The following is a 243793-nucleotide window of genomic DNA, read 5'->3' as shown; positions in this document are numbered from 1 at the left end:
GAAGAAGAGAGAGAAAGGAGCCGAGAAAATATTTGAAGAGATTATAGTTGAAAACTTCCCTAACATGGGAAAGGAAACAGCCACCCAGGTCCAGGAAGCACAGAGTCCCAGGCAGGATACCCAAGGAGAAACACACTAAGACACATAGTAATCAAATTGAAAAAAATTAAACAAAAAGAAAAATTATTAAAAGCAACAAGGGAAAAATGACAAATAACATACAAGGGAACTCCCATAAGGTTAACAGCTGAATTCTCAGCAGAAACTCTACAAGCCAGAAGGGAGTGGCGTGATATATTTAAAGTGATGAAAGGGAAGAACCTACAACCAAGATTACTCTACCCAGCAAGGATCTTATTCAGATTCGACAGAGAAATCAAAAGCTTTTCAGAAAGCAAAAGTGAACAGAATTCAGCACCACCAAACCAGCTCTACAACAAATGCTTAAGGAACTTCTCTACGTTGGAAACACAAGAGAAGAAAAGGACCTACAAAAACAAACCCCAAACAATTAAGAAAATGGTAATAGGAATATACATATTGATAATTCAAAAATTACTTAAATGTGAATGGATTAAATACTCTAACCAAAAGACACAGGCTCACCGAATGGATACAAAAACAAGACCCATATATATGCTGTCTACAAGAGACCCACTTCAGACCTAAGGACACATACAGACTGAAAGTGAGGGGATGGAAAAAGATATTCCATGCAAATGGAAATCAAAACAAAGCTAGAGTAGCAATGCTCATATCGGACAAAATGGACTTTAAAATAAAGAATGTTACCAGAAACAAGGAAGGACACTACATAATGATCAATGGATCAATCCAAGAAGAACATATAACAATTATAAATATATATGCACCCAACATAGGAGCACCTCAATACATAAGGCAACTGCTAACAGCTATAAAAGAGGAAATCGACAGTAACACAACAATAGTGGGGGATTTAACACCTCCTTACACCAATGGACAGATCATCCAGACAGAAAATTAATAAGGAAACACAAGCTTTAAATGACACAATAGACCAGATTTAATTGATATTTATAGGACAGTCCATCCGAAAATAGCAGATTACACTTTCTGCTCAAGTGCACATGGAACATTCTCCAGGATAGATCACATCTTGGGTCACAAATCAAGCCTTGGTAAATTTAAGAAAACTGAAATTATATCAAGCATTTTTTATGACCACAACACTATGAGATTAGAAATAAATTAGAGGGGAAAAAAACGTAAAAAAAAACCAAACACGTGGAGGCTAAACAATACGTTACTCAGTAACCAAGAGATGACTGAAAAATCAAAGAGGAAATCAAAAAATACATAGAGACAAATGACAATGAAAATACAATGATCCAAAACCTATGGGATGCAGCAAAATCTGTTCAAAGAGGGAAGTTTATAGCAATACAATCCTACCTCAAGAAACAAGAAAAATCTCAAATACAAAATCTAAGCTTACACCTAAGGGAACTAAAGAAATAAGAACAAACAAAGCCCAAAGTTAGTAGAAGGAAAGACATCATGAAGATCAGAGCAGAAATAAATGAAACAGAAACAAAGAAAACAATAGCAAAAATCAATAAAACTAAAAGCTGGTTCTTTGAGAAGATAAACAAAATTGATAAACCTTTAGCCAGACTCATCAAGAAAAAAAGGGAGAGGACTCAAATCAATAAAATTAGAAATGAAAAAGGAGAAGTTACAACAGACACCGCAGAAATACAAAGCATCATATAAGACTACTACAAGCAACTCTATGTCAATAAAATGGACAACCTGGAAGGAATGGACAAATTGTTAGAAAGGTATAGCCTTTTAAGACTGAACCAGGAAGAAACAGAAAATATGAACAGACCAATCACAAGTAATGAAATTGAAACTGCGATTCAAAATCTTCCAACAGGGCTTCCCTAGTGGTGCAGTGGTTAAGAATCCACCTGCCAATGCAGGGGACACGGGTTTGAGCCCTGGTCCGGGAAGATCCCACATGCTGCGGAGCAACTTAGCCCATGCGTGACAACTACTGAGCCTGTGCTCTAGAGCCCACAAGCCACAACTACTGAAACCCTCATGCCTACAGCCCATGCTCTACAACAAGAGAAGTCACGACAATCAGAAGACTGCACACCACAATGAAGAGTAGCCCCCACTCACCAGAACTAGAGAAAGCCCACGCACAGCAATGAGAAACCAATACAGACAAAAATAAAAAATAAATAAATTTATTTAAAAAAAATCTTCCAACAAACAAAAGTCCAGGAACACATGGCTTCACAGGTGAATTCTATCAAATATTTAGAGAAGAGCTAACACCCATCCTTCTCAAACTCTTCCAAAACATTGCAGAGGAAGAAACACACCCACACTCATTCTACAAGGCCACCATTACCCTGATACCACAACCAAAGAAACTACAAAAAAAAAAGGAAATTACTGACCAATATCACTGATGAATATAGATGCAAAAATTCTCAAAAAAATGCTAGCTGACAGAATCCAACAACATATTAAAAGGATCATACACCATGATAAAGTGGGATGCAGGGATCCCTCAATATACACAAATCAATCAATGTGATACACCATATTAACAAATTGAAAAATAAAAACCATATGATAATTTCAATAGATGCAGAAAAACATTTGATGAAATTCAAAACCCGTTTATGATAAAAACTCTCCAGAAAGTGGGCATAGAGAGAACCTACGTCAACATAATAAAGGCCATATATGACAAAGCCACAGCAAACATCATTCTCAATCCTGAAACACTGAAAGCATTTCCTCTACAATCAGGAATAAGACAAGGATGCCCACTCTTGCCACTATTATTCAACATAGTTTTGGAAGTCCTAGCCATGCCAATCAGAGAAGAAAAAGAAATAAAAGGAATACAAATTGGAAAAGAAGAAGTAAAACTGTCACTGTTTGCAGATGACATGATACTATACGTAGAGAAGTCTAAAGATGCTACCAGAAAACTACTAGAGCTAATCAATGAATTTGGTAAATTTGTAGGATACAAAATTAATGCAAAGAAATCTGTTGCATTCCTGTACACTAAAAACCAAAGATCAGAAAGAGAAATTAGGGAAACAATGCCATTCACCGTTGCAACAAAAAGAATAAAATACCTAGGAATAACCCTATCTGAGGAGTTAAAAGACCTGTATGCAGAAAACTGTAAGACGCTGATCAAAGAAATCAAAGATGACACAGATGGAGAGATATACCATGTTCTTGGATTGGAAGAATCAATATTGTGGAAATGATTATACTTACTGCCCAAAGCAATCTACAGATTCAATGCAATCCCTATCAAATTACCAATGACATTTTTTACAGAACTAGAACCAAAATTCTTAAAATTTGTATGGAGACACAAAAGACCCCGAATAGCCAAAGCCATCTTGAGGGAAAAAACTGAGCTGGAGGAATGAGACTCCCTGGTTCAGACAATACAAAGCTACAGTAATCAAGACAGTATAGTACTGGCACAAAAACAGAAATATAGATCAATGGAACAGGATAGAAAGCCCAGAGATAAACCCACACACCTATGGTCAACTGATCTATGACAAAGAAGGCAAGAATATACAATGGAGAAAAGACAGTGTCTTCAATAAGTAGTTGTCGGAAAACTGGACAGCTACATGTAAAAATATGAAATTAGAATACTTCCTAACACCATACACAAAAATAAAATGGATTAAAGACCTAAATGTAAGACCACACACTATAAAACTCTTAGAGGAAAACATAGGAAGAACACTCTTTGACATAAATCACAGCAAGATCTTTTTTGACCCACTTCCTAAAGTAATGGAAATAAAAACAAAAATAAACAAATGGGACCTAATGAAACTTAAGAGCTTTTGCACAGCAAAGGAAACTATAAACAAGATGAAAAGACAACCCTCAGAATGGGAGAAAATATTTGCAAGCAAATCAACGGACCAATGATTAATCTCCAAAAAATATATGCAGCTCAATGTTAAAGAAACAAACAACCCAGTCCAAAAATGGGCAGAAGACCTAAATAGACATTTCTCCAAAGAAGACATACAGATGGCCAAGGAGCAGATGAAAGCTGCTCAACATCACTAATTATTAGAGAAATGCAAATCAAAACTACAATGAGGTATCACCTCACACCAGTTAGAATGGTCATCATCAGAAAATCTACAAACAACAAATGCTGGAGACGGTGTGGCAAAAAGGGAACCCTCTTGCACTGTTGGTGGGAATGTAAATTGATACAGCCACTATGGAGAACAGTATGGAGGTTCCTTAAAAAACTACAAATAGAATTACCATATGATCCAGCAATCCCACTACTGGGCATATACCCAGAGTAAACCATAATTCAAAAGGACACATGCACCCCAATGTTCATTGCAGCACTATTTACAATAGCCAGGTCACCGAAGCAATCTAAATGCCCATCGACAGACGAATGGATAAAGAAGATGTGGTACATATATACAATGGAATATTACTCAGCTATAAAAAGGAACAAAATTGGATCATTTATAGAGAAGTGGATGGACCTAGAGACTGTCATACAGAGTGAAATAAGTCAGAAAGAGAAAAACAGATATTGTATATTAACGCATATATATAGAATCTAGAAAAATGGTACAAATGAACTGGTTTGCAAGGCAGAAATAGAGACATAGATGTAGAGAACAAACGTATGGACACCAAGGGGGGAAAGCAGGTGGGTGGCTGGTGGTGGGATGAATTGGGAGATTGAGATTGACATATATACACTAATATTTATAAAATAGATAACTAATAAGAACCTGCTGTATAAAAAATAACAAAATTCAAAAAAAAGTTATTTAATGGGGAAGAGTCTAAATTTCTAATAGTGATGGGTTGGTTAATTAAATTATAGTTTATCTACACCAGGAGTTCCCAAACTTTTAGGCCTCAGGACCCCTTTACCCTTTGAACAATGACTGAAGCCCCTAAACAACTTTTGTGTATGTGGGTTATTTGTATGAGTATTTCCTATATCAGAAATTAAAAGGGAGAAATACTTAAACACAGAAATGTTCAATACATACACATTCCATTAGCTGTCAGAGTGATGATATCACATGATCATGTAGTCTCTGAAAAACACCACTGTACACTCAGAAAGAATGGTATCAAAAAAGGGAAATAATATAACATTATGAAATAATTTTGAGCTTATGGACTACCTGAGAGGGTCTTGGGAAGCCCCAAAATTCCCTTGTCCACATTTCCACATTTTAAGGACCCCTGATCTATACAATAGAATACTATGTGACCACAAATTTTTATTATGTAGAATATTCACTGACATTGAACACGTTCTGTTTTGAAAAAGAAACAAAAAAGAGCAGACTACAGAACATTATAAACAGTATTATACAATTTAAAACAAACAAAAAAGTAATGGAAAGACACACACTAACATACCTCTAGATGACGTATACCAGCATAGGCCTCTAGATGGTGAAAATACATGTTATTTCTTTTTCTGTTTTCCTGTGTTTTCTGCATTAAGCACATTTTTCTTTTGTAATCAAAATAAAATGTATTTAACAAACATATACACATTGCCTATTTATAATCACCCTGTATTTTCTTACCCAGACCTGAAAATTTCAGCTTAGTAGTTTTAGGAAAGATATCACCCAGAAATGTCAATAAGGTATTAATTTTGCACGGTTCTAAATAAGGCCTACTTGTAGATTGTCCTTGCCTCTCAAACTGTGTTCTGCAGATGACATCAGTGTCACCTGGGAGCCTGCTGGAGCCTCAGACTCTCTAGCTCCACTTAACACTGGCTAAATCAGACCCAGAAAATTTAAAGTGAAATATGACCCAGGTGAATTAAGACCCAGGTGATATATGTATATTGAAGTGTGAGAAACCCTGGTGGCACATTAGAATTACCTGGAAGCTTTAAAAGGGGGTGGGGGGTGGGGAAGGGCTGCACAGTGGTTTGTTTGTGTAACGCTCCCGGGTGATACTCATGGGCATCTAGAGCTGAGAACCACTGTCAAACGCAAGGACCTGGTCACCTCCAACCTCCACCTGCTTCAGGGGAATGTCCCCTGCTGCAACATGGTGAGCTCCGTGCCAGCCCCCAGATCATAGAAATTTCAGAGGCACACAGGAACTGGATGGAGGAAAAAAGTGGATTCCAGAACAAGGATAAAACACGGCATTTCCTGTGGCCTGTAAAGTTACAGTGACTTCTTTAGAAGGCCTGGGGTGTTGCAACTGGCACTTTGCCTTCCACAGAATGCTTTGATAGACAATTCTGGCAGACTTTTTGGAATGATTTTTTAAATATTCCCAGATGGTAGGGGGTTTGCACCTGCAGACACTGACCAGCTTTACCCTAAATTCTACTTTGCATAAGTCACCTCTTCATTCATACCCATCACCTCAATTATCTCAACTCATCATTCAGCAAGTTATTGAGTGCTTGGCATGGGCCAGAGACTGGCCACAACTCCAGCGCTCTCTACGTGAACTTCTCATGGCTTACCTGCACTTCTCCACACTCCTGCAGTGTGGAAGTTCTGGGGCCTCCCCATCTCCCCAGTGGCACTCACCTCCTCATTCCTGCCCTGGAGTGTCTTCCTCCACTCTCCCTGAGGGCCCAGGTCAGGCCTCTCTTCTTCCATTACCCATGATCCTCCCATCTCAGCCAGCACCACCTTGGAGGACATATGCTCTTGGCAAAGTTTATAGTTTCCACGAGTGTGGGTTTTTTCTCTCCTGCAGTTTACATTTCCTCAAAAATGTATGCAGAGTGCTTACAGCACAGTGCCTGGAACACAGTAAACTTTCAGTGAATGTTACCTGTTATTTCAAGAGATGGATGATGCATTCACCTATGGTAGCTGGCTCGCAGCAGGGGTTGGTGAAGTAGTGGGATGATTCGGTCACAAAGTAACAAGACTAAAGAAAGCAGAGTCACGGAAATTAGCTGTTTTATTTATAAGACTTTAATCACTCACACAAGTTGCATTTAAGATGGTTTACTTCAAAGAAATACATACTGCAGTGTGACCATTTTTTTTAAGTTTTTTATATTTTATTTGTTCAGTGCCAAGTGGTTTTTTTTAAACATCTTTATTGCAGTATAATTGATTTACAGTGTTGTGTTAGTTTCTGCTGTATAACAAAGTGAATCCGCTATATGCATACATATATCCCCATAACCCCTTCTTCTTGTGTCTCCCTCCCACCCTCCCTATCCCACCCCTCTAGGTAGTCACAAAGCACCGAGCTGATCTCCCTGTGCTATGCAGCTGCTTCCCACTAGCTACCTATTTTACATTTGGTAGTGTATACATGTCAGTGCTACTCTCTCACTTCATCTCAGTTTACCCTTCCCCCCCCCCCGGGTCCTCAAGTCCATTCTCTACGTCTGTGTCTTTATTCCTGTCCTGCCCCTAGGTTCATCACAACCTTTAATTTTTTAGATTCCATATATATGTGTTAGCATACGGTATTTGTTTTTCTTTCTGACTTCCTTCACTCTGTATGACACCTCACTACACTATCCACCTCACTACAAATAACTCAGTTCCGTTTCTTTTTATCGCTGAGTAATATTCCACTGTATATACATGCCATATCTTCTTTATCCATTCATCTGTTGATGGACATTTAGGTTGCTTCCGTGTCCTGGCTAGTGTAAATAGTGCTGCAATGAACACCGTGGTACATGACTCTCTTTGAATTATGGTTTTCTCAGGGTATATGCCCAGTAGTGGGATTGCTGGGTCATATCATAGTTCTATTTTTAGTTTTCTAAGGAAACTCCATACTGTTCTCCAGAGTGGGTGTATCAATTTACAATCACACTGACGGTGCAAGAGGGTTCCCTTTTCTCTACACCGTCTCCAGCATTTATTGTTGGTAGATTTTTTGATGATGGCCATTCTGACTGGTGTGAGTTGGTACGTCATTGTAGTTTTCATTTGAATTTCTCTAATGATTAGTGATGTTGAGCATCTTTTCATGTGTTTGTTGGCAATCTGTATATCTCCTTTGGAGAAATGTCTATTTAGGTCTTCTGCCCATTTTTGTATTGGGTTGTTTGTTTGATATTGAGCTACATGAGCTGCTTGTAAATTTTGGAGATTAATCCTTTGTCAGTTGCTTCATTTGCAAATATTTTTTCCAATTCTGAGGGTTGTCTTTTCATCTTGTTTATGGTTTCCTTTGCTGTACAAAAGCTTTTAAGTTTCATTAGGTCCCATTTGTTTAGTTTTGTTTTTATTTCCATTACTCCAGGAGGAGGGATCTTGCTGTGATTTATGTCAGAGTGTTCTGCCTATGTTTTCCTCTAAGAGTTTTATAGTGTCTGGCCTTACATTTAGGTCTTTAATCCATTTTGAGTTTGTTTTTGTGTGTGGTATTAGGAAGTGTTCTAATTTCATTCTTTTACGTGTAGCTGTCCAGTTTTCCCAGCACCACTTATTGAAGAGACTGTCTTTTCCCCGTTGTACACTCTTACCTCCTTTATCAAAGATAAGGTGACCATATGTGTGTGGGTTTATCTCTGGGCTTTCTATCCTGTTCCACTAATCTATATTTCTATTTTTCTGCCAGTACTATACTGTCTTGATTACTGTAGCTTTGTCGTACAGTCTGAAGTCCAGGAGCCTGATTCCTCCATCTCCATTTTCCTTTCCCAAGATTGCTTTGGCTATTTGAGGTCTTTTGTGTTTCCATACAAATTGTAAAATTTTTTGCTCTAGTCCTGTGAAAAATGCCATTGGTAGTTTGATAGGGATTGCACTGAATCTGTAGATTGCTTTGCATAGTACAGTCATTTTCACAATGTTGATTCTTCCAATGCAAGAACATAATATATCTCTCTATCTGTTTGTATCATCTTTAATTTCTTTCATCAGTGTCTTATAATTTTCTGCATACAGGTCTTTTGTCTCCTTAGGTAGGTTTATTCCTAGGTATTTTATTCTTTTTGTTGCAATGGTAAATGAGAGTGTTTCCTTAATTTCTCTTTCAGATTTTTCATCATTACTGTATAGGAATGCAAGAGATTTCTGTGCATTAATTTTGTATCTTGCTACTCTACCAAATTCATTGATTAGCTCTAGTAGTTTTCTGGTGGTATCTTTAGGATTCTCTATGTATAGTATCATGTCATCTGCAAACATCGACAGTTTTACTTCTTCTTTTCTGATTTGGATTCCTTTTATTTCTTTTTCCTCTCTGATTGGCGTGGCTAAAAGTTCCAAAGCTATATTGAATAGTAGTGGTAAGAGTGGGCAACCTTTTCTTGTTCCTGATCTTAGAGGAAATGCTTTCAGTTTTTCAACATTGAGAATGATGTTGTCTGTGGGTTTGTCATATATGGCCTTTATTTTGTTGAGGTAGGTTCCCTCTATGCCTATTATCTTAAATTGGTGTTGAATTTTGTCAAAAGCTTTTTCTGCATCTATTGAGATGATCATATGGCTTTTATTCCTCAATTTGTTAATATGGTGTATCACATTGATTGATTTGCGTATATTGAAGAATGCTTGCATTCCTGGGATAACCCCACTTGATCATGGTGTATGATCCTTTTAATGTGCTATTGGATTCTGTTTGCTAGTATCTTGTTGAGGAATTTTGCATCTATGTTCATCAGTGATATTGGCCTGTAGTTTTCTTTTTTTGTGACATATTTGTCTGGTTTTGGTATCAGGGTGATGGTGGCCTCGTAGCATGAGTTTGGGAGTGTTCCTCCCTCTGCTCTATTTTGGAAGAGTTTGAGAAGTATGGGTGTTAGCTCTTCTCTAAATGTTTGATAGAATTCACCTGTGAAGCCATCTGGTCCTGGGCTTTTGTTCTTTGGAGGATTTTTAATCACAGTTTCAATTTCAGTGCTTGTGATTGGTCTGTTCATATTTTCTATTTCTTCCTGGTTCAGTCTCGGAAGGTTGTGCATTTCTAAGAATTTGTGCATTTCTTCCAGGTTGTCCATTTTATTGGCATAGAGTTGCTTGTACTCTCTCATGGTCCTTTGTATTTCTGCAGTGTCAGTTGTTACTTCTACTTTTTCATTTCTAATTCTGTTGATTTGAGTCTTCTTTTTTTGCTTAATGAGTCTGGCTAATGGTTTATCAATATTGCTCATCTTCTCAAAGAACCAGCTTTTAGTACTATTGATCTTTGCTACTGTTTCCCTCATTTCTTTTTCATTTATTTCTGATCTGATCTTTATGATTTCTTTCCTTCTAACTTTGGGGGTTTTAGTTTTTGTTGTTGTTCTTGTTTCTCTAGTTGCTTTAGGTGGAAGGTTAGGTTGCTTATTTGAGATGTTTCTTGTTTCTTGAGGTAGGATTGTATTGCTATAAACTTCCCTCTTAGAACTCCTTTTGCTGCATCCCACAGGTTGTGGGTCATCATGTTTTCATTGTCATTTGTTTCTAGGTATTTTTTGATTTCCTCTTTGAGTTCTTCAGTGATCTCTTGGTTATTTAAAACCATATTGTTTATCCTCCATCTGTTTGTATTTTTTACAGATTTTTTTCCTGTAATTGATATCTAGTCTCATAGCATTGTGGTCAGAAAAGATACTTGATACAATTTCAATTTTCTTAAATCTATGAAGGCTTGATCTGTGACCCAAATATGATCCTGGAGAATGTTCCATGAGCACTTGAGAAGAAAGTGTATTCTGTTGTTTTTGGATGGAATGTCCTAGAAATATCAATTAAGTCTATCTTGTTTAATGTATCATTTAAAGCTTCTGTTTCCTTATTTATTTTCATTTTGGATGATATGTCCATTGGTGAAAGTGGGGTGTAAATTCCCCTATTATGATTGTGTCACTGTCGATTTCCCCTTTTACAGCTGTTAGCATATGCCTTATGTATTGAGGTGCTCCTATGTTGGGGGCATAAATATTTACAATTGTTGTATCTTCTTCTTGGATTGATCCCTTGATCATTATGTAGTGTCCTTCTTTGTCTCTTATAATGGTCTTTAAAGTCTATTTTGTCTGATATGAGAATTGCTACTCCAGCTTACTTTTGAATTCCATTTTCATGGAATATCTTTTTCCATCCACTCACTTTCAGTCTGTGTGTGTCCTTAGGTCTGAAGTGGGTCTCTTGTAGACAGCATATATATGGGTCTGGATTTTGTATCCATTCAGCCAGTCTATGCCTTTTGGTTGGAGCATTTAATCCATTTACATTTAAGGTAATTTTCGATAGGTATGTTCCTATTACCATTTTCTCAATTGTTTTTGGTTTGTTTTTGTAAGTCTTTTCCTTTTCTTGTGTTTCCTACCTAGAGAAGTTCTTTTAGCATTTCTTGTAAAGCTGGTTGAGTGGTGCTGAATTCTCTTAGCTTTTGCTTATCTGTAAAGGTTTTAATTTCTCCATCAAATCTGAATGAGATCCTTGCTGGGTAGAGTAATCTTTGTTGTAGTTTTTTTCCCTTTCATCACTTTAAATATGTCCTGCCACTCCCTTCTGGCTTGCAGAGTTTCTACTGAAAAATCAGCTGTTATCCTTATTGGGATTCCCTTGTATGTTATTTGTTGTTTTTCCCTTGCTTTTCATATTTTTTCTTTGTATTTAATTTTTGATAGTTTAATATGTGTCTTGGCATGTTTCTCTTTGGGTTTATCCTGTACGGGACACTCTGTGCTTCCTGGACTTGATTGACTATTTCCTTTCCCATGTTAGGGAAGTTTTCGACTATAATCTTTTCAAATATTTTCTCAGTCCCTTTTTCTCTTCTTCTTCTGGGACCCCTATAATTCGAATGTTGGTGTGTTTAATGTTGTGCCAGAGTTCTCTGAGACTGTCCTCAATTCTTTTCCTTCTTTTTTCTTTATTCTGCTCCCTCTCAGTTATTTCCAGCATTTTATCTTCCAGCTCACTTACCCGTCTTTTGCCTCAGTTATTCTGTTATTGGTTCCTTCTAGACTATTTTTATTTTCAGTAATTGTGTTGTTCATCACTGTTTTCTCTTTTGTTCCTCTAGTTTTTTGTTAAATGTTTCTTGTATTTTCTCCATTCTGTTTCCGAGATTTTGGATCTTTACTATCATTACTCTGAATTCTTTTTCAGGTAGGTTGCCTATTTCCTCTTCATTTATTTGGTCTTGTAGGTTTTTGCCTTGCTCCTTCCTCTGTAACATATTTTTTTGTTGTTTCAATTTTTTTTTTTGATGAGTGGTGCTGTATTCCTGTCTTACTGGTTGTTTGGCCTGAGACATCCAGCACTGGAGTTTGCAGGCAGTTGGATAGAGCCAGGTCTTGGTGCTGAGATGAGGACCTCCGGGAGGCCTCACTCGATTGATATTCCCTGGGGTCTGAGGTTCTCTGTTAGTCCAGCAGTTTGGACTTGGACATCTCCCCACAGGAGCTTGGGCCCGACATCAGGCCTGGGAACCAAGATCCCGCAAGCTTTGTGGTGCAGTAAATTTCAAAAAAAAAAAAAAAAAAGGAAGAAAGAAAGAGAAAAGGGAGCAGTACAATATCAAAGAATAAAAAACAAAATACAAGTAGAAAATTTTTAAATATATTAGGTACAATAAAACTATAATTGAAACAACTGCAACAAGGTAAAATAAAACCACAACAGAGAAAAGAAACAAAAAAGGGTGGGGGGACAAGCCAAAAGGAGAGAACAATAACAAATTATAAAGAATAAAATAAAATTAGAAAAATAAAAGATTTGTTAGGAAAAATAAAAATTTTAAAAGAATCAACAACAATGAATCAACAAGGTAAAACAGAACCCTAATCTAAAAGAGGAAAAAGAAAAAAAAAGCCTTGGCTATGGGGGCAAAGTTTAGGCGGGGGGTGGAACTTAGGCAGGGGCAGGGTTTGGGGTGGGGCGGGGCCTCTGCTTAGGACCTCCGGAAGGGGAGAGGCAGCACCTGGAAAGGAGGGCCTCTGGAATGTGGAGTTCCAGACTTTGGAGGTAGGGCCCTGAGTGAGGGTGTGTGGGTGGGGTTTAGGCCCAGTGCCTTGGAGGGGTTCTCCAAGGGGGTCTCCGAGTGTAGAGGTGGGGCCCTGGGTGGGGGTGTAGGGGTGGAGCTTGGGCTCTGCGTGGCAGAAGGGACGCTCCAAGGGCAGAGGATTAGGCCCAGGAGCCAAACAGGCTCCCCCATGCCTAAGTGGACAGGGAAAGTGCTGGCCACGTTCCCTTCTGTTCCTTCGCATCCCTCCCCCACTGTCTCCCACAGGGTCTCCCCTGTCCCCACTGGACCCCTAACCGTGGGTGGGTCCCGCTGGGTGTAGGAACTCCTCCCCTCCCCCAGCCGCCCCTCAGGGACGCCACTCCCATCCCTCCTCCACTTCTCCTCCCCCTTCACTCCCCCCACGCCCCACATCCTACCCGGCAGCTGAGGGTTCCTCCTGTCCCCTTAGGTGTCCGTGGTCCCCCACTGGTGCCTGGTAGGTGCCCTCGTTGTGAGGAGACGCGAATTCTGCATCCTCCTAGTACACCGTCTTGACGCCACCCCAATGTGACCATTTTTAATCATCATGTAATAAAGCATCCCTTGTTTTAAATGCCCCACAAAACGTATCAAGGCTGTTTTCAAAGAGCTGAAAGCAGATACAGAGAGCAAGTCCTTAGCCATGTTCGGGTGCATCCACTCAAATAATAAGAGCCACATACACATTCTACCAGCTAAAAGCAGCACATGGTCCTACCATTTCCAGCCTGAAAGCCAGCAATAGGTGCTCAAACTCTATTAGGTTCCTAGTGCTATTAAAACAAAATGCCACAATGTAGATGGCTTAAGGCACAGAAATTTCTTTCATAATTCTGGAGGCTAAAAGTCCAAAATCAAGTTGTTGGCAGGGTTGGCTCCTTCTGGAGGCTCTGGGGGAGGGTCGATTCCACGCCTCTCTCCTGGCTTCTGGTGACTCGTTCCCAGTCTTTGGCATTCCTTGTCTTACAGATGCGTCACCTGATCTCTGCCTTCATGTTCACATGGCTTTCTCCCTGTGTGCATGTCTGTGTCCAAGTTTCCCCTTTTTATAAGGACAATCATCTACCGGAGTAGGAACCCACTCAGTATGACCTCATAATAATTACATCTGCAACAACGCTATTTCCAAATATGGTCACATTCTGAGGTCCTGGAGGTTAGGACTTCACACGAATTTTTGGAAGACGCAGTTCAACCTATAACAAACTCCTAAAACACAAGTTACAGTCAGAACACTCTACCAGTCTTCACAGCCTTTAAAATCAAGGTTGCAAATTCTCAGATCAAAGCAAACTCCCCAGGGGTGCTTTTAGAGGGAATACAAGGAATGTCTAAACTTTGTTTCAGGAGACTTGCTCGTCTTGAAGAGGAATACAGATGCAGATCAGGACACTGGGGCCTTGGGTCACAGGAGCCTCCAGAGCGCCAGTGGAGAGTAGGGGTGAGCCGGGAGGGAAAGTGTAAAAGCTCAGTGCACCTCCCCTCCTCGTTGGGCATTTTGACGGAGGCAGTGCCTCTTGCCTGGCAGATAAACAGTTTCAGACTGTCTCCACCCCTTCTAGAAACTTTGTCTGAGCCTAGGCAGGAGGGCAGGGCCCAGCTTCAACCTGTACACATTGCTACAGTGCCCTGGGAAGTCCCAGCCATAAGATTGGGACTTAGATGGTGAAGGGAGCTTAACACCTGCTCCCTAACTTTCCAAAACAAACTCTGTCATTTTTCAGGAGTGTCAAAGGAATAAAACACCTACCCACCTGAAGCAAGCAACATACAGCTGTACACCCTCAAGTTTCTCCAAAGAGCAAGGGCCTCTGAATAGACTGCAGTGACTCTTCCAACTCAAGTCAGGAGTGGTTCTACAAGGTCGCCACTAGAGGGCAGGCTGTTAAAACGTTCCTTTCAAACCAGTCGTTCTGCAAAAGCAAAAGCTAATACAAGCTGACAAGCTCCAGGTTTAAAAGGCGGCTTTCTAGCTGGCCCTCTCCTACATGTACTGCAACTACACATTCAATGAAGGCCAACAGCATGCGAAGCGCTACCTTGCTTGCAAGTTACCATTTTCTTTTCAGAGTAAATTTACAGTGTAAAGCCCAGGAACTAACCTGCTCTTCCTTCAGCTTTCCTTCTGTTGGGGGTTCCTGGAAGTGAAGGAATTACTGGCCAGGGCAGGTCCTGAGGAGTTTGGTTTAGGTTAAAGGATACCAGGATGAACTCACTCAGGCACCCATCCTCCCCTTGGTGCCAAGCTTACAAGAGTACTACTCAGCATGAACACCCCCCAAAGGAAACTGTATTTAATTCCTCAAATAAGTCTTAAAAACCATAATTTTATAAACTCTTCGGTCGCAAACTCTTCCAAAAAAAGAAACGCTCAAGTCTACAGATGGCTTCGGTCCCGTGCAGAATCTGGCTTCCCTTCTCTGTCCCCTACCCGCACCTAGATACATCTGTCTTGTCTATTGTCATGTATAGACTTTATCGTGTCACCATGATAAGGCCAAGACTAAAGTATTTCCCAAACAGTGCATTTTCCTTCTCATTCAAAGACTAGGCCTCCTACTCCTGAAAGGGCATCACTTAGAAACAGCCCCCCCGGCCTCCCTGGAGAGAGCTGGCCACCAACCTCATTGGCCAGTGTCTATGGAGAGCTTCCCAGTTCTTCCTTGGAGGTCTCAACAGGATTTCCCTAGAGGAGGAGGGCTTCGTGGAATAAATGACAAAGAGCTGGGGAAGGCCTGCCAGGTCGCTGGGCTCAGGCTTCTCATTGTTCAGCCCACCGGCTTCCCAGGGCTCTGGTCCAAGCCCGCAGAACCAGGAAACTGCAGAATGAGTGCATCCACCCACCCCCTACACACACACACACACACACACACACACACACACGGGGCACGGAGGAGGAAACAGTCTGCATGATAAGAACAAGCCAAGAGACACTTTTCAGCATCCCCTTGAGAGCAGGGTGACTGGGACCTGGGGCAGGAAGAAAGCTGCAAGAGAAGTAGAGGTTTATCCTTTGCGAGAAGAAAAAGGAGGAACAACAGGGAAAGGCACTTCTTTTTCAAGTGCTTCATGACACGAAATTCTGCTTTTGAATTCCTGCATTCATTTCAAAAAAAAAAAACTACCAGATATTTTTAAATCACAGAAACAAATGATGTTTGTGGGAGCTGGTCAAACAACAGAGATAGAGAAATTTAATAATCATCCTCCAAAGCCTACCTTCTAAATAGGGAAGAAACTTCCTGTAAGTTCTGAGTTTTATAGACAAAGCACCTTTTTACCTCTGAGCTGTAACATTTCTCCTTTGTTGGCCCAGAGTTTGCTCTGAACAAGGAGGGCCAATTACCTCACATGCACAGATAATCTCTATAGCACAGCTAAGAAAACTCAAGAAATAGGGATTAGTTATCTCCAGTTACCCCTGATAAATTTCCTTATAGTCAAAGTAAAATTTTTGTCTTAAATATCCAGGGAAGTGAGGCACATTGTTTCTCAAACAAGTGTTGAGACATAGTGTCAGGGTCTGAGAATACTATGTGAACCATAAAATTTTGTTTTCTTTTGATCTTTGAAAATAGTCTTTAATAGTTTGAAAGAGCCTTCTGCAGTGATAGTTCACAATGAAAGGACATTTACATTGGCATTTTAATCTTAAAAACTTAGATTTTTAAGAAATTTATAAAAACAAAACAAAACAACAACAAAAAAAACTTTAGATTTTTAAGATTCCTGCTCTGAGACTGCTAGAAATTATTTTCTCATAAAAGGCCTGTGAATATCATTAAGATTTACCTAAGTCCATGGGTCCTAAATCTCACTGTGCATTAAATTTTCATGGGAGCTTCTTAAAAATACAGGCTCTGGCTCTCCCACTCCAGAATTGCTTGGGGCAGGGCCTGATCTGCATTCTACGGGGTGCCCAGGTGATTGTGACCAGCAAACAATGATTTCAGAGACAGAGATCTTCCTCCATCCCCAGCTCTGCCCGTCTCTCATCAGTCCATGTCCAGCAGCACAAAGGGACCCTCCCCTCCCCAGCCACAAAATGTCCCCTCTCCTTTTCCCCTCTAAGAGAACCTGATGAGAATGGTGCCTTTCCAAGTGTCCTTCCCAGACAAGGAGCAACAGCATCACCTGGAAACGTGTCAGAAATGCACATTCTCAAGCTCCACCCAAGACCTACTAAATTAGAAATCCTGGGGATGGGCAAACCCAGTAACCTGTGTTTTAACAAGCTTTCCAGGTGATTCCAATGCACACTTAAGTTTGATCACCACTGGATTGGAGAATTTCACAACTGCAAGAGAGAATGAAGACAGACATAACTCCACGTAAGGTAGAACCAAGTTTATTAATGACAACCTTTATTACAACCACTCTCAAGTGTAAAAAATAAAGGGTGATTAATTAAAATTTAGAACTCACTTGGACTTGCTGTTTGGCCTTTCACTGGATGTGCCAAAGGGTGGGAAGCTCGCCTGATTCTGAATCAACTGGTCAGGTGGAGTTCACTAGAGAATGAGGTAACAAACAAGACAAGAGTGCCAACTGGAGAGCTCAAGTCTTCTCCACGTTGGAATGACAATATGGGAGGACAACAGTGGTGGGGGCAGAGATGAAACAAAATCATCTTACAGCCAGAATATGGAACGAACATCTCTAACTACACAGAGACACAGAAACACACACATGCAGAGTCATACACACCTTAACTCTGGAGACTAGATTTTCAAAGAATTTTTGTCCTTTGAGCAGATGGACACATTCATCAGCCACAGCGATGCAACATGGGGCTGAAATGGAAAACCTTGCTAAGTTTCCACCAACTATGCTAGCTGGCTGCCCAGTTCTGTGTTGGTTAAGTGTGTCATCACCGTAAAATACACCTGTGGTCTTCCCAGTGTTCCACAGACTAACATCTCCTCCCCAGGGGGTGCGACATCCTGGTGGACCTGGAAGATTAAAATCTGGGGGCAAAACTCATCCCTCCCACCTGGAATGGGGGCAGGTGGTAGTATCTGGAAGTGTTTCCCACCTTGTGTCACAGAACACTCGCCCCATCAATGCTCTCCCCTCCAAAGAGTTTGTGCTTTGTTACCATCCTGATGGTGAGTCTGTACTAAGAAAAGAAGGAGCTCTGGCCATGCACTCTGGGGTTTTTTGTTTTTGTTTTTAATAAAAACGAACTAAAACCAGAAGAAAGAAACCATCAGAAGCTTTGATTGTGTCCACATCATTTCAGAATTGGGTTTAATTCCCTTCAAAGAGAAAGACGGGGAGGCTGCAGAAGAGGCCACGATGATCAACCGACACGGTTCAGAGAGTGTTGAGTCCACAGAAGCATTTGCGATGGCCCAGACGGTCCCTTCGCAGACAGGGAGGACACATCTCTTAAGGCTGTGAACCCACGAAATAAATGCTGACTGAATAACGTTTTTAAAGGTTTGTAGAAAAGATGGCAGGAAAAGGAGCTGGTGGATTGATTCACAGGTCATGCAGGGAGATTATATAAAAAATTAATATTCGAGCTGAGTAAAAAAAATCTTTAAAATTTAAGAAACTGTATCATAGCTTTCACTTTTGGAAGAAGAAAAAAACAAAAACAAAAAAACACCCACAACAAAACGAAACCCATAGTGTTCCAGAGTTTCCAAAGAATCCGGCGACTAATTTGGTTCGCTGCAGCAGTTACTACCTCCTCATCAACCTCATTTTCTCCTTGGATTTCACGGATAAATCAAGCTCAGGCCTACTTGGAAAAGAGATCTGTCCTGCTAAAATTCAGCATCATGAAGTGTTCCAAAGCCCCTGCTCAGCACACAAGGAATCTACAACTTCTCTTATGAGGAGAAACTTCAGGAGAGACCAGACGTGCCCACCCAAGTTCCTTGTTGAATGCGGTCACAAAATCCGAACCCAAAGGCAAGCTGTTTTCTTCTTGGGACCATGGTTGTAGCAGTTCCTTGAAATGTATAGTGAAGGGATGCCGAGAAACCACAGCCCTCCCAGGTAAGGGGTTGAGTTTTAGAAAAGACGCACTTCCTCAGGCCATGGCACAGAAGGCAGCCCTCCAACTACCGAAGCAGAGAACAAGCCTTTTCCACAAATTCAGTACATCTGGGCCCCCCACCCTCCCTTTTTTTCTCATTTGATAAGTATCCAACCACCCAGAAATTCATGGCTACAATAGAGATTCACGGCGCAACGGCTTTCATACTGGTTAATTTTTTTTTTTTTTAATTCTGTCAGTGAGCAGCATTTCCCAGTTCTACCCCCCCAAAACTAAGTTCTGATGGCAGCTCCATCAGGTGGGATCGCAGGATGCCTCTGTGATTAGGGTCCGTGCAGCATGGGTATCAGTTGGGCGCACTGGAGGGTCAGGAAGGCGGGGTCTGTCCAGTGTCTGGAGGCAGCTGTTGCAGGTACTCTACCAGCTAGCCCTGACAGCTTCAATATCACTCACCAGGTTCTGGGCCAGGCAGATCCCAAAAATCTGAGCAAGGAAGGAAAAGACAGTCAAACAGTAGAACTTCTAACTTTAGATTAGGCTTTTCTTTGGCTACTGAATTCCACTTTTTTTTTTTTTTTTTTTTTTTGCGGTACATAGGCCTCTCACTGTTGTGGCCTCTCCCGTTGCAGAGTACAGGCTCAGGGGCCATGGCTCATGGGCCCAGCCACTCCGTGGCATGTGGGATCTTCCCGGACTGGGGCACGAACCCGTGTCCCCTGCATCGGCAGGCAGACTCAACCACTGCGCCACCAGGGAAGCCCTGAATTCCATTTTTTAAAAATCTTTGATTTTTTAAAATTGAGATAGAATTCACATCCCACAAAATTCATCCTTTTAAAGTGTATAATTTATAGTGATTTTCGGTATATTCGTGAGGATGTGCAACTATCACCGCTATCTAAATCCAGAACATTTTCATTACCCCAAAAAGAAACTCTGTACCCATGAGCAGTCAGCCAGACCCCACCCCCATCCCGACAGGCCTGGCAACCACTAAGCCACATTCTATCGCTATGGATTGGCCTATTCTGGACATTTAATATAAATAGAATCATATATGGCCTTTTGTGTTGGTCTGCTTTCATGTAGCAAAATGTTTTCAAGGTTTGTCCATTTTGCAACAGTAGTTCAATCTTTTAGATGGCTGAATAATATTCCATTATATGGATACACCACATTTTGTTTATCCATTCCTCAGATGATAGACATTTAGATGGTTTTCACTTTTTGGCTATTGCAAATAATGCTGCTCTGAACATCTGTGTACAACTTCTTGGGTGAACATGTTTTCAGTACTTTTGGGCACATACCTAGGAGTAGAATTGCTGGGTCATATGGTAACTCTGTTTAATTTTCTCATGAACTGACAAATTGTTTTCCAAAGAGACTGCATCATTTCCATTCCCTTCAGCAATGTATGAGGGTTCCAATTTCTCCACATCCTAACCAGCTCTTGTTATTGGTTTGTCTTTTTATTATAGCCATCTTGATATGTTTGAAGTGGTATGTCATTGTGCTTTTGATTTGAATTTCCCTCACAATTAACGATGTCATTACAAACAGCTAATGTGTATTTCCTTTGGAGAAATGTCTATTCAAATCCTTTGCCCACCTTTAAATTGGGTTTGTCTTCTTTTATTGTTGAGTTGTTCTTCATATGTTCTATGTACAGGATCCTTAACAGATGTACTGACGTGCAAATATTTTCTCCCATTTTGTGGGTTCTCTTTTCACTTTCTTGATAGTATCATTTTCAGCACAGAAGTTTTTAATTTTGAAGAAGCCCAATTTATCCACTCTTCCTTTGGTTGCTTGTGCTTTTGGTATCATATCTAAGTAAACACTGCCTAATTCAAGGTCACAAAGATTTACACCTATACTTTCTTCTAAAACTTTTATAGCTTTACCTTTTACATTTAGGTCTTTGATCTGTTTTCAGTTAATTTTAATTTTTATTTTTTGGCCAAACCATGCGGCTAGCAGGATCTTAGCCGCCCCCCCCGATCCCCCCAACCAGGGATCGAACCCAGGGCTCCTGCAGTGGAAGCTCAGAGTCCTAATCACTGGACCACCAGGGAATTTTGAGTTAATTTTTATAGGTGATGTGAGTTAGGGGTCCAAATACAATCTTTTGCCTATAGATATCCAGTTGGTCCAGCACCGTTTGATGAAAGGACTATTGTTTCTCCATTGAATGGCCTTGGTTTCCTGGTCAAAATATCAGCTGACCATAGATATAAAGGCTTTTTTTGAACTTTCAATTCCATTCCACTAATCTGTAGGTCCAACCTTATGCCAGTACACTCTATCTTGATCACGGTAGCTTTGCAGTAAGTTTTGAATTGGGAAGTGTGGAGTCTCCAACTTTGTGCTTTTTAAAGTTTGTTTTGCTATTCTGGGTCCCTTGAATTTCCATATGAGTTGTAGGATCAGCTTGTCCATTTCTGCAAAAAAGGCCGTTGTAATTTTGGTAGGGGTTGCACTGAATCTGTAGATCAACTTCAGGAGTACTGTCACCTTAACAATATTAAGTCTTCCAATCTGTGAATGCGAATGGCTTTCCATTTATTCAGGTCTTCTTTAATTTCTTTCAACCATGGCGCCTCATTTGTGACCCTCTAAGTTAAAGGTATCACATCACCATAAGATGCAAAGCCTAGCTCTTGGGACTTCCCAGGAGGAAAAGTAGGTGCTCCCTTCCCTCACTAGCACTTTGGCAAGGTGGCCCAGAGAGAGGAAGGAGCAGAGTGTATCTGTGAAACTCCAAAAAGCCTGAGCCTTGCCACTGGGCAAGGCTCTACATCTGACCATTCCTGTCTGACCAGTTGTCACAACGCCGCATTACTGAGCCCATGGCAATGTTGGAATGCCAGCGGGCAGATACTGACCCAGTCAATTTCTCTTTCTTGAAAAGGAAAAAAAAAAAAAAAAAAAAGGTTTCCTAAAGTCTTTCAGGACAGTAGCATCTAAAATCAGAGCTTTAATAAAATACACACCAAATATAGTTGAGGTCTGTTCCCCAGCCCTCCAATGGGTCTGAAAAACTGTGAAATGATGGTGAATAAGCAAAGCTCCTGTCCTGGTGAGCGCTCTCCCAGGGCATCATTTCCCTGCGACATCCATCTTACCTGTAGCAATGCAATGCCTATGAAAATACCAGCCACAATGGTTAAGTTGTCCTGCAACCACTTCTCAAACTGGGGCACACAGCCTTTCGTGTAGATTACAATCTGCTGATCGACTTCCTTCAGAAGGGAAGAGGAGAGCACAGCGTCACTAAGCAAGTTCAAAAGCTCCTCCAACACCCTTCGTGCTAAGCGACAAGATGAGTTTCCACTTACTGGTTTTTGCCTGGCATCATAGCCACACTGAGTGTTGATGACATCTTCCTGGTGGAGAAAAGAAACAGAAGAGTGAAATTCACTGTCGTCAGAGAGAAAGCCCCCCTAGGGGTCAGCAGAAGACCCCTGTTAAGTGCTGGTCAGAAAATGTCTATTTGGGCACACAGACGTCCCAGGCACCATGTTAAACACCTTTACACACAATTCCATGAAATTATTATAACCATCCTCAGAAGTAGGTATTAAATATCCCTTCCTTTCCAAATGAGGAAAACTGAGACTCAGGAAATATCAGAAAGACTAGTAATTCCATTATGTGGGAGGCTCTAGATTCAAAGTTGATCATCTCAAGAAGCTTATGGGTCTAGGAAACTGGAGACATAAAAACCACAGTTAAAGGTTTCTTATAATTACTTTCATAATGACTATCGTCACTTATGATCTTCTGGGGGGAATTCTACTTTTGAATCTATATACTTGTATGTGATTTAAATGATTTTTCAATGAGAATGAATTATTTTGGTAATTAAAAATGATACCCTGACCACACAGCACATGGACAGATGCCCTGAAATCTTATAGGCCTGATCAGAAACGTGGGTTCCACTGCTTTAGGTTTGTTTATGTTTCCCCTCTGGAGGGTATGGGGTGGATTTTATTAGCTCAGCATTTATGGAATGAGATATCTCTACCCAGAGGATCTGTCGTTGAAAGGGGGGCACAACACCTGAGAATCTTCAGAATTCTTCTGATGGAACGGTAACTCAGGGCAGGGGCTGGAGATGGAGAGGGCAGGGCTTGCGTCTACTGCCTGGGTGGGCGCCCTGGGCTCTGCGCTGGGCGCTCTCTTGCCTCCCAGCCTCCTCAGAGGAAAGGAGAAGTGAGCTAGTGGGAAAGGCTGGCGTTGCCGCTGAGGGCTCGGAGCGGGGCAGCACAGTCCTCACCGCCTCTGTCTCCTTCAGACCCCCTCTGGTGGGCAGCCTACGAGAGGCTGTGCTTTGCTACCTCAGACCACTGTCCCCTCTTCTCTCTTTTTTTTTTTTTCATTTTTTTAAATCGAAGTGTAGTAGATTTGCAATATTGTATTAGCTTCAGGGGTACAGCATAACGATTCAGTATCCTTACAGACGAGCCACGCCCCCTTTTAAAAAGCCCCGCATCCCCCCTCCCTTGCAGGGGAAAATCGGCCATGAACTCATCAGCCCCCACTCCGCTCTGTTCCTTGTGGAGAAGAGCGGGTCTGGGAGAGGACACCTGGGGACGGACCAGCCAGAGAGAGGCTGAAGAGGGCCGGGGGCACCTTCTCTCTCACATGTATTGTTCTAACCCTCAATTCTGCCTTTTAACTTACAGCAGGGGTGCTGCAGTTTAAGCTGTTCTGTATACCAGGCACATGATTTGACTCAAAATACAATCAAACCTGTGGTAAAGAGGGTGGCTTGTGAACAGGTTTTATGTTTTTGTTTTTTTAAAAAAAGAATGACTGTAGTCATTCCGGCCCAGGGTCTGGGCAGCTGCAGTCTTCCTGCAAGTGGTCTCATCCTACCTTGTCTCAAACGCTTCTGCTACTCCTAGTATTCCTTCGGAGCTAAGTCAGCAAGAAAAGGGTTACTAACCCCAAGCAATGCAGAGAGCTTCCACACAAGCCCATCCTTCTTGCAAAGAAGGAATCACAGGCAATACAGGCAGCTGCCTGAGCCTAAGCTCAGTTCCATCACTTGCCAGCAATGTGAGCTTGGGAAAGTTACTTAAACTCCACGGGCCTTGATTTCACCTGAAAAGGGAAGATAATGGTGGTATCTGCCAGTAGGGATGTTCCAAACTTAAGCCAACACACAAAAAGGCTTAGAATAGGAACCAGCACGTACCGCTAAATTAATGTCAGGGATGATTACTCCTACGGGGAAGATCTGAGCACTAACCCCCCTACAGGAGCTACAGTTAGGAATGAGAGGGTAAGAAGAGGTTTCCAGAAAAAAACCACTCTGCTCATCCCACACACGCTCTCGGTGTGATGTGCGGAGCAGGCCAACGGGTTGCTGGCAGCCACTTACTGCGGGGTCTTTAGTACAGCAGGAGAAGGGCACGCCGCATCGCTCTCGACTTGCATTGGAATCTGTGCAATTGAAGTAAATATTTAGGTTCCAATCATCAGCTCCAAAAGCCCCACAGCACTGCCACTAGAGCAAACAGGAGAGAATTAGAACATCTCGACTTGGAGGCGACCAGGTGCCTACACTTGCACCCGCCAGGACGACCCACACCCAGCCTCTGCCAGCTCTAACCTTCTCTGTATCTCAGAATTTATTTTTAAACCAACTGAACCTAAAGGGCCCCTGTAAAAGCTTCCAAGGTAAGGCTGAAGGTTTGTAAGGATGTGTTGGCGTGAGACTTAGAAAACAATTGATGAGACCCGTGGCGTTAGGTGGAAGACGGGCAGAGCAGGAGTTGTACAGCAGGGCCCAGTTAGAGATAAGCAAGACAGAAAACAGTGGTAGTGTCTGAAGGAGGCAGCTGGGGTTGTGGGTAGGAGATCTAGAGGCTTACTTTTTTTTAAATTTCCATCTCTACACCTGAACGGTTTTTTAAAAAATCCATTTTATTGAGGTGTAATTGACATACAATAAACTGCACATATTTAGAGTATACAATTTTATAAGTTTTGACGCACTTATACATCGTAAAACCATCACCACAAGCAAGATAGTGAATGTACTCGTTACCGTCCCCCAAGTTTTAGAGGCTTACTTTTCATTCTCTATCTGTTTCTACTCTGAATTTTTATAAACAAGAGCATGTATTTACATTTTCAACCTGAAACAAATTCAATCATCTAATTAAAATATAATCAAACAAGCTGTTAAATTCAGTGGGTCTTAAACGAGGCCTGATTCAAGGGCTGCTTCCATCATAAGCCCCTTTGACACTCCCCATGCTGGACTAGCCCTGCTTCTCCAAGTTAAGTAAACATCAAGCCTTGACCATTTTAAGGGTTTCAAGACCAATAGCTACTTCAAAGTTTTCAAGGCCATGAGAGAAAAGTGAAATCACATGAAATAACAGAATCTCCATATAAAGCAGACAGCATCTCAAGACAACGTGTATCCGCATGTTCTTCCAACTCATCGAGTCCTCCGAGGGTTTGGGCTGTGCATCTCCAGTTTGCCTACAATGCTCCATCAGATTTGTCACGCAAACTAGTCAGCAATAATACTTGGCAAGGTGTGAGCTTGCATCCATTATGACCCAACAAAACAGTGAAGCCTGCTGAGGAGATGAAACAGGGCTTAATTTCACACCTGAGGGACAGCAGGCTCCAGGACAGTCGTTGCTGTCACCGAACAAAGGCAACACAATTCAGCTCCCTTCCGAGCACCTAAGGAGGGCAGGGGGCCTCCCTCACGGCGAGCGCCGATGCAGCCCTCTCCTCCCTTTATCAAAGGGACCCCAGCTCACTCTGGAAAACTGTCCAACCAAGAGCCAGCCACTGGTCCGCTGAGTTTCTGTCTGCCCTCCAGTTCTGCCATATACGTGAATGTCACGGACACGGCTCTCCAGGTCTGCTCACCTTATCCAGTTTCTCAGCGCATGCAAATAAAGGCCTGTCAGTTTGTAGGACAATAACACCTGAAGCCTCATATAAAACCATGTACGTCTTATGAGAGTGTCATGCTATCCCCATGAGTTCAGTAGTTGCTACTATTATTCCCATTTTACTCTTGGGGAAATAGCTCGAGGTCCTATTAGCCCAAGGTCACTTAGCTAAGCAGATTCTGGCCCTAGCTGTGTCTTCCGAACTCTTGTTTATACCATTCTGCGTTGTGAGTGGAACAGGGCATCCGCTACTTCGTTCGCACCGCAGAGGCTGTCACGTCGTAACGTTGAGAAACCTGAGTGGGATGGTTCTACTCCACAGGCTCTTCATTTGTGAGAAGCCACCGAGGCTTGACTTTCAGTTTAGCTGCAGGTTCTATAATAATATTTGGATAGGCACAATCCTAGGAACTTTGTGGATAAACATTCTATTGACTAAGTATATTACTATGAGCTATGAAGTGTGGAGAATGATCCAAAAGGGGGCCAAGAAGAGGAAAGAACCCACATCTAACACCAAAGAACAGGGTTAAACCTACAGCAAAACAATAGTCTTCAAATGTCGATAGGAATGGGCACCTTTGACTCTAACCTTTTTGCCTAAGAGGTTTCTTCCTTGTTCTTAGTAGAAATTGAGGTAAGTGAAAATAAGACATTTCCCATTAGGGTACATATCGTGTATGCCCTAGAACAGGTCAGAAAATAATAAATACACAAGCAAACAGACAAAAACCCATGCAGAAAAGTCAGAGGTAGGTTCCAGCTGGCAGATGCAGAAGCCAGGAGGAGTTTTCATTGGGGTCACCCTTCCGAGAAGGCTTTCAACTTGAAAATATACCAAATTTAAACTTACATATTCCTGGGTGAAGTCTATGAGGTTTTGCAAATCAATGTCATCCCTGTACGCTCTGATGTTGTTGTTTATAAAGAAATACAGCTGGTCTTTGATCCAGTCTTTGAAAACAAATGCCAGAACCCCGGCCGTGAGCTCCAGGAAGAAAATAATTCCCAGGAATACAGAAAACTAAAACAAAAGGCACATACACAGAGAACAGTTATAAGGGCTATTTTGATCCTATACAGTCAAATGTTTCCTTCTAAAAAGGTTTATAATACCATTGGGTTGTTACCCATGTCAGTTTCTTAAGATTCATTAATAGAATAGTACACTCCAAGAAAGGGTTTTAAAAAATCACTTCAGAATCACATTTTAGGGGCTCTGGTGTTCCATTTGGTAATTAACCAACAAAGCCCATAAGCAGATGTGGATAATAGGAATTCCTCATTAGACCCACATTAAGGCCTAATGAATTTCTCCTGATTAATGCATTCGTCAGACGCTTGAACAACGACCTGCTCCTACCTCTAGTAAGCTTTTGTAACGCTGAAAGATAAATCAGCCCAGTATTTTAAGATCGCCTGTCATTTGTTACTGTGGCCTTGATTCTGTATGCAATCTAGTCCTTTTCCGGATTCAGATACTGTGTTAATTCCCCTTTGCACCTGCTACATGGGGTGAAACAGCAGATGGGTTCATTTTAGGTGAAAAGGTCAAAGAGGAACTGGGTGGGGGCAGCTGTGACGTGAAAATAACTTCCCATGATGAAAACAAAATGAAACCACTGGGTTGAGGGCTTTCTTGGGACAGCAAGCTGTGCCAGCTTTCCTTTGTGAAGCACCAGGCTCAGAATATTTTAAAGAGCATCAACACGCAGCCAGAGGAAGACTTCCGGTTGACGCAGACAGCGAGAATTTAAAAGGAAGGCTGGAGACCATGGGTTGCAAGGTAATTGCCCATAAATCTGGAGAAACTTCCCTTTCATCTAGAAGACCCAGAAGTGTCTCATCTTAGTCACATCAACGTCCCGCTCACGCCCACGGTTCCTTCCACTTCCTCCCACCCCCATGTTCTCACCCTTTTCAAGCTATTTTGCTCAAGCCATTTACGAGAAATGAGGCCGTGAAGGACCAGAGGGTAAACGGCAGGCAAACTTCCGTGGACAAGGGCAGAAAGGGTGGCACTGGGGCCACCTGCTGAGCCGAGCTCCTGAGAGCTCCTGCCACACAGGAGAGGCTGGGGAGGTAGAGAGGCTACGGTCTGCTGTGCCTGCATTCAGCGAGCAGACGGCAAGCAGCCGACCAAGAGGAAAATATGTTGGCGACGGCTGCAAAGGAAGCTACAGCTACTTACGAAAATAAAAGACAAAAAACGTTTATTCAGTCAGCAAACACCTACTGAATGGCCCACAAGACATCAGGCTCGGGCCTAGGTGGGCTTTGCAGAGGCGAGGATAAGTAGGACCACAGCTCTGACTCCAAAGAGCCCCCAGTCTTATGTGAGGGTGGGAAAGGGCCGTGGGGTCAGGTCTTCCCACATTAGATGTCAGCATATCTGGCAGTGTTTATCCAGGGTGCCAAGTGCCATTCTGGGAGGATGGGCATGAGGGGAGGGGTGGAAGGAAGGAAGAAGTGCCTGCCCAAGTCTAGGACCCCAAGGTCTAGGTCCCAACGCTAGACGCTCCAGCTCAGCCCCTCAGGTTCCATAGAGCTCCTGGTCATCTGTCCTTGATGAATTCACTTTAGAAACAGAATCTAAACAGTTCTTAACCGTCATCAGTAGTACGCCTAATTTCAAAGTGAGCTTTCCTCAATCTAGAAAAAAGGAAAGAAAAAAAATCCTATCACTTTCACACAATGCCTACCCCACCACATAAAATGACTCCCTCCTTTAGCGGGTACTACTCTACACAGGTAAATACGACAGTTATCACACTATAGAACTGAGAGAATCATAGCTAGTTCACAGGCGCGCACACGCAAAATAGCAGAACAGAGGTCATGCAAAGGTTTTCATTAGATTTTTGTTCTCCCCTCTATCAAGGTGAGGCCCAGTCACCCTGGTAAGTTTTTTCATAATGTTACATAATATATGTATCAGAAATTGAGTCCAAATTAAATTCTTATCAAATATTTGGCAGAAATCAGCATCCTTCGGGTCCTATGAGCTAATTTCCCCCATTTCTGAAGGTGCAGAGACTGACTCACAGGCTTCATCCAGGGGCCTCAGTCAGTCAGGAAGCTCCATTTTCTCAGCTCCCGGATTTTTTCCCCCCAGTAGTTCTCTTAGCTTTATGACATCAGATGTTTGAAGCTGTTTGGAGCCATGTTGACATTACTTCCTACTTCCTTCATATCTCCTGCTCAAAGCATATTCTAGGCCCGTTTTGATTGTTTGTACTAAACGGAGAGAGAGGGCATTTAAACTATTCTCCAAGACTTAAAAAAGCCAAGAAACAACACAGTTCTCTTCATTTCCAATGTGGGACTTTACAAATTAAGATGCCAGTCTAGAGAAATGTATGTCTTTCTGCCTGTTCAGCTAGCTCTGGTATCTTCAACTACAAAAATCATCAGCTATATTACACAGGCTACCCTTATAAACTAAACTCTATGCAAGTAAGCCACCTTAAAGGGGAGACTAACGCTGATAAAATAGTGGCCAGTAGTAAGTATGATCTGTGGCCCAGTGAGGCTACAGAAAAGCTTAGTGAGGTGAGCTCAAGCATTTACAAGTATCTCACACCAAGAAGACGGGCAGGCTGGTAGGTCACAATCAGGGACAAAGCTCTCCTGAGGGCTCCAGAGGTCAAGACTCGGTGAGGAATGAAGGGGTGTGTGTGTGTGTGTGTGTGTGTGTGTGTGTGTGTGTGTGTGCGCTTGGAAAACTCTTCCCAACACAGACCTATGTATAAAGAACAGAGAACCAACTGCTCATCACATTGTACACAGGACCAAGCATCCCTTGGTTTTCCCTGTTAGCATGAGTCATATGAACTTTCAGAACAGCCTCCAGAACCTTGTCTGAGGCAGAGCCGCCCAAATGCAAAATGAGCAGCCCAGGGGGACAGTGCGGGGACAGCGAGTCTGCTCTTCTTAGGGCAATTCAAGAAAAGATGCCAGAGGAGATGGGGCAGAAGTGCGGGGGAAGGGAATCACACAGGGCATGGCCGTTGGAGCTAGTTCTGGGCAATGCTCTTGTTTTAAATGAAAATGCCGTTAGATGATGATGTGTCAGCCGAGGTGGAGAATGACCCTAGGAACAGGGGATATAACGCTAAGGCTGTTCTTCCAAAGTCCCACCATCTTCCCTCACCACAGGATGGCGGGGTTCTGAAAAATCATTTTTCTGTTCTTGGGGAGGGGAGTGGATGCTGTCGTACGTTGGGCTGTGAGACAGACGCTCACCAGAATGCCAAGCTCGAGACAGACAGACACACTTAGCTGAAGCTGACCACTGGCGACACCTACCAAACGGATTTCAAACACACACAAGTTAACACATGCCATTTTGATCTCCTGAGGAAGGAATCTCCAAAGGAAAAGCCTTTTACTTTTCATTCTCGACTTTTAATACTTATCTACCCCCTGGTTAAACTCCTCCTCCAAAAAGATTCAGGCTAACAATGATCACACCAAATACCCCGCAAGGGATCTAAAAATTATGCTGGTCACACAAAGGAGGCCTTTGCGCTGGCAGAGAACACAGGAGGTATGCATTTACTGTTTCTGTTCACCAGAACCTACTGCTTAACAGATTTAATCTGGACATGTCACAGACACTGTGCTTAGGTCTGGTTTCTCTAAACCAACTACCTAAACAGCTTTCTACTGACTATGTGCTTAAAAGAGGGGGCAAAAAATCATTCAAAAGAAGAAAACTAGGTACCTAGATAGACCTACCTTAGTCCTAAAGCGATTTTAGGGATTGGAATGCAAACTCACGACATCCATGTACCAAACCTCCATGGATGGCATGGGGAGGGGCTGGTGCTGATATTATTAAGAAGCCAGGGGCAGAGGAGGGTGGAGGGTGGGTATCTAGGGAGCCCTCCTAAAGGAGAAGCATTACCCAGGCCACATGCCTGCCAGTGCCTTCGGTACGGCTCACTCTTGCTGGCAGACAGGGTGTCCTTTTGATGTGAGATGAGAGTTTGGCTCTCAACCTGAGAGCGGAGTGCGGTACTTACAAACTTGAGAAGGAAAGTGTTTTCCCGTAGAGCTCCAATGCACCCAGCAAATCCCAGAATGAACATCACTCCTCCTACCACGAGGAAGAGCCAAACTGGGTCAAAGCCGCCAAGATCGGTGATGGAAGAGATGTTGGACAGAACTCCCTGGAAGCGGAAAAGAACACACAACAGGGTGCCAGGAGGCGGGGTCAGTTTTCTATCATGAAAAGATGACTGCCTCTGCCTTTCCCCACCCCACCCCACCCCAAGAAAAACTTGAGAGGTATCTGACTGTCACGTCACATCAAGAAACACCGCAAGACAGACAGACAGACAGAAAGAAAGAAAGAAAAGAAAAGAAAAGAAGGAAGGAAGGAAGATAGGTAGATAGGTAGGTAGATAAAACAAAAGAAAAGAAAAACTACTTTCCAAGGTCTAGATGGGTTCATATTTTTGGTAAAACTACATAAAGCAAAGACGTGACCCCTAGAAACCATCACCAGACCCTGTATGGAGAAGACGTGGATGTTACTTTGCTTTCTATGTCTCCAAATATAAGTGGTCTGAGTGAAAAACAGATGTGTAAGAAAGACACCTCTCAACACCCGAGAGGTGTCATCCTTACATCCCCAGGGCATGCAGATGCCAGACAAGGGCCACCTTCAAACCACTGGCACTTCTCAGGAAATAGGGTAGAGCTGGAATCTTAAAGCTCATAGGGCAGCCAGTCCCAGCCACAAGCCCCTAAAAGTTTTCCAGGGAAAAGCTCACCTCAGGTCCACCCTTCAGCTCCCTGGGAGACCCTATCAGGCTCAGATCCCCAAAGCCCACCTGGGTGGTTTGTGCTGATGGCTTTTCCACATTGAGTTATTAGGGTATTTCCTTACCCTCATTTAAATGACTTAAAAATCAAAGGTTACTCCCCGGCTTGCAACCCGTTTGTTCTCCTGCCAAAAGAACCCAGGGTAATTTCATTTCTCCACATACAATGCCACTTCTTTACTGAAATTCTTTCTCCCTTAAGTGTGATACCACATCAAATACCACCCAGAACCTAAGTTAGAAATTTTATGAGATTTTTTTCCTCTACAATGGAAGGTATATATTTACTATTCATTCTTACAGAGGCCAGCTACTGCTATTTTGAAACTGTGGAGGTATGTGAGTCTTAAATACCCGATACCATCAGTATCTTATTTTCTTATTAAATTTGTTTTGAGCTCTCAAAATACCCCCAGAGTACCACGGTATAGTTTGCTGTAAAGCCTTAATACTAAACAATTTGTTTTCAAAGCATTCCCAACAACCTGGAAAAACAGGAACACTCATCTCATTTTATCCTTGAGGAAAATAGAACCCAGAGAAGTTTGGTGATTTGCTGAAGGTCACACAGCTATTGATTTTTTAGAATCAGAACAGAGCGTCTACTTCAATCATCTTTCTCTACCAAGTGGAAGCTATGTACTTGCTTCCCGGCACTCTTCAGTCAGCACTAATCAACACCTGAGTTTAGGGTTTCCATGTTTTAACCCATTTTAAGGTTGTAGGAACACTGAACAAGAGAATTTTGTTTATAAGGTTTCTGTTTCTTGCAGGGGCGGGCGCAGGGTGGGCAGGAATCACTTTAAGGACAATAATAGGATACTAATAATAGAACACGTATGAGACACAAAGGACTCCTAAAGTGCACAACTTAAACCTTATGAAAAAGGCCAGAGTTATAAAGTCAGAGATGAAGGGCTGAGAGATTATTAAACACTCAGGAATGTAGGGTGTATTCACTAATGTCTGGGGTGACATCATACGAGGCAACCACACCCTTCGTGAAACTGCATAGATCAATGGTTTGATCCAACCTTGTGTTTCTTAGATTTCCAAGCTCTGAACTATGAATACTCCAGGGGGGGAAAAAGGAAAACCCAGAAATACTGTAACCAATTCTCCACCTACCCAAATGATGCTGAGAAAAAAAAAAAAATTGCCAGAAGTCAAACAGAATCTAAGCGACAGTGGTGAGGGTCCAGAATTGGAAGGAAATCAACTTCTCCCCTCAGAATGCCTATAAACATAGGTGGTAATATTTAAGGCCTTAATGTTTTGGACCTGCTCAGCCAGGGGAGGATAGGACTTTGAGGGTATGTGATAACATTCTTACACTTTAAAAAGTCAACATAATTATGGAAGAAGAAGTAGATTCAGTTTACTTGGCACCAAACAGAGGCAGCACAGCTGGAAGGCACAGGAGGAGACGTCCGTTCCGGGATAAAGAGGCCTTTCGAATACCAGCGGGTCTCCAGCAAAGGGGCAGCGAACGCGGCCTGAGAAACATGGGCTTCCCCGGGCGGGGGCCGAAGCTGTGAGCCTCCCTCAGCAGCGCGCCAGGGGGGATTCTCAAAGAGGAGGGGAATTTGGCACTTACTGTCCTTTAGGTTCCTTCCAGTTTTAAGACCATTCTATGATTTCATCCATCTTTAATGGGCTTTTTATTTGTGACTCACACCAAAGTCTGAGCAAAAATCAGATTGTTCCCAAACACTCTTCCATGATCCGTGGCTGCACACAAAGAGCTCCATGGATAACAGGACAAGTTATCTGAGGAATTTAGCAAAACAAGCAAACCAACACACACCTGTGCCTGAAATACCGAGACCCTCCCTCCCCAAAAGGCAAAAAAAAGTATGGTCCCAACTGTCAGTAGATTCCTGGAGCACTGTCCTCTCTGGGTTTAATTTGGAGGGTGAGAATTTGGCTTCTCAAACTCGTTTTCATACTTTTACCCTCCCCAGCCTGCAGGGGCAGTTTTAATTGAGAGGCCTTCCACTGTTTCCATGGAAACAACAATCATTTGAGGGCTGAGCTGGGCTGAAGATTCTCCTCACTTAATCCCACATTCTGGCAAAAGACAGGGCTGGAGACAGATACGGAGAGGTTGTAGGAAATAACATTCTGCAGAGGACAGAAAAGACAACCAAAAACTTTAGTTTTAATGGATTCCAGGTAGTTATCAGTCGGAAACTAACTCGAATCTTAAAACACAAAGTACGGCAGTCAAGGCCCAGTTTTCTTTTCCTGAGGATTAGGGTGGCTAACTGGATGGGGATGGAAAAAAGACATACTGTTTCACCTGTGCAACGTCTCCAAATACTCACTGAAGAGCAGTCTTACTGTTTCTAACTACACGGAGAAACCAAAGAGGAGCTGAACATAATCCTGGCAACAATGACTGGGGGCTACAAAAATGACAGGCAGTTGACAGTTCAGCCTTCTGTTGTCTCAAAGATGGGGTCTTTCACGGGACTTTTTAACTGTGTTAAGCTCAATTTGACAGCTGAGTAAGAAGTGCTAGGACACGCCAGCTGAAGAATGATTATAATTAAAGCTTGTAGTTGACAAGAAGCCGGCAGAAAAAAAAAAACCCCAAGATTACAGTTAAGTCTGCCAAGTGATTTAAAACAGACATTGAGATTCGTGGTAAATCCTCAGGAATGTGCAAGCACACCAGCTGCAGACACCTTGTCTTCCGGGCACCTGTGGGCACCACCCTCTCCTTCAGGGAACAGCGCCTCCCTCTTCTTGTAAGGATTCCTCCTCCCCAAACCCACTCCACGACCTCCTCAGAGCTGCCAGTTCTCACGTGACCCCACCGCCCCGGGAGGAGTCGGAGAGCCTGAAATCCCCTGCCTCCGACACCAGGATCTGGAATAGGCATCTGTCTCTAGTGGCTGAAGCTGTAAAAGGCCCAACTCTGGAGCCACGTGCAGTGTGTTTTTCACCTTGTGGAGAAAGTCAGTCTGTAGCGAAAAACAAAGAGCAAGGGTAGGGAAAGAAAATCCTGACGGTATTATAATCCCTGGCCTGACCGTGAGTTCTGTGAGTCACTCAGGAGCCTTAGACCCCTTGATCACATAGAGTGGTTGCATCTGGATCTGAATTTGCACCTGAGGAGTCCCACACAACACGACAGCTTCGAATAAACTGTGCTTTAGTGTTGCATGTATGTGCGTGCGAGCACACACACGACCAAAACTAAAGCTCACAATCTACACTGGAAAAAAGTATTGGGTCGGGGGTGGGAAGCAGACGGGGCGGGGTGGGGAGTATAGAGGGAAGTGTTGGATTTAATGATACCTTTACTCAGATGGCTGATATTTCCAGTCAACACAGCAACTGAGCCAGTGTAAATAATCTCCTTCACGTTGACTCACTATCAATTCAGCATCATTAATGAAACAATCAGTTCCGGAAGGAACTTTTAGGTTTTGCCTATGTCACCAACAATACGTACATGATTTCAGCTCCCGTTCTCCACGTTGACTTGAATGGTCAGTCCTTGGGTTTAAATAACAACTTTTTAGAACTCAAACTTATTGAAAAAATAAACCAATACAAAACGTTATCTGGCTACTCTCCTTTGTACACAGAGCTGCTGCTGACGTGAGAAGAGCACACACAGAGCCTGAATTTGCACCCCAGGAATAAGTCCTCCTCCTCCTCCCTGGATCCTGCAGCAAAGCCCTGCGAGTTAAAGACGTCAAGGGTACTGGCCTTGTGCGTAAGGTCAGAAAGTAGCATCCTATGAAGCTGAATCTAACCGGAATAAGGATAAATGGATGAGGAGCAGAACAGTTGTCCACGTGTACTTAATCCTTTAGCCATTTGTTATGGTTGCCGTGAAGGTGGAATTCTGAACAGGAGCAACAAAGACAGGAAAGGAATGAGTCAGAAAAAGAGAGAGAGCCAGAGACCAAGACTGCAGGTCACAAGAAGAATATATTCGAATACTATAGAGTCAAGAATAAAAGGAGGATTTCTCATACACATATCCTTTGTTAATACATTAAGATTACATTAAGCTTTTCCGGTCAGCGGCCTGAGGTGACCTCTAAAAATGGTTCGCTGTTCACTTGACACAGAAAATCCCACAAAATCATGCAAGTCGAGAGGTTCAAATCTTCGTGTTCACTTTAAGAACACTCGTGAAACAGCCTAGGCTGTTAAGGGTATGCATATCCGAAAAGCCACCAAGTATCTGAAGGATGTCCCTTTAAAGAAGCAGTGTGTGCCATTCCGTCGTTACAATGGTGGAGTTGGTAGGTGTGCCCAGGCCAAACAGTGGGGCTGGACGCAGGGTCGGCGGCCCAAAAAGAGTGCTGAATTTTTACTGCACACGCTCAAAAATGCAGAGAGTAATGCTGAACTTAAAGGGCTTAGATGTAGATTCTCTGGTCATTGAGCATATCCAGGCGAACAAAGCCCCCAAGATGCGGCGCAGGACTTATAGAGCTCATGGTCGGATCAACCCATACATGAGCTCTCCGCGCCACATTGAGATGATCCTTACTGAAAAAGAACAGATTGTTCCTAAACCAGAAGAGGAGGTTGCCCAGAAGAAAAAGATATCCCAGAAGAAACTGAAGAAACAAAAACTTATGGCCCGGGAATAAATGCTGCAAAAAATAAATGCAAATAAAAGTAAAAAAAAAAAAAAAAAAAAAAAGAAGAGATTACATTAAGAAAAACTAGTATAAATGAACGTCCATAAGAGTTCTTCATATTCATACTGTATACACCTGTACCTATATTCTTGTGACCCTCACTCATCTCCTCCAAGTCTACAGCTGTTGGTGCAGCAGAGGCAAAAACAAATTGACCGTAACCAAGTGCTGCTATAAAGACAAAATGAAGAGCAGTCAAGTCAAAAAGTTAAAACAAATATTTTCAGCAAATTCGCCATTCCACAAATTGGCCGTTAGACAACTAGCTTTTGGTATATCAATCTGGAGCCTTTAAGAGATGACTGCCAAGGAAAATAGGAGATTTCCATTAACCCCTAGGTACTAAACAGTATCTCTCAGAACTTAGCAAGGAGACCAAGATGTGTCTAAGAAGAAATAAGACACGTTAATGGAACATGGCTGAGGCAATACCATTATAACAGAAGTTTAGAAAGCCAACAAACAAAAAATGTACTGATGTGTATCTGTCACCATACAAGGGAGACTCTGAAATTCCAGCTACTTAGACAAGTCTGCTCTAGGGTGTGGCAGAGAGCAGTCCAGAGTCAGCCTCATCCTGGCACAAGCCATCCTGTACTCAAGCCACATGGCTCACCTGCAATTTCCCCTGGAATCCAGGAAAAGGGCAGCCTGGACAAGGGCTAGATGTAGAGCAGACAGACAGACGGGGCATTGCAATACGGACTACCTTGTCTTGAATCTCAGTTCCACTACCTATTACCTGTGTGATCTTGGTTAAGCTACCAAACCTGCCTAAGCCTCAATTTCCACATCTATGAAATGGTACCCTACATCATAAGGTTATCATGAGGATGTAGGAAATAATCTAAGTTAAATCCAAACACTATGCTGAGTCTTCGGCACATAACGAGAATTCAATCAAAGTTTATCAGCATCGTCAGTATCACCACTACTATACTGGACCAAGAGGAAGACATCGGGTGCTATAGAAAGCACACTGGAGGGGCTTCTAACCCAAAGGCTTCGGAGAGGAATCTATTCTGCTTTGGCACTTGCCCTGCCTGACCCCCTTCTAAGAACCTCCGTGGCCACACTGGATGATCATGTCTAAAGGAGGTGGCAGGAACCGACGTGCCAATCAATCTTCTTTCTTGAGAAACTGGAAGTCACCTAAAAGGCATTCAGCGTAAAGGCAGACGGGAGAGGCCATGAGTAAGCAAAAGCCAGCAGTAGGCAGAGGCCATGAGGGGGTGGAAGCTGAGAGGATACAGAAGCGGGGCAGGGAGAAAAGAGCAGTGAGAAGTCAGCCAGCAGTGGAGAGCATGCCCAGCAGCCGGCAGCCACGTGGCCGGGATGCTGCACACTGAACCAGGCCAGGGATACCACTGCTGCCAAGAAGCTGACTGGGCACACCGGTTGCTGAAGATTCACAGCTCCTGAACGACTTTCCAGTTACTAAACCATGTCCCGTTCCCTTCAAGATCTCGTCCTTCAATGGTCTGATGAACATGGAAAGTCTCAGTGAGGACATGACTCCACCCTCCATCTCCTCACCAGCAGCTCGTTCATTCAACCATCTCTGGAATTTAAGCAGCCCCTCCCCAGGGTTTGGCAATAAAGCACTATATTCTGAGTGTCACTATTTCTTCTTGGAAGAGGTTTAAACACACATGCAGAAATGAAAACGCAAGCAAAACTCCAGAAAGGTTTCAAACCAATAAACCTCAGGAGTGTCTGTGGTTTTCCCCACCAGCACAGAGCAGCCTCTGTGTGCCACCTGGCAAGCTTCAGTCTCTTCTCTCTCAACTCAGCAAAGAAATGCAAAAATAGCATTAATAAGCCCCTAAGGTCTGGGACTCTTCTGCTTTGGCATATACAGGCGCATTCCTTCCAACTGCTGGATGAGAAACAGAGAGACAGGCAAATGGAATGTGCACCCAAAGCCAGGCCAGATGGACCCCTTGGAGATTTATGATCCTGAGCCCTGATTCACCCACCCGCCCTAAACTACTACTGGGTGAAACTGACAACACTTTTCCTAGAGTAAGAGGGGGAGAAGCATTTCCCTACCTGAGAAAGAATGACAAGGTAGGACATTTTCAAGAAAATGAGCTACTCAGAGAGGGTGGCCCCGGAGAGCTGGCGATGGGTTTTGAAACAACGTCCACAGGAGTCCAAGCTGGGGCACAGGGGCGCAGGGAAACGTGCCCCGTAACAACTCATCGGAGATCCTCAAGGAATGTTACCGGGCAAAGCCACACTGCAAACTCCAAAACACCCATGTATCTAAGGAATTCCTGCAGGATCCAGAGAGAGGACACAGAGGAACGGGAGCTCGCTGGGACCTGAGGTCAGGGAGAGGTGGGGGCGTAGGGGCAGCGTAACCCGTGGCCTGGCGAAGAGATGTAAGGTTAAAGGAAGACCCGACGCTTTCAAGATGTGTGGTTTTCCATTTTTTTTCTTGTCAGAAAAGGTCATCGGTGAGATTCAAGTAATCCCTTCTCGCAGATAAAAAACGGCCACGGGGCTTCCCTGGTGGCGCAGTGGTTGAGAATCTGCCTACTAATGCAGGGGACACAGGTTCGAGCCCTGGTCTGGGAAGATCCCACATGCCGCGGAGCAACTAGGCCCGTGAGCCACAACTACTGCGCCTGCGCGTCTGGAGCCTGTGCTCCGCAACAAGAGAGGCCGCGATAGTGAGAGGCCCGCGCACCGCGATGAAGAGTGGCCCCCGCTTCCTGCAACTGGAGAAAGCCCTCACACAGAAACGAAGACCCAACACAGCAAAAATAAATAAATAAATTACTAAAACTCCTACCCCAACATCTTCAAAAAAAATATTCCCTGACATAAACAGAAAGGGGGAAAAATTAGTCTCTTATATGGAAAGTTACTTTCCATAACCCTAGAAATATTAAACAAAAAAACAAACAAACAAACAAAAAACGGCCACGACCTGCTTTTGTGGTGAGAAAGAAAAGGAGGGGTAGTCATATCTCAGGGCTCCATAAACTCCTGCAATCAAGCAGCCACTGGGGAGGACAGCTGCACCAAGTCCCCTTGCTTGTACCACTCTCAGGCCGGGAAACTACCATCACCACCTTGGTGGGAGCGGCTGCCTCTCTGAACAAGGAAACAGCCACTTGCAAAAGTGTTGCTTTTCAGAAATCCAGCATGTTCCCAGCCACTCTCCAGATATTTCATTTGCACGTTCAGAAGATGAGAGACATACCCAGGAATATTCCTGAGTAAAAAGTTTAAACTGAAATATGTAATAGATGCTCTGATCACGGTGGCCCTGGAACTAAAGCGAAAAAAAAAAAATCAATGTCTAGCCTAGTGGCAGGTGATCACTGTATTCTAGTGCTTCAGAGATACACAACTCATTCAGTTCCTGAGCAAACAGGAGTCAGCTGAGAGGTGCCGGGTGCTGTGCTAGTCACGCGTATTCAGAGTAAACGTAGGGTGACACTGTCAGGAGTTAGTCTAGAGGGAAGACAAGTTAGCAGGAGCGCGCTGGGCAGAGGTATTAGCAGTGTGTGTTATGGGGGTGTAGACAGGAGGTCATGTCAGCAAGTACAGAGACAAAGTGGCAGGACCAGGCCCGCCGAGAGGTCTACCTGTGAGCATGACAAGTGGTGAGAGGAGACAGAGGTTGGTGGAGCGGGGCAGGGTTTGAATCTGAAGGCCTTCTGAGCAGAGGAGGGTCATTTGTGCATTTAGAAAGCTTACTCCTTGGGCAGCAGGTAGGTGCTGAGGAAACTTACACCTGCCACAGCTGCTAGCGGCTAAGGAGCCGCTAGGTTCCATGGTGATGCAGGCGAGAGATGCTGAACGCTGGGACAAAAGCCACGTAAGAGCTCCCCTACTGAGCACGGACGCTGCCAGGCACAGGGCTACCCGGATTATTTCCCCCTCACAGTAAACCTTCCAGGTATGGCTACTATCCACAGCAGGACACAGACCCAGAGACGGAGTAACTTGCCAGGTGACCCAGGTGAGAAAGTGGCAGATCAGGGGCTTTGAGCCCTGCCACCCGACCCCAGAGCAGTGTTTTAACCACGATGCTCTACTGTCTGAAGAGAGAGAGCAGCGGGCAAGCCGGTTCTTGTTTCCAATGTAACATCATATACTTGTTTCTAAAATGTTAAGAAAAATATGAAACGTGGTGTTAGAATGATAGTCAAACCTCAGACTTTACTGATAACAATCTGAAAACCAAAGGGAGTAGGAAACGACCCCCCCCCCACACACACACACAGGCAAAGACTTCCTTCTCTTGCACATCTCAGTGAAACCAAGTGGATAAAAAGCAGGTGAGGGAATTGAGATTTCTCCAGAGAAAGCAGGTGCTGTGCTGTGTGACCCTCCTTCCTGGGTAGGGGAGCAGGTTTCTTTTGATCCAAAACCTAGTAAGGAAGTTTCAAGGGGACCCCTGAGGAAGCTCTGAGACACCACGATGAGGGCCTGAGTCTGCCCAGGAAGGAGGCTGTGGCTTGAGGTCTGACCCCTACCCCGGAAATCTGGGGGTGACGAGGGCTCCAGGGCAGACAAGGGCTGTCCCGGGGGGGACTGGCCTGACCCCCGGACGAGCGTGCCCAGGAGAAGAGATGAGGGCAGCACAGGACAGGCAGCTTGGGGTGAGAAGAGACCTGAGAAGGCAGATTTGAGAGGAGCAGGTGGACGGCACGTCTGGGCAGGGGTGCAAGGCGGCCACGGGGAACAGGATGTCCACCAAGCTGAAGGGAACCGCCAGGCAGAGGGACTCACGGGGAAGCTTCCAAAAGACCAAGGCAGCATCCCCTTTACCAGCTGTCAGGCCCTGAGGGTAAAGTCCCATCCCTACTTGTGCCCTGACAGGAAGTGGGTAGAGGAGCCTCAGGGGGACCGGGGGTGACAGGAGGAAGCAAGGGGCGGGTGAAGGCCTCAGCCCCTCCCCTCTTCAGGGGCGCGAGGCTAACGGTGCCGGGCAAGGGAGGACATTTTAATGCAATGTTAGGTTTGGGGTTTCGATTTATTATCCAGCCCTGTCTAATAACTGGGCCTGGACTTGGGCCTAAAATGAGCGCAGGACTCTGGTATCTGAGGGTAAACAACAAAGACACTCAATTTTTGACCCACCTGAATTTTCATTCCTGAGAAATCCCTCTGCAAAGTTTACCGGGACATACGAAAAGTGAAAAATTAAGTTTTTTTCCAACATATTTCATGTGTCTGCTGACCATACTGGTTACAGCACCTCAGATCATAGGCTGACTTTCCAGGTACTGAACGATAGCGGTGGTTTTCAGATTTTTTTTTTTTTTTTTTTGCGGTATGCAGGCCTCTCACTGTTGTGGCCTCTCCCGTTGCGGAGCACAGGCTCCGGACGCGCAGGCTCAGCGGCCATGGCTCACGGGCCCAGCCGCTCCGCGGCATGTGGGATCCTCCTGGACCGGGGCACGAACCCGTGTCCCCTGCATCGGCAGGTGGATTCTCAACCACTGCAACATCAGGGAAGCCCCTGGTTTTCAGATTTTTAGCTGCAACAGAGAACTTGAGGGGATTACATGGACAATTGAGAAAGAGATGCAAACTTCCTACATTTCAGGTAATAAACTGAAATCTTCAAAAGTATATTTAGCATCTCAGAAATGTCTCCTGGAAGTAGTATCTCAGGCGAGGCCCTGGTAGCCACTTCCACCTACCACCTTCCCTCTGGCTACCTTGACCACTACTGCTAAGAACTGCCTGAATCACGGCATCTCCTTGTCTAACTTCTCCTTCCTGGGAAAACAGGGAAAGTATTTCCAAGGCAAGTCTACTGTACGATCATGACAGCAAGCAACTGGAGGGCTCTGAAGTGAGACTGACAATTACAGGCAGTGGTCAGGGTGAAAAGCCTCCGGGACGAAGCCTTATCCTCGTCCCCAGGACAGCCAGGGAGAAAAGCGATAGAAGCTAGAGCTCTTCTAATCGCCATTCTGCCTGCTGGGGCAGGACTGCGCACCAACCCTCTCCTTCCAGCCGCTGCGGACAGAGGCCGGCCAGGCGAGGACGATGGAGGGACAGACAGGGAGAGCCCGTGGGGGGTGTCCACATGTACACAGCGCTCCGGCATATTCTCACTCACTTAGTCACAAGCATCAGGGCATCCTCAGTACAGGAGGCACGGTGCTAGACCTGAGCATAAAGCGGTGAAGGAGACGGGCTCCTGCCCTCAAGGAGTCTTCAGGTCAGACAAGCCAGGCCGGGCACCCCCTCTGCCCAGGGGGCTGGTGCTGTGGAAGCAGTGGCAGGACGCCCAACGGGAACCAGGAGCTCACACTGAGGACCAGGGAAGCGCACTCTCCCCACTCGGAAAAGCCGAGTCTCCCCCTAGCCCTCAACAGCTCTTCTGGCAGCAGCCTCACTGGCGACTGTCAGTGATCTGTCACTCGGCCTCTGGCCCCGACCTAAGAATTAAGTAAAAAGCGTAAACACGGGAATTCCCTGGTGGTCCGGTGGTTAGGGCTCCAAGCTCTTCCTGCCAAGGGTCCGGGTTCCATCTCTGGTCAGGGAACTAAGGTCCCACAGGCCACGCGAAGGTGGGTGGGGGAAGGCATAAACATTGGGCAAAACGGAAGAGGAAAGGTACCCCTAATTTTTCCACGAATCAAGATAATCATATATAGAGTCCCATTTTTATGCCAGAAATAAATAAAAATTTTCCCTGATATCCAGAATTAATGAATGTAAGAAATTTGCTATTTCTAACACTGAACCCCTATCATATCAGACATCAGAAACCACATGTAATTTTACTTCCTTTTAGGTTGTAAGAACTGATAATATGCTTACTAGAGATCTGAGGTGACTACTGACTTCTATACTGAGTGATAGAGCCAGGGTTTAAAAGAATGCTTTCATCTTCCCTTTTTGCTCATTCATTCACGTAAGGTCTATTATGTGCCAGTTAATGTTCTAAGTACTAGACTGTAGCAGTAAACAAAAGTCCCTCTTTAGGGGGGAAAAAAATCCTTGTTAGCACAGAAGTGATAAGTCCTATGAAAACACAGAGGGGGAAAAACACAGGGAAGAGGGGAAAAGGGCTGGGATTGGGGCGAGAGTGGCTGCTTCAAACAGGCCAGGGAGGCCAACAGACCAAGGTGACATTTGAGCAGAGACCAGGAAGTAAAGGAAAACACCCATGTGGACGTCTGGGGGAGGGCATACCAGGTAGGGGAAGAGCAGTGCAAAGGCCCTGGGGTGGTGGGTCCATTTGAGATGTCAGAGGAACAGCAAGATGATGAATGGGGGCTAGAGTGCATCAGGGGAGGGCACAGTGTGGGAAATAAGGTCTCAGAAGTAAGGGGGCACCACACATAGCTTTGAGGGAGACAGTAAGTGCATTGGAGGGTTTGGAGTAGAGAAATGACAGCATCTGTCTTATATTTAAAAGAATCACTCCGGCCTGGGGTGGGAGTAGGGGCACAAGGGCAGAGGCAGGGAAACAACAGAGGCTTCTGCAGTAACACAGGCAAAAAGTGGCAGCTTAGACCAAGGTAGAGCACTGCACGTGGCGCAAAGACATCAGATCCTCAATGTAGTTTCAAGGTAGAGTGGGTGGTGTTTGCTGACAGACTGAACACAGTATGAGAAGAAATGATAGAAGGGTGTCACGAACACCCAAGGGGGTGAAAGGACAGAGCTGCCATTTCCTACAATTGGGAAGAGCAGGTTTGAGGGGAGAAATCAGGAGCATTGCTTTGGATTATTACTCTTCAGAAGCCCGGTGGGCATTTAAGCAGAGATTCTGGGTAGGCTTGCGGATATGATGAGTCTGGGATTCAGATGAGGCCAGGACCAAATATCTAAATTTGGAAGTCATCAGGGACAGATGGTACCTAATGCTCCAAGCCTGGATGAGAGCTCCCAGAGCACGAGTGAAGAGAGAGAGAGGGGTTTCTCCGAAATTCAGAGGTCCGAGAGGCGAGCTGGACCTTGCAAAGGAGTGTGAGACGGCAGTGCTTACGAGGTAGGAGACCCAGAAGTGTGTGATCTCTTGGAAGCCAAGTGAGGAAAGTGTTCCTAGAAGGGAGGAATGATAAAACATGCCTTAGTCCTTGCTTTGCTGCTAAGAGTTTCAGGGTACGTGGGTGAGAAAATGATGTGCTTCAGGGCCCATATGGTTTCAATAAGAAAGAGCCAGGTTCAAATAAGTCCTAGGCTGGTTATTCAGAGAAAAAGACAAGATGCAGAAAGACAGTCTGATGTAATGACAAGTAGATGGATTAGAAATTCCTTGACTAATGACACCCAAGGGCACACATAAGTGAATGAGTGTCAACCCCAAAGGAAAGTTCTAGTGACATGTCATTGGGTTCTGCCCTTGGCCTGCTCAACATATCAGTGGCTTCTATCAGTGACAACTACACTTGACTGCAATCAGAACAATATAAGAGGCTTGCTAAAATAGAGCCTCCCAGTGTCTACCCCAGATCTACTGAATTTGAATTTGCCAGGTGGCACTGGGACAAAGAGCTAAAGGAAGGCCTGAGTTAAAAGAAGGAATTGAGGGAGGAGGCTGATTAAAAGTACAGCTAAGGCTTCCCTGGTGGCGCAGTGGTTGAGAGTCCGCCTGCCGATGCGGGGGACGCGGGTTCGTTCTCCGGTCTGGGAAGATCCCACATGCTGCGGAGCGGCTGGGCCCGTGAGCCATGGCCGCTGAGCCTGCGCATCCGGAGCCTGTGCTCCGCAACGGGAGAGGCCACAGCAGTGAGAAGCCCGCGTAACGCAAAAAAAAAAAAAAAAAAAAAAAAAGAGTAAAAAGTACAGCTAAAACCAAGCTAAATGGAATGCGGAATGTGCTGGATGACAGCTTTGGGCTCCAAAGCAATCTTAGCAGGTAGACACACAGGTAGGATATAACTGGGTCAATTTGGCATCTTGCATTTGCCTCTGACAATCAGCCAGATGTGGGATGGATGGAGGAAGCCTAGCTGGATCTGAGACCAATTTGGGACTCTCGGTGATTAACCGTGTGATCTCAAGCTGCACGGACAGCAGACAGGAGAGAAGGGACATGATCCAGCCACACCCTCTTCGGCCCCCAAAGCACCCTCTCTTTCCCTGGCGCAGAGGATGCCCCAGAGGGAGGTCAGAGGAGCAAGACTGAGATCACGAAAGGGCTCCACCCAGAGAGAAGCAAATGTTCAGCCTGGAAACTCAGAAGGAACCAAGGACTCATATGGAGAAAGACTTACTATGGGACCCAACAGGGTAGACCCACATTCAATGAAGGAACACCAGTAGGCTAGTAGGACATGATTCTAATGGGGTGAGAGGAAGGTCTTTCTAACAGTAAGAGAAACCCAGAGAGAGAGAGAAGTTCTGAGCACTTTGCCAAAGGAATTGTTAAACTTCTATATACTCCAAATTAGCATTATTGCAATGTATTGTTTTATTTCTACACGTATGTTTTATGTATATATGCATGCCTTTCCTAGACCATAAATTCCCTGAGGAATTACTTGCCCAGAGTTCAGCGCAAGCCCTGTCCCATGCCATGTGCTCGGCAAATGTTCTTTGAATGAATGAGTTGATTGTGGCTGGACGTTGCCAAGCCTGTTGTAGAGGTGATTCATGCTGCGTGATTGTTAATGTTCCTTCTAAAACAGCAGATCCTATGATTTCTGAAAAACTGCACACAAACCAGTTCCCTCTGGAGACACACTCATTCTTTGCATCTTGACAGTCTATTTGGAATTTAGATCATATAAATTATTCAATTATTATGTCTAATATTCAACTGTAATATTAGTCCTAGGTTTAAAGCTCAGCCTGGTATTAAGTGAGTAGGAAGGGTAATAACTTTTGCCTCCAATGTTTCTGTACTCCACACAAAAAAGTGCAAAACCCGGGCTTCCCTGGTGGCGCAGTGGTTGAGAGTCCGCCTGCCGATGCAGGGGACACGGGTTCGCGCCCCAGTCCGGGAAGATCCCACGTGCCGCAGAGCGGCTGGGCCCGTGAGCCATGGCCGCTGAGCCTGCGCGTCCGGAGCCCGTGCTCCGCAACGGGAGAGGCCACAGCAGTGAGAGGCCTGCGTACCGCAAAAAAAAAAAAAAAAAAAAAAAGTGCAAAACCCCATCTGTTAAGGAAATCTGATCCTTCCAGCTGTGACCCAGTTTGGGGATTTACCCTCTAGGCCTCTTTTCAAGTAAATGTCACCACATCTCCACTGGGCGGATTTACGGATTCGTGGGCTGATGTGATCTGCCCTGCAGGTGCATGCGGCCGCCACCCTTGGCCGGTTGTGGTTCACCTCAGAACGTCATCCCATCAGAGGCCTGGTCTAGCTTAGAAGTTAGCCCAAAGGGCCTCAATAGAGTAGCCTCTGCAGTTACCAAGTCAATCAATGCACATCACAGCCCCCTTAAGAGACCCCAAAACAAAGCCAATCCTTGGGTCCATGGATCAGAGCCTGGAACGCTCCTAAAATTTGAGGCCGCTTTCAAAGCCACCGTTCTGCTCTTTTCCCCACGTAGGACTGGACATACCATAGTAATGCATCTAGGGGAGGGAACCGTGTCTCCAGGGAGCATTTACCTCATACCGGGCACTGTGCTGGGAGCCATCCCATTTCATCCTCACAGCAATCCTATGAGGTGACATTAGTGGCCCTCGCATAAACAGGGCAAGGGTATCTCAGAGAAGTTAGTGCAGTTGCCCAAAGTCACATCGACCGAAATGGAGGGGTCAGCATCTGAACTCTGGTCTGTTCAGCCTAGAGCTGTGCTTCTTTTTTCCTCACGGCAACCAGAGCGATCTTAAAACAAAAGCCAGATTAGGACACTCCCTTACCAAAATGCCCCGGTGACTGCCTCTCATCCAACTTCTGCAGGACGCTGCCTGCTCCGGACTCTGCCTGCCTCTCTTTCCACATCCTCTGCTTCTTCTTGCTCTGGCTCTCTCCCTTCCAGTCCTACCGGCCTTCTCCCTGTTCCTTGGAATCGCTGAGTCCCTGAGACTCAGGGCCACCATATTTGCTATTCCCTCTGCCTGGAATGCTGTTCCCCTAGTGCTATGCAGATCCCTCTTACTTCATCCGGGTCTCTGCTCCAGTGCCCCCTCCTCAGGGAGGCTGTTCCCAACTACTCTACCTAAAAGAGACCCCTTTCCCCACCACTCTCTAACTAACCCTGGCGCTACACCTGGTGTTTCTCAGCAGCACTCACCATACCTGCGCGCGTATTCCTGGCAAGTTGACCGCTTACTGCCGAGGCCCCCACTAGAACGCAAGCCCCACGGGGCAGGGACTCTGCATCCTTCACTGCGGCATCCTCACCCCCAGGCTCAGGGACCAGACGCGTAGCCAGCACACACCAAATTGGGCTGTTGCGCATCTTTTACCCTCTGCTACCTCCGCTTGGTCCCAGCTCACAGAGCCCTGCTACACAGTAGCTGGGTAAGCTTGGCCAAGTAACCTCAGCTCTCCAGAGAAACCTTCCATTTGCTGACACCACTGGCCCTGACAAAAGAGGGAACTGCTGTTTCATCCCTCCCTAGAGACTGCATCATTCCCTTGCTCTGATATTTGTATGACACTGCCAGTTTTAGAATTTTGTGATTTTATCAGAGAAGAGACATCTGGGGCAACTGATGAAACAAAAGGATAATTATATTTCACAAAGAGAAAAAACAAACCTTCAAAACAATGAATTTTCTATGTATTGCTAGAATAGACAATTAGTTCATATAATGCCTTCCAGCATCATTTCAAAGCTGATAGAAATGGATTGATTAAAGGAGAGTTATAAAGAGCTATATGATCTGTCACTGAACCAAACAGAGGGCTTCTAAAAGTGGAATTTCTGAGATTCCACCAATACAAATCTCCAAGCTTACAAGGGGATTGAGGCAGAAGCTGATCATAATCCAGAAGAAGGCCAGTATTCAACAGAACAGTTTCTAGAGATAAAATTACCTCTGTTTTGGGAACGTAATTTGTCTCCCTTGATGTATAATCCCCGCCCTTCCTCATAAGGTGGCTAGAAGGTGGTTCACTTTCCAGAAAACATTTCACACTCTGTAGAAGTATTACGTAAATAAACAGAGGGTGGTTCAATTTCAAAACTCTGGATTTATTTTGAATTTATTGGATGCAGTCCATGTAAACATTGTTTTACTTGTGGAAATCCCATCCTACGTCTGAAGGGCTTTTGTTTGCTGCACTTTCGTAGTTTTTCTCTTCTTTCTTAGTACATGTAATACTTCAGAGGAACTCCTGACTTTGGGCCTTGGTCAAGCTCAGAGGGTGAAATACCAAAGTCATAAGAGAATGGTCTTCTGGGGGAATTTCAGCCAATGTCTTAGTTTACAACTTTTAACCAATCCGTCCACTCACTCGCTCTCACAGGTGGGAGATAACAAAGCTTTACTGTGTAGCCAAATACCAGAACAGATAAAATGCTGCCAGTGATCTCACATCCAAAGAAGGAAGCAAAAAGGAGTTTGTGTTTATATTTGAATTCCACTGCTTGGCTTCAGTAGAAGTTGCAGAGAAAAAATTGAAAGGTATGGATGGGAAGTGAAGTGGAGGAACGGACACAGGGCAGTGGTGTCGTGAGTGTGTTGTTTACAGAATAAACCACCCAGAACATTGTATCTTCATGCAGCCTTCTCCTGCCAGATTTATCCCTTTCTGTGCTGTATTTGATTACAAAGTTTGAATATTCCTTAACACTTTCAATCAGCAGACAAGTGTTCACATTTTTTAGCAACAGTGATAAGTTTATCTGATGTTCAAACATGAATTCTATCCAGCTTCCTTCATACATACCGCATGCTAACAGCTGAGCACGTAATAAACGCTAAATATACCATTTTTATCACGCTAAAATATACCATTTTTATCACGCTAAAATACCATTTTTATGGATTGAATAATCTTCCAAAGGGTTTTTTAAAAAGTAAAAGAGAAAAAAGGCTACAGGTGCTTTAGGATTATTTATGAGCATTACTGAAATTCTTGTAGAGTGACCAATTTAGGCTCCATTCTTAAAGGGTCTTTGAACTGTGACGTTATCTTCCAAGAGTACTTTTTCATTAAAGAGCCATGTTTCCATACACTTGGCAGTTGTCAAAGAGGAAAAAGAGATAGCATATAACGTGCAGCTTCTTACAACCAAAATGTGTGCATTTTAATGATGTTTAACTTACTTTTTCATTCCACGCCCACAGTCCAATTCCAAGAAATGCTATTCCCAAAAACTGAAAGAAAGGGAGAAAGCGGTGTAAGTATGAAGGTAAATGCCATGGTTTTACTAGTACAAAGTTTTCAATCAATTTTTTGGTTACTTTACCTGCTGAGAAATAGTTTTCTCTAAAACCTGACTAACGGTCTTTAACAGGAAAAGAAATACCATGATTCCACCTTGATTAAAGTCACTACAGTATGAGGAAGGGCACCTGCTTACTGTCAATGTTCAGCTTAAGGCTTAACAGATCATGAAGAATAATAATTAGGTAGAATCTTGAGTAAAATTAAAGTCATCAATAATGTTTAACGCTGCCTTTTGGATAGGAGAGGAAACAGTGAGTAAAGCTGAGCACGATGTTCACTAGAAAATGGATAAGTAGGGCCATGAATTTAGAAGGGCTGGAGATTCTCTCCTCGCCATCATGCCACCATGAATGGGCGGGGCCAGGGAGGGCACGCCGAAGCCCCCAGTGTCCCTCAGCAAGCTCTTTATCACTCCTTCAAAAGGGAACGTGAGGGACCTCTCTGGTGGCGCAGTGGATAAGACTCTGCGCTCCCGATGCTGGGGGGCCCGGGTTCGACCCCTGGTCAGGGAACTAGATCCCACACGCATGCCACAACTAAAGAGCCCACCTGCCACAACTAAGACCCGGTGCAACTAAATAACTAAATACATAAAAGGGAACGTGAACCTTATCAAGTCCAGGGTGACCCAAAGAAAACACCTGGATTCTTCTGCTTGTCGGAAACTTAAAATACTTGTATTGCAGTTGAGAGGGCTTCCGTGACTCGGCCTGGTCTCAACTCAGCGCTATAACTTCATGCATAACACAGAGTACGCAAATAACACCTGAGATTGCGTTGGAAAACACACAGACTCCCTCAGCCTTCCATCAGCTGCACTGAGTATGGGGCTGGGGAGCGGAGCAGTCAGAAACCAGGGGGACGGTCCATTTTAATTAGTTCTCACTGTATCCCACCTCCTTTAAGGTACACATTTTCCCACCACATTTTAATATCTCTGAAATAGGGATGTGTCTTAAAATCGATGATGTCTCATAGTTTGCTTTTTTTTCCCTTGATTGTACCTAAAATAATGGTGTGTCTTATAATCAGAGTTTCACAGGTTTGGTGACACATGGCACAGGGTTGTCCACCCACTAAGAGCTCAGTGATCAGGACTTGGTGTAACTGGCCACGAAGAAAAAGACACATCTTAGTCCTCATCTTTATTATCAACAGCAGCTCTGAGTTTCCTCTCCAAACAGTGAAGTGAAAAGAGGGTGGGCAGGTTGACAAGCAGTTTCAGTCTCACAGCAGCTGTTTATTTTACTAACATCTTGATCAAGTTAAATGTCAGGGAAGCTGTCCACTGAGAGGGGGGCGTGGAGAAAACAAGAGCGAGGGCGGTTACTCTCTCCAGTTTCAGGGAAATCTGAGAAGGGTCCACCTGGCGAGGCCTTAGCCATTCGCAGCGGGGAGTTACTGACATTTTGTAGGCAACGGCTAATAAATCCGAAAGGGCTGGGAAAACAGCAGGAGCAGAGGGAAAAGAGGGGACTGCAAAAAACACCAAGGAATGACTGCTCTGAAAAGGTGGTGGTGCTTTTAAAAGCAGAACTTTCCAAATCCCCGGACAATTATCTGACACTGTAGTGAGATAGCATTCAATGCCTTCTGAGTCCCTACACAGAAAAGCTCAGCAATGTGTCCTTGATTTAGCAAAAACCAAGGACCCCTTTTTTCCTACCCTTGCTCATAGAGGTTTGAAAAGTGTTCAGAAAAATTTATCTTCAACATCCCAGCAAAAAAACCCCACTACGCTCAGCCCCTCTACTGCCCAGGCCAGAATGCTATTTTGCTTTACAGTTCTGATCTGAAGCCACAAATGCACCAGTCCTCCAAATGACTCAAAAGGTTTTGGGGACTCTGCAGTACACAAATAAAGCAATTCAGCACGTCACTCTCATATTCATAGGTCCTAGGCACAGTAGGGTAGTAAGGGACAAGTGCATACACAGGAGCCCTTCAGACCTTAGAAGACACGGAGCGCTTGACTTCATCCACATTGACATCAAAACTCAGTCCAGTGAAATGCAAGACTTTCTGATGCTAAAGCTCTTTGTGGACAAAGGTTCGGTCGCTTCCCTGATGCAGTATTTAATCATAGTGTCACCTCAAGCAACGGGTGAGACGTTGTGGCAGAGGACGTAGTGGTCCCCTGTCCCTCTTGCTGTCAAAGAGGGTGGACGTATCATTGCTGAGGGCCCCTGCCTCATGGCTAACATTAAGCTTCTCTTTATTACTTTCCAGGCACTCTGTTTAGTGCTTTGTATGCTGTGTCTCTCTTAAGCGTCACAATAATTTTGTTCTGAAATAGGCACTATTATGAACCCCATTTTAAGAATGAGAAACATGAGGCTGAGAGAGTTTAATCCGCTCAAAGGCACACAGCTTCCGAGTGGAAAAGCAGAGATTTGAACCAAGATGAGTCTAAACATCAGCGTACGTGTTCTTACCAGTTTTGACACATCCCCCTTTTCCCCTATGGGACAGAAAGTGGAGGCATTCAAGTTCGAATTATATGGGATGTGACATGGGCATCATCTATTCCCTCCCCAGGAAGCAAAGGGAAGTTGAGGAGGTAAAAAGAGATGAAAACCTTGCCTTCACATTAAGAACTGGTTGGAGAACAGACGTTCCCCGTACTGGTATCATCAATGGAGTAAAGCGGAAAACAGAAAACTTCAGTGGCGGGTCAACTTCCTCCTCTTTGTGTGGAGTTCTCCTCTCTCTTCCTGGCACTTTGGAAAACCTTTTTCTTTCCCAAATCATATATAAACAGATTGGAAACAAGTTTTCATCAAAGAAGAGAAAAAAAATCAGGACCTAAAGAAGACTCACAATTTCCTTTACAATCTTGCTCCAATATTTCCTGCCTTAATTGTGACTTTCCAAACAAGGTTTGAGAGCTTGAAGAAAGAACACTGAATATGAAGCCCAGGAAAGCCGTCAATAGCTAAGTGAGTGCTGCAGGACCAGGGCCTAAACCCGTACATACCTTTGCTGCTCCATCACCAGTAAACGTCCTCCCAATTACTCTCGGCCCATATGTTTTGCTTTAAAATCAAGTTGTTCCAGCTCCAAATAATTAAACAGAGAAGAGCCAAAAAAACAGAGACAGGCACGCAGCACTTGAAGCACACTGAGTTTCCCCTTTCCCACCTCCCAAAGAAAAGGCAACCATAAACCCCCAAACTGACCTCATTCTGAAACCCAGAGGCCACCTTACAGGGAACAACTAAGAACATTAAAGTCAGCTCTTTACTCCTTTGAAACAGAAATAACCAGATCTGAGGCATCTTCCCATGTGGGAATATATGCAAACACACAGTCAAATGTTAGTCTACCCAATTTTTGATGATTTTAAATGAATATTAATTTCGCTAACATTTGTCGAATGCTAAGTATGAACTAAACATCGTGCTAAGTATTGTGTTTTATAAGAACGAGCTAAAAGAGCACTGCCTGATACAGTAGGCCCCAGCTACTGGGCATCTGAAAGGTGGTTAGCTCAAACCAAGACGTGCTAGTCGGTGTAAAATATACACTGGATTTAAAACACTAAATATGAATAAAAAGAATGTAAAAGATCTCATTAACAATTGTTTATTTTTAATTGAAGTGTAGTTGATTTACAATCTTGTGTTAGTTTCAAGTGGACAGCAAAGTGATTCAGTTATACATATACATATATCCACTCTTTCAGATTCTTTTCCCATATAGGTCATTACAGAGTACTGAGTAGAATTCCCTGAGCTATACAGTAGGTCCTTGTTGTTTATTTTATATACAGTGGTGTACATCTGTTAATCCCAAACTCCTAATTTATCCTCCCCACCCTTTCCTTTTTGGTAACTATAAGTTTGTTTTCTACTTCTGTGAGTCTATCTCTGTTTTGCAAATAAGTTCATTTGTATCACTTGTTTAGATTCCACATATAAAGTATATGAGTGATATCATATGATATTTGTCTTTCTCTGACTTATTTCACTTAGGATGAAAATCTCTAGGTCCATCCATGTTGCTGCAAATGGCATTATTTCATTCTTTTTTTATGGCTGAGTAATATTACAGTTGTTTTATTTTTGATTACAAGTCGAAATGATAATACTTTGGATATACTGGTTTAGTAAATATATTAAAATTAATTTCACTTATTTCATTTTACTTTTTTAATTGAAGTATAGTTGACTTAAAATATCGTATTAGTTTCAGGTGTACAACATAGTGGTTCAATATTTTTATAGATTACAGTCCATTTAAAGTTACAAAATAATGGCCGTATTTCCCTGTGCTGTGTAATATACCCCTGAAGCATATTTATTTTATACATAATTTTTAAACTACAGCCACTGGAACATTTAAATTATATATGTGGCCTGCACTATATTATTATTGGAAAACACTGTTCTAAAGTGTCCCACAATAACCCCATGCAGTAGTAGCAGTATTATCCCCATTCTATAGAAAAGAAAAGTCAGACTTAGAAACATTGAGTAAGTCTCCCAAGATTACACAGCCACCTGAGCTGGGTTGCTCAGGAAACGTGACTTCTCAGTCCAAACTCAAAACCATTATAGTCCTTTGCTAATGTGCATAAAATCTTTGTCCAGCCAAATAAGGGATGGAGAATTATACTGAAACTCATGTCCTAAGACTCAAATCGCTTCTTTAATTTCTAGGTGTTCAAGGCAAAGGTATGTTTTCCTGACTGGGAGCAAGGACGGCACTGGGTAGAAACAGAGAGTGACATGCTGATGGAAGCCTGCCAGGCTTGGCAGGACAAGAGCCAGCAGAGCTGATCCTTAGGAAAAGCTGGAGAGGAAAATGGCCCTAGGATGTGACTAGGGTGCCGGGGCTTCTCTGCCAGGAGGGTCACATCTGCCCCCTTTTCTCTGAGGCCTACAAACGGAAAATCTCTTCCTCAATCTGTTGTTTTCACCTTTGCTGAGCCTCCAACTTATTAGAAATGGACCAGTGCTCCATTCTAACTGGTACAAAAATGGGTACTTCAAGAAGCCATTTATCCATCTATCTACAACCTTCAACAAGTATTCTCGAGTTCCTACTTTGTGCTAGGCACTGCTTTTGTCTTGGGATAAATGGAGGTAAGAAAACAGATTTCTGGGGGGAAGCAAGGGGGGGTGTTACTAGTTGCCTCCAGCAAAGAGAACTGACACAGGGTGCGGGGATGGGAGAAGAGGAAGGCTCTTCCTAAGAACCCTTTTGGGTCTTCTGAATTTTGAACCATTTTAATGTATTGCCTATTCAAAATACAATACTTGAATGTTTACCAAAAAATATATAGATTTTTATCAAATAAAGTGTAAAAGGCGAAACCACCCTTGATGGTGCTCTAAAGGAGAAAAAAATAAGGCCAATACAAACGATAAGAGGGACATTTGACCTAGAGAGAGGTCCAGGAAGGCTTCCCTAAGTAAAGGATGTAGGAACTGGGGTCTGCAAGATGAGATGATATTAACTGGCAAAGAAAGGAAGGAAGAAAGTTTCAGGCAGAGAGAAGAGAATGTACAAAGGCCCTGTGGTGGGAGAAGCACAGCAAGTAAAGGGGGTCTAAAAGGTGACCGGTATGGCTGGTGCACAGAGAATGGGGGAAGGGGGGAAGGTCTGGCAGGTTTGCAATGAGAGATGCAAGCAGGATCAGCCCATGCAGGGCCTCCTGAGCCACACTAAGGAACTCAGTCATGACCCTAAGAGTGACAGGAAGGCATTCAGGGCCATACGTATGTAGTCGGCTGAGGTGGGGTGAGAAGGCAGGTCTTTATCAGATTTGAGCTTTGGAAAAATGATCTGAGTTGCAGAAAAGATTGGAAGAGAGTTCAGAGTAGATGCACAGCAGCTAGAAGGAGGGCACTTTGGTCATGCAGACAAGACCTGATTGTGTCCTGGACTGAAATATGCTGGAGAAGCACATGGAATTGAGAGTATTTAGAAGTAAAACTGACGTTTTCAGTGATGCCTGGATATGGCGAAGGGGTGGGGGTACGGGTGAAGGAGAGGGAGATATAAGGATAATGCCTGTGTTTCTGGCATCTTCTACATGGAGACTCTGGCTCTTCTAAATCCATCTTATGTCCTCTGACAGAAATAACTCTCGGGTGTCAATTTCATAACTAGCTTAAGATCTAGCAGCATTTCTGAAGGACAGTTTTCTTTCATGGGTATTTCGGCTGCTATGTGAATTCTCTTGGCAACAAGTTTCAGCTTGTATACCTTTTAAAAATAAATTATTTAAAATCCATATACATGTCTACGACCTCCTACTACTTTTATTCATAAAAGGAAGCAGTTACGTGTAGATGTATGTTAAAGTTCACAGGCAATTCTTAAACAGACATTTTCAATCCTTTTTGCTTAAAAATAATTACGTCAATGGCATCTGCCCAGCACCCTGTGAACAGACTCAAAATAACAATGCAGCAAGGTAAACACAATAGAGGAAAATAAAAATCAGGTCAATCTTCTCACCTAACTGGAGTCTCGAAAATATTATCCTAAATAACAATGGAAAGAACTGTTATTCTTTAATCATCCTGATGACATTGTTTTTAAAATTTTTAAGCTCTGCCTGAATAAACAGGAGAGATGCATTTAAAACATTTGACCCAGAAGAGAGGAAAGAGAAAGAATGCCATTAGGAAAGATGTATTTTCCTGAGCCTGCAACACATGTACGTTTCATTAAGATGTTTTTCTGACACTTGAGTATGAGCAACACTCCAGGTCTCGAGGGGTAGGTGGGGTGGAGCAGTCCGCACAAGTGTGCTAAATGCCTCTGTTTACAAAATCCATGTTCTCTCTACCAAGCAGGGGCCGACTGCAGGAACAAAATGTCTCTGGCATAATTCTTGCCATGTCTGAGGAGTAAATATGGGCTGGTGGAAAATTCAATGCACAGAAAGGCAATCCCAATTTTGCCACTGGGTCCCCGCATCCCAGTTTGTACATTCAAACTGTCTGGAATCCTCATGATAAGATGGCGTGGCAGACAAAGTTCAAACTTGTAAACAGGACATTCCCCATCTGAGCCAGGGTCAACCTCTCACTTCACGTAACCCGCGCGGCCTCCTCCAAGCTGCCTGAACACACACAGCTTGCAGAAGCCCAGCTCTGGAACTCTGTGGTTCTGTAATCTCAGGAAAGGTTCTTCATTCATTCAACACATATTTATTGAGCGTCTACCATGAGCCAGGCAGCCCTCTAGGGGCCCTGGATAAATTGGGAAGCAAAACAGACAAATGTGCCTCCTCTTGGGGCTGACATTCTAGTTGGGGCAAGGGGGGAGGGAAAGTCAATAAAGAGAAACATACATGAGTTAGATAACATACAATTTTAGCAGCACTGCAGGAAAAGAGAACGGCATAAGGGGAATGAAATATGGTCCAGGGTGGAGGGAGGTGTGACACTGAAACACAGAGTACAGAGCAAGTCTCCACTAAGAAAGCTACAGAAGCAAAAACATGACGGACATGAAGGAGTTGACTGGTGGATGTCGGGACTGTGTTCCAGGCAAAACAGCAGCCTGGCTAAGGTGCTGCGGCTGAGGTGTACAGGCTCATTGGAGGAACAGACACCCAAGGGCCGATGCAAAGGACAGAGAGTAACAGGAACCACGCTGGTTGGGCTTTGAAGGCTATGGTGGGTGGTGACGGTGATTTCTCCCAGAGAGAGAAGGAACCACTGGAGGGTTTCCTGACTTCCTAGAGCCCCCTGGTCCTCATCTGTCAAATGGAGATACTAAGGGCACCTGCGGAAATGCACAAAACAGCTACAGGGGTCAATGTGACAACGAGCGACTGGGTGAGATTCAAAAATCGAATCATACGCCCAGAATAGCTGGTACTTCCTACGTCTTAGTTCCCTCCCCGTCCTCAGGCCTTTCTCAGCCTCCTCCTCCCCTCTCCCTGGACCTACCACGGGTCAGTGTGGCACCCTGCTTCCAGTCCTGCCCACTCCGAGGATGAGAAAGCATCCTCATTCACGGTGACCAGAGAATGGTGACCAGAAAAGAAGGGCCCTCTCTTCTCAACTTGCGCACCTCTCGCTGCATGTACCCTTAATTTGACATTTACACACACGGGATCGGATAGGAGTGATGTGGCCTGAGGTCAGACTCCGGGAGCGCTGGGGGCTGTGTTAACCAGAGAACATGTGCCTGTTTAACACCTGCCCTCCAATTCATCATCTTCCCCTGACGCAGGCTGGAGGCTCCTTCCAGGAACAGTGGATATGATATCCCTGTGCATTTAGAAGAAACAGACTCTAGCCAGAATACCAAGATCAGGTTTAACCGCAAATCTTTTCTCTTATCCTAGCAATCTGGTTCATGAATTCTGGGTGTAATTGGCCCCAGAACTTGAAAACCTACTAATTCTGAAATCCCACATTACAATGAATTTCTCCCCGTCAGGGCTTCTTTTTTTTTTTTTTTTTTTTTTTTTTGCAGTACGCGGGCCTCTCACTGCTGTGGCCTCTCCCGCTGCGGAGCACAGGCTCCGGACGCGCAGGCTCAGCAGCCATGGCTCACGGGCCCAGCCGCTCCGCGACATGTGGGATCTTCCCGGACCGGGGCACGAACCCGTGTCCCCTGCATCGGCAGGCGGACTCTCAACCACTGCGCCACCAGGGAAGCCCCAATCAGAGCTTCTTGATGCATCGTCCCTCTCCCTAATCTTATCACTCCTTGTTTTTATTTTATATCCTCTGTGATGTGTTTTGGTTCCATTATATCCATTTTTTAAAACAGAATCTTTTTGGAAGAATGTGGGATAGAAATTATCAGCAATATTGATGGGGACCACTTCTCCATCTACACGCCCCTTTTTCTGAAAACTGTCTCCTACCCTCAAGGGTGAGACCCTGCAGCCACGTCTGCCAAGGAGGGCCCATTCCCTCCCAACCCTCTCTCTAGACTGAGGAGCAGACTAGGGTGGGCTGTGTCTCAGGAAAAGTCATTTATTAAATATGAAGCTGAGCCAGAGTCTCTCTTCCCCAGAAATCGGGTGTTGGACACAGTGATTTCTGTCAGCTTCAGTCTCCCTTATGCTAGAACAGACTGGGGTGCTGTGGATAGAGCAGCACACGTAGAAGCAGAAAAGAGACCAAGGAAAACGTCTGTTCCTGTCTGCCCTCTGCCCCTTATCCCCAGGACCCCTGGCCGCACTTCCTGATCCTGGGGTCCACGTAATGCCCCTGGGTCCCCATTGTACGTCTCCCCCTCCCATCTTGGCTCAAGCTACTTTGGGGGCTTCCTGTTACTTCCAACCAATGGGGTCCTAAGACGCAAATAAGAAACCGGATTAAGTTCCCTCCTTTTTAGTCCTGTGACAAGCTCACTGTAAACAATTAAATGTGTGGAACAGGCATGAGCGTGATGGGGCTCGAGAGACTAATGATCTGGTGGAAAGTGCTGTCCCTTTCCAAACAGCTGAGTCGAGACTCCAGTGGTTCTGAACTACCGGGTTAGCTGTTGTGACTTGGTGTGAGAAGTGACACATGATTCAGCCACACTCTACCTGACAGAAAGGGCTGCCCTCTGCTTGCCTGTTGAATTTTGGAAGCAGCCAGAACCCAGGAGATGGTTCCCGTAGCAGGGCAGTGGTTCCCAAGCGTCATGGACCCGTGTTTCCTCTTCCTGTTTTCCCAGAGAGGATGGAAAGGCTCTCTCTGCCTTTGAGCTTTCTCTGCACCAGCAGGTCAGAGCACCTCTTGAAGAAATGTCTACAATCCAGGGACAATCTTGTTCAGAAATTCCTGTGTTAGAATTTGGAGCTTAACATTTTGGCAAGAACTAGTCATCTGAGATGGAAGGGAAAAGAAAGGGGGAGGGCTATACAGGCAATAAAACCTATATTCCTCTTGGGAATTACTCAGGCAACGCAGGCACACAGAAAGGAACGTGGGGGATTATGTAATTTGGGATGGAAACATGGAGGCTGCACGTTTACAGCCCGCTGATCTTTGTCTCAGTAAAAGCCAGGCTTCCACCACCTGCGCCATTGCATCTGTAATTCTCTGATTCGATTAAACCAAGGCTAAGAAGAGACCAGAGAGAGGCTCTGAAGGCTGAGGGGGACTGAGGGATAACTCAAGTATTTCAAACCACAGGTACGACAAGTAAGTTGTCTGTAGACAAACATCAGCCTTTGTGGGAATAAGCTCCTGCTGTTTGCATGAAACAACCAAGCAGTGCAGCAGCTTTGAAAGTTTAAGACCTTCAGATGTATACTGCTTTTGTGTTGAAACACCTTAAAGTTTTAAAGAAACATCTTAGGCAAGACTTAAAGGTTAATACAAAGAAAACTTAAAATAGGATTACTTTTTTTTTTTTTTTTTTTTTTTTTGCGGTACGCGGGCCTCTCACTGTTGTGGCCTCTCCCGTTGCGGAGCACAGGCTCCGGACGCGCAGGCTCAGCGGCCATGGCTCACGGGCCCAGCCGCTCCGCGGCATGTGGGATCTTCCCGGACCGGGGCACGAACCCGTGTCCCCTGCATCGGCAGGCGGACTCTCAACCATTGCGCCACCAGGGAAGCCCCAGGATTACTCTTTTTTAAAGCACAAGTAGGATTATACATTTCAACTCATTTAGTAAGTACATACCTTCAGTATATACTGGGCACTATGCTAGGTGCCAGGGACAGAAAGGTGAAAAACATAACAGATGATCTCTTTTCTTAAAGAGCTAACTGTCGAGGGTCAGTGAGTGGGAACAGATAAGTAAAACCAAGGCTCAAGCACAGGGGATGGAATGACGCCTTCCCAGAGACACGGTGCCACAGAAACACAGAGGCGAGGCTCTGGGATTGCTGTGCGGAGTCAGAGGAAGCTTCCTAGGAAGTGACACTTGAACTGAGATTTAAAGGGAAGGAGAGAGGAAGACCATCTCCTGCAGAGGAAGCAGCTTGTGCAAAAGGATCAAAGGCTGCAACAGCATGTCCCTCAGGAATCCGTAAATGCTCCCAGGGCTAGAGCAGAGACATCAGGCCAGGCCCCAGCCAAGCAGTGCTTCTCACAGCGTGGGTCCTGCTCCAGGGACTTGTTAGAAATGCAAATTCTCAGGCGGCCCCAGATCTCCCTCCTCAGCAACTCTGGGGATGGGGCCCAGCAAGCCCTGTCTTAGGAAGCCCTCCAGCTAATTGTGATACACAGTGAAGGCTGAGAACCATTGGGCTAGAGGTTGCTAAGCAGGGACCTTATCACGGCAGGCTGTCTGTGTCCTGGGGACCAAGGTACCACCGAGTTACTTGAAGCCAACCAAGGATTTTTAGCAAAACAGTGACAGGATCAGACTGCATTTTAGAAAAATCATTCCAGTACAGCATAGAGAATAAATTGAAGGGACGTGAGACTGCAGGCCTTGAGACAAGTTGGGAGACTCCTGCAGTCATCCTGGTGACACTGACACCAGCCCAGAGAGGCAGAGGCAGAGGCACTGGCAGTAGGATGAAGACAGACAAGAAGATTAAGGAGGAGACTCTACAGGACTTGGTGACAGGAAGCACAGGGTATAAGGTCAAAACCATGGTTTTCTAAACCACAATGCCTGGGTTTGAATCCTAAATATGTGACCTTAGGCAAGTCACTTCATCTCCCTATGCCTCAGTTTCCAAATCCATAAAATGGGGATATTAATTTCCATGAAAACAAGCTCCATGGGAGCAGAGATTCTTGTCTGTTCAGTTCATTCTGTACCCTACCCACCAAACTTAGAACAATGTGTGCTTCACAGGTCTTAAATAAATTTCTGTTGAATAAATTAGTGAATTAGTTGTGGGAGATGAGGAAGAGAGAAGAATCTAAGAAAATTCCCAGGATTTTAACTTGATAGGCTACGGTGTCCTTTTCAAAGTTAGGGATACGGGTCGGTGAGAAGATTTTAGGAGAAAGATCAATTTTCGAATTCAGTTTTAGACACATTACAAACTCAGATGAATGTCAGACATGCACGTAAAAGTGTCCTGGCACAATTGTATGAGAGCCAGGAGGCCAGACAGCAGACTCGGGGTTAGAAATCCAGCTCCATCCCTTATTAACTGTGTGACCTCAGACAAACAGTTTACTCTCTCAGTTCTCTATTTCTCCCTCTATAAAACGTGGAGATAGCAGTATCCATCTCGTAGGGTCACTGGGGTAGACTGAATGAGATGATGCATATAACGTGCTTTGCAAAGGGCCTGGCACACAGGATACGCTCAAAGAATAACTGTTCCTGTGGTTATCGTTAAGGCCACATAAAGAGTTTGTAGAGAACAAGACCAAGCCATCATCCCAGAGGACAGTAAGATTCATGGTGAAGTGCACAGAGGGGACTTGAGGGGAGGCTGCAAAGAAGCAGACACGGGCAGCAGGAAACCAAGACAGACAGGTGCCCCCAGAAGCACAGATGGAGAGTCTGACACCTGTAATTATACATTAAGTCCAGGAGAGCCAGGGGCTGCTCTACTAAGCAAAGGGGCTGAAACAGTGGAGACTGCCTGTGTTCAATTAAACTGAAAATACAGTGTAGAGCCATGAGGAAACATTCAACACAATCGCTCCCCTTATTTCAAACTCCTTCCTGACCCCAGACACCACTGGCATCACCACCAGACAGTCCGCCAGGATGTCTGGGCAACAGCCAAGGTCAATGGAGAGGGATGGCAACTACCAAGAAGGAACCTGGGACTGGCCTTGGGTCACCTCGATAATGGCTGGTAATGTCCTTTGCCTTGTGTAAGAGACAAAAGGGGAACAGAGTTAGGCAACATGTTTCAAAGACTAACAGACTGGGTATCAGGAAACCCCAGGTTTAGTGCCAACCAGGACATTAACTAGTGTGTGAATTTGGTCAAGTCACTCTGGACAACAGTCTCCTCAAGTGTAAACGGAGAATAACAACTCCCACCCCAGCTACACAGGACCATGGTGACCAACACAAGGGAAGGGAAGACATTTTGAAAAGGATGTGTGATTCAGATACTGAATGTAATTAAAATATCACATTTTATCTAACTGATAAAATAACAGTGAGATACATGCTGTTGCTACTGGCTATATCATCGGAACATATGCAGCCCTAAAACTCAGTGCACAGTAGCTGTTCATGGAATCTGTGCTTATCTGGGTCTGTTTCCAGAGTATTTTATGTTAGAAGATAATTTTCTCGAGTTTCTGCACTTCCTATGAATCGCTTGGAATTACAAATGAGTCGTTTGTGACAGAATATCTTTTCAGGGAGATGTGTATAGCAGACAGCCTTGGAAGACAGAGATAGTGTTTGCAGAGATCCTACAAAGGATCCAGCAGCCTTGCTGCCCATTATAAAAGTTTGGGTTCCCTAAACGCAGGGTTCCCCTCCTATAACACAACTCACTACGTATACAGGTGTTGACTGGCCCTCTCTGCATCACCCTACGGAAATTGGGGCTCAGGAACAGAGTGAAAAATACTGATACACTGGCTACCAGTATTGCTGTGACTGATAAAGTCCTGTATCTCTGACCCAGGAGTCTGGCATCTCTGCCAGCCTCCACAACACTGTGGTAGGGTAACTTGTTAGCTGGCAGGTAGGGCAAAATCTCAGATCCCTCACAGCTCTTGACATTTAGTGTTACTGTTTTACAGAAGAAGGGTGGGTGTTTCCCTCTCACCCAACAGATTGTTCTCTGGCACCCACAGCTTGCCCTGGTCTGCCCTGTTGGAAGTCAGCTCAGTCAGAGCCGAGGGGGCGGAGGAGCTGTTAAGTCACAGCTAGTTCTAGTTCTCTATTTTTTTTAACCTAATGCAAATACCCTCTGTGCCCATGTATCTGTGTGTTTTAAAATTTTGTTATGCCATTTCTTCCTTCCTTCCTTCCTTCCTTCCTTCCTTCCTTCCTTTCTTTCACTACGCAGGTCTCTCACTGTTGTGGCCTCTCCCGTTGCGGAGCACAGGCTCCAGAGGCGCAGGCTCAGCGGCCATGGCTCACGGGCCCAGCCGCTCCGCAGCATGTGGGATCTTCCCGGACCCGGGCACGAACCCGCATCCCCTGCATCGGCAGGCAGACTCTCCACCACTGCGCCACCAGGGAAGCCCTTGTTATGCCTTTAAAAAAAATTTGTTTCTTTATCCAAATATATATATATATATATCCTTTCTTTTCGAAGAAATATAGTGACATTTACACATTTTCTGGGGGAAAAGGTGACTCTCTTACTAAACAAATGTCTTTGCTATAGTCAATGTATAATGTTTTCATTTAAAAATGTTCTCATTTAACTGTAAATATTAAAAATTCTTCTAAGAAATAACTGCATGTTTCAGGTGAATTTTAGTAATCACGTGCCTTACTTAGAAGTAATTGTTAAAGAATGCCAGGGGGACGTAACTCCAATTTTTCAGGCATTATATAGAGTGAGTGGAATGGTGGTGCCTACCCTCTCCACCCGCATCGCCCACTCATCACCCACCTGCATACCCTCCTCCCACCCCACTTAGGCAAAACCACTACAGGAAACGACATTCAGAGTACACTGACTTCTTGTTAGAATTCAGAATGTGTAAAACGAAATCTTATTGATAACATTAGTAACAAAGGCATCCAAGAAATCATCTTTGAGAACCACAAGTTCATATTAAAACAGGAACTGAATTTTCTCCCAGTGGGCCTTTTGAAATGCTAAGTTCTAAAAGAAACATGCTACACCCTAGTAATGCCATATAGCCTTCTTAATAGCTATCACAGACATTGTAATTCTAATCCAATTAACCATGCACAAAAAGACTAGTAGTAGGTACCTTCATTTCAAGCTCATTTTCTACATTTCCACACTCATGTTTAAAATCCCCTTAATGTTTTTACTGGACTGACATCATCTTTCTGATGCTTTATATTCAATCACAACCTAAAACATCTTGAGAGATGAATGCAGGATACATGGAGCACACCCAGGAGGTCCAAATCCATCGGTTATCACCTGAAAGGAGGCCTAGAGGCAATTGGCCCTTTGCTGTGGATGACAACTAAAGCTCCACATAAAATGTTCTATACACTGAGGCGTCTTTGATAGGTCTTACTGGCTCAGTGACTCACAAAGGATGGGGAGAGAGAACGTCTGAAAACAAAAGGGCCGACTGCCGGCACCATTTAGTTATTTATTCTGTACGTTCAGCTCAGTTTTTCCTCTTTCCAACTTTTCATGACCCTATGAAAAGAAATGGAATGGATTCTTTTCAATCAAGAACATCAGCACTGCATACTAAGGAGGAAAGTGTTGGCTTAAGACAGGACCCACATAAACCAATGAATATCAACCTGTTGTCTCTAGTGAGGTATTTTTAACAGGGGAACTGGGTTGTGACAAAACACTCTTTTGTATGTCCTTTCATAGAAGCGTTTATTACACACGCTCTTGGAAATTAATTTACATATAGGACAAGCTGTAGCCAGACCATTCGCAGCTTCAGGATGGAAGGCTGCATTCTCAATAGGCACTGCCTTGGAAACCGTCCGTGTACGTGCACTCTGGAATTTCCCTTTTCTATTGGAATTGTTTGGAAGCGTCTCAAGATGGACAGCAGCGTGAGTGACGTGTGAATAAGCTGTACCTGTTTCCTCTGGTTTAAAGATGCCCACAACTTTTTGCTCTCTGAACAAAAGCTGCATGACATTAAAGGGATTTGAAGACATAAAACAATGTGCTAGAGATCAACATGCTTCTAAAATGATTTACTAATCCAGATGAATGTAAAAAATGAATATGGAAACAGGAATATTTTTAAAGACTAAGACCATTCATATTTTCCTGAAATTAAAAGGAATGATACAAAGGGACCAGATGAGTCATGAATAGTAACACAATCAAACGAGCATGGTCTTTGGTGACATACCATGGTTCAAATCTGGGCCCCAGCATTTACTAGATGTGACCCTGGACAAGTTGACAGACTCACAATTTTCTCACCCATAAATGGTGGCAGTAATAGCCTCCTCATAGGACTGATGTGAGAATATACGAGTTAAGATATGTGTTTGTGTACAGCATGCCTTTAATGAACAGATTAAAAAACATCATGGAAAAAGTCTCTTCCTTAAGCATTATATAGGCTCACTTTTCAGATAACAAAAGGCAATCATCATGTCATCTGTGCGTTAGATTTTTTACTGGAGCCAAAATAGTATACACCGTGGGAAAAAAGATTACGAAGAGGATTTTAAATCTTCCTCCCTGCCCCCTTTTGCAAGAAACTTTTCACTCTCAATATAAGATTTCATTTAAAGCTGTTTAACCAGAGAGGGTCGCCAAGGGAAAGTAAACTGCTGACCGTATATATTAGGTTCACATTAATTTATAGAGGTAGCATAATGCCTATGAAAAACCAGCTGGCTGGATGCCTATGGTTTGCCCTTGAGTCTCAGCCAGGAGGGAAGTTTCATGCAATGTGATTAGTGAATGAGACCCTGGGTAATTAATTAGTGCTCCATGGCAATCCTATCGATGGGTTTCAGCCAGTAATGAAAACTAAGCCACCTGATTTTAACTTCCTCATCTCCATACTGACTTCCGTGTGAACGTGACTTTGTCAAGCAGTTTAAATATTGAAGGAAGATTTTCTCCAAATCTCTTTTAAGACAAATCTCGCTTCCTTTGACACACATTTTAACTCTGGTAAATGGCAGACGGGATGGGGAAGAATCAAAATAAGGAAGCTTGGGTGCAAATTCTCTGAGTGCCAAATTTAACTAAATTCACTTCATAAGTCCCTACAAGTGCGTGATGCTCAAAAGAGAAAAATGTGCCTATGGATGAACAGATTTACTATAAAAACCTAAGGGTCCATCAGCCTCTTAAGAAAGAAAGTCATTATAAAAACTGTGCATCAGTAACTTCTACTAGATATTATTATGCAGTTATCAGTGGGTTGTTTATCTTTTTGTTTGCTTCATTAGCTGTTAATTTGTTTTTAATCCACAATTCCCTAGATATTTCTGCTATGTATTTTGTCCCTGTAGGTCACTGTGGAGAGATGTCACCATGTCCAGATCTGCTGGTTTACACTGCTGCACAGGCAGTTCTCTGCTATCTATTACTATTTCAGTCGAGCTTCTTAAATTAGATTTAAAAGAGAAAAATAACTTTCCTAAATTAAATCAGTGCCTTTAAATGAGGTTGACCTTTGGGTAGATAATTTGAGTAAACATAAAATGGGTCCTGCCCTCCCCTAAATCTCATCCTTAGTCAGGATCTCAAAACTGGGCTCCCAACATGAGGTAAGTGTACGGAGTTAAGATATAAATATTCTATTCTGGTTTATATAATATTTTTTCATTGTAGATGAAAGGCTCTACATCATTAATACTGTGTATAAATACCCTCACATATAGGATCGAGAGAACAGTATATCCACACATGGAAACATATCTAAAAACGTCTTATGTTACAAAATGCGAGTCTCATAGGCTAAAATCATTATCTGTTCCATGCTGCAAAGGCCTGAGGTTTAAAAATACAGGCTGTGCTTAATCAGAGAGGAGGCTGTTACTGATCTTTGCTCACACACTGCTGGAGCTGAAAGGAGCCTCAGGTCTAGCAAAGTCATGTCAGAAAACCGGAAATTGAGAATCTCCATTTAGAAGCTGGAACCCCAATGCCAACCCATAGCATTCTTTTCCAGATACACAGGAAGCCAACGCAGCCCGACAGATGAAGACCTCTGATCTAGGCAGTAGTCACGGCGAGAAGCTGCTGTCCCCAAGAGTCCACATGCAAACCTGATTTTATGGCTTTCAAATGTCAGCACAAAGGCAGCGAAGCAGTCAAGACACCATGCAATTTAACAAACACCTCGGAGTCTGGACCTCAGAGCAATGGGCAGGACTCCTGCTACACGCACAGGTTGATAAATGACCACAGGGACCAAGCCCTGACCGCACCTGCCATCTAGTCACAGAGATGGTATAAGTCAACAATTAACATAAAAGCCAACTTGCAGCGAATTCCATAAATGAGATTGAGAAAAAATGGTAAGTTCAGAGAAGGCCACCAGCTGCCAAGATGAGGGAAGATTTCATGATGGGGGCATGGGTCTCAAGGGAGGGTGCGAATTTCAAGAAATGGAGATGAAGAGTCTTCTAGATCAGTGGGTTTTCAACCAGCAAGTTTGAAAACCTGCTATCAGTTTAATGGTCAGACCAGCATTTTCTATGTAGAACAGAATGTATTTCATGTGGCAAGGTGAGAGGTACTGCTTCGTGAAACTTTTGTTGCATGTGTAAAATGTGTTTCTTATTGAGGGTCTTGGTCAAAAAGTTTGAAAGTTTTCTGGAAAATGAAGAGTGAAAGTTGTCTGTCTGGCTGGAAAACAACAACTTGGCTATGAGGTCACTGTAGGCCAGACTATGCAGGGGTCTAGAATGTGGCATCAAAGAATCTGGATTTTATATTGTAAAGACAGAGAAGTCCTTATAGGTTTTTAGCTTTCCACCTTTTTTACTTTTAAGTTTTATTGACACCTACACTGTGCTTAATATCTCACACACACGATCTCACTTAATTGCCATAACCGTCCTTTGAAGTAGGTATTATTATCTCCATTTTAGAGAAAGAAAGTGAGAATCAGAGAGATTATATAACCAGCCCATAAAATGAAGCCAGGTCTTTTGACTTCAAAGCTCATAATGTTTAAAAAGAAACAAAACAAAATTATGAAATGATCAGAGCTAGGCTTTAGGCATGTTAATCTTGCACCCTCCAACAGCTAAACTGAATAGATTTTAGACAACTGTATTATTAAAGGGGTTTCTTTTGATCATTTAGCTTCAGAATTTAAGATCAATTTAAATACACTCCAAATCCTAGGGGCGAAAAAAAAAATCAAACCAAAATCAACAGTTAAAACTGTGCTTTCTTAATGACCCTAAAAAGATTTGAGTGAAGGTTCGTATTTCTCAATAGCTACATTAGTATCCCTTTTATTTCATTCTGTAGCAATGAAGTTAATGACTGTTATCACTTGAAAAGCTCTTTGTAGAAAATACGAAAATAGGTGCAAATGCAGAAGTCTGCCGAAAGCCGAAATGCTGACATAAAAAAAGTAAGCCGGGGCTTCCCTGGTGGCGCAGTGGTTGAGAGTCCGCCTGCCGATGCAGGGGACGCGGGTTCGTGCCCCGGTCCGGGAAGATCCCACATGCTGCGGAGCGGCTGGGTCCTTGAGCCATGGCTGCTGAGCCTGCGCGTCCGGAGCCTGTGCTCCGCAACGGGAGAGGCCACAACAGTGAGAGGCCCGCGTACCGCAAAAAAAAAAAAAAAAAAAAAATTCCTTAAATGTGCAGAAACAGAAAACTGGTATAAAATCCCCAGTAAATTTAGAAATCAACTCCAAACACTACCAAACCAACAGAACTCAAACTAGACACAATAATTAAATGTAACAGATGATGTTTTTTTGCTGCCACTAAAACACTGACGTAGCATCCAGCCTGGTTCTAGCTTTCATCTGTTTTGGTATTTTGACTTTCACAGATGTTTACCTAGAGAACACTTGTTTATGAAAGTATGTTGAATAAAACAGCAAAAAACCTAGAGGCCAGATTGGGATGATCAGACCTCATACTTAACCCAAAGTCAGCCAATTATTATAATGAGGAGTCATGAAAACTCTGCAAAGCTCTCTTATTCACTTCAGAGGCAGCACTGCAGCATTATTGAAATTTGCATTTTTCCAGCTTTACTGAGGTATAACTGTACACTTTAAATAGAATTTTTACTTGTCAACGTGATGTTTTTTTTAAAATTATTTAATTTATTTATTTATTTATTTTTGGTTGCGTTGGGTCTTTGTTGCTGCATGCGGGCTTTCTCTAGTTGCAGTGAGCAGGGGCTGCTCTTCGTTGCAGTGAGCGGGCTTCTCATTGCGGTGGCTTCTCTTGTTACGGAGCATGGGCTCTAGGCACGCGGGCTTCCGTAGTTGTGGCACACAGCCTCCACAGTTGTAGCTCTCGGGCTCTAGAGCGCAGGCTCAGTAGTTGTGGCACACGGGCTTAGTCGCCCCATGGCATGTGGGATCTTCCTGGACCAGGGCTTGAACCCGTGTCCCCTGCACTGGCAGGCGGATTCTTAACCACTGTGCCACCAGGGAAGTCCCCAACGTGATGTTTTGATATACACTGTGAAACAATTACTGCAATCAAGCTCATTAACACAGCCATTGCTTCAAAGGGTTACCTTTGTGTGTGTGTGTGTGTGTGTGTGTGTGTGTTGAGAATACTTAAGATCTACTCTTTTAGCAAATTTCATCCATACTGTAGAGTATCATTAACTACAATCACATTGCTGTACATTAGATCTCCAGGACTTATTCATCCTGCATAACTGAAACGTTGTACCCTTTACCAACATCCCATTTCCTCCACTCCCTTAGCCCCTGCCGGCCACCATTCTACTCTCTGCTTTCAAGTTTGACTTTTTCAGATTCCACGTATAAGTGAGATCATGCATTAAACGGATATCTAATCCAATCACTGCTAAAGTGAGAAACAGACTTCTTTTTCATTGAGTATCTACCAGCGATGCTACCAATGAACTACAGTGCAAGGTGCACATACGAGGGCTGGTCCTGCCCATTCTCCTGCAGGGAATAGGAGTATGGTCTGACTGCCCCCAGTTCAGTATCACCTTAGTGCAAACTGCTTCTCATTGATCTTATTCAGTCTTTGCACTTACCCTAGGGGAAAATGCACTTTATCCACATTTAACAGATGAGGAAACAGTTGAATTAAGTGACTCATCCATGGTCACCATGGTCAGATTGACAGTGGGGAAGCCAGGATGTAAAACCAGGAAGGCATACTCCAGACCCCAAGCTCTAAACCACAAATGCTTCTTGACCATTGCAATTGCCACCTGGTCCACATCCACACACTGAGAACACACACACAGAGGCCGGCCCTTACATCCAAGCATTATCTTATAATGTGGTTGAGCACATGATCCAGAAGATGCTAATATCTTTATCTGCCCACTAGATATCTCCATCTGGTTGTTCTGCATTCAACCAAGACAGATGCCCTCAAAGATCAGAGACTTTTCCTGCAAACTGCTAGGGTCTAATTCAGGACTCGAAAATCATTACTTCTAAAGAATAAAAAACTGTCAGATGCAGGCAACAGGTTTAAAAATGATATGCCCATTATAAATAAAATCAAGAGCTAACGTTTATTTGAGTCCTTGAAATGGACCTGGTACAGATAAGCACTTTATCTGTATTATCCTACTGACGTTTTGCAACAGCCTTCTGAGGTGAACGCCATTACCACCTTCACTCTGCAAGGGTAGAAGATATAAGTGACGTGGACTACAGCAGGCAGCCAGGCATCTGACGCCAGAACCTGAACCCCCTCTACGTTACAGCTGGAGAAGAACCTGGGACTTCTGCAACCAGCTTCACCTGTAAACTGCCTGCCCTATTTGGTTGGTCAAGAGACATTGTTTTGTCAGAAGAGCACAGATCTGTGATAATTCTGAAACTTTTGGCTCTGAGACCAAAAATTAGTGTGACCCTAAGAAGAACTGCAATTAAAGATGAAGAGTTTGAGGGAATTCCCTGGCGGTCCAGTGGTTAGGACTCCGCACTCTCAATGCCAAGGGTCCAGGTTTGATCCCTGGATGGGGATCTAAGATCCCGCAAGCCACACGGTGTGACCAAACCAAAACAAACAAAAAAAAAAAGATGAAGAGTCTGAGAATGTTCAAGTAAAGAGATCCACAATGCCCTGGAAGCACAAACCTCAGCTTTGGTCAGAAAGCTAGACCACCGTGAGTCGCTCCACGTGGCATCATCTCTTGCACGTATTACCTGGCAGGAAAAGGACTGCTGAAGACTCCCGTGAGCCTCAGGCATGGCCCACTCTGCCCTGCTTCACCCAGACATCTCCCCACTCTTTAGGCAGACATGACAGATGTGTCCTGCCAGAGGCTGACGAGGACACTGGGACCAGGGCAGAGGAAAGTCCCGAGGCAGACAGGGCTCACGAGCACACCCTGTGAAATGGCCCGAGATGCCCAGGGACGAAAGGCCCCTTGACTGAGACACGGTGATAACAGCTACCTCGCACTGGTCATCAGTGTGTGCCAGGAAATGCCAGGAACTACAGGTGCCTTCTGTATAGTAAGAATTCTCATCTCCCCACCAAGTAGACAATGCTATTCCCCCCCACCCCCGCCTCACACAAATGAGGAGACTGAGGATCAGAAGCAAGACAACTCTAGGAAGCAGCTTGAGGGCAGAGCCCCCTAAACTCCCAGCCATTTCCACTTTCCCAGCTGCATGTTCCTCTCCACCCGAGTTCCTGCTACCGCTCCAAGCAAGGCGATTCGGTGGCGGCTGGAATTGGGGAGAAAGAAACAGGAGCTAAGCTGAGGAAGAGCTATTTAGACCCAACAAAGAGTCTAGTCTTTCCATTTACAGTAAACTAGAGAGGTTATTAGATTGACACAGAATTACACAGCTTTTTTTTTTAAAACTAGGATTATTAAATCCTTACTATGTACCGGAAACGATCCTAGAGCCTTTAAATACATTATCTAATTCAATCCTCACCACGACCCCATCGGGCAGGTGCCCCATTTTACAGATGAGGAAGCTAAGGTGTAAAGGAGGTTACGTAATTGATTTTAGACCTTTCTGCTGCCAAATCCTGTGCTCCCCACAAAGCCCTCATCCCCCTCCCAGCACGCTAATCAACGAGCCAACATTCAGGTCTCCAATGCTGCCTCTCCCTGCCAGGAGGTGGTGAGGACTCCACATGCGACAAGCCCAGCTGTGGCTTCCATCCGCAGACACATCCCTCTGCATCCAGTCACCGGGCTTTGCTCCGTTTTCTCGGTGGCACTTTTTTTTTTTTTTTTTTTTTGCGGTACGCGGGCCTCTCACTGTTGTGGCCTCTCCCGTTGCGGAGCACAGGCTCCGGACGCGCAGGCTCAGCGGCCATGGCTCACGGGCCCAGCCGCTCCGCGGCATGTGGGAGCTTCCCGGACCGGGGCACGAACCTGTGTCCCCTGCATCGGCAGGCGGACTCTCAACCACTGCGCCACCAGGGAAGCCCTTGGTGGCACTTTCATGCGCAGCACTGCTCCCCACGGAGAGGTGTCAGGGTTTACCTTCTCCCGTGCCCTGGGCTGGGTTGGCTCGATTCCGGCTGACTGCAGGACAAAGGGAGCTGCATAGCCACCTGTAAGGGGCTCAGCTTGATGCCTGCCAGAGAATTTTCTAAAGTATGAGCAGTAACAGGGGGAAACCTGTTCACGTGAAGGCTCGGGTTCCTCACACTCTCACAGGGGGACCACATCTGGATCCAACATAGGACACAGACTGTTCCAAGGCCACAGAGCTCAAGGCCTGAAACAGAGGACGTGTAAAGGGCTTCAGAGCCAACTGCTGGTTAGGAAGTTGCTCCATTTTCAAAACGACGACCCTGAGCACCTCACCTCTCTCAGGGTCCAGCCAAAGAGCAAGAGTAGCTACTTTGTGGCTGTCCTGCCCGCTACCCACTTGGGGCCGCCAATAGGTCTGGCCTGGGATGGAGAAGCCCATGGGTTGCCTCTGGCTGAGGGAGGCCGGGCAGGGAGGCCACACCAATTTGCTGTGTTCGCTCCCTGTCTGCCGGAGGGTCCCCAGATGGGCGGAGCGGGGGCCATGGAGGCTTCCCCCGCCCCCGACATCTAGGACCCACAGTGCTATGGTGATTGCAAACTGCAGCTCAAAGCAGCAGACACACAGTCACAAACCCTAGACTTAAGCCACCCTGGGAAAACAGATTCAGTTTCCCCTCTGTTGCTTTGTATGCACACACTACCATTCGGTGAAATGTTAGCTTCTGTTGAAAGCATGACATAGGGATTCCTTCAAAATTAATATTTTGTTATACCTTGTATCAGTTTATGTTGGAATATTTATCAACATGTCCTGTGACTGCCTATGCAGGCATTTATTCAAATTTATTCCATTGTGTTGTTTGTTTCGTGCCAATTTTTGCTGATAAATTTCCTCTGACTATAAAAGAATTCATTCAAATTTACTTGATATTAGCGTTTGCTTCTGCATTACCATTAGTCACCAAAATACTATACAGGTATTGCCATTTTTTTTTAAAAGCTCTGCATGTGTGCTTTTAAAATGTCACATATCTATAAGTGTGCATTACCTACTGTGTACCCATGCGTTTCCTATATTATCTGTATGACTTAATAGTTGGGGGAAGGGATTATAGAACATTATTGTTTATCCAGATGTTATGATTTCCTATTAGATCTTGGTATACTGTTTTTGCATAAACAAAATTCTTTCCGCCACAAAACACTTTTAAGTCACCATCTATATACATTTATGATTTAAGTACTTACACCTTTTTTTCAAATAATTATTTGTAAAAATTGGAATATTTCTTACAAACCTCTGCTTCTTAGACTGCATCCAAAACAGCAGAGTGAAGGGGTCCAGGAGCCAAGAGCCTCTCCATGTTTCAGCCTGGACAGAATCCTACATTCCTTATCCCATCCCAGAGGCAGGAGGACCTCTGGTTCCCCAAAACACAAACGACCTCAGGATCACGGCACACCCAGACCCTTCCATTCACGCTACTCCCATTACTCCCCTCCACCCCAAACCACACACACACCTCAATATGGCCCACTTGGAATAAAATCAGCAAGTGTCTCCAGGTTGGGAGAGCAATAAACAGTTTATTGGTGCATTCATCCCTCAACATTGTGTTCTCTTCAGATTTTTTTTTTCCTGATGATCTTTTGTATTTTGTAATACTCTTGGGGGAATAAAAACAGTGAGTAAAAACTTATGTAAGTTAGGGCTTCCCTGGTGGCGCAGTGGTTGAGAGTCCGCCTGCCAATGCAGGGGACACGGGTTCGTGCCCCGGTCCGGGAAGATCCCACATGCCTCGGAGCGGCTGGGCCCGTGAGCCACGGCCGCTGAGCCTGCGCGTCCGGAGCCTGTGCTCCGCAACGGGAGAGGCCACAATAGTGAGAGGCCCGTGTACCGCAAAAAAAAAAAAAAAAAAAAAAACGTATGTAATTTATTCTAACAAAATTTTAATTGACAAACAGTGGTAGGCAGCCTCACGATGGCCTCCAATGATCTCCACTTCCTGGTATTCACAGCCTTGGGTAGTCCCTCTGACAATGTTATACCTGGGTTGGTTATGTGACCAACAGAATTCAACAGAAGTGATGGAATGTCATTTCTAAGATGAGCTTAGAAAAGATTCTGGCTTCTATCTTGGTCACTCTCTAATGCAAATTGACTCTCTCTCAGATCCACATGGTGTGGAGAGAAACTATACCATGAGCAGCCCTATGGAGAGGCCAGTATGGCAAGAAAAGAAGCCTCCTGCCAGCACACATGTGACTGGGTCTGAAAGCAGACCCGCCAGCCCCAGTCAAACTTCTAGATTTCTGTAGCCTCAACTCACAGCTAGACGGCAGCTCCATGAGAGAACTAAGCCACTAAGCAAGCTAAGCCACTTCCAGATTCCTGACTCTCAAATCATATGAAATAATAATAGTTTGTCGCTTTAAGCTGCTAAGCTTTGGGGTAATTTGTTATACAGCAATAGATAACTAATACGCATAGGTTTTCATATTCTTCCTTGAGCTTTCTTCAATTATCCAAGTTTCCATGCTAAACATGAACTACTTTTGTAAACATAAGAGAAATCTAAAGCAATGTTTTAAAAAGCTTCATCCTGTAAAAGACTGTATGTGAGTGTGACTTCCTGGCCAAAGATGGAATTGGCTGTCTAAGGTGGTGAGGTCCCTCTGTCTTATGTCTCTCAATTACTGGGCTGAAAACCACCCAGCACAGGCTTGATGGAGATGCAAACAGCAGATGTGAGCATGGGTAATGGTGATGTGAAAGAGATTCCTTCAACCTTAAGATTCTACTAGTACCCAAACACCCCTAATCGGTCTTCTTTTCCCCCCTCAAGTAGGCTCAAAAATATCCAAGATACAATTTCATTCACAAAATGTCATCAAAACTATAATGAGACATCACCTCACACCCATCAGAATGGCTACTATCAAAAAGACAACAAGGGACTTCCCTGGTGGCGCAGTGGTTGAGAGTCCGCCTGCCAATGCAGGGGACACGGGTTCGTGCCCCGGTCCGGGAAGATCCCACATGCTGCGGAGCGACTAGGCCCGTGAGCCATGGCCACTGAGCCTGCGCGTCCAGAGCCTGTGCTCCGCAACGGGAGAGGCCACAACGGTGAGAGGCCCGCGTACTGCAATAAAAAAAAAAAAAAAGACAACAAATAACAAGTATTGACAAGGGTGTGGAGAAAAGGGAACCCTCATGCACTGTTGGTGGGAATGTACGTTGGTGCAGTCACTGTGGAGAACAGTATGGAGGTTCCTCAAAAAACTAAAAATAGAACTACCATATGATCCAGCAATTCCACTTTTGGGTATTTTTCTGAACAAAAACACTTATTCAAAAAGATATATGCACTCCTATGTTCACTGCAGCATTATTTTCAACAGCCAAGATATGGAAGCAACCTAAGTGCCCATCAATAGATGTAGTTAAAGAATATGTGGTATATACATATATAATGTATTATTACTCAGCCATAATAAAGAAGGAAATCTTGCCATTTGTGACAACATTGATGGACCTCAAGGGTATTAAGCTAAGTGAAATAAGTCAAGCAGAAAGACAAATACCATATGATTTCACTTATATGTGGAATCTAAAAACAAAACAAACGAACAAACATAACAAAACAGAAACAGAGTCATACATACAGAGAAAAAACAGGTGGCTGCCAGAGGGAAGGGGGTGGGGGATGAGTGAAATAGGTGAGGGAGATTAAGAGGTACGAACTTCCAGTTACAAATAAATGAGTCACGGGGATGAAATGTACAGCAGGGGGAATAAGTCAGCAATATTGTAATAACTTTGTACGGTGACAGATGATAACTCGACTTATGGTGGTGATCATTTTGTAACCTACAGAAATACGAATCACTATGATGTGCACCAGGAACTAAGTGTTGAAAGTCAATTATATTTCAATTTTTAAAAGTTCAATAACAGAAAAAAAAAGCCTTAAAAACAACCTTTCAGGGCTTCCCTGGTGGCACAGTGGTTGAGAATCTGCCTGCCAATGCAGGGGACACGGGTTCGAGCCCTGGTCTGGGAAGATCCCACATGCTGCGGAGCAACTAGGCCCGTGAGCCACAACTACTGAGCCTGAGCGTCTGGAGCCTGTGCTCCGCAACAAGAGAGGCCCGCGCACGGTGATGAAGAGTGGCCCCCACTTGCCACAACTAGAGAAAGCCCTCGCACAGAAATGAAGACCCAACACAGCCAAAAATAAATAAATTAATTAATAAACTCCTACCCCCAACATCTTCTTTAAAAAACAAAAACAAAAACAAAAAACAACCTTTCACAATGTATGCAGATGTTGAATCATCACATTGTACACCTTAAGTGTATACAATTGTTATTTGTCAATTATACCCCAATTAAAATATATGTATATATAAAGATTATTACCCAAAAGACTATGACCAATTGCTTTCATTGCTGACTGAGGGCTGCAGAAGGATACAGATTTAAATTAAAGAGATATTTAGGATTAGCTTTTGGAAGAACTTCTTGCCAAGAAAACCTGTTGTCACACAACCGTACCAGATGAACAATTGCCCTGCCCCCTGGGTGGCATCCCAAGGCAGCACAAAGACCATGGGCCTCGGCTTCAGCAAGAGGAGATTCACATCCAGCTTCCATTTCCTCCTGGCTGTGTGATTCTGGATAATCACGTCACCTCTCTGAGTCTCAGCTTCCTCACCTCCAAAGCAGTGAGAGCATCGTCTGCCTTGGAGGGGCTCAGCCGGGCTCATTCCTTCCTTTTCTAAACAGGACAGATAAAACCACATCACTAGACCCTGTCCAGCCCTAAGAATCTCTGGTACAAGCTTTACACTGGCTTGAGATAGACAGATGTGGATTCGATGAACACTAAGGTGTTCATGTCTACCAACCTTCCTTCTCTCTTGGCAGACTCTGACTCATTTCCTGAATGTTTCTCTCAGGAAGGCACGCATCCCTGTCTCCTGGAAGAAAATGTGGATTAAGCCAGGAAGCTTAATCTCACGGAGAACCTGCCCCTAACTAGTTGGGTCCCTGTAAAGCAAATCATCTCACCCCTTTGGGCCTTGGTTATCCTGTTAGGATATGTGGGAGATAGGATAAGTGATTATGTAGGTCATTTCTACCTGTAAAAGCCTAGATTCTAATTCACTATAGAGAATGTTTCAGAAGGCTTTCTGTGCTATGAAGGGGGGTTTTGTTTAAGGGATAAATATCTCTACACAGTTTCACTCTCACTCGCTCTCCCTGACCTTAATTTACCTGCATGTAAAATGCTCTCATTCCCTTTGCAAGACAGAATGACTAAGGCAGGGTGAACGCTGACAGCTAGCAGGCTACTCTTAGGCAAATCTCTCAACCTCTCCGGGCATCATTCTCCTCATCTGGGAAAAAGAAATAACAGTGCCTTATCCGCTGGGGGTAAGGGGAAGATTAAATGAGTCAACCTATGCTACGAGTTTAGAACACACAGTGACTCCCAGTCAGTTGCCTACGAGTGTCCGTCACCAGTGGTCAAAGCGCCAACACATTTGCTCGCATTTCCTCCCACCAATAGAGCTGCGTGTTCGTGCCAGGTGGGCTGGGTTTCCTTTCTGTGCCAATTGTATTTGCTTTGCATTTATACTCTCCAAGCACCATGTAAATAAAAGCAATTAACTATGAATGTCAGAAAGGAGTCATTTCTCTAAAAACTGAGTTAAATACCTTGTAATGGCCCAGTGAAGGCAAATCATGAAAAAGTCTGCTGGTGAATTAGGTGTGCGAGAGACAACTCTAAAAGACTGGAAAAAGTCTGGAAGGATCCTGAACATAGATGAACTTTGCAAGGATTGCTAGATTCTAGGTCCGCCTTAAAGTAATATAAATGGAAGTTGTAGGCGATAGATTATGGCTGAGTTTATATAAGAGAGACACTGCAGTCAGAGGAGCCTTCCTCAAGAAAAAGGCTTTGGGCCGACATCAGAACGTTTCTGGTACTCCAAATTTTACAGCAAGTGACAGAGTACTAGCAGGAAAAAAATATCAGGGTCTCCATGTGTACACTACTAGCCGGGAAAAATCAAAATGCTCATCAACATGCGGCTTAGAAATTATGTTTTCATTTAAAATAAAATGTTTAAAGTATGTGTCAATTTTCATGTGTCCTCATCATTTTAATGGACTCTCCAGCTTAACCAGTGACCAGTCCTACTGAGTTTGACAACGGGGCTGCAACTCTGTGTGTGAATGTGTTTTCACACAAGTGGACGTGCTTGGAGTTACAAAGCTCCCAGTAGATAACATATGCAAATCACATGTTTCTTGCCTGGTATTTAATATGCACACACACACGTATAAATTTACACATAAAAACTTTGTGACTTTAAAAAGAGTTTTTAAATGTCTTTGGGGAATGTCCTAATTTTGCCCCCAAAGTAATACTTTGGGAATAACTGAATTCGTATCTTTGTGTATATGTGGACTCCACAACATTTGGTATCTATTCTACACAGTCATAAAGTATTACAGCACAATATTGGGCTTTAAAAATAAAGGAGTGCAAATAATTGCAAAAGGACTTGAATACACATTTCTCCAAAGAAGAGGTACAGATGGCCAACAAGCACATGGAAAGATGCTCAACATCACTAATCATTAGGGAAATGTAAATCAAAACTACAATGAGGTATCACCTCACACCCAACGGGTGGCTACCATCCAAAAACCAGAAAACAGCAGGTGTTGACAAGGATGTGGAGAAATTGGAACCCTTTTGCGTAGTTGGTAGGAATGCAAAATGGTACAGCTGCTGCAGAAAACAGGATGGAGGTTCCTCAAAAAATTAAACATAGAATTATCATATGACCCAGCAATTCCATTTCCGGGTATATACCCCAAAGGACTGAAATATCGAAGAGATATCTGTACAGTCATAATCATTGCAACATTATTCACAACAGCTAAAACACAGAAACAACCCAAGTGTCCATCAGCGGATGAATGGATAAGCAAAACGTTAGTATATGCATACAATGAGCACTATGCAGCCTGGAAAAGGAAGGAAGCTCTGTAATATGCTGCAACATGGATGGACATTAGACTAAGTGAAGCAAGCCAGTCAAAAAAGACAAATACTGCATGATTCCACTTACATGAGGTACTTAGAAAAGTCAAAATGATCCAGACACAAAGTACAATGGTGGTTCCCAGGGGCTGGAGAAAGGGGAGAATGGAAAGTTACTGTTTAACAGGCACATAGCTTCAGTTTTACAAGATGCAAAGCATGAAGGGAATGGATAGTGGTGATGGCTCCACAACAACGTAAATGTATTCAATACCACCGAACTGTGCACTTAAACGGTTAAGATGGTACATTTTATGTGTATTTTAACACAATAAAAAATAAAGGAGTGCTTATCTTATTTCTAATTTCATTAGTGGGTTAAACATATCTTGCCCACAGCAGATGAAAGGCTCTGGGGGTGTGTCCTCAACTTTGCTGGCCCCAGAGGCACAGTTCTGTTAAACAACCTGGCAGACACAATTCACCATCTGGCGTCCCCACTGAAACCACAGTGCCCAATGTCTCTGGCATCTGTGCCTGTGTGCATGAATGAGTGTGTGTGTGTGTGTGTGTGTGTGTGTGTTGTGTTGGGCATGCAGGCACAGGGAGAGTCAGGGGCTGTCCAACCACTCAGAGACCCAGCCTCACAGATTCTGGCAAACAGGTGATCCTCATTCACAGCCAACGGATGAAAAGGGTGCTGCAAACACAGTCTGACCCTCAGACCGGCCAGACCACAAAATGAAAGGGAGTGACCACTGGGGAAGTGAGGTGTCACATTTCTGTATTTGGTTGTTTATAAGGAGAGTAACAAGTGCTAAAAGCTTGGGAAAGCAGATTAGAGAGGGAGGCATAAAACAAGACAGCGGGAAATGATAACTTGGAAGTTGCAACAAAAAGATGGGGCGGCTGGAAAAGAACTTTTTTTTTTTTAAGCAGTGATCAGAAAAGAAGCGATGGCACATCTTCCAGCACGGCTGTACTATACGAGTGGAAGTGAAATGTAGTTTGGAATGAGAAGTACCTAAGTGGTAACACTACCCTCGGTTGGATTATTCAAAGACAGTACCTTATGCAGAAAGTCCTACATTCCAAGAAGGAATGGTGGAGGCGCAGCGTGGACACCTGTTGTGATTTCCCCATGCAGCGGCCCTGCCCGGTTATTCCTGTGTGGTTTGAGTGGGGCAGGCAGGTATAGGACCCAGGGTAGGTACCACTGACTTTACTCAGTGACTGAGGTGGCAGAGGTCCGGAGGGGTGACCTGAGTCCATCGGAGTCAATGCCCATCAGATGTAGCACTAAATTGAAACCACTAAAAAAAGAGGCTCTCTCTTTCCGCTAGTGGGATATAAAACTAGAGCAGCTGGTGGCTGTTTCTGCCACTGCTTGGGGCAAGCTTGCCTGAAAATGAAGCCAACAGGGAAAGGCAGAGCAAGAAAGGAAGAGAAAGACATTTCTGACATTGTCAGAGCAGCTGGATATGGCCAATGCCGAGAGCAATACCCCTAGACTTTTCCGTTATGTGAATCGATAATTTCCTGTTCTCACTTAAGCCAGTTTGATTGGGGTTTCTGTTACTTGTAATTGAAATCAGCCCTGACTAATTCAAGGTGTAAATGGCTTCAATATATTGTTTCCATTTGACCACACTGCTTACAATCTACGCTTTGGAACATAGGGTTTAGCGCTACACTTAAGCCACATACTCTAAATGGGCTCAATATAAATTATTCCAAAGGGCAGAAGGAAAATGTAATCCAGTTGGGGACCCATGTAAATATTAAGCTATGCTGACAACATTCATAGCAAACAGTTGCTAAACGTTACTATGTGCTTATGCTAAATGCTTTCTATAACTCAACTCCTACAATGTTTTAAAGGAAGTATTCTTATCATCTCTATTTTAAATATGCAGAAACTAACTCAGGTTAAGAAACTTGCCCAGCACCAGAGACAAAGGGTGATGTCACAAAGCCAGCACTCTGACTAGAACATTTACGCTTAACCACTATGTGGTACAGCCTCCAGATGATCACAAGTGCTACTGACCACACACAACTCGGTTCTGCCACATAAAGAGACTCAGCCGCTCTGTGTGACCTGAGCCCCCTTCACCAGGTGATATAAAAGTCAGTATGCCATAGCAACTCCCTGGGAGAAGTGGCTTTCCAACTACAGGTAGCAAACCATTAGCGGGTCATGAAGCTGATTTAATGAGTAGAGACCAGCAGTATTTCCCCCATGGAATAGAAAATATAGCATCAGAACACAGTGTATAAGAGTAAATATTGTTTTTAGTTATATCTACATATACATTTATACAGGTATATACTGAGTCATGATGTAAAATATATCTTATTATACTACAGTTCATTGTCAAAAGAGTTTGAAGCCATTAGTAAGCAAGCGGCTCTGTGCAGGCTGGGTGTGAAATAACCTACACCAGGACCCACAGGGTCGGGGTGGGGAGAGAGGGAGACATTAAAATCAAATGGCCTCAAGAGTTGAGGAAAGTTTAAGCTGACTAACACGGCACTACATCTTCATGGGGAAACCCACGAATCCATTGGACTCCCTGGAAGAACTTTTTTTCCTTCACTAAATATGAGAGACTACATGAATCCTTTCACAGAACCCTCAGTATCTGACGTTTATGTAGTAATTCAAAACTGAAAAGACGGATGCCAGTGATATTAACACAGAATGCCCTGTGCATAAACCAGGGAGGCTCACACCGCGGGCAGTGATGCGGCCCCGCTCCAGGCAGCCCTGCAGGCGTTGAGGCGGAAGCTTAGACTCACTGGGCCAACTTGAGTTTGCGGGGGGCGGTGAAAATCAAAACGGACAAGCATCCCAGCAGCCCCGACTGGGTGAAAAGCAACATCAGGCTCACTCCCCCTCCCTCTTTCCCACAAAGAGATGCAGGGGATGGGGGGCAAGGGCGGGGGAAGTTCACATCTGACACTAAACTCCCAGCCAGGCTTCCCAGCGCCCCTCCTCACTCCGGGAAAGGATACTTCTTACACTTTTATTAAATGGTTGTCATAAATTGCTTATGAGAGCACAGTAATGTGTTTTATCACTTTCCCTTTACTGCCAAATGGCGAGAGGTGGGCCTGTGCCTGCGTCAGAGCCTGAGCCAAAATCAGCTGGCAGCACAGCTACAATCATTAACCATCGAACTGGCAGCGCTGAGGAAGCCCATTTTATTACAGGCTCTCCCAGAATATATTTCGTTTGAACCTTGTACAGACTGAATTTGTTAACATAAGTTAACAGTGCATCCTGAAGCCTCAACTCCCTTGTGTCTCCCCGAAGTTGCTTTACTCCTTTAACTACTCCCCCCAACTCACACTAAATTGTTTAACCTCATAAAGTCAGGAACTATTGGTCAGTGTGAGATAGTTTCATTCCGTGGCTCTGAACCTTTTATGGGTTAGGGGTCCCCCTTTGAGGAGCTAATGAAAGCTATGGACCCTCATCAAGAAAACTGCACACAGGTGTAGAGATGTGCACACACGTACAAATTTGCTAGGATTTTAGGGGGTTCACCGACACCCAGAAAGCTCTCCACCGTCTCTCAGAAAGCATATGAACCCCAGGTTAATATTCGCAGTCCTCATCTGTCACCTTTACAATATTAAATATATTGGTAGCAAAAAATCTTCCCACAGCCTTGTAGCAAAAAAAAATTTGCCCGCTTGTGGAGTTAAGCGGTGTCTCTCAAACACATACTGAAAAACAAGACAAACTAAACAATGATCTCAACATTTCCTACTTAACTCTATTATACTTCAGAAACTGATAATCAGTTAAGTAGTTAGGGTCAGTTATTCAGGACCATTCTTAGTGCTGAAAGGGTAAAACAGTAGAAGTTTCCATCCTTCATCTTAACAAAACCAATGAGATGAAGCAATGGTGGAAAAAGAAGTCCCCACACAGTTATATGCTAAATCATACGGCACCAGCGAAAGGTTTAATGGGAATTAGACTTCACTATTGATCATTATAGCAGACAGCCAGGGGCTTTTCTGCCTGCTTAGAGTCTCTTTCTTCTCTTCTAGTTATATCATCCTGATCTTTGTTGGGGCAACACCCTGGTGCCCTAGGGTGAGATGGGAGGTATGTGACCCAACACTGCTAATCATAGCATTCCACCTACCTTACCACAATGATTGCTTTAAAAATAGCAAGTGATCAAAGCTAGTTTAATGAGACTCAGTATTGGGACTTCTACTTAAGTATTTGGCAAGAGAAACTCTCATTTGCTAGGGTTTTTTAACTGGCAGGAAAGATGCCAGGAGCTGCTGGTAGCCATCTTGAAACCATATGGGGGTACCCTGACCGAGAATGAAGTCAACCCAGGAGAAAGGAGAGCCAAGAAATGGATGGATCCCTTATGACATGCTTTGACTATTGGATACAGCTGTGGCTGAAGCTCTTTTCAAGTGTATAAGCTAATAAACTCCAACCTCATGGAGTGCATTGATCTCTGAAGTAAGTTCAGGTTCTGTACTTCTCCATCCTTTCCCTATAATTAGTTCACCTCTCAAGGACTACCTGGAATTTACTGTTTGTCATGTAACATGAAAGATTTAAAATAATGAATGGCCCATTTATTGTTACTTTACTTGATGCCACTACTAGGCTAGTCAACAACACAATGGTCTTTAATTACAGGCATGTATTTTCAACATTTTACTTAATATGTATTTATATTTAAAACTTTTTTGTGAGCTAACGTCTTAAAATGTAACAGTAAGCAAAATACATTGCTAGATAACACTATTAGTATAAAATTATCTGATTTGTTGTCCAAAAGTAATAGAGTGAATTAAATAAAAGCTGAAACAGTATGACAGTATTTCAGGACCAACCAAAATCTCCAAGAGGAAAAAAAAATTAAAGTCCAAGGTTAAAACGTTAAAATGCATCTTAAAGGAAGTGAAAACAATACACTAAGTACTAGGCAGTTTGAAAACTGTTATCCCTAGGTGGTGGTATTACAGAAAAGTAGAACAAAAAGAATCTTGTGTCTCTCCCAAATTGTCCATCCAAATCATATTGTCTTGATAAGGGGTAAGAAATTGAGCTTTTAAAAATAAAAGACAAGATAATGATACATAGTGAAAATAATAATATGCTTCTTCTTCAAAATGTCATAAGAATGGATTCACTTCATAAAAATATTATTCATATGCTTTTACTGAAAGAACCTTTAAATGGTGAAATAGGCATTTGCGCATTTTCAAGTATGTCTCCAGAAAGCTTCCCAGGATCACCAGATCAGGGGGTCAAAATGACTAACCACCAGTTTGGACAAGACCACACCAAACCAAATTTCAGACTTCAGTTAGTTCTTCTCCAAAAGTCTCCCAAAGAAAATGCCAAAAGTATTTTCAGTGATGTGTTAAATAACAGGGTCTTGCAATCAACAAGTTTTTCTCAAAGTGTAATAACTTCAATTCCATTTTATGCTTGATCCCTTCAAAAGTAAAATCTTCTTTGCATTATAAAAAGAAACATCTTGTCCCAAATCCCCAAAAGGATATAAAATATCTGGTTATGTAACTGCCTTTTAACTTTTTAGCTGTGTTTTTAAAAATTTGAAACTCATCTCGATTTGAAACATGAGCCTACTGATTCCAAAAACCCAGTGTCTCATACTTTGTGTGTTCACAGCATGAACCATTACAGAGAAAGCTTATTAAGAGTTCTCATTCCGGGCCTCCCTGGTGGCGCAGTGGTTGAGAGTCCGCCTGCCGATGCAGGGGATACGGGTTCGTGCCCCGGTCTGGGAGGATCCCATATGCCGCGGAGCGGCTGGGCCCGTGAGCCATGGCCGCTGGGCCTGCGCATCCGGAGCCTGTGCTCCGCAACGGGAGAGGCCACAGCAGTGAGAGGCCCGCATACCGCAAAAAGAAAAAAAAAAAAAAAAAAAAAAGAGTTCTCATTCCACTTTACAAATCCATAATCTAACACACTAATTATATTCATTTGGTGACTGAATATCCATAACTGCCATTGTATACAATAATCATTAAAATTCACATTGGAATCACCACTTTAAAATCTTCATCTTGAACATAAAACTATTTGAAATTACTATATTATCCTTAATTTACTTCTAGCTTAAATTTGGTCTGATGCCCCTGTGGGCTTTTTATATAAAATTATAAATATAATGAGGCAATAAACCCTAAAATATTCCATTACCACAGAAAATATAAACTCTGTTAACATATACATAAATTCCAAATGAAAAGTTTTGGCTTGGACCTAAAGGACAAATCCACAAATACTTTGAGAACGAATCCTCTGAAAGAACAATTCTTGCTTTTCTAAAGAAAAGACTTTGGGAAAACATATGTGTATCCTAGTTACGAAATAATTCCATGTCCATGTTCATGGTGAAGGCTGGGGGGAAGATGTGGCATTATGATGAAATCCCATAAAAAAATACCCTGTGTGCTGCTAGAAGCACTTAGGCATTGGGTAGTTATAAAAGAAACAGCCTGAGAAAACTACAAGTTTCCTCAAACCAAGCACCTGACACCTGATTGGATCACACACACAAGTAACAACAGGGGGTGAGCTCTAACCCCAAACAATGCTTCCCAATGGTTAGTTTTTCCATCTGAGTGCTGGTTACACAGTTATGTTCAATTTGTGAAAACCCATCACTGTGAGCACTTTTCTGACGGCACATGATACTTCATGACCCACGAAGGTCTCCATGTCCTACTTCCTACTACCTCTCCAGCTTCACTTCTCGCCGTTCAATCCAGTAATACAGGTCTACTTTCAACTCCTTGACCACACACCACAAAATTTCCCATCTCAACCCTAGTGCTAAATAAATCCCTTCCTTCTCGTTTTATAAAGATGTGTTATTCCATCCCCTAGAGGCTCATTTCGGATGACACCTCCTCAGAGAAGTCTTTTTTTGCCCACCCTTGCTAGTCTTGACTACATCACCTGTTTATTGCCCCCTTCACCTCCCTTACCACATCCTGAAATTATCTCTTTTAATTGTTTTTGTAGCTGTTTTTCAGCTGCTTCCCCTACTAGAATGTATGCTTCATGAGGATGGAGACCATACATATCATTTCCACTTGTGTTTCCCCACACAGTGCCTTGCACATAGGTATTCAAAATCAAGTTGGCTGAATGAATAAATGGTACCTCACATCAAAAATTTTCCAGTTATTATGCTAAAAGGTAGATTTAAAAAATAAATAATTAAAAATTAAGAATTAGTTTGAAATGAGATAGAATAAAAACTATGTAAAGGCTGCTTCCATGTACCTTGCTTTACTCACCACCACCGTCAGCATCATCATAATGCTAATGACAAAACAATAAGCTAACAACTTCTCAGTAGTTTAACCTAGCCTTTTAAATTAAAAAGACCTACCACACTGTTAGGATGTTATTAGGGGGGCAAAAAAAAGCAATCCTATAAATTCATTATTTTCCTTCCTATAAAAAGACTGGAAAAACACTTCAGGCATTTGTGCGCGCACACACACGCGTACACACGCACACACACGCGTGCACACGCACACACACACACCTCTGTCAGGAATGGCTCCCCAGCACTGGACTGCTATCTCCACCTACAACCCTATCCACTGGAGACTTCGTAATCCTTACACACGGCCTTGGCCTGAGATACAGAAATTTTATGCCAAATCTGTGGGTGGGAAAGCCAATTCTCTCCTTCCTGCAGAAGGATATACAGGCAATTATTACACAACTTTGGGATGACTCGTGCCTTCCTGTCTCAGGAAGCTCCCAGAGGCTCCCTAATTACCTCTTATTCATCAGTGCAGTGGGTCTCGAACTTCTCAGATGATGGAGCACCTGGCAGGAATGCTGCCCATTGAGGAAAAGCATGCAATACTGAAATACTTTGTTCCTTCTTATGAACAAGGAACATTTTTTCTGGCAGAAGAGGCAGCATATGAATGCCATGTAACCACAGTCTAGGGCTTCCCTGGCGGCGCAGTGGTTGAGAGTCCGCCTGCCAATGCAGAGAACGTGGGTTCGTGCCCCGGTCTGGGAAGATCCCACATGCCGCGGAGCGGCTGGGCCCGTGAGCCATGGCCGCTGAGCCTGCGCGTCCGGAGCCTGTGCTCCGCAACGGGAGAGGCCACAACAGTGAGAGACCTGCGTACAGCAAAAAACAACAACAACAAAAAAAACCAAACCACAGCCTAAACCCATGGGTTCTCAACAAAATTAATAGATTTATTGAACTCATTGGCTGTCTGAGTTTTTCTGTTAATATTCTGTCGCAGCTTATTTATTCATGTCCACTAATATTCAATAGGTATGTGGTAGCTGATACCAAAGGCTTAAGTTGACAAGAGAAAAACTTGAAACTGAAAAAATTATTTTTATTAACCCATTTTTTTCTTCTGTGGATAGGGATATGTCATTAGTCATTTTTAGCAATAAAATTGCTGGGTTGGAGGAATATCCATGAATCACTGCCTTAAGAGACAGCTTCTCTTAAAGTCCAATTATCATCATTTTTTGCTAAAGAAAATATATATATTCATCTTTATACATAATACATGTATATTCATATTAATATTTTAAAATCTTATCTTTTTAATCTTTAATATCTACATAAAGAGAATAAATATACATAGAAGAAAAAATACATATCCACTTTTTTGGGGGGCCACACCACGCGGCATGCAGGATCTTAGTTTCCCAACCAGGAATCAAACCCACGCGCCCTGCAGTGGAAGTGCAGAGTCTTAAACACTGGATCACCAAGGAAGTCCCTATATACACTTCTATGTTGGGAAGAAATTTCCAATTCTCACCAAGTTTATACTTATCAAAAAGTGAAATGGCTATTCTAAAATAAATTTGTTAAAAATGATATCAATATTTTGATAGACATTTCTCCAAAGAAGATATACAGACTGCCAACAAACACATGAAACAATGCTCAACATCATGAATCATTAGAGAAATGCAAATCAAAACTACAATGAGATATCATCTCACACCAGTCAGAATGGCCATCATCAAAAAATCTACCAACAATAAATGCTGCAGAGGGTGTGGAGAAAAGGGAACCCTCTTGCACTGTTGGTGGGAATGTAAATTGATACAGCCACTATGGAGAACAATATGGGGGTTCCTTAAAAACTAAAAATAGAACTACCATATGACCCAGCAATCCCACTACTGGGCATATACCCTGAGAAAACCATAATTCAAAAAGAGTCTTGTACCACAATGTTCACTGCAGCTCTATTTACAATAGCCAGGACATGGAAGCAACTAAGTGTCCATCGACAGATGAATGGATAAAGAAGATGTGGTACATATATACAATGGAATAGTCCTCAGCCATAAAAAGAAACGAAATTGAGTTATCTGTAGTGAGGCAGATGGACCTAGAGTCTGTCATACAGTGAAGTCAGAAAGAGAAAAACAAATACTGTATGCTAACACATATATATAGAACCTAAAAAAAAAAAGGTCATGGAGAACCTAGGGGCAGGATGGGAATAAAGACGCAGACCTACTAGAGAATGGACTTGAGGACAGAGGAAGGGGGAAAGGTAACCTGGGACAAAGTGAGAGAGCAGCACTGACATATATACACTATCAAACGTAAGGTAGATAGCTAGTGGGAAGCAGCCGCATAGCACAGGGAGATCAGCTCAGTGCTTTGTGACCGCCTGGAGGGGTGGGATAGGGAGGGTGGGAGGGAGGGAGACGCAAGAGGGAGGGGATATGGGAACAGATGTATATGTATAACTGATTCACTTTGTTATAAAGCAGAAACTAACAAAAAAATAAAAAATAAAATAAAAATGTTTGATAAAAGTTTTAAAAAATGATACCAATATTTTGAAAGAACCAAGAAGCAAAACGATCCCTACAACTACATTGTATTAAAATGTGCACAAATATTAAATATGAAGTAATTTGAAAGTTGATTACACAGAAAATCTCTAATTATATACTCTTACTAGGGGTGACTAAAGCCAAAGGAATTAATAGACATGAAAAAATATCTTTGATGGGAATGCCCTTAAAATATATAAAGATGTTAAAATAGTAAGTCTTGTCCTAATAGCTCTTTTCTAAACAAGGTCCACACCGTACAGTAACATACAGCACAAACAGGTCTGTGGGCTCCAAAAATGACACCAACACAACTGAAGCAGAAGAAAATGCACAAACAGGATTAAATCTTGACACAGAAAAATAGAGAGGGCAGCATCTGGAACTTCTGGCATGCTACTAAGAACAAACACTGGCAGGGACACAAATTCTACACTCTCTGATCAAGGCTGGGGGGCTTCAATTTGGGAAGGCTATTTTTCTCTCTTAGTTAGAATAAAGTGTTTATCAGAACAAGTTTGTAGGTAACTATAATGAATTCAACAGTAACTGTTCTACCATCCAAGTAGTTTTTAAAGTCACACACTTAGAAATAGATTTAACAATTCCAAGTAATATATGTAGATACTCTCTCCCCAGTGGGAGGGGAGCCATAACTCCCTATTCCTTAAGTAGGGGTTTTGTATAGTGACTTCCAGTGAGAAGAGTGGGGATGCTGGGGGTGAGAAGTAACTTTACAGTGGAGACACACGGCAGACCCTCCATCAGCGAGGTCCCGAGGCCAACGTGAACAGGGATAAGTCACGCTGAGGCTAGTAGGTACCCGTGATACGACAACAGCACTTTACCGCTGTAGTCTCCTCCCAAAACCGTAACTCCAGTCAACTCATGAGAAAAACATCAGACAAATTCTACAAAACACCTGAACAGTTTTGAGACTTTCCTCAAGACTGTCAAGGTCATCAAAAACAAAGTCTAAGAAACTGTCACAGACAAGAGGAGCTGAAGAAATCATGACGATTACATGTCATGTGGTTTCCTTGATGAGATCCTGGCATAGCAAAGGACATTAGGTAAAAACTAAGGAAATCTGAATAAAGTGTGGACTTTAGTTAATGATAATATATCAATATTGGTTCATGAATTGTAACCAATATACCATATTTGCACACAAAATGTTAATAATGGGAAACTGGGTGTGGGGTAAAAGGGAACTCTGTACTATCTCTGTAACTTTTTTTATAAATCTAAAACTCTTCCAAAAAATAAAGTTTATTTTAAAAACTATGAGTTTGATGTTTCAGTTTCCTTATACCCACAGACAAGATAGAAGTATGATGATGAAAGTTCTTTAAACCTTTAAAATGTTTCTATGGTTATTCAGAAGGTGGTTGTTCTAGTGAATGAGAACAAAAGAGGTTCTCATAAAATCATCCAAAAAAGGGAGACTAAGATGAGCTCGTTCTTACTACTCCCCTCTCAGGGAGCAGTGGTGTCTCTTACACTATTAAATTTGACAGGCATCTCCCTAGTTCCTGTCCAAAGTAGACGCAGGACTGCCAGGTCCACAGAGCCATTATGGAGAAGAGTCAAATGTGGGTGTGTGTTGCACAAGTTCTCACCACGATCTCTTGGCAAGCTTAGTAACGTCAAGGTAAAATAAGTTCCTTTGTGGGTGAACATCTTAGGGTTTCTAATTCCAACGTGCAGAGTGAAAAAGATGATATTTCGCATCATTTTCCAAACTTCTTCAACCAGAAAACTTTTACGGACTGAGGCAGGGGGGGCATCCCCAGAGACTAGGTGTCATGGTACGATTTTGGAAAACATAATTCTTAATGCAGTGTTACCACAGCTCCTGTAACAGCCTGGCAAGCCGCCCTGCCCCACGGCACCCAGGACTCGAAGGGGCCTTAGCTTCCTGACACTGTGAGTCTACCCACCCCACAGTGTTCACCACTAGGTGTTATTTTTAGTTATTGAAGCAGATGGATTTCTATCTTATTTTTCCACCTTTCTATCTAAGCTTACAATTTAAAAGTTGGGGGTGGCAGGGTATAACATGTGCTTTCATCTGGAGAAAGAGAAGCTTACAAGTGTATTTTCTCACTGCTGTGCACCCCACAGATATGATTACTGACTCTATTTTGGAAAGAAGAGCTATAGTACTCTGGGAAAATTTCTTCATAAATTGTGGATCAGTCGCTGCAGATAAGAACAGAAACTTTCTCAGCCCGGAATCAGGGCCTGCAGTTCCCTTCTAAGCTGATGTTCTAAGGACTTAAGAACAGCTGAAGAGGTGTGACCTCTTCATGGTGAAAAACTAACATTTTTCTACTCAAATCTATTCATTCTTCTTTACTTAATTTCTTCACTAAACAGAATGATTTTATTTTTTAAAAAATCAAGTAAGTTTATAGATAGAAGGTTTGCATGGCACTCCAAAATATTAACTAGATTTAATTTAATGAATGTTGAAAGGAATCATCTCCCTTCCTAGCAGGTCTAGCCGTAGTTATAACATAACTTACATAGTTAAACTGTGATATGTCTGTCATCAAACGTGGCTGATGAAGGGTTTTATTTGCCCAAACTTTTCAGCTGGCTAAGACCCTGAGTAGGACACAGGAACCTGCCTTAGAATCCTCTTTGGGGTTGAGCTATTTTACTGATCACTCAAATACCAGTTTTAAAACATAGCCATTTGAAAACAGAAAGACTAACAAAAATAAAAGGTATGTTTTTCTCAGAGAGCTGAGAACAATAAACTTAAAAGGAAAAATAGTTTTCTCGGAAATTTCAGATACTAGAATACTACAATATTTTAAAAGTCCTTTCAACATTAAAAGCATTTCAAATTTTCCTGGAGTGTCAGACTAGAAAACTAAAAAGCTCAAAAAAAAAAAAAAGGCTTGAAAAAGTCATTTTTAATAAAACTAACAATTAAACTCTATGTTTTGCACTGCCCTGGGACCTCAATCTCCTAGCTGACAAAGTCAGTCCAGACAATGCAGAACTGAGATTATTAAGCAGAAAGTTTTAAAAGTTGCAGAGAAAGGGCTTGTGCAGTGCTGCCAGCTAACATGCACAGTCCCCATGGGGGATTTTAATGGGGGTCGACTTGAGAGATCTCTGCCAGATCAGCTTTGAGGCTCCTGATTAGCATATGTAGAGTATTTCAAAGTGCCTTTCAAGCCCCTGCAACAACCCTGCCATCATCTGAACATTCCAGAAGGCAGTGCTTGAATTCTGCAATTTAGTTTCAGCTTTTTCTAGCTTCTACCTTAGCCTTCGCCTTCCATGTTTATGATCACTGGTCCACAGGCACTCAGCCATGTGGGCAAGCTGATCTGACTGGAATGGGCCAAAGTCTAACTGAGAGACCGCAAGATTTGTCAGACCGTCATTTAGACAACAAATTGAAAAAAGTTTCATTCCTTTTCTTTAGCAGCAGGACATAAGCAGGGACAAGAGTTCCTGCCTACCCTGTGCTGGGCCTCGGTATGTTTTCTTGTTCAATCTCCCAGGACCCTATGGAGTATGTCCTGTAAATATCCCCACCTTAGTGACAATGACACAGAATCAGCAGTGAAAAGAAACTCCCTCTAGGAATGGGAGAGCAGAATTCTAACCCATGCTTCTTTGCCCCAAACCCATATTCTTGCTGGCTCACATGTTCCCTTCTTTGAATATAATGCAGCAGCACACAGATGGAAACAGCCCTTCAAGAACTGGAACAGCATCAGTAAAGACAGGAAGACAGTGTGTCTCCTACGCTCTCTATAGCAAAAGGGCATCACTGTTTGGTAAAATGTCTAACAGCCTCCCTTCCAAGTCTCTCAAATTTGGGAATCATCAAGAATAATTTTAAATATAATACAAATGGCTAAACATGACCGGATATTAAAATGTGTTGCTGGCATTAACAGTCTAATGTGATGCTACAATGAAAGGGGGGGTGGAATTTATATCTATCCTTATTTATGCCTGTCCTTATCCAGAAAGGAAGGAGAATTTATAAATATGAATTAAAATAGGATAATATAGAAATTGATGATTAGGAGTTCACAAGAGACTTTAAGGCTTCATATATGCTAAGTTATACACACACTATTTTCTTGAACACTTTTAAAGCAGCTTTTTACTATCATTAGATACTGATTTTGCTTGAATTACTTTCATAACGACTAGTTGGAAATACTTCAAAACATGATAAGTAGGCTCCAAAAGCTTTTCTACATTTGCTGAAATCTAACCACACACAGGCCATAGCTATATCCCTTAGCCCCTGTATCTTCGTACAGAACCTGAACATTCAGGCACTCTTCAAATTAAGGCTGAATTTTCACAATTGGTAGGAAGTAAAAATTTGAGTCGACCAACCGTTACAGCTTACAGAAAACCAACAAGCACTTTCAGTTAATTTTTCTTCAAAGTAAAATGAACTGACTGACTGTATTGAGCTGTTTCTGTGCTTCCCCCTCCTGAGATGTCACTTCCCTGAAGAATTTCCATCAACATACAACCATCCTTTCAAAGACAGGCATTCCCTTAAAAATTAATTTTAATCTTTTTCTAATCCAAAACATTTTGAGGTGGAAAAAAGCAATTTTTCTAAGCAGAAGCATATTTCTGTTTGTCCCCAGGTAGATTCTAAATTCTAATCAGATTCAGTCCAAATGCCACTTAATGACTACGCGTTCCACCCAGATAACAAGACATGCTGCTAACTTACCACTTGGTGACAAATGCCTCTTTATTCAAGTGTCCCCCCACTGGTGGTATTATTAGCAATGAAGAGAGTGACCTAGAGGCAGACTTTTTCAAAGGCTAGAGCACAGCACAGTAGATTTTCACCCAAGTTTTATTCTCGTGACCTGCACAGTAGTTCACTTAGATTATCATGATTTCCTAAAACTAAATAAGGTATTTACTACAGGGAGATTTTTTTTCTAAGTATGCTGTTAATGAGTTTTTTCACTCAACAAACATATTTAAACACTTCTAAATGCTCAGAGAGAAAGAGAAAGGTGAAAAAGATATGGAATAAACTATACGCTCTAGGAGGACAGGGGCTTAAGTACCTTGTTCAGCATGTGTCTCCAAGATCTGCCCAGAACAAGGCAGTATCACCAAATATTTGCTGAAATGTAAATGTCTTCAAGGAGTTCATAATCCCTGAAGTGCCAGGCACTGTTCTAGGCTCCGCAGATACAGCAGGGAGCCAAAGAAACCCTGTGTCCTCAAAGCCCTTATATTTTAGTGAGGGGTGGGGTGAAAGGTGAGATATTAAAACTATATATAATAATAATAAATTATATAGACATGTAAACTAAAAATTATAATAGATTATATATAATAAAAATATACATAATATATATAATCTAGTGTGAGTGACAGAGGCTCTAAAGAGGAAAAAAAAATCAGTGTAAGAGGCTGGGGAGCTTTTCTAGACTGGTGGCCTTATCCTTGGAAGATCTTTCAGATGAGATTGAGATTTAAATGAAGTGAGGGAGCAAGTCTTGCAAATTTGGGGGTTAAAGTGTTCTAGACAGAGAGAACTAACTCATATGCAGGCAACTCATGATAACACAATTTGCAACCAGCATCATGAGGGGTGTGACTGGGTTTGCTACTTGTCTACCAAAACCCCATCTCTTCTTCCAGGGCACCCAGTGAGACCACAGGTCTCAGCTGCCCTTGCCGTTTGGGGCAACCCTGTGACTTGTCTTTGCCAACGGAACGTGAGAGAAGCGGTGTGTGTCACTTCGAGGCAAGGCTTTCAGAGGCAGGCATGTCTACTCCGTGCTCGCTTTTCCATTCCATGAAGTACAGCATGGTGAGGTCAGCAGAGCCACATGGAAGGGCCGGGGCTCCTGCATCACTGCATCCACTAACCAAGCCTGCAGCAAGGTATGAACACAATGCTGTCTCCTATTACACCATGAGTTCCCTGAGGACCGGGATCAGGTCTTTTTCATCCTCATAGCCCTAAAACCCTGTACAACTCCTAGTGAATGGCAGGTTCCCAGCACTCATGGAATAAAAGCTACGGAAAGAGTGAAAGAAAGCAATTAGTTCTGTGGGAAGGTAACTGAGGGAAGAAATTGGCAAGGGGTCACAATAAGGACATTTTAAAGGACAGAGTGAGTGGCTTTATAAGGGACGGGTCGGGTACAGGAGTAGATATTCCTAGCAGAGAAAAGAGCATAAGCAAAGAGAGGAAGAAAATACAGGAAACATTTGAGGAACATGACCCCAAAAGGTGTCCACAGTTGTGTACCTCTCAGTAAACAATTTTTAAGCAACTACTACGCACCAGGCACTATAGAAGACACTAGAGGCACAAAGCCTGGTAAGGCTAGGCCCTGCTCGAGGGGAATCTTGCAGTATGGGGTGCAAAGAAGACATAAAAAGGAGTGGGACGCTGTAGTGAGGACTGTGATACCGTAGTTGATCCTGAAATTGCAGCGGATACTCTCTGGGCAGATTAGTTGTGGGAGGCACTCCAGCAGAGGAGCAGAGGTTTATGCAGCCAGAGAGAGTTCTTGGAACTGCAAACAGCCCAGCCCCCGAGAAAGTAAGCTCCAGGCGGGCAAGGACTTTGGTTTTCTTCACTGCTGAATCCCCAGTGCCTAGAACGGGACCTGCACTTAGCAGATGGGGAATGCCGTAAGATTTGGGGAAAGAGGGTAAGTTTAGAAACAAGGCTGGAGAGGAGGTGGGGACTGGATAAAAGAAGGAATCAGAGAGCCCCGATGGGGACAAGATCAGATTTGCATTTTACAAAAACACTCTGGTTGCAAAGGTGGGTGAAGGAGTGTGACACCAGAGGACTTCCTCAGGAGATGACTGCAATGGCCTGGGCCCCAGGCGAGAGGAGATAAAAACTGAAATAAGGGGGCTGGTGGTGGGGGGGGGGTTGTAGAATGAAAATCACAGGATTCAGGAACTATTTGGGTTGGCCCAAAAGTTCGTTCGGGTGTGACCATAAGATGTTATGGGAAACACCCAAGCGAACTTTTTGGCCAACCCAATACATGGAGGGAGAGGGACTCAGAGGGCTTGTGATGGTTTTATATATAAAGGAAGAAGGGGAGTCTAAGGTGACTCTTATATTTAAGGAAAAGCGAGCTGGGAGAAAAAACAGTAATCCAATTTTGCATATATTACATTTGGGATGCTTGAGGGTCTTCCGAGAGGAAATGTCCAAAAGGCAGCTGGGCATGCAGCTGTGATGCTCCAGGAAGAGGTCTGGTCTGGGCTCAGAAATGGAAGAACAGCATCCAGGGGACAGCTAATGTCATGGGAAGGAAAGAAACTGCCCAAACGTGGCCAGCATGTACTGCTGCTCAAACTGCACACTGCCCAACTCCTGAGGTGCCAGTTACCCTGGGTCACTGCAGTTTTGTACCCTTATCATGGCACTTTTCTGGTAGATAAGTGTCATACGTTATCTCAAGAGAAGGGCATTGTTCTCTAATTCATCAGTTATTGCGTGGATGAGCAAAAGGTTTGCCAAAACAGAGCTTCTCCTGAACAAGCGGAGGGGGGAGGAAGGAAAGAGAACAAAAAGGAAGGCAGGTGGGGTGAGAAAAGGGATAAAGCAAATCCATTTTGTTTCGGTTCCATTTCAAAACAGATCTCTAAAAATCTCCTGTATCCTCTACATGGAAGATTGTAGAGGTTAATTTTATTAACCTCTAAACTTTCATGGTCTCACTGGGTTCTGTTACTATAGGGAATACCAGGAGTTTACTAAAAACAATCATGGCCCTGCTTGCTCATGAGATCTCATTTGGGTCTTCCTTCAGCTCACGGGTTCCAGGGGCTGCATTTTCTTTGTAAAATGATGATGATGATAAAGAAAACACCCCTACACATATACAGTCGCCTACACACGATTAACAATTCTTCTCTGGCCTAGAATAAAAAATCACTTCAGGGTATTTCCAAATGGCTTTTCCAAAATTAGAAAAAAACGTAAGTAATTGAAAACTTCTAATGGCATGGAATGCTGCTGAGTTTCTACAGCAAGATGCACCGAGTCAAACCAGTGGTTCTGCAGTGCGGGTGATTTTGCTTCTCCCCCAAGGGACATTGAACCATATTGAGACATTTTTGGTTGTCACAACAGGGAAACGGCGTGGGGGGAGTTCTACTGGCCCCTGGTGGGTAGAGGCCAGGGATGCTGCTAAACATCCTACGATGCACAGCTCAGCTCCCACCACAAAGAATTAGCTGACCCAAGATGTCAGTGGTGTCAAGGTTGAGAAAAATTCTGTTAAACTATAAGCTTCTTGAGGCCTAGGACCAATAAGTACTTCTGATTCCCAAAAGTGTTTGATAAGACAAAATTAAATGGAAGACAGTTATTACACTATATTGCAGAAAGGGGCAACAAATTCATTTATTTTTCTCTCCTGCTATTACTGTCTTCTGTTTAGGCTCCCAATTCAGATTATAGAAAAAGCCAATAAGAAGTGTTAGAAAGCTAAATGATATACACAGTTTAAGTGATTTCTGATAAAGCAAAGTCTATAATTTCTGTCAAATTCTTATAGAATATATTAAATTTCTGCCCCAAATAAAATCATTAAGAGTAAATAGAATCCACCTGCCAATGCAGGGGACACGGGTTCGAGCCCTGGTCCGGGAAGATCCCACATGCCGCGGAGCAACTAAGCCCGTGTGCCACAACTACTGAGCCTGAGCTCTAGAGCCTGCCAGCCACAACTACTGAGCCCGTGTGCCACAAGTACTGAAGCCCACACGCCTAGAGCCTGTGCTCCGCAACAAAAGAAGCCACCACAATGAGAAGCCCGTGCACCGCAACGAAGAGCAGCCCCTGATCGTTGCAACTAGAGAAAGCTCGCGTGCAGCAATGAAGACCCAAAACACCCATAAATAAATAAATAAATTTATTAAAAAAAGAGTAAATAAATCTTCCTATGTAAAATTCCATTATTATTCTTCAAAGAGTCACATAAGAATAATAATGGTCTATTATAAAATACAAACAAACACCTCTTCATCATTGTTCTACATATTGCGAAATGCAATTCTGGCAGTTAATTTAGATTGATTAAAAAACCAGGGCTTCCCTGGTAGCGCAGTGGTTGAGAGTCCACCTGCCGATGCAGGGGACATGGGTTCGTGCCCCCGTCCGGGAAGATCCCACATGCCACGGAGCGGCTGGGCCCGTGAGCCATGGCCGCTGAGCCTGTGCGTCCGGAGCCCGTGCTCCGCAACGGGGAAAGGCCACAACAGTGAGAGGCCTGCGTACCGCAAAACAAACAAACAAACAAACAAAAAACCCAAAGAGTGAAATAAAAGTGGAAGCTAAACATAGATGATCTAAGTTAATCCATTCGGAGTCCTTTTATCCCATTACTAATTACTGCTTCCCACGCCTAACCTCAATAGCTATTCATTTGTTTTCCCAAAATTTAAATGAAAGTAAACAACATTCACACATTTTGTAATGAGGCAGCTGATTTAACTTCCACCGTTTGCTTGGGTCCTGACACTAAAACTGACTGTGCTCCTAATTTCTAAGGTTCTATTTTAATTTCCACTGTAACTAAATGAGAACGAACAAAAGCTTTTTTCTTTTAAAAACCCTAGACAATCATGCTCCTGCCCTTATGGAAAAGGAGACAGGATATCACTACCCCAAACCAGCACCCTTTGGTAACTGAAGGCTTTTTGTCCCTCCAATGTCAAGACAATGGCTCCCTTAAGCATCAGATGCCCTGAGCGTGTTACAACTGCTGAATGGATTTTCATGGAACATAAATCACTTTCCCACTACCTGCCACTTACAAACTTGCTTCTCATGAACCTTGGACCCTGCACAATATGGCTCATCATGTCCTTTGTGACAGCTAGGAACAAGGGAACTGTTTGCATGAGTAGATAAAGGGCATTTCTTCCTTTTGACACTTAGTTTTCTTTTTCCCCTTGTGCAGTGAAATTTTTTAAATTAAAATCACAGGAACATCTAATCCCCCCATGCCAATTAAATTTTAAAATATCTAAGTACTTGCATGGTTCATATAACTGTTGAGCATTTTAATAGGATTTTAGAAACATATTTATCTGATCATTTCCTAATATATCTCCATGTGGATCAGATCTCCTGCTCTTGTGAGTTTGCGTGAGAACTTTTGAGCAACTTTTCATCCCATGTTGGGGGTCTTTAAGGATTGAGGAGGCTACAGACACACAGTAGACCGCACATTTACTGGCTGAGAAATTTTTCCCCATATGAATTTCCGAAATTCACTTAATCCTCTTGAAAGAGAATTGTTGAGAATAACGATTAAAGATACCATCGTTGATGTGACATCATTCGTATACATCTAATTCCATTGCTCTGCATGAAATTCAGCCTGCTTTAAAGTAGGAAAGTTATGTACTTCCCACAGGGATTGAAGTTGCCTGCTTTTTTGTAGCCCTTATCGCAAGCAGCTGAGGACCCCAGGGGCTGTTTGAAAGTCACCTAAGCAACATCTCTGCTGAGTAAGTCACAGCTGCCAACAGTCAGCTTGGACGCCTGGGCTCTCTCCTTTTCCACTCGCCCGGAGCACACACACCTCACCTGCATGCCCGACTCAGACATAAGCAGATGCCTCTGCAGTGAAGCGGTCCAAAAGCAAAAAAAAAAAAAAACAACACTTCTCTGAGCCAGGTTATAGCAAAGGCTCTCCGGGCACGAAATCACGAAGCAATTTAATACAAGCTTGGATACAAAGCTAAGTGAGCAATTTAGAAGCCGAAAGGAAACACGGGGGAAAGTTCTTTGGCTTTAGTGAGAAGAGAAGGAAAGAGGCAGAGAGCATCTTGGATCCATTTGGATGGGAAATGAGAGGAGACGGGGGGCAACAGCTGTCTGCTCGGTCTGCTCGGGGCAAATGGCTCTAAACAGTTTTCCTCACTCTGGCTCCTGAGACTCTGAGTGCTTCGGACCCTAAGCCTGTAATTCTAAACTCTTTCTAGGGTCAGAAGCAAGTGCCATTTAATGGAACTGAAGAAGAACAAGAGTTACGTATGTTGGTTGTGCTAAAACCAAAGGGAAGCCAAAGCGGTTTTCTGAAGGTGGCTGGAAACCAGTCTCTGACTTGGCATGGAAAATCCTTGGGGGGCTAGGGCAGGGGTGGGGGAACCTCAGCCTCAACAGGTCTCGAAGGGAAAAGCGTCTGTCAATGAAAACACCTTTGCATCAGAGAAAGATGGCTGTAGGGATGTATGCCGACAACTCTGAGAACAATACCAGCGGCTGGAGCCAGAACATGTGATTCCGATGTCAGGCCAGAGCCCAGCTGGAGCAGCCATGGGAAAGAAAGATTCCATACAGAGGAGAAGCCGGGGGCCAGCGCCGAGTGAAGTGGGTGACAGATTGGTGCAGGGGCACCACAAGCCGCAGCCTTGTTTTCTCCGGCCCGAGGATGTAAGCTGTGAGAGGCTTTCACCCTGGAAGCCTGGATGCTGGGGAGACCAGCAGGCGGCACAGACACAGCTGAGCCTCGCTGAGGCTGAGGGAGGCTGTCCCCGCCAGCACAGCAGGGAAGACACGATGCAAACAGAGATGCTAGCCTCGGAGATGGGTGGGTGTGGGACCCTGAGCAGAGGCCGAGCCTGCAGGGCAGGAGATCCGAAATCCAGCACAGCACATCCCTCCAGGCCAACGAACGTGCCTGGGACGGGATAGGAGGAATCAAATACTATAGTCGGTTGTCGCAGAAACAGCTGTGCTGCGTCCTACGCGGCCAAGTGGGGGGACGCCGGCATGATGTCTTCAAGAGGGTGCAGGCTCCTGAGTGGAGCAGAAACAAAGCTGCCCCCAGCATCTTGTTGGCTGAGTCTTGCAAAGGGGCACTCAATAAATGATCGTGGGCTTCCCTGGTGGCGCAGTGGTTGAGAGTCCGCCTGCCCATGCAGGGGACACGGGTTCGTGCCCCGGTCTGGGAAGATCCCACATGCCGCGGAGCGGCTGGGCCCGTGAGCCATGGCCGCTGAGCCTGCGCGTCCGGAGCCTGTGCTCCGCAACGGGAGAGGCCACAACAGTGAGAGGCCCGCGTACCACAAAAAATATATATATAATAATAAAAAAAAAATGACCATATGATTGGCTCAAGTCTCCTCCTCCCGCCCCCTCAGATGAAAACCCATCAACCAGACCTGGCTGAGGTTCTCATAACCTGTTAGGCCTGTGAGAATACAGATTGATGAAATACTCTCTCTGCCCTCAAAGGGCTTATTGTCATCTGGGCCAGATGGTTTTTTCCAAACTGTGGGTGGCCTTCCATAGTGGGTAGTCAAAGTCAATTAAATGGGTCAAAATCAGCATTGTTTTTCACATACAAGAATGAAAGAGAAAACTCTTGGGGAACTTTTGATTCAAATGTGTGTATTCACCACCACCAAGTCCTAATGTTAAAATATACTCCTTCCTGGAGGTCAAATAAAAATACGTTTGAGAGTAGCTGATCTAGTGAGGAAGACGGGAACAGCTAGCCATTTACAAAGAGCTCTCACACCTACTCTTATGAAATCATCCAGAAACACCATAAGGAAACTGCCCATTTTTTCAGTGACTCAGAGATGTTAACCAACTTGTTCAAAGCGGCACAGCAGAGCCTAGATGTAATCCCAGATGGTCTGACTCTAGTACATCCTCAAGTACCACCGGAGTTCAGGGGTAATGGTGAGCAAAGAGGGCTGGAGAGGAAAGGAAGGGAGTGAGAGAGGTACAACCTGAAAGAGACTTGGAAAAGTGACTAGGTCTTGGCTGGGATGGAAAGGCAGAGATGCAGAAGTAGGCTGGGTGAGTGGAGAGTCCGGCATGATGTAGCAGACAATACGGGAAGTTCAGAGTGGATTAAAGGAGTTGGACAGATTCTGGCGGCCCCATCAGTCCTGAGACGTTGAGCTTTACCTTCCTCATCTGTAAAATGGGGATTATAATAGTACCTACTAAGTGAAACTATGTATATAAAGTGCTTGTGCTCAACATATGATAGCTTAAAAAAAAGAAGTCACCTCACCCATGCAGAATCCTGCACCGATAAATCAATGATCAGACGTTACTTTATTTGGCCATGACAGCACTTCTGTGAAACAGACAAGACAGTTTTAGAGCTCAAGAAACTTCAGCAGAGACACAGAAGGATGTGCACTGGGGCTTCTGCTCTGGGCCCTTATTCAACAGGGAGAAGAACAGATAATGGTGCAACAGAGGCTGAAGGACTTTGAAGGCGAAGCACAGAAATTCAGAGAGGGAGGCTCACGAGGGAGCCAATATGGGGACATATGTATGCATATAGCTGATTCACTTTGCTGTACAGCAGAAACAATCACAACATTGTAAAGCAAGTATACACCAATAAAGATATATTTAAAAAAGAGAAATTCGGACTTCCACCAACAAGAGGCAGGGAGCTTACAAGGTTTCTGAGGAAAAGAGCTAGGGGGTGGGGGGGGTGGGGTTAGATAAAAGTAAGGCTCTGAAATCAGGGAAACAGTGCTGCTCTCAGAACTAAACTTTGAAAGTCAAGATCCACAAAGACATCCTAGAGAAACAGCTCCAAAGCCAACAAACTTGAAAGTATTAAATCCAGGGGCAAGAAGGTCAATCAGATGGGGCCTGGTCAGACCTGAAAGGGGAGATTTTATTAAAGAGACTCACAATGGCCTTGCCACTCCAAGCAATAGACAGAGAGAGCCACAGACAACCTCCTTAGTCCTTGGAGGGTTCAGGACCTACTGGCAAAGTCAGCCTCACTGCGGAGCAGGACGCAGGCAGCTGAAGCCAGCTCCTTCTGGGTATTCCCGCTGGCAAGGCTTCTGACCGTGAAATGGACGCCTCGGACTTAACCTGATGCCATTTGACACTTAACTTCTCTTTGTTTTTATTCCATACTGGCCAACGAAGCATCTGATTATGATTTGGCTTCCCACACAGGCCTGGCCACAGGAAGAGAATATGTACCAGTTGTTCCCACACTGGAATCCCAGGCCATGAAATGGAAATAGCAACAGTTCTCTTCTCATTTTAAGCCAGTACAGCTGGCAACCTGGTTTCATATATCCACTTCCTGAACCGGGTTGACAAGATGCAGACATGAACCCTTGTTATGCTCCTCAAATCCGTTTCTGAGCCTTCAGAGCTGAGGGTCATCAAGGGAACAAAGATGCCTATTGGAAGAGGCTGCTTTGCACAACTTCCTAGGAAAACCCACTTTGACCATCTCCAGGGGCGACGTCAGAGAGGGATATCAGAGGCAGCCAGTCTGCCTGTGGTGGGGTGAGCAAGGGAGACTTCTGTCAGCAAAGCTAGCCTGCAAGCCACAGAAGTTAGGTGACCAAAAGTGTAAACTAGAGTAGAGGCAATAGGAATGGGATGGGGGGCGGGGAAGGAAAATACAAGAGAAAATTAAGGGGACGGAAGAAATGCAAAGATGACTCTAAGATTTTCAACTCAGAGGAACTCAGAGTAGGGCCCCCGCTTCTAAAACACAGGGCGAAGGTTTACTGAACTGGATTTGGCTTGAGATGTTCCTTTGAGATGACACGATAGTAGCTATGTCCAATCCAATGACTGGCTGGGACCATAAAGGTATTTATTACGTTGCTGGTCACTCTTCATTCCACAGAGGTTTACTGACTATCTACAATATGCCAGCCAGGTATTACTTCATCAGTCACCAGGGATTCCTGCCTTCAAAGAGCTTACAGTCTAGTGGTGTTGACAGGTTAATTTACTATTTTAGTAAATATAAGTGCTATAATGGGGGTACACACAGATTATGATGGGAACGTCTAAAATAATGAACACCATGGGGGAGGAACACCAAACTTTTTCAGCCAAAAGAGATAAATCATTTTTCAAAGAAAAGAATCAATGTTGTTTTTTCACCTTCTTGTATTTCTGAATCCCCTAAAATGTTGAATTTTAAATCAGACATCATATCACATCTAATTTTACTTCCTTTCATCTTATAAGTGGTGAAAAAGAAATAGTAAGAGGATTGGAAAATATGACCTTAGCTGAGAGATTGCAGCAACATATGTAGAAAACTCCCAATAATAAAATAAAGGTAGATGCCAGATCTATGACAGCCCATGAAAAGGCAAACATCCAACATTCAGGCCAAAAACCAAACCTGTAAGACACTGCCTACGTAAAGACCACACACCCATCCAGTTTCATCATCTGGTACAAAATTCCCAAATGCAATTCATATTAACAATTTAATTTTCCAGGATATTATTATCTTGCAACCCAATGGACTTTTCTAAAAAAGTAACGATGTCCAGTGTATAAACCAAAGAAAATATTCCAGGGTCACCAAAAACCGGAAATTTTGGAAAGACATAGGATCTTCCTCAATCACCATGACAGAGTTGACAGAGGTACATAGGAAAATACATAGCTAAGAGCACTGAATGACAGACATAAAAAAATGCGGAGACAGATGTCAAAAAGCAGAAATAACGACAGTCTTGGTTAGAGCTCATATCTCCTGCCTACATTTTCTCCCCTATCCCCACACTCCACCAGTCTTAGTATAAAGTATAAATATATACTTATATTAGTATAAAGTACTAATTACTGTGTATAATGTACTGTTTGCAGAAGGATGAAACTGGAAGATCTGGGAACAAACATTTCCATTACACATTCTATAGAATACACCTTCCAAACTACTTTGTCCCTGGTGGACTGCTCTTATTGAGATGCATATTTTTGGTTGTCCCAGTGGCCAACACTGAGGGATATTATAGGAGGCCGCTCTAAAAATTCCTTATTGTGTGTACTGCAGGGATTTTGCTAAAGCTGTTTTCCACTTTATCACAAAGTATCCATTCTACCAGGCCCTGTGACTTCTCTAAGCAGTATCACATATTTTGTAACAAGAGGCTGACATGTTTCCCTTTTTGCACTGGCTAATAGGAAGCTCAGAAAACATTTGCAGCACACTTGCAGCAAGTTCAACCACCTGCCAGTGTAAAAGTTTTACTTTTATCCCTGATTTTCCCTTCACACATATTCTAATTAAAAACAATAAACAAAAGCAAAAAAAGTGTAAGAGTCAATAGCAAATATTTATGGAGTGCTTATTATTAGACATTCTAATATCCATACATCCCTTATGTTATGACACCTTAAACCATGTAAGTATTTTTAATAGATATTAAGTTTCATATATTTAAATATATTAAGTTTTGTTTCTGGAAAAGTCAAGGTACGAAGAGACGGCAGATGGATGAATGAACTGCAAGGTGGAGAAATAGATCAGTATTTCACATCTGTGGTGGCTTTTCAACCAAATCATGGAGAAAGGGCACTAACGAAGGCAAATGGCTCGATACACCAGGCAGGACTTGGTACATCCTGGGCTGCAGAGTGGAGACTCGCACATTAATGGCAGTTTTAGCTTTGGTCTGTGAGGAAGAACAAAGCAAAACAAAAACCACCACTCCCCTGTAGTAGAAAGGCTACAGTCCACGGCAGCATCTTATTTGTACCCCTAATTTGCCTTGTTTATAGGGCATATATAAATCCTGACTGCAAATTTCAGCCCTCTGCAAGGTGAGAGGAAAAAAGCGTGTATCTGAAAAGCCACAAGACAGCAGCTGCACTGCTCAGAGCCAGGGTAGCTCAGGCAGAGGGAGAGGGGTTTGAGGAGGCACTGACATGAAGGCGACTTGCCCGGGGCCGGGCTCTATCATCTCACCACTCCTTTCTCCCTCTCTACTCTTTCTACCCATCTCGCTTAGGTGCACAGACCACTTCCCACAGAACCGAGCAGACCTGGCTGGTGTGCAGTGAGTGCCCGGGCGACCCCTGGCAGCAGGGACCCTGAAAGGGTGCAAGATCCGGGCCTCTCAGGGCTGAGGCCAGACTCGACATAACAAATCCCATGTCGCACGGGTCCCTGCAGCTCCCTCAGAGCCCACCTGTCTGTTTTCCTCATTCTTACAAGTTCCAGCAGGCTTGACTACCTGCCTTTCAAACCAGAGGCTGATGACAGAGCAGCAAATTAGGAGAAAAGGGGCCGGCCACGAGCTATACTGACAAAAGGAAACCCGACAGTCAGGGAGACACCACATCCTGAAAGGCGGTGCACAGACTAAGCTGGCCCAGAAGTCTGTGGCCGCTCATGGAGGGGAGGTCGCACAGGGGGTGCAGAGGTGGCTGAGAGGTGGGCCCAGGGCTGCCAGGCAGACACAGAGTTACTGCAAGAAGCTGGCAGACTCCAGGGAGCACCAAGCATCGTCACATATGAGAAGGCTTCCCACAGAGTAGGCCGTCTGCTTTCCAAGTTTATGTTAGTATAACTAATAAAACTATTAAGTGAAAGCACTACTGATCTCATAGCATTGCTATATTTTTTACTTATCTGATCGAAAAACTGTATCTACTATAATGATAGATACATGTCATTATATGTTTGTTCAAACCCACAGAATGTGCAACACCAAGAGTGAACCTGAAGGTAAACCACGGACTTTGGGTGCTATGGCAGCGTAAGTTCATCCTTGGTTAAAAATGTACCACTCTGAAAAAGAAAAAGAAAAAAAAGACCCATAACGAAGAGATTTAACACACACACACACACACACACACACACACAAATGTACCACTCTGGTGAGTGATGCTGATAATAGCGGAGGTTATCAAAAGGCATGCTGGGGAACAGGAGGTATATGGGGAATCTCTGTCTCATCCTCTCAATTTTATTATAAATCTAAAACTGCCCTAAGAGAATAAAAGTATTTTAAAATAATAATAAATAAATAAAAATAAAAACAGAGTACATCTGCCATCATGTATGAGGTTTCTGAAATTTGACAATGAAAAGAGAGTCCTTGTGCTTGAAAAGGCTGGGAATTACCAACATATTCAAAGATGGGCCCTGAAGTCAGACAAATCTGGATTCAAATCATGGCTGCTTCTCTCAGTTGAGCATCTGTGAAATGGGCATGAAACCACCTACCGCATAGGGTTTTGTGAAGGAAAGAGCCCAGGGTAGTGACTATTTCCCTTGGTGAATAAGTTTATTCATACAGTCAATAAACAAGTACCAGTACCACTGGGCATTGTGAACACAATGGTGAACCTCTACAATTTCCACTGTCAAGTCCAATGAGGGAGACAGACCATAAAAGGCATTAACAATATAGTGAGCCGAACACGAGAACCATAAGCAGAGAAGCACTGCATGAGAGAGTCATCTGACCAGCGCACAGACCAGAGAGAACAAGGCCTACTGTGCAGCACCGTGGTAAGATTAACAGAATTATAATCAATCGATTAATTTTTTCAGCAAAGATGTAAAAGCTGCTATGTGCCAGCACCGTTCCAGGGCTCGAGGTCACAGCAGAGAGCAGTCCAAGACCCCTGTCCTCATGAAGCTTACATTTGGGGAAAGAGCTGTAAAATTCACACATGTTTAAGTAAAATATATATACATATATATATATATATATATATATATATATATATATATATATATATATATATAATCTGTCAGATGACTGAAAAGTGTGGTGAAGGAAACTGAAGTCAGGGAGAGGGAGAACCTGGAAGTGGGTGCAATCTTAGAGCGGGGATGGGCCCCAGGGAACCGTGAGCCTCGGGAACAGCACTCACTCCAGGGGGCGGGGTGCTCATCTCAGAACTTACTTCTGCTCCCAATGGTATGTTTTCAGAGCTCAACAAAGCCTTCAAAAAGGGCTCCATTCAAAGAGATTAATATTGATGTTTAACAAGGAAAGCCCTCAGCTCTCCAGAGGCAGCTGTCCAAAACAGTGAGCTGAGGTTTTGTTTTAACTGCTTCTCTTAACCTCTTCTTTTTTCCCTTTAGCCACTAAAATGAATATGAAGATGAAAAGAAGTTGCAAATATACTCCCCTCTTGTAGCACCTTTTCCCCATTCACCTGGAACATGTTTACCTAGTGTGACAATAAACAGTCCAGATTGTCTAACTCCTAAGAGCCATGTCACAATCACGGTGATTTGTTTAAAGAATCTTGCCCACTGCATAATTAGCCCATAGGTCACCATCTGTCTCTTAAGTCCTCATAAAACTAACCATATGTTGTTTTCATCAACGGCTGAACCAAGGCAACATACACCCCTCCCCAAGAAAAATGCTACAGACTCATTTTTCCTCTGGTGCAGGGGGTTTTGCGGGGACACTTACTCCACCTTTACCACGTTTTTTTAATTTAAAAAATGGTTATTTTGTTCTGTTTATGTTTCGTCCATGGCTACCAACCCAAACAACCCCAACGACTTCTAGGAATTTCTGTAAAGGCTCTTCCAGGAGACACAGGGTGAACAGGCTTAGAGCCCCAGAATTTTGGTTCTCTTCTGTGGTTTGACCTGGTCATGTGAAGAGAAACACACACAGGCAGATGCATCTTACAAACAATCCTTCATATCTATTGTCTGCTGCATGGTAGAACTCCAAGTCACCAAATATCAACTTTTCCATCAGAGTAACTCCACTCTAAAGTAGGTAGCGACTATAAATGATTTTAAATCATCATCTGAAGCAGTACAAAATCTGTCATCCAATAGTCTTGATTATGAGAGAATTCTCAAACTGTTGAATACTGTTCTCTTCATATCCCCCACCAGTGACTAAACAATCTTAATAAGAAGCAGCCGTACAAAATGTTCTGGATTTTAGTTTGGTTTAGTTTATTTTTTAAGCAAAATATGAATAAGATTTATCCCCAAAATGTGCCTATGATTTAAAATCATATGGCAGGGAACACTAAAGCATTTTGATAACTGAAGAACATAAGAATCTCATGGTAGAAACGGTTCATTAACACTGCGGGTAAGATGCAGAGAAACCAGTTCTCCGTCAACCAGCTTCCACTAGGGCATCACAAAATTCACCTGATCCATGGTCTACAGAGCCAAGCATAAATTATATTTACAAAATGGGCCACAATTTCATCATTTAAAAAAAGGGCAAGACCTTCCTACCAGGCTAATGATTCCATTTGGCCTAGGAAAGTATTTGTTGAACTGAACTGAATGGTGCAAAGATATTTTCACTTTGTAGCTCTCTTGACTCATTAATCCTTAAGTTAACCCTTGTCACCAAAACAATCAAACTATTCAACCTTTAAAGGTTAGTACATCACATTTCATGGACTTACTGAACTGAAGGTGCATTTCGTTATTTTTTATTTATTTATTTTTTTGCAGTATGCGGGCCTCTCACTGTTGTGGCCTCTCCCGTTGTGGAGCACAGGCTCCGGACGTGCAGGCTCAGCGGCCATGGCCCACGGGCCCAGCCGCTCCACGGCATATGGGATCCTCCCGGACCGGGGCACGAACCCGTATCCCCTGCATCGGCAGGCGGACTCTCAACCACTGCGCCACCAGGGAGGCCCCGTTATTTTTTTTTAAATGTACCAACTGCTAACGACGGGTAGGGTTTCTCCTCAGAGAGCAGAGATTTTGTTAAAGGCTATTTTCCCTACTGCGCCAAGATCATTTACCTTACACACAAGAAGCATAAGACTAATTCTTAGATTTTTAACAGTTATCCCTCAGAGATCTTCAACATTCCCCCAGAGACCTCCTTAACTTAAGGTATTTCAGGACTAGATCTTTTAACAAACACCATTTCCACTCCAACAGAGCCTTGTTAATGGTTAGCACAGCTGTGGTGGTTCATCAAGTGCCCTATCAAGATTTCTCCCACTCTGCTGAGGGCCATGTCCCAGTGAGTCACAATTAAAGGAAATAGGATCAAACAACAAAGAGACAGAGGTGGCTTCCAGTCCTGGCTCGGCCTCATACCTTACTTTCAGCCTTGGTTTCATCTTTTCTAAAATGAGAAGGCCACCTCCCAGCCAGGGTAACTATGAACATAATGTGAAAGCATGAAGGGTGCTTAACAAGGGGGCTGACCACCCCCCAAAGGGACACACAATACATGATAACATTATTGAAGAGGTTAGAGATTGTCCAAACCAAAGAAGCCTACTTTATGTCATCCAGTGAAAATGGGCTTTGCCCACTTTCCCAACGCATTAATATCCATCTAAATTAAAACAACAACAACAACAACATGAAGATTAAAAGCAGACAATGCGAGGAACCAAGATGGCAGAGTAGAAGGATGTGCTCTCATTCCCTCTTGCGAGAACACCAGAATCAAAACTAGCTGCTGGACAATCACTGACAGGAAGACACTGGAACTCACCAAAAAAGACCCCACATCCAAAGACAAAGGAGAAGCCACAATGAGACGGTAGGAAGGGCCCAATCACAGTAAAATCAAATCCCATAAATGCTGGGTGGGTGACTCACAGACTGGAGAACACTTAGACCACAGAAGTCCACCCACTGGAGTGAAGGTTCTGAGCCCCATGCCAGGCTTCCCAACCTGGGGGTCCGGAACCGGGAGGAGGAATTCCTAGAGAATCAGATTTTGAAACCTACTGGGAATTGATTGCAGGACTTCGACAGGACTGGGGGAAACAGAAACTCCACTCTTGGAGGGCACACACAAAGTAATGTGCATCGGGACCCAGGGGAAGGACCAGTGACCCAAGGGGAGACTGAACCAGACCTACCTGCTGGAATTGGAGAGTCTCCTGCAGAGAGAGGGGGTGGCTGTGGCTCACTGAGGGGACAAGGACACTGGCAGCAGAAGTTCTGGGAAATACTCCTTGGTGTGAGCCCTTCCAGAGTCTGTCATTAGCCCCACCAAAGAGCCCTGGTAGGCTCCAGTGTTGGGTTGCCTCAGGCCAAACAACCAACCGGGAGAGAACCCAGCCCCACCCATCAAAAGTCAAGTGGATTAAAGTTTTTCTGAGCTCTGCCCACCAAAGAAACAGTCAGCTCTACCCACCACCAGTACCTCCCATCAAGCCTCTTAGGTAGCCTCATCCACCAGAGGTCAGACAGCAGAAGCAAGAAGAACTACAATCCTGCAGCCTGTGGAACAAAAACCACATTCACAGAAAGATAGACAAAATGAAAAGGCAGAGGGCTATGTACCAGATGGAGGAACAACATAAAACCCCAGAAAAACAACTAAATGAAGTGGAGATAGGCAACCATACAGAAAAAGAATTCAGAAAAATGATAGTGAAGATGATACAGGATCTCGGAAAAACAATGGAGGCAAAGATCGAGAAGATGCAAGAAATGTTTAACAAACACCTAGAAGAATTAAAGAACAAAGGAACAGAGATGAACAATACAAAAACTGAAATGAAAACTACACTAGAAGGAATCAATAACAGAATAACTGAGGCAGAAGAACGGGTAAGTGACCTGGAAGACAGAATGGTGGAATTCACTGCTGCAGAACAGACTAAAGAAAAAAGAATGAAAAGAAATGAAACAGCCTAAGAGACCTCTGGGACAACACTAAACACAACAACATTCACATTACAGTGGTCCCAGAAGGAGAAGAGAGAGAGAAAGGACCTGAGAAAATATTTGAAGAGATTATAGTCAAAAACTTCCCTAACATGGGAAAGGAAATACCCACCCAAGTCCAGTAAGCGCAGTGAGTCCCATACAGGATAAACCCAAGGAGAAACATGCCAAGACACATAGTAATCAAACTGTCAAAAATTTAAGACAAAGAAAAATTATTGAAAGCAGCAAGATAAAAGGAAAAATAACATACAAGGGAACTCCCATAAGGTTAACAGCTAATTTCTCAGCAGAAACTCTACAAGCCAGAAGGGAGTGGCATGATATACTTAAAATGATGAAAGGGAAGAACTTACAACCAAGATTACTCTACCCAGCAAGGATTTCATTCAGATTCGATGGAGAAAGCAAAACCTTTACAGAAAAGCAAAAGCTAAGAGAATTCAGCACCATCAAACCAGCTCTAAAACAAATGTTAAAGGAACTTCTCTAAGTGGGATACACAAGAGAAGAAAAGGACCTACAAGAACAAACCCAAAACAATTAAGAAAATGGTCATAGGAACATACATATCAATAATTACCTTAAAGTGAATGGATTAAATACTCCAACCAAAAGACACAGGCTTGCTGAATGGATACAAAAACAAGACCCATATATATGCTGTCTACAAGAGACCCACTTCAGACCTAGGGAAACATTCAGACTGAAAGTGAGGGGATGGAAAAAGATATTCCATGCAAATGTAAATCAAAAGAAAGCTGGAGTAGCAATACTCATATCAGATAAAATAGACTTTAAAATAAAGAATGTTTCGGGCTTCCCTGGTGGCGCAGAGGTTGAGAGTCTGCCTGCCGATGCAGGGGACGCGGGTTCGTGCCCCGGTCCGGGAAGATCCCACATGCTGTGGAGCGGCTGGGCCCATGAGCCATGGCCGGTAAGCCTGCGTGTCCAGAGCCTGTGCTCCGCAACGGGAGAGGTCACAACAGTGAGAAGCCCGTGTATGGCAAAAAAAAATAAAAGAAATAAAAAATAAATAAAGAATGTTTCAAGAGACAAGGAAGGACACTACATAATGATCAAGGGATCAATCCAAGAAGAAGATATAACAATTATAAATATATATGCACCCAACAAAGGAGCACCTCAATACATAAGGCAACTGCTAACAGCTATAAAAGAGGAAAATGACAGTAACACAATAATACTGGGGGACATTAACACCTCACTTACACCAATGGACAGATCATCCAAAATGAAAATAAATAAGGAAACAGAAGCTTTAAATGACACAATAAACCAGGCAGATTTAACTGATATTTATAGGAAATTCCATCCAAAAACAAAAGATTACACTGTCTTCTCAACTGCACATGGAACATTCTCCGGGATAGATCACATCTTGGGTCACAAATCAAGCCTCAGTAAATTTAAGAAAATTGAAATCATATCAAGCATCTTTTCTGAACAAAATGCTATGAGGTTAGAAATCAATTACAGGGAAAAAAACTGTAAAAAACAAACACATGGAGGCTAAACAATACACTACTAAATAACCAAGAGATCACTGCAGAAATCAAAGGGGAGATCAAAAAATACCTAGAGACAAATGACAATGAAAACACGAGGATCCAAAACCTATGGGATGCAGCAAAAGCAGTTATAAGAGGGAAGTTTATAGCTATACAAGTCTACCTCAAGAACCAAGAAAAATCTCAAGTGAACAATCTAACCTTACACCTAAAGGAACTAGAGAAAGAAGAACAAACAAAACCCACAGTTAGCAGAAGGAAAGAAATCATAAAGATCAGAGCAGAAATAAATGAAATAGAAACAAAGAAAACAATAGCAAAGATCAATAAAACTAAAAGCTGGTTCTTTGAGAGGATAAACAAAATTGATAAACCATTAGCCAGACTCATCAAGAAAAAGAGGGAGAGGACTCAAATCAATAAAATTAGAAATGAAAAAGGAGAAGTTACAAGAGACACCGCAGAAATACAAAGCATGCTAAGGGACTACTACAAGCAACTCTATGCCAACAAAATGGACAACCTGGAAGAAATGGACAAATTCTTAGAAAGGTATAACCTTCCAAGACTGAACCACGAAGAAATAGAAAATATGAACAGACCAATCACAAGTAATCAAATTGAAACTGTGATTAAAAATCTTCCAACAAACAAAAGTCCAGGACCAGATGGCTTCACAGGTGAATTCTATCAAACATTTAGAGAAGAGCTAACACTGATCCTTCTCAAACTCTTCCAAAATACAGCAGAGGAAGGAACACTACCAAACTCATTCTATGAGGCCACCATCACCCTGATACCAAAACCAGAAAAAGATAAAAAGAAAAAAGAAAAGTACAGACCAATATCACTGATGAATATAGATGCAAAAATCCTCAACAAAATACTAGCAAACAGAATCCAACAAGACTTTAAAAGGATCATACACCATGATCAAGTGGCATTTATCCCAGGGATGCAAGGATTCTTCAATATACGCAAATGAATCAATATGGTACACCATATTAACAAATTGAAGAATAAAAACCATATGATCATCTCAATAGATGCAGAAAAAGCTTTTGACAAAATTCAACACCGATTTATGATAAAAACTCTCCATAAAGTGGGCATAGAGGGAAACTACCACAACATAATACAGGCCATATAGGACAAACCCACAGCAAACATCATTCTCAATGGTGAAAAACTGAAAGCATTTCCTCTAAGATCAGGAACAAGACAAGTATGTCCACTCTCACCACTATTATTCAACATAGTTTTGGAAATTCTAGTCATGGCAATCAGAGAAGAAAAAGAAATAAAAGGAATACAAATTGGAAAACAAGTAAAACTGTCACTGTTTGTAGATGACATGATACTATACATAGAGAATCCTAAAAGTGCCACCAGAAAACTGCTAGAGCTAATCAATGAATTTGGTAAAGCTGCAGGACACAAAATTAATACACAGAAATCTCTTGCATTCCTATACACTAATGATGAAAAATCAGAAAGGGAAATTAAGAAACACTCCCATTTACCATTGCAACACAAAGAATAAAATACCTAGGAATAAACCTACCTAGGGAAACAAAAGACCTGTATGCAGAAAACTATAAGACACTGATGAAAGAAATTAAAGGTGATACCAACAGATGGAGAGATATACTATGTTCTTGGAATGGAAGAATCAATATTGTGAAAATGACTGTACTACCCAAAGCAATCTAAAGATTCAATGCAATCCTTATCAAATTACCAATGGCATCTTTTATGGAACTAGAACAAATCACCTTAAAATTTGTATGGAGACACAAAAGACCCCAAATAGCCAAAGCAGTCTTGAGGGAAAAAAAACGGAGCTGGAGGAATCAGACTCCCTGACTTCAGACTATACTACAAAGCTACAGTAATCAAGACAATATGGTACTGGCACAAAAACAGAAACATAGATCCATGGAACAACATAGAAAGCCCAGAGATATACCCACGCACCTATGGTCAACTAATCTATGACAAAGGAGGCAAAGATATACAATGGAGAAAGGACAGTCCCTTCAATAAGTGGTGCTGGGAAAACTGGAAAGCTACATGTAAAGGAATTAAATTAGAACACTCCCTTACACCATACTCAAAAATAAACTCAAAATGCATTCGAGACCTAAATGTAAGACCGGACACTATAAAACTATTAGAGTAAAACGTAGGAAGAGGGCCTCCCTGGTGGCGCAGTGGTTGAGAGTCCGCCTGCCGATGCAGGGGATACGGGTTCGTGCCCCGGTCTGGGAGGATCCCATATGCCGCGGAGCGGCTGGGCCCGTGAGCCATGGCCGCTGAGCCTGTGCGTCCGGAGCCTGTGCTCCGCAACGGGAGAGGCCACAACAGTGAGAGGCCTGCGTACAGCAAAAAAAAAAAAAAAAAAAAAAAACGTAGGAAGAACACTCTTTGACATAAATCACAGCAAGATCTTCTTTGATCCACCTCCTAGAGTAATGGAAATAAAAACAAAAATAAACAAATGGGACCTAATGACTCTTCAAAGCTTTTGCACAGCAAAGGAAACCATAAACAAGACAAAAAGACAACCCGCAGAATGAGAAAAACTATTCGCAAACGAATCAACGGACAAAGGATTAATCTCCAAAATATATAAACAGCTCATGCAGCTCAATATTAAAGAAACAAACAACCCAATCAAAAAATGGGCAGAAGACTTAAGTAGACATTTCTCCAAAGAAGACATATAGATGGCCAAGAAGCACATGAAAAACTGCTCAACATCACTAACTATTAGAGAAATGCAAATCAAAACTACAATGAGGTATCACCTCACACCAGTTACAATGGACATCATCAGAAAATCTACAAACAACAAATGCTGGAGAGGCTGTGGAGAAAAGGGAACCCTCTTTCACTGTTGGTGGGAACGTAAATTGATACAGCCACTATGGAGAACAGTATGGAGGTTCCTTAAAAAACTAAAAAGAGAATTACCATATGACCCAGCAATCCCACTACTGGGCACATACCCAGAGAAAACCATAATGCATAAAGACACATGCACCCCAATGTTCACTGCAACACTATTTACAATAGCCAGGTCATGGAAGCAACCTAAATGCCCACTGACAGACAAATGGATAAAGAAGTTGTGGTACATATATACAATGGAATATTAGCCATAAAAAGGAACGAAATTGGGTCATTTGTTGAGATGTGGATGGATCCAGAGACTGTCATACAGAGTGAAGTAAGTCAGAAAGAGAAAAACAAATATTGTATATTAACGCATGTATGTGGAACCTAGAAAAATGGTACAGATGAACAGGTTTGCAGGGCAGAAGTTAAGACACAGATGTAGAGAAGAAATGTATGGACACCAAGGGGGAAAACCGCGGTGGGGTGGGGATGGTGGTGTGATGAACTGGGTGATTGGGATTGACATGTATACACTGATGTGTATAAAACTGATGACTAATAAGAACCTGCTGTATAAAAAAACAAACAAAAAAACAACCGATACTAAACTTTCTTTGGGTTATTTGTATGGAAATATGTTAATATAAATGTTTCAGACATTAAAAAAAAAGGCAGAGAATTCAGGAGCTGAGAGCAGAGTAGACGCTGGAGCACTGAGTGCCGACTGCTGATGGACAAATCAGGGCTCACCAAACTCACACAACTGCAAAGCTTACAAATCGCTTCTTCAAAGAATATCTAGTGACACATGGGAAAAGCTCATTACATACTGGTACAGTGAAAAAAACAAAGCACAAACTAAATATAAAAATAAATATAATTTTATATTTTATAAATTTATTAAAAAATATAATTTTAGGGGCTTCCCTGGTGGCGCAGTGGTTGAGAGTCCGCCTGCCGATGCAGGGGACAAGGGTTCGTGCCCCGATCCCGGAGGATCCCACATGCCGCGGAGCGGCTGGGCCCGCGAGCCATGGCCGCGGAGCCTGTGTGTCCGGAGCCTGTGCTCCGCAACGGGAGAGGCCACAACAGTGAGAGGCCCGCGTACAGCAAAAAAAAAAAAAAAAAAAAAAAAAAAAAAAAAAAAAAAAAAAAAAAAAAATTTTATATTTAAAATATATAAAATATATTATATATTATATATTTTATATATAATTATAATATATTATATTATATATAATTATAATTATATATTTATATATAATATAATATATTTATTATATATAATAAAATATAATATATATTTTATATATAAATATATATAAAATATATAATTTTATATTTAAAATAAATATAATTTTATATAAATATAAAAAGGTGTGGATATATGTATACAAATATTTGAAAAACAAAAAATATGGAAAAGTGCTTAAAAATATAGATCAGCAGGGATAACCACTATAAACACACACACAGACACACACACACACACACACACCCTCTCTCTCCCTCTCTCCGTCTCTCTCTCTCTCTATTTATATACAAGTTCGAAGTTTTCCGGAATGATGTGAACACAGAGTATTATCTATAATGGGGGTGGGGGGTGAGTTTGTTTTGAAAGAAGAAAGAGCCCACGCTGTCATTCCCCTTCCCAATGAGACAAGAGAAATGCTAATCTTTGAGATCTAAACTCTTCAATACACGTATGACCTGAGAGTCTGCGAGCCCTCAGAGCATGTTGTTCCCTAGCTCCTTCTACTTATTTCTTCTCTCCCTACTTACAAAGCTGTCTGTGATTACTTACTGAGTGATTTGGCCAGTCAGAGCCATTGGGGTTTATCCCTGGGTTTCTTCAGATTGCAAAGGAGGGTCAGGAATAATATCTAAACTCTTTTACATAACTTAACTAATGAAAAAAAAATCTCCTTAGCATTTAAATTTTTTCCGAAATAATCAGCACTTAAAACAATATTTACACAATATTCTGGGAACTTCTCTTTCATTCAAAGCTACAATATCCTGAATATTGTATCCAATGCCATCCCCTTGAAAGAAAAAAAAATGTCACTTTGTTTCTGAAGGTGATCAGAAGGTGATCTTCTCACCTTCTGGATATTCACATTATTTACAAGAGGATTGTTTTCAAAACCAAACAGTATTATTTTTTTCTTTTCCCCTAAATTTATGTGCACATATCCACTTTCCCAATGTTATTAAAACTTCAAACTGTTCAATTAACTCAAAATCAACCTGTAATGCTAGAAAAGCTATTTAAAGTTGTATTGCCGGGACTTCCCTGGTGGAACAGTGGTTAAGAATCCACCTGCCAATGTAGGGGACACGGGTTCGAGCCCTGGTCCCGGAAGATCCCACATGCCCCAGAGCAACTAAGCCTGTGAGCCACAACTACTGAGCCTGAGCTCTAGAGGCCCCGAGCAACAACTACTGAAGCCCGAGTGCCTAGAGCCCGTGCTCCGCAACAAGAGAAGCCACCGCAAGGAGAAGCCTGCACACGGCAACGAAAAGTAGCCCCCGCTCACCACAACTAGAGAAAGCTCGCATGCAGCAACAAAGACCCAATGCAGACAAAAATTAAAAAAAAATAAATAAAATAATAAAATAAAGTTGTACTACCAAGTCTATAACATGCACAAAATTTGCCTTTTATAAAAAAAGGAAAATAAGTTGTACATCAAATTAGATTATCTGAATATATTGATTATCTTTGATTATCTAGACACTGATCCAAAAAATGTCATGACTAATGATTTTTTTTCTAGCATAAACTTAGCTATTGCTTTTTATTAAGTCTTTTATCCTGGTATTCAATTGTTTTATATTCTGATTTACCAAAATCTAAAACTCAATTTTAAAAAAATTCATCTTCTGTCATTTTCATATTTCTGTTAACACAGAAGAGAGAATTGGTGTCATCCCCACTTACCAACCACAATGCTCACACATTAAACTTAAGTGTTGTGAAGTACCTGGAACACCTCATTCAAAAGTTACTGATGGGGCTTCCCTGGTGGCACAGTGGTTGAGAGTCTGCCTGCCGATGCAGGGGACACGGGTTCGTGCCCCGGTCCGGGAAGATCCCACATGCCGCGGAGCGGCTGGGCCCGTGAGCCATGGCCGCTGAGCCTGCGCGTCCGGAGCCTGTGCTCCACAACGGGAGAGGCCGTAACAGTGAGAGGCCCGCGTACCGCAAAAAAAAAAAAAAAAAAAAAAAAAAAGTTACTGATGTACTGAATGTAAAATGTTTACTACTCTTAAATTTTCCAAGAGACTTGCCAACCAGAATCCTTAATCTTTTCCCCCTTGAAACCCTAAGTCCCCTCATCATGTGGCTTCTCTCAGCCCAAAGGTCTCTGCAGGTGTGAATCACACACCTTTTCCTCATAGTATTGCTCCAAAACTGGCCTCCAGCGCACTACGTGATCATGACCTACCTTTATACAAGTGATGTGATCTGCCAAAATCTTTCTTAAACTGTGTTATGGCCTCGGGGGTCTGTTAATTTAGGACCTGTGCCATACCCACTTAAATGCTATTTATCACATCTGACCAGAGTATCAGAATGACAGACAGAAGCTATGAGGAAGCTCTAAGGAAAACAGAAATGCCCAGGAGAAAGAAGCTATGTCGCCTGGCCTTTAGGAGCCCGACGGTTTCAACTCAAATCCAGTTCTACTGTTTACTGGCTGTGTCAACTTGGAGTGACTTCGTCATTTTGAGAGTCTGTTCTCACAGCTGGAAATGGAGATACTCATGGTGCTAATTCTTAGAGTGTCTGAGATGATTTTTAAAAAAGATAATCAGAGGAGGTAATTAGGTGAAGCCCTCAGAACAATGCCTGGCCCATGGTAAACAATAAATACTAGCTTTTTCAGAGACCTGTTTACCAACTCAGGAACTAAGAATGCCCCGAGATTCAAGATCATTAATTACACTTTTTTTTTTTTTCCTCCGCGGCACGCGGGCCTCTCACTGTTGTGGCCTCTCCCGTTGCGGAGCACAGGCTCCGGACGCGCAGGCTCAGCGGCCATGGCTCACGGGCCCAGCCGCTCCACGGCATGTGGGATCCTCCCGGACCGGGGCACGAACCCGTGTCCCCTGCATCGGCAGGCGGACTCTCAACCACTGCGCCACCAGGGAAGCCCCATTAATTACACCTTTTCGAGGAGCTGGGTGTATCACATCAGATCATAAGATTCAACACACATCCTGGTTTTGGGCACTTATTAACTCCAGATAGTCCATTAGAAAATGAAATTTATTCTAGGAAAGAAATGCAAACAGCTCTGCAGTGTTAATCAATTATGCAAAGCTGTGTGGTCAGCGGAGGCAGCCCTAAGTCTCACCAAACCTCCCCCTGAGACATGAACTTGGAACGTGAGCTGAAAACCCCACCCCCTTTATCCCTGCAGAGCCAACCCACCTGCAAAGGAAGTTCATCACAGTTCCCCCAAACGCTTAAAGAGAAAATAATCCTGAAATTATATTCAGTTTATCTACTCAAAACTGAATTCCTCCCTTAGCTCTTTCCCAAATTATAACCCCTAGACTTTTTTCCTTCTTTGCACCAGTATTTATTAGCACTCATTATATGTCAAACCCTGTGTGGGGCTTTGGGGATAGGATGCAAACAAAACAGCCACAGTCCCTTTCCTTTTTTGAAAGCTGAGAAGAATTTTCCCCTTTAGAAAATCCATACCCACTAGATGTAAGTTTTTAAAAATTCACTTCAGAGTAATGTGAAGTTATGTGGAATAGATAGGACTGCTGGGCTACTGGGTGAAACAAGCATTGACGAAAGGGTCCTCATGGCATACAAAACTATACATCCCAAACTATACGTCCACACATACCTGAACATTCGTTCCCCATCTTCCCTTTGAGGAAGGGAATGTTCCCTTTGTTAGGGACCCACCCGACCGTGGAAGATATTTGTTTCTACCATTTTCTCAGGTGGACAGTGCCACCTCTTTCCTTCCAGATCTGTTGCAAGCTCTCACCTCCTCCCCCAGTCCGCCTCAGGAATCCTTTCCTCTCATCCAAATATAGCACTTCCTTAAGGCACACCTCCCCCGACACACACCAGCTGAAAGCTTCCAAAGGGTAAGGATGTCTATTTTTTCACTGCTGTATGCCCCATAACACAGACCACATTGTCCTGTGTTCTTTCATACATAAATATATATCCCCGATATGGTATGAATGTCAAGACAATGAGGGGATGTGCTGAGGTGGGGGGCAGCTTTCCTTCTCATAAAGTGGCTGAAGCAGAACAGCTGCCTCCCCAGGTCCCCAGAAAGGGCACCATCAACTGCCACAGGACATCTACAATGGTACTGCTTTCCCAGGGAGCCGAAGCTGGCTCTGGTGCCTCCATGCTCCTGGCTTCATCTTGACATTCTCCAGCATCCTCTTTCCATGTCAGAACCGCCATAAACCCAACTGGAAGGTAGGTAGGGGGAGGGATAAACTGGGAGATTGGGATTGACATATACACACTACTATATATAAACTAGATAACTAATAAGGACCTACTGTATAGCCCAGGGGACTCTTCTCAATACTCTGTAATGACCTATATGGGAAAAGAATCTAAAAAAGAGCAGATATATGTATATGTATAACTGATTCACTTTGCTGTACAGCAGAAACTAACTCAACATTTTAAATCAACTATACTCCAATAAAAATTAAAAAAAAAAAAACAATTGGAGGAAGAAAATAAATTCTCAACCCGACAAAACTATACCAAGTGCAGCATTTCACACATGAACCAGGAGCCAGTTAAATCTCTGGAGTCCCAAACCAAAGAGCAACCTGAGAAAGAGTTAACACCAATCTATGCAACTGTGCACAAAAAGGATCCATGGTTCTGTTTTTTAAAGAGAGGGAGAGAGAGAGAGAAGTAAATGAATGTTTAACCAAAAGCTAGAGCTCCATTTTCTGTTAAATTTGATGTTTTTTGTTTGTTTGTTTGTTTTTGCAGTACGCGGGCCTCTCACTGCTGCGGCCTCTCCCGTTGCGGAGCACAGGCTCCGGACACGCAGGCTCAGCGGCCATGGCTCACGGGCCCAGCCGCTCCGCGGCATGTGGGATCTTCCCAGACCGGGGCACGAACCCGTATCCCCTGCCTCGGCAGGCGGACTCTCAACCACTGCGCCACCAGGGAAGCCCCAATTTGATTATTTTTTAACCACATCTTTGAAATAACATTATTGTTAGTTTTCCCACTAAAATTGTAAGATAACAAGGAGAACGAGAAAAATGCATTACAGGAACATACTTCAACATTAAGGCTTTCACACACAGCTATCGCTCCCCATTACCAATCTTGCTTTTCAAGAGTTCTTCTGGGCCTCCCTGGTGGCGCAGTGGTTGAGAGTCCGCCTGCCGATGCAGGGGACGCGGGTTCGTGCCCCGGTCTGGGAGGATCCCACGTGCCGCGGAGCGGCTGGGCCCGTGAGCCATGGCCGCTGGGCCTGCGCGTCCGGAGCCTGTGCTCCGCAACGGGGGAGGCCACAACAGTGAGAGGCCCGCATACCGCAAAAAAAAAAAAAAAAAAAAAAAAAGAGTTCTTCTAATCCTAGCTATTTTATGCAGCATCAGGATAGCATTTTGGCTTATCTATATAAAGCAAAAGCTCCCAAGGTTGTGTTTATTCAAGTCAGATCTGCATAAACAATGTGAAAGGCAAGATGTTTAAAAAAAAAAAAAAGCAAATAATTCAGTTGCAATTATTATGTGAAATTTTATGTGAGAATTTATGTAAAATTGTTCATACACTTGTATTTAGGTGCCAGGTAAAGTTATTTTTTAAAACACCATAAATCCAAAGGGATGATTAAATCATCCTTTAAAAGAATTTATATGTATATATGATAACTGGCTAGGATATCTGCTTTGTGACATTTTAACAGTACACAACAGCATTTTTTTTCCATTAGTGATTCCTTCCAGGTTTTTGTCTAGGAAAAAAAGAAATCACATGTATTTTCCCAGAGGAAAATAGGAAACAACTGGAAAAAAAACTGGAAACAAATTTTCATTATCCTTTTTAAGAAAAATAAGCTCTTGCCCATCACAATTGTAAACATACATGTCTAGATGTAGGTTTTACATGCAGAAGTCTCTGAGAAATATTATAGGTAGTGACCGCCCACTATGACCAGGCTAGTGTAGATGGGGGCTGAGGAGGCTGACCAGACAGACAAGCCCATCTGACCCAACACAACAGTCCATGGAAGCATCACCTGGCTGAGCTGCTTGGGTCCAGTGAGGTTGAGCTGTCCAGCTGACCTCCTTGACTCTGATGCCAACTGTGGAAAGATTTTTGAGGGTAAAATTACTCTGGGCTCAGACTTCCAGGGTAGATGGGAAGCCCCACCTGTACCTGCTCCAACCTTCCTGCACGGACCAGTGGGGGACAGCGCAACAGCCAACGGGGAGAAGGCTGCTTGCAGCAGTGCCAAGGAGAGGAGGAGTGCAGACACCTGAACATCAAGACGATAGCCAAAAAGGCCGAGATGAACAACACGGCGGGGAGGAAGAGTAAAAAATTAAAAGAAAGCTAAAACTAATGTCTAATTCATCTGTGAACAAGTTATTTGATTTTAAAGCCAAACCACAGAATTTTTAATAATCGAATATGAAAGCCTATTTTTCAATTCAAAAATGAGAATCCTGCCACTAAAGAATATTTACCATGCTTTGCTGTATACCTGAAACTAACGCAACATGGTAAATCAATTATACTTCAATTAAAAAAATAATAATCTATTTTAAAAAACCCACTCTTTTACTCAACATTGCTAATTATTAGAGAAATGTAAATCAAAACTACAATGCAGTATCACCTCACATGAATCAGAATAGCCATCTTCAAAAAGTCTACAAATAATATGGGACGTCCCTGGCGGTCCAGTGGCTAAGACTCCAAGCTTCCACTGTAGGGGACATGGGTTCGATCCCTGGTTGGGGAACTAAGATCCCTCATGCCGTGCAGTGTGGCCAAAAAAAAAAAAAAAAGTCCACAAATAATAAATTCGGGAGAGGGTGCGGAGAAAAAGAAACTCTCCTACACTGTTGGTGGGAATGCAAACTGGTACAGCCATCACAGAGAACAGTATGAAGGTTCCTTAGAAAACTAAAAACAGAGTTACCACATGATCCTGCAATCCCACTCCTGGGCATAGATCTGGAGAAAACTATAATTTGAAAAAATACATACACCTCAATGTACATTGCAGCACTATTTACAATAGCCAAGACATGGAAGCAACCCAAGTGTCCACGGACAGATGAATGGATAAAGAAGACATGAGATATATAAAGAAATATATAGATACACACATACATATATACATACACATACAATGGAATATTACTCAGCCATAAAAAGTGAAATAATGCCATTTTTCAGCAACATGGCTGGACCTAGAGATTATTATACTAAGTGAAGTCAGTCAGACAAAGACAGATATATGATATTGCTTATCTACGGAATCTAAAAAAAATGATACAAATGAACTTATGTACAGAACAGAAACAGACCCACAGACATAGAAAACAAACTTACAGTTACCAAAGGGGAAAGGAGGGGGCAGGGAGGGATAGATTAGGAGTTTGGGATTAACATATACACACTCCCATATAAAACAGATAACCAACAAGGACCTACTGTATAACACAGGGAACTATACTCAATATTTTGTAATAATCTATAAGGAAAAAGAATATACATACATATATATAAACACACACATACATCTATGTGTGTATAACTGAATAACTCTGCTGTACACCTGAAACTAACACAACATTGTAAATCAACTATACTTCAATTTTAAAAAACATTTTTAAAAAATATTTACCATGTCAGCCAGGTGGAGACAGGTACAGAAAGAACTGCTGCTGCCTGCACAGGGGCTGTGACGGAAGGGCAAGGCTCACCTAATCTGGTTCCAACTGCACTTATTTCTGTGGAAAACTAGAAATTCCAGCTAGATCTCCACTTTCTCCTCTCTACTGCTGCTTCTTCTTCTCAAATACCTTTTGTTTGGGTCCAAGTTAATGATCTCAATGTGAAGCACAGGCTGACCACGAGAAACTCCAGAGCCAATAAAAGGGGCAAGAAAAATTAACTGGAACAGTTTGCTGGCCCTGAGAGGCCCACCATGCTCTGATAGAAAACCGAGGAACCAAGAACTCATTTAGGGGAACTCCTCCTGATTTTCTAAGATTTGTGTAGATGAGATAATGACCCAAAAGATATTTTAATAACAAAACATGTAAATTACAGAGATGAGAAAACCTCTGAGAAAATAGCAAAGGCCCAGTTGAGGGCTGGTGGCCTGGCTGGATCATTCTTGCTGATCCATCCCAGGACTCCATCATTTCTAATACGTTTTACCTGTCTAACCCAGCTGATTATCACTAGCAGGCAGAAAAATGTATACAGTAATTAGAGTCAGGAAAGCCTAAAATCACCCTCAGGAAATTCCATGTCTCAGCACTTTCTAAACTCCCCTGTCTTCTAGACAGATCAGTCCTTCTTTTCTCCTTGTTCTTTTATCTCAATCTTTACCGCTAATCCCCCTGTAGGGTATTAATTACTCTGTCACAATTACATTACTCCACAAACAAGGACAACACAAGAAAGTCCAAAATGGATTAACTTTCTATTTATTGTATTAACTTAATACACTGTAATTGTATCATTCGTGCATATTTTGTTGGACATTGAAAAGAAAAATATAATTCTTTCCCTTTGCCTTCAGCTCCACTGGCTTTCTGATTTTTTTTAAAGCACTAAAAATATTTCAAAGTAACCTGCACAGCCAGTAAATTTGCCTATAAATGTGATTTTTGCCTAAGAGACCTGCTGTGTGAAACCAAATTATACTATTTTTCACAAGACTGGTTACCAGTTGAGGTCACTTAGGGGCCCAGGAGGGAAAAACTCAAATGCTGACCAGGATGATTCAGATGCCTTGAATGATTACCACTAAAATGTGGTTCAAACTGTGATGCTGTCTAGTACCAAATTCAGGCAAACCAGCAAGGAAAATAAATGCACACTACACATACACTAACAAAGGAAATGAGATGGAAAAGGGTGCGCAAGAGACTGGTTTGCAGTTCTGATAGTAAGTGCAGGAAGGCATCCACCACACAGATCTGAAGAGAAGCCTCACTGACAAAGAAATCTCACCATGATCAACACTAAATCACAACTGAAAATCACAAGTCTTAGGGCAAACGATTCTGCAGAACAATTTTTTAGGAGTTCCTCAAGCTCCTTGTAAAATAAAGTCCAAAATACCTTTCCACTAGCTTGTTTTCCACATCACTTAAGTTTAAATATGAATTCACACTATGTTTATTGGTGCCTCCCCAGCACTAATCCCACTACATTGTAACCACACATCCCCTACAAACTCTCTAAAGACAGGGATTATGTTGGCTTTATTGCATCAAAGCATGAGTCCCTAGAATGAAGAAAAGTGTGCGTGGTAGCATGGTACCCACTGAAGAGGTAAAAATAACCACCATTAATTATGAACTCTCTACGTGAGAAGAAAGCAAAACACACTCCTTGGGACCATACACAAAGAGGGGGCGGACCTACTTCCATCTAGAACACAGAAAGTTGTATTTATCCAGAACTCACCAGCTCCCTGTTGACTGAAATAACTTCAGGCAAAGTGGATGGGGAGTCAAAGCTATGGATGGGATTCCTTTCAGGCCTATTTCATTTTACCAGTTGGGTCTTAGATTTTCGCTTCTATTCTTGACACTGCAGTGTCATTTTCCTTCAGTCTGTTTCCCCTTTAGGGTCCACAGAGATCCCATTTTAATGATTAAAAGGAGGGAAAAAGTTAGCCCCATGGTCCTGACCAACTTCCAACTTATTAAGAGAGTTGGGAGTGTTTGTTGTACGAAGGCCAGAGCTGGCGGGCTCGGACAGCAGAGAGCCCCGGATTAAACACCTGCTCCACCACGTAGCCACAGGACCCTGTCCATGTTGCTGATGCTCACAGCATCAGGGTCCTCCCCAGAAATACAGGAATATGCGACCAGTTCACCCTCACAGGGTTGTTAAGAGAAATAAGTGGGAGAATATATATATAAAGTGCCTAGTACGGAGCCTGGATCATGGCAGGTGTCAGAGTAAACGGCACTGAACGTTGCCTCTGTTCATTGGTTCCCCGTCCCTGTTCCCATCTCCGTGGTATTTACACCCATACGTCCTCGGGAACTCTGCTATACTTGGCCCTGGTTCCTCCTGCCCCTACCTTCCAATCTCAAATAACCCCCTCAGCCAGAGGCCATGGGACCCCATATACCCTGTGGCACCCAGATCTGGTTTTGAGGAAAATGAGTGGTGAGACCCTACAAAGAAAGACCTCTGAATAATTCTCAGTATCATAAAGATGCCTGAACCACTGCCATCTTTTAAAAAGTTACTCAGTCCTTCACATTAAATGTGAGCAGTCAAAACAAAACGCTCATCTCTTTTTAAAATTGTCCAGTTACTGAACAAGCATATGCCTCCGTATTACTGAAGCCAGAGACTATGTATAATACTCAACTCTGCTTCCCAAGCACCTTCATGGTACGTAGCACTTCGCATCAATACAAGCTGAATACCTGTTGAATGAATAAATAACCAGCAGGTAAGAAAACATTTATAAATGAGGAACGAATATACAAAAGATATTATACACGGCTCCTACTCTTATCTGCAGACTTGTCAGTTCACAAAGACCAGAATCCTGTGTCCTACCGAAAAAAAACATTCCCTAGCTAAAAGTTTCTTTTTAAAGATTCTGTGATTGCCTCGGGCTAACTTGTCCATATTCAAGTTTTCAAGAGAAAAAGCCTAAGGGACATCTTGTCTCCCCAAACTACGGCCATGGCAAAGCGTGGTCAACGGGACTTCAGGGAAGACAGAGTTACCAAGAGAACCAAATGTGCCTTGAATGGCAAGGCACGCTTTTGACAATTCATCCTCAGAGCACCCGTGGTTCTAGACTCGATCTAATTCCGTCTATTAACAACAAATACCAACAGGAAGAGATTTAAAATTTGAGGACACAGTCCCTCCTCCTTCCCAAGTTTCCCAAGTTGACTGGTGGCTGGCTTCGTTCAAGACAAGAGCATTCTTCTCACACTTCCTTCACACAACTTCACCTCGGACAGAACTCAGAGCAAGTGATTTAATAGGTCAGGACTGACGTTGAAAGAGCCCACCACGTGGAGTCAGGAAGTCTGACGTATAATCCAGACTCTGCCCCAACCAGAGGCGTGCCATGGGTGATCTCCTCACCTGGGTGCTGAGACCGCAGAAGATTGTGAAGGCTCCCTGCTGCACCATGACATGCAGCCTACATATTCAGCTGGGAATATGGGCCAATTTTGCTCTCTGGCTGCTGACTGAATCCTATTTTTAAATCTTGCTTCTCAGTCTCCTGAAAAAGTTGGCCTGAGAAAATAAGATGCCATGAGACAATATGGAAGAACAGTGCTATTAAACAAAGCAGTGAGAGGCGAGACTCCCTAATGGTAGGTTTGGAATGCAGTGTCAATTGGTAGCTGATCTTCCTATGCCAGTGCTGCCAAAGGCACTGGAAGGTTCTTCTTAAAAGCAGTCTCACGTGATCAGAGGCCACAGTCTGACTTTCTTTTGAAATCTAGGTAAACTGCCTGCAATTAATTTAAAAGTAGTCTGGAAATATTACCAGAAGAATAAACCTCTCTCATTTTTTCTCCTTCCTCTCCCTTCTCTATTAACCACTGAAGACACTCTGGAAAAATCCAACCTTTCCCCATTAACTGCCTTCTCAGAGCGCAGAAGCCATACGGAAGGTCTGCAGCATGCCTCGCACAATTCCTGAGCCAGGGCATTATCTCCAAGGTAACAAGTAAGGGAAAAAAAACAGAGACAGGTCTAGCACATTTAACATGCAGATGAACTAGGTCCCTCAGTAGTATTTCACTAACAGGCAAGATAGATTAAAGCCTTCTATTCTGTCTTCTCCATTTATAGGAGGAAGAATTTATTTGAGGCATTTACCACAGACACAGTGATTCTTTCTCTGGCAACGTTGTTTCCAAAACACAGAACTCCAAAGAGAGTTTGTTATAGTTAATCAAGTGAAAAGGAGCTTCTGTTGAGAAAGTCTAAATGGAAAAAGGAAAGGGGGTCCCGGAGCAATGCATCTAATTCTAGACACTTGTTTCTGCAGTTTGCTTACAGATAACAAACAACGGCACAGCACATGCATCCTCGCCGACTGCATCTGGCCACACAACAGGCAGCCAGAATCCTGATCTTCCCACCAAGCCAGTGGCATTCACAAGAGACTCACAGCTCCCGAGCTGGAGCAGTGACTTTGGCTTCCAAATGGGAAAGGGAAGCCAAGGAGGTGGCGCTGTGTCCTGCGCCTGGACAAAGGCAGGGAGCTGAATGCGCTGGCAGTTGGGAGGCAGAGGGGGGGCCCAAAGCCAAGGGTGAGGGGCCGAGGGGGAGCAGCTTTTCCTTTGATGGATATCCTCCGATGGCCAGCCTGCAGCGCTGCCACCACACACGCCAACGGCTGCTTCCCAGCCCTCCTTCAAGAAGAATGAAAGAAGCCACAGAAGGGGGGGATTGGGCGCGATGGGTCAATTCACAATCCTGCAGTAACAAAAACAAATAGATGCTCTGGAGAGACGGGGCCAGAGATGATGAAGAAACATGTGTGTGTACCAATTAGAGGGCCCTGCTTCGCACAGGCAGGGCCGGGCTCCCCACAGCGACAGGACCCTGAAGCACTGGGACACCATGATTTCTAGTGTTCTTAGTTGAAAACAAAGACCCATTGTGTTTTCCCGGGCAGCCGTGCTGCCAATTTGTCTCACACCTTCCAAAGAGGCCTAATTATTAGTCTCTTCCTCGGCTGTCTGCCTTTTTCTCAGCTTCGTGAAGAGTAAGCATATTTCACTACTCTAAAGGCGGTGGGCAGGGGTCGGGGAGACACGGTCAAGCCAGGAAGAGGAACGCTTTCCGTCCAGACCTCAGTGAAGCAAGGCGCTCACGCCACCTCCAGAGAGACCAGGGTGCCTGGACACTGGTCCCCGAGGCCCAGCCATTTCCAACTTTTCTAATAATAATCAGTCCCGTTGGCATTTCCCTGCAGGCATTCCCTACACTTTCCACCCTGTCCTTTTACTTGGAGTTCTTAAGTGAAACCCATGGCCGGCCTCCGGCCGAGCGCAGCCCTGTACTGTCTATTCTGCAAACTGGATATTCGGTGTCTCACTTTTGAAAGTCCTTTCATGTTCCTGTTTTGTAAAAAAGTGGTCGAAAGTTGAAAAGGAATTAGCTTCACCACATCCTGCAGGACGAAAACACAAAATAGAGAGTCATTAGGCTTCCAAGACATCACTGAGTCTTTTAAACGAGCCAACTGTGCCAGGAGTCACATGAATGCGGTGACCGGTAATGGAGCCCGCAGAGGAACACAAAATTTGTTTCTACCATATGTTTCACTAAGTAAAGAAAGGGCAGTGCTGGGTGTTGACTTAAAAAAAAATTTTTTTTTTAATCAACTCTGTTCCTGAGTCTGTCACTTCTGAAAAAATAAACTTTTAAATTACCATTGCCCATTTTTAAAAAATCTCTTTTCTCTTCCCAGAGGTCTTTCAACTTATTCTTCACTATGTGTAAAAATCTTCCAGTTTTCCCATTATTCCCAATGCTTGGAAATAAAGGGCAGAGATAATAGGATTAAACAACAGAAAAAGAAAGCCAGGGGCCTCCCTGGTGGCGCAGTGGTTGAGAGTCCGCCTGCCGATGCAGGGGATACGGGTTCGTGCCCCGGTCTGGGAGGATCCCATATGCCGCGGAGCGGCTGGGCCCGTGAGCCATGGCCGCTGGGCCTGAGCATCCGGAGCCTGTGCTCCGCAATGGGGGAGGCCACAACAGTGAGAGGCCCGCATACCGCAAAAAAAAAAAAAAAAAAAAAAAGAAAGCCAAACAAAATTCAGTTATGATGTCCATAGAGATGAGTTTGACCTACAGCATATCGATCTGTCCTAAATGAGCCTCACCAAGGGGAAATTCAAGCTTCACAATTATTTGTGCGCTCTCAGAAGTCTACAACTATTGTTTCTCCAACGTGAGCATTGAAATGATATCATTGAATTTACAGTTAATAACATCTTACATTTGTAGAGTGCTTTGATTTTTAAGGTGTCTTCATTTATCATGTATCATTATAAATGTCAGATTTATTTTTTGATAAAAACCCTAGGAGGTTGGCAGGAAAGTAAGCTACTACTATCACCTTCTACAGATGAGAAAAGTGAGCCCCAGAACAGGTAAGAGGCCTAGAAAACGATACACAGCTAGAAGGTGACTCAACTTCACACCCTTGACCCCTAATCCAGAGCTCATTCTACAACAACTCCTCCATCACCACCAGCAATGCTCTCTAGGTGGGGAGAAATCACCCTGGACTGGTCCATTCTGGAAACAAGACGCACCTTACCTTTAACACCGGCCAGTTGCAGGCCACCACATTGTGAATTCCTGCACACTGATCAGAAAATTAGGGTGGGCATATATTTGCATTATAATATTTCTTAAGGGTCAACTAATCCCCTAGAACTAAAACCAATCCTGGCCTGGAAGCACCACAGAAGCCCTCGGGCCCCATCCCCATCCAAGTGCGTGTTTCACAGCCTGATCGCTGGCCCGACTTAGAGAAAAGGCCGGAAATACTCCCAGGGCTTTCGCTTGAGGCCTCTGATGATGGCGCTAACAGACAAAGGAAGAGAGCAGGCAATTATCAAAGAATTTAATTCTCTAGAAACACGAATTTTGAGTAATTGATGAGAGGGTGAGGGGTGCCTTTCTTTCGAAACTCCGTAGCAGGATTTCTTTATATTAGCTGGATAATCACTTCCATTCTCCAATTGCCTAGACCCACAACTAGGGACTGGCACACCATCCACATGCGGACTACCAGAATTAGACTCAGAATGGAAACACCCATGATGGATTTAATAATTAAGTTTTTTACAAATACTTTGCCCTGGCACAAAAATATTCATTACCTTGTGTTAAGTGTGTTTTCTCTGACCAAACTGTAAAATGTTGGAGCAAAATACACTGAATCTCTATCTGGCATTGCAGTGTCAGTAGAAGCATATCAAGAAAATGTTGCCATGGAAGGCGAGGTTTTCCTCCCTCTTTTTCTTTTAAGAATCTGAGTTATTTCATTAGCACATCAAGCTCCATTTACACAGTCGCACCTCCTCTCTCCCGCACTGAAGTCACAAGTAACGAGCCTCCGATGATCAGATTTATTCTCCACATCCCAGCCTGCTGTCCGCAATTCCAGTCACATCGCTGCATATCGTGAAGGCAAAGTACACAACACAGGCCAGGAAATGAAGGTGCACCACCTCCATTTCCAAAGGTACTACGTATTAACAAACATTTAGCACGTGGTCTAAAACTCTTCTCACTTCATTCTCATCATTCAAGCATTTTATAAAATGAATACGGTGCTACTGGACATATAGTTGTATGTATGTAACAGGGACCAGAGTCAGAAAGAGCTACTCAACAAAGAAAGGAAACAGACTCAGGTTTACAAACTGCCTACTGTGTGCCAGGCACAACACCAAGCACTGTCTCTTCTTGCATCTCATTTTCCAGAAAACTCTGTGAAGTTGATATCCCCGTTTTACAGATGAGGACACTGAGGCTCAAAAGATGAACTAATTTGTCCAAAGTTACAGTGCTGGCCAGTGTCATGATTTGAACATGGGTCAAACTCCAGGTCTAGTGCAGTTTCTACTCACTTCCTAAACCAGGGTGAAGTGGTTTAACCTAGCAACCAGCATGAAGAAAGACTGCAGTTGATCTTGAAGAAGCTGAGAACTGCCTGTGATCCAATCTGCTTCTATGAGGGTAGGATAACTCTGGGCCATAAACAGTCTGGCAATACAGTTGGACTTGGTCTTGGAGGCCAAAGTATTATCTAAATGAACAGACCTCATCCCCTTGAAAATTCAACAACCTGCCCTAACCACCTCAACTCATGTTTTCCACGCCAAACATACAAGATACTGACTTCTTCCAACATTTGCCTTTAATTAGGGGTTCATCAAATTTAGGTTTACCTTGACAAGATAACAGCTAGGAAATGTTGAGGTCTTAAAATAACTGACTCTCCAAATAACCAGCCATCAGTGCAGGAAACGGAGAAGGCAAGAAGGAACACACATTTTGGGAAATTCAGTAAAAACCTCAAATATCTGTGTGCGGATCAGGTAGGAAATCAACTTCCCTTGTTTTTTGCCGTCAGTGATAGCTCATTAGAAACCAGTATCTCTGCCCTGCCAAGCTTCTCCTGTATTTTGTGTTTTCTCTTAATTTCAGGTGTATGAGAGATGGTCTGTTTTTCTGAGTTCAAAGGCAGGAGCAACAGGAACTGAAGAGTTACTTAACATAAAAGAATCAGGACAAGAGGAAGATGTGCCAGCAAATGATTCTGTCCTGTTGTTATTTATACTCCTTAAACAATAGAAGTGTAAAATTTGCCAAAGACCTACAGGAAAATCCTGTTAAAACATACACTTTAAAAAGTCTCCAAAAGCTTTCTGAAAATAGCACATAATCCAGAAGGCTATTTAGAAAGAATCAAAATGGACCAACAATATAAAGTGCAGATAATCCCCAATTTCATACAGATTATAATCTAAAAAGTCATTTTTAAATTGACTTTTTGACTTGGAAAGTAATATGTCTATAGAGCAAGGTAGTAAGGAGTAGTAATATTTACCAAAAAAACCCCACAAATGTCTTCACTTTTTAACAGAAACTTTTAAAAAAGCAACTCTGAGGTATATTTATTTAGAATACACTCATTCAGGATGCACAGTAAAGGGTGTTTTGACAATTATATACACCATGTAGTCATTCCACATCAAGATATAGAACATTTCTACCACCCAAAAAAATTCCTTTGTTAATTCTGCCATGCCAAGCCCCAGGCAACAATTGATCTGCTTTCTATAAATACAGACTGCTTTTGCCTCTTCCAGAACTTCATATAAATGGATTCATGTAGTATGTATTCCTTTGTGCCTCACTGCTTTGACTAGGCACACAACATTTCTGAGACTCAGGCATGTCACAGTCTATACCCATAGTTCAGTCCTTTTTTTTTTTTCTTTTAGATGTTGGGGGGTAGGAGTTTATTAATTAATTAATTAATTTTTGCTGTGTTGGGTCTTCATTTCTGTGTGAGGGCTTTCCCCAGCTGTGGCAAGCGGGGGCCACTCTTCATCGCGGTGCGTGGGCCTCTCACTATCGCGGCCTCTCCCGTTGCGGAGCACAGGCTCCAGACACGCAGGCTCAGTAGTTGTGGCTCACGGGCCCAGCCGCTCCGCGGCATGCGGGATCCTCCCAGCCCAGGGCCCAAACCCGTGTCCCCTGCACAAGCAGGCAGACTCTCAACCACTGCGCCACCAGGGAAGCCCCTTTTTATTTTTTTTTTTCTTTTTTTTTGCTGAGCAGGATTCTGTTGTACGGATATACCACAATTTGTTTCACTGGGTGATGACACTTGGGTTGTTTCCAGTTTTGAGCTATTATGAATAATGCTGCTGTGAATATTCACACACAAGTCTTTTTGTGGACACATGTTTTAATTACTTTGGAAACTCTAAATAGTTTTCCAACATGACTGTACCATTTTACATTGCAATTAATGGTAAAGTTTAAAAGCTGACCCACAAATGTCTTTTCAATCTGCTCTGTGCCTGATACTATCCTAGTTTAAAAAAAAAAAAAAAAAAAAAAAGGCCTGCAGTATAAGAGAGTTGTTGAGAAGAAATTCCTTCTTATTTTTCTATTGGCAAAAGTAGAAGCATTTTGCCCATTTCAAAAAAAAAAAATTTTTTGACAAAGTGCCATTTAAGCACTTCTCCCTCACTCCTCCTTCCCCATAGATGCCTTAGTGCTCACAGCCCTTATACTAACCTTACTCTAAACCCCTGATGAAGCTACAGAACTGGCCCAGCTCACTTCCAAAGTGTTCCATTTTCCAAAGCTACATTCCTCCCCTTGCCTTCCTCTCCCATTACAAATCAAAACTTCTGTTCCTCTGTTTAACTGCTCGCGTTTAGGAATTAGGAAGGCAATCTCATTAAGCGGACCTTTGCATGAAGGACTGGTTAAATGAAGATGTTCAAAAAAAGATTAGAGATGGCTGTCTATAATTCTACAATATTGCTCTTATTCCAAATGAGTCCCTAACAGCAGTGCAATAAAGTAGAGTGAAATAATGAAAGGTGGGTGTACAAGTTAAGGCAGGAGAAGATATATTTTATCATTTTAGGATAGAAAGTTCACTGTCTCTATAAACTAGACCTGCCTAGTGATATTCTGCCCCCCAAAATTATTTCTGGTTTTCACCATTTCTTTCCTTCCCCTGTACCTCTGAATTCACAAATTCTCAAAAAGTCTCAGATTCTTTTTACGCTAAACCCGTAGTAACAGCAAGCATGATGGTGGCAAGGGGATGTCACTTGTAAGCTGGATGCTGCCATCTAGACTAGAATAAGATCTTGAACAATCATTTTACCTACTAGTTCCTTTAGCCTTCATCCTACCAGGTACTTTGCTATATGGCATTCTTGCAACAAATACACACATACCTTGTTGGAGAATCCCCCAGCCACGTCATTAACATCACGTGTTTTCATGACGTTCTGAAAGGGCACTTGCCATGGGCCTATTGTAAAGGATCAGATTTCAGAAACTCAAGCCTGAAAGCAATTTTACTATCAAAACAAGTCTGTTATCAATAGATGGCAAGCCTGAAACCATTCTTAGGTAGCCAGCGCGGCACTAGGGCATGGAAGAAAAACCCAGTGCCTTTGATACACCCAAGGCACTGTGGATTTTTTGTCTTCTCCTATCTCAACTCCCATGAATAAAGTTACCCACAGAGCTCAGATGGACAGCCAGGAAATGGATAAACCACTTCTGGCTTACGCAACCGTCTTAGAGTCCGAGTGGAGCAAACACTTTCAAGTGGATGAGAACTCTTTCAATAAAATAGCGTAAAGTGAGTGTACCACACAAGAGTCCAGTTTAAGGTGGCAGGCTGATTCTGTGGCAGGTTCCAGACACAGCTCTCCTTCACGATGGCAAAGAGGATCGGTGCCGCACTGGCTCCTCAGCATTTCTTATCTCCCTCCCCTACTACTTACTCTGGAGTCTGAAGCCAGCTCCAGCCAGCAGAGAACAGAAAAGCCACAAAACCCCTCCAACCACTTGCAAGTTGTGCAGACTCTAAGGGAGCCCAATCCTTATAGGCACTTGAGAAACAATTACTTTCTTGAATTTGGGGAATTATTTGGCCGTTTTCAACTACCACTCAGCTCGCCTGCTATTTCCTCTTCCCTGTCTGACGCTTACTTAGCCTTTGGAGCTGTACGAAAATAGCGTGAGCCAGGATGAAAAGAGAGGGGATATTAGCACCCTCAATCATCCAGCATCGCGCAAGCTCTGGGTGCTCTGTGATTTCGGGGGTGCTGCAGCACCAGGTCAACTCGTTACCATCGCTCCAGGAAACGAGGCCAAAACAGTTCACATAATCACTCTCCCTATCACCAACCGCCCGAACTTCAAATAGGTTCTCTTCTTAAATCTAAACCAGAACAGTTATTTTAGTCAATTCCTGGGCTTTGTGAAGATTCCTTTCCACAAAAATGAGTGTTTTGTAATACTAAGCAGATTCTCACACTGGAAAATCATTCTAACATCTCCTCATCAAAATGACAGAGTCACTGCATCCTTGACACTATGCCGTCCTGGAACTAAAGAGATGAGATGAATCAGCAATGAATCAACTTATAAAACAGCTAACATGACATCAGACGTATTAGTAGGAAGAAGGCATGTAAGGACTAGGAAGCAATCGCCCTACCATACCACATGCCGTCTGAGGTTCCAACTTTCAAGATACTGGGACAAGCCCAGGAGGCTTATTGCATTTAGAGAAAGATGTGTTCCCAAATGTGTAAAAAAGTTTACAACGGGGCTTCCCTGGTGGCGCAGTGGTTGAGAGTCCGCCTGCCGATGCAGGGGACACGGGTTTGTGACCCAGTCCGGGAAGATCCCACATGCCACGGAGTGGCTGGGCCCCTGTGCCATGGCCGCTGAGCCTGCGCGTCCGGAGCCTGTGCTCCGCAACGGAAGAGGCCACAACAGTGAGAGGCCCGCGTACCGCAAAAAAAAAAAAAAAAAAAAAAAAAAGTTTACAAAGATCCTCAAAACCCAGAAAGAAGGGAAATGGAAAAGAGCATATTTCTTGAGCACACACTATGTGCTTAGTACTCTTTACATGACTCTGTTTAATCTCTAATACAATCCTAAAAAGCAGTCTTCATGCTTTTTGTACAAACTGTGGAAACCAGGGCTCAAAGATATGAAGCAGCTTGCTCAGAGACATCCAACTAGGACCCCTCATCCCTCTCTCCCACTCAGACTCACTCTTACAACATCCAGCTACTCTCAGGCAGTGCAAATTCAGCAGGTCCAAAACGGAATTCACATCCCATTTGCTCCACATTTTAATTAGGATGTATACTAAATATTTTAAATAAATATTTCCATGCATGAAAGAAGACAGTTCACGATGGTTTAACAATCAATAATAGTAGGTTACTGCTTAATGTGTCTTCACATCTGGGTTTTTAAAAAATTTTTTTGGTGATTTTTTTGGGGGGGAGTGGTTTAAAACAAAGAACTATTTCACAAAGTCTAGTGATCTACTGACATCATCATAAACCCTAAGGCTTGAAAGAGCCAAACAGACATTTTAACAGAACCTTGAAGCAATAACTGGATTATCAGCATGTCAGGGGAAGAAATATGCCAATTATCAAGCAACAACTTGGTTAAAGTTCAACTGTGGGGATGCTAATTAATTCACCCCAAAAAAGTTGCATCACCCTTCCAAAGCTGGTACCAGGACCGACCTGTGGACAGTGCCCCTGACATACAGCTACAGCAGCTGAGAAAAGCAAAGTCCCCTTTGTCCTCTTACCTCTTCCCATGGCAGCTGCTTTCACCTGCTCCCCTGTAGGACACTCGGAGCCTTTAACACAAAGAACACCCAGAAGACAACAAGCATACAATTTTTTTTTTTTTTTTTTTTTTTTTTTGCGGTACGCGGGCCTCTCACTGTTGTGGCCTCTCCCGTTGTGGAGCACAGGCTCCGGACGCACAGGCTCAGCGGCCATGGATCACAGGCCCAGCCGCTCCGCGGCATGTGGGATCTTCCTGGACCGGGGCACGAACCCGTGTCCCCTGCATCGGCAGACGGACTCTCAAACACTGCGCCACCAGGGAAACCCAAGCAAACAATTTTTAAGCAAAGTATTCTACAGGACACCGCACTTCATTTATAAATGAACTAATTTAAAATGCCTCCTGTCTGGGGACTTCCCTGGCGGTCCAGTGGTTAAGGCGCCGCGCTTCCAATGCAGGGAGCGTGGCTTCCATCCCTGGTTGGGGCACTAAGATCCCACATGCTGCGTGGGGTGGCAAAACAAACAAACAGGACAAACACAAAATACTCACACAACAAAACCTTCCAACGCAATATTAGGTTCTCCTCATGAGCTACTCCAGGAAGATAAGGAAACATCTGTCTGCACCACATACTATTTCTGGATAAAATCATAATGGAGGCAGATAATTCTTAAAACTATGTAAGTATTTAAATATTTTCCACTCCCTACCTCATTCTCTACCCCTCACCCCAGATCAAACACTATTATCAAGGAAATACATTTTGAAGTATTTATGTATTAGGAAATTTTTTTGTTGTTTTCAAAAAAAACATAAAAGCTATTATTAGTAATGGCTTAAGTGCCAAAGTTTATCCAACTATTCAACACATACGGAAGGAAATGAGGAACTGAATAAAACATCTTTTGTATTCCTGAATTTTTATGACTTTTGTAAGGAGGAAAAGCAGCAGAGAAAGAAAGCCTTGAAGTTCGGTAATTCGATTTTAAAGAGGCTTTATTGTGATTCACTTTCCAAATTTTAAAATATATTTTCACCTTCATGAGGCGTTTATGAACAGTCATGAAGTGAATGTCCTTTGCAAGAAGGTGAGAGAAACAGTTCTTCGTAAGGGGCAAGGGGCAGACTGGCCATAACAAAGGGCCTTCCCGCAGCTCAGCTCCCTGATATTCTGGTCAAGATCCTGAATTCCCACAGCAGAAAATCATCACTGATGCTCGTAGGTCCTGAAGCAAAGCACACTATCACGCCCTGGGCAGTTCCAGAGTATAATCTTGCATTGTCAGCTATTACAATCGCTGGCAGCTAAGACAACTAAGTCCTCAGGAAGATGAGAGAGAAAACTCAGAGAGTCACATGCTGGGATCCCATTAGCTAGGTATCCCACACAAAGACTTTCCCTATAAAACATTTGTTGAAGTGGAAAGAGAAGCATTTCCATATGTTTGGTAAAAGTGCAGAGGATGACACATACATGGAAACATGCTATAAAATCTTAGACATTAACCACAGACAGTATCTCACCTACTGAAATAATTTGCTTTCTTTAAGTAAGAAAATTCTTCTACCCACCATGTTTCTCTTTTTACCTTGGTTTCCAGGAAGCTCAGATTTAAATGTAATGCTCATTTGCAGTAACTTCACTAGCCTAAGTTATTTGGTACAATTATTTCCCCCTTCCTCTATGTGGTTTTTATCATTTATTTGTATTTTATCAGTCCTTTTGTCTACAGTTACATTGTTATAATCTTCCTTAAATATTTTTTGCCTACAATTAGAGTACAGTTTGAAAAACTTTTGTAACGTCTGAAATAAAATTTATATACACTTTAACTATTAATAAAATGGCATTGTATCTTCTGAGAAAGTGTCAGAAAGAGTTTAACTTTGGAACCTTATCCATTATAGAGTAACATGCTAGACATAAGCTGCCAGTGTGTGACTGAGGAAAAAAAAAAACCCTGTTTGAATTCACGGGATTCTCTACTACATTATACAGACATCCCCTTCTCCCCACACAGACAAACACACCTATGACAGGAATCCTTCTCTTAAAAGTCAGTTGAACCCCTTTAGGATTCCAATTTTTAAAAGCCATGGGACTTCTTCCCCAGAAAAACATGAGCCCTCGAATCCACACACACAACGTTTAACACATAATTTAAGGTGTTCACAGACCCCTCACCCCATCTGGGTTCCTTCTTGCCAGAGAAATGACAGGGAAGATGGTCGGTTTCTACTGCAGGAAGCCACATGGAGTCCTTCCTGTACCCACCATGCCCAGCAGTGCAGCTCCACATGGAGCTAACCCCCTGTCCCTGTCCCAGTGAATCCCCACCAAGAGGCCCAGTCTTCTGTGAGAGACCAGAGTCCCAACACTGGTGGGTGACAGTGGCAGAATGAAGCCCTGGTCTCCTGACCCCACCAGGAGCTCTAATGATTTTCATCATCTTTACCATTAAGTGATATAGATTTCCTTTCCCTGAAGAGACGCATTCTAACACTTTACTGCTGTTGTGGAAGAAACAGATTAGATATATGCAGCGTCTTATTTTTAACCACAAAAAAATTCACACAGTGCTTCCCTCAGCCTCTCCCCTGAGTATTTCTCCCTGATTTGAATCATTTATTTCCCAGTTTGGAGAAATCATGGACCTACATCACTGTATAAGTTTAAGACCTACAGTATGATGGTTTGATTCACATATGTCAATGATTACCACAATAGGTTCAACTAACATCCAACTTCTCATACATAGATAAAATAAAAAGAAAACAAAAAGGAAAAAAATTTCTCCTTGTGATGAGAACTCATAGCATTTACACTCTCAACAACTTTCCTATATATATACAGCAGTGTTAGCTCTGGTCATCATGTTGTACATTACATCCCTAGTACCTAACTGTCTTATACCTGGAAATTTGTGCCTTTTGACCACCCTCCTCCAGTTTCCCTCCCAGCCACTGGTAACCACAAGTCTGATCCTTTTTCTCTAAGTCTGGGTTTTTTGTTTTTTTTTTAAGATTCCACATATAATGAGATCACATAGTATTTGTCTTTCTCTGTATGATTTATTTCACTTTGCTTAATACCTTCAAGGTCCATCCATGTTGTTGCAGAAGGAAGGGTTTCCTCGTTTTTTATAGCCGAATAATATTCCACTGTATATTCATAAAAATATATTGGCCTATAGTTTTCCTTTCTGGTAGTGTCCTTTTGTGGTGTTGGTATCAGGATAACAGTGGCCTCATAAAATGAGTTTAGAATTTTTTGGAAGAGCTTAAGAAGGACTGGGGTTAATTCTTCTTTAAATGTTTGATAAAATTCACCCATGATTTGAATTTTTTGAGGACTTTTTCCACTACGTCCAAAACCTTAGTACTTGCCCTCAAAGACAGCTGTTTGTTTCTTCTTTCCCCCATCACTGCCTTAAAATCTTTCCTGTTGTTCCCTCAGATACAACTGCAGTTATCAATAAATGGTACTTATTTCTTTTTATTGAGCAAGGTATCTCTTACTGTAAATCAAAGCTTACATCACTCCCTTGTGTAAGACTTAAATTTAGAGGGTTTTATATAGCATGTTACGGTAGACTAGTAAATCACAATGGTCTTGAGGGTAGTAAAACAAATGGATGCAAAAAGAAAGGGAGGGAGGGAGGGAGACAAAGAAAGGAAAAAAAACACCAACACTAAACAGTCCACCTAGACCAGAATTTTCAATCCCAATCATAATATTAAATCCAACTAAAAAGAACTTTTTTTTTTTTTTAAAGAAATACTGTTTCCCAAGCCTCATCTGTAACTAATTTACTCAGAATTGCCAGAGGTGGGAGCTGGACATTGGATATTTTTAAGCTCCTATGTTACTCCACTGTGGAGGCCAGAGTAGAAAAACACCCAACCCAGCCCTTTTGCTAAGGAAAGTGGGGAGCAGGAAAGAGCGTCAGGGCAAAAGCAGAAGTGGTGCCTGGAAGGCTAGAGGGAAAAATCAGACTGTCCCTGTGTGTCCCTTTTTGCTGGTCCTCCCAGTAACAATCACCAACTTGACACAACGCCAGGTGTTTGCAGGGCATCTGTTCTCTGAGCAATCGTGGGGACAGACAGCAGCCCATGTAGTACAGGGGACAAGAACATGGCCCCCAACCTAGTCTCCACCCTCTGGGGTTCTGGGTGCATATGTCCCTTTCACTCATGGGTGTGTTAAAGGACAACACTTCCAGCAGCTGTTCACCATCACTACCACCTCTCAGTTCAGAGCATTCCTAATGCCCCAAACTCCCTCTCCCTGAAGGTCAAGGTGGAATTTGTCCCCTACCTTAACGAGGCAGGAAGCCTCCCTGCCCCCCAAAACACAGGCCTGGGACAGACCAGGGGAGACAGAGCCAAGACTGAGGGAAAGTGAGCATGACAGCCAGCTCCAGCTCACGGGTTCTGAGCAGAAAAAGAGCATGCAGTAAGTCAGAGGCTAACGATCTGATCCCTGTGGCTCTGTGAGCACCCTGCCCTCATGGAACAAGCAGGAGGGCCCCTCATTCAACACAAACAAGCTAAAAGAATTTGCAGTCATTAGCCCAGCTGTGGTACAGGAAACGCCCCAGGCCCACACAGCCCTCCCTCCTTCTCAAGCTCCACTCAGTTGCTATCAGTAGCAAAAATCTTTCTTTTAAAACTTGATGACAGGTAAGCCAACCTCCTTCTTTCCTGTCTAAGGTTCAAAATCAGCTGCCAAAGCAGGACCTTGGTCGTGAGTTGTGAGCAGGGCTGTTTCAGGCTATCTTACAGGTACCATCAATCACTGGACCTTTCAGGAAGAGTCAATACTCAACATGGACTTGTTGAGTGAATGAACTGGACCCCAAGAAACATATTCAAGTATATGTATAAAAAGCAGTCTGCTAAATTTTCAGCTACAGTACAACGATCATAAAATGTTCTGTTGAAGCCTTTCATTATATATCTTTATTAGCGAACCACTCACCTAGTGTCTGTCACTCACCCTCACATTACATCAAGAAGGGATGAGGACTCAAACAGAAATTTTTCCAAAGAAGACATACAGATGACTAACGTGCACATGAAAAGATGCTCAAAACTATAAGAAACTGATGAAAGAAATTAAAGATGATACAAATAGATGGAGAGATATACCATGTTCCTGGATTGGCAGAATCAACATTGTGAAAATGACTATACTACCCAAAGCAATCTACAGATTCAATGCAATCCCTATCAAACCACCACTGGCGTTTTTTACAGAACTAGAACAAAAAATTTCACTATTTGTATGAAACACAAAAGACCCCGAATAACCAAAGCAATCTTGAGAAAGAAAAACAGAGCTGGAGGAATCAGGCTCCCTGACTTCAGACTATACGACAAAGCTACAGTAATCAAGACAGTATGGTACTGGCACAGAAACAGAAATACAGATCAATGGAACAGGATAGAAAGCCCAGAGGTAAACCCATGCACATATGGTCACCTTATTTTTGATAAAGGAGCCAAGAATATACAATGGAGAAAAGACAGCCTCTTCAATAAGTGGTGCTGGTGAAACTGAACAGCTACATGTAAAAGAATGAAATTAGAACACTCCCTAACACCATATACAAAAATAAACTCAAAATGGATTAAAGACCTAAATGTAAGGCCAGACACTATAAAACTCTTAGAGGAAAACATAGGCAGAACACTCTATGACATAAATCACAGCAAGATCCTTTTTGACCCACCTCCTAAAGAAATGGAAATAAAAACAAACAAATGGAGCCTAATGAAACTTAAAAGCTTTGGCACAGCAAAGGAAACCATAAACAAGACCAAAAGACAACCCTCAGAATGGGAGAAAATATTTGCAAGTGAAGCAACTGACAAAGGATTACTCTCCAAAAGTTACAAGCAGCTCATGCAGCTCAATATCAAAAACACAAACAACCCAATCCAAAAATGGGCAGAAGACCTAAATAGACATTTCTCCAAAGAAGATATACAGATTGCCAACAAACACAAAAGAATGTGCATTATCATTAATCATTAGAGAAATGCAAATCAAAACTACAATGAGATATCATCTCACAGCAGTCAGAATGGCCATCATCAAAAAATCTACCAACAATAAATGCTGCAGAGGGTGTGGAGAAAAGGGAGCCCTCTTGCACTGTTGGTGGGAATGTAACTTGATACAAGCACTAAGGAGAACAGTAGGGAGGTTCCTTCAAACACTAAAAATAGAACTACCATATGACCCAGCAACCCCACTACTGGGCATATACCCTGAGAAAACCATAATTCAAAAAGAGTCACGTACCACAATGTTCACTGCAGCACTATTTACAATAGCCAGGACATAGAAGCAACCTAGGTGTCCATCGACAGATGAATGGATAAAGAAGATGTGGCACATATATACAATGGAATATTACTCAGCCATAAAAAGAAACGAAATTGAGTTATCTGTAGTGAGGTGGACGGACCTAGAGTCTGTCATACAGTGAAGTAAGTCAGAAAGAGAAAAACAAGTACTGCATGCTAACACATATATATGGAATCTAAAAAAAAAAGAAAAAAGAAAGGTTCTGATGAACCTAGGGGCAGGACAGGAATAAAGACACAGACATAGAGAATGGACTTGAGTACCCGGGGAGAGGGAAGGGTAAGCTGGGACGAAGTGAGAGAATGGCATGGACATATATACACTACCAAATGTAAAATAGATAAGCTAGTGGGAAGCAGCTGCATGGCACAGGGAGATCAGCTCGGTGCTTTGTGACCACCTAGAGGGGTGGGATAGGGAGGGTGGGAGGGAGGGAGATGCAAGAGGGAGGGGATATTGGGATATATGTATATGTATAGTTGTTTCACTTTGTTATACTGCAGAAACTAACACACCATTGTAAAGCAATTATACTCCAATAAAGATGTTAAAAAAAAAGATGCTCAACATCGCTAATTATTAGAGAAATGCAAATCAGAACCACAATCAGGTATCACCTCACATCTGTCAGAATGGCCATCATCCATAAGTTTACAAGTGGGGGACTTCCCTGGTGGTCCAGTGGTTAAAACTTCATCTTCCAATGCAGGGGGTGTGGGTTTGATCCCTGCTCGGGAAGCTAAGATCCATATGCCTCGCGGCCAATAAATCAAAACATAAAAAAACAGAAGCAATACTGTAACAAATTCAATAGGACTTTAAAAATGGTCCACATCCAAAAAAAGCTTTGAAAAAAAAAAAAGACTACAAGTAACAAATGCTGGAGAGGGTGTGGAGAAAAAGGAACCCTCCTACACTGTTGGTGGGAATGTAAATTGATACAGCCACTATGAGAACAGTATGGAGGGGTTCCCTAAAAAACTAAAAATAGAGCTACCATATGACCTAGCAATTCTACTCCTGGGCATATATCCAGAAAAAAAAGAAAACACGTACATACATATATGTGTGTGTGTCTGTGTGTGTGTGTATCCATATACATACATACATATATACATAAACACATATGCACACAATGGAATATTATTCAGCCATAAGAACGACTGAAATAATGCCATTTGCAGCAATGTGGATGGACCCAGAGAGAATATTATGCTTAGTGAAATAAGTCAGACAGAGACAAATACTATATATCATATGTGGAATCCAAAAAATAATACAAATGAATGTATATGCAAAAAAGAAACAGGCTCACAGACACAGAAAACAAACTTGTGGTTACCAAAGAGGAGAGGGGAAGGGGGAGGGACAAACTAGGGGCATGGGATTAACAGATACAAACTACTGTATATAAAACAGATAAGTAACAAGGATACACTGTATAGCACAGGGAACTATACCCATTATCTTGTAATAACTCCTAATGGAATATAATCTACAAAAATAGTGAATCACTATGCTGTACACCTGAAACTAACACAGTATTATAAATCAACTATACTTCAATTTTTAAAAAGGGGTGAGGGAATGACATATACACACTACTATATGTAAAATAGATAACTAATAAGAACCTACTGTATAGCACAGGGAACTCTACCAGTATTCTGTAATCACCTATTTGGGAATAGAATCTAAGAAAGAGTGGATTTATGTATGTGTATAACCAATTCACTTTGCTGTACAGAAACTAACACAACATTGTAAATCAACTGTACTCCAATAAAAATTAATTTAAAAAAATAAGAATAAAAAAAGGGGATGAGGGGGCTTCCCTGGTGGCGCAGTGGTTGACAGTCCGCCTGCCGATGCAGGGGACACGGGTTTGTGCCCCGGTCCGGGAGGATTCCGCATGCCGCGGAGCGGCTGGGCCCATGAGCCATGGCCGCTGAGCCTGCGCATCCAGAGCCTGTGCTCCGCCATGGGAGAGGCCACAACGGTGAGAGGCCCGCGTACCACAAAAAAAAGGGGGGGGGATGAGGGCTAATGTGGGAGATGGTCTCCCAGCATCCTCCTCTTGCTCCTTTTGGTAATAAGCCCCCCTACTGTTAACCAGGCTCGTGGCCCCCCTGGTAAAGACTACATGTCCCTGGCTCCCTTGAAGCTGGGTAGCTCCTATGACTAAGTGATATGATATGACTTAAAGTGATATGTCATCTTCGGGGTAACTTTCTTAAAGACACACGCTGGCTGAGACATGGTAGCAAGTGGAGCTATCTGTGCCAGGAGTGGAGGAAGGCAGAGCCAGCCCTCCAGCCCTTACTACTCACCTCTGGACTATGACCTGAGGACCACTGGACTTGGAGGTACCCGTGTCACGAAAAGATATTAAACCACATCATGACTAATTCCAGAAGAAAGCAGAGAACCCATCTTCTAGCCCTAACTCCAACCTTTAATTTGTTTGGGGCAAGCCTCTTAAACCTCCCCCCTTCCACAGTTTCCTCCTTTATAAAGAAAGGGACAGGGCTTCCCTGGTGGCGCAGTGGTTGAGAGTCCGCCTGCCGATGCAGGGGACACGGGTTCGTGCCCCGGTCCGGGAAGCTCCCACATGCCGCGGAGCGGCTGGGCCCGTGAGCCATGGCGGCTGAGCCTGCACGTCCAGAGCCTGTGCTCCACAACGGGAGAGGCCACAACAGTGAGAGGCCCGCGTACCAAAAAAAAAAAAAGAAAAAAAAAGAAGGGGACAAAACTACCTGCCCGGGCCTCCCTGGTGGCGCAGTGGTTGAGAGTCCGCCTGCCGATGCAGGGGATACGGGTTCGTGCCCCGGTCTGGGAGGATCCCATATGCCGCGGAGCGGCTGGGCCCGTGAGCCATGGCCGCTGGGCCTGCGCATCCGGAGCCTGTGCTCCGCAACGAGAGAGGCCACAACAGTGAGAGGCCCGCATACCGCAAAAAGAAAAAAAAAAAAAAAAAAAAAAAAAAAACTACCTGCCCAATCTTACTAATAAGAAGAATCAAATGCAATACTAAAGTATAAATGCTTTGGAAAGTTATATGAGGTGGCCTCTGAACGAAGATGATATAACTGTAATCCAGGCACGACACACTTGGGGAAAGTACTGCCCCAAAGGAAATTAGATTTGAGTCATACCACACTAGTACAATTTTGGACCAGCTAAAATGGGAGTTCAGCATAGTGATGAAAATATTTTAAAATATACTGAATACTTACAGATACGATTTGTATGCACTGACTGCACAATTATGTCCATTAAAACTAGTGACACACCAGGAGAGAAAAGTGAGGTGGCCCTGTGTGGTGTAACGAGGACTAAACATGGTTCTAGGCCCCTCCCACCAGGGCAGGGCAGGGCATTCCTGGGAAGGAAGGCAGGGTCCTGAGGTTTCTCCCAGTCAGGGCCACTGCCAGCCCTTATGGCCCCTCTGGGGCATTTTAGAAATAGGCTTGGCTTGCTCGGTTGCTTTCATGACAAACAGAAAAAGGCAACCCCTTCCTCCAGGCTGACCCATCTATCTCCACGGCCTTGCGTTGGAGAGTGGGCTACGTTTCAGTGGGTTCAGCCATGGGGCCCTTTTGCCAAGAAACACCCTACAACTGTACACAGGGCCCTGTCGCAAATTTAAAGTGCATATGGCATCGTTATTAATAAAGGTAGTTGTACCTAATGTTTCCTGGGGATCCCCATTCTGGAGGGAATCCACTACCTGTCACTAAATCTGCCAGAATTCCTTCATTGGAAACTAAGGTATACTCCATTTCAAAGAAGAATAGCTTCTTTGAAATGGAATAAAGTGAACACTTTTCCCCATCTCCCTTCCGTGTGCTAGGGGGAAAGAAAGGAAAGCTGCAGGCATTACAGAAAGACAGGCTGGAGGTGAAGGCTTACCGTCCAGTACTCCAGCAGAGTGAACACTGAATGAAAAGGCTAGAAGACAATGGCCAAGCATCAAAGTCTTTGCAAGAACAATGATGCGTCCTTCAATTAACTTCTTTTGCTTAAACTAAGCTTTCAGTTCTTGTAATGTTCTCAAGTGAAATCCATTTACAACTCCCAAAACAAAGCCAAGAGACACCTAGAATTTTGCTTAACGGACCTAAACGGTGAATGCAGAATAGGCACAGCGCAGCCATCTCTCCCAGAAACACAGTCCTCTCTCACTGCCCCCTCTCCCTCCACAAGGCCCCCATCTCAGCCCTCCTAACTCCCTGAGCCTCCTCCCACTTCAGGGCCTTCCAGCACGGTGCCCCTCCCCTCAAAGGGCTAATCCTCTGGATCCCCGGATCAGCTGCCAGTATCACTTCCTCAGAGAGGCCTTCCCTGCCGCCTAAACTGCTCTTCCTGTCCTTCTCTTTCATGGCCCCCGTGCTTTGTTTCTCTCTCCACTGCAATGTATACATTTGTTTCCTGCAGTATTTATGTATTTATTCCCTGCTCCCTTAGAGACGTAAACACAATAAGCCAAGAATCCTTTTGGTTTTGTTTATCGTTTTATACCCAGCCCAGTGACAGTCACCAAGTATGTATTCACTGAAGGAACGGCGGCTGCAAGAGACCTGAGAATGGAAAGGACAGGGATGGGCCCAGCCCTAGAGATTTAAGTCAAACAGCTCGGGGCTGAGCCCCTTTTTAAGCTCCACAGGTGACTGAGATGCACAATGCCCTACGGAGAGGAGTACTAACATGACATTTTCCTGGCAAAATAGTATCCTGAAATACCAAGTCCATTGCTCTATGTGAAAGAAGTCTGAAGAGAAATTTACGGTAATGCAACAATTTCTGATAAGCACAATGTGTCCAGAAAGCAGCAGCTTACACAAGCGGTGCCTGTGCTCTACCCTCTTATACTATTTCCAGACATGCCGACTACACCACAAGTGACTGTGATAAAACCTACCCAGGATATTACAGTTTCCACAAGCACGCCAAAAACCTATCTTGTGGGCTGCCCTGGTGGCGCACTGGTTGGGAGTCCGCCTGCCGACGCAGGGGACGCGGGTTCGTGCCCCGGTCCGGGAGGATCCCGCATGCCGCGGAGCGGCGGGGCCCGTGAGCCATGGCCGCTGAGCCTGCGCGTCCGGAGCCTGTGCTCCGCAACGGGAGAGGCCACAACGGTGAGAGGCCCGCGTACCGCAAAAAAAAAAAAAAAAAAAAAAACCTATTTTGTGAATGAACAAGGATCCACATCTACTGGCTAATTTAGTTCTTACAACCATTTTGCCCATAAATCATCCTGCGCTCCCTAATCATGCAAACGGGTCTCTGCAAAACACCAAGGTCCAAAATCCCTTCCTTCGTAATGCAGCAAGGTCCCAGACTGCTTACCTCAACGTCTGTTAACATGCCAATTTTTCCCCATAAAATTTTCTAGTTCTAGTCCCCACTACAGACATCAAAGCTTTGGTGTAACAACAACAAAAATGGTGACTGATGCAATCCAGCCCTGCCCACGGTATCTCGTGGTGATCGTTATGACATAAATCATTACAGGTTGATAAAGAGAAATGGGGGTGGGGAGGCAGACTTAGGAATTTAAAATGCACGGTCACTATTACTACTAAATACCAGGTTACCATTTCAGAGTTCCCTCCAACAATGACTCAAGCTGAATTTTTACATTGCTTTCCAATTTTTTTTTAATATAAATTTATTTATTTATTTTTGGCTGTGCTGGGTCTTTGTTGCTGCGTGCGGGCTTTCTCTAGTTGCATTGAGCGGGGGCTATTTGCTGCAGTGCACAGGTCTCTCTTCGTCGCAGAGCATGGGCTCTAGGTGCACGGGCCTCAGCAGTTGTGGCTCACGGGCTCACTAGTTGTGGCTTGAGGGCTCTAGAGCACAGGCTCAGTGATTGTGGCACATGGGCTTAGTTGCTTCGCAGCATGTGGGATCTTCCCAGACCAGGGATCGAACCGGTGTCCCCTTCATTGGCAGGCAGATTCTTAACCCCTGCGCCACCAGGGAAGTCCCTGCTTTCCAATTTTATCCCTCCCTGAGCACAACAAATTATCACTTCCAGCCTTCATCTAGCTGACTAAATGGCCCCTTGCATCTCTTTATCCCCTTTTTATTTCTGGAACTGTTTTTCTCATAGAGCCTTTCACTCTGAAACTTTACCAAAACAACTGCCAACTGCCTGAACAATTACTCCATTTTTAAGAAAGTATTTTAGCAGTGGCTTGATATCTCAAAGCACAAATGAGTTTTACAGTGTTCAGTTTCCAGAAGTCATTTGGTGATATTCATCTGTAGTTTACAAGAGGAGATGCAGAGAAATGAGCTGAACTGCCTAAAACTTTAGGAATCTCCTGCCTCACCCAGAGTTCTGCTGAGGGCCTTCCTCTTCAGTCTTATCAGTCAGACCCCCAGGTTCCTCAGCTTTAGTTCAACCATGAGCCTGCCATACCCACAGCACTTTCTGAGGCAAAAGGTGCCAGGCTGGTCCATGTACCCAGGAGGCAAAGTTTTCTGTATCAGGTGAAGGCCCTGCTCCCAGCTGACTGGACCAGAAGTGAGCGTGTGACCCAGGACAGCCAATGTGAAGACAGTTCAGCAGGGCCTTGCGGAGTCAAGAGGATGGAGCGAGGCTCCACTGTTGACACTCCCAGTTACTTTAAAAATAAAGAGATGACAAGACATTTTAATGCCTACATTGAATAAATTAACATTTCTAACACCCAAACACTTCTGACTAATTATGCTCTTCATAAGACAGTTAGGGGATTTATAAAACACATTAATTCATAGGGCACTACAGGCAAAATGACTATGAATGAGAAACAAATTTAAATGTGGATGATGAATGCCATCTTCTTTCCATCTTGCCGGTTTGTCTCTGTGACTGAATGTGTAAGTTCCTGCGGAGGTAACACTAAAGGGATGAATTTGAGGCCCTTCACGAATGTGAAGCCCCAGCTGAATGGTCTTGCAGCCAACCACCACTACCATCCACCCTGACCACACACACACGCTGAGGCCCCCATGGCCAGCAGCGGAGGACAACGCATTTAAGTCAAAGTTCTCCTTACACGGAGAGGCTGGTAATGAGCGAGACGCACCCTAAGTCATCCCAGCAGGTTTCAAGGAGGAAACGTTCGTCACAAACCCCTGCTGATGACACCCCCAATGCTGCCTTGGGTCTAAAACAACCTGTCAGCCCAGTACTGTAACACCGTTTATACCCTTAGACAGTCCTGGGAGTCCCACCTCCCTTGCCACATGTAACCTGTATGAGAACCCAAGTGCCTTGGGACCAAGAGAGCCTAATGCCACAGCTTTTCTGAAAACCCTTGAGAGGCTGCCCCTTTGCAAAATTTACACAAGCCGGAAAACCTCAGGGGGCAAACCGAACACGGTGCTTGTCCATCTCACTTAGCACATCATCCCCACCTTCATGGTTTCCTTGCCCTTTCTTTCTAATCATTTTGCTCTCAATTCCCCAGCTTCTCTCTTCACTAAGAAAGTCCAGTGTGTAACTCTTGCTATTTCTGGATGCTCAGATGCAGAGATTTCCTAACAGTGTTTCTAGGGAAAAGAAAAACACTACGTTAAATATACACATTGGGCTTCCCTGGTGGCGCAGTGGTTGAGAGTCCGCCTGCCGATGCAGGAGACACGGGTTCGTGCCCTGGTCCGGGAAGATCCCACATGCCGCGGAGCAACTAGGCCCGTGAGCCATGGCTGCTGAGCCTGCGTGTCCGGAGCCTGAGCTCCGCAATGGGAGAGGCCACAACAGTGAGAGGCCCACATACAGCAAAAAAAAAAAAAAAAAAAAAAAAAAAAATACACATTGATTCTTAGACTCACCAGAATTTCAGGCTTTTTTTTTTTTTTTTTTACAGTTAATGTCTTAGAATGAAGAAAATAAGGTAAGTGTGTCTATTTCAGTTAGGGAGAAGGGGATTAAATTAAATTAAAGCAGGAATGACCAAATCTGGCTGGCAGCAGAGTCCTAGGAAATGTCACACGGGGCATTTGACGGCTGCAGCAAGGTAAGCAGTAAAACAATGAGAATCAAAAGGAAGCGAGACAAAGACCTTGGAACTCTAGACAATGCGCATGCAATCTCTAGAGAATGTTTCCAATTTCCCAGAGCCCTGCACAAGAACCTGATCCAAACACTAGGTAGATTTCCAAGGCCTTTCTGGTTGCACTTTTCCCTCACAATGGTTTCTTAGTTCCATATGAACCCAACCCACTTAGCTCTTGCTTCTCCTGCATTCCATAGAATCTGCATCACTCCTCAGAACTGTACCTCTGCTTTCCTCTTACAAATTAAAACCCCAGAGAAAAAAAGGAATTGTGGAGGAGGAAGAGGTAAGAAGTGACCTCTCATGAACAGCACTTCCAGGGCCTGAGCCCAGCTCCTGAGAAGCAGCCCATGCTTACATAGACCATACGGAAGAGGAAACCCAAGGCTCCTGGAATTGGCTCTACCTTGAGATAATTCTTTGAAACATGGGTGATTTGACATTTCAGAACCTAATGGGTCAGGGAAGAATTTATTGTGAAGCATCTTTACCTAAGGTCACTCTGACAAGCACTGATAAAGAAATTAGCTGGATGGGATGCCCAAGAGACACTGGGGATGTCAAGATGAACCAAGTACAGCCTCGGTCCTCATGGGGTCCAGATGCACAGTCTCAGACGGGTGGTGAAACCTTTCAGGGCCTCAGTCCTCTCTCAGCATGATAGGGTTGATCAGATGGCCTCTACTGCCATTGCCATAAGACACCTCTATAATTCTATACCATGCTTTCTATACTTTACCTCCCCAGTGGCAATTTTGATCAGTATTGTCCCAACAACAAATGGGAAGAGATCATTTCCAGGCTGCAGAAAGAGAGAAAATCTGGGTCCCTCTTTCCACCAGATAATGATACAGACTCTAATTTCCAAACTCCTGAATACTAGATATGGGGAAGGACCACCTGAATCTTTAAGGAAGAATTAAAGAGCAAAAGAAAAGGTGTATGTTTCACTTTGTACCAAACTAAATTTGTGGAGCCCACTATTCAAAGAAGCAAATTCCAAAATATATGAGTAGATACATAAAATGATTTTATCAGAGTTGGGCATTAAAGGCCATCTCATACCTATGACTTCATCTAGTCTGGCCTCTTCATTTTACAGATAAGAGTTAAGCACAGAAAGATTAAGTAATTTTCCCAAGGCCACCCAGCCAGTGAAAGGCAGGCCAAATACTAGAACCCAGCCAAGAATGATCTAATCGTTCCAGAAAGGTATCAGAGGATGCTAGCAGAGTCTGGGATAAGCTCCTAGTCTCTGGAGGCTAATGTCAAAGAGGACAGCCAAGCCCTCCCACAAAGCACCGCTTACTGTTCCGCAAAAGCCAGAACACTGGGCTGATTGGTGCAGGACACATATATCTTTGGCTCCCATATTCACACATTTCCATCTGTGCCAAAGGCGGCCCAAGTCCCCTAAGGCCCAGTAGCTGACACTCCTTCCAAAACAGGCCAACAGCTCCCAAGTGGTTATGACCTTCTCAGGTTCCAGGCTGTGTTTCCCACCTCATCTCTGTTATCACACCACATACAATGACCTCACCAAACCTCAGGAAGCCAGTGCTGCTGTGCCAGCCCACCAGCTTAGCGGCAGCAGCTGCCCAAAGACATCACCCTAGGCCCTCACTTGCTGTTCTGGCAATCGGGACTGTATCTGTGCTTGTTCGGGGTCTAGCCCATCGTTTTCAAAGCTTAGAGCTGGATAGGCCCCAGATATCCAAGAAACCATCTGTTACAAAACCCTCCCTCCTCCAACTTCACTGCAAAACACACCACAGCATCTCCCACCATCCCTGGTTACGCAAGTGGGAATTAGCGAGAGCCTTTTGAACCGAGGCTGTGGAGCCCTCACGGGCGACCTTGGAGAGGACACCACCCACGCTGACCTCGTCCAGAAACAAGGGAACCACCAGTTTTACATCAGACACCCTGAAACAAACACCTTCGTGTACTCTGTCTGGTGGTATTAACCACAGTAGATGCGAGAAAAACACATTCAATTTGCTAAGTCCTAGAATTTGAAACATGTCTCCATTTCAATTTACATTTATTTTTCTTTAATAGTCGCTTTTCAAAGCAAAAGTCACAAGTGTTAAAGACAAGGTAGGAAGGATCACACTAATAATACACTAATATCCCAGACCTAAAACAGCAAAAACTTAACTTTCCAATGAAGAGCAAAACCAGAATGAGACTGAGCATTCTTTGAAAGCCACTCCAATTGTATTACATTTAAATTCCAAGTAAATCCCAAGCAGTTACATTTGTATAATAATAGTCATAATAACTAACATTGAGCATTCACTACGTGCCAGACTGCACTAGGATCTTTTTATGTATGATCTCACTGAATTTTTCTAACAGCTCTATTATCATCTCCCCCATTTTCTTAAGTGAAGGAGGCATATGGAGGGTAACTAACTTGCCAAAGGTCACAGCAATAAAAAGCAGCAGGGTCAAGGTTCAAACCTAGGTCCCTGTGACTCCAAAGCTGGTCTTCTTAACTTTACTCCACTCGGGCTTGGGGGTCTTTGGTGTGTAGGAGCAAAAACGAAAACTGCATCTTAATTTATTGAACCACATCCCTCTGCATTTTAAGAGGTTCTGTGTAAATGACTGTCCTGAACATTTTTATAGGCAAGGAAGGGAAATTGGCACTCTTCTACCAAGTCTGTAGCACAGATGCCAAGCAGCTGTGCAGGAGCTGGGGGGACGAGTGAACTGTGTGCCTGGCAAAGTTATATGGGCATCTGTCTCAGGCTTGAAATTTTTAAAAGAAATGAGAAGCCAAGGAGATGGGAGGGAGATTCTCAATCTAAATTCCGCAGAGAATGTTAAATAAACATGATCGGTCCCATACGGCTCTGATAGGCAGTCGGTTAAAAATAAAAAATCAGAAACAGTGTCCCTTACTAACCTTCCCTTCTTCCCCTAAGGAGCACAGAAATCCATGAACACACACACACAAACCCTATTAATATTAGCCTATTTAAACCTTACATTTTTAATTCTGTTTATTCTCTTTGGGGGGATTCATTCGACAAACATTTGGCTTCACTTATACTTCTGTTGCTATGTTTTACTGCAGGCATCAATATGACTTTCTCCTGGGTAGCAGCTCTCAAGACAATATCGATGGTCACAAGGCAGCCACAGATTTACTGCTGAACAACTCAGATCAGAAGGATGGAACAATAAAGCTACAGGCCATTGGGCACACTTACTGGTGATCTTGCTCAGATCAGCCTCACGTGCTTGTGATGTTTACTATCTAAGCCAATGTCTTTCCTTGCTCTCTACCTTTTCTAATTCTTCACAGTTGACTTTCATTTCATAGAGTCTTACCAAGCACCTATTCTGTGCTGTCTGAAGTGTTAGAGGCTGGGAATATTATGGTGAGTGAAATGAGCTTATTGCCTAGTTGGAAAGACAGAAATTAACCAAATAAGAACACAAAGGAGTGAGTGATTTACAAAGGAGCACTGCAAAGGGTGAGTACCGTGGCAGCCTTTACACACGGCTGCAGATTCTGATACTCCTCCCACTGAGAGGGGAGGTCTGTGTCCCCTCCTCGTGAATCTGGGTAGGCTCTGACAGCTTCAATCATTAGAGTAGGGTGGAAACGATGCTAGGTAACTTCCAAAGCAAGGTCACAAAAGTCATGTTGCTTCTTGCTCCTTTTTATTTAATGCTCAGTCTTGGAGCCCTGAACTGCCCTGTAAGCAGTCTGACTATCCTGAGGACACCCTGCCGTGAGGAGGTCTAAGCCACATGAAGGAACCCTGGGTAGGAGCTCTGGTTAACAGTCCCAGCCGAGCCTGGTCTTTGAGTCGCCCCAGTCCAGGCCCCAGACACACGAGTGGAGATACGCCCAGCTTATTGCAGCCCCCAGCTGTTCAAATCTTCCCAGCTGAGGCATGTCTTCCCAGAGGAGAAACAAGCCCTCTTCAGTGTGTCCGAGTTCCTGGCCCACAGAATCCAAGAGCATAAGAGAATGGTTGTTTAACACCAGGAAGTTTTGGAGTGCTTTGCTACCCAGCGGTAGACAACCCAATCAAAGGTAGTGTCTATAATAAAAGAGCCTGCCTTATCCTGGCAAGTCATACAAGCACTCTGGATGAAAGTAACACTGGAGCTGAGAGCTGAAGGGTGAAAAGGCTTCCAACAAACAGAAGGGGAGGGGATGGTCCAAAAGGAATAAAAGTAGGTTGTAGCACAGGCCCTGCGGTCAGAGGAAACATGGCTGGCACAGGAAAAATGCCAGCTGGCCAGAGCACAGAGGGAGAAGAGAGCAAAAGGCTAGCGAGCTAGGCAGGGGCCAGACGGTGTTCAGGGCTCTGGTCTCTTACTCGTCAGCAGTTGCAAGTTCCTGAAGGGTTGGTTTTTGGTTTTTTACAATTGAGGCAAAATTCACATAACATCAAAGTCACTTTTATGGTTGAATTATGTCTCCCCAAAATGCATACGAAGTCAAAACCAGTACTTCAAAATGTGACCTTATTTGGAAATAGGGTCACAGTAGACATAAGTAGTTAAGATGAGGTACTTAAGGTAAGTCCTAATCCAATAGGACTGTGTCCTTATAAAAAGGGAACATTTGGACCCAGCCAAGCACACGTGGAGAATGTCACGTGAAGATGAAGGCAGAGATCGGCGTGATGGGTCTACGAGCCAAGGAATGCCAAGGACTGCCAGCAAACACCAGAAGACAGGGGAGAGGCGTGGGACAGATGAACCCTCACAGCCCTCAGAGGAAACTGCCAACCTGGATCTCAGACGTGTGGCCTCCAGAACTGTGAGACAATAGATGCCTGCTTTTTACATCGCCCAGGTTGTGGTACTTTGTTACAGCAGCCCTGGGGAACTAAGATAATCACCGTTTTAAACCACTTTACAGTGTGTGATTCAGTGATTTTTAGCATCTTCAAAATATAGCACAACAACTCCTGCTATCCAATCCCAGAACATTTTCATATTGGAAAAGGAAATCCTGTTCCCTTCTCTCCCCTGCCATGGCAACCATCAATCTCCTTTCTGTCGCTGCGGATTTGCCTCTTCTGGACATTTCATATAAATGGCATCATACAGGGGCTTCCCTGGTGGCACAGTGGTTGAGAACCTGCCTGCCAATGCAGGGGACACGGGTTCGAGCCCTGGTCTGGGAGGATCCCACATGCCGCGGAGCAACAGGGCCCGTGAGCCACAACAACTGAGCCTGCGCGTCTGGAGCCTGTGCTCCGCAACAAGAGATGCTGCGATAGTGAAAGGCCCGCGCACCGTGATGAAGAGTGGCCGCCGCTTACCACAACTAGAGAAAGCCCTCGCACAGAAACGAAGACCCAACACAGCAAAAATAAATAAATTAATTAATAAACTCCTACCCCCAACATCTTCTTTAAAAAAAAAAAAAATGGCATCATACAACATGTGGTCTTTTGTGTCTTGCTTCTTTCACAAGAAACATGTTTTCGAGGTTCATCCATGTTGTAGCATGCATCAGTACTTCATTTCTCTATATAGCAGATTAGTATTCCATTGTGTGTATTTTATCCATTCATTAGTTGATGGACATTTGAATTGTTTCCATTTTTTGGCTATTATGTATAACAGTGCTATTGAACATTCCTAGACACATTTTATACGAAGACCAGTTTTCAGTTCCCTGGGGCATATACCTAGGAGTGGAATTGCTGAGTCATATGGCAACTCTATGTTTAACTTTTTGAGGAACCACTAAAGTGTCCTCCACAGTGGCTACACCATTTTCATTGCCACCAGCAATGTCTTAGGGTTCCCTGGAAAGTTTTAAGCAAAAGGGGTAAACATCAGAACTGTGCTTTGAAAAAATAGGAATCAGCTTTTCTGAAAGAATGTGAGTTGATTTGGTACTGCTGGGTCTGACATGCCTTTTAAAACATTCAAGTGGAAACGTCAGGTAGGAGAGGCTTAGACAAGAGGTCAGTCAGCTCTGAGTTAAAATTCGAGACTCAGCAGCCTAGAGCATGGACAAGATTCCTCAAGAGAAAATACAGAACGTAGAAAAAGAGAAGCTTGGTCTGATCTTTGAGGACCTCCAAATGAATGGTGGGAGAGAGGAAAATTGAGTCTGAAAAAGGAGCATGATAAATCCGATGGAACAAAACTGTAAAACTGGTAGATTAAGAAAGAGGAAGGAGACAAAACAAACAAACCACACACAAAAAAAGAAAAGAAAGCAAAAAAAGAGACAAAATTGTAATAAGAAACAGAAGATCTGAAAAGAGACTAAATCCTGATACTTTAAGAATCAGATAAATACCATTTTACATTTTACTTCTTCCTACATTTTTCCTTTTTTTGGAAAGGGGAGCGTGGCGGAGAGGAAGCAGTTTAGTTCCCTCAGTCTTAATGTTGTGAGAGGTTAAACTACTTGACCTTTTATCAGAACTGGTGAATAAATGCTTTTCAGTCTGGACATCAAACCTAATTTAAAATAGGCCTCCTGTAAGGGAGCTGCGTGGAAAGAATCTGGTTACATACTTAACAAGTTCCTATTTCATCAAAGCATCTGCAAGCCAGGGAAGACAGTCACACACCACTTCAAAGTAAGAAATCCACAGAGGTTATTAAAGTGGGAGAAAAATCATTCCCCTACACACTCTCCCTGCCGACAAGTACGTATTTAATGACAGAGGCAAATCAAAAGATGAGAATCCTAAGAATAAACCTATAATAACATCTTCTGTCCCATTTCAAAATTATAGTTTAGATTATTTTGTTCCTCAAAAGCCATATCCAGAGATTATAAAGCTCCCTTGCAGCTAATCCTTTCAGGCCTACATTGCAAGGAATTGAATTTTAACTTTGTAACTAGGTGAACAAAGGACTTTTGGGGTTAAATAAACATTGCCTTTAGAGGAGCAAAGGAATGAGTCTCTGCTGAGTCCATGGCCCTCTTTGGATACATGTGAATACAGGCCTGTGCCCTAGGTTAGCTACACCTTTTGGTAACCTGCAAGATTAATACAAAATCGGGGAATGTAAAATTGCATTACACTGAATTACTTTACTTGAATAAAACACACAATTCCCATGTTCACTCTATATTCACATCCTTTGAAAGATTTAATGTTATCGATTGATAGAAGAGGTGTCCTCCCAGGGTAAGTTTGGAAACTAGCTATTTAAGGTAAGTCCATGTCAGGCAGAAATCCAACTGACATTAGGACCTAGAAGGTATCTTCTTTTGCTTTATATGAAAACTATGAAATCGGTTCCAGTTACATTAGCAAAATGAATCACATTGGAAAAAGTAATAAAATCACTGCAAGTATTAGCCACAGTCAGCCACGTACGCTGGTATTAGTGCCTGGTACTTGACATGTGTTATTCCAAAGGTATCATTATCCCTTTTGTTTTACAGACAAACGTCCGGAATTGCAGAAACTCCAAATCTTGCCTCTGGTAACACAGAATTGAAATACAAACTTTTTTTTTTTTTTTTTTTAAACCAGAATACAACTGCCCCTACCACACTAGGCCTTCAAAGACCTGTTGTGGGAATTTTCAGAATGTTATTGCTAAGTACAAATAGAACTGCTGCATGACAATGAGAAAATAAAGTCAAAAATGAATGATGGTGACCTTCCAGAGGAAAAAAATAATGACTTAATACTTATTTAATGAAGTAATTATTTTTATAATTTTATTTATTTTATTACTAAGAGTTTTATTTTATTATTTTATTTTATTACTAAGAGTTCTACAAGAAGTTGTTACATGGTTTAAGTTTTGTTGTTGCTGTTGGGAGGTATAAACATTTTAGATATGCGGAGTAATTTTCATGTTGTTTTAGATGTGGGAAGTAATGAAACAGCCAACGTGTTATAAAACACCATGTCCCACAGTACATAAGGAAAAGGCCTCTCGATGCCCCTAGTTCAGAGAATCAGTTTGATGTTGGTACTTAGACTATAAAAGAGCAGTAACTAATGCTAATTAGTACTTAATGGGGTAGAGCCACAAATATTAACTCATTCATTAATTCTCACCACACGTCCCTGAAGCAAGTATGAGCATCCCTCTTTCAGAGAGGGGAAAAAAAACAATGTTACAAAAATGACGGCAACCTACATCCAGAAAAGTGTCATCCCAAATACAAAGGACAAACACTACACTGAAGACTTTAAATTCTTCATATATACAGAGGCATGGATGAGCATCTTTTCAGACACAGTAACTACACTCATCCCCAAACAACAGTGATTGAAAATCTGTGGTATTCCAGAAGGCAACATATGATTTGAAAGCACTGAAATATAATAATAATAGTAGAGGGTGGAGGAAAAACGTTAATAATTGTTGAATGTGTACAATCTGCCTGACACCGTTTCACTCTACGTACCTTGTGAGGACTAACAGTTAATGTCCATTATGAGCTTGTGAGGCAGGTACTATTACTTCCCTCCTGGATCTGGCAGCTGCCCAGAGTCACACTGAGAGTTCAGAGCAGGATTCAGAGCTAGTCCGGCTCCAAAGTCCATGCTCTTGACCACGACATGCTACAGTTAAACAAGGCACAACTTGTTTTCACGTTCAACCTGGGATTAACCACACAAGATTGAACTTACTTCACCAAGGAGAGGAAACAAAAATCCCTTAATGCTTTGCACTCAACCCTGTTTCCAGGGCTCCTTCTGACACACGTCCCGTGGATCTCTGGTACGATAAAATGCCAAGCCAGATCTGGTCCACTCCAGCTCTAAAATACTCATTTGTATCAAAAATACTCATTCACACTTTAATGGCTTCATCCAACCTACTACTCCCTGAATGCAATCTCCTCTTGAATACATTTAATAGCTTCTTTGTGAATGAATCCTATTAGCACAATTTATTCATTCCTTCTGAAACCCTGTGTTTGGAGGCAGAAAAATAGTTTGTTGGAATATTAAGTTTATTTCCTACAATACACATCTTCTCTTAAAAGAAAAAAATAGCCTTGCCTAGTTAGATCTTTACATACCAGATAAGTCATAAGAGGAGACTTATACTACCACATATAATTTTTTGGAGTAATATGTTTATAAGAAATAAATCAATGAGAGTGGAAACACTTCATATCTAAGTGTCTCTAAAGGATATTCATAAACCAATTATTCACTCAATCCAAAATCACTTGTTACTCTGTTTATCAGCCTGTGGTTCAAGGAGCATCCACATGACAATCACCTGGAGGCTGCTGTTAACACAGGTGAGGCCTAATGAGTTCTATTCCCAGCGAAGAACTCTGTGCCACCCACAAACAGCACACACAAGTCTTAGGTACCCTAAAGTTTGAGAACCAAGGCCCTCTAAGGCACATCGACAAGATTCAAACAACTATGCACAGAGCTTATCTCAGCCCCTTAATTGCTCTCCCTGGTTCTACCTTTCTCCCTATCCCCACACACCTGCTATTCTCTATAAACAGAGGGCTCCTTTTAGTTTAGTTTAGTTTAGTTTATTTTTTTTTGCGGTACGCGGGCCTCTCACTGTTGTGGCCTCTCCCGTTGCGGAGCACAGGCTCCGGACGCGCAGGCTCAGTGGCCATGGCTCACGGGCCCAGCCGCTCCGCGGCAGGTGGGATCTTCCCGGACTGGGGCACGAACCCATGTCCCCTGCATCGGCAGGCGGACTCTCAACCACTGCGCCACCAGGGAAGCCCGAGGGCTCCTTTTAAAGGTCAGGTCATGTCGCTTCTCTGCTCAAAACTCCCCAAGTGTTTCTCATCCCCTTCATGGCCACAGATCTGAATGACCTCCTGCTTTGTCTTTCTGACCCCTTTCCTACCACGCTCCCCTCCCCTCGGCCAGTCACCGACCTGCTTCCTCTCACACCTGGCCACCTGAGGCGGAGCCTTTGTGCCCTGCAGGTTCCCTCTGCCCAGACTGCTCTCCTGCAGGTACCTGCACGGCCTATCACCTCACTTCCTGGGGAGTCTTGCTCCAGCATCACCTGGCCACCCTATCAAGGACCACTCCCCCGAGGCCCACACGTACCCTTTTCTGATTGCATCCTCTTTAGCACTTACCAGTAACTGAAATACTTACCAATTTACAATACTTCTGTATCTTTATTAGTTGTCTGTTACCCTCACTAAAATGTAAGCTTCAAAAGAAGCAGGGATTTTTTTTTTCAATCTCTTTTGTTCTTAAATGTAACCCATTTGGCAGAAGTCAAAAAGTACTCACTGAAAGAATGAATGAATATCATAAATGCTCAAATAAATGTATCACTGGAGTGTTGTAGGACTCTAGAGGAGAGACAACCAGTTCCTCATGGCAACAGCCCACCTCCTCTCACAGAAGGTAACACAAGCTGGGTTTTGAAGGAAGAACGGAGAACACGCTCTAAGGAAAGGAAGGATATCCTACATGGCAACTGGCCTGCAATCTTCAAAAACGTCCATGTCGGGCTTCCCTACTGGCGCAGTGGTTAAGAATCCACCTGCCAATTCAGGGGACATGGGTTCGAGCCCCGGTCCGGGAAGACCCCACATGCCATGGAGCAACTAAGCCCGTGGGCCACAACTACTGAGCCCGCGTGCCACAACTACTGAAGCCCACGTGCCTAGAGCCCATGCTCCGCAACAAGAGAAGTCACCACAATAAGAAGCCCGCACACCGCAACAAAGAACAGCCCCAGCTCACTGTAACTAGAGCAAAGTCCGTGCACAGCAACGAAGACCCAATGCATCCAAAAATAAATACAATAAGTAAATTAAAAATTTAAAAAGAAAAAAACGTCAATGCCATGAAAGACAAGGAAAGAACAAGGAACTCTTCGAGACTGAAGGAGACTAGAAAGACGTGACAGCTGGGTGTGGTGCTCGATTCTGAACTGGATCCTTTCCCTCTAAGGACATTATTAGGAAAACCAGAGAAACCTAGAGTCCATCATTAAAGGTATACATAGCAGTTCTTTTTTTAGTATTCTTGCAACTTTCCTATAAGTTTGAAATTGTTTCAAAAGAAGAAAAATGGTGGGAGGGGGAGGCTAAGAAAACACAAAAGGAACCAGAATTATATGAGTAAGTGTAATGCATTAAATAATCTGTGAATTAAATGCCCAAAGAATACAATACGAGGAAAAAGGACTACTTCTTCCAAATGTTTCTATTCCCCTTGCTCCCCCATTCCTCCAAGAAAAACTTTGGGCCTATATCATCTTGGCTTAGAGTCAGGCCAAATATGGTCATTTTTCTTTAAGTGTAACACAGATAAACCCCCTGGATTACAGTGGAAACACAGCATGCAGCAGGACATCTGTCTGTATAAACTCTGTAGTAAATGACATCTCTCTTCTTCCTACAGAGCAGAGGCTTGATCCCCATGAATTGCTGTAACTCAAAACATACTTTTTACATAAAAATAATGATGGGGTTGGAAATAGAAAAAGTAAATCTTTGGACTGGATTGCTGTTGTGAGCCAAAGAGAATGATTAAATATAAAACGGGGGGGGGGGTCGGGAATAGCACTGGGATATAAAGAAACAGATTGACATAGATTTTTTTTTTTTGAAACTGGAAGTTACAGGCAACATGCCTAGAATTTAGACACCAGTATTAAGGACCGAACGCTCTTCCAAGCGGCTACAGCTCCCGTGACAGGTCAAATATCATTACAGCAAACACCACAGCCACAAGAATTTCTGAGTAACCCAAAGCATACCTAACTAATGACTTCCTTAACTCAAGCAGTGTGCATACCTAACTAATGACTTCCTTAACTCAAGCAGTGTATGATAGCTAACAGCGTTCCCCATTTTAAACACATTAGTACAAACATACAAAAGAAATACACTGACTATACAAAGGACTCACCAGAAGTTCCCTGATCTTCCATAATAAGGTACATGTCTATTTTAAAATACAGCAAAGAAATGAAATTAGTTTACATACAATTTCTCAGGGATGCAGCTATGCACTGTACAGCCAAAACACCAACAGGCAAGTGAAAGCAGAAGTTCAGTGCCACAGCAAGGGTCTATGGAGACATGCAGAGCCCCTTCCAAGTTCCCTACTCTCCTCTGTATGTGGAATCCACCATGCTCTCTGAGATTGGTTGGTTTTGATTTAAATTTTCTTCCAAAGCAGTAACGTTGAGAAATTGCTTATTTAAAAAACATGAAGTTTCAACTGGTCCTGGGAAATGGTGAGATCTGGCAACACCGGCTCATATTCTCTAGTCAACCAACAGCTGGAGGAAAGCAGCTCCACCCACACTGGGCAGAAGCATGGTTGACCCTTTACCACACTCCCACCTCTGACCCTCAATGGCTTGCCTTTTGCCTGGTCCCTCAAAGCAGAGGAATCTGCAACCCCAGCTTTGAAAAAATCCAGAACAACAACAGTGATGACAAAACACCCAACTTCAGAGGATACCAAAACCGAACTGTATCTTACACATTCTGCTCTAATAAGACTTCAGAGAGAAAGCATACATTAATAACATTATGTATAATAAATTACACTCACATTCTTCCAAAGTCATTCTCACAAGCATCACTGGCAGAGGCAAAGTTTATCATTTGAAACCACTTTGCTGTGGAAGCAGGAATGTTTTGAAAGTCTCTTAGCTTATCAAAACGTGAAGTTGTTTGTTTTAGAAGCCCTCTACATGAGTTCAAAACTAACCATCATAGTTATGCATATCTTACCACAATTTAGAAAAGAAAAAATAATAACCATCATAAACACATACATACTGTAATGGAAACAATTGAACAACCATAATTGTCCTAAACTGTCAAAAGAATGACGATTTATTTACTATAAATTTATTTATTTATTTATTTATTTTTGGCTGCGTTGGGTCTTTGTTGCTGCGCGTGGGCTTTTCTCTAGTTGCAGTGAGCGGGGGCTACTCTTCATTGCAGTGCGTGGGCTTCTCACTACGGTGGTTTCTCTTGTTGCAGAGCACGGGCTCTAGGCACTCGAGCTTCAGTAGTTGTGGTGCATGGGCTTAGTTGCTCCATGGCATGAGGGATCTTCCCGGACCAGGGCTTGAACCCATGTGCCTAGCATTGGCAGGAGGATTCTTAACCACTGCGCCACCAAGGATGTCCTAAGAATGACTATATTAATTTCTTTCTGAATATTTCCCAACTTTCCAGTTGCAGACTATATAAAATCAGAACATCTTTAGTCCCAGAGGGATTGTCTATGGGCACACAACCATGCCCACGGACAAGTCACACACTTTCTGTGCCCCAGTGCCCTCATCAGTACAATGTGAAGAACGGCACAGACACCTCATGGGGTCACTGGGAAGATTAAATGAGTTAATACACAAGCAGCACTTCAGAACAGTGCCTACCACGTCATAAGCGCCATGTAAGAATTAAAAAGAAACAATCACTATTGCCCAGCCTTGTATTACTTGACACAATGACCTAAATTACTGATAAAGTTATGTTCTCTTGTCGGAAGCATCCTCATCTCTGCCCTGGTTTGCAGAGTGAAACACTGTCTGTCTGATAACAGTTTTCTACCCAAAGCACATTCCATTTTTATCAATTTAAGTTGCTGCCAAATCTCAAAAGTCATTAATAAAAGCACTGATATCTCAAATGGTTTATGGTAAACCATTCTCAAAACTACTTAATAGAAAAGAATTAGGTCTAAGCCAGTAGCCAAGAGATAGAGATTTATTGAAACAATTATCAAGTTTGAAGAATAAAATCCCCAATGCAGTAAAAACGTAGCATTCAAAAAAAAAAAAAAAAAGCCTCAATGCAGGAAAAGACAAGTATTATTCGAAGGTAGAGCCTGTAAGCGAATGAATGAATTAAAAAATAAATGAATGGGGCTTCCCTGGTGGCACAGTGGTTGAGAGTCTGCCTGCCGATGCAGGGGACACGGGTTCGTGCCCCGGTCCCGGAAGATCCCACGTGCCGCGGAGCGGCTGGGCCCGTGAGCCATGGGCCTGCACGTCCGGAGCCTGTGCTCCGCAACGGGAGAGGCCACAAGGGTGAGAGGCCCGCGCACCGCAATCAATCAATCAATCAATCAATCAATCAATCAATAACCATGAATGAACATCAAACTGGTGACACGCTGCTGATCACAAACTTGTGCTATCCTTAAAAACAACAAGAACAACAACGAAACAATACTGCTTATACTTAAGAGTCAACGCCGAGCTGTTCCGTCATACTTACAGAGCCAGGTAATAATGATGTACGAACAATACTCACTAGCATTCCCTCAATGCTTCCCGTATGCACTGATGCATTTGTGCTTAATGTTGATGGCGTGGTCCCCGCTCTGAATCTAAAATCTAGTTGGGGAACAAAACTAACAGAGACCAAGTTGTAACCTCTGAGGATCCGCTGTAAGAGTTCTCAGAGAGGTGCACCCCGCGGATGCTGCAAGTGTCCTCAGAGTGAATGGGAACAGGATCCACACAGAGGAGGAGGCTCCCAGAGCAACAGCACTGCAGCCGTCCCCGTCCACCAGGCTACACACAGCAAAGCGTAACACGCGTAACTCATGCTGCCTCCTAGCAAGCTGGGGCGGCTCGGTGGGGGTCTGAGGGGGGTGGTGTTTGCTATTTTTGGAAACACATACAGCAAGCGTTGTTCTGCTCAGCAATTCCCTAACCCTTCTCAAAACACACAGCAACACCACCTCCTCCGAGCACTCCCTGACCACTCCTTCCTGGGGCTTACACGCCGCTTCCCTGGATGTGTATTTATTTACACGTCTTTCCTCCACTGGACCGAGAGCTCCAAGAGTGACGTGAAACCACCTGGTACGGCAGCCCCAGGTCTGCAGGCTCAGCGAACATCCCTGGAGTGAGAGAGTGACGGGGAGGACGCCTCAGCCGGGGAAGGGTCCTACACACACGGGGAGGCACTGAGGTAGAACCCACAGGTTCCAGCGCCAAGCTCCCCTGCACGTTGGTGCTGCACAGCAGAAGGGAGAGCCTCGGTCCTCAAGGATCTTAGAGTCCACTCAGCCTCCAAAAAGCTGCCTGAGAAAGCACCGTAAGCGTGCTCTCGAGACAGCCATTCATTACCAGTAACGTGAAGAACGTGACCCCTCCCCTTAAAACGAGGGGTAGTGGTCTTCCAAGACGCTGCAGGGCTGAGGACTTCAGGACACCATACAGAGAGCGAGTGAGAGTTCACCGGGTCACACCGAGAAAGGGAATCAACTTACTCACAAATCTCCAATGCTCCACTCCCCCTCTTGCTTACTGGCTGAGCAGCTGCCATCTGGAAGGCTTAGCACATGAGAGGCATTATCACGGTTCTGCTGGAATATTTCTGGTAGGCAGAGAACATAAGATGCCAGAACTTTAAAAAAAGAAAAATAAATCCTATAATTCCGATTACCTTATTTCACCTTTCTTTCCAGCCAATCCAAATTCCGCCTGTTGTAGACAGGTTTGTAGATAGGTAACTATTAGGGAAACCTTGCAAGTGCTTTGCCGAATCATTCAACTGGCAAAATCTCCACAAGGCCTCACATCTCCCACATTCTGATGGTCAGGCCTAAGCTGACAGGGCAAGCAAAGACAGACCCCTTGCACACAACCTTCCAACTGAAAGACAGCAGAAAAGCAAGGCAGGCTGTGTTCAATTTCACAGAGCCCATGGTGGACTCTGGTTAGGTCCACGTGAACACCCCAGAAGCCTGGGACCCTAACGCGCATTTCCCACCCCTGGCTCTGGCTGGCTGTGCTTACATCCCTTAATGACCCCACCTGCGCTCTCATCTGTGGTTCCGTTGTCTGTCTTGTACTCTGGCACCTCTGCCTGCCTGGGCCTCTGAGGGTCTTCAGGGGCTGCCCAGCCCTGCAGGGCCAGCATGAAGGAAGCCACCGCTTCAAGGTTCAGCCTGGCTACTGTGCAGAAGCCAGGCCTGAGAGGGGCCCCTGGCTGTTTTGTTTTGAGACCTCGGGCTATGGAATCTGATAAAAACTGTCTTCAGTCTAGTGTCACAAAAATCCCTTTTCCCCTAAAGGGACCCAGCAATCTGAAAGTGTCTTGCAAAGCATGTTCTTGCTCTGGTCTTCAGAGCCTTCCCTGAGGCAGGCACGTGGCAGCTCCAAGTCAGACAGAAGGATACTGAGTCTCCGGGGGCCCGGCCCATAACAGACCATACAACAAACCAGGGCCTCCCTCATGCTGCCTTTTAGGTTTTTGTTTTTTTAATTCAACAAGATCACATGGCACTGCCCACGTCACCTTCTGAGTCTACAGATGGGGAGGGAAATTGGAGCACAGACGATCTCTGTGCTTCCCACCAGGTCCCCCCAGACACACTGCCCACTAAGACCAGCTCACGCTAACCTGAGGGCAGCAGGGACTTCGCTTGCTGGCCAAACAAAAGGTAAAAGCATCCTCAAGCCCTTCCGATCAAAAGTTTGTCAGCCTCTGATGGAGGAAGCACCGACCTGTCACTACCCTGTGTTTATTTTCCATTTCTTTAACAGCCCTGATGCCTCTGCTATCGAATTCTAAAATCCCAGGTGCACAGGGAATGTTCTCACTTCTTCAAAATGTTAAAAAAAAAAAAAAAAAAAAACACACACACACAACAAACGTGCATATCTGTATATGCTGCCTGGGTTTCAAAAACATAAATTATCTTCAGCCAGAATCAGAACTCAGCAACAGCTCCCTCCTGCCCACACCCTGCGCGAGGGTCTCCTGCTCTAGGAGCCTGACAGTGGAACCCTTTACTGGAGTGACTTAACACCCTTGAGCTTCCAGTAGGATCACTATGTATTCTGTCATCCAAAATGAATAATTTTCCAAGTCAAAGGGGACACTATTAATCGCTACATGGGGACTACAGGTATAAACCAAAACTGTTGCAGAAAACCAAGACCCAGTAAGCACTTTAAAGATGCAACCCTGGGTGCTGAGGTTACCATCAAAGTCGCATTAAATGGGTAGCCCTCACCCTCTCAAAGCTGACTGACCAGTGCAGTATACAAACAAATAATCACCCAAATAAGTAATGGTGATCTAACCTAATTATGATGGGTGCTGGGAAGGAAAAGTCCTGGGTGTTATGACAGAATATTTCAAGGCTTAACCCGATTTGGGGGGGCGGGGCAGAATCCCACGTGCTCTGGGAAGAGCATATGCAAAGGCTCTGAAGTAGGAAGGAATACCAGGGAAAAAAGAAAGGCCAGAGGGCTGGAGTGGGAGAGGAGGAAGGAGGGGATAAGGCCGCAAGGTGGGCACCGGAGAAGGAAAAGATGACAGGGAGGATTTTAGGTGAGACCAAGAGCAGTGGGAAGCCGGGGAGATCACTTCAGTCTGGAGTGTCATCCATGATCAGACCTGGGACTGGACCACTCTGGCTCAGGGCAAAGTGGACCACAGGCAGGTAAGAGACCGCAGGAGGCCAGGGCAGTCGGGAGGATGAAAGCTCAGACCAGGACAATGGTTATACAGATGGATTAATGAGGGCAGATGTGAAAAAAATTGAGATGTAACGTCCAACGATGCTGGTGATAGGGGAGAAGGTTGCCAAGATTCTGGCTCAGCCAGAAAAAAAATGTGCCTGAACGTAAGACAGCAAAGCCAGTTCCTTACACAACCCTAAATTGCCTAGGCCTGCCTTGTAACCTTGTTCACACAGCCTCAAAAACCCTGAGTAACATAATGTTAAAATGAAATGCAAATGCTAAAGCTACCCTACCACAGTTTTCTCTCTCCCACAAATCAATGAATCTTTCAACAAATCTAAACAAGACAGATCTCAACAACTCAATATTCTCAGTTTGTCGTGACCTCTTCAGTTATGTCACCCAATAATACAATTGAAAATGAAGTTATTAAGAGTTCTGAGTGACACGGGAAGTTTGCCTTTCATCTTGAGAGATGGTGTTCAAATTGCAGATCCTTTCTAGGATTGAAAATCTGTAAAATCACATCTGGTCCCCATTTATTTCGATGTTCATCACTTCGATGAACAGAATTAAAAATGACTGGTAGTCACCCTTTGAGAGGATATGATAAATAAATGGAAAGGAATCATTTTGGTTACAGTGGTTATACCACCCTGTACCAATACCCCTAAAGATTAGCTTTTCATAAAATATATCACAAATAGAAAATAGAACAGTGCCTAGCCTCTCCTGTATGTCAAGAATTCCCATGCACATAACTAAAAATGATCACAGTAAAAATTACTTACAACTTACATTCATGTCATACCCTCTAGTTTGCAAAGCTCTAACTTTTTTCAGTTACCTTGAAAGCACAAGCAGGTAAATATGCACTTGACTATCAAGATTTTGCACAAGGGCCCTACATGAGCCAACAAAGGAAAACTGTCTGGGACCAAAGTCTGGATTACAGTACATAAAGTTTCCCTATCTGAGAGTGCTGTGACCCAGATTTCAAATAGTCAAATACTGTGAACTGACACATACATATGAGCACTTTTTTTTTTCCTTTTTTGAGTAACTGTATTCTTTGCAATAATACCAATTCATTAAATGAGGTTTAATCTGTTTGTGATTATAACGTGTTTGTTATAAAAGCAGTCCACAAACAGGTGGGGAAAAAATCTGTGTGGATGCTTTGTCCCAATTTGAATTTTAAAAAATATATAGTCACCACTCTCTTATCTTACTAGACATACCCTAACTCACTGCGAAACAGAAAGGCCCTAGAACACAAAGGAGGGCTCTGTGGTTCTGGAAGGGACACGCAAAACGGCATCAGAGCCTCTGCAGGTGGAGGTCAGAACAGAGGTGGAGAGAAGGGACTAAAGGGGTTATAAACCCAACTGCGAGGAGTGGGAGAACAGACAAAAGATGCCCAGTCTCTGGAAAGTCCTGCAGGTCTGAGCTAGAACGGGTCACAGAAGTCAGGATGACAGCACTGAGGCCTTCCTCCACAGCCAGGCTTGCTGAGCTTTCAGGGAGAGGGGTAAGAGGAGGACGGGAGCACAGCAGAGAGAAAGCCAAGTAAAATCAGGCATTTCCCATCACACCCAATCCCCGCTGTCAGGCCCCACTCCAGAACCAGCACATCTTTCCACATCAGGGAAGTGGGAACAAATTAGTTCGCGTTGGGCTAATGGTTTACAGCTAGCTAAGCACTCTCACATTTTCTTATTTAGTCATTCATGCATTCAAAACAATTTCTGGAATGCCTTCTAAGAGCCAGGCCCTGCCAAGACCTGGAACGAAACCCCATTCAGGTGCTGCCCCACAAGGACCTCAAAGACCAGTGGAAACGGGCCCCCTAACCAAATTGGCACCAAAGACAACCACTGTGGCAAGCACCCCATGGAGGTGCAATTCCTCCAGCCTAATCCCTACACAAGGGAGGCATTTACTGCCAGATGTCTTCATCTTTTCACCATTGTTTAAAATGGTTCCAAGGGTGGACCTAGCTAGACAGAACACAATCCATATGATTTGATAGCTTGTAAAACTCACAATAGCCAGCTTGGATTTTAACCATTTAAACCCACCTTTGATGTATCCTTTTAAAAACAAACAATTTGCTGTGAATCAAAGACAATGAGGTAAAAAACAGCGTGTTGAAAGGGAAAAAAAAAGAGACTACAAAACAAAACAGATTGCCCAGAACCACTCAAACTGAGAAAGGCAGAGTGCCAGGCTGGAAGTCTGTAGCTAAGAGCATCCCACAGACCTGCTCTCTATATGCCATCCAACTGGCCAGAAGCAAGATATATAAGCTCCTTCTTTTCACTATTATAGTAGATTTTGGTATATGTTTAATGGTTTTGAAAATGTTTCTGAAAAAGACCTATAAGGAATTTATGCTGAAGACAAAACAGCTAAGTGGAATATAGCTAAACGATGGAGTGGGGTGGGGATAGAGGAAGTTTAGCGAAGAGTTCTCGAAGGTCGTAATTCTAGAACCAGCTCTTGTAAGAACAAGTACAGCAGCCCTAGCAGCGGCTACCCAGGTCCCGAGACAAGTGCTTCGCACTCACGGCCCCTTTGCTTTTTACAACGTTTAACGGTAGATACCACACCTTCGCCAGAAGGTAGACAGAAATGGTGGACATATCACTGAAGGCAGAGGTGAGTGCAAAGTTACAGTCAGAAAACATAAATAAGCTCACAATCTGGGGCCAGTTCCCAAGCCCCTATTCCCACAGGGTGACGGGGAGAGAACCCAGTGACACCTGCATACACCACAGACTGCCTCACAGCACAGGACCCCTGAACTTAGGGAACCCGCCTTTGATAACGGACATCACATATGCCTATCCCTTTGCTCCATACAAGTATGGCCGGGGAACAGACTGTGGATGAGAGGTGAGAAATAGACTCCTATAATGGAGTTTAGCTTTAATCCTGTCCAAATTAAGAGCCATTTGAGAATTTAAAGTAGGCAATGGGACACAATCAGATTTACCACTGGAGAACCCTCCCTGCAGGAGAATGGAGCGCGGGGGAAGGAAGGGAGTGCGACAATCCCGCAAGTGAAAAATGCCGATGGCCTCAACCAAGGCAGGGAAAGGTGGTGGACAGGAGGAGGAGAGAACACACTGAGCTCAGACTGAGCAGGTGTTACTGCTGACAGTACCGTTCAGGGTCCGAGATTTCAACCTGCTAGTAAGCTAACAAGTCAGCCTACCACCATTTCACAGACGCTGGCAGGACTCGTGCAACTCCTGGGTCAAAGGCAAAGACTGGTTTATTACTCACAGCAACACAGTAGCCATAGTATCAGCATCTGCACCAGTTCCCCAAGCAACAATTCCCACAGAACCATGCAGAGGGGTCACACCGTGAACTGCACTGCAGGAGAGGACCCTTGAACTTAGGGAGCCCAAATATTTTTTTTTCACGTGTGTCTACCTTTCAAGGCTTTTCACTCTACAAATATCCTTGAAAAGGTGGTCCAGAACAAAGGCAGTCAGTACCTCCGCTTGCAAGATATACAGAAACATGAGAAATGTATGGAGAACTGTTTTCTGACATACTCACTTTGCCTGTGAGGATTAAATGAGACTCAAAAAGCTTAAGAGGAGTCAGGGTAACATAGCTAGAAGGTAACAGAAGTGAGATTCAAACCCAGACCTCATGATGCCAAGTCCCACTACCCTTCATTATTCAAAATCCTATTACGGAAAACATACGGGTTTCTGCTAGGGGAAGCGGGTATGGGGGTGATAAATAGGTCCTCCAGGTTTTCCTGGAGGTTGTCAGCTCACAGGGGAAGGGAAAAGGGACATACTAGGGGCTGGTAATTCTGCCTAGCCATAAGGATATAGGTTCTCCCTGGGTCATAGGGCTCAAAACTCGAATGACACAACAGAGCTAGGCTGCTATAGAAGACAGCAGTGATGCAGCTCTATGCGGTGGTAAAGTTCTACTCCCAAGTCTTTCGTTAGCCCCTTCCTAAATCCACCCGGCAAAATTTTAAATTTTAGGTGAGAATGCATTCAGAATGGTGAAGAAACGTTTATATGTGAATACTTGGCCTTTATTTCCTAAAACTACTTACAGAGGTATGCAATAAAATAACATTCCATATAAAAATGATCTCTCTTCATCTGTGCATTTAAACTAGCTAACACTTCACATACATAATTAAAAGAAAGTAAAGTAACTGTATAAGAAACTGAAAAGAATTTGGTTGGCAGCCTTTTCATTTTGATAACATACCAGATTCAAGAATCAAAGGTAGGGGCTTCCCTGGCGGTGCAGTGGTTAAGAATCCGCCTGGGGCTTCCCTGGTGGTGCAGTGGTTGAGAGTCTGCCTACCGATGCAGGGGGCGCGGGTTCGTGCCCCAGTCCGGGAGGATCCACGTGCCGCGGAGCAGCTGGGCCCGTGGGCCATGGCTGCTGGGCCCGCGCGTCCGGAGCCTGTGCTCTGCAACAGAAGAGGCCACGGCGGTGAGAGGCCCGCGTACCGCAAAAAAAAAAAAAAAAAAAAAAAGAATCGGCCTGCCAATTCAGTAGACATGGGTTCGAGCCCTGGTCCCGGAAGATCCCACATGCCACGGAGCAACTAAACCCGTGCGCCACAACTACTGAGCCTGCACCCTAGAGCCCGCGAGACACAACTACTGAAGCCTGCATGCCTAGAGCCCGCACTCCGCAACAAGAGAAACCACCGCAATAAGAAGCCCACGCACCGCAACTAAAGAAGCCCGTGCGCAGCAACGAAGACCCAACGCAGCCAAAAATAAATAAACGTTTTAAAAAAAGAATCAAACGTTAACTGCAGGCAATTACTTTTTAAATGGGGTCCATTATTTTGAACATGAGTGATAGAGTTCATTTATTAACATAAAAGTGAACAAATGACTTGCTTGGCTTCAAGGGGACAGTAACAGAGGTTCAGCACCTGCAAGTCTTTTGGTCTCCCTGGGCTCAGTGGGGACCAGCTGGACTGCGGACGCTAGTCTGAGGTTTCTTAACGCAGTCTGCAAGGTCCCAAGGTCTCTGAGCAGTCCTTGCCAGCCGGGGGGGGACCCTCTCGCTTGGCAGGGAGCTCCCAGCTCCACATGAGAAGCCTCCACCCTCACCACCATCACCACCAGGTTCCTCCACCAGGAGTGAAAGGCACAGGTGATACTTATCACACTAACAGAAATGTCTGAATCCACTCAGCTTAAGGATCACCCACTTTATAGGCCACTTATTTTTTTTTAACATCTTTATTGGAGTATAATTGCTTTACAATGGTGTGTTAGTTTCTGCTGTATAACAAAGTGAATCAGCTATACTTATACATGTATCCCCATATCTCCTCCCTCTTGCGTCTCCCTCCCACCCTCCCATCCCACCCCTCTAGGTGGTCACAAAGCACCGAGCTGATCTCCCTGTGCTATGCGGCTGCTTCCCACTAGCTATCTGCTGTACATTTGGTAGTGTATATAAGTCCATGCCACTCTCTCACTTCATCCCAGCTTACCCTTCCCCCTCCCCATGTCCTCACCTCCATTCTCTACGTCTGCATCTTTATTCCTGTCCTGCCCCTAGGTTCATCAGAACCATTATTTTTTTTTTTAGATTCCATATATATGTGTTAGCATATGGTATTTGTTTTTCTCTTTCTGACTTACTTCACTCTGTAGGACAGACTCTAGGTCCATGCACCTCACTACAAATAACTCAATTCCATTTCTTTTTATGGCTGAGTAATATTCCATTGTATATATGTGCCATATCTTCTTTGTCCATTCATCTGTTGATGGACACTTAGGTTGCTTCCATGTCCTGGCTATTGTAAACAGAGCTGCAATGAAAATTGTGGTACATGACTCTTTTTGAATGATGGCTTTCTCAGGGTATACGCCCAGTAGTGGGATTGCTGGGTCATATGGTAGTTCTATTTGTAGTTTAAGGAACCTCCATACTGTTCTCCATAGTGGTTGTATCAATTTACATTCCCACCAACAGTGCAAGAGGGTTCCCTTTTCTCCACACCCTCTCCAGCATTTACTGTTCGTAGATTTTTTGATGATGGCCATTCTGACTGGTGTGAGGTGATACCTCATTGTCGTTTTTTGTTTGTTTGTTTTTTGCAGTACGTGGGCCTCTCACCGTTGTGGCCTCTCCCGTTGCGGAGCACAGGTTCCAGATGCGCAGGCTCAGCGGCCATGGCTCACGGGCCCAGCCACTCCGCAGCACGTGGGATCTTTCCAGACCAGGGCACGAACCCTTGTCCCCTGCATCAGCAGGCGCACTCTCAACCACTGCGCCACCAGCGTAGTTTTGATTTTCATTTCTCTAATGATCAGTGATGTTGAGCATCCTTTCATGTGTTTGTTGGCAATCTGTATATCTCCTTTGGAGAAATGTCTATTTAGGTCTTCTGCCCATTTTTGGATTGGGTTGTTTGGTTTTTTGATATTGAGCTGCATGAGCTGCTTATATATTTTGGAGATTAATCCTTTGTCACTTGCTTCATTTGCAAATATTTTCTCCCATTCTGAGGGTTGTCTTTTGGTCTTGTTTATGGTTTCCTTTGCTGTGCAAAAGCTTTTAAGTTTCATTAGGTCCCATTTGTTTACTTTTGTTTTTATTTCCATTTCTCTAAGAGGTGGGTCCAAAAGGATCTTGCTGTGATTTATATCAAAGAGTGTTCTTCCTATGTTTTCCTCTAAGAGTTGTATAGTGTCTGGCCTTACATTTAGGTCTTTAATCCATTTTGAGTTTATTTTTGTGTATGGTGTTAGGGAGTGTTCTAATTTCCTCCTTTTACATGCAGCTGTCCAGTTTTCCCAGCACCACTTATTGAAGAGGCTATCTTTTCTCCATTGTGTATTCTTGCCTCCTTTATCAAAAATAAGGTGACCATATGTGCGTGGGTTTATCTCTGGGCTTTCTATCCTGTAGGCCACTTGTTTAAACATTTGGATGGCTGCCCAATGCACACAAGCTGCCACACTGCACAATCCAGGGAGCAAGCCGTATGCACGTCCTGGGGAGTTATACAGTTCACAACCTGTGTAGCTATGTGTGGCAGCGACCGATACTCCCCCTCAAAATCCACTTCCTGACCCATGAATTTTTTTACCTAATCCGTGAATCCCCAGATTTCAGCAGTCATCATGGATCTCAATTGATGGCTGCAGGAAGTTAATCATTTTCACATATCATTAAGTGAATGAAAAATATTATCTAGAATTTGGGTCTAACTGCCAGTAAGATTCACACTGGAAACACCAGGCGTGGGGCTTCAACATCTCATGTATTTGAGCCCTGAGAGCCCTCTCTCCATCAAGAATCTTAATGTCAGGCCTAATTACCAGACAGACATATTAGTCTTTTGATGGGGGAGGAACTAAACACCTACTGCAGACAACCGGTAAATACACTTTTACAGATACATTTTAAAAAACACATACACACAAAAATTATTGCTCTGAACAAATGTCCTTACTTGGCTCTCATCAGCTGCACGACCGTTCATTACAAACCCTTCTCTAAATTGCCTATACCAGCTTGGAGGTGATCTCAGTGTCATTCTCCAAGAGGCTGGTTAACTGACTGCTTGAAAACAATTCATTCCACAAGTATCAAAAAGCACACAGAGGGCTACCCTGGTGGCGCAGTGGTTGAGGGTCTGCCTGCCGGTGAGGGGAACACGGGTTTGTGCCCGGGTCCGGGAGGATCCCACGTGCCGCGGAGCGGCTGGGCCCGTGAGCCATGGCCGCTGAGCCTGCGCGTCCGGAGCCTGTGCTCCGCAACGGGAGAGGCCACAACAGCGAGGGGCCCGCGTACCGCAAAAAAAAAAAAAAAAAAAAAGCACACAGAACGTCTCCTCCCCAGCCCAATTCAACAGAGCCAGGCTGCTTCTGAGATGAGCTGTACCCCTCCTCCTCAGCTGCAGCCCACTGCCTTGGCCTGGACTTTCCCATCTCTCTCCTTTCAGGGCCAGACTTCTGAAAATCTCTGCATCTTGCCCTGCCTGTGCCCTCTGGGGCTGCCCAGGCTCCCAGTATTCTGTGCTCCCCTCCACTGCCACCAAGAATTCTGGATCCTGTTGCTCGACACTCTCAAAATCAGCCACTCACGTGTGTCAGCTCTGCGGCTTACCTCAATCAGGATGCACCAATATTCTCGGTGACCATGTGTTGGTCTCCTTGGTTCCCTGGAGTTGCACCGATCAGTGGCGCAGCTGTGAAGTGCCTGAGAAGCCCTCATCGGGTCTTAGAAATCTGAGAAGGAAGCTCTGAGGAGCCACCCACTGTCGCCTTCCTAAACACATTCTTTGTAGGTGAGGCCCAGGTGATTATGCTCTAAACAGGACACATCTGAACACATTTAACAGGCTATGTATTCAACTTATATACAGTACACCTGTGTCTGGTCTTGATTTGCTTTTACCCTACTTCCAGGGTAATACCTTAGCCTCAGTACTGTTTCATGGAAGCTGGCAGAAGACACAAGACTCCTGGGTCAGAGACAAAGGACCGTATTATCAACAGCGCAGCAGGCAGCACGGGCGCCATGTGTGTCAGTTCTCCTCACCCCCAAGTCCAACGGCCGTAGCACTGAGGGGCCCAGATGGAAGCTGCATGTGCTGCTTTATGTTTGCGGCACAGCTGTGGAACCTATGCTTTGGGGACCTGCTGCTTCATAACAAGTGTGGGTGAGGTTGCTCTTTGCCCAGCAAGAGACATCACCTCATCCTTCAAGGCTCACCACAAACACAGCCCTAAGAAATGGCCCAAGTGAAGAGCATTTTCCACCCACCCAGCAAGACATGGTGAACGAAGCACAAGAGACCCACTGAGGAGTGTCTCTGAGCAACCTGTGTACATTCCTCAATTTACACGACTGTCCTTATGGGGTTCCGGGTCCCAAAAACTCCTCCACATGAGCCCCGCTACACTCTTCATGTCATGGGTTACAAAAGCAGCAGCATTATGCCCCTCATTGGAAAGGTACTTTGAAACACTCCAGAGTTTAACTGTTCAACAGCACAGTCTGGGATACCCCAAGGCATATCCTTCCCTCAATACAGTGGCCCAATACCACCTCTGCTTCTCCTCTCCCTTTCTGTTTCACCTCCCCCACTTTTTGAAACAGTTCTATATTTAGAAATGCACAAGAAATCAAAAAATAAACTATATATATACATATACATAAATATACATACATTTACATATATATACATATATATATATACACACACACACTCACATATATATAGTGTACAAGATAGAAGCTAGTCTCAACCTGGGCAAAACTTTAGTTCCAGAAATCTTCATCTATATAGCTGAAGGAAGAGAAACCACTTACAATAGTTCAGAAAATGAAAAACGAGACAAAAATCCACTTGACAAATACACGCTGAAAAGAACTGACTTCGGGGAGGGAAGCTGCTTTCTTTTACTATAATGTCAATGATTTTTCAGACTTACATTTTTTAATTTCCCAAACAGTGAAAAGCAATTTAAAATGCCAGATTCTTAAAGTTCAGCAGCCAATAAAACACCATTTGTAACAAAAACTTGTAAGCATCTAAATATAAATTCAGTTAGAAAATTTGTAATTACAATCAGAATAAATTATATATTAATAAATTAAACTTTATAAGCATACCTACTTGTGTATAACAATTTTTGCAGAGGGGCCCAGATGAATGCTAATCTTGTTCCTAAATGGAGAAAATTAATATAGATGGCCAAGAGGCACATGAAAATATGTTCGATATCGCTAATTAGAGAAATGCAAATCAAAACTACAATGAGGTATCACCTCACACCAGTCAGAATGGCCATCATCAAAAAGTCTGCAAGGGCCTCCCTGGTGGCGCGGTGGTTGGGAGTCCGCCTGCCGATGCAGGGGATACGGGTTCGTGCCCCGGTCCGGGAGGATCCCATATGCCGCGGAGCGGCTGGGCCCGTGAGCCATGGCCGCTGAGCCTGCGCATCCGGAGCCTGTGCTCCGCAACGGGAGAGGCCACAACAGTGAGAGGCCCGCATACCGCAAAAAAAAAAAAAAAAAAAAAAAAAAGTCTGCAAATAATAAATGCTGGAGAGGGTGTGGAGAAAAGGGAACCCTCCTATACTGTTGGTGGGAATGTAAATTGGTACAGCTACTATGGAGAATAGTACGGAGGTTCCTTAGAAAACTAAAAATAGAATTACCATATGATCCTGCAATCCTACTCCTGGGCATATATCCAGAGAAAACTCTTAATTCAGAAAGATACATGCACGCCAATGTTCATAGCAGCATCATTTACAATAGCCAACACTTGGAAGAAAACTAAGTGTCCATCAACAGATGAATGGATAAAGAAAACGTGGTATTTATACACAATGGAATATTACTTAGCAACAAAAGAGAATGCCATTGCAGCAACATGGATGGACCTAGAGATTATCACACTAAGTGAAGTAAGTCAAAGATAAATATCATATGCTAACACTTATATGTGGAATCTAAAAAAATGATGTAAATGAACTTATTTACAAAACAGAAATAGACTCACAGACATAGAAAACAAACTCATGGTTACCAAAGGGAATGGGGGGGAGGGGGGAGGATAAATTAGGATTCTGGGATTAACAGATACTGACTACTATATATAAAACAGATAACAAGGACCTACTGTACAGCATAGGGAATTATATTCAATATCTTGTCATAACCTATAATGGAAAAAAATCTGAAAAAGGATAGATATATATCAAGATATGTATAACTGAATCACTTTGTTGTACACCTGAAACTAACACTGTAAATTAATTATACTTCAATTAAAAAAATGGTTATTAAAAAAATTACTTTAGATTCAACTAACTTATTTCAATTAATAATTACTGGGTACCTGCTATATTTTAGGTATTTTTCCAGTCATATTTCTATTATTAGAATTATTATTTTATTGGAACTGTAATATTCTGCATATACTACCATTAAAAAAAAAACAGGTAGGTTCGTGGCCTCAAAATGACCCTCTAGGCAAGACACGAGAAATGCTGGCATTTGTGATAAAGAAACAGAGGGCTGATCAGGTCATGCCAGCAATGGACATGGTGAACAGCTGCAGCTAAACGTGAGAAGAAATCAGGGCCCAGGAGGCAGGGGAATGGAGCAGCTGCCCCAGCTAGAAAACTAAACTCTCAGATAGATCTAGTTGCCGAAGGAAAGTGTGGAGACGCAGTCTCCTCCAGTAGGTGAAGCACCAAAGGAAACAAAGTTTGACGTGAGAGAAAAGTGCTATTATACAGACAGCGCTTCCCTAATAAGGAAAGTTGAGGTTCCTGGACTCCGACAACACCTTTCCTGGCTGATACTGAATCAAAAGCCTACACCTGTCCCAAGTAGTCACCTATTCCACACCTGATTCCAAGGTCAGCAGTCATGGAGCGCTCACCCCGCTCAGGCTTGGCACATGCATCATCGCATTGCATCTTTACAGTTATCCCAGAGGTAGGGTTACTGTTACCCACTCTTTGCCCAAAAGAAACAGTCCAGAATGATGACATAACTGTCCATGGTCACACAGCTTAGAAGTGCCAAGGCCAATATTTGAACCCAAGTAGTCTCACTCTTAACCACTGTCTTAAACACTGCAATATTCTCTACCCAGCTTGGCTGGGGTGGAGGTGTGGGGATAAAGAGCAAATGTACCAGATTTTTTTTCTTTTTAAATGTCACCTCATACTATCTGGAGTACATCAGTGCAAACCAAGTAACAAATACCATGGGTATCTGCTTTCAGTAATAAAAAACCCAAATAGGACACATGAATTCGTAAGTTAAGTTCATCACCACAGAATCTTCCAACACCTAATAGTTTGTTTAAATGAAATATGAACAATATTAGAAATGACAAAGAATTTCAGATAATACCTATGCCATCAAGATTAATCTATTCAATATGCAACTTCACGTGCAATATAATTGGAAGCCTTTGCGTCTCTGCTGACTTAAAAGCCACATATGGAATCCATATGAAGCAGGAGTTTTCGAGTCTGCTCATTCCAAAGGCAAGAGTAATGCATAATAAATAACCTGAATACTTACTTAACATAAGCAAGTTGATGTTAATCAAAATGACTGCGCCAAAGCTGTTTAGTAGAACCAAATGCGGTCAAAGCACTGGGACTTGGAAACTCGGGCAATTCAGCCAGCACACAGCCTACTAGGCCAAATGCCGACTTCATCCTCGTTCAACGCGTAAATGGTACACAGAAACCTTCTCCGCCGTCCTCAGCACGACATCAAGTCCTCCAGGACACCCGCCGCCGTCCCCTCTGCACGCTCTTCCCACGCAGCGAGGCTAGGAACCGCGGAGCCCACGGAGACGCGCGGAGCCCACGGAGACGCGCGGAGCCCAAAGAGACGCTCTGCGCCCAGAGCACCAGCTGTGGCTGCTTTATAAATTGGGTGTTTTGAGGAAAAGTTTGGATGGAAAACAGGTGAGGAAAGGGGGTAAAAACTAGAAGCCTAACTGATTTTTGAGGTCCGTTTCAACATATGTTTTGAGATTATATAATCAAGAATGCAAAAGACCAATTAAAGGATAGTTCCAATACTTCAGCACGAAAAGACTTGCCAAAGAACACTCAGTTAAATATTTGCAAAGCCATTCCTGTTCAAAATAATTCCAACCTTCTGTGCTTTCATCAGCAGGTTAACGTTTTCAAAGAGTAAGAAAGAGATTTAGTTACCCCCAAAGCAAAAAGCCCTATCTTCTCCGTTCTGGAATTAAATTCCCAGAAAATGGGGGGCGGGGGGAAGGATGGGATTCAACAGCAAGGATATTTGAAATTAAAAAACTGCATTTTGAAGGTTCTTAGCAATAATTAATGATCTGTTGGTGCCTCCAGCTAGGCTGTAGTAATTTCATAATTCAAAAGAGTTTATTTTCTAGTCTTCATCTAAGAACCAAAAAAGCAAGAATAGTGTTTTTTCCTGCTTATGTCTTAGGTACTAAGACTGATCTCTGGTTTTTATTTTTAACTTACAAAAAGTTTCATTTAGTTTGCATATTTATAGGATACTGTAATAAGGAAATTTTAATCTTTTATCACGAATAAAATTGTTTGGAGGTCATATGGTCATTTAGGTAGTTTTTCTTTCTTTATCCAAAGAAAGCATATATCTACTCATAAAAAAAAAATCCAAGGATATAAATCAATATTTGATATGCATGAAGGATATACACTGATAATATATATTTTAAATATCCAAGGATATATGTCAATTTTAAATGGAATGTATGTATTTCACAAAATATAAAAGATATTTCAGTCCTCTTTTTAGTGAAACCAATCCTTTTATTTCTAAAATATTGACTCTATATCTTAAAAAAAAGATGAATGAGTAAAACATTATTTTCAAACTTTTATGCAATTGTTTCAGACCCTCACTGGAGAGCAACTTTGAAACTCTCAAAGCATACAGTGAGAATATTAGGGATTATTAAATCTTTGCAGACTTGCAAAAACCTTAAATGCCACATATTATCTAGCCACCTCTTCATTCAATTTATTCTTTCAAAAACCCCAACAGACAAAGCTAAAAAGAACTGGTACCAAAAAAACCCACTACTTTCCATAGGATTCCAGTTATGAGATTAGAAAAAAAATACTGAGTAGAATTTCTCACATGAGTTGCCATGTGGGCAGTTGCTGTCCATCCTTGAATAAGCAGGCAGGTGTTCAGAAAGTTTGAGCTACATTTTTCTAAGTAAAGGTCATGTTGAAAAACATTTAAAGCTAAGAGCCTGGGTTTTGGGGGGGTTTTGTTTTTCAGTTACTTAACACTATAACTCCTTCCTTTAAAAGTACAGGGTTTTTCAAATGCCTAAAGCAAATTTATTGATTTTTTTTTTCGTTGTGTGAAATTGATGTTTATTCACAAGGTATTTGTTCTGTATGTTGAAACACTTATTCTAAATGTTGTCCTGAGGGGGGAAATACTGGTAAAGTCAGAAGAAATGCTTAAAAGCTAGTGATGGAAAAGCACATTTTTCCTTTACAAAGTTAAGTAACTGCGGTTTGCTAAATTTGAATCCTTGTAAGTGACTACCACTGAAACTCTAAAATGGGCTGTTTGTTTGTTTGTTTGTTCACTGCTCTCAGAGCACTTGACTGAGTCTCTACTTTTAATATAACTGAACTGAAAGTTATTGGAATGTGGTGAATTTCTTTTCCTTAAAAAAAAGGTATATTACTGTTGCTGTATTGTTTTTACAATTAAAAAGTATAAAGAAAGTACCCTATTCTAAAAAATGCATCAAATAAATGGATTCATTCCAAATTGAACATAATCAATAGTAACTTGAAGGAAGAGGAGACGGAGGAGTAAAGAAACCCACTGAGACAGATTTCCTAAGTATTTCAGGTTGACTTTCTGTTCGCCTGAAATCCAATTTTCCAAAGCATTTTCCCTTTTATACCTAAGATGTAATTACTCACTGGGCCTGGGGGTAGCAATTTTTCAGAAATTGGGGGTACCCCTCTTTTTTTCCCAACAGGAAACAGAACCTGGAGTAGGCAGGAATTTGAACACATCCCCCCAATCATTTTACCTCTAGAGAGTCAACCATCTTGCTAATAGGTTTCAGCTTATAAATGCATGTCTTCCTGCAAATTACTTAAAAACAGTGTTCCCCAAAGTGAGATTCCCTGGTGACCTGGGGTGCCAGAGGAGACAATTTTAGAATACAGCATTAAATAACCTTAAATAAGAAAGTCATTTCCTTTTCAACTCTCTTTTAATCCTCTGGTCTAGTCAAGGAGAAAGTCTCCATTTGATCCCAGGATGCTGAATACTTTTACACCTGTTAACTTCCACTGTAACAAAGGAAAATAAGCCTTCGAGTCAGGCCTGCCAGCAGGCACCAAGACCTACCTAGAAGTTAACAAGCCATATTACTGTCATTGTATGTATTTGAATAGTGATATTTTTCAAGTTTCCTTTTGCAATAACTGTATTTAAGGTTTAAACACGGAGTCGATTTAAAGGGAAAGAATACGTTTGAAATGGTCTAGATCCTTGAAACTGAAAATGAGATCAGTGGGCCAGAAGCACCAGCCTCACCTGGGAGCGTGTTAAGGTACTGGATCTTCGGCCCCTCTCACACCTACTGAATCAGAATCTGCATTTTAAACGAGATCCCCATGTGACTTAAATTTTACAAAACTCTGGGGTGGCCCAAAAGTTTGTCCAAAACCATGCAGGCAGTTTGCCAATGACTGAGCTTTGAGATTCGCTGCTTTGGCTAATCAGGTGGCCATCCTTCAGACACTCAGCGAAACCAACTAGCGGAGGGCTGCGGACCAGGAGGAAACTCAGTGCTTTCCCCACGGGGAGTCACAAACCATCAGTGGACTGTGAGGTCAGTGAGTGGGTCTAAAGTGGCAGCGTTGGGGATGCTACGGGAAGCTAAAATAACTTTAAATACGCTCCTATAATGTCCTATCATACCACATAAATCATCTTTGTTACTAATGAATACTACAGTAAAAATTCTACCTAACCCTCCCCTTCAGCCCTCCTCTCCCCCCTCAAGGGCTGGGGCTTTCTGCACATCTTCAGCACGGGAATGAGTGCCAAGGCTCCTTGGACCTACTGAATCAGCAAGTCCTGGCCTTTTCTCCCAGAGTTGAGCCCCATTAGAGAATTATGCTTTGGAAATAGGGCAGCCCAGGTCTTCTGCGTCAGGTGACAGGACTGGAAGCAAAGGAGCACAGCTCTCAGGACATCCCAGTAACGCTTCAAAGGAGAAGCCAGGCAGTCACTCATTCCCAAGATGGGTGGCCCAATTAGCCAATGATCCAGGTAGTTCAGGCCAAAATCCTACTCCTCCATCAGCTGGAGAGACATCCAAGGGGAAAGCCTGAATTACCTGTGTTGCTGACTCAGCGTTCACCTTCACAGCCTAAAGAATGTGTCGGAAATACAGAGGAAAACAATGACCAAAATATACAGGACTTACGACACCATAAAAGCTAAATATATATACTTATAGCCATCTAGGTATTTCCAAGATATCCAGATTTAACAGATTTTAATAAAAATGTCTCTATTTCTCCCAGGTGTTAGGCCTAACACCAGAGTCCAACATCAGAAACTCAACTTCCCAGTACAAAACACCAATATGAGACAGTTTCATTTTGCAAAGAAAATGAAGAAGAGTGAAGCTAACGGGTAAAGAAAAATGGGAAAATTAACAACAAACAATAGACATGAATTCATGGTCTGGTATCCATGATAAGAATTACATGCTATTCATTACAATGAAAAGAACATTGTGAACATTTGTTAGATCTTTTTTTTTCCTTTAGTTATTTTGGGAATGTACTTATGTAGGCAGAACATTACAGAGAACAAAAAATACATGTTACAATGTAAGATTACTGTAATGGTTCTGAAAGAAGTCAAGAAAAAAACCACCAAATGAAATCATGGGTGTTGAGGAGAATAGAGTAATAATTGCTAATACCTATGGATTATTCCAAGCAGTTTATACATATCAATTCCTCTCATCCTCATGACTCTGAGGTAGATGTTGGGTCTTAATATTACTCATAACAACATTAATACTACTGCTAAGAAAGCCATTTTGCAGATCGGGAGACATAACCTTAAGGTGAGTAAGTAGCCTGTCTAAGATCACAAGCCTGCGAATGGAGCTGCGTAAAAATCCAGACATCCTCAAAATCCAAACTTCTTAACACCAGACTTCTGCCTGCCTACCCCCAGAGCACCAGAATGCCCAACTCAGCATAAAACTATCACTCTCTAATACTAGACCCTATAAAGAATTTTCCTTAAAGGTCAGTGACTGTGGAATCTTCACAAGTTAAGGGACTGAGCTATATTGATAGAACTGTACCTTAAAACAGGAAAACTGAGTTTGGGCATTAAATGCTTCAGGAGTGATTAGAACTACTCACTTGGCAGAATTAAGTTTTAAGGCTGCTTTGGGGGAAATATTAACAGTTGGGGGAAATTTTTGTTGGAAGCAAAACATTATACTTTGAGAAATGCTCAAGTCAAGTATTCCTCTTTTATTAGGATGACTTAAGTACAAAGCATTAAAATAGCTGGCCTGAATATTTATTAGAGCAACAGCTGTTCCCTCCAGATTTTTAGAAATTCGGGACTAAGCGCCAACTATAATTTAGAAAGAAATTTTTCAACAAGTAAAAAGAGCCCTATGTCTTGCAATACTTATCCAAATAGTAAATAGTAGCTGGAAGAGGTATAGAACATCACTATGCCTTTTCAATGAGAAGAGCCAAAATGTTTGGCCAAACACTTCCAAATGCTATTGATATTTTGTTATTGAGGTTGGTGATTACATTACTTAAAAATTATACCTTACATTTCATAATTAACAATCCTTTCTGTACAGAGAGATAATACCATAGCCCTAAACACAGGGTGTGTACGCCATTCTGGGTATGTTTGTTTAGGAGTGCTGATAAGTACGCCCCAGTAAAACACCTCAGAGAAATCATCTAGATTTTTATTCAAAATTTTATTTCTTTCAAAAGATTTCCACTTTAGGTGCCTAGCCATAATTGAATACCTAATTTTTTTGTTTCTAAAAGGGGTAGATGAAAAGGAAGACATCGGGGGAAAAAATGAAAGACTTCACTGTGCACACTCTGAATGTTCTACATTGAAACTTTTCTTTGTAAGGAAAACTGACAAATATCAGGTTTGGGTCTCCTGTGTTTGCTTTACTGTCAGCTCTCCGTGAGAGTGCTGCAAACTTGGATACGAAAGAAGAAATGTCCCTGCTTGGCATGACAGCAGAGGGAGGTCAACGGAACTGCCGCAGAGGTGCAGAAAGCAACTCCACCCCCAGATCAAGATACTCAGGGCTGGGGGCATGGAAGGAAGCCTCTGGAAACAGCCTGAAAGGAAGGGCACCTTGGACAGGGAGGCTGGTTTGTGGAGGGGAGGACCGTTCGCTGTCTTGCATCTGTGGTTAGACCCAGTCCACTGTGCTGAAGTGTGCAGGACAGCAAGGGCAAAGGAACAAATGTCTATTTCCTCAATGTTCCTGTCGAATAAATAACTAGCTCCTATCCCAATATGATGCTAATTTTTAGCCTACTAATTGCAGCACAAGAGGTTCTCTTTAGCAGAGATTTTCTCATTTTGTTTTTCGGGCTTTCGGGTTTAAAAATAAACTGGCATTTTTGGATTAATAAAAACAATTCCATGAGGGATAAAATAGGCCACATTATTTTTTTCTCATAAGCAAAGAACACTAGCTGCATGTGCTGGTGAAATCAGTCACCATTTGGTCGTAGCCCTATACCACCCACGCCCAGCTCCCCCTCCAGAGAGTAATGGCAAGAGATGCCACATCTTGCCAAGAAAAACAAGCTAGAGCTTCTCCACCTCCGCTGGGCATCAAAATCACCTGCAGGGGGGAGAGGGGGAAGGTGGCGGAAGAGTAAGACGTGGAGCTCACCTTCCTCCCCACAGATACATCAGAAATACATCTACACGGGGAACAACTCCTACAGAACACCCACTGAACGCTGGCAGAAGACCTCAGACCTCCCAAAAGGCAAAAATCACCTGCAGGGATTAAAAACAAAACAAAACAAAAAAATCCCCACTAAGTCCAAGGCCCCATCCCGGACCTACAGAATCAAGATTCCCTTCACCTACAGAATCAGATTCCCTGGTGGACCTACAGAATCAGTCCAGGGCCGCATCCCGGACCTACAGAATCAGAATCAGCCTGAAATTTCCTAACAATTCACTGATTATGCTGCTGTGTCTATAAAGGCACCTGAAATATCAACTAATCCTACAGAAGTCACCCCTGATCAGGGAGAGGGACGTCCTATACATGAAGAAAAACCCATATGAGGAATAGTTTTTTCTAAACATGCCTTGACCTTCAAGATTTAAAATTATCTGAAGGCTAGAATGGTGGTTTTCAATTGTTTGTTTAAGCAGTACACCCCTTTTTGCGAGCAAAACCCTTCACAATATCTCAAAATATCAAACCTACTGGCTGAGCTTCTCCAGGGGAAAGAGAGGGCAGAAACCCACTCAGGCCCCGGTACACCTCAAGGAAGCCTAGGGCTGCTGGTAGTATGGTTTGAAAACCACCGGGTCAGAATGAGACATTTAGATGGAATAAATATGTAGTACGAAATCTAAATTCAAATAATTAACTGGAGGGTTAGGGCTTCTGATTAGCACTTAGTCTAGGGAGATGGGTTTAACAGAAGTTCACTTGAAAAAGAGATTAAGGTTTCATTTCACTAGAAACACAACTTGAGCCAACTATGTTCTCTGGCTACCAGGAAAAGCATGTGCAGTTTAGCCTGGGTTAATAACTACCATTTGTACTGAGAGATGTACCTTGTAGAAAGCACCTTCATATGCATGATCTCATTTAATACTGGATAATTCTGCAAGCTATTGGAATTATTTTCGCCATATTTTAGATGAGCAACTGAGAAAATAATGTGTGAGAGTAACTTACTCAAAGATGAATCCAGGCTTCTGCCTCCTGGGCTACAGACTTAAGGGGGAGTTTGAGAATAACAACCCACCGCTCTCTGGATGGTAGGAATGGTGTGTGAAAAACGTGTTTCATTCTGGTCGCTACATTAATGGAGGTGTGTCCAAATGGGACCATAGGCAGAGTACCTTAATCAGGGCAAAGAACAATCTGGAAATAGTGTATGAAGAAGACATGGAAAAACCAAGAGCCTTTAAAGATGGAAAGCAGAGGGTTTAGGAATGACATCATGGCTGTTTTTAAATAATGAAGGTCTATGCACAGGGAGATAAGTCTTATGTTGTATCGCATAAGAGTAACCTAGGTCCTTCCCCTCCTCTTTCCTGAAAAATTCAGTCCTAAAGTGGGGACAAGGGAAGGTAAGCCTTTGTCCAGGAACAGGCATGGGGAGGGATGTGGAAGCCCAGAGCAGGGTATCAGAGAAAGGTGTTCACGGTGGGAAGTAGGTTGTGGCACGGCATGCTGGAGCAAAAGCAGTTAAGGAGGGCAACCATGTGCGGGGCAGGGGCAGCAGTGGAAGACTGCCTACATAAGGGGAGATTTAATCAAATAAGTCAATCGTTAAGAACAATGGGAGCTAGGATTCTCACTGTCAAAGAAGGTAGTTATACATATGGAAAAGGAAGAACCTAAAATAAACCCTGTCGTGTCACATAGGGATTTGAAATACCAGTGTGAACTCGTGGTTTTCAAAATATATAGCTGGGTATAGAAATGCAGATGTAAACGTGTGTGTGTGTACCTATGTGTATATACATACACATATTCCATAGTCCTGTCCACTGAGAGGCCCCAGGGGTGCTGATAGCCTCAAAGCAATGAGCACACTTAGCAACCAGATCTTGGCTTCTAAATATCATTCTCTATGCAAAGGAACCAGGGCTCCTTGGAGAAATGGCTGATACAAAAGATGAGCTTGGAACATGTTGTTCTGCCAGAAAGCACAGAAGGGCTCAAAGAGTGATGGGAGTTAAAGGGCATGAAAAGACTGCCAAACCTGGAACTAATGGGAACATTAAAGTAAGTAATGAGAGTAACCGCTTCATTAAAACACACTGGAACAAAAGAGATCAAAAGTTCTTACCGATATTAATTAATTAATCAATAAAAATTCTGATGAGGAATGGGCTTTTTAATACATAATTTCACAATAACTTGCCACAAAATATGTATAAATTACAAAAGGGAGAAGAGTCACTTTATGGTGGAGAAATTTGGCAGACAACACTTTAATCAAGTGACCATTATCAGTAATGGAACAAACACAAACAGAAATCAGTGCCACTTAATGGATGCCATGAGAGGAATGCAGCACCATTTCTGTAATTCTCCTGCCAAAGATGCACAGCCTGAATCTAAGAATGAAAAAATGGCAGACCAACCCAAATTGAGGGACATTCTACAAAATAACTAGTGTTAAATCTTCAAAAGCGTCAAGAACCCGACAGTGAAAGACTGAAAGAGACTAAAAAGATCCAACTAAATACAATGTGTCCTCTGAACTGAATTTCTTTGCTTTAGAAGACATGATTGGAACAACCAGGAAACTTGAATGAGATCTAAGATTTAGATGGTGGTAAGGTATCAGTGGTAATTTCCTGGCTTTGATGGCTATACTGTGGTTATCTAGGAGAACATCCTAGAACATATACACTGAAGTACTGGTGTTATAGCCATCATGCTGGCAACTTTTTCTCAGACGATTCAGGATAAAAACCAATTGTACTACTTGCAATTTCTCTGCAGGTATGAGACAGTTTCAAAATAAAATTAAAAATCAACAACAGTATATTAGGAAGATGGAAGTTCCAAGGGAAAACTACACCTAGTCTGCAGGAAAGATGAAACTCTCAAATGATTAAAGTGGTCCCCAAACAGATCCATCCTAAGGAGGGTTGGCAGGATGTAAGAGAGAAAGTGCCTCACTGAATAGTAAGGTAGAGGAGATGATGCCTATGTACTCTCCAATGATTTCATCATTCATTCATTCATTCAACAAACATTTATTAAACACCTACTGTTTCAGACAATATGCTAGACACTGAGCTTATGAAAATAACTGAGAGACAATCCCTGCAGTTGGAGACCTTATATTCTAGTGAAGGATGGTGATTCAGAAGCCTGCAGTTAGAATTTTAAGACAGGCATCAGTGTTACATATAGAAAGAAGCCTGTGACTCAGGAACACTTTAATACTTTAATAACAGTTTAATAACAGTCTTTAATACTCCATTTTCATTTATGAATATGAATTTATGAATATTTAAATATTTCATATTTATGAATATGAAACTACACAATGGTTTACTATTCTATCATACTCTTTAACATTTTCATCCTAACTTTTGTGTGCTTGCGGGTGGTGTTGAGACATATGCAAAAACTTTATCACTTTTCAATCATGAACAGATGTAAATGACTTACTTGATGTTTTATGTTAGAATAACAAGCACCTTCTAAAATAAGACTCAAATGAGAAGCTAGGGCTATAGTTATTGAAAAAGACTTAACACTCCAGAAGTGAACCCTGATATGTTCTTCAAAAGTCACTCCACGTCTCTGTTCTCCAATTTCTACATCTGTCACAAAGATGTCATAATATGCTTGGAAGATGCTTTGAGATGCTTAGAAGAAAGACGTCGCAATTATAAAGCTCTGTTAAGATACAGGTTACTTTCACCTTTTGCCAGGGACTAACGATTACTGTGGACATATTAAGTAAGACAGAGGGATCCATCTAAATGAGCTCACCTCGGCAATTTTATGGTGGGTGAAACACTATTTGGTTTTCCAACTTTTCCCCTTGGCTTTATTTCAATCTTCCAGGCATATCATCAAGTGAGAATGCTTCAGTGCTTTCTCACTGACCCAGGAGTGAGAGGCCAGAGCAAGCAAGTCAGTATTCAATTACTTTCCCCACTTAGGTCTATACACCCTTCTTACACTTTTCCCATTTGACACTTTCATAACCATATTTAGCTTTCTTCATACCATCTCCTTGTGATTCAAAAGGCAGTTGAGACTCCCATATGGTTGCCATCGAAGCTAACAGATGTCTAGCAAATTAAAACAAAAATTATGACTTATAAACTGCTGATGTATCAGCATTCCAGAACATCTTACAATTTATAGTGAATCATAAGATAAGACTTCATACTTATGCCCCCGGCAAGGTTCCCTAAATCTCTCTCCTCTCTGAATTTAAGCCCTGTGGAAACAAATGAGATGCAACATTCTGCCATCAAACTTGGATAAACCTCCACTTAAAGATACCATGTAATATTTGCAAGCACATCAAAGAGAAATTTGGCCTCAAGGATCCAAGGCTTTCTAATCTTTGTACAGCAAAGAGAAGCGAAAAATGACTTGGTTCTCCCAAGTCATTCAAGGCGTCCACTGATCCATAGTGCTTTTTTCAAATACGTGATGATCCAATCTATGGAATCCATTCGCCTCATCTCCTTGGCAGATATTAAGAGAAGCATCATTACCTGGTAGTAATGATGCCAAAGTACCAGGCTAAGGTATTCTAGAAGTTTTATAGCCAGAATGGAACTAATACAAAATCTGCAGACAATGACACAGACCATATTCACCATTTGTTAAATACTGAGACACTGTGCTGGGTAATATCTTATCTGATTGCATCCTTGAATCTACAACTCTATTGGATAATGTTATCTTTCCTTTATAAATGAAATTAAGGCTCAGTGCAGAAGACTGTATTTTCCAAAGATGGCCACAACCCACACGACCCTGACACTTGTCTGACAAAAGAGGGAATTTCCTTCCTCAGCACTTTGAAGCTGAGCAGGCTCCACTCGTGCTTAAACCAGCGGAATAGATGAAACTGACACTGGGCCAGTTCCGGGAGTAGCCTTCACTGGCTGGAAGTTTCTTCTGGCAGTCTCAGACAGGAAAAAGCCACGTTTAGGTGCTCTAGCCAACAAATCTGGCTGAACTCTCAGCAAGCATCAACTGCCAGTCACGTGAGGGTACCACCTTGGGTATCCCACTCCAGTGAGCCTTCAGTTAACCCCAGCCCAGCCACATCTCACTGCAACTGCATGCGCCATTCCAAGTGCAAATCACCCACATGAGCCTGGTCAAATCACAGAACTGTCAGATATAATAAAGTTTTATTTTAAACCACTAAGGTTTGGGGTTGTTTGTTACGTAGCAATAACAAATTTACAGAAGCAGGCTGCCCATTCCTGACCCCAGTTCTTCAGCCAATAACATCTTAGTCTGAGTTACTGTGATCAAGTATCATGACTACCTTCCTGCTGATCATCACTCTAGAGACCAGGGTACTAAAAACTCAGAGATTCCAATATGGGGTAATTTTGAAGCAGACAGCAGGATAGGAAAGCTATGAGGGCATATATGAGTGGAAGGCTTTAGGCACAGAAAGGAGGGACAAGGTGTGTAGAAAGCAGAGTAAGAGAAGGGCCCTTGTAACAAAGGCATCTACATAACAATTCTGCCTGGGGTAGCTGGTTTAGTTCCACAGCCTACATCTCTTTTCAGGCTTCCCATAAAACTTCCCCCAAGAGATGAAGACCTTCAAAATGAGACAAGACGCCGACTCTCTTCTGCAACTCTCTATGCAAGCACTCTGCAATTCTTTGAAGCTCTCCACAGTTCCAGAGGTTTTGCTACAACCTAATCCACAGAAAATACTCAATGTGTCTCTGTACACTACATAATTACACCAAACTGTCAGGGAAACAGGCCCAAATCCCTTTATTTCTTTTCCACCTCCTGCTACGAAACTGCAGAGAAAGCCCCTGGGTACTTTTTGTTGCCTAGTAGCTGAAATGTGCAACTTTTGGAAGTGTTCAAGTAGAGTCAAGAGGCTTGGACTCACTACGCCAACAAGATCCAGTCCCAATTCGGTAGTCCTTGACTCTCAAAGTTATGAAAGTTTCAAGTTCAGATAAAATCAAAATGCCTCACCCAGAAATGTGACTTTTAAACATTTCCAACAAGAGTTGAAAAAAGGAAGCAAGGAAAGAAAATAATTTCTTCTTCCTGTATTTGTAGTAGTGTTTGACTGCAGGGAGGGGGGTGACTGCTAACAGGAATCATGTCCAATCCCTGGCAAAAATGGCCTGTGAAAGACTAGATCTGATATTTATTCATGTGTCCCCCTCCATCATCAGTCCTGAGGTCAGATGACATGCTGGCCCAGAAAGTGATCTCCAATCCCTTCCATTTCCTTTTGCAAAACATTCATGAGCAGTGCAAGGTACTGCTATAGAAAACAGAAAATAAAAATAAAGTAGCCTAGTAAATGTGTGGCAGAAAAAAAGAATATAAAGAGCTGTATTGACAACTATTCTCATCGATGTATATGTTTACAGCGTATGGCCAAAATTAAAGGAGAATCAAAATAAATACACCCTGTGTTAAGACTGTTGTGGATTATTATTCATCTCACCACTGGATTATTGTTTATCTCACACTGAACCTACACTGAACAGCAACTTGGAGAACCGCCCCCCCACCCCGAGACAGCCACCATCTTTACTTTCCACGGGGGGAAGAGTGGGGGGCAGGAGGAGTGCCCAGTATGGAAGAGGATGGGATGGGATGGGATGGAAAGGAAAAATAACACGGTCTTTGAACGAACGTTTTCCTCTTGTCCTAGTGAACTCTTTGTCTGGTTGCTGAACATGTTTGTGAGATCAAGGAAAAGAATTCAAACAAAACAAAAGAGTAGGCATCCCAGCCTAATTACAATGGGTGCCCAGCACATTGTAGTGCCAGCAGAGCATGGTCTGAATCTTTCCTTCAAGCATTTGCTCTCCCGGTAGCCCCATAAAACATGCCTCGTACACCTTGTCCTCTGCATTTCTCCAAGGTTTCCCCAAAACGGCCCGCTCTATGTCACTCCTCAAAAAGGAGGACGTGAGGCACGAACACACTGAAACATATGTTGATGGTGACTTCTTATTATCCTGAGAATAATACAGAGAGAGAAATAAATCCCTCCACCCCACTCGCCCACTGGTCAGTCCATTACGCAAAAGGAGCGCTTTCCAGATGAAGGGGGAGAGCGCGCAGGAAGCGTTATTTACGTGCACATTACAGAACCGTATACCATCGCATCTGCATCCTACACAAAGCCCGAGATGGTGCAAGAAGATACACGCTGAACATGGCACAGACCAGCCGCGGCAACACGGAGCCAAGCCCTCGTCCAATCAGATCCTTGTTAGAAGGTGGACCTCAGGGTCGGGTCTGCCCGATTAGCCTTCCCTATTATGACACCACGCTCAGCCCAACAGCCATATCCCACCCGGAGTAAATCTCATTCGAGTGGTTGCTCATCTCTCAAACTGCCGAGCCCTTTCTTTCATCTGCATCCACGCTATTCCTCCCTTAAAAAGCCACCCCAAGGCCTGGGTGCCCCCTTTCCGGCTCGGTTTTCCTTTTTACCTCTTCGCGTTCCTAGAAAGGATTAAATGTTTATCTCTCCAACGCGCAGGCTGAAAAGGCGGAAGGCAAATGCCTCTCCGTGCTACCGCAAGCGCCCGAGGGGCTGCGGAAAGTAAACGCAGAGAGCAACGTGGGGGAAATCGTCGCGAATCGATCGGCCACGGTAGTCGAAATCCCAGAAGCGCTCCAACTTACCCAAAATATGACATTGAAGCCAAATATGAAATATTTGATGCAACAACTGACTTCAGGACCCTTGTAATGCTTCCCGGACATCCTCTGGGTTCATGAAGACACTTGCCCCGGCAGCCCGAGTTTGGAGCCCCTGAGCACCGTTGCTCGGAGCAGCACGGCGGGGTGCTGGGGCTCAGGGACGCCGCTCGGGGGCCGCAGAGCAGCGGTCGGGGCTGAACAGCGCAAGGACCGACCTGCGGAGAGCGGCTCCCGCACGTCCAGCCCCTCGCGCGCCGAGGCCGCCGGAGCCGGGGTGGCCGCGAGCGGGCGGGGAAGCGCGTGCTGCAAGCCCCGAGCTTCGCTGGAGCTGGCCCCGAGCACAAGGCGAGCTCCCAAGCCCGTCCGCCAGACGATCCGTCCGTCGGTCAGTCTCCGGGCAAACGCGGCCGCGGCAGATGCTGGAGGAGACGCTCCTCGCCCGCCTGCCGGCTCGCGAGCTCCCTCCCACCCTTCGCTCCGCCCGCCGATCGCTCCGCCCGCGCCGCCCGCAGCTCCGCCCGCCTCCCGCCGCCTGAGCCTCGGTGAGGTGCGCGCGCGCACGGGCTCGGGCTCTCCCGGATGGCGGTGGGACGAAGTAAGCGCACCGCCCCCTCCTTCCAGCGCTCTCCGCTCCTGCTGCTCCCTCCATCCTCGCCCCTCCTCAGGCCAGCCCGGAGCGCCGCCGACCCGCGAGCACTGCAGCGGGGTAGGTGGGGAGGATGGCCGGGCGGAGGGAGAAGTATGGGTGCCCGGGGAGCATGCCCATTGGGGGCAGCCTGGAGGAGTGACGGGGGTTGAGGAGCAGCGGGTCCCCCTCTGCCACCGGCAGCAGCAGGCAGCTTCTGGGGGGACGCGGGGGAAAGAGTCGCTTTGGGGCGACAGTAGGGATCCTGAGTGAGAATCCTCCCCGCGACCCCCGGACGAGCCTCCGTTCTGGGTGTAGCCACACTCACGCCCCCTGCTCCACCACCCGGTTTTGTGGCAAGAGAAGACGCCGGGCCACTGAGCCGGAGAGGAAAGGGGTCGTAGACTTTGCTGGGAGCAAAGGGGAAGGATAAGGTGTTAGGGAAGGGGGAGAAAAGAGAGATGGGAAATGGGGGGAGCGAATCGGGGGGGTTGCATAGGAAAGGCCCCCGAATCCCAGTGCGGCTCCAACCCAACCTCCCCACCTGCGGGAGAAATAGGCTTATCCTAGAAATGGGGACGAGGAAGGAGAGATGGCCCAAAGGAATCCTGACCCGGGCTACAATCCTTGCCCTAGGGCCAGTTGCCAACAACAGAAACCAGGATTGCAAGTGCTCCCACGAGACGGAATAGTGCCGAAGGAACTTGACTGGTCTTAACTCTAAGAAGGAATCCAGCAAGGCGTTCCAGGACGGTCTTCCGGGGAATCCGCATTGAGTTTATAGATCATGAACGGTTACGCTTTTGACCTCTGAGGAAGGATGGAACGTGCCTGGAAATTATGTTGGAGCCCTACCTGAGAAGGTGTGCCCGTTAGCTGTGTATCTACCTCCCGCCTGGAGCACTTTCATAGGTGCTGACAAGCGGGTACCAGTATTTCATAGAAATAGAATGAAGAACCGCTCAGAACTATGTGTAAACATCTGTGGGAATTTTTTTTAAGGCTTCAGAAAGCTTCAGAAACAAAGTTTCAGAAACAAAGAGATGAGATCAGGAAGTTTTTCCAGTACCACCCCGTGTAACCTGGTACTGGGCACAGAAATCTGCATGTTTCCTAAGCTCTCACGTGATACTTAAGTATGCTTGAGAACCTTTGTCGTAGGGCTTCCCTGGTTAACTACTTCTCACTTTTCTTAAAAACGAGCTAGCTAGTTGACAACCTGTTACGTGGAAGAGCAAGAAGTTACTTTTTCTTGCAATAAAAATCGCACTTAAGTAGACTTGGCCTTGAGAGGGATTGGGGCTATATTGAGGCCACAGGTAGGAGCCAGGGTCCCCATAAAGGTGGAAGAACCAGGAGGTTCTAGAATTATGACACTGGTTAACAGTGACTTGAGCCGTTTGGATGAAATAACCCTCTTTACCTCCAAAGTGTCCTCCACCCACCCAAAACGCACAGCATAGCACTCACTACCACCAATCTGGTGGGCTTCAAAGGTAAAGTCTGCTCTTAGCAGCAGATTCCCTATTGACAGGAAGGCACTGACAAGCTTTACCTAAGCCTACTGGTGCTATATTGTAATTCTTTCTGTACATAAATAAAACAGTTCCTGCAGATTCCTGGATAAATCAAAGGAAAGGTCTATCTTAAGCTGATATGACACAACTCAGAAAAGGACTAGAAATTAGATCCAGTTGATGACTGAGTTGATCCCTAAGCAGAATTTACCTTTGAAATAAAACTCAACAGAGAAGGGGAAGTTCAGATAACTCACTGGTAATTTGGGGCAGGGGGGCTAGTTGAATTCTCATTTCATATGTCAAAAGCAAGTTCAAGGCGGATTTATGAGTTAAATGTATTTTTTAAAGCAAACCAGAAAATACTATTTGTTAAACCTCTGGCTAGAAGTATTCCTCAACTTAGAAGCAACAGAAGGAAAGGATCAATGGATATGACTGGGTAATACCTAAAACTTCTATGTGTCAAACATTATTTTAGACAGAAACCTAAACCAAAAAAAAGAAAAAAAGTGGCAGCAAATATAAAAAAAAAAAAGTATGAATATCTATAAGTAGGGCTCATACAGCTAAAGTAAAATATAGAATCTCAGTTATTGAGTATAAACAGAAAACAAACAAATCACATACAAAGACATCAAATAGTAATAAATATATGGTGAAAATTAACCTTATAGTAATTAAAGAAATAGATGTTAAAACAAACCAGTGATAAAGATATAGAGATAATAAGCAATGGTTTGCTCATACATTGCAGGTGTCATTATAAAATGATACTGTCCATTTGGAAAGCATTTTGACTATATGTCATAGGTCAGGGTGCTCCTACATTTTGATTCAGAGGTCCCACTTCTGGGAATCTAGCCAGAGACATACTCCAAAATATGGGGAAAGTTATATGCTGCAAGTTGTATATCACAGCATTATTTATATTGAAGACTAGGCCACAACTTAAAGATGCTAGAGGTAGGGACTATACCCAACTCCCTGTAGCCACCTGGACCATGATGCTACTTCATGTTTCTCTGCTTTGCACATATTCCTGGTCTCTACCTCAAGGACACTCCTTGCCGTGTGTCTGTGAGCCGAGCTTTCTTCTCTCACTTATCCTCAACACTTTTGATCAGCATTTTCCAGGCTCCCTCTTTCATCCCCACAAGGCCTCCTACACTCTTCCCTTTTGGCCCTTGGAGACTACCTATAATTACTCATTTCCCTCCCTGTCTCTTCCACTCTGCTACGTCTCCTTCAAGGGTGTGCACCATTTCCTTTTAATCTTAGAATTACTAGCATCCTGCTAATGTTTCAGGTGCTTGATAAATATTTATTTAAAAATGGATGAATCAGGGACTTCCCTGGTGGCCCAGTGGTTAAGACTGTGGGCTCTCAATGCAGGAGGCATGGGTTCGAGCCCCGGTCGGGGAACTAGGATCCAGCATGCCGCATGGCACAGCCAAAAAAAAAAAAAAAAGGATAAATCATTTACTCAAAACTTTTACAGACATTAAGGATGTTGATTCTAATTGCTTATATGTGGAATATAGAAAAATGGTACAGATGAACTTATTTGCAAAGCAGAAACAGAGACACAGATGTAGAGACCAAACTTAAGGATACCAAGGGGGGAAGGGGGAGTGGGATGAATTGGGAGATTGGGATTGACATACATACACTATTGATACTATGTATAAAATAGATAACTAATGAGAACTACTGTAGAGCACAGGAAACTCTACTCAGTGCTCTGTGGTGACCTAAATCAGAAGGAAATCCAAAAAAAGAGGGGATATATGTATACATATAACTGATTCACTTTGCTGTACAGCAGAAACTAACACATCGTAAAGCAACTATATGCCAATAAAAATTAATTTTAAAAAAGGATGATTATAAAGAGTATGTGGCCATGTGTGAATACATTATAATGTTCAATTTTAATTTTGTGGAAATATCTCCAAGTAATATAAAGTTAGATGAAAAAAGCAAGGTGCAAAATAGTATACAGAGTAGGCTACCATTTTGTAAAAAAAAAATATAATAAAGCAGGTTGGCAAAGGAGAGTGGAAAATTTATATATGCACATATTTCCTTGTTAATGGGTAGGCTATGTATAGAAGAAAATAAACTTGTAGTAGTGGTTTGAGGGGCAGGGGGCAGACTAGAGGCCTAAAGATATGATGGGAGGGAGGCCTGCTTTATTTTTCAATATATAAAAAATATATATATATATTTTGTTTGTTTTCAAAATTTGTACCATGTATATGATATACCTGTTTTGAAAAACAAATCAATCTACAAAATTGTATGCAATTCTATGAAAAAAGTTAGGCGTGAATTCTTGACAAATAATGGTTGTTCAACTGTGGGATTGTGGGTGATTTTGTTTTCACGTTTCTCGTTTCTTTTTTATTTAATGTGGTTATACTGCTTTTACAATGACAAAGATAAAATTATAAATAAAGACATAAACAAATAACTAAGTAATCATTATATTTCTTTCGGCACCACCTTTCATGACTCAATAAATTCTGGCCTATTTTAAGCAGGAAAAAAAAGGAGAGTAGTTTTCTCCCTGGAGACAGCTACAGCCATCTCCTTTATAATTCTGACGTTGAAAAAATGGTTAATAAGTTTAATTACTGAAAAGTTAATCAGCCTTTCAAATGGCAGTAAGAACAAGTAAAGCACGTTCTCCTAACAGTTGCCTAAAAAGCAGGATATGACAAGAGGGTTTTAACCTAAGACACCAAATTTAGTGAGCTTGACTCTGTATTTCATTCTCCCCACCGACTTTCTGCCTCCCTCCTCTCTCTCTTTCACTGTCTGTCTCTCTGCTCCTCCAGTCCTGTATTTTTCTTTTCCTTCTCTGTGGCCAGCACGGGTGGTTGTCTACCCACCTAATGTTCCAATGTCCCCCCTCTCTTCACAGCCATAGGCCTGGGAAGGTCAGCTCCAATGGGTGAGCCGAACCTGGCTCTTACCAGTGTTCAGTTCAGAAATGGGCATGAGACACAAGTCTGACCAATGAGGAGAATCTTCTGGGAGCTTCCTCACATCTAAGAGATGTTTTCCTTTTGGCCTTGGGTGTAATTGTGTTTGGATGTGACACCTGAGTCCTCTACAGCCTGACAATAAGAAAGACCATACCAAGCATGGCAGTGAGAAAGTGCAAAGAGCCTAGGCTTCATGCCATCACTGCCTGGCTGACTTCAGCCTGTTCAGGACTTCCTGTCACAGGAGAGAACTTGTTCGTTAAGGCACTGTGAGAGAGGTTTTCAGTTTCATTCAGCTCAAAGTATTCTGTTTTAAACACTCTCCATCCTTCTGGCGTTCTCTCCTGACCCTTTGATTTTCTCTTCTTGAATCACCACCAGTGTTTCCACGTTTCTCTCAGTACCACCCTTTTTCTCCTTTTCCCTCCCCTCTCCTCTCTTCCCCAACTGTTCCTGTCCGTCTTCAACAATACAGGGGGAACGTTTAGCACAGTCTGACCAGCTTACACCCACCCCTTTCTCTCACTTTCTCAACCACAAAATGCTTCCCCACCTCCGACCACACTCATACTTCACAGCTGACAGGCCTGGGTGGATCCACGCCAGGCCAGCCCCAGAGTCTGTCTCTCTCCATGTTGGCGTTCCTTAAACAAAGGAATCCCTGCATGTGGCTGAAATGGAGGTGATGTTTTTTTAGGAGAGCTGAGGGGCCTGTGTTTCCAGGAGGAAGACTCTCACACTCTCTCTGCAGAAAGAGGAAGGAAGCACAAACACCAAGAGAAACAGGGGCAGAGTCTCTGACAACGTGGGCCACGCAAACCGTTGTACATTTTGTGCTCTGAAAAGCTTCCGGCCCTGCTAAAGGCTTTCTATTTCTGGATTTCTACAAGAGGACCCTATCCTTGAGGTTTAAGAAGTTTTTAGATAGAATTCTTCCATTGCACCCCATTTTGGCTTTAGCTACTTTGGAGTGGGCATCTCATATCTGCAAATCAAAGAACCTTGATTAAAACAAGTCATCCCACCTCAAATCCATTATCTAATGAGGTCAACTGAAAACATTTTTAATTGGCCATAATATAAATATTTGTTGTAGTTAATGAATCAAATATTGTGCCTACTGTTCTTGCATCAAAAAGTGAGTAAATTAAAATATTATATTTCTCTAAAAAACAAAGGATCCCCCAGAATCAGTATCACCCCGTGCCCCTCTCACCCCACGCCCACACATACCCATTAAAGAAGTCTAGTTTTCAGGGCCCCAGGAAGAACATAAAAAGAAAGCATATCTGTCTCGTAAATATGATTAAACAAGCATATGCAGAACACAGTTGTTTCACTTTTAAAAATCAATTATAATTGCTTGTGTAACAAAATGAATTCTATCTTTTACAAAACGACAGCACAGGCGTTGATTTTGTTGACGTTGCTGTTCCACCTTCTTTTGGAAATACCACCTCAATTTCCTACTGCTTTGGAAATAGTCAGCGAGGCCTCCCTCTGAATCAAGGTGCCAGGCCCTACCCTCACCTTACCAGGGGCAGATGCGTGACACACATTTGGCCAGTCAGAAGCTCCCTTCATGCTACTACACAGAGGGAGGAAAAGACCAAAAACTACCTGGAGTTCATTCGCTGCAGCCCCTGGACAAGTCTGAGGCTGCCCTTGGGACCCTGGGGGTCCTCCTGGTTCTTCTGCCCTCCCTCTAGCTCCATAAATTAGCTTATTTCCTCGAGTAAATTTCCCTTCTGATTAAATCAGCCTGCTTCAATGGCTTAGACCAAAAAATTCCTAATCAACACTTGGTGAACTTTTTTTTTAAATAACTTATTTATTTTATTCATTTTATTTTTGGCTGCGTTGGGTCTTCGTTGCTGTGTGTGGGCTTTCTCTAGTTGCGGCGAGCGGGGGCTAGTCTTTGTTGTGGTGCACGGGCTTCTCATTGCAGTGGCTTCTCCTGTTGCAGAGCACGGGCTCTAGGCACATGGGCTTCAGTAGTTGTGACACGTGGGCTCAGTAGTTGTGGCACTCAGGCTTAGTTGCTCCGTGGCATGTGGGATCTTCCCGGACCAGGTCTCGAACCCGTGTCCCCTGCATTGGCAGGAGGATTCTCAACCACTGCGCCACAAGGGAAGTCCTAGGTGAACTTCTGCAACTGCACTTTCAGAGAAAAATGTTAACTTTTTCTCTGATTTCCAAAGTAGGATAGCCTTATTATACAATATTTAGAAAATTCAGAAAAAAAATTTAAAGACTCCCACATGACATTTCCAAAGAAAACTACTGTCAATATTTTGATATATTTTCTTCATGAACAAATATTTGTGTATGATTGATCTCATTCTGTAGAGAAAAAAATTTAAACCTACTGCATTTTCCATTTGCCAGTGCCCCCAAAGAGTGCGGAGAAATCCCCCATCAGAATAGAAGCAAGTCCATCTCATTTTCCAGGCTGTGGTTATCAGTCAAGATTCTAACCGTGTTGCCCTGTATCTCTAACCCTTGAGTGTTTTCCTTTTCCACCACGTATCGGTCTTTGTTTCCTTTCTCCTAAGCAAACAGTCTTGCATGCTCCCTTACATTCCTAACTCACTCGTACCTCCAAACAGTCTCAAAATTCCATTCCCACCCCACGAACTCCACCCTTCTTTTCATCCATCACCAAATCAAATTATATTGCAGTTAAGCATTTCAACTCCTTACAAAAATCTGCCCGCATTTAACACTAGGCATGCTAATCATATCTAGTAATTTCCTCTTTCACCATTTGGTTTCTTTCACCATATAAAAACTTTGCTTCTGGGGCTTCCCTGGTGGCGCAGTGGTTGAGAGTCTGCCTGCTGATGCAGGGGACACGGGTTCGAGCCCTGGTCTGGGAAGATCCCACATGCTGCAGAGCAACTAGGCCCGTGAGCCACAACTACTGAGCCTGCGCGTCTGGAGCCTGTGCTCCGCAACAAGAGAGGCCGCAATAGTGAGAGGCCCGCCCACCGCGATGAAGAGAGGCCCCCGCTTGCCACAACTAGAGAAAGCCCTCGCACAGAAACGAAGACCCAACACAGCAAAAAATAATTAATTAATTAATGAACTCCTACCCCCAACATCTAAAAAAAAAAAAAATTTCCCTGCTGGAAAATCTATAAAAACAAACAAACAAACAAAAACTTTGCTTCTGTGATATATCTCTTTCCAATGGAACTATAATTGGTGGAACATTGAACTTAATGTCCAGAAGCAGGGAACAGATATTAGCAGATTCATCAGATATCCATTTAGGTTTTATTAGGCAGAATCAATCGATTCAACAACAAATATTTACTGAGCACATCTCCCATTAAGGCACCTGTAGTCATAATTTCTGCCCTAAGAGTGAACTGGAAGAAACAGACAGAGGTAAGGATACAGGTCAGAATGGACTAAGTGCTACAATTCCAATGAAGTAGAGTGTGATACAGAGTCATAAAAAAACTTCTTCCAGGGCTTCCCTGGTGGCGCAGTGGTTGAGAGTCCGCCTGCCGATGCAGGGGACAGGGGTTTGTGCCCCGGTCAAGGAAGATCCCACATGCCGCGGAGCGGCTGGGCCCTTGAGTCATGGCCACTGAGCCTGCGCGTCCGGAGCCTGTGCTCCGCAACGGGAGAGGCCACAACAGTGAGAGGCCCGCGTACCGCAAAAACTTCTTCCAGTTCTATCTTTCCTTTTCTTTTTTTTTTTTCTTTTCTGTAGTAGTAGCATTAAGGTGCAACTACTAGGGACAAAAACTAGTTCCATTTATGAAGACTGAATGTCTTATATCTGAATCATTTATTTGAATGAGTTCAGGACTCTGAAAGAATAAGTTTTAAAATTTATAATTAACCACAACGGTATAACCATTGTGAAAAACAGTTTGGCAGTTCCTTAAAGAGTTAAACAGAATTAACATATAATTCAGCAATTCCATTCCCAGACATATACCCAAAAGAAATGAAAGCAGGGAACCAAAGAGATACTTGTTTACCAATGTTCATAGAAGCAGGAGAGCCAAAATGTGGAAACAGCCCAGTGTCCCTCAATAGATGAATGGATAAACAAAATACAGTATATATACAATGGAATATTACTCAGCCTTAAAAAGGAAGGACATTTTGATACATGCTACAGCATGGCTGAATCTTGAAAACGTGTTAAGTGAAATAAGATGGATACATATTGTATGATTCCACTTATAAGAAGTACCTAAAAAAGGCAAATTCATAGAGACACAAAGTAGAATAGAGATTACTAGGGATTGAGGGGAAAGAGAATGAAGAGTTATTATTTAATAGATACAGAATTTCTGTTTGAGATGATGAAAAATTCTGGAAATGAATAGTGGTGATGGTTGCAGAACACTGAATACTTAATGCCACTGAACTATATGCTCAGAAATGGTTAAAATGGTAAATTTTATGTTCTATATATTTTAGCACAATAAAAAAGTCTACACTTATAACAAATAACAAACTGAAGAATAGTTCAAAATATAGAAATACGTTACTCAAGTCTAAATATGATCAAAATTAAATGTCCAATATATGCATTCTAAGGCTATGAGTTGTGTGTGTCCTCACTTTAGGAAATCTAATAGAAGTGTGAAAATAAACGCAGAGATGATTGCATATAAAAGGATCTGTTTTACAGAGGGATTTATCCAAGCATTCTTTTAAACAAGGAGCTTCCCCTGTAAACTTAATTGTTTGCTAATTGATCAGGAGCAACACAGCAAAGGCTGCTGAGAGCAGAACATTCTCTGGAAAGAGGTATCAGGAAGCTGGGGCCGCTCTCTAGTGCACAGTCTCACACAGGAGACCAGCCACCTGTGTTTCTCTCTTCCCAGAGGAGCTCTGGGCCCTCTCAAGCCTTCTAGGAGAATCCAACATAGCTGCTGTGAGTTGGGGATACAGTGGTGAGAGGATTAGCTACCTTCTAAGCTGATGATCTGAGGTTTTATATCAATCGCTCAGCAACATTTTCTATTAGACCACAAACTCCTTGAGGGCAGGGATCAAATTTCTGTGTAGTGTGTTGCCTTGCCCGTATGCCACACGTGCTGGGTGTATAATATTATTTACTGAATAAATGAGTGAATGAATGAATAACTTTAGTTCAAAATGGCAAAGGAAGGTCAAACAAAAATAGTTATAAAGCAGCTCTGAAATTCTAATATACAAGAAATGCACTTGAGTCATAAAAGTTCAAACGACACATACAATCTTAGAGAAACACTCCTCAAAGCATAAAGTGAGCAAAATCTCTGTCCACGCTTATCCTATCTTCTTCTGCAAAAGGGACCTATTTTCTACTGTGTTTGTAACTCTGTCTTATACCCAAATGCACCCCATTCACTGGGTTCACCATAAATACTGTCAACAGAATGAGTGACAAGGCAAAAAATAGCTTGCAGTACTTTTCATTTTTTACAAGTGTGGAAAGCATATTAAACCATCCGCTGATTAAAAATATGCATGTTTTGACTTGCATATGAATCAAATTAACATACATAAATCCAGCACCTCCACATCACTAGATTCACAGCCACAGCCAATAAATTTCCGTGTTTCTTCAGATTCATCAATCCCAGAGTGACATGATTGTTATTAGAAATAAAATACACAGTAATGGTTTATAACTAAAAGCTAACTTTTGTTTTATTTCAATTCAATGGTCATTTATCCTCTAAAAATGAAAAAGGCATAAGATCATTGGGAATCTAAAATTTTATGCTCAAATTTGCTCTATAAATACCTAAGGTCACCATGGGAAGCTAAAATTTGAGGTATAGAACAGGAACCATCCTCCTTCGATACGATGAATGAGGATCAACCAAAGTACAGCATGTTGAACCCTAGCACCGTGCTGCCTTATATAACCCCAGAAATGTGAAAGGTCTCAAGTTGCAGCTTCTAGAACTTCAGCTTCTACCTGCCCCTCTGCTCCCGCGGGTCCGTCACCACCACATTCTCTCCAAGACTAAAATTTATTCAGAAGCTTGAAGGATTCTTCCCAAACAATTGCATCAAGGAGATTTAACTGTCATGCTATTTATTTGTACTATGTGCTTTTGTTGAGTTGAGTTGCTAATATTTAGTCGTATAATCATGGCTTTAGATGAGATCATGAAAAGCTAGTCCATTTCTTCCCTGGAGCAGGGAAGATTCTCTGGGAAGCAGAAGAATAGCTCCGTATACTGTTATACTAATGGACCTGTCAACCCTCCTGGGAGGAAGAACACCTCCAAACGACAAACCTAGGTTGGGCCCAAGACAATTAAGAGGGGGTCAAGGGAATTCCCTAGCGCTCCAGTGGTTGGGACTCTGGGCTTCCACTGCCAGGGGCCGCGTTCGATTAGCTGGTCAGGGAACTAAGATCCTGCAAGCCACCTGGCACAGCCAAAAAAAAAACGGGGGTCAATCATTGTTACTGAGAGACACCCTGCCCCTTCCTCTTTACTCCTCAGTCCCTCAGGATTTGCCATCATCTGGAGTACTACTCTAGGACCAAGGATGTAGCCTGGGTAGAATCTCTGGCACCCGGCCTCTCTTTGCACAACAGGTATGACTATTGACATACCTCTGGCAACATATAAATGCCCAGCACTTTGGTCATTGGGTCCTCCCAGGACTGCCGGCACTGAGCCATGGAGGACAATGGAAATCTTTCCAGAGCAGTGTTTTCTAGCCTTGCCTGGTGATGAGGATCATCTAGGGCTATTGTCATAAACACAGATTCCCAGGCCCTTTCCCTAGATGTGCATTTTTAGTAGGTCTATACGGGGTCCAGGAATCTGATTATTTAACAAGGGCTCAGGTAATGCTCTTCACCAGGGAATTTGGGGAAATACTAAGTTCAGCACATTCTTCAAAGTGTTCCTTGAGTCTCCTGGTAGGAGGGAGTTGCCCTGTGTGGATTCAAGCCTTGTCATCTCTGGGGATAATGAAGGTGAGTGTACTTTGTATACTGGGAATTCTCTGTAAATCCAAGCTGTGCTATCATTATCATAATTATATACCTCTAGCCACAGCCCCCAGACAACATGGATAGCTGGGGTACACGTCTCGTCAGTGTGCAGGGCTAAAGCACCAGCCCCAGTCTCTGCGGATAAGGAGTGGCCAAAAGCAGAGGAGAAAGGGAGGAGGAGAAGCAAAAGCTGGAATGTGGAAATTAATACATATGTATTTCAATCCACAGCTGCTCTGGCTGCTGATATAAATTAAAGGAAGAAGGAGGGAGAGTCAGGGAGAAAATGTTAACAGCATGAATTTTCCAGATATTAAGGACTGAATGTGTTAGCTGAATTATTCATTTATTAAACTTTTAATTTTATTTTTTAGTGCTACTACATGAATAAATGTGAGTTGGACTCAGAGACACAACTCAATACTAAGATAAGCACCTGCATGATGGGTCACCACGCAAAGTAGCCTGTGAGGTTTAGTCATCTACATGAGGTTGCCACAGCTGGGGAAAAGCCTCTAGGCTGGCAGTTTTGCTGCTGACTTACCATAAATTAAAGATGGATCTGTAGTTAGAGCACTGCCTCCCCCATGGACACAAAGACCAGGGCCTTCCTTACAATACTGATGAAGAAAATTTGCAATGATGCCAGAAATGAAAGAAGTGCATATTCTTACAGGATGCTGGGAGATAATTTAGAAATAACAACCACTCTTTTCTGAGACTTGAACAAGAAGTTGTGAGTTAAATAGCAGCCTATAGAATCACCTGGCACTAAGAAAAGGAACATCATGCTCCAAGTCTCCTTAAAAAGATGAATGCAGGGCTTCCCTGGTGGCGCAGTGGTTGAGAGTCCGCCTGCCGATGCAGGGGGCGCGGGTTCGTGCCCCAGTCTGGGGGGATCCCGCGTGCCGCGGAGCGGCTGGGCCCGTGAGCCACGGCCGCTGTGCCTGCGCGTCCGGAGCCTGTGCTCCACGACGGGAGAGGCCACAACAGTGAGGGCCCCGTGTACCGCAAAAAAAAAAAAAAAAAAAAAAAGATGAATGCAGTCTTCAGTGATTGAATATGTTCCTGCATAGTAACAGAGAAATGGACTAGCTTTTCATGATCTCATCTAAAGCCATGATTATACGACTAAATATTAGCAACTCAACTCAATAAAGGCACATAGTACAAATAAATAACATGACAGTTACATCTCCTCAATGCAACTGTTTGGGAAGAATCCTTCAAGTCTCTGAATAAATTTTAGAAGATACAGGACTTCACAGTTAACGCTCCTCAAAACCAGAAACGTACCTCAGCCTCTTTAGACTTTTTGGTTCCTCCTGTTGTGACAAACATTCCCAAGGAGTCGAGTTGCAGCCAGGAGATGGTTTTGGGATAATTAGGAAATACGTTAGATGCCAAAAGTATATTAAATGACCAATACGCCTCAGAGCAGCCTCTTTTGAGAGTCACATAAAATATGCAAGAGACACTTAACCATTCTCATCTTCAATTTTACTTCCTTAGGTCTCATCACTTTTTTCCTCAGATATGTATAAAAAAAGGTTTTTCATGCCCACCCTGCTGACAAAATTTCAACCTCTGAAACTTTCCCTTTAAAACTAACAAGGCTTTTTATCTCCCTGAGTTGGCCAGATAACGAGTTTACAGGCCACTCAGAATCACCAGAGAGAGCAGAAACTGGAGCAGTACAGACAGATGAGATCCTCGCAGATAAAGCACATCATTCAGGGCAGTCAGGAGCTGCGGCCTCTTCCCTCACTTAACCTTGTACCAAAGCTGCTGTGGGTAATTTGATTCCCTGCACACCTTTCTCTGTTGAAATGGAACATGGATTTTTAGGGTGATGTTAGAGGGGAGACCCTGTGAAGGAAGGAAAACTGTATAAGGACTTAGGAAATCTACCCTAACTCATTTGCCACGTGAGATCAATTACGTCACTACTCAAAAACCTGTCTCCTTACCTGAAACGGGGGAGGTTAGATCAAACCGGTGGGATAAAGTTCTTGATCTGGAAGAATTCTCTAAAGTCCCTGCTTGGGGCGAGTGGGAAAAGTAAGTGGGTTCTAGGCTGTGGTTCTCTCAGAACACTTCTACTTTTCTCTGTTTCCAAGTTGGTGTTTCATATAAGATTTCTGAAAGGTATCCCATGCTAAAGAAAGTTTGCAAACCCCTGGACTAAAACAAATGCTTCCTTCCAGCTCTCACACCCTCTGATTCTTTAACATTCAATGATAAGAGGGATGCATGCCTGCTAAAGCAACCAGAAGGTTCTCAGTTAGAGTATTACCTAGATATTGATCGAATCTGCAAATTGAAGAGATGCTTGAAGGATGTGAAAGAGGAAATTTAGAGAAACCCAGATGGCGCATCTCATTTCCAGGTTAGGAAGGAGACCTGTATCACTCTTTCTTCCTTCCCTACTTACAGCCAATATCTACCCCTTACTCAGTGGTTCTCAATTCTGACTGTCTAACAGATTAGCCTATTAAATTATTCAGGGATTTGGGCTCCTGAGATTCTGAGTCAACAGACGTAGAGACAGAGTTTTTTCAGCTACTTCATTTTAGCTTGCTTTTGTTTTAAGATCCATAGGTCACTCTGGTGTGCAACTAGGACTGAGAATCTCTGCTTAGCTTCAGCTCTCCAACCATCACTAAGACCATTCCCTTAAAAGACATTAATGACCTCCCACAATGTCAGTTATCATTTTTAGGCAGATGACCCCAAACTGAACTCGAAAGAGACATCCATCTTCCATCTCGGTGTTTCAGAAGCTCTTCACCCACCAACCAGCCTTGTCTCCAATATCTATCATTCTGCTAGTGGCCCAGCCCTTCTTCCAGTGTCTAATGTTCCAGTGACCTGAAGGCATCTTTGATTCCGCCACTCCTGTGCTCCCAGCCTGCTATCTGCACAAACTTCACAAACCTACCCTGTATCTGACCCTAAGTCAGATCCCAGCCTCCTATTCCTACTGCCACTCTTCAACCACGTTCCCTTTATGTCTTGTCTATATTGTTTTAGCCACTTACAGAACTCTCATTTTCCCATCTTTACCCTCTTTGATCCATATTAATCTAACTTTGTAAGCCCCTTGTTTAACTAATTACAATGGTTCCCTATGGCCTACCCTTAAAAAAATAAACCCCTTCATCTTCTAGGTTCCACAGTAGGAACCCAATCTAAGTTTCCAGCCTCATCTTCAATTACATAGCAGCATGAACACAATACACCAACCAAAGAGCATGGCTCTCTCTGAAGAATCTGAAGCACAATGGAAAACATTGTGCTTGGCCCTCTTCCATGGCAGTCATTATATCCTGTCTTGTAGTGTAGTTATCTATGGCCATATCTTATCCCCTTTACTGAGCCATTGCTTCTTCAGAGAATGTCCTGTGAGCCTTGTAGCTATATAGAAAGAGAGTGGACTTTGGAGCCAGACAGCCCTGTGTTGCAATTCCAGCTCTGCCACCCAACAGCTGTTTGAACTGGTTCATATTATTTACCCCTTCCCTGCTTTAGTTTCCCCATCTGTAAAATGGGAATATTAATATGCAGTCCCTAGGATTAGTGTGAAGTTTTAATAATATGGTACATGTAAGTGCCTGATACAAGAAAGACCCTCAAAAAATTGTGGTTCCCATTAGCAAATGTCAAATGGAGGCTGGACAGGCCTTCATCTATAATGGAAGGTGATGTCCTGCTAACCCAGCTTTATGGGAATCTTCCTCTATAGATATTCACCACCTGGTACTTTTTACTCATTAAGATCATAAAGGCTATTTAAAATTTTGAGACAAGATTCTGATGCAAAATATTGGTTTCTTCCCTTTTATCTATTGGCCAATAATAATAAGGGTTGGTAGAAATAGTGAAATGGTTGGTAGACAGGAAAGGGAAGAAAGAGCAGCAAGAAAACACTGGATTAAGATATCCAGCAATACATACTGAGACACATAAAATGGCCACAATTTTGCCAAGCAAATACTATCAACTTACATTATGCAGTATGTAAAGGAATAAGCCACTGTAGTCAGGGGGGTAGAAGTCATTAAATAAAAGGACAGTTATTAACATAATACATCAAATCATTACATCAAATACAAAAAAAATTACTTCTATAGATGCTTAAAGTGTATTTGATAAGATTCAACACCAATCCCTAGTAACATTATTTTAAGAGTAGAAATAGGAAAAATATGTCTTTAATATAAGAAAAAGTAAGGGCAGACAGCAGAAGCAAGAAGAACTACAATCCTGAAGCCTGTGGAACAAAAACTACATTCACAGAAAGATAGACAAGATGAAAAGCCAGAGGGCTATGTACCACATGAAGGAACAAGATAAAATCCCAGAAAAACAACTAAATGAAGTGGAGATAGGCAACCACCCAGAAAAAGAATTTAGAATAGTGATAGTGAAGATGATCCAGGACCGCAGAAAAAGAATGGAGACAAAGATAGAGAAGATGCAAGAAATGTTTAACAAACACCTAGAAGAATAACAGAACAAACAAACAGATGAACAATACAATAACTGAAATGAAAACCACACTAGAAGGAATCAATAGCAGAATAACTGAGGCAGAAGAACGGATAAGTGACCTGGAAAACAGAATGGTGGAATTCACTGCTGCAGAACAGAATAAAGAAAAAAGAATGAAAAGAAATGAAGACAGCCTAAGACACCTCTGGGACAACATTAAACACAACAACATTCGCATTATAGGGGTCCCAGAAGGAGGAGAGAGAGAGAAAGGACCCGAGAAAATATTTGAAGAGATTATAGTCAAACAATTCCCTAACATGGGAAAGGAAATAGCCACCCAAGTCCAGGAAGTGTAGTGAGTCCCATACCAGATAAACCCAAGAAAAACACGCCGAGACACATAGTAATCAAACTGGTAAAAATTAAAGACAAAGAAAAATTATCGAAAGCAGCAAGGGAAAATCAACAAATAGCATACAAGGGAACTCCCATAAGGTTAACAGGTGATTTCTCAGCAGAAACTCTACAAGCCAGAAGGGAGTGGCATGACATATTTAAACTGATGAAAGAGAAGAACCTATAGCCAAGATTACTCTACCCAGAAGGATCTCATTCAGATTCGATGGAGAAATCAAAAGCTTTACAGACAAGCAAAAGCTAAAAGAATTCAGCACCACCAAACCAGCTCTACAACAAATGCTAAAGGAACTTCTCTCTAAGTGGGAAACACAAGAGAAGAAAAGGACCTACAAAAACAAACCCAAAACAATTAAGAAAATGGTAACAGGAACACACATATCGATAATTACCTTAAACGTGAATGGATTAAATGCTCCAACCAAAAGACACAGGCTTGCTGAATGGATACAAAAACAAGACCCATATATATCTTGTCTACGAGAGACCCACTTCAGACCTAGGGACACTTACAGAATGAAAGTGAGGGGATGGAAAAAGATATTCCATGCAAATGGGAATCAAAAGAAAGCTGGAGTAGCAATACTCATATCAGATAAAATAGACTTTAAAATAAAGAATGTTACAAGACACAAGGAAGGACACTACATAATGATCAAGAGATCAATCCAAGAAGAAGATATAACAATTGTAAATATTTATGCCCCCAGCATAGGAGCACCTCAATACATAAGGCAACTGCTAACAGCTATAAAAGAGGAAATCGACAGTTACACAATAATAGTGGGGGATTTTAACACCTCACTTACACCAATGGGCAGATCATCCAGACAGAAAATGAATAAGGAAGGACAAGCTTTAAATGACACAATAAACCAGATAGATTTAATCGATATTTATAGGACATTCCATCCAAAACAGCAGATTACACTTTCTTCTCAAGTGCGCATGGAACATTCTCCAAGATAGATCACATCTCGGGTCACACATGAAGCCTCAGTAAATTTAAGAAAATTGAAATCATATCAAGCATCTTTTCTGACCACAGCGCTATGAGATTAGAAATGAATGACAGGGAAAAGAACATAAAAAACACAAACACATGGAGGCTAAACACTATGTTACTAAATAACCAAGAGATCACTGAAGAAATCAAAGAGGAAATAAAAAAATACCTAGAGACAAATGACAATGAAAACACGATGATCCAAAGCCTATTGGATGCAGCAAAAGCAGTTCTAAGAGGGAAGTTTATAGCAATACAATCCTACCTCAAGAAACAACAAACACCTCAAATAAACAATCTAACCTTACACTTAAAGCAATTAGAGAAAGAAGAACAAACAAAACCCAAAGTTAGTAGACGGAAGGAAATCATAAAGAATAGAGCAGAAATAAATGAAATAGAAAACAATAGCAAAGATCAATAAAACTAAAAGCTGGTTCTTTGAGAAGGTAAACAAAATTGATAAGCCATTAGCCAGACTCATCAAGAAAAAGAGGGAGAGGACTCAAACCAAAAAAATTAGAAATGAAAAAGGAGAAGTTACAACAACACCACAGAAATACAAAGCATCCTAAGAAACTACTACAAGTAACTCTATGCCAATAAAATGGACAACCTGGAAGAAATGGACAAATTCTTAGAAAGGTATAACCTTCCAAGACTGAACCAGGAAGAAACAGAAAATATGAACAGACCAATCACAAGTAATGAAATTGAAACTGTGATTAAAAATCTTCCAACAAACAAAAGTCCAGGACCAGATGCCTTCACAGGTGAATTCTATCAAACATTTAGAGAAGAGCTAACACTCTATATGTATTCTCTATACATAGAGAATCCTGAGGATGTCACCAGAAAACTACTAGAGGTAATCCATGAATTTGGTAAAGTTGCAGGATACAAAATGAATGCACAGAAATCTCTTGCATTCCTATACACTAATGATGAAAAATTTGAAAGAGAAATTAAGGAAACACTCCCATTTACCACTGCAACAAAAAGAATAAAATACCTAGGAATAAACCTACCTAGGGAGACAAAAGACCCGTATGCAGAAAACTATAAGACACTGATGAGAGAAATTAAAGATGATACCAACAGATGGAGAGATATACCATGTTCCTGGATTGGAAGAATCAATATTGTGAAAATGACTATACTACCCAAAGTAATCTACAGATTCAATACAATCCCTATCAAATTACCAATGGCATTTTTACGGAACTAGAACAAAAAAACTTAAAATTTGTATGGAGACAGAAAAGACTCTGAATAGCCAAAGCAGTCTTGTAGGAAAAAAAAACGGAGCTGGAGGAATCAGACTCTCTGACTTCAGACTATACTACAAAGCTACAGTAATCAAGACAATATGGTACCGGAACAAAAACAGAAATATAGATCAATGGAACAGGATAGATAGACCAGAGATAATGCCAAGCATCTATGGTCAACTAATCTATGACAAGGGAGGCAAGGATATACAATGCAGAGAAGACAGTCTCTTCAATAAGTGATGCTGGGAAAACTGCACAGCTACATGTAAAAGAATGAAATTAAAAACACTCCCTAACACCATACACAAAAACAAACTGAAAATGGATTCGAGACCTAAATGGAAGACTGGACACTATAAAACTCTTAGAGGAAAACATAGGAAGAACACTCTTTGATATAAATCACAGCAAGATCTTTTTTGACCCACCTCCTAGAGTAATGGAAATAAAAACAAAAGTAAACAAATGGGACCTAATGAAACTTCAAAGCTTTTGAACAGCAAAGGAAACTACAAACAAGACGAAAAGACAACCCTCAGAATGGGAGAAAATATTTGCAAATGAATCAATGGACAAAGGATTAATCTCCAAAATATATAAACAGCTCTTGCAGCTCTATATTAAAAAACCAAACAACCCAATGCAAAAATGGGCAGAAGACCTAAGTAGACAATTCTCCAAAGAAGACATACAGATGGCCAAGAGGCAGATGAAAAGCTGCTCAACATCACTAATTATTAGAGAAATGCAAATCAAAACTACAATGAGGTATCACCTCACACCAGTTAGAATGGACATCATCAGAAAATCTACAAACAACATATGCTGGAGACGGTGTGAAGAAAAGGGAACCCTCTTGCACTGTTGGTGGGAATGTAAATTGATACAGCCATTATGGAAAACAGTATGGAGGTTCCTTGAAAAACTACAAATAGAATTACCATATGACCCAGCAATCCCACTACTGGGGATATACCCAGAGAAAACCATAACTCACAAACACATATGCCCCCCAGTGTTCATTGCAGCACTATTTACAATAGCCAGGACATGGAAGCAAACTAAGTGCCCACCGATAGACGAATGGATAAAGAAGATGTGGTACATATATACAATGGAATATTACTCAGCCTTAAAAGGGAACAAAACTATGTCATTTGTAGAGACATGGATGGATCTAGAGACTGTCATACAGAGTGAAGTAAGTCAGAAAGAGAAAAACAAAGATCGTATATTAATGTATATATGTTGAACCTAGAAAAATGATAGAGATAAACTGGTTTGCAGGGCAGAAATTGAGACACAGATGTAGAGAACCAACTTATGGACACCAAGGGGGGAAAGTGGTGGGCAGGGGGTGTGGTGGTGGGATGAATTGGGAGATTGGGATTGACATATATACACTAATTTGTATAAAATGGATAATTAATAAGAACCTTCTGTATAAGAAAATAAATAAAATAAAAATAAAAAATTCAAAAAAAGAAGTAAGTCTGATATTCCTCTAACACATGTAATAGTAGAAAATCTGACTATTAATGTTCAGCTTTTTGTAGAAAAACTCCATTAAAACAGAAATGTGTACAAATGATAAATGTATAGCTCAATAAATTTTTCAAAAATTAAATGTGAATGCAGAATAAAAGACAAATAATGCTCTATACTTAAGGTGCTGCCCTCATGTTTCCATTCCATTCTCTAGCTGCATCTGTGCAAAGAAGTGACTTCTGTTAACATTAAATAAATGTACCTCTTTTTGAGGTATACAGATGTAATCATGTTATCTGAATTACTTTGTTCAACATTATGTTTTTGACATTTTTTCATGTTTTGTGTCTAACTATGACTAGTAAATTCTATTGATGGATAGTGTTCTAAAAAAAAAGAAAGAAAAAGTATAAGATTAAGACTAACAGCTAGCATTATATGTAATAGTAAAACATCAGTGATATCACCATTAAAAATATGTACAAAAGGGGCTTCCTGGTGGTGCAGTGGTTAAGAAACTGCCTGCCAATGCAGGGGACACAGGTTCGAGTCCCGGTCTGGGAAGATCCCACATGCTGCAGAGCAACTAAGCCCATGTGCCACAACTACTGAGCCCATGCGCCTAGAGTCCGTACTCTGCAGCAAGAGAAGCCACTGCATGAGAAGCCTGCGCACTGCAACAAAGAGTAGCCCCCGCTCACCACAACTAAAAGAAAGCCCACGTGCAGCAACGAGGACCCAACGCAGCCAAAAACAAACAAACAAATTAATTAATTAATTTTAAAAAATATGTACAAAAGAAGGAATATTACTTAATATTGTTCTGAAAGTTATAGCCAATACAATATGACATAATACAAAATTAAAAGTATATTATTAATAACGAAGAGATAAAAAGACATTTATTTGGGGATGAAGTCATTATATAGGTCCAAAGAAATAATTTTTTTTTTTTTTTTTTTTTTTTTGGCGGTACGCGGGCCTCTTACTGTTGTGGCCTCTCCCGCTGCGGAGCACAGGCTCCGGACGCGCAGGCTCAGCGGCCATGGTTCACGGGTCCAGCCGCTCAGCGGCATGTGGGATCTTCCTGGACCGGGGCACGAACCCGTGTCCCCTGCACCGGCAGGCGGACTCTCAACCACTGCGCCACCAGGGAAGCCCCCAAAGAAATAATTTAAAAATTGATTAAACACAAGGGGATGAATGTAAGATAAACACGCAGAAATCAAAAGCATTCCATACAGTTGAAATTATAAGCTAGAAACTTTAAAAATATATATTTATATGTAATTCTAAAACAGATTTGAAATGGTTGTGAGAAAAAATGAATACAGAGAGCCCATGCACAGTAACAACAAAAATATAAAACATCTTACAAATAGACTTAATGCATAATTTCTTTCATCTATGCAAAGAACAGAGCAAATTCTTATTGAGATATATTTAGTGAAGCTTGAGAAAATGGAAAAATATGCTGTGTTTCTGAGCAGGAGGACATTGTTACAAATATTTACATATTTTCAAAATAATTTAGGTTTAATCACGAGTGTAATCAGTCCACCTACTATATGCCTAACAAACTTCTACGTACTGAGGATAACCATGCAAGCAGTAAGTAACACAAAGACTCTGCCCACACGGTGTTTAGATATTTATGGAGTTGACACACCAAACATATAAAGTCTTACTCTTATACAACGTTAGGAAATGATACATGCATTGAATAAAAATAAAACAGGGTCAAGTGAGAATGAAGGACAGGGATGATGTTTAGAATAGAGGGGTCATGAAAAGCCTCTGAAGAAGTCACATTTAAACAGATATTTGAATACAGTGCAGTGGAGAGCCATGTGGCTGTCCGGAGGAATAGTGTTTCTTGCAGAGGGAACAGCAAATGCAAAGACCCAGACATGGAACCATGTTTGACGTCTTCCAGGAATAAAAAGTAATCCAGGGTTGCTGAAGCAGAGCAAGTGAGGTGGTCATTGGTAGGGGATGAGGACAGAGGTAATGAGGGGCAGATCATATGTGGGCCTTGTAGACCACATAGGGACTTTGTCCTAAGTCTGATGGTAGGCGTTGGTAGATTTTGATCAGGTGAGAATGTGATCTAATTACATTTTTTAAAAAGATTTGTCTGTCCTCAGTGCTGAGAAGAGTTAAGGTAGAGGTGAGGGGGGAATAGTGAGATCAATGAGGAGGGTATTTCAATAATTCAGGCTGGAAACAATAGGCCTGCATTGGGTAGTGGGGTAGAGTAATCCAAAGTGGAATCCAGATATAGGTTGGAGGTAGTCATAAAAGATTTGCTGACGGGTTGAGTTAGAGGGGTAAGAGAAGGAGAAGAATCAAGGTTGGCCACTAGGTTTTTGTCTTGAAGCAACTGGCTGGATCATAGTGTTACTTAATGAGGTGAGGTGAAGACTGGAAAAGGAGCAGGAGTTGGGGGACTGAAATCAAGAGCTGTGTTTTTTGTTTTTTGTTTTTTTGCGGTACGCGGGCCTCTCACTGTCATGGCCTCTCCCGTTGCGGAGCACAGACTCCGGACGCGCAGGCTCAGCGGCCGTGGCTCACGGGCCCAGCCACTCCACGGCATGTGGGATCTTCCCGGACCGGGGCACGAACCCGTATCCCCTGCATCGGCAGGCGGACTCTCAACCACTGCGCCACCAGGGAAGCCCAAGAGCTGTGTTTTGAAGATGTCAAATTTGAAACTTCTATCAGACTCCAAATGCAGATGTTGAGCAGGCAGTTTCCATGAATCTGAAACTCAGGGGAACTTCTCAGGCCATCAGCATGTAGCTGGAATGTAAAGGCAGAAGACTGGATGAGGTCATCTATGGAGAGAATGCACAGAGAGACCCAGGGCCCACCAGTGTTCAGAGTTTGAGACAAGGAAGAAGATCCTTTAGAGAAGACTGAAAGGAAGCAGCTAATAAAATAGGACAGAACCTGGGAGAGTTTGGAGTCTCAGAAGCCAAATAAGTAGTTTAATATAATTCCCATCAAAAATATCAATGATTTATTTTTATTAACTGACAACATCATTCTAAAACATACCAGCAAAGCTTAATGCACACCTGGGATAATGGACCATCCTGCCACATATTTCTTTTTTAACAACTGATGTGGACATGATGTTTTTATGACCTTGTAAAATGAAAAGGAAATCTTTCTTACTTAAAAATAATCTATTTGCCTATGTAAGCACTCTGTCTTCCACTATACAACCCCTCCATTTTATACAGGCACACTTGTTTCAGTCACCTTGCTGGTGTCCTTGCAGCAAGTTAATAAAATGTAGCAGGAGTTTGAGAAAAAGTTGTCTATAAAATTTTGCTTTTGATACTTGGAAATTGATCCTATTTATATAAGAAACTATTATGCCATTAGAAAGCATATTAAACCATTGGGCAGGCATAAATTATTCAATAAATAGTGTTGGGACAAGTGTTGAGAAATATGAAAACTAAATTGTTTTCTCACTTCATTCTACACACCAAAGTAAATTCTAGATTGATTAAAAGTTAAATCTTTAGGGAGTTGCCTGGTGGCCTAGTGGTTAGGATTCTGAGTTTTTCACTGCCATGGCCCAGGTTCAATACATATAAATGAATCACTGTGCTGTACACCTGAAACTAACATGATACTGTAAATCAACTATACTGCAATTTAAAAATAAGTAAAAAAAAAAAGAGAGAGAGAGAAAATTTTTAAAAAGAAAATACAACATCTATTTATAAAACTTCGACAAGGGGGAAGATTTCCTAAGCTTGGAAATAACAGAAGACATTATAAAGCAAAAGACCAACAGATTTGAATATATAAAAATTAAAAATGCTATGCACGAAAAACCATACAGTAAATGTTAAAATGGGAAAATATTTTCAATACAATGTCAAAGTTGATATATTTTCTACATAAAGAGTTTATGCAAACTGATAAGAAAAGCAATAGGATATAAAAATAGATAAGTAATAGGGACCTACTGTATAGCACAGGGAACTCTACTCAGTACTCTGCAATGACCTGTATGGGAAAAGAATCTAAAAAAGAGTGGATATATGTGTATGTGTAACTGAATCACTTTGCTGTACACCTGAAACTAACACAACATTGTAAATCAACTCTACTCCAATACCTCTGCTTTGCCCCTCCCCCCCCAACTGGTAACCACTAGTTTGTTCTCTATTATCTGTGCCTGTTTCTTTTTTGTATATTTACTAGTTTGTTTTATTTTTTAGATTCCACATATAAGTGATATCATACAATATGTCTTTAAGAGAGCTCTCTTTTGTTCCGATGGTATACACTTAGACAAGCAACTTGAATTTGTATCAAGATCCTTAAAAAAGGTGCATACTCAATGGATGGCCCAGCATTTCTACTTGTAGACTGTCTTAAAGAAATAATTCTTATATGGAGAAAGCATTTTACCAAAAAATAAAAATAAAAAATAAGTAGGATTATTTATAATAGCTTCAAAATGGAAATAGAAAAGTTTTGCAGATACAGTGGACATGAAATGGTTAAATTAGAAAAACAGCTTTCCCTGTTACAGCCAGAAGTAATTCTTAATGCTACAAAGGAAGTTTCACTGTGTGCATATTTCTGCCCAGTGGGGATCTCTTTGTAGCTCTGACCCTAATCAGTAAGTCAGTCCACCAAAAAAGACTTTAACTTCCATCCACACAATGTGGGCGGACCAGGGAACACAGAGAACCCAGATTAAAGGACTAGAAAGCTCCAGGGTCTTACAGTTGAAAGGGAGGCTCCTCTGATAACAAATAAGTAGCAGGAGACATTTTGCAAAGTTTATTGAGGGAAAACAAAGTTTCCTTTGTGATAAAATTGATAAAGACTATTATTTTGAGCAAACTCAAAGCAAAGACAGACTTTCTGCAGAGAAATAAGGGCTACAGTAAAAGAAAATGACATTCTTGTAAAACTAGCACAGGAAAGAAGATGAAGATCAGTAGCAGAACTCAGGTGAGGTTCAAAGTACAGGAATCTGGACCAGACTGGAGACTGCTTACTTAGTCACACTTCCATGCATATTCCTTTATTCACTCATTCACTCTTTCATTAATCTATTAGTTGATTCATCAACTATTTATTGAGCAGCAAATATATGCCAGGCACTAAGCAAGTATTGGAGGTTACCTTAGTGAAAAAGACAAAGATCTTTCATAGGACACATAATAGTTGCAAAGCTAATCTGACTCAGAAGATCAGAGACTCCTTCTCTGGGTTTCTATGAGATTTGAAATTTTAAGTAAAGTTTGAAAAGTGAAAAAGATTTAGCTAGGGTAAGGATTTTTACCAATTCCTTAGTGGGGAAGGAATTGGAAATCTTATTTGTGGTTTACTGAATATATGGTGCACATATGTTTTCTATACAGTGAAATTAAGTGTAATTATAGCTTTTGTTCCATTGTATGAATTCCATCATATTCAACAAATTCTATTATTTTTATAAAGACCTAAATTATTCATCTGGATAGATTTTTAGGCTGTGTGAACATTTCCATCTATTTAGTCAAGATTCTGGTATTTAGCAACACTTCTTTCTGGGTTTCTAACCATTACCAAACCTTAACCATTTAGTATAGGCTTATTAAGATCATACTTTCATTTAAAACAAATATGTGTTGAACACCTGTTGTGTGCTAAGCTCTATTTTTGCAGCTGAAGTTACAGTGGAAAAGAAGACAGAAAAGGCCTCTGACTTTATGGAGTTCACATTCTAGTATGAACTTAAATTCTATGCTTCTAATCTTCTAATTAACATTCCCAATAGCAATACATAGGGATGACCACTTCATTGTATTGCATTGGGCATTATTGTTCTTGCTTTTATAATGAAGAAAAGTACAAAAAAAATTAGGTCATTGTTACAGGTTGAACTATGTCCCTGCAAAAAGATATGTCAAAGTCCTAACCCCCATTACCTCAGAATGTGACCTTACTTGGAAGTAGGGTTTTTGTAGATGTAATTAGTTACCATGAAGTCATCAGGGTGGGCCCTTATCCAGTATGACTGGTGTCCTTATGAAAAGGGGAAATTTGGACACAGAGACCTATACACAGGGAGAATGCCATGGGAAGATGAAGATAGAGATCGGGGCTATGCAACTACAAGCCAGGGGATGACAATGACCACAGCAAACCACCAGAAGATAGGAGAGGTGTGTAGAGCAGATTTTCCCTCACAACACTCAGAAGAAATCAGCTCTGCCAACCCATCAATCTCAGACTCCTAGCCTCCAGACAATACCTTTCTGTTGTTTAAGCCACCCAGTCTGTGGTACTTTGTTATGGCAGCCCTAGCAAACAGATACAGGCATATTTCTTACTTTGGGCTCCCCTAAAAGCAAAGATTGAGAAAAGGACTTGGGTGTATCAATGTTGTTCGACAACTGTGCACAGGATATAAACCTTGCTCTCAGAAGCACTGCAATGTTTTGTTAGTTTGTTTTCTCTTATTTTCCCAGGGGGTTTAGACCTAAAGGATAACCAAGCAAACCAAAGGTCTTCAATGAACAATAAAGGTCTCCACCACAGACTGCCAAATTTGGGTACTCAGTGATTAGAATGGGATGCAGGAGTGGATCTAGGTTTTGTGGGGATTGAAGTTAATCTTCTCCAAAGGCATCAAATGATAAACTAAAAATTAGGTACAAAAGTCAATATTTATTTAGAATAAAAGGGAATTAAAACAAATTACAAATATTAGAAAGATGAGAAACACTACAAATACCCCTAAATCTTGAAATATATAACATTCTTGTTTCTTAATTATCTCACACCCTTTCACAATGCTTTTTTCCTACATATTTTGACTGCATGTTTTTTGATCACCTCTTCATATGGCACCAAGTTTGTTACATGATTTTCAATAGAGAGAAAAGAAAATTCTCTTCCTTTAGCATTTGTGTTTCATTATTGACAATGCGATGCATAAAACATGCAACTTCACACACAGATGTACTCACTGCTACAGGATTTTGAGCCAGAAAGACAGGAATTCTAATAAATCTATTTTACATTATTTCCAGAAAAAATGTATTTGGAGTTTATATATAATGTATTATCAAGTATATATATTCCTGACAGGAGAGAATTTCTGCCTTGATGAGGCATTGATGATAACTGAATCCTCCGCTTGTAATTTTACACATCTGATGCTTGGAGGAATTTTCCACAGAATTGCTTCTGGCTCTGATCATTGCAAGCCTTGCTCTCTCTATTCCCCACATACTTCCAGTTTTAGGTGCTGCAGGACACATCCTTATCCTGACATGACTTCTGACCCTGGTCCTTCAAGTCACAATGTCTGGTAAGTTGGCTCAAGGGCATGAAGAGTATCCAGAAGCCATTTCTATACCAGGTCACCCAAGAACAGCTTAACTATATAAAGGAGTGACTGGGACCTCATAAATATATCCCACTGAGCCAAAACTTACTGTGCTCCCAACTCAACTTGCCCCGTAACCAGATCCCCAAAATGCTTGTGTCCTTGACTTGACTGCAGTGTGATACATAAAAATATTTTACTTTTTTACAAAGTTCACAAAAATCTATAACTGTGTGAATGTGTCAGGATCTTTCCCAGGACCTTAGAAGGAGCCCATACATGAAAGGACCCCTTCATGAGAGGGACCGGGAAGCTTAAATTTCATTTGCTTCCTGGTAAACCTACCTTTCACGATGCTAAAATGAATGATCAAAAGCTTCATCACAGGTATGTTTTTTACATAGTTAATTTTTGATCATTTGTCCTTTGGCAGCAGGGAATAAAAAGTTTAGACCACCCCTCAGGGGCAATGGTTGGCTGTGATGCAGTAGAAGGAGAGTGGGTAAATGAGAGAGGAATCGTTAGAAGAATTGGAAAATGGTACTGGTAGTGATAGAATAGGAGAATTAAATAGTTTAGAAACCCCACTAGGGGATTAAAGACAGAAAGGGAATTTTAACAGAGTTTGGGAGACTGTTGTAAGCTAATGACCAATCCAGAAAAGATTTAGTAACCTAGCAATAAACTACTCTACCTTGAATGAAGACCAGGCACATTCAGGTACCAGGCACACACTCAAGCCACAAATCCTGATAGTTAAAACACAAGACAGTACATATAGGGTCTATGTCTTGTTACATGAAGTCAGGGAGTTAATGGTCCTTGAAGAATAGCATTTCTGCATGTAGCCAAGACAGAAATATAGGTGAAAGGGGAAAGAAACTAGGTGAAAGGGGACATTATACCTAAACCTGAGATGAACGACCACATTTTAGTATATGTTACCACCCTTCTGCTAATATACATATGATTTAAATAATGCCATGACAGTCCAGTTAGACCATATAGGGGCAAAGGAGAAACTAATGATCTAAGCCTTGACATCTACCCAAAATGAGGAAGATGGTCTTCTCCCCTCCCCACTTTTTCTTTGATTATAAAAACGTAGCCCCCTTTGTTCTTGGGGCTGTGCTCCCTTGTCTGCCCACTTGTGTCTCTCACAAGCATCCTATGCTAATAAACTCACTCTTTGCCTATCACTTTGCTCACGTTGAATTCTTTCTCTGCGGAGACAAAAGAAGCTGAGCTTCAGCAAATCCTGACACCAGGTGAGCAGTTTCAATTAAAAGACAGTGGGTTGGGGCTTCCTTGGTGGTGCAGTGGTTGAGAATCCACCTGTCAATGCAGAGTACTCGGGTTTGAGCCCTGGTCCAGGAGGATTCCAGGAGCAACTGGGCCCGTGCGCCACAGCTACTGAGCCTGTGCTCTGGAGCCCGCAAGCCACAACTACTGAAGCCCGTGCGCCTAGAGCCCATGCTCCACAGCAAGAGAAGCCACTACAATGAGAAGCCTGTGCACCGCAGCGAAGAGTAGTCCCTGCTAGCCGCAACTAAAGAAAGCCCGTGCGCAGCAACGAAGACCCAACACAGCCAAAAATAAAAAAATAATTTAAAAAAAAAGGACAGTGGGTCTGAGTCCCCTCCTAAGTTAGGGATCACGGCTTCAAGTCCCAATCTGAGGTGTGGCTGGGTGCGAGTCCCATCCGGGGAGTGCAGTTTCAGTAGTGTGGATGGAAATAATAAGCTACGAGTCCAAAATATAAGCATTTTCCCTGTCCTTTACGTCTAACATAAAGGCTAGAAGATGATCCTCAAAGACGAGATGTCTACCTGATTTTTTTTAACCAAGGGAGTCAGAGAACTTCGTTTTGTTCAATCTAGAAAGGTCTGTGATATAAGAACTTATCCACTGAAATTAATATGAGTTATTACTTTGTATCTTATTTTCATGTGGGCTTCAGACCAAATGATTTTCCTAACATGTTTATAAATGGAAAGTACACAAGGTTTGTTTTTAGCATTGGTGATAATAAATTGGAAAAGGTCTAAGTCTGTATTTGTCACAGTGACAATAACGATAATGTTTGTAGGCCCACTAAATTCTGTTTGGTTTTGTATTCTTTGGTTCAACTGAAGGCATCGGCATTAAGGTAAGAAGAGACCTTAGCTATTGGGTAGATTTCTTTATAATAACAGAGTACTCTTCTGGTTAATAATTAAATTACACTATTAAGTCTTCAGATAGAGGGAAGGCAAATAAATAAATTTCAAAGGCATTAACATGTAATCTGTTTTTAGTGAGTATAAAAACAAAGACTCCAGTAGATCAATAAAAGTAACCACGACTTTAATAGTTTTTGACTTTGGTCTAAGCAGCTAGAGATTATGGGGTGTTCTTCCCCACCAAGAAGTATCCCGCTGATGGAGCTGTAAGGCTGAGGAATATGCTGATAAAGGGGTCCAATTCTCTAACTGCCTTGATTTGTTCTCTCCTGTATTTATTTTCGCATGCTTTTGGAACAAATTACCTCTGTACTATCTTACAGTTCTGCAGATTAGAAGTCCAACATGGGCTCATGAGTTAAAATCAAGGTGTCAGCAGACCTATGTTCCTTTCAGGAGGCTCTAGGAAATAATTCATTTTCTTGGTTTTTCCAGATTCTAGGGGCTGCTCATACTCCTTGGCTTGTGGCCACTTTTCTCTATCTTCAAGGTCAGCAATGTAGCATTTCTTCCATCAGCACATCTCTTTCTGACCACAGATGGGAAAGTTTCTTCACTTTTCAGGGCTTATGTGATTAAGTCTGGCCCACCTGAATAACCCAGGATAATCTCCAATTTTGAGGTCCTTAAATTAGTCACATCTGCAAAGTCCCTTATGCCACATAAGGTAACCTATTCACAAGTTCTGGGGATTAAAATTGGGATGTCTTTACGAGGGAGTCTTTATTCTGTCTACCACTGTTCCCTAGCCTAGAACGTGGAGTGGGGTGAGAGGTCAGCAGCCTTCCCACTTTTCTGCAAGGAATATTTCATGGAATATCTCCATTGTTAATACGTCAAAGGGAAAGGTTTTCCAAAGTGGCAGTGCAAGACTGAGATAGATAGGTATGGCTTTCCTCTTTTAAAATTAATAATAATAATAATACAGGAATACCTCAGAAATATTGAGGGTTCAGTTGCAGACCACCACAATAAACCAAATACTAATAAAGCAAATCACACAAGCTTTTTGGTTTCCCAATGCACATAAAATTATGTTTATGCCATACTGTAGTTTATTAAGTATGCAACAGCATTATGGCTAAAAAATGTACATACCTTAATTTAAAAATACTTTGTTGCAAGATTGGTTCAAGATGGCGGAGTAGAAGGACGTGCTCTCATTCCATCTTGCAAGAACAACAGAGTCACAACTAACTGTTGAACAATCATTGACAGGAAGACACTGGAACTCACCAAAAAAGATACCCCACATCCAAAGACAAAGGAGAACCCACAATGAGACGGTAGGAGGGGCGCGATCACCATAAAATCAAATCCCATAACTGCTGGTTGGGTGACTTACAAACTGGAGAACACTTATACCACAGAAGTCCACCCACTGGAGTGAAGGTTCTGAGCCCCATGACAGACTTCCCAGTCTGGGGGGTCTGGCAATGGGAGGAGGAATTCCTAGAGAATCAGACTTTGAAGGCTAGCGGGATTTGATTGCAGGACTTCGAGAGGACTGGGGGAAACAGAGACTCCACTCGTGGAGAGCACACACAAAGTACTGTGCTCAATGGGGCCCAGGGGAAGGAGCAGTGACCCCATAGGAGACCGAACCACACCCACCTGCTAGTGTTCGAGGGTCTCCTGCAGAGGCAGGGGGTGAGGACAAGGACACTGGCAGCAGAAGTCCTAGGAAGTACTCCTTGGCATGAGCCCACCCAGAGTCTGCCACTACCCCCACCAAAGAGCCCAGGTAGGCTCCAGTATTAGGTCGCCTCAGGCCAAACAACCAACAGGGAGGGAACCCAACCCCACCCATCAGCAGACAAGCAGATTAAAGTTTTACTGAGCTCTGCCCACCAAAGCAACAGCCAGCTCTAGCCACCACCAGTCCCTCCCATCAGGAAACTTACACAAGCCTCTTAGATAGCTTCATCCACAAGAGGGCAGACAGCAAAAGCAAGAAGAACTACAATCCTGCAGCCTATGGAACAAAAACCACATTCACAGAAAGATAGACAAGATGAAAAGGCAGAGGGCTATGTACCAGATGAAGGAACAAGATAAACCCCAGAAAAACAACTAAATGAAGTGGAGATAGGCAACCTTCCAGAAAAAGAATTCAGAATAATGATAGTGAAGATGATCCAGAACCTCGGAAACAGAATGAAGGCAAAGATCGAGAAGATGCAAGAAATCTTTAACAAAGACCTAGAAGAATTAAAGAACAAACAAACAGAGATGAGCAACACAATAACTGAAATGAAAACTACACTAGAAGGAATAAATAGAAGAATAACTGAGGCAGAAGAACGGATAAGTGACCTGGAAGACAGAATGGTGGAATTCACTGCTGTGGAACAGAATAAACAAAAAAGAATGAAAAGAAATGAAGACAGCCTAACAGACCTCTGGGACAACATTAAACACAACAACATTCACATTATAGGGGTCCCACAAGGAGAAGAGAGAGAGAAAGGACCAGAGAAAATATGTGAAGAGATTATAGTCGAAAACTATATGGGAACTAACTAACATGGGAAAGGAAACAGCCACCCAAGTCCAGGAAGTGCAGAGAGTCCCATACTGGATAAACCAAAGGAGAAACATGCCGAGACACATAATAATCAAATTGGCAAAAATTAAAGACAAAAAAAATTACTGAAAGCAACAAGGGAGAAATGACAAATAGCATATAAGGGAACTCCCATAAAGTTAATAGCTGATTTCTCAGCAGAAACTCTACAAGCCAGAAGGGAGTGGCATGATATACTTAAAGTGATGAAAGGGAAGAACCTACAACCAAGATTACACTACCTGGCAAGGATCTCACTCAGATTCCACAGGAAATCAAAAGCTTTACAGACAATCAAAAGCTAAGAGAATTCAGCACCACCAAACCAGCTCTACAACAAATGCTAAAGGAACTTCTCTAAGTGGGAAACATAAGAGAAGAAAAGGACCTACAAAAACAAACCCAAAACAATTACGAAAATGATGATAGGAACATACATATCGATAATTACCTTAAATGTGAATGGATTAAATGCTCCAACCAAAAGACAAAGGCTTCCTGAACGGATACAAAAACAAGACCCATATAAATGCTGTCTACAAGAGATCTACTTCAGACCTAGGGACCATTCAGACTGAAAGTGAGGGGATAGAAAAAGATATTCTATGCAAATGGAAATCAAAACAAAGCTGGAGTAGCAATACTCATATCAGATAAAATAGACTTTAAAATAAAGAATGTTACAAGAGACAAGGAAGGACACCACATAATGATCAAGGGATCAATCCAAGAAGAATATATAACAATTATAAATCTATATGCACCCAACATAGGAGCACCTCAATACATAAGGCAACAGCTAACAGCTATAAAAGAGGAAATCGACAGTAACACAATAATAGCGGGGGGACATTAACACCTCACTTACACCAATGGACAGATCATCCAAACAGAAAGTTAACAAAGAAACACAAGCTTTAAATGACACAATAGACCGGATAGATTTAGTTGATACTTATAGGACATTCCAGCCAAAAACAGCAGATTACAGTTTCTTCTCAAGTGTGCATGGAATATTCTCCAGGATACATCACATCTTGGATCACAAATCAAACCTCAGTAAATTTAAGAAAACTGAAATCATATCAAGCATCTTTTCTGACCACAATGTTATGAGATTAGAAATTACAGGGGAAAAAAATGTAAAAACCACAAACACATGGAGGCTAAACAATACGCTACTAAATAACCAAGAGATCACTGAAGAAATCAAAGAGGAAATCAAAAAATACCTAGAGACAAATGACATTGAAAACACGACAATCCAAAACCTATGGGATGCAGCTAAAGCAGTTCTAAGAGGGAAGTTTATAGCTATACAATCCCACCTTAAGAAACAAGAAACATCTCAAATAAACAATCTAACCTTACACCTAGAGGAACTAGAGAAAGAAGAACAAACAAAACCCAAAGTTAGCAGAAGGAAAGAAAGCATAAAGATCAGAGCAGAAATAAGAGAAATAGAAATAGAGAAAACAATAGCAAAGATCAATAAAATGAACAGCTGGTTCTTTGAGAAGATAAACAAAATTGATGAACCATTAGCCAGACTCATCAAGAAAAAGAGGGAGAGGACTGAAATCAATAAAATTAAAAATGAAAAAGGAGAAATTATAACAGACACCGCAGAAATACAAAGCAAGCTAAGAGACTACTACAAGCAACTCTATGCCAATAAAGTGGACAAACTGGAAGAAATGGACAAATTCTTAGAAACGTATAACGTTCCAAGTCTGAACCAGGAAGAAACAGAAAATATGAACAGACCAATCACAAGTAATGAAATTGAAACTGTGATTAAAAATCTTCCAACCAACAAAAGTCAAGGACCAGATGGCTTCACAGGTGAATTCTATCAAACATTTAGAGAAGAGCTAACACCCATCCTTCTCAAACTCTTCCAAAAAATTGCAGAGGAAGGAACACTCCCAAACTCATTCTATGAGGTCACCATCACCCTGATATCAAAACCAGACAAAGATAAAAAGAAAAAAGAAAGACAAAGAAAAAAGAAAATTACAGGCCAATATCACTGATAAATAGAGATGCAAAAATCCTCAACAAAATACTACCAAACAGAATCCAACACCACATTAAAAGGATGATACACCATGATCAAGTGGGATTCATCCCAGGGATGCAAGGATTCTTCAATATATGCAAAGTAATCAATGTGATACACCATATTAACAAATTGAAGAAGAACCATATGATCATCTCAATAGATGCAGAAAAATCTTTTGACAAAATTCAACACCGATTTATGACAAAATCTCGCCAGAAAGTGGGCATAGAGGGAACCTACCTCAACATAATAAAGGCCATATACAACAAACCCACAGCAAACATCATTCTCAATGGTGAAAAACTGAAAGCACTTCCTCTAAGATCAGGAATAAGACAAGGAGGTCCACTTTCGCCACTATTATTCAAAAAAATTTTGGAAGTACTAGCCATGGCAATCAGAGAAGAAAAAGAAATAAAAGGAATACAAATTGGAAAAGAAGAAGTAAAACTGCCACTGTTTGCAGATGACATATTACTATACATAGAGAATCCTAAAGATGCCACCAGAAAAGTACTAGAGCTAATCCATGAATTTGGTAAAGTTGCAGGATACTAAATGAACGCACAGAAATCTCTTGCATTCCTATACACTAATGATGAAAAATTTGAAAGAGAAATTAAGGAAACACTCCCATTTACCATTGCAACAAAAAGAATAAAATACCTAGGAATAAACCTACCTAGGGAGACAAAAGACCTGTATGCAGATAACTATAAGACACTGATGAAAGAAATTAAAGATGATACCAACAGATGGAGAGATATACCACGTTCTTGGATTGGAAGAATCAATATTGTGAAAATGGCTATACTGCCCAAAGCAATCTACAGATTCAGTGCAATCCCTATCAAATTACCAATGGCATTTTTTAAAGAACTAGAGCAAAAAATCTTAAAATTTGTATGAAGACAGAAAAGACCCTGAATAGCCAAAGCAGTCTTGTGGGAAAAAAACGGAACTGGAGGAATCAGACTCCCTGACTTCAGACTATACTACAAAGTTACTGTAATCAAGACAATCTGGTACTGGCACAAAAACAGAAATATAGATCAATGGAACAGGATAGATAGCCCAGAGATAAAGCCAAGCATCTATGGTCAACTAATCTATGACAAAGGAGGCAAGGATATACAATGGAGAAAAGACAGTCTCTTCAATAATTGATGCTGGGAAACTGGACAGCTACATTTAAAAGAATGAAATTAGAACACTCCCTAACACCATACACAAAAGTAAACACAAAATGGATTAGAGACCTAAATGGAAGACTGGACACTATAAAACTCTTAGAGGAAAACAGAGGAAGAACACTCTTTGACATAAATCACAGCAAGATCTTTTTGACCAACCTCCTAGAGTAATGGAAATAAAAACAAAAATAAACAAATGGGACCTAATGAAACTTAAAAGCTTTTGCAAAGCAAAGGAAACTACAAACAAGATGAAAAGACAACCCTCAGAATAGGAAAAAATTTTTTCAAATGAATCAACGGACAAAGGATTAATCTCCAAACTATATAAACAGCTCATGCAGCTCAATATTAAATAAACAAACAACCCAATGCAAAAATGGGCAGAAGAACTAAATAGACATTTCTCCAAAGAAGACATACAGATGGCCAAGAAGCAGATGAAAAGCTGCTCAACATCACTAATTATTAGAGAAATGCAAATCAAAACTACAATGAGGTATCACCTCATACCAGTTAGAAGGGGCATCATCAGAAAATCTACAAACAACAAATGCTGGAGAGGGTGTGGAGAAAAGGAACCCTCTTGCACTGTTGGTGGGAATGTAAATTGATACAGCCACTATGGAGAACAGTATGGAGGTTCCTTATAAAACTAAAAATAGAATTACCATATGATCCAGCAATCCCACTACTGGGCATATACCCAGAGAAAACCATAATTCAAAAAGACACATGCACCCCAATGTTCATTGCTGCGCTATTTACAATAGCCAGGTCATGGAAGCAACCTAAATGCCCATCGACAGATGAATGGATAAAGAAGATGTGGTACATATATACAGTGGAATATTACTCAGCCATAAAAAGGAATGAAATTGGGTCATTCGTAGAGACATGGCTGAAATAGAGACTGTCATACAGAGTGAAGTAAGTCAAAAAGAGAAGAACAAACATCGTATATTAACGCATTTATGTGGAACCTAGAAAAATGGTACAGATTAACCGGTTTGCAGGGCAGAAATAGAGACACAGATGTAGAGAACAAATGTATGGACACCAAGGGGCGAAAGCAGTGGGGTGGGGTGGGGTGGTGGTGTGATGAATTGGGCGATTGGGATTGATATGTATACACTGATGTGCATAAAATGGATGACTAGTAAGAACCTGCTGTATAAAAAATAAAATAACATTCAAAAAAAATACTTTGTTGCTAAAAATGGCATCAGCTGAGCCTTCAGTGAATCATAGTAGTACCATCAAAGATCATTGGTCACAGATCATCATAACAAATAATAATAATAATGATATTAACAATAATAGTAAAGTTTGAAATGTAAGAATTACCAAAATGTGACAGAGTCACGAAGTGAGCAAATGCTGTTGGAAAAAAGGTGCCAATAGTCTTGTTTGACACAGGGTTACCACAAACCTTCAGTCCGTAAAAAACACAATAACTGTGAGGCGCAATAAAGTGAATTGCAATACAACAAAGTATGCCTGTCGTGATAATAATAACGATAATAAAAAGTTCATTGGTGAGATCTGTCCTCTTAAGAAGAACTCTGAGAGCTGTACTTTGTATGAGTTGAGTGGCTATCTAGCTTGCACATGAGACTGAGAGATAAAATAATACTACTTTGGTTATTATTTGTCTTGGCTGATTATACAATAAAACCAAAGGGCATCAAAGTCCATATCCAGACTCCTGGGCGGTCCATTTCCCTTCACTGCTACTTCAGTCATTTTGTACTTTCCTGATTTTACCCAAATATTTGCAGTTTGGGTGGAGCCACAGCTTACCAGTCAACCCAGAGTTCTTTTCACCTGTATGCTATTATTTAACTTGTAAGTAAACTCTAGTCTAACAAAGTTCCTTTGAACTTTACATATCAAAGAAAAATCACTTTTTTAGACTAACATCTAAAGCAGCTCAGCACACATGGAGAGAGAGATGTCACAGCTGCGACTCAGAGACCCAAATGGGATGTTCTGGCAGGTTGTCACCTATTGACTAGAAATCTTTGATTTTAGAAAATGATTGTTTCTTATAGAGACGTTGGCCTCTGCTAAGTAATCCTTTCCTTTTAGGCCTTGCCGTTTGAACTGTTTACAATCAAGATGCTAACCTTTTACTTGTTCTTCCTTTGAATTGTTTTGTTAATTGTTACCCACAGATACTAGCCCACAATCAAGGCAGTTCTTTGTACACTACAATCAGGACTGAACAGATGAATGAATGGACAAAGGAGACGATGTTGTGCTGTAGATAAACCCAGGTCTATCAAGTCTTGGCTCCATTGATAACATCTCTATGGCCTTGGGCAGGTTAGCTTCTGTGGGCCCCAGTTTCTCCATCTAGAAAATGTGTGTAATCATACCCACCTTGTATGTTTACTGTAAGAATTTGAGATAATATATGTAAAATCCCTGAAATACAGAAACTGGCAGAAAATCTCTCTCAATAGGAATCATTACCCAGTGTTTTGCTCTTTGGGGATTACACAGCTAACACTCAATAATCTACATGTGGGTTATTCTCTTTGCAAATTAGCTCCAGCAAAATTTTGAAAGTAAGTAGATTTTCCCATGAACTCCTCATTTACTCTTGGCTGACTTCCCACCATCAATCTCGTGTGTTCATAAAATGAACTCAATTTAAGAATAAGATACATATACATGAGTAGAAAGGTAAATCTGTGGCCACAAATGGGATATATTATAAAACCAAACATTTGTGACATTTGGATTCTCTAGCTTGCAATTACTTGCCAAGATTGCTGAACAAGCCAGATGTAAAATTTTGAATTTCATTGTATTAAATGGGTGGATAGGATGGCCAAATAATTGTGTGGTTTTGTAAATTCTTAGGTTTTTTTTTTTACTTAACACTCTTAGATCATGTCTATTGTATAAACACCAACATTAATTTTCAGCAAATATCTTTTGTGACATCTAAAATGTTTGCTGTCACTGGCTCCATTGAGATCATCAGATCAGTCACATCTGACCTCAGTCCCCTCTCTGGGCCCCCAGAGAAGAGGACTAATCATTGTGGCTGGCTGATGAGTTACCAGCCATTCCATGGAGCTGAATCGCATAGATAAATAGAGAAGGAGCAAGGTTCAAGCCACTGGAAAAAGGCTGAAATATAAATACGTGGGGATGGTTAATAAAAGCAGTGAAAGTTGAAATTGAGGGTCTTAGGTTATAGTCCAGAAGGGAAGGCATCACAATTCCAAACCAAATTAAAGATACCACACTTCAAATACATGGATAAAGATTTCAAAATAAGGGAAAAAATGACACAAGTGTTATTTCTGGTGTTTATGGATGAAGAAGAAAAAAAATGAACAGAAGGAAAAGAAGGCAAAGGCCAAGGACCTTCACAGGGAAGAGCAGGGCTGGGGTTGGCTGACGCCAACACCAGGCGAGGAAGAATGGGGTGCCTGTCGTGTGCTCTGCTTTTTGTTTCTTTTTCAACAGCTTTATTGAGATAAAGTTCACATACCATAAAAGCCACCCACCTAAATTATACAATTCAAAGGTTTTTTAGTATATTCACAGATATGTGCAACCATCACCACAGTCAATTTTAGAATATTTTCATCACTCCAAAAAGAAACTTTGTGCCCTTTAGCTATGACCTCCCATCCTCCCTTCCCTAACCCTAAGCAACCACTAATCTATTTTCCATCTCTATAGATTTGCCTGTTCTAGACATTTCATATAAATAGAATTATATAATATGTTGTTTTGTGTCTGGCTTATTTCACTTAGCGTAGTGTTTTCAAGGTTCATCCATGCTGTAGCATGTATCCGGACTTCATTCCTTTTTATGGCCAAGTAATATTCCACTGTAAGGATATACCACATGTGTTAGTCCATTTGTCAATTGATAGACATTTTGGTTGTTTCTACCTTTTGGCTATTATGATTATTATGAATAAACATTCATACATAAGTTTTTGTGTGGACTTACGTTTTCATTTTTCTGGTTATACACCTAGGAGTGGAATTGCTGGGTCATATGTTAACTCGATGTGTAGCCATTTGAGGAATGGTCAGGTTGTTTTCCAAAGTGGCTACACCATTTACAAATTTACCAGCAGTCATAGGATATTGCTCCACAGCCTCACCTGCCATTTACTCTCATCGTTTGGCTTTAAATAGCCTCTTCTAGTAAGTCAGATAGAGAAAGACAAATATCATATGATATTGTTATTATATGCAGAATCTAAAAAAAAATGATACAAATGAATTTATTTACAACACAGATACAGACTCACAGACTTAGAGGACAAGCTTATGATTACTGGGGGGAAGGGTGGGAGGGAGGGATAGATTGGGAGTTTGGGATTGACATGTACATACAACTATATTTAAAATAAATAACCAACAAGGACCTACTGTATAGCACAGGGAACTCTGCTCAATACTCTGTAATAACCTAAATGGGAAAAGAACTTGAAAAAGAATAGATTCATGTATATGTATAACTAAATCACTTTGCTGTACACCTGAAATTAACACATTGTTCATCAACTACACTCCAATAAAAAATAAATTTTTAAAAAATAAATAGCTTCTTCTATGTGATAAAAGAAGTGAGATGAAAACACAGGATTTGCTTTTGGGCAAAAGAGCCCAGTATTATTAGTGTTCAAAGAAATGCTGATGTTCTACTTTTTAAAAAAAAATTATTTTATTGAAGTATAGTTGATTTACAACGTGTTAATTTCTACTGTACAGCAAAATGATTCAGTTACACATATATATACTTCTTTTTCATATTCTTTTCCATTAGGGTTTATCACAGGATATTGAATATAGTTCCCTGTGCTATACAGTAGGATCTTGTTGTTTGATTTTCTACTTTACGGCTGTGAGCTGTTTTTCAGCATGTGCTATAATAATTTGGATAGCGAAAGAAAAACCCAAAGCTGGATTGGAACTATGTAAAAATTAATTCCTATATTACCACTTACATAATAAACAGCCCAAAGTCTGCTCCCACCCCACCACCTTGAACTGGTGACCTGTTACTTCTTTTTGGTCCTGTGGGTGTCTTCCCCAAGTCACTGGCTTGAATTAATTAGGTCACCTGGGGCGAAGCTCCCATTGGGCCTCTACTTCCTCCGATGCAACATGCAACAGAGTATACACATTAAAATATTTCTAATTGTATAATATCTTCATTATTAGATTAGTGTCCGTTCTTTCCTCTAGTTTGTAGAGCACTGGGGCAAAGTGACCTTGGCTATCTTTCCCGACACCCCCAGCGGCCAGCACTTGTGTGCGCTCTGTAGGTATTTGTTGAATGAAGGAGAAGGGTTTTACACTAAAGTTTTCCTGCTTAACGAAAATTTTCAGCAAGTGTGTACAAATTAAGCTTTACCAAGGTGTTTGCTTTGTTTAAATACAAAAAGCCCAAGCTGCATCTTAGCTTTTTGACATGCTCCAAGAGCAGGCTTATTTTACCAGCAAATTACTCCCTGAGTCAGCTAATGCTAAGGTATGTTCAATACTTGTCTAAAAACTATCCTAATCTTCCCTAACAGAGGCCAGAGTAAAGCTGAAACAGCTCTTCTGACATTTGGGAAGCTCTGATTCTGTCAGTCATTTTCTGTTCTTTATTGTGTTTTGTTTGTTTTTTTTCCAAAGGAAAAAGCTGTTTTCCTGTGTGTGAGAACATTCTCTCCTATCTAATAATGCTCAGTTGTCTTTCTGTTCCATCAGTGTGCAGGAAACCACCTGTCCAATTGAGATCAGAGCTGGGCGTGTCAAAGTGTCTCATTTTCTATAGATGTGCAGCTGTCAGATCAGGGATCAAAGCCTTGTTTTTAATGAAAACAAGTCATTTTTTACCAAGATGACTGTAGAATTTATATGAATACAGTTATCTGGATCAAACGATTGGCATTTGTACTTCTCAGGCTCCAATCATTTTAACAATGACTTGGTTTTCGAAATAAAAGGACAAGGGAAACCTCTGCTCCCTCCCTTCCAGTCCTGCTCCTTCTGTTGTGGTCTCTAAATGGTGGGTTGTCTCATGGGTCTTGCTTGAGAGATCTGTTTTATTTAACCAATAGCATTAAAAATTTTTCTTTTTGGATTAAAGGCCAGTGTTTAAAATTGGGAAGATGTCACATAAAATTTTGACTTTTCAACTTTTCTTGAAAAATCAAGCACTAGCAATACTGGGTGATGTTCCCACAAGGCAAATAATGTAGCCTCTAAGATGGTCCCCTATGATCCCACTTCCTGGTATGCATGCCCCTGTGAAATCTCTTCCCCTTGAGTGTGGGCTGAACCTGGTTTTTGTCTCTCCTGAGGTTAAGTTACAAAAGACTAATTTCCATCTTGTTTTCTCTCTTTCTTCTTTGCTTGCCCTGGAGGGAAGCTGGCTGGCATGTTGGGAGCTACCCTAAGGAGAGACCCTCGTGACAAGGAACTGATGCCTCCAGCCAACAGTCAACAAGGACCCGAGACCTGCCAACAGCCAGGCCATCAGTTTGGATGTGTGTCCTCTCCCAGCTGAGCTTTAAGATGAAATCACGGACACAGCTGACACGTTAATTATTGTCTGATGAGTGAACCTGGACCAGCGGACCCAGCTAAATGATGTTTGGATTCCTGGCCCACAATATCCGTGTATAAATCAAGAAAATATATATTTGTTTTAAGAGAGTAAGTTTTGGGGTAATTTGTTACATAGAAATAATAGGTAACTAATTCAGTGAACACAGCTATGCCCTTTGGAAGGCATACATTCTCTCTGGTTTGTGCCTGTCCAGCCCTCCCCAGGGTGACTGAGACCCAGCCCCGCACTGTGCAGTAGGCCACCATTCACTGAGTCACCCCATCAGGACCTAGAGTCACTGCTCAGTCACCCAGTCGCCAAACCCTCTAGGATTGACCCCTGGTTTTCACTCCCCTTTCTTCACTCTCCCTCTCTTCCCAGGGTTCAGCCCCTCACAATGTCCTGCCCGGGCTATGGCAACAGTCTCCTAATCCTCCTCTCTGCTCCCTGTCCCCCCACCATCAACTCATCTCGCCACACTGCTGACAGAGTGCTCTTTCTAAACTCTCTCCAGGATAAAATCCAAGCATCTGGGCTTGGCTTCCAAGGCCCTCTCTAACCAAGCCTGCCCCACACTCCAGCTGCACCCCTCCCACTCCCCTCCTCCCTCCAGTCACCTGAAACTCCTTGCTAATCCTTAAATGTGCCACAGTAAGCAAACGTCCCTTTGCCCACACTGATCCCTTGGCTCGCAAGGAAACATCTCCTCCCTACTTGGTGACCACACCTCCTCCATCGCCATCACCTCCTCTGTGAAGCCATTATTAAATCATACCCCAAGTGATTAACTGCTTCTTCCTTGTTGTCCCGACAGCCTTCAGTTCATGCACCTGCCTCCTTACCTCTCATTCTTCTCTTCCTGGTGAGTTAGCTCCTTGAGGAGGGGATGCTGGGATAGCCATCCTGCGTTTCCAACACAGTGACCGGCACAAGGGAGGTACTCAATTCACAACATTGTTTCTACAAAAACAGCAACAACCAAAATGATTCTATTGTGTCCCCTTAATGTCACCCCTTTGACAGTCTTGCTCTCTAGAAGAGAAGTCACCCAACTTTCCCTCTTGTACTCGTCCTTCAGGTCGCAGCTTGAATGGCACTCCCTAACCCTTAGACCACACTGACATCCCTCTCAGTAAGACTCAACACTGATGTAATCACTTACGCAGCGTTTGTGCACTCCAGACACCGTTCTAAGTGATTTGTATATATATTAGTTCGTTGAATCCTCACAACAATCAATCTGGGTCACCCTGATTGAAATGGAGGCATTTCAACCCAAGCAGTCTGACTTGGGGTCCGTGTACCTAACAGCTTCTTTAATGCCTGTTTATCAGCACCTCCCTTCCCCCACCACTCACAGAAGCAAACCATTAGATAGTAGGAGGACATGGTCACGCCTACCTTGTCAGTGCTTCCCCAACCCCAACCCTGGGCTCCTGAGAACAGATGGACAAAGGAACTTTTGGAACCCAGTAATTTGTACCTGATCCCCTGGGTCAAGGGACGCACCTCTGAGTGGCCCACCTCAGAGCCAACAGGAGTTTGCCACGTTTCATGACAAGGCCAGGTTTCTAAAGCTTGATAACGCAGAGATTTGCAGCAGGTTGCAACCTTCTCAGAAAGCAGGAGACATCCAAGCTCCATATCTGGGCATGAACGCCTGAGGCCTGCTCTGCTACTGGCCACTGAGCGAGATCCAGGAACGACCCTTGTATCAACTCCTCACAATGAAAGAGCTGATGTCTAGTAAGCCCATCTACAGTGTTCCAGAAACTCCCTGCTCTGACCTCAAACCCTCACAGCGCTCCAAGGAAACTATCCTGTCAGAGCCTGAGATCACAAGGACACACTTTCTGACAGCAGTGCTTCATCCCCAGCACCTAGAACAACCCAGAGTGGCCCAGAGTGGGTGCCAGATAAATACTGTCTGGTGAACTTTATAGATGAGGCTCAGCAAGTTCCAGTGACAAACCCATCGCAATATATAGCTGGCAAGTTGTACAGTCGGGATTTCAAAGTAAGTCTCTCTGAAGCTAAATCATGCTTTTCCCACTATTTCACACTGAATTTCCCATCCCCAGTCATTTCCCATTCCCAAGAAACTTCTCAGTACTGTTAGGGTCTTGATGGTTGAGAGGTGAGGGCCATGACACCCAGGGACCAAAATATGGCTCTTAAAAGTTGTACTTATTTATTTAGGTTTTTTGTTGTTGTTTTTTTGGTCGTGCCACACAGTATGCAGGATCTTGGTTCCCGGACCAGGGACACAACCCATGCCCCCTGCAGTGGAAGTGCGGAGTCCTAACCACTGGACTGCCAGGGAAGTCCCCTTAAAAGTTATACTTATGTGGCTTAGCCTGGCTGTGGATGTCACAGCACCTCAGAAGTTCTGTCTTAAAGCCAACTGGGGCCATAGAAGTGTGGAAACCACACTCCCATCCTTCACTATCCCTCAGGCCTGTCTTTTCCCTTTATTGTCACTGTTCGCAAAAAAAAAAAAAAAAAAAGAGTCAGAAAGCCTCTTTTTGCATTCTCTTTTTCCTAATCATTCATGTCAGCAGGTTTCTCCTTTTCCTGAACGTTCGTGAGTCACTGATGTCCCCTGTTAAATGCATTGCTTTCAGGGCTGACTTTCAGGCTGGATTAAAAGATAGGCAGTCCTGTACAAGCGTTAACTCACGGTCGTGCGCTGCATTTTTAATGGCCCAGGAGCTGCTGAAGTATGAAATGACATACCTTTTAAAAACGACTGACCTCATTTCACTCCATAAAAATGCTGGGCTCGTTATTTATGCAGAGAACCTATCTCCTCACTATAAATATTGGAAAGAAATTTCCATCTTCACCCTTTAATGTTACATATTTTTGAGATTTTATTTCTGTTACTTTCAAAAAAAATTAACAACAGGAGAAAGTGTTATGGATACCTTGGAAAAAGGTGAGCTATTCTAACTAGCTATGGAACCGGTGCTATCAGATAGGAATTGATCATCTTCCTCGCCTACTATGCCCTTTCTTGTTTGGTGTGTGTGTGTATGCGTGTGTCTATCTGTGAGGCTAGGAATGGGTAGAAAAGCCCTGCAGGGCTTCCCTGGTGGTGCAGTGGTTGAGAGTCCGCCTGCCGATGCAGGGGACACGGGTTCGTGCCCCGGTCCGGGAAGATCCCACATGCCACGGAGCGGCTGGGCCCGTGAGCCATGGCCGCTGGGCCTGCACGTCCGGAGCCTGTGCTCCGCAACAGGAGAGGCCACAACAGTGAGAGGCCGGCGTATCGCAAAAAAAAAAAAAAAAAAAAAAAAACAAACAAGAAAAGCCCTGCAAACATCTGAGCTGGTTGACCACAGCTCTCAATTTACAAATTCAAAAACTGTCACTAAGTTCAGAAAACATGTGCCTCTGTAAGAAACTGATCATGCTGGCCTTGTATGCTGGTGGATGAAGCCGTTGTTTACTATATGGCACAGTTTGAGGTTCATCCTGAAAACCAAGTACCTGAGTTTTAATACTGTTAGGGTCAGATTTGCTACCCTGGCTCCCATGCTATTAATCTGGGAGTTAAGAGGTAGCGTATAGTCAAATATGAGCAGACTAGACTGAAGACACAGTATCCTGAAATGGAAGCCGCATAGGATTTAGAATCTCAGCTCTGCCACTACTCACTGTGTGTCCTTTGCCAAATCACTCACCCTCTCGGAATCTCGTTTGCCCCACCTCTAAAATAAGTTTAATGATATTTACTTCACAGGGTTGTAACAAGGGTGAAATGAGAGAATATTCGTGAAAGCCCTGGGGCCTCCCACCTACTCCCTTAAACTGGGGCTGCAAGCTTAGCTTAGCCCTCCTGAGGCTTAACTGATGATGACATAGTGGCCACAACAGTTCTGTCCCATGCTTAGTTAGCTTTCCTTGCCTTTCTCTCAGCCTAGGGCCTCTTGTGGTTTGTAGTTTCCTCTCATTCTCAATATCCTTGAGTGATCATGTGTTTGCAGGTCAGAGGATGGGTAGAAAATGAATAAACACTACTGAAAGGTGGAAGCGTGGGGACAGAAAGCAAAATACCATTCATAAGGTTTTTGCCAATCCTCACACTATACACATGTTGGTATCTTAAGGTAACCTCCAGCCTGCTGTGCGGTTTTGGGAACCCTGAATCTTTACCTCCTCGGCACCCTGTAATGAGCTCTCAACAAAGAGCCACGGCCTCAGC

At 42.8% G+C, this 243793-nt stretch overlaps 1 protein-coding gene and 1 pseudogene across 3 annotated transcripts; one reads left to right on the top strand and one right to left on the bottom strand.

Annotated features, from left to right (window-relative positions):
• Nucleotides 1–17395: 17395 nt before the first annotated feature.
• TSPAN5 (tetraspanin 5) lies at nt 17396–197163 on the bottom strand. Of its 2 annotated transcripts, XM_082634023.1 has the most exons (8): nt 196790–197163; nt 49601–49651; nt 30963–31109; nt 26789–26959; nt 24396–24521; nt 22342–22389; nt 22129–22245; nt 17396–19483 (listed from the first exon to the last, which is right to left on the bottom strand). In XM_082634023.1, exons 1-8 carry the CDS (start codon nt 196868–196870, stop codon nt 19418–19420), a joined length of 807 nt encoding a protein of 268 aa, XP_082490149.1. In that variant the 5' UTR covers nt 196871–197163; the 3' UTR covers nt 17396–19417. The 2 variants fall into 2 exon arrangements, with proteins under 2 accessions (XP_082490149.1, XP_082490148.1); XM_082634022.1 differs by having other exon boundaries at nt 22129–22389.
• LOC309797208 (large ribosomal subunit protein uL22-like) lies at nt 35815–36542 on the top strand (annotated as a pseudogene). The gene has a single exon. The product of its transcript is annotated as a large ribosomal subunit protein uL22-like (transcript).
• Nucleotides 197164–243793: the final 46630 nt, after the last annotated feature.

Source organism: Mesoplodon mirus, assembly GCF_964341445.2.
Source record: "Mesoplodon mirus genome assembly, chromosome: 2".
In the NCBI taxonomy this organism is placed as follows: Eukaryota; Metazoa; Chordata; class Mammalia; order Artiodactyla; family Ziphiidae; genus Mesoplodon; species Mesoplodon mirus.
Note: the sequence above shows the minus strand (reverse complement) of the source record. Positions and strands in the feature narration are given on the sequence as shown.

Coding starts and splice junctions, on each gene's coding strand:
- TSPAN5 (XM_082634022.1), bottom strand. CDS start 196,870: ATGTCCGGGAAGCATTACAAGGGTCCTGAAGTCAGTTGTTGCATCAAA. Junction 24,522..26,788: donor TAGACTTCACCCAGGAATAT/GTAAGTTTAAAT, acceptor TGTTTGCTCTAG/TGGCAGTGCTGTGGGGCTTT. Junction 22,390..24,395: donor GCTGTACTAAAGACCCCGCA/GTAAGTGGCTGC, acceptor TTTCTCCACCAG/GAAGATGTCATCAACACTCA.